Raw genomic sequence first — 258,819 nt, 5'->3', positions numbered from 1 at the left:
TAATATTATTTTGTACATACTACAATTCACTTTGCATCAGGTCATGGAAGTTTTTCCAGGTTTTCTGAGAGCATCCTGCTCATCATTTCTTATTTTAAATTTTTCAATAGTATTTTATTTTTCCAATTACATGTAAAGATAGTTTTTGACATTTGTTTTTGTAAGATTCTGAGTTCCAATTTTTTTCCCCCTTCCCTTCCTTCCCTTCAACCTCCCCCAAATAGCAAGCGATCTGATATAGGTTATATATTATACAATTATTTAAACCATATTTCCATATTAGTCATGTTGTGAAAGAAAAATCAGAAAAGGAAAAAGCCATGAGAAAAAAAAAGCAAACCAAAAAAAAGTGAAAATAGTACACTTCAAACCATATTCAGTCTTCATAATTCTCCCTCTGGATACAGATGATATTTTCTATCCCAAGTCTATTGGAATTGCTTTGGATCACTGCATTACTGCAACTCATCATTTCTTATAGCACAATAGTATTCTATTGCAATGACATGTAACATTTTATTCAGTCATTTCCCAACTAATGGATATCCCCTCAATTTCTGATTCCTTGTCCCCAAGAAAAGAGCTGCTATAAATATTTTTGTACATATATGTCATTTTTCTCTTTATTTTTTTATCTTTTCTGAGACAGAGACAGTGGTATTGCTAGGTCAAAAGATTTTATCACGCTTTGGCCATAGTTCTGGAATAAGTTGAGTTCACCAACAATGCATCAATGTCTCATTTTCCCCACAACTCCGCCAACTTTTCACTTTTCCTTTCTGTTCTTTTATCCAATCCAATAGGTATATGATAGTATCTCAGAATTTTTTCAATTTGCATTTCTCCAGATCATTATTGAGTTAGAGTATTTTTTTCTATGCAGCTATATTTAGCTAAGATTATTTCTTCTGAAAACTGTTCTTATCTTTTGATCACTTATCAATTGAAAATGGCTCTTTTGCAAATTTGACTCAAGTTCTCTAAGTTTGAGAAATTTTTATCAGAGAAACTTGCTTCAATTTTTTTCATAATTATCCTTGCTGCTTCCCCCTATTTATTCTACACTCTCTCTCCTTTCATCCTGTCCCTCTTAAAAAGCTTTAAAAAAGCTTTGCTTCTGACTAGCCCCTCCCCCAATCAATCCTCCCTTCCACCAAACGCCCTCATCCCATTTTTCTCCTACTATTCTGTAGGATAAGATAGATTATATAACCAATTGAGCCACACCAGTACTTTTGCCAAGAAAACCCCAACTAGGGTCATGGACAAAGCCGTAACAAAAGATTACTGAGATCTAGTGAGGCAAAGCTGCCCAAGATACTTAGAGAGTTGTTCAAATAGGATATGAACCCAAATATCATTCATTCAGTCATTAAGCATTTATTAAATGCCAACTATATACCAGGCACTGAGCTAAATGCTGAGGATTTAAACAAAAGCCAAAGACATTCTCAGATAATACACAGTTTAGTGGGAAATGCAACATGCAAACAACTGGAATATGAACAAATTACATAAAAAAGAATTGAAGGTGATCGATTGAGGAAAGGCTCTTATTGCTATACTACAGTTTCTTACTGCATTTACCCTTGTCATTATTGCTTCCTAGTTAAACACTCATTTCTTCTAAAAGCTTCTGTTCTGCATGGTTTTTGTAGGAGCCTCCTTAGCTCACTCTAAGAAGAGATTATGTATGGTACTGGGGAGAAATGTAGGTAAATACTCACTGAAAGATTTTCAGGTTAAATAGAAAGTTTTAAGATAGAGGCATCTGATTTATTTTTGTGCAATGCATCCCTTTGGCAGTTTAGTAAAGTCTATGGGAACCCTTCTCACAATAATATTTTTAAGTATGTAAAATAAAATACAAAGGACTACTAGGAAAGCAAATTTATTGAAATAACATAAATTTTCTTTTAACTTCTAAAATGTGGTTAAGAACCCTTGTTTAAGGGCTTCATGTTTTTTGCTTTCACACCTAGTTCCTACTTAATAAACCATTTAGGAATGACTCTTACAGGTCTCATTTCCTTCATTGTTTTTTTTCCTATATTTTAAAAGCTGAAAGAATATAATTTAGAGATTGGGGTTACTTTTAAAGTTGCTAGTTATTATTACTATTCCCCATGCAAGATCATATATATTTTAAAAAGAATATTCCATTATTGCTTTAATAAATTATTTGTGACTTACAGGAGTTCCCACAAAGTCTGCAACTGCTTATAAACCTTATGCGCTGATTTTTTAAACATATTGCAACAATTTGTATCTGTTCTTTATTTAAGGAAAAATTGGTATATGGAGATGTTAGGGTTTTTAGTTCTGCCTTAGTTCCTCCAAATGTTCTGCCTCAATCCCCCTAGTTGCAACCTCCCTTCCTGAACATTGGGACTGAAATAATTAGGAGTTTAGCTGGTCACTTTGACATTCCAAAAGAGTCATAAAACTCCAGTTGTCCTATCTCAGATACCTAATTGGTATCCTCTAAGTTCCAGACTTCCTGGCCCTAGATGGACATCTCTTTTACTCCCAATTATGGTCCTACCCCCAACCTGTCAGAACCGGATTGATGGTCCAGTCCATTTCTTGGAAATTTTCCTTCTCAGTGTTCTGACTTCACCCCTGCCTTTGCCTACCCTGATCCCTTAAAGCCATGTATATAAAAACGATTGCAATCTCACATTCCTTGCTGATGCTTAAGCTGCTGCTGAAGATGCTGCTGCTAAATGCTTTGAGACATCAGCCTTGGGACCAAAATGGATCCTTTGGCCCCAGAAAATCTCTCCCTCTCAGAAATACAAATAAAATATTAAACACTCTCTAATCTCTATCTTGCCTCAGTTTCTCCGGCATTACATTTTGGAGGCTTCTCATCGAGATATTTGAAAATGAGAACAGGATTAGCGATTAAAGACCTTCGAGTCTCCACCTTGGGCCTTGGGGCGGCTGGAGATCTGAGTTCTTGGCCTGGAGAGGCTGCCCACTGGATTTTTTCCCAGAGTCTCCAGGGAAAAGAGTGGTTTGCAGTTGCAGCCACTCCCGACAGTGTACACCTCCATTTTGGCCACAGGAGAGTGAGTCTGGATGTTTTAGGACATAATCTGATCTGTTTCCCTGTTCTCTGTCTGTGCTAGCATCTGTATTCTCAGAATTACAGGGCCCGGAATTGTAATTGTGTAATTGTGCAGTCTGTGTGATCTGTGTTCTGTGTGACTTATCTGTCTGTTCTGTTGGTTAAGAGCTCTGCTAAAGGTTTAAGAACATGATTAAGAAATCTGGGAATTGGTTATTTCAATGTTGTTTCTGTACTTAGTATAAAAATTGCTTGTGATATCTAACTCCTTAACCTGTTGCACTGATCTGTAAGTAAGAAAAGAAAATTTTTGGCTATTTTAAAACTGACTAATTTTTTTTCTTTAGAGCTGTTTTCAAAGCCAGTAATAGGATTTCAAGGGAAAGAGCAATAAAACCTCAGGATTTAAATTCAAACCTGGCCTAGACTGGGCTAGGCAGGAGTTTATGCTAATTGCTTTGGAACTCAGGCAGGAAAAAAATTTGATTAGGAATTTTAGGATCATTTTAAAATTGCAGGAAATAATTTTACTATTGCCTGTGCATGCTAGATTTGTTTATTCTGATTATAAGATCTTGGAATTTGTTTGAATATTGAAACCTTGATTACTAAAGAGGAAAAAGAAAAAACTCATCTATTTTAGGAATGCCAGATTTTTTTTTACTTGAGAAGCCTCTTGCTAGTAGGGTTAAAGGGAAAGAGCAATAAAATTGAAGCTTAGCCTGGAGTAGACAATAAATCTCTAGAGATAGGAGGATGGAGCCAAGATGGTGGAGAAGATACACGCGATTTTGTGAGCTCCCTTCTTCCCTCAATACCAACTAGTTAAATCAGCCTCAAAAATAATGCTGGACTGATAAAAACCATGAGGATTAGAAGCACAACTTACCAGCTGAAGAGAATCTGGAATTTCAACAGAAAAGGTCAGTTCCTAGGGGAGGAAGAAAAAAGACCAGCACAGACAGGGTTAGGTGCTAGCACACTGTGCCGATCGGGCTGGGGAGAACTCTGGGATCAGAGAAGCCACTGAGATAGAGGAATCTGACACAGGCTGTTAGCTCTTCTCTGATTATAAAACAGCAGTTCAGAAGAGAAATCAAGCCACTTTAAAATATAAAGCCAGATCCTAGAACCACCCCAATCTTGGCAGGGCTGTGCAGACACCTTCTGCTGCCCAGGGCTTCTCCTTGGGGTAGTTAAGAGCCTGAACAGCAGGAGGACACAGCCCGAGGCAGCCTCTAATCCACAAAGTGCGGGGGGCTCATCCTAAGGCAGTGGAATTATAGCAGCCACAAAATTCCCAGAGAAGGGGAACTCCCAGAGAAGCGGAACCTTTGAAGTAGGGATCGTGGTTTCCAGGCAGACACTTCTGATTTAAGCGCAGGGGCTTTCCAAGTCAGCTGCTGATATCCCCAGCCCCACTGGAGGCATTGGCTGGGGTTTGTGATTTTCAGCCTTAAACCTCAGGACAGTCGCTAGGCCACACAGCGGGGTTCTTCACTGGGCACTCCTCACAGCACAGTCATGCTAACCACCTCTGAGGCATTTCTGGGGAGTGGGGAGGGGAACTCTCTCCCAGAGCTCTCACTTAGCTCAGGCACAGGGTTGTTGCAGTCTGGGAGGAAGCTGGTAAATAAATAAATAAACTTCTTACCCCAAGAGCAGACCCCCCCAAAGAGTGCTAACAATGAGTAAAAAGCTGAAGAGAATGATTGACACCTTCTATACAGAGAAAGAGTGGGTATCCAACCCTGAGGAGGCTACCAGCAGACAGTCTCCAGATAACAGCCTAAAGGGGAACGATTCCTGCCCCCCATCACATAACTCTCTCCTAGAAGAGACTGTTAAAAAGTTAAGAGAGTTTGAAGAAAAATGGGGAAAGGAAAGAGAAGCTATGATAGAGAATAACAACGTCCTGAAATTTGAGTTGGAAAAAATAAAGAATTTGCAAGAGGTTTAGGGAAACAAAATTTGTGAATTAGAAAAAATAAAAAAATCTCAGGAAACTAGGATTTGTGAATTGGAAAAAGAAAATAACTCACTAAAAAAAATTAGTGAAATGGAAAAAATTCAACAGAGCAAAATAATTCATTTAAAAACTCAAATGAACATATAAAAAAAGAACTAAAAATGTGAATGAAGAAAATAACTCATTAAAAATCAGGACGGAACAAATAGAAATGAATGATTCATTGAGAAACCAAGAATCAGTCAAAAAAAAAAAAGTTGGAGAATAATGTCAAATTCTTACTGGGAAAATCTATACCTGGAAAATACATCTAGGAGAGATAATCTGAGGATCATTGGACTTCCTGAAAACTATGATCAAAAAAAGAGCTTAGATTCTATTTTACAGGAAATCATCAAAGAGAACTGTCCAGAGATAATGGAAACAGAAGGGAAAAATAGGCGTTGAAAGAATTCACTGAACACCTTCTGAAAAAGACCCTAAAAAAAGAACTCCACAGAACATTGTGGCTAAGCCACAGAACTACCAAACCAAGGAAAAAATACTGCAAGCAACTAGGGAAAAACAATTCAAATATCAAGGTGCCACAATAAGGGTCACTCAAGATCTGGCTGCCTCCACATTAAAAGATTGAAGGTCCTGGAACCTGATATTCTGAAAGGCAAAAGAACAAGGATTGCAACCAAGAATAAACTACCCAGCTAAGCATTTTCTTCCATGGAAGAAGATGGTCATTTAATGAAATAGAGGAATTCCATTTGTTTCTAAGAAAAAACCCAGACTTAAACAAAAAATTTGATCTACATCCATAAGACTGAAGAGAAGCAGAAAAAGGTAAAAAGAACTCTTGAGAACTGTATCTCTGTTGTGGATATACAGAAAGTCCACATGGATAATTTGATTTTACTGATATAATATAAAAAGGGGAAGTAGTAAAGGGAAGGGGATAGTGTCAGACAAAGGGGAAGAAGAGATAAAAAGAGGGAAACTACATCCCAGGAAGAGGCATAGAAAATCTACCACATCTGAGGGAATTTAGGGATGGGGAGAAACATTGTGTGAATCTTACTCTCATCAGAGTAGGCTCAAAGAGTAAATAATTGACATATTTGTTTTTCAGAGAATTCTCTCTCACTTATTAAAAGTGGGGAAAGGAAAAGGGAAAAGGAAAAGGGGAATAAGGGAAGAATACAAGAAAGGGGAAGGGACTTAAAAGGAGGGGGGAGGGATACTAAAAAGGGAGGGCTGTGCATCACAAGTGGGGTCTATAAATTAAATACTGGGGAAGGGGGTCAGGAGGGACAAGGGAAAAAAGCATAATCAGGGGATAATATGATGACAGGAAATACAGAATTAGTAATTTTAACTGTAAATGTGAATGGGATGAACTCTCCCATCAAATGGAGATGAATAGCAGACTGGATCAAAAGTCAGAACCCTACAATATGTTGTTTACAGGAAACACACTTAAAGCAGGGAGATACATACCAAGTAAAGGTAAAAGGTTGGAGTAGAATCTATTATGCTTCAGTTAAAGCCAAAAAAAACAGGGGTTGCCATCCTTATCTCAGATCAAGCAAAAGCAGAAATTGATCTAATTAAAAGAGATAAGGAAGGAAACTATATCCTGCTAAAAGGTAGCATAGACAATGAAGCCATATCAATACTAAACATATATGCACCAAGTAGTATAGCATCTAACTTCCCAAAAGAAAAGTTAAGAGAGTTGCAAGAAGAAATAGACAGCAAAACTATAAAAGTGGGAGATCTCAACCTTGAACTCTTAGAATTAGATAAATCAAACCACAAAACAAATAATAAAGAAATTAAAGAGCTAAATAGAACATTAGAAAAACTAGGTATGATAGACATTTGGAGAAAACTGAATGGTGATAGAAAGGAGTATATTTTCTTCTCAGCAGTTCATGGAACCTATACAAAAATTGACCATATATTAGGACATAAAGATCTCAAAATTAAATGCAGGAAGGCAGTAATAGTTAATGCCTTCTTCTCAGATCAAAATGCAATAAAAACTACATTCAATAAGAAGTTAGGAAACTGAATAATCTCATCTTAAAGAATGACTGGGTGAAACAGCAAATTATAGAAACAATTAATAATTTCACCCAAGATAATGACAATGATGAGACATCATACCAAAAGTTGTGGGATGCAGCTAAAGTGGTAATAAAGAGAAACTTTATATCTTTAGAGGCTTATTTAAATAAAATAGAGAAAGAGAAGATTAATGAATTGGGCCTACAATTTAAAAAGCTAGAAAAAGACCAAATTAAAAACCCCCAAGCAAAAACTAAACTTGAAATACTAAAATTAAAAGGAGAAATCAATAATATTGAAAGTAAAAAACTATTGAATTAATAAATAAAACCAAGAGTTGGTTTTATGAAAAAGCCAACAAAATATATAAACCTTTGGTAAATCTGATCAGAAAAAGGAAAGAGGAAAGTCAAATTGTTAGTCTGAAAAATGAAAAGGGGGACCTTTCCACTAATGAAAAGGAAATTAGAGAAATATTCAGGAGTTACTTTGCCCAACTTTATGCCAATAAATTTGATAACTTAAGTGAAATGGATGACTACATCCAAAAACATAGCCTTCCTAGATTAATAGAGGAGGAGGTAAACTACTTAAATAGTCCCATTTCAGAAAAAGAAATAGAACAAGCCATTAATCAACTCCCCAGGAAACAATCCCCAGGACCAGATGGATTTACATGTGAATTCTACTAAACATTTAAAGAACAATTAGCCCCAATGTTATATAAACTATTTGAAAACATAGGGGATGAAGGAGTCCTACCAAACTCCTTTTATGACACAGACATGGTACTGATACCTAAACCAGGTAGATTGAAAACTGAGAAAGAAAACTATAGACTTTAATGAATATTGATGCTAAAATCTTAAATAAGATATTAGCAAAAAAAACTTCAGAAAATCATCCCCAGGATAATACACTATGATCAAGTAGGATTTATACCAGGAATGTAGGGCTGGTTTAATATTAGGAAAACTATTAGTATAATCTACCATATTAATAATCAAATTAATAAAAACCATATGATCATCTCAATAGATGCAGAAAAAGCATTTGATAAAATCCAACATCCATTCCTACTAAAAACGCTTGAGAATATAGGAATAAATTTTCTATTCCTTAAAATAGTCAGGAGCATATATTTAAGACCATCAGTAAGCATAATACGTAATGGAGATAAACTGGAACCTTTCCCAGTAAGATCAGGAGTGAAACAAGGTTGCCCACTATCACTATTACTATTCAATATTGTATTAGAAATGCTTGCCAATAAGAGTCGAGAAAGAGATTAAAGGAATAAGAGTAGGTAATGAGGAAATAAAACTGTCACTCTTTGCAGATGATATGATGCTACACTTAGAGAACCCCAGAGATTCTAATAAAAAGTTATTAGAAATAATTCACAACTTCAGCAAAGTTGCTGGATACAAAATAAATCCACATAAATCCTCAGCATTTTTATACATCACCAACAAAATGCAACAGCAAGAGATACAAAGAGAAATTCCATTCAAAACAAATGTCGAGAGTATAAAATATTTGGAAATCCATCTACCAAAGAAAAGTCAGGAATTATATGAGCAAAATTACAAAACACTTGCCACAAAAATAAAGTCAGATTTAAATAATTGGAAAGACATTCAGTGCTCTTGGATAGGCCGAGCAAATATAATAAAGATTACAATACTCCCCAAACTAATCTATTTATTTAGTGCTATACCAATCAGACTCCCAAGAAACTATTTTAATGACCTAGAAAAAATAACAAAATTCATATGGAAGAATAAAAGGTCGAGAATTTCAAGGTAATTAATAAAAAAAAAGTCAGATGAAAGTAGTCTAGGTGTACCTGATCTGAAGCCATATTATAAAGCAGCAGTCACAAAAACCATTTGGTATTGGCTAAGAAATAGACCAGTCGATCAGTGGAACAGATTAGGTACAAAGGACAAAAAAGGGTACAACTATAGCACTCTAGTGTTTGACAAACCCAAAGATCCCAACATTTGGGATAAAAATTCATTATTTGAAAAAAAACTGTTGGGAAAACTGGAAATTAGTATGGTAGAAATTAGATATGGATCCACACTTAACACCATATACCAAGATAAGATCAAAATGGGTCCACGATTTAGGCATAAAGAATGAGACCATAAATAGTTTAGAGGAACAGAGGATAGTTTACCTCTCAGACCTGTGGAGGAGGAAAGAATTTATGACCAGAGGAGAACTAGAGATCATTATTGATCACAAAATAGAAGATTCTGATTACATCAAACTAAAAAGTTTCTGTACAAACAAAACTAATGCAAACAAGATTAGAAGGGAAGTAATAAATTGGGAAAATATTTTTACAGTTAAAGGTTCTGATAAAGGCCTCATCTCCAAAATATACAGAGAACTGACCCTAATTTATAAGAAATCAAACCATTCTCCAATTGATAAATGGTCAAAAGATATGACAGACAATTCTCAGATGATGAAATTGAAACTATATCCACTCATATGAAAGTGTTCCAAATCACTACTGATCAGAGAAATACAAATTAAGACAACTCTGAGATACCACTACACACTTGTGGGAAAACCGGGACACTAATGCATTGCTGGTGGAGTTGTAAAAGAATCCGGCCATTCTGGAAAGCAATTTGGAACTATGCCCAAAAAGTTATCAAACTGTGCATACCCTTTGATCCAGCAGTGCTACTACTGGGCTTATATCCCAAAGAAATACTAAAGCGGGGAAAGGGACCTGTATATGCCAAAATGTTTGTGGCAGCTCTTTTCATAGTGGCTAGAAACTGGAAAATGAATGGATGTCCATCAATTGGAGAATGATTGGGTAAATTATGGTATATGAATGTTATGGAATATTATTGCTCTGTAAGCAATGACCAGCAGGATGAATACAGAGAGTTTTGGAGACACTTACATGAACTGATGCTGAGTGAAATGAGCAGAACCAGAAGATCACTATACACTTCAACAACAATACTGTATGAAGATATATTCTGATGGAAGTGGATATCTTCAACATAAAGAAGATCCAACTCACTTCCAGTTGATCAATGATGGACAGAAACAACTACACCCAGAGAAGGAACTCTGGGAATTGAATGCAAACTGTTAGCACTACTGTCTTTCTGGGTTACTTATACCTTTGGAATCTAATACTTAACGTGCAACAAGAAAATTGGATTTACACACATATATTGCATCTAGGTTCTACTGTTACACATGTAATGTGTATGGGATTGCCTGTCATCTAGGGGAGGGAGTAGAGGGAGGGAGCGGAAAATTTGGAAAAATGAATACAAAGAATAATGTTATAAAAATAAATAAAAATAAATAAATAAAGCAGCCCATAGAAAACCTCAAAAAAAAATCTCTTGAGATAAGAAAGATGCTAATTGCTGTCAGAAGAACACTTAAATAGAAGGAAAAAAAACTTGCTTAAAAAAAAAAAAGCTGTATTCAGTTTGGTTCAGAGTTTGTTACTTATATTATAACATTATAAGTTATACTTTAAGTCCAGCTCTGCTGGACATGTGAGTTTTATGGAATCATTAGCTATTCACAGTATTGTGAATCTTAAAAGTTTTGAAAAAAGGAGGATATAGGTGATTTATGAAGGATTGACTTATTGGAGCACTGATTTTAGGTTTGCATGATTTTAGGAAGTAAGAGAAAGTATTAGGAAGGTACTTGGGAGTAGAAAGAAGTGGGGGAGGGAGAAATGGGAGAGGATCTTTTGTCTTCAAAGGTGAAGATTAAACTCACCCCACCATTGCTTTCTGCTACTTTACCAATGGAACTTGTTTAAGGCATTTAGCTGAGGGAAAGAGAAGAGTTAGGTAGGAAAAGAAAGAGGAAAGTTTTTAATGGAGGGATTTCTGTGTGGGGAACATTGAATGGGACACAGGAGGGAGTCTTTTGTCCAGGGATGCTGTCTAGCTCGCCTTCTCTCTTCACCCCTGCCTCTTTGGAGGTGGATGGAAGGGCTGCCATATGGAATTCCCCCCCCTTTTTTCCCCCCCTCTCCACCACTAAGTGTGTTCCAGCCACTTTCTTGCACAGGCTTATAAGACAAGCCCTCTTTTAAGTTAATTGACTGAATATTTATTTCTTTGATACATAAAGGTTTCCTTGGTTAAGCAATATGGTCATAAATGTGATCTATAATTTGGTAAGGTTATTTCTAAAAGTTTAATTGATTTTTTTTCAGATTCTTTTATGTGGAATTGGATATTCTGTATAAATTTTACTTGATTGTATTGATTATATCCTGAGGTTATGCCCATTTAAAGAGTTTCTGAAAATAATAGTTTTTCTTTATCCTTTTGAAAATGTTTCTGTTATGGACAATATGCAATTTGGCATGTCTATGTATTGGGTATTTTAAAAGCAAACTGGTTTGTATGTATAATATTCACTTATAAAACATCTACTTAAATATGAAAGATAACTTGTGAACTTACTAAGACAAATTCTTACTGTTATAAATATTAAAGTTACGGTAAATATCTGTTTATGATTTATCTGAAACTTTGGTTAATGGGATTTGTTGTTGGAAGTAAAATTTCTTGGGCTTATAGTTAATGCCATTTGGGAGTTTTAAAGCTCCACCTTCTGACAGTTAGTGAGACAATTAACTGTAGTAAAAATGAACTAACGCTATCTTATCCTGTATGTGCTGAAAGTTGACTTTTAACTGCTTATGTTATGTTTGTGTCCCTGCATTTTTTCATCCTGTGACTGATCTCTACAATCAGAGCAATGGTCAATAGAATAAAAACTGTTCATGCAATTCAATTATGTCATACCTTGCTGTTTCCAATCTGGTTATATGTAATCATTATATCCCAAATACTCGGGCAAATAAATATCTAATCCGATTATCTATCTGTTACTGGATATTGTGTTTATGATATTCAAGTGTTTGTTTCCAACTAATGAGAGGACAGTTACTATAGTGAGACCTAACTGCTATTTATTTGGGACTATAACTGAGAGCTATTTGCCTGTCCTGTTAAGCAAACTCATCTCCTCACATAGGAAGCTGCTGGCTCTTCACATTTTGCAGCAGTCTGGTGAACCAAGTGTTTCTATCTCAGTCTGTTCTAACCTTTATTTGTAAGATTTGTGTTTTTTTGTTGTTGTAGATTTTGGTAAATTATAGATTATTGAACTGCTTCTGGGACATGGACTGGTCCATCTGAAGCTTTGGTAGCAGGTAGCACAGCCACACCCATCCCCAACCTGGACTGAGTGTCTCAACTCATCCTCAGCATGAAGCAGATCATTGTCCCTGCTTTTAGTGTACTTTTAATTGATATGGGGAATTTGGGAACCCTGATTGAGTCATCTGTGACTGTGTTTAAAATTTGGGATGGAATTTGTTAAAACTGTACTGGTTTGTTATATATAGACATTTTGATTTACTCTCGGGACTTATATGTGGAATGGTTATTTGATAATTCCTTTCTGCGAAGAAAAAAGAAAGGGAAGAAGAGATAGGAAATTGGGGAAACTGGTGTATTTTTCTCAGAATACCTGAAAGAATGAGAATCCTATTCACTTTGCTTTAAGAACTTCTGCCCCACCCCCTATTTCACTATTTCAGATTGAATTAGAAATCCTTTAAACAATCCTTTTCGTTTTTTACTCCTTGCTTAAATTTGCTGGACTATGATTTGCTGGTTATGCTTTAACTCTGAAATCCCTTATCCTATTGAAATTTCCCAGGCAGACTAAATTTTGGGGATTATATTTTAGAAACAACCAAAATCAGACTCCTGTCTTGGGAATGGCAGTTTCTCTGATCTGTTTTTCCATTCCTTTTACCCCAGTTTTTTAATTAGTATTTCAGCATTCTCAAAGGACTTTGCATTTGGTATCAGGCCTCTAAGAGTTCGGGGTTACCTGCTTTGGTCTAACTGCATAATTTGTTCAGAAATCTGGATCCTAATAGCTGTTCCTGTTCTATCAAGAGGAGACAGGTGGAGCTACTCCAGGCCCCATTTTTCCCCTTTTGGAGTCCCTGACAGACTTGGGGTGCCCCTCTTAGCATGGGCAGTAGGACTGTCTTGAGACTGCTACTCCTTATATAAGCAGTTAAATACACAAATAACCACAGCCCTAACTCACAGTGAATTGTCCATCTCGAAATGGATTCTCTGGCTGAGATGCCCCAACTGCAGAGGAACTGGCATGCTAGCAACAGGGAGCCTTTGTATTGCTGATTAACTCTGGGGTTATCAGGGAGAGACTTGTCCTTACCATAAATCCTTGCATTTTTCTAGTTTTATTTTGGTTTATTTACTTCACATAGGGTTGGTCAAAATTATGGTGCCAAGACCTATCTAGAAGAAGGTAATTCAATGATTTGAATATTCAGAAGAGAGTATGGAATGTTGTGCCACAGTTCTCTTTTATTGTCCTGACTCAGTTTCCCTAATTGTCCTGCCCTCAGTTTCCCTGAATTGTTCTATCTCAGTTTCTAATTGTTCTGGTCAATACTTCAACAACTTCAACTCCCTCTTAATCATCAGAATATTTGATAAGGATAAAAGATCTTATATTTTAGAATATCAGAAGGCCTCTCCCCATCTCAATCTATCAGAATATCAGATACTGTTTTATCAAATGTCTCTCCCCATATCTGGGGTGGCTCCCCCCACCCTGTCAGAGTTCCCACTCTCATCACCCTGACTCGTCCCTGAGTCAGTCTCCCCCCTGTGTCGGAGCCATGTGTTTATATGTCATTGAGAACTCAGATTGTTTACTGGATACTTGGAGATGATGGTCTCATTCAGCCCTGGCACCAAACCATGGATCCATTTGGTCCCAGTAAATCTCTCCCTTTCAAATAAAATATTAAATACTCTCTAATCTCTATCTTGCCTCAGTTTCTCTGGCATTATGCTATGTAGTTCTTTTTCTATTCTGTCTCAATAACTCAAGTCATGCTCTGTTAGAGCTCAGTCAATAAAAATCATAAAACTAAAGTAAGCACAGAGTAAGCACATTAAACTAAAGACATATACAGTATTCTATTAAAGGAACACACCTTTAAGGTAATTATGGGTGATACTCATGAAAGCCCACAAGATGGATTTAAATTGCAAATGATATCTTATTAGTCATATTCACATTGTGTGGTCTTTGAGCAGAAGAACAAGAAGGAGAAGGAGGAGGAGGAGGAAAAGAAAAAAAGGAGAAGGAAAAATAGATTATGTTCAATTATATTTTCCCCAAAATATGAAAATCATATCTGGAGGTCAGGGAATCATCAAGCTAAAATATTGTATCATTCTCTTTATTCCCTTATTTCAGGGATTTTATTAATAATGACTAAATAGGCTTCTCACTTCTGTAAATATGGCCCATGATCAAATTTTTATTTCAATACCACCACACTTAAGTTTGTAAAAATTTCACATTTAAGTGAAATTTTGGTTTTTGACTTCTATGATATTTCATAAGAGAGACTTCGGCATCTTTTCATTTTGAGCATTCATTCTTTATATTTTGTGCCCAAAAAATCTTTATTAACAGGGTAGCATTGAGTTGTTGTTGTTGTTTTTTTTTTTAACCCCATTACCTTTCCAAATAATTGTATGCTTATACTATAGAGTTTTGGAAATGCCTTCCTTTTGGTGTCTAGTTATTCTGGCTTGTCTGTCTACGCCTGAGAAATGAGGTGCTCCTGAATTTTGGTGTCTCCTTCAGAAAGGAGGAAGCTATTAACTGCAAATCCACCAGCTGGATAGACTTTTCATTCCTTTTCAACTTTTTTTCGTTTATTGTTCAGATTGTTCTGGGTCTGAATTATTGGGTTGAACCATACATTTGGGGTGCTACAGGCCCATTGTATGTACCCTTTAATTACTCATTATGGAGAATAAGAGCCAACAACTTGCTAATGAACATATTACTATGCTATGCTGGCCAGTGCTAATTAGAGGATGATCATGTGCTTTGTCTTATTTACATTCCATTCATTTAGATTAATTGGGCATTTAATTGAGGACAATGTGAAAGAAATTTGAATTAGAGGATGGTTTAAGGTAGTGTCATGCATATTCACATACTAGGTGCTGGTGAAAGCATTCATTAGATAATTTTCAGTATTTTGTTAAATTAGGAAAAAGGAGTGTGAGCACAGTTTATTTGTAGTATGTATGCATTTTGATTTCTAAGTATACTTAGAAATATTGACCAAGTTTATTTATCATCTTTCCCATCTCATAACTCTTATAACTATATGGAATGTAGGTGAGTTCTGCATTCCCAGGAAATATTGTCTAATACTTCAAAGAGTGTGCTTGAACCAGTTCAAAGAAGTTTAAGGTTAAAAGTATGTGCTATGTTCACTTCCCCATCCCCCCAAGAGAATCAATTATTAAACATTTATCAGAATATCCCTAAATATAACTGAGAAAATTACAAAACATGGGTCAGGTGATAATTTTTTTGAGGATTTTCTGATAGGCAGAGTCTATAATGGGAAATTCAGGTTCACACAATATCTAAGCTGAAAAGGAATTTCAGAGAATATCTAATCCAACCTAAACCTAAGCAAAAACACATTCTATAACGTACTTCTCAAATGGTCATCCATACAATCTTTCCTTGAAGAACTCAAATCAGGGAACCCACTACTTTCCTGAGTCAATCCATCCTATTTTCATATAGCTATAATTCCTATGAAATTTTTCCCTTAATCAACTATAAATTTTCTTCTTTGCAATTTCACTCTTCATTCTTAATTCTGCCCTCCAGGGCCAAATAGAACTAATCCATTTCCTCTTCACCACATTCCAAATACTTTAAATTATTGTGTCTTTCCTCAGCTAACCCCTCAAGTGTCAACCAATACTTGTATGATCACAATTATGATTGTTCTCCTTTGAATATTCTACAACTTTTCAAATACTAGTAGAATTAACATTTAATTTTTTTTATTTTCTCCTGTCTTACTTCTTATGTCTTATCTATCAATACTTTATCCCCTTTGATCATATGTCTCTAGCTTAAATCATTTTCCTGTTTCTCTTTTTTGGGGGGTTGGTTGGCTAGGATAAGGTTATAAAAGTATACATTGTAATATGATTTTTATCATATATCATAATATATTATATTTATATATTCATATATCTATTACCATTTTGTACAAAGATTAGTTTAATGAGTCTCTAGATCCTTGGCAAACCAATGAAAAATTTAATGAAAAGATTCTTAATTTATGTATTTTATTCCTTTACTATAAGAAAGCATAGGACCAAAATTATGAGATGATGTGGTAATACTTTTAACTTTATATGCATATGTGTCTATGTGTCCAACCAAAGTCAAAGCAGTACTATTTTTCTTTTCCATATTTTCATGCTTTTACTAAAAATATCCACGTATTATGTGAATACTGTATTAAATAATTAAAAAAATAAGATCTAGAGTTTAACTTCTCTTAGTTTCCTGAAAACAATTGTGTTTTTGGCTTCTGGACAACTGGAATGCAAATGCTAGTATAATTTTGCTATTTAAATACAATTTTCAGATGAATTGAATGATAGGTGACATTGAAGTCTAGCAGATTAGTGGGAATTTCTGTATATTTTAGGGCTGCTTTAATGGGGAACACTCCTTTTGAAGGAATAAAGAAAAGGAGCAGGAAGAAGATTTAATATGTCAAGGGCAAAAAATGAGCTTGAACTATTGGGAGTAAAGATGAGTAGGAGAAACCATTGTTTAAATATGAGAAAAGAGTTTCCTTCTATGTTCTTTGCATCCTGAGAAGCACTTTGGCATGGCAAATTGAGCCCTAGGCTTGGCAACAGAAAGATCAGGATTTAATTCCTTTTTCCAGGCATATGCCTGCTGTGTGATCCTTCTCAAATCATGTTGAGTTTCTGGGTCTCAGTTCCCACTCACAGTTTTGTAAAATGTAGATAATAATTACAAAGTTTTTATGGGAGTCAAATAAGATAATGTATCTAAAATGCTAAATAGATGTGAGCTATTATTATCTTGATATAATCTGTTGCCCTTTCATTGAGGGTTGTTTAGTGCTGAAGAGGACAAAGGTATAGAAAAAGCTTTGAAACAACTGATATAAAATAAGATATTGTCACTCTAATAGATGAATATTTTAATGCCTTAAAGTAGAAAAAAAAACTTAAGTAAAAATTACTGAAATATGTGTTTGAAAAATTATTTTCAAATGGTATTTGAACAGCTTAGTCTTGAAAATAAATTATTCCATAAATATAAAGACAGATCATTTCATGAAAGATGAAGGAAGACTTCATTTGTATCTCAACATTTTGATAGCTTAGAGAGGCCAGAGAAAGAATTTTTTAAAATGAAAAACTTGGTATGAACAGACAGTTTCAAGGGCAGAAAATGACAATGGATTATGTTGAGAATTTAGATTTACTTGGCATTTTGGTCCTTTAGTTCTCTTTGCATAATATATATTTTCAAGACTAAACATTATGAAAAATCATCAACTATTTGGAGATTGAAGGATGTTTTCTTTTTATAAAAAAAAGAAAGTTGATTTCTTGGAGGAAATTTGTAAATTGCTAGTTTAAAATAAAAGATGAGTCATTGAGAAACAGGAAACTAATTTAAACCATTGAAAGATAATGGAAGTATAATCTGAGACTGTCAAGATTGAGGAAACAGCAGGAGGGTTAAAAAAAAAAAAAATTCCCACTAGCTTTTGCTACAGAGACTGCCAGCAGCAATGGTCGGTTGACAGTTTTGAACTATATGATTCCTGATTGACTGAAGAAAAATTTAACCTGATTAGACAAGAGGATCAGTCCCAAATATTGCTCTTCCGGGCCACCAAGAGCTTAAGAAACTTTTTAGTAGTGCCAGATCTTTGCTGACCCCTTCTGGTTTGAGAAGAAATAGCCAAAGTAGGAAAGACAGGTACTGCTGCTGATATTTTATTTAAGAGCTGACTTATTTCAGACATTTTTTTAAGAGCTGCCGAGACTCATTTGTCTTTAGAGTCAACTTGAGCTGTTTGCTATAAGTTCCATTTTGATTTAACAACATAACAGTCTGGAGCAGACTGGCCAGGTTGGTCTATAGTACTTACAGACAGCAAGTTTGATTAACTTTGCAGTGCTCTGACTTAAAGGGCATTGCAATTCAAATTAAGAAGCAACATTTTCTTTCTTTTTAAATTTTATTTATTTATTTTTAATACATATTGCTTTATGAATCTTGTTGGGAAAGAAAAATCAGAACAAAAAGGGAAAAATCCATGGAAGAGAAAAAAAAATAAATGAAGATAGCATGTATTGAATTATATTCAATCTCCATATTGCCTTTTCTGGATACAGATGGCATTTTTTATCCAAAATCTGTTGGGATTGTCAGTGGTTCAGTGATCCACTGAGAAGAAATAAGCCTTTCATAGTTGATCATAACACATTCTTGCTATTATTATGTATAATGTATTCCTGGTTCTACTTGTTTTGCTTAATATCAGTTCCTGTAAATCTTTTCAGTCTTTCTAAAATCAGTTTGTTCATCATTTTTTTATAGAACAATTATATTCCATTACCTTCATAAAGCACAACTTGGTCAGTCATTCCGCAACTGATGGGCATCTGCTCATTTTCCAATTCTTTGATGCACGAAGGACTGCTACAAACATTTTTGCATATGGGGGTCCTTCTCCCTCCTTTATGATTTACTTGGTATATAGACCCAGTAGTGGCACTGCTGGGTCAAAGGGTATGAACAGTTTGATAGTCCTTTGGGCATCGTTCAAAATTGCTCTCCAGAATAATTGGATCATTTCACAACTCTACCAGTAATGTATTAGTGCCCCAGTTTTCCCACATCCCCTGTAATATTTGTCACTATCTTTTCTTGTCATTTTAGCCAATCTGAAAGGTATGAGGTGCTACATCAGAATTGTTTTAATTTGCATTTATCTAATCAAGAGTGATGTAGGGAATTTTTTCATATGACAATAGATGGCTTTAATGTCATCATCTGAAAATTGCCAGTTCATATCCTTTGACCATTTATCAGTTGACAATGACATGACCTGTATTCTTATAAATTTGACACAGTTCTTCATATATTTTAGAAATGAGGCCTTTGTCAGAAACACTGGCTGTAAAATTTTTTCTCAGCTTTTTACTCTCCTTTTAATCTTGTTTCTGTTTATTTTATTTGTGCAAAACCTTTTTTAAATTTAATGTAAAAAGTTGTCCATTTTGTCTTTTATAATATTTTCTAATTCTTCTTTGGTCATAAATTCTTCCCTTCTCCAAAAATGTTAGGTAAATTATCCCTTGCTCTCATAATTTGCTTATGGTATCACCCTTTATGCCCAAATCATGTATCTATTTTGACCTTATTTTGGTATGGAGTAGAAGTAGCATTTTCTAAAAATAAGAATGCTTCTAAATTGAACAAGCTTATAATTGCTACATTATATTGCGTGCACAAAAGAAAAGAACTTGCCCTAGGAAAGTACCAGCAGACAAGTAACTAGCAGAGAAGAGGTTTCATGGTAAACAGGTGTTCCCAAATAGAGCAGTCCATTGCTAGAGGCTGCCCTGGACACATCTTTCTCTTCCTTCATGTGCTTCCCTGCCAGATTCTTTTTAATTGTACACCTACTCTTCCCCATAGATACTGAGTGTACTGCTGAGAAAGAATGAACAATGTTTATGTGTGGATTATGATATATTATTCATGTGTTAGCTTTAATATATGAATATCTGTGATATTACTAACTTTTTTGCCTAAGTAAATCATTGTATTTAGGCTCTAAAGTTTCATTATTGTGAGTGACTGGCTTGTATAAATAGAAATACATTGGTGGATGCTCAATCGCTAAAAAGAGAAATAAGGGGACTATATTTCCCATCAACTGGGAACTTTGAGAAATTTGAGTATAAATATATTCTTTGTAGACCTAGATCTCCAGTATGAGAGCAGATCAGAAAGACTGAGCCAATCCAAAAAGTTTCTAAGTGTCCACGTTCCCTCATGAGAATGTGAGATTCCTACATGGGGATAGAGTCCCTTGTGTGTGGAGTATTTATGCAGAAGTTTCCCCACCCATTTACATTGACATGGGAAAAGAGATTTAAAAGCCTATTTACCAGTCAAATCATGGTAACTCATCTATTCTAGATGGGAACAAGGTATAGTGAGCCACTCAACTGCTATCCTCAAGGTCAGATGGAAGGCAGGAGGCAAGATCTGACATTAGAATTGATTAGCCATAGACAAAAGAGAGAAAGAACCACCTCTAAGTTAGCCTCTATCTAAGGCAAATAAGATGTATTTTTTCCCTAACAAATCCAGCCAAATACTTCTTCCCACATTGATTCCATTCCAAATTAGAGAATATTTAGTTTAAATCAATACATATTTTTTTTCTTTTATGAAAGGTCACTTTCTCCTTATTGAACCTAAAATACTTTTTATTCCTCAGTTTTATGATTTAATAAAATTATCTCTAAATACTTGATACCATAGAAAATGGTGATATTGTTAGTTAAATGAAGATAACCTTTTAAATATAAATGCATCAGGAAGACAATATGGATGAAATTGATGATAAAGCATGTATATGTTCCTTTAAAAGTCATCATTATCCCAAGTTCAATTTCCTTTCTTAAAAAAAAAAGGCAAAAGACTGAGTCAAGAGAGGTAAATCAAATCACCTTCCATCAACAGAGAATACTTTGGAAATAATGCAAGATATTTTTTTTAAGGAATGACTTGAACATATTCACTTAACGGTGTTATGAGGCTCCTTTAACACTAGACCCAGTAACATTTTCTCAAGGCACAGGAAATACTCAGATGTTTGACTCAATCCTAAGACCTCCTTAGGTAGAACAGAACCTTCCTGAGTATTGCTTTTTTTGGGTATATGCCATTGTGTGTGGGGGGAATGTGGGGTTCTGGAATGTCTTTGTTTTGCTAGTAGTGGTTAGACATGATTAAACCACAAGGATGTGGAAAACAGAACTGATTAGAAGAAAGAATTTTTACTTGAGTAGTCTTCCAACAAAACAGGGAGATGCAAAATTCCCTTAAAAGAACTAGGGTATTAAGAGTCAGTCACTTAATGGACATTTATTGAACTCCTATTATGTGTCAGTCTCAGTACTGGAGAATATGAAAAGAGATAAAAGACAATCTCTGTCTTCAAGGAATTTAGAATCCAATGTGGAGAGAAGCAAACAAGTATGGACAAACAAATGATATATGGGGAAAATAGGAAACATCTTTTAAAAGGAAAGAGCTAGAATTAAAAGGGGTTAGGAAAAGCTTCCTGTAGAAGATGGGAATTCAATTGTGATTTAAAGGAAGCCAGGGAAGCTAGGAGGCAGAGATGAGGAAGGAGAGCAGTCCAAAGCATTTAGAGAACATCCCTGGAGCCAAGAGATAGAGGGGTCTTGTCTGAGGACCAGTAAGGGAGTGTCTCTGTATGGAAGAGTTTTTGGTGGGAAGTAAAGTGTGAGAAGACTGAAAAGGCATTTGTGTTGGGGGTGCAGTCTAAGTTATGAAGGGCTTTGAACATCAAGAAGAGGATTTTAGATTTCATCTTACAGGCAACTTGGGGTAAGATTAGGGTGGCTGATGACATAATCAGAACTGTGGTTTAGGAAAATTACTTTTGTCACCGAATGGAGGATAAATCTATGTGTGAGGTGATAAAGGTTAATATTACTAAGGATCAAAAAGAAAATCTACAAATTCTTCTGTAGCACAAACTTGTGAAATGGCTAGATTTCAGTTTACATTGGTCTGAGTTAGAAAATGTGCCAAATCACTGGCAATAGAACAATAAGTTAGTTACTCACTGAAGTTCCATGCCATTGTAATGCCAGCTAGTTTATAATTACCTCCCCAGAGGCTAATTTATACTCAAGTCTTGATAGTTGGTATACTTCCTAAAATGCCCCACTAATATATGCGTAAGGAGAAATTTGCATATTACAGGATGGTATTTAGATTATACTTACACCACATAAATTTTTCTTTGAGATTTTGTTAAGATCCACTAGAAGCAACTAAATCTAGTATACTTAATGTGCTATAATTTTAGCAGCTCTGACAATGGTTATTATAATGAATCTCATGACTTCTAGTCCCTAAATGACTTGCAATGTTGTATTTACCATGAGTTCTCTTTAGATTACAACTAAACAAGCAGCACTTTCATTGCACTGTGACTGAGGAAACATTTTGACATTTTATAATGGGGACTTGGGGACTTGAATATTAAGCACCTACCATGTATAAAGCCCTGGAGATATAAAAGTAGATATGATATAGCATCTACTCTCAAGGATCTAACAATTTAAAAGAAGAAAAGACATCTGCACAAGAAATTGGGAAACAAGGATAAACATAAATGCAAAACAGAGGTCTAGGAAAGGTACTATGAGAAATAGATAAAGAGAAGGCTTTGTGTAATTGGTAGAATCTAAATGGGGATATGAGAGAAAGGAAGGGGATGGGGAGAGTGGAAGATCTTGTATAGATAGAAGGGTGAAAGATATATGGAGAGCAGTGTGGGCAGAAACTGGTCACTAGAGGTCTTTCAAAAAACATTAGGCTAGGTGCCAAACATACTGTTGCATTCCAAAACTTTATTTGGAATTTGGAGGCTTGGAATTTGGAATACATTTCCCTAAAGAGAAAATACTATTTTTGTACATCTCTTCTTCCATATAGTATTCCCACTATGTTGAGTATTCCTATACTTAAATTTGCCTGTCCAAATAGCCTACCCAAACCTGTTCTCTCCCCACCCCATTCCAAGAGCTCTATTATTTATAATTACTTATTTTCCTCTCAACCATAGCAGCAGATCTAGAGCCAGAAAAGACCTCATAAACCATTGAGTCCTACCACACAAATGAGAAAAGTGAGGTTTCAGGAGTTTAGGTGACTTGCCCAAGATCACATAGATAGTGAGCATGAATCAAGATTTGAACCCAGATTCTCTAATTCTAGAGATAATAGTCTTTCCTTTGGACCATGCAGTTAGTGCTTCAGTTTTCTCTTGTCTAGGTGTGGATAGGAAAGTACTCTGTTTGAATTTAAGCACATCAACCCAGGTCTGATAGACCCCTGCATCTCCCAAGGATAACTACATCTTTGGTAAAGGAGACTTGGACAAACTACTGATTGGTGGAATTTCACATAATGTTATGTAATAAAGGGAAAATATTCTGGCAGTGTGGAGGACACCAGCTTTGGTCAGTCACCACTTATGCAAGCTGACTCTGCCATAATTTCTCTAGGCTATTCCTGCTTTTCACAGTTTCTTCCTTCCCTCCATTTTTTAAACCACAGATTCCCTAAAGGCATAAACTTTTTCAAATATCTTTCTATGTAGTGATAACAAAATCTCCACTGAGGGTGCACAGTTAGGTAGAGGTTGAAAAGCAATCATTCAGATAAATACTATTTCTACACTTTAAATCTATAGCTTGGAGCCTTCATGATTGGAATATATGTGTACATGTGTGTACATATATGTGTCTATACACATGCATACGTGTGTGTGCATGTATTTGATATAACTTTTTTTTTTTTTTTTTTTGCTTCATACCATCATAGGAGGATTGATTGAAGGAGCTGGGAATATTTAGTTTTGAGAAGAGAAAAATGATTCCTTTTGTGTATGGGTTGGAACAGAAGGCCACTAAAATCTCTTCCAACTCTCAGATTTTGTGATTCAGTGATCTTTGTGGTTTCTTTTCAAAAGACTATATGATAGATATTGAGAAACAACCTATATTTCAGATGTACAAAGTTCTTGAAGAAAGTCAACTAATGGGTGCTCCTGTGGTGACTAGTTTGTAATATACTCCTTTTTGGGCCATCAGTTCACTGTGAGTTCCTTTTTCTATCACCACACCTTGTGACACAACAGCTATGATATCTGAATTCTGAATGGTGGACAGGCGGTGGGCAATGACAATACATGTCCGTCCTTCTCTGGCTTTATCCAAGGCTGCTTGCACCGTCTGTGAACAAAAGAACAAAAATTCAAGTGGAGGATCATGCACCATTTGCCTTTTTGTAATCAGTGTGTGTGACTCAATATCACAAAAGTTTGACTTTCGGTGAGCGCATTGTTATCAGCATCATCACTGGCATTTATATGTTATTTAAGTACAGTGGATAGAGTGATGGACTTGGAATCAGGAAAACTTCAGTTTAAATCTTTCCTCAGACACTTAGTAACTGTGTAACTCCGGGCAAATCACTTAAACTGTCTGTTTTGCCTCAGTGTCCTCATCTATAAAAATAGGAATAATAATAGCACCTACTTCCCAGAGTTGTTGTGAGGATCAAATGACATAATATTTGTAAAGTGCTTTGCAAACCTTAAAGCACTATATAAATAATAGTTTTTATGATCATTTTCCCAACAACTATCCTCTAGGGTAAGTACTATTATTAATTCCATTTTACAGATGAAGAACTGAGCTCTAGAGAAGTTAAATGAGTTATTAAATAATTACACAGCAAATAAGTGCATAGATGGTATCTAGTTTAAAAAGTTGCCATAAACATTGTTTACATATATGGGTCTCTCGTCCCTGTCTTGGAATTCTTTGAAGCACAAGAGTAGTTATGGTATCACTGAATTGAAAGATATGATTAACTTATCAACTTTAAGAGAATATTTTCACATTACTTTCCAGAATAGTTTGCCCAATTCACAGCTGTGTGCTCATTTTTCCAGTACTCCCTTTTACATTTGTTATTCTCCATTCCCTTCAATGTTATTAAGCTAAGAAGATAATTCAGATATCTTCCTAAACTGCACATGTTAAAACTGGTGTTCCGAGCGATCAACAGCTTCTGGAGACAACAGTACATTACACTCCATGTCTGAAAATTTTTAGTTCTTGGAGGAACAGCCAAGTTCATATCAAGAGATTCATCACGACTTCAGGCCAAGATGGCGGCGTGGAGGCAGACAGCTGCTTGAGCTCCTCGTTTTCTCTCAGAACTTACTTCATGACAAGCCTCTGACTTAATGCTTGACCCAGAAAGACATCCACAAATTATCACCAAGAGAAGACATCCTTGAAAGTCGCCAGAAAAGGTCTGTGTTTGTTCGGGGGAGGGTCAATCAGACTGGGCGCAGACTGAGGGCAGACAGCCAGAGCAAGACAGGCAGCTCACACAGCTCAGACCGGAGGGGGAGGGGTGTGATCTCTGCCGTTTCTGCGAAAGGGCTTTTGCCCCAGTGTGGATACTCCATCTTGGCAGCAAGCCAGGATCAGTGGAGAAGGTGTAAACACCGGAGGTGAAGATTAAAACCCCAGAAAGCCAGCATCTATCAGAGCCCAGCCACCCCCAACCCCCACCTGGACTGACTCAGTGCGTTCTCGGAGCCTCAGAGCGCAGACTCAGTACAGTCATTGCTGTTCTGTTAGTGGCTCTCTGCTGCCCTACCCCCAGTCTGTAGAGGAAGCCCATTAATACCATCCAGCCCTATCCCCCGCAAAACAGACCAATTGTTTCTCTTGTCAGTTTGTTTTCTTTGATTCCTACTCTGACAAAATGAACAAAAAATTCAAAAGGGCTCTAACCATTGACAGTTTCTGTGTGGAGAGGGAGCAGACTTCAAATGCTGAGGAGACTAGGAACAGATTGTCCCCAGATGTATCCCCTGGGAGGGATATAAGCTGCTCCTCAATACAAAAGAACCTCATAGAGGAAATCAAAAAGGCTCTCACAAGAGAGCTGGAAGAGAAATGGGAAAAGGAAAGGGAAGCTTGGCAAGAGAGCCTGGAGAAGTCATCCCATGCATTCAAAGACAGAGTGGATAAAGAAATCAAATCATTGAGAAACAAGATTAGTGAGCTGGAAAAGGTAAACAACTCCAAGGAAAACAGGATTAGTGAGCTGGAAAAGATAAACAACTCCAAGGAAAACAGGATTAGAGAGCTGGAAAAAGAAATCAGCTCTCTAAAAAAATAAAATGGATAAAATGGAAAAAAATTCCATAGAGGATAAAAACTCAATTGGACAATTACAAAGAGATATAAAAAAAGTGAGTGAAGAAAATACATCATTGAAAATTAGACTGGAACAAGTAGAAATGAATGACTCAAGGAGAAACCAAGAGGGAGTCAAGCAAAACCAGAGAAATGAAACAATTGAAAAGACTGTCAAGTACCTTACCAGAAAGACAACAGACCTGGAAAACAGATCCAGGAGAGACAATTTGAGAATAATCGGACTCCCTGAAAAATGGGAGGAAAAAAAGAGCTTGGACACCATTTTCGAGGAAATTATCAAAGAGAACTGCCCAGACGTTTTGGAAACAGAGGGTAAAATAGACATTGAGAAAATTCATCGATCACCTACTGAAAGGGACCCTAAAATCAAAACGCCAAGAAATATAGTGGCCAAGTTCAAGAACCATCAGACAAAGGAAAAGATATTGGAAGCTGCTAGAAAAAAACAATTCAGATATGGAGGATCCACAATAAGGATAACACAGGATCTAGCAGCATCCACATTAAAAGAACGCAGGGCCTGGAACATGATATTCCGAAAGGCTAAGGAACTTGGTATGCAGCCAAGAATAACTTACCCAGCGAGAATGAGCATCGTTTTCCAGGGAAGAAGATGGACATTTAACGAAATAAATGAATTCCATCTATTTTTGATGAAAAAACCAGACCTACATAAGAGGTTTGATCTTCAAATACAGAACTCAAGAGACTTCTAAAAAAGGTAAAAAGAAATCTTGAGAACTATACTTCTGTCAAAAAAATATGTAAAGAACATATGTACAATTTGTCTTAGAAACTAGAGGTGGAAAGGAGATTATATCATAAAAAAGTGTAAAGTGGTGGTACTACATCTCATGAAGAGGCAAAGGTAACCTATTATATCTGAGAGAAAGAAAGGAGGGAGATGAACATAGCGTGTATCAATAGACATATTCGATTTATGGTGAAACTTCTTCCACTTCATTGAAAAGTGAAAGGGAAGGAGTAAGCTAAGGGGAAGGGAATACAGTAATTTCGAGGAAAAGGGGTAAAATAAGGGGAGGATCTTTAAGGTGGGGGAGGGATCCTAAAAAGGGAGGGCTGTGAAAAGCAAGTGGTGTTTACCAGTTTAATACTGGATAGGAGGGTAAAAGGGAAGGAAAGGGGAAAAGCATAAGCAGGGGTTAATAGGATGGCAAGCAATATAGAATTAGTCCTTCTAACCATAAATGTGAATGGGGCAAACTGCCTCATAAAGAGGAAGCAGTTAGCAGACTGGATTAAAAGTCAGAATCCTACTATATGTTGTTTACAGGAAACACACCTGAAACAGGATGAGACATTCAAACTAAAAGTAAAAGGGTGGAGCAGAATCTATTATGCTTCAGGCAAAACCAAAAAAGCAGGAGTAGCCATCCTCATCTCAGATCAAGCAAAAACAAAAATTGATCTAATTAAAAGAGATAAGGAAGGGCATTATATCCTGCTAAAGGGAAGCATCAATAGTGAAGCAGTATCAATATTAAACATGTATGCACCAAGTGGTGCAGCATCTAAATTCTTAAAAGAGAAATTAAGAGAGCTGCAAGAGGAAATAGATAGCAAAACTATAATAGCGGGAGATCTCAACCTTGCACTCTCAGAATTAGATAAATCAAACCACAAAATAAATAAGAAAGAAGTCAAAGAGGTAAATAGAATACTAGAAAAGTTTGATATGATAGATCTTTGGCGAAAGCTAAATGGAGACAGAAAGGAATATACTTTCTTCTCAGCAGTTCATGGAACCTATACAAAAATTGATCATATACTAGGGCATAAAAACCTCAAAATCAAATGCAGTAAGGCAGAAATAGTAAATGCATCCTTTTCAGACCATAATGCAATCAAAATAACATTTAATAAAAAGCCAGGGGAAAATAGACCAAAAAATAATTGGAAACTAAATAATCTTATACTAAAGAATGATTGGGTAAAACAGCAAATCATAGACATAATTAATAACTTCACCCAAGAAAATGACAATAATGAGACATCATACCAAAATGTGTGGGATACAGCCAAAGCAGTAATTAGGGGAAGTTTTATATCTCTACAGGCCTACCTGCATAAAATAGAGAAAGAGAGGGCCAACGAATTGGGTTTACAACTAAAATTGCTAGAAAAGGAACAAATTAAAAACCCCCAGACAAACACAAAACTTGAAATTCAAAAAATAAAAGGTGAGATTAATAAAATTGAAAGTAAAAAAACTATTGAATTAATTAATAAAACTAAGAGTTGGTTTTATGAAAAAACCAACAAAATAGACAAACCCTTAGTAAACCTGATTAAAAAAAGGAACGAGAAAAAGCAAATTGATAGTCTTGAAAATGAAAAGGGTGAACTCACCACTAATGAAGAGGAAATTAGAACAATAGTTAGGAGCTACTTTGCTCAACTTTATGCCGATAAATTCGATAACTTAAATGAAATGGAAGAATACCTTCAAAAATATAGGTTGCCCAGATTAACAGAGGAAGAAGTAAGTAGTCTAAATAGTCCCATCTCAGAAAAAGAAATAGACCAAGCTATTAACCAACTTCCTAAGAAAAAGTCCCCAGGACCAGATGGATTTACAGGTGAATTCTACCAAACATTTAAAGAACAACTAACTCCAATGCTATATAAACTATTTGAAAAAATAGGGATTGAAGGAGTCCTACCAAATTCCTTCTATGACACAGACATGGTACTGATACCTAAACCAGGTAGATCGAAAACTGAGAAAGAAAACTATAGACCAATTTCCTTAATGAATATTGATGCTAAAATCTTAAATAAGATATTAGCAAATAGACTTCAGAAAATCATCCCCAGGATAATACACTATGACCAAGTGGGATTTATACCAGGAATGCAGGGCTGGTTTAATATTAGGAAAACTATTAGTATAATTGACCATATTAATAATCAAATTAATAAAAACCATATGATCATCTCAATAGATGCAGAAAAGGCATTTGATAAAATCCAACATCCATTGCTACTAAAAACGCTTGAGAGTATAGGAATAAATGGACTATTCCTTAAAATAATAAGGAGCATATATTTAAAACCTTCAGTAAACATCATATGTAATGGTGATAAACTAGAACCTTTCCCTGTAAGATCAGGAGTGAAACAAGGTTGCCCACTATCACCATTACTATTCAATATAGTACTAGAAACTCTAGCCTTGGCAATAAGAGCCGAGAAAGAGATCCAAGGAATTAGAGTAGGAAATGAAGAAATCAAATTGTCACTTTTCGCAGATGACATGATGGTATACTTAGAGAACCCCAAAGACTCTGCTAAAAAGCTATTAGAAATAATTCAGAATTTTAGCAAAGTCGCAGGATACAAAATAAATCCACATAAATCCTCAGGATTTTTATACATTACCAACACAATCCAACAGCAAGAGATACAAAGAGAAATTCCATTCAAAATAACAGTCGATAGTATCAAATATTTGGGAATATATCTACCAAAGGAGAGTCAGGAATTATATGAGCAAAATTACAAAACACTTGCCACAAAAATAAAGTCAGATTTAAATAATTGGAAAGACATTCAGTGTTCTTGGATAGGCCGAGCGAATATAATAAAGATGACAATACTCCCCAAACTAATCTATTTATTTAGTGCTATACCAATCAGACTCCCAAGAAACTATTTTAATGACCTAGAAAAAATAACAACAAAATTCATATGGAAGAATAAAAGGTCGAGAATTGCAAGGGAACTAATGAAAAAAAAGTCAGAGGAAGGTGGTCTAAGTGTACCTGATTTAAAGCTATATTATAAAGCAACAGTCACCAAAACCATTTGGTATTGGCTAAGAAATAGACTAGTTGATCAGTGGCATAGGTTAGGTTCACAGGACAAGATAGTGAATAAAAATAGCAATCTAATCTTTGACAAACCCAAAGATCCCAAATTTTGGGATAAGAATTCATTATTTGACAAAAACTGCTGGGAAAACTGGAAATTAGTATGGCAGAAACTAGGCATGGACCCACATTTAACACCACATACTAAGATAAGATCAAAATGGGTCCAAGATTTAGGCATAAAGAACGAAATCATAAATAAATTGGAGGAACATGGGATGGTTTACCTCTCAGACTTGTGGAGGAGGAAGGAGTTTGTGTCCAAGGGAGAACTAGAGACCATTATTGATCACAAAATAGAACATTTTGATTACACCAAATTAAAAAGTTTCTGCACAAACAAAACTAATGCAAACAAGATTAGAAGGGAAGTAACAAATTGGGAAAAAATTTTTACAGTTAAAGGTTCTGATAAAGGCCTCATCTCCAAAATATACAGAGAATTGACTTTAATTTATAAGAAATCAAGCCATTCTCCAATTGATAAATGGTCAAAGGATATGAACAGACAATTTTCAGATGATGAAATTAAAACTATTTCCACTCATATGAAAGAGTGTTCCAAATCACTATTGATCAGAGAAATGCAAATTAAGACAACTCTGAGGTATCATTACACACCTGTCAGATTGGCTAAGATGACAGGAACAAATAACGATGAATGTTGGAGGGGCTGTGGGAAAACTGGGACACTGATGCATTGTTGGTGGAGTTGTGAAAGAATCCAACCATTCTGGAGAGCAATCTGGAATTATGCCCAAAAAGTTATCAAAATGTGCATACCCTTTGACCCAGCCATACTACTACTGGGCTTATACCCCAAGGAACTACTAGAGAAGGGAAAGGGTCCTGTATGTGCCAAAATGTTTGTGGCAGCCCTTTTCATAGTGGCTAGAAGCTGGAAGATGAATGGATGTCCATCAATTGGAGAATGGTTGGGTAAACTATGGTATATGAATGTTATGGAATATTATTGTTCTGTAAGAAATGACCAACAGGAGAAATACAGAGAGGCTTGGAGAGACTTAAATCAACTGATGCTGAGTAAAACGAGCAGAACCAGAAGATCATTATACACTTCAACAATGATACTGTATGAGGATGTATGCTGATGGAAGTGGATATCTTCAACATAGAAAAGAGCTAATCCAATTCCAATTGATTAATGATGGACAGAACCAGCTACATCCAGAAAAGGAACACTGGGAAATGAATGTAAACTGTTGTTTTTACCTTCTGAATCCAATTCTTCCTGTGCAACAAAAAATTCGGTTCTACACACATATATTGTATCTAGAATATACTGTAATATATTTAACATATATAAGACTGCTTGCCATCTGGGGGAGGGGGTTGGGGGAGGAAGGGAAAAAATCTGAATAGAAGTAAGTGCAAGGGATAATGTTGTAAAAAATTACCCATGCATATGTACTGTCAAAAAATGTTATAATTATAAAATAAAATAAAAAATTAAAAAAAAAAAAAAAAAAAAAAAAAACTGGTGTTCCACACAAAGTGAGCAAGATTTCAGGAGAAAATTCTTATACTCTATCTGTAAAATGGAATTGATAATAGTACTTACCCTAAAGGATAGTTGTTGAGAAAATAATCATAAACTCATAAGAATATATATAAGAATATGTATATTCTTATACTTTTCCCCCTTCAAATTCAAATTCCTATAGGTTCTCTACAAATTAATATTTTTTAAACCTAAAAATGTCTCAGGGCCAAATTAATGTGGGAAATTAATTTTGGGTTTTAGTTGGTTATACCTCATTCAATGTTCAGTACATACATATATATGTACATATATGTATGTTTATATAGATTTATCTGAATATGCATGTGTCTTTATATATATGTGTATATATATATACATATATATGTATATATGTATGTATGTATATATATATATATATATATATATATATATATATTTGCATTTTTATGAGTCAGGGTTGCTCTTTTCTGACATAACCTTAAATGTTCAAAAGATAAAATGCAGAAAACAGATAGATATGAAATGTAGATGGAAACAAATACATTTTTTTAGACATGGCCAAGAAGGATTTTATTTTCTTGATTTTGCATGTTTGTTACAAGGTTTTGTTTTTTTTCTTTTTCAACAGTTGAAGTGGGAATGAGGGAGATAGAAGAAAGGGAGAGCACACAGATATCCATTAATTTAAAAATGTAATTTGAAAAAAATACCTGTTCACTTCCTGACACTTCCTCACAGTAATAAACTTAAAAACTATAAAAACTTTCAAACATTACTAACACATGAATTCTGTGTGTTTTTTAATATGTTCAATGGGAGAGATGAATAGATAGATTAATTTAAAAAAAACTTATTACCTAAAACAAAGAACCTAAAATAAAAAAGTTAAAATTATAGAAAATTTGGTTTATAATATTCATCAGCCTTTGAAAATATCCATTTGGGTTTCTGAAAGAATTTTATAAATAATGGGAAAAATAATACTATTTGCTACAAATACTCTTTACTGTTTACTACAAAATCTAAAAGCAAAGACCTAGACCTAATCAAAATAAGACTGCTCATATGCCTTTAGAAATACATACCTTTTCACTTTCTGTGTCTAAGGCAGAAGTTGCCTCATCTAATAACAATATCTTAGGATCCCGAAGGATAGCACGAGCTATAGCAATACGTTGCTTTTGACCCCGAGAGAGCTGGGAACCCTGGGCCCCAACATTAGTTTCATATTTCTGGAGGAAAAAAAGTAAATGAAACAATAAGTTACTGAAGTAGGCCTCTGCTACTATGCTCTATAGGTCCCTAGTTTGCAATGGCTTCACCACATGGCATAACCTTGTATACAATTTACTTTTATTATGTCTCCATTAATATATGTTGTTAACCCTATTCGTATGTAGGCCACACACCAATCCCAACATGGATTTTCAATTTTGTCTTTTTATCCCCATTGCTAAGTCCAATAGTTGGCACAACGTCAGCAATTTATAAATACTTGATAACTATTTATTGATTGATGATTCAGGTCATCTCTTACAAGTCATTTAATCCCCAAACTTCATTTTATAATTTTTATTATATTTTTAAATTAAATTTTCAGAGAAGTTTATTGATTTGATAAAGTTTACCAAGGTATTGTTCAGTTGTTTCAGTCACGTTCAACTCTATGACCCTATTTTAGAGTTTTCTTGTCAAAAATACCAGAGTATTTTGTCATTTCCTTCTCCAACTCATTTTACAGATGAGGAAATGGAGGCAGAGTTAAATGACTTGCCTAGGATCACACAGTTTGTACGTGTCTATGGCCAGATTTGAATTCAGAAACATGAGCCTTCCTGACTCTAGGCTCATTCCTCTATCCACTGTGCTACCTACCTCCCCTAAGCAGATGAGCCAATTTTCTATTTCACTAAGGAGAGCTATGACTCCTGAGCTCTTTCAGCTCCCTTCCTCTATTCTTCGTAACTACTTAACATGGTCACCTAGTTTCCCTTTCCAACAGTTTAGAAGAATATTTCTATTTCTTGTTAATCCTACTACCCATGCCCTTGCTTGCCTTAATTCCTTCTATCTCTTACTTAAGACCTTACTTAAGTAGTTATTCTCTTTTTCTGTCTTTCTTTCCATCTGTCTCTGTATTTCTACATCTGTGTCTGTTTCTGTTTCTGTCTCTTCTCTGTCTTTCTATCTCTGCCTATTTCTCTATCTCTCTTTGTTTCTATCTCTTTGCCCCTGTCTTTCTGTCTCTCTTTTCCTGTCTCTGTCTCTGTCTCTCTGTTTCTCTCTCTCTCTCTCTCTCTCTCTCTCTCTCTCTCTCTCTCTCTCTCTCTCTCTCTCTCTCTCTCTCTCTCCTCAACCTCCTTCCCCAACTTTTTGTCTCTGTCTCCATCTCTGTGTTTCTCCCTCTCTACTGGTTCATTCCCAAATGCCTACAACATGTGAATATCTTTAAAATCCTAATGTAACACCCTTGGACCATTACTGAAACTTGAAGCTTTCATGGACCAGATTCAATAATCTGGAGGTTTTTCAATGATGAATAATATCTTTGACTCATGTTTGACCCTAACCAAAGAGGTTCTTCCGGTAATATGAATTTTATTTGTTTTATCCCCACCCATGGATTCTCCTGGGAATATCAGAATTTCACTCATTTCTAAAAGACCCTTCAATTCCTATATGAGTACTCAGGCTCAAAAAACATCAAATACAGAATATTTTATTTAACACTGTAGATTACTCCTCATTCCTGAGAACATAGACTATCAGGATAATTCTCTTCCCCTTTCTGACTCAGTTTATGTCTTCTCCAAGTACGTATATAGTGATGTAGACTTGTTATATACACTCTCATCTATATCTAGTACTGCCATTTTCAATTCCACCCTTCATTTTGACCTTCTGCTCCCACCACTGAAGTGAAACTGTTTTTTCAAAGGTCATAAATGACCCCCTAACTACCAAGCCAATGGCTCCACTGTTCTTCACCAATTTCCAGGTTCCAATATTATTGACCACTTTCTTCTCTTGAATTCAGAGGCACATTCTCTCTTGGTTATTTTCCTACTTCTCTGACTGCTCATTATCTGTTTCCTTCTTCGGTTTACCATACTCTTTTCATCACCTTTGTATGACTATTTCTCTAAGGTCTATCCTTGATTGTCCTCTGTTTTCTTTCTACATTCTCCTTTCCTTTCTTGGCTTCAACCACCAACTTCCAAATCTGGACACTCAGGCTCGACTTCCTTCTCAGCTCCAGACCCACATATCCAACTGCTGAATATGTTGTGTGACAACTGACATTTATACAGACCTTTCAGGTTAAAAAATATTTTAAGGATGCAATCTCATATGATTTTCACAGCAACTCTTTAAAACATGGCCATTTTATCCTCATTTTATAAATAAGTAAAACCCAACCTCAGAGAGATCAAGTAATTTGCCCACAAAACTACTGAGTTCTAGAAGTGATATTTGAAGCCGTTTACCTCCTGACTCTGAAGCCAGGATGCTTTCCACTATACCACCACACACTATCTACCACCTGTCCCACAGCATCTTAAACTCAAGATGTTCCAATCTGAGCTCATTCTATCCCTCCTGAGATATATTCTACCTTCTTATCTTATATTTCTTCAGTCAATCAGTGCCTAATGTTCATAACATTGGGGTTACCTTAAATTCCTCTCTTCTTCACCTCTCATACACAACTAATGTGACCAATACTGTTGATTCCATATCCATCATATTTTATATTCATTTCCTTCTTTCTATTTCATTTCCACTGCCCTGATACAAGTCTTTATCACCATCCATTCTAGCCCTCCATATAGCTTATTCATACATAGTTACAAGTTGCCTCCCCTATCAGATTGAATGTTCTTCAAGGATAGAAACTGATTTTTACTTCACTGAATCTCCAGCAGTTAGCACAGTGTCTGACACATAGTAGGTGCATAGTAAAATGTTTATTTACTTACTGACTATTCTAGTTCATTTTTCGTTATACTACCAAAATCACTTTTTAAAATACTTATTTCTTGGTCTTGAATGTCTCTTTATCATTCACCAAATAAAGGTTAAGTTTCTCTGACATTCAGGGTCTACTCTTATGACACTCCACTTTTTCTGATTTATATTACTTCTCCATATACCTTTTATTTATTTATTAGACCTATAATTTCATTGAAGAGGAGAATGACAATATGCCCTCTAACATTGAAGATCTGGATCAACTCATGGAGAACTGCCCGATCTCAGAGATCTTTTGTTCTCAGACATCATGATACCATAATATGCAAGCAAGTTGAATTTAGTGAGGCAGAACTGTACAAGGTCACCAGCCTCACTTTTCCCCCCAGATGGAAAACTTTCCCCACCCCCCCAGTGACAAAGTACAGATCAGGATGACTGGAAATGGTCCTGGATGCAGTGAGAATCCTTTTTAAATGAAGGACTCTAATAGATCTCAGTTTGACTGGGGCAAATGTCCAATCAGTGATTAGGGCTAGGTAAGATATGAAACAGAGAATATCCTTGGTTACCTATTAAAAAACAACAACAAAAACCTTAAAAAATAAAAAGCCCAAATCAAACCAATCTGAAAGTTGCATTAAGAAGTAAGATTATCAGTGTTATATTTTAGAGATAAAACTTCTACTTAAGTCTTCCTAACTTTAAGGGTGGCTTTCCAGCCACTATCATATTTCCTTTCATGGACCCTATGCTCCAGCCATATTGAAATGATTTCCCCTCAGCTGCCACATCTCAGTGGCTATTCTCAGGCTGTTTCCTATGCCTATAATGCATTCCCTCTGTCAGTTCAAGCCCTGTCCATTCAGAAAATACACCTCAAATGTCTCCTCTTCTAGAAAAACTTCCTCAATCTCTCCTCTCTTCAGAATGCATAGAACAATTTGTTTTATAATATACTTATCATGCAGAACTGTTTTTCCTTGACCATAACTATTTTATCAATTCTAGTGCCTAATACATCACTCTGCACACAGTAGATACTTGATAAGCATTATCCGTTGATTTTATGCTATTATCCCTACAGCTTTATAATTTATAGTAAAAGCAACAGTATTCGCCTTTCACATCAAGATACAGCAATGAATAATTATCATGTTGTTTGAGGAATACCAAATCTCTGCAGAGGCGTAGAATCAAAACTATGTGAGCTATTTAGCCAAAAACTTTGGAGCAATAAGCAAACAATAAGCAAACACACCAAAAAACAAAACAAAACCCCCCCAAAAAAACACTTTTCCCTTCCAACTCCACCCAGAACAGCACTATTGCTTTTCCAAATGAGAAAAATTAAGCAACTTCTATGCCTAGGAGATTCTAAAGAGAGATGCAAAAGTTAAAGGGGATGTATGCTTCTCTGGAATGAGTCCAATGTCTTCATCTTTATTCTGTCTGCATCTGTGATCCCAAAAGAAATATCTGAAATAAACTCTTGGTGATGGAGAGGCACAGAATTAAAGTAGATATGAGTTAGTCTTACCATTATGGAAGGCCAGTCAACAACACAATAAATGCAGGTTATACCTGTCCCCACTCTTTATTTGAATGAAATATTACCTTGCCTGCCAAATTATGTAGTTCTTTTCTCAAGTGTAATTAATGAGTCTTCCTCCAAAACATAACAGAATGTTGATATAACACATTTATTTTTCTTTAAAGGAATAATAAACTCTTGTATAAAAGACAAGAAAATTAATCTTTTTATATACAATCATAGGTTTCCCTTCCCAGTCATCACCAGTCTGCTTTTGATCTCTACTTCCCCTTTTCGTAAAAAAAATTATTCTGGAAATTCTAAGAACAATTCTAGGGTACGTACCTCTGGAAGTGACATGACAAATTCATGTAGCTGAGCTTTCTTTGCTGCATTAATGACACTCTCCATTGGAACATCCTTAGTGTTATCTCCATATCTGATGTTGTCAGCAATGCTACAGGCGAATAATATAGGCTCCTGAGATACAATTCCAATTTTAGACCGAAGGAACTGGACATTAACACGTTTGCTATCATATCCATCTATTATCTGTTAATAAAGGGGATAATACAATTCATCATAGTTTAGAATTCTAGCAAGCAGAAGCATAATTCTTTTTTTTTTTTTTGTAGATCATGAATGGGGAACCTTTTTTTTTTTGCCAAGGGCCATTTGGATAGTAATAATATCATTCACAGGCCATGCAAAATTATCAAGTTATAGAATTCCAGCAGAGGGAGATTTTTTCAGCTCACCATTACCTGTAGTTGCCTTAGCAAATGATTTTGTGGGCCTTATATGCAAATGTTCCCCACTCTGTTTTTGAAGAAGGGCAAAACCAGCATTTCATAGCTCTAACAAGGCTTTGTTTTGGTTGGAATTTGGCAAAACTAAAGATCTCCAAGGGACTCAGATTTAATCAGATTTATCCTTTCTTTGGGATTCTATGATTTTGTTAATCACTCTCTCCATCAAGGCAAAAGACAAACCTTCTAAACCTTAGTCAGTGGTCTTCATTTGTTACTGTAACCACAAAAACAAATCAGCTGGGGAATCAACTTTCTGGTGAGGAGTTGACTGTCTAAGTCTTGGTTCTTGGATGGTAAATATATTGACCAGTCTGGGCATACACTTAAAAGATTTTCTGGTTGAAAGCTGGGACTTATGTTCTATTGTCCCATCTTTTGGAACCTAGAATTACCTCTGTGTCATGATGAGGCATTGGAGTAGTAATTTAATCTGGGGTTTTCATATAAAGAAAAGACTATCTTCTCCTATGATGTTAGTGTAAAAGATCTCTACAATAAATGAATTGTTCCATTTTAAAAGTTCATGAAGAGTCCAATTGACATCATCAATACAGTCACTTTAACATAACAACAACATATTGCTATTCAGGAGATTGCCTCAAATCACATTGGATGGCATAAGGGCATCTCAATTCCCAGTTCCCCTGCCTTTAATAAAGAGCACAGAGCTGGCTATTAGGAGACAACATGGTACAAGAGAAAGCACTGTCTTCAGAGGCTGAGGATTTGGTTCAAATCCCATCACACTCTCTGTATGAACTTGCTTAAGTCCCTTAACTTCAAATTTCAGCTTTCTCATCTATAAAGTAAAAAGTAGAAACTAGATGACATCCAAAGTTTCATGTACTTCTAAATCTATAATCTTGGGCAGACCATTAAAATAAACCAAGTATGAAAACTACAAAGAAATGCTAAGATGAAAGAAACATGAAATGGGATGAACAAAGAATTCTCATGGAAAGAAAAAGTAATTTGGAGAAATTGAAAAAATGCTATGATATTTTATACATTGAAATTAATTGGGGCAAACATGCATTTATGTTTGGTGTTTTCCTAATAAAATACAATATTTCATAGATTCATATTGATCAGTGGATGCTTGTTAATCTTCAAGAATCTTGGTGTAACGGAAAGGGCATTAACTTTAAAGTCAGAAGAGCTGAGTTCAAATGCTGTTGGCTCTCTTACCTGCCCTTGAGAATGTTACTATGAAACTTTTCTAGACTTCAGTATCTTCATCAATAAAATGGGAGCAATAGATAAACTGACCTATAAGGTCTCTTTCAGCTCCAAAACCTATGATTATTTCCTACTTGGAGAAAAGCATTTATCTTGAATTGATAAACCTGAGACTAGGATATTGCTTATTTGGGATTGAAACTCTCATTCTCTGACCTCAAATGTTGGGGAAACACTTGTAACATAAAACGCTGCTTGACACAAGACTACTTTGATAGCTAGACTGCCCAGAGGAAAGAGTGCTACTGGGATTGGCATTAGGAAGATTTGAGTCCCAATCCAGTCTCAGAAATGTACTAGTTGTGTGTTCAGGGACAAATCACTTAACCTCTGTTTTCTTAACTATGAAATGGGGATAATAATGGCACCTATCCATTCCAGGGTTGTCACGAGGTTCATACAAGAACATGTAAAGGGCTTAGCACACAATGTCTGGCACATAGTCACTTAATGAGTTTTTATTTCCTTCCTCTCTCTTTCCCTTTCCTCTTTTTTTTCTCTCTCCTCCCCCCTTCCTTCCTTTCTTCCTTCCTTCTTTCCTTCCCTCTTTCCTTTCTTCTTTTCTTCTTTCCTTATTTTTTTCATTCTCACCCTACTCAAGAGTACTAAATTTACTCTCAAATAAGCATTAGTGATAGTGGTGGTAGGAAGTATATGTATATATCAGTGAACATTGCTCTGTGAGAAAACTCCAGAATGCCACACAGCAAGAGGAGATAGAAAGATTCTGGCTTCCCACCAGAGTGATTCTCTGATCAAGAACAAGGCAAGGTTAATATATGAGATGAGCTCACTTAATATGTGGCTGGGAACAGGGGTGAGGAGGAGAAAACTAGACATTTGGTAGCTTCCTGGTTTAACTAATTGTTTTTACTTCTTTCTATGTCCCTAAAGTAGGAATAATGCTACTGAAATGTAAATCTAAAAAATTTTAAAACTGTCCAATTTTTAATAATTATTCTTTTAAATTTCTGTGCCATAAAATTTTAGTTCCCTAAAACAGAATTCTGATTTCCTTGACCTTGTTATAGTTTTCCTGAACACATACAATGCACTCTTCTAGTTATTATGGAGAGATACAAAAGATATGTTAAATATGGTGCTAGTCTTCAAGGACTTTATTTTTGTCTTGATCAATATGTTTTATGTCTGACATTTTTGAAAGTCTTATTCTATTCCTTTGAAGAAAAACATTGATTTCATTATAATCTGCTTTCTAAATATCCTATTCAGTAGTTACATTCAAAACAGATTAAATATCTTTAAACCAAAAATTACTAGAAGAAAGTTATGGCAAATATTATGTAATCATTAAGCATTCACTGAAAATAATTGAGTCTGCTCCTCTAGTATCTTATTCCTCTTGATCTCACATTCTGGTCTTTCTTAGTCTACATGTATCCATTCACTTGCTTCTTCTTAACCCTAGTTTGCTTTGCTTTATTTGGGAATGCATTGTTTAATTTCCATTGCATCTCTCACCATTATTTTATCCATCTCTCCTGTTGTTTTCTTTTTTTCTCCTTTCCCAGTCTCTCCTTCTTGCACTGTTCCCTGCTTCCCCCCTTTCATTCTTTCCTTCCCTTCTCTTTTTCTCATTTATTTTTTATCTCTCCTTCTCTCCCTCAATCCTCTTCCCTTCCTTACCTGTCTCTCCTTTTCTCTTCTTTTCTTTTCCTCTTTCTTCTTTTTTCCTTCCCCTCTTCTCTTTCCTCTTTTCCCTCCTATGCTCCTTTTCTTCCCATCCCTTACTGCTTATGTTCTCTCCCCCCCCCCGTCTGTCTCTCTGTTTCTGTTTCTGTCTTTCTATCTGTCTGTCTCTTCCATTCCCACTCCACTATCCCAATTGCCTAACAGAATTTTTATCTCTCTAACATTAGCCATGGAGACCAAAAAGGAGTTCTTTCAACAACTTGGGGAAGCCTTTTAAAAAACATCAAAGAAGTCAAAATAACGAGTTAAATTCTTCATTTGAGCATTTGTTCCAGCATCTGCAGCATTTATTCCATTTAGAAAGCAAGTCACTTGAACAGAAACCATCTACCCTTTTCTTATATTCTACTTTGTACTGGCTTTAACCAGCTCAATTCACTATTTCTTCCTGTCTTGCCAACTTCCCCCTGCTCAGATTTCCCTTCATTGTCATCCAGATTAAACTTCACTTTCTGCTTCATTTGAAGGCAAGCCTCGGCTTCTCTTAAATACATTGAGCTCCAAGCTTGCAGTGTGACCTGCTGTCATTGCATGATACAGTAGTCAGCAGGCTATCTGCAGGAAGGAATTACGGGAGTGAAGTCAGGTCAACCAGCAAATGATTGGAAATGGAAAAACATTCATAGGGTTAAGTGTCCAAAGCCAAGAGCCAAGGAAAGTCTCTAGCCAACTGGAACCATGGAAGAAATTTTTGGAAGGTTGAAGATAGTCTGCAGCAAACAGGATTACAGTAAGAAGATCTTTTGGACTGCTTACCACTTTTCCACCGGTAGGGTCATAGAACCTTTCCAGCAATTGAACACAGGTACTTTTGCCACAGCCACTACTTCCAACAAGTGCAAGGGTCTGCCCAGGTTTAACAGACACTGAAAAGCCATTCAAAATTTGTATATTGGGTCGGGATGGATATGTAAACTTACAATCAATAAAATCAACACTCCCTTTGAAGTTGTCCTATGGATGGAAGAGATAAAGAATTACTTATGTTCATATCAGAGCCTAGAACCTTGAAAAAGTATATTAATCCTTTCTTAAGACACTTTTACCATCATGATGACAGAGTACACTACTTAGAAAAGGGAACTTAATTTATTCAATCTTTTGCAATCAAAGACAAGTTCCATATAATATTTCTCTATATCACACCACTAGGTAGAAAAATATTCCACCAGCATAATACACACACACACACACACACAAACACACACACACACACACACACACACACACACACACACATATATATATATATATATATATATATATATATATATATATATATATATATATATATATATATATATACTCCATGAAAAAATAGAAGGATTTAAAATCACTTTGGGGATTATCAGAAAATTAATATTTAGAAAAAATGCTAGATTTGGATTTCCCAGTGTGACTCCTGGAAAGTTATTTAATCTCTCTGGACCTTAGTTTTCTTATGTAAGAGGATTAGACTAGGTGGATCCTAAGATCCCTTTCCAATCCACATCCATAATTCTATTTTTTTTTGGGGGGGGGGGAGAGGGGAGGCAGGGAGAGAGACAATTGGAGTTAAATGACTTTCCAGGGTCACATAATTAGTATCTATAAGACCAAATTTGAATTTAGGTATTCTTGACTCCAGATCTAGCACTTTTTCCTAGCTTCCTAGCTTCCTCCCATATGAGAAGAAACAGAAACTAAAGTCCTAAAACAAACAAAAAACCTTAGTTTTGTTATTGTTGTTGTTGTTTTTATAAAGGTTTTTTTAAAATAAGAATTGAAAGAAGATTAAAATTCTGATCTATCTACCTATGTGTATTTAAAGTCATCAGAGACAGGAGAATTGGGGTACCTAGATGGTGCAATGTATAGAGTACCAGTCTTGGAGTCAGGAGGACCTGAGTTCAAATCCATCCTCAGATACTGTGTGATCCTGGGTAAGTAATTTAACCTCAAGTGCCTCAGTTCCCAAAAAAGAGATAGGAGAATTCTGAACTCAGGTCCTAGAAAATATGAGAATAGTGGATACTTTATTCATGGTGCAATCTACCTACCCCTTTGGTCCTAGTTTTAATTCATTATTTTTTTTAGTTTATACATGCATATTCTTTTTTTTTTCCTTTTTTGCTGTGGCAATTGGAGTTAAGTGATTTACTCAGGTCACACAGCCTAGGAAGTGTTAAGTGTCTGAGGCCAGATTTGTGATGTTTGACCCATGATTTCCTTAGTAGAAGGAAATTCTTGGTGAGAAACTTCCTCTGTCAATTTAGGCTGATTATCTGCAAGTCTTAAGAGAGTTGTTTTGAGTACTGAGCAGTTAAATAACTTGCCAAGGGTTACTCAGACATTATGTGCTGAAGGTAAGACTTGAACACAGATCTTCTTGGTTCCAAAAGCTGTATTTTAACTATAACGGCATGCTACCATCATAATTCAATATTGTTAGATGACAAATATATTTCAGGATTCCTTACCAGAACAACCAGAAACATGGCATCTACTTTCTACTTTCATTTGTTTTTAGATTAAATATATTTGATATTTATATTAAATTTATTACTAAACTATTAATAAATAAAATAAACACAAAATGTTTTAAATTATATTAAATTAATACTTGATGTTTGTTGATTTTCAGTCATGTCTGACTCTTTGTGGCACCATTTGGGGTTTTCTTGGCAGAGATACTAGAATGGTTTGCTATTTTCTTCTACAGCTCATTTTACAAGTGAGGAAACTTGTCCAGGGTCACACATATAAGTCTAAAGCTAGATTTGAATTCACAATGATGAATATTCCTGATTTGGGGCATCTATGGGCTAACTGTCCATATATAATATTACATAGATTTAAAACAGCACATATCACATTCTAATCCAAATATGATATTTTGCTATGAAATAAAGTTCTAATTCATTTCTCTTCTGCTAGGTATAAATTCAATGATAAGAAATTCACTTGAATGGATAAAAATTCATAAAATGTATGTATTTTACAGACTACGCTAGACTGCCAAGGTGGAGTGAATGACCAATCTGAGTGTTGATTGTCTGCACTCCTGTTTTTATTCTTACCCACTTTTCGCCCGCATGGCTGTATACGTTGATTTTGGGGCGATAGTCTAAGAGTTGGAAAAAACGTGCTGCGGCTATTTTAGCCTTAGCATAATTTGGAGTGTAAGAAGAGGCTCTTCCAAGAGCAGTTCCACTGGTCACCACGGCAGAGATCACCCTATAGGCATGGGAAATTAATTTGTTTCAGAAAACATTTAAGAAGCATTCTTGACACAACAGATACTAACTATACTGTGCACTCACACTTACATACTCTAGAACAAAGCTTTTTAAACTGTAGGTCATAACTTCGTATATAGTTGTGGAATTGAATGTTGAGATCACACAAAAAAAGATTGGCAACAAAAAATTAATTAATAATGAAACACATAATTAATTTGAGATGCTTCTGGCAGCACTTGCCCATGTTACATCAATGAAACCTTGGTTCTGAAGATACAACATGTGGACTTTGCACTGCACATGCATAAATAGTGCCAGAAACACCATGGCTCAGATTAGAAACAAGGTCATGTAAAATTTTCTCTGGCAAAAAAAGAGTTGCAAGTGGGCAAAAGTTAAGAAGTGCTACTTGGACTATAGGTTTTTAAGAGTTTTTTGTGTGTGTTGATAGACTTTGAAAATCTGGTACAGACTATGGACTCTTCCTTGGAATAATATTTTCAAGTGCAATAATATAAAACATGACATTACCAAGAAAACCAATTATACTGAAAGATAATAAAAATTCATGGATCCCATGGTGTCTATCCATGTACACCCCCTTTTGGAGAACCCCTGATAGAGAACTCTAATGGCTCCATGTTCTGATCACTGGGGACAATCCCTCTAACAAGAGACGGTGTCTGCCCATCTCTTGAGATGCTTATTCATAACCTCACAGAAACTGACCAGAGGATACCCAAGTAAAAATGATCCATTTCTTGCTCCTAAAGAACTTTCAATCAAAAATCTATTAAGCACCTACTTTGTGCCAGGCTCTGTGCTAATTGTCACCTGGGGATACAACAAAAAATTAAGGATCTTTTAATTTAGCCAGAGGAGTTTAGCCATTAAACATCTATGAAAAATATCTATAAAATAATCTACCAAATGCATCAGGATCTGTGCTAATCATTTGATATTGCCTGTGTTTTTGTCCATATTCTATCATAAATAACTGTAATGAAAGACTAAGAGCACAACAACATTGTGATATAGATGTTTGTCTCAGTGCTCAAACAATCTGGCGTGGCTTCATTAGCAGAAATGGTACAACAGTGGCTGCTCTAAAATTCAATTTTGTAAAAACACAGAAAGCATTTCTGAGGAGGAGAGAAATTAGTAAGAAGAAACAGTTTCATAGATGTAAAACTGGAAACAGCCTCAGAAACAATGCCTTTATATTATAAATGGAATGTACAGAAAAGTCTGTTTGACTCAGGTAATAATCTATTAAGTAACTCATTCCCATTGGTAACATTTTAACTCATTTGCTTTTTAGAGAATCACTCTTTCTTGATACTATCTGAAATCAGTCTTAGAAGCCTTGCACCGTTTAGTCCTTTTTCAGTTGTATCTGGGTCTTCATGACCTTATTTGGGTTTTTCTTGGCAAAGACACTTGAATGGTTTGCCATTTCCTTCTCCAGCTCATTATACAGAAGAGGAAACTGAGGTAAACAGGATTAAGTGACTTGCTCAGAGTCACAAAGCTAGTAAGTATTTGAGGGAACTTATGATGATGTATCATCTTGATTCCAGGTCCAGAACTCTATTTACTGTGTGACCTAAGTGACACAGTGACTGGCCTAAGTCTTGAAAAACTAAATGTTAAAATCCTACATTTCCAATAGTCACAGGCAGGCTTTATTTTCAAGGCAAACATCATTCCTCCTTGCCCATTATTGTTGTCTCTGAGTCCAATTAGTTAGAAATTCTCCCCTCTTGGCAAGTAAACAGAGAATCAAAGTATGTTCTTCATTGGAACAACTTATTAAACACAATTTTTGGAATGGCCTGAATTCAATGGACTAATCTTCAATAAAATTGAGTATTGTCCCCTTCAAAGAGATAGTATACAAAACATTACCTAAAGACATAGCTGAAATGAAGTCCTTCATGAGGAACCAGATAGCCACCATATCTGTAAGAGGCTGAATTGGCTATAAATACTATGCCCTGTGAAAAGCCAAAGCATAATCCATAGATATTTGCCTTTCGAATGGCTGTACTAAATAGTTTTTCCAGTGCCTTCTCGTATGCTTCAATAAATTGGATTTCCTTTCCCATCCCAGCAACTGTGCGGATATTACTGAGAGCTTCATTAGATATCTGAAGAATTAAAAAAAAAAAAAAGAGAGAGAGAGAGAATGAGAAAAAGAGAAGAAATGACTGCTCTGTTCCTGGCACATTAATGGCACATTCACATGGGCAGTTATATAATCTCTCCTTTTGCAGTCCAAAAGTGGGTTGTAACAAGGCAGAAACCAAAAGGGCTATCTTCTTAACAGAGTATGAATAAGAATGTTATGGCTCCCGATGTTTATTACAGTGACTATATCTTCGGAGAAAGACTGGCCTAACTAGCCATAGAAATCAAAATAATTGTTCATTCAATCATGTAAGATTCCTCAAAACAGTTTGGCCCATGGGATTTTCTTGGCAAAGATATTGGAGTCATTTGCCTTTTCCTTGTCCAGGGATTAATGCAACCAGAAATTAATTAACTTGTCCAGGGTCACACACTAGTAACCATCTGATGCTGGTTTGGAACTCAGGTCTCCCAGATTCCAAGCTCTATTCACCAAGCTTCCTAGCTGTTTTATGTAATAATAAACATAGGCTGAGGTCCTAAAACAAACCAAAAAACTATAGTTTTTTTTTTTTCAAAAATAAGAATTGAAAGAAGACTGAACCTATGTCCCATCTATCTGTGTACATTTATAGCCATCTGAGACAGTAGAATGCTGAAGTAGGGCATCAAAAATATGAGAAGGGTTGGTGAGAATTTTTGGGTGGGTAAGACATTTTGTAAGTCAAAAAGTTTTTTACCTGGTGCATAGCTAACATGCTGCCTGATTATTTCTTTGTCTAAAATGATTTTGAAATTCAGACACCTTCATTCACCCCAATTACCTGGCCAGTAACTTCTAAAGCATTTTTGTCCAAAGAGGCAAATCCTGTTAACATTCGAGCTTGAATGGCTCCTGATAAAGCTAACAAGGGAAGGAAGCATGTTATCACTAAACTCAGTTTCCAGCTGAAGATATATGAAATGATCAGGGCCACACCAACGTTGGAGAGGGAATTGACGATCATCCCAATCTGAGTTCCAGTAGCCTGAAAATCAAGCAAAACCCAAGGCAATGATTGTTAGAATATGTGAAATATACTGCATATGTTCAAGAAATTCAAAGCATTGTTATCAACATGAATCATCATGGGTATAACTCACTTTAAAAGAAATGCAATAAATGAAATTCAATATGGTTTTGGTTCTCAAATGAATTTCCTTAAAAATCAAACTGCTTTAGTAAATTTAAAATGTAGTCAAACTCCCAGTAGAAATAGAAACAAAAGGAAATGCATGTGATTTAACCAGCAAGGTTTTCAATTAAGGTATAATGAAGAATTTCCTATTAAGGAGGATTATAAGGCATTGGATGGGCCCCTAAAGGAGGTCATCACATTTCCTTTTCTAGATTTCTTTAGAAGTCTTATCTATCTGGGAGATGGTTAATCTGTTAAAAACAAGTGCATGGATTATATGATCTTTGCAAGTCCTCTCCATTAGTTTGAATCCTTTGATTTTTTTAGTTATAAAAGTGGCATGAAAAGTGACCCATTAAAAAAGATTCTTGGCAGGAAGAGTAGATAACATTTACTTTATCATATCCATAAGAATTTACAACAGTCATATGGCATATCCAAGGGTCAGTTGAAAGTTTTCTCCCACCTAAATGAATACAATGAATACAAATAATAAAAATGAAAACAAAAGAAAATATAAATTTGTGGTGTGATTAAGGATAGGGTGGGGTGGAGATGCTTCCTAAGAAAATGCTGGCTTTGGCATTTGGGTTGAGGAGACAAGTCAAATTAAATAGTACTCAAATTAAATAGTACTTGGAATCTAGATGTTTAACTTTTAAAAAATGTGCTTTTTCATCCAGCATGTCAGAGTGAGTCCCTTGAGTAAATCTGTGTTTTGTCATGCTTAGTAACTACCAATTAGAATTACTCGTTCTTGTAGCTCAGTTCTTCTGACCTGGCTTTTACCCTGGAAGCCTGAGAGAGTGGGAAAGGCCTTCTGCTTCCACAGAATTCCTCCTCCAAATAGAGGAACATATGACCTTGGAGAATTTGAAGTTTTGTTTAACTAAGAATGACTTCAAAGTTATACTAATCATAGGTAAATTCTCCTTTATTAAGCATGTCAGTACCAGGAGATCATTATGTACTTCAACAACAATACTATATGATGATCAATTCTGATGGACGTGGCCCTCTTCAACAATGAGATGAACCAAATCAGTTCCAATAGAGCAGTAATGAACTGAACCAGCTACACCGAGTGAAAGAACTCAGGGAAATGAGTGTGAACCACTACATAGAATTCCCAATCCCTCTATTTTTGTCTGCCTGCATTTTTGATTTCCTTCACAGGCTAATTGTACACTATTTCAAAGTCCGATTCTTTTGTGCAGCAAAATAACTGTATGGACATGTATACATATATTATATTTAACTTATACTTTAACATATTTAACATGTATTGGTCAACCTGCCATCTGGGGGAGAGGGTGGGTGAAAGGAGGGAAAAATTGTCAATGCTGAAAAATTACCCATGCATGTATCTTGTAAATAAAAAGTATAATAAAAAAATTTAAAAAGAAAGAAATTACAAGTCGTATATAGATTTGAAGTTTCCTATACAACCATTTTATTGCTCTATTCTATTGTTATAGAAATGCTTGTTTTATTCCATAAATTAAAAATAAAAATTTAAAAAAGCATATCATATAAATTTCAAAAACTTGGAAAAGAGGTTGTAATGTTTGGAAAAAACAAAAACTTAAAACAACCCAAAACCACTGGCCATTAGAATCTTTCAAAAGACATGTGATAGTATACATTCATGGGCAATCTTAGAATTGATGGATAATATAACTTTATCATATCCCAGATTTGCAAATACCTACACCACTGAAAACTGTGCAGATATTTAAACAGATCCAGGACAGAGTTTCCATTGAACTTTCCCTTCCTTCCATCATTCTAAGACCTACCCCTTGAACTTGAGATGCATCTGTAGCAAGTCTTGTTGTCAGAGCTCCAGGACTGTTCTTCAAGTCATCAAACCAACCAATGTCTTGCCCTAACATAGCCTGGAAACCAAGTCTACGTAGCCTTTTGGTGAGCAGCTCTCCAGATTTGGCAAATGTATATCCCTAAAGCATGTAAAGAAAGTGAATTGACTGATTTCAAAAGGGGTAATTAATTTTTTTTCCAAAATAAATATTTTTTAAAAATTAACTAAAAGTTCATTACCTGTAGAAACTGAGTGAAAAATGACATAATTCCTAATACTATGAAAAGGATGCATAGTCCATCAATCTGAGATCTTTGTTCTTCCTCATCCAGAAGAGAGAAAGTCTTTGGGAAAGTAACAAACAGCAAAGAAATGTTTCATAAATAACATATCCAATGAAATAAATTCATAGATGTTTTAAAATGTACTCTGGATTTAAAGACATTTGCTTTTGCTTAAAAACAAAAGAAGTAAAATGTTATAAATATGCTTATAAAACTAACTTTCTTTACACAGAAAGAAGTATGATCAAGAGTCAACATGGCCTAGTCTAATGACTAGAGTGTTAGACTTAGAATCAAGAAGACATGATTTCAAATCCTGATTCTGATCCTTATTCGCACTATAAACATGGGTGAGCCCCTTAATTTCTTGGAGCCTCCATTTTCTCATCTCTAAAATGAAGGAAATGAACTAGATGATTTCCAAGTTTCTTTCTGCTCAAGGTCAGAAGCAAATCCTGTCAACATTCGAGTTTGTATGGCGCCTGATAAAACTAAGAAGGGGATTAAGCATGATATCACTGAACTTAATTTTCAGTGGAAGATAAACAAAATGATCAAAGCTATGACAATATTGGAGAAGAAATTGATGATCATACCAGTCTGAATTCCAGCAGCCTGAAAATCAACCACAACCCAAATAAATTTTTATTTATTATTTATAAAATTTTCAAGATCCATAAATATTTCAATTCTTATTTAACATTCATAAATACTTAAAACTATTCTAATAGTACTCAAAATGCAATTAATTTGTAATGTGTGTGTGTCTTTAAATTATAGATACAATAATTATGTTTTTATTTCCTATCTGGACCTATCTGGTCCTTAAATAAGAGTAGCTTTATAGGCACCATGTATACATTAATCAATGTAATACTATCTAATAGGAGCAACAAATATTTATCAATCTTATACTTGTCTATTACTAGGACAGAGTATCAACATTATAGTAAATTTATTTTTTTAATATTTACTGAGCTCAACCTATCTCCAACCAGTCCATTCAGATTATGCTAGGTCCCTAAAACACAATTTTAATCACTCCCAATACAAATCCTCAAAACTTCTCTGATTCTCATTACCAACCAAATAAAAACTAAACATTTTAGTCTGTAGTCTGGTATTCCCAGCCCTTCCCAGTTTGTATTAAATTATCTTTTCAGTTTTATCTTCTACCACTACTCTTCATCTATATCATGTGCTCCAGACAAAGTGGGTTATTCACTATTCCCTAAACATACCTCACAAGTTTCTACTTCAATTCTTATATTTATTTCATTGCCTCTCCCTAGAATGATTTTCACACCTAACAAAAGTTTAGGTATCTTCAAGATCCAATTTAAATTTTACTTTCTCTCTGAAACATTGTCTGTAATCACACCAGCTATGAATTTGATGTTATATTGCTCAAGTGTCTCTGATAACATATTCTAATAAATTAGTTATTTGTATGAATGTTTTATTTTTCTCTTCTTTCTTTGAAGTTAGAAAGCATGTTTTTTTCCCCCCAGTTATTAGCATGGTGTAGGAACTTGTTTGTCCTTCATCTGGAAGACCAAATGACATCAGAATGCCATGACTTACAAGTGAATTCAATTGAATGAGGGAGGTGTGTGCAAAGCTCTCAACCTCACTCTCTCCTCCAGAGCCATTTTGATCTAGTGGCAAGATATAGATCAGGAAAATTTGGAGTTAGTCCTGGATGCAGTGGGAGACCTTGACTTTTTTCAATAAAAATCCTTCTTGGGTCTCAATTTGACTGAGGCAATGTCTATTCAGTTGATTAAGGATAGATAAGAAAGAGGCAAAGAATGACCTCTTTTACCTAGTTGGAAAAAAGGAAGGAACAAAGGAAGGAAGGAAGGAAGGAAGGGAGGGAGGAAGGAAGAAAAGAAGAAAGGAAGGGAGAAAGGAAAGAAGGGAGGAAGGAAGGAAGGAAGGAAGGAAGGAAGGAAGGAAGGAAGGAAGGAAGGAAGGAAGGAAGGAAGGAAGGAAGGAAGGAAGGAAGGAAGGAAGGAAGGAAGGAAAGAAGGAAGGAAGGAAGGAAGGAAGGAAGGAAGGAAGGAAGGAAGGAAGGAAGGAAGAAGGAAGGAAGGAAGGAAGGAAGGAAGGAAGGAAGGAAGAGAGGGAGAGAGGGAGGAAGAGAAAATGGGAGAGAGAGAAGGAGAGAGAGAGGGAGGGAGGGAGAGAGGGAGGAACATTGTCCAACTGGAAATGGCCAGTGATTTGTAGAGACTTGAATAAGTATGGAATAAATGAATATTGTTTATGTAAAATTGGGCATTTTATTCCAAAATCAAATGTTTCTCTTCACAATGGTGTCTAGGAAGAAAATAGAACCATGGGAAATAGACCTCTGAACCAACTCAAATTCACAAGTTTTCTCATCCTTTTACATTGCCTGCCACAGTGCTTAACTCTTTCCTTTTGGTGTATCCTTCAGAGTTTGTCTTCTGATTTATGCCTTTCCCTCTTTCCTTCCCTGTTCATGAAATCATGAATTTAAAGTATAGTTAATTGGCAGATTAAGTTGAATATGACCTAAAAACCAGCTCCACCTGGCACACCAGCTTCACCCCTTTTCCCCATTCCTGAGCTTCTGATAGCAACCAATGTCAGACCAAACCACTATACATATATATATGTATATATATATATACATACATATATATATATATATATATATATATATATATATATATATATATATATATATATATATATATATATATATATATATATATATATATATATATATATATATAAAAAACTCTCATCCAGACCCACAATGTTGCTACTTTACCAGTCTATTTAAGCCATGCCTCCTTGGGTAGTTTTGGGAATAGTAATCAATCAGTACTTCCTTTTCCGGGAAGGAAGATTCACTCAATTGCCCTATGATTCCATTTACCATTTCTGTGACTTCCCAGATCAAAATACTCCTACTAAGTCTACCACTGTCCATTATATGTTATCTTTCTCCTTAAAATGTAAATTCCTTGCGGCAGATGTCTTACTTTTTTCATCAGACTCTTCAGTACTTAACAAAATCTTTGCCACATAGTAGATACTTAACTTTTTTTAAAAATTCATTCTGAATGGGAAGTTTATAGTTCAAGACACAGGCTAAATCCTACCAACTTCTACCAAATATTCAGATTCATTCATCTTGGATTCCAGCTATTTTCCATAAATAATGGAGTTTGTTAGGGAGTTATATGAGCTAAGCTTCAGAAGGGAATGATTTTAATGATGGATGTGAATTCAAATATTTTATGGAATAGGGAAAACTAAAACTTTACTGTTACAAAAAAAAGCCAAAGAACTGCCATCTTTGGTTTTTACAAAGATACTTTGGTATCTTTGTATTTAACAAAACAGCTTCTGTATATGGGAAAATCCCTTTGACTTTGTTGACATAAAGGTAACTTTGAATGAATGAAAAGTTTGAATTATAGGTTTAAACAATTATTGAATAAGTATTGCCAACAAAACTAGACTAGCAAAATGTTACTCAATAGTGGCCCGGTATGATCACTTTAAATACAGATTTAAATTATGGAAATTAGCAAAAAAGTAAAATAATAGATTTGGATCTAGATTCAAATCTTATCTCTGGCACTTAATAACTTATAACACTGCTGTAGTCACTTAACCTCTTTGTGTCTTAGGCCATGTTTTAAGATATGTTCTTAATTATAAATATGTTGCAATCTACTTTAGCCAATGAGATCATAGATTCTTGAAGTAATTCAATTAACTAGCTTAGCAATCATTCCATGGTAGATTTTAAGTACCTGAAAGCATTTTATTTCCTTAAATAATTTAAACCTCTAAAAATTTATTACAATATTAAAATAACTTAGCAAACCATTTGCTTTAGTAAAGTATTCTCTCTCTAATCCCTCAATGTTTCCCAAGGATCTGTTCTTACCTCCTTTTTTCTCTGTTCTTTCTCACTCTATGCAGTTGCTTCACAAAAAAACAGATGTCTAGCCTTGATTGCTTTTCTAAATCCAGGCTTGCATCTCCAGCTACCTATCAAAACCTCTACCAGAATATTGTTATCATTTCAAACACTCACATCCAAAATCAAGTTCTATTTTCTTTCTTCATAAACACATTTCTCCTGATTTCATTATTTTCATCTATGGCATTATTCGTTCAATTTCACATGTTCATAATTTTGCTATTATTTTTGACTTAACTCTTTCCCTCAATTCATTTCTAACTAGTTATCAACTCTTCACAAGTGAATACCTCCTCCAGCTATTGGTCCTTTTTAGTCTTATTGTGATTATCCTAGACTTCATCCCTATCTGCCAAATCTATGTTAAAGCATATTTAATATTTTTATTGCTCTATCTGCCGTCTAGAGGAGGGAAAAATTTGGAACAGAAAGTTTTTCAAGGGTCAATGTTGAAAAATTACCTATGCATATATTTTTGTAAATAAAAAGCTTTAATTTAAAAAAATCTATGTTAAAGAAACCTTTCAACATATTTTTCCAGCTCTGCTTTTCATTTCAAATCTACTCCACAGTGAAGTGGTCAGCAGCAATAACAAATGATTCTATCACTGGCTATGATAGAAAAGATTACTCTAAGGGACTACAAATTAGTGGCTGGGATATATCCAAGGCTGTTGGTAGATGGAAGTAGTGGGATAAACCTGGCAAGTCATTGCTAATACTACTACTCATATTGTAGTATTTTAGAATTTGCAAAGCATCTTTATATACATTGTATAATTTATAATTTATAACAGCCAAGTGTCATTATTGTCCCCATTTTACAGATGAGAAGACAGAGGCTCTGAGAAGTTTAATAACTTGCTCAAGGCAATAGCTAATAAGTATGTCTGAGGCAGGATTTGAACTTTGCTCACTCTGATGGTAAATCCAGCACATGAGCTTTAAAGAGTCTGGATGGAATGATGAAGGAAAATGTATGAATGGTGTTTCTCAGGCCAAGAAGGAGCACGGGAACAGGACCTGGTGATTATCACAGTAGGATCTTGTATCAAGCTTGGGCAAATGTGTTAAGTGGGAGAACCCTGCCTGGCTCCTGACAGTTTGTGAAGCCTGTCCCTCTTGGTTAGGGATTCTGGGATGAAGGGAGTGTCAATGGTGAATTGTCAGAGAGAGTATAAGTGCTCATTTACTTTCAGTGCTGATTCCCACTGAGTAACTCAGGTGTTTATGGACCTTGGCACATTGACTGAGTCCTGCATGATGCAATTTGGAGCTCAATGTGTTCAGAAGACCCAGATTGTCCTTAACACAATCAGAATAATAATTAATAACAATAATTTTTCTCTTGCCTAAATTGGGTCACATCAGACTACTGCTCCACAAATCTTCTCTCATTTTCTGTGGTGCATTTGTTAAATTCAGACATTACCTGACATTCAAGAACCTCATCAATCGCATACCAGCTGCCCTCTTCACATTCTATGCTCCTGTCAAACCTGAAGACATTCTATCTTTCTCTTAATAACTAACATTTATGCGGCACTTTAAGATTCTAATATATTTAACATTTTATGCATGTGCTACAGTTATCCCCACTTTATAGATGAGGAAACTGAGGCAGATAAAGATTAAATGACTGACTCAGTACCATCATGAGTACAGCACTCTTGTCACTTATAATATATCACATTGTCCCCTCGTTGCCTTTTGCCCCAGGGATTTTCCAATGGCATGTCTTCTTTACCAAGTATCTGCTACTTCCTACTCCCTCCAAATAATTCCTGCCAACTTTTTAAAGATAGACTTTAAGTCACACAGTCCTTGAAGCCAAGAACAGTTCAAACTTACCTCTGATAATAAAATGCTGTGTGAACTTGGACAGGCCAATATATATCTTTCTGTGCTCTAGGAATCTTTTTAAAACAAGGAAATTGCAGAGAGGAGCCCAGCCTGCATAAGTACAAGGAGATTTCTCTATGCTAGTGAAATCAGAAATGAGAGGTCTTTAAAACCCAACTCAGATGATATCGTCTTCATAAAACCTTCCTCTTTAAAGCTCACTTCATTTCTTTCAAGTCAACAAGCATTTATTAAGCACCTACATTTTGTTTTGCAACTCTTTAATTATCATATATATATATATATACATATATATATACATACATACATATACAAGCCTTTTATTTTATCAAATACATGCAAACATCATTTTCAACATTCACCTTTGCAAAAGCATGTGTTCCAGCTTTTTCTCCCTCCCTTCCCCCCATCCATTCCCACAGATAACAAGCAATCCAATATAGGTTAAATATATGCAATTCTTCTAAATAAATTTTCATATTTATCATGCTATATAAGAAAGATCATGTCAAAAGATGAAAGAAAAATCATGAGAAAAAAGAAAACAAACAATAACAAAAACAAAGTGACAACACAATGCTTTGATCCATATTCAGTCTCCATAGTTCTCTCTATGAATGTGGATTTTTTTTTCTGAGGCAATTGGGGTTAAGTAACTTACCCAGGGTCATACAGCCAGGAAGTGCTAAGCATCTGAGATCATATTTGAATTCAGGTCCTCCTGACTTCATCTATCTACTGCTCCACCTATGGATGAGGATTCTTATTGTATATTTTGTTCTTTTACTAAACTAGAAGCTCCCTGAAGCCAAGGTCTGTGTCTTTGTTATATTACTATGGAGATATATGGATATTTAAGACATGTAACCTTTCAGCAAGATCCCTAACCAAAAAATCACTCCAAATTAATGGCGTCTAAGTGAAATGTTTTACTTTTGTTACTGATTAATAGAATAGGATAGAATTTGGTACTCCTAAGGTCCCCTGCCTTTCTTCTTGTGATAAGTACATGTGGGATGATCTCAGTATCATAATAGCTTTCTCCCATTTTGATGTAACATAAACCCATTGTTCAGCGAGAAAGAGCTTCACAGAGGGAAGAACAAATATGTTTTGGTTGGCTCTTAAGAAATCCTTTTTTAGTCACCTTGTGTGCCAGTGCTATCTAAATATGGAACCACTTTCATCTGAATTATCATCCAACTGGATTTCACAATGAAAATCAACAAATACTCATATAAAATCCATGCTGACTGTCCACCGTGTGATAATGTCTTCAAGTCCAAGAAAACATTTTTTTATGAAAACAAATGCAGATAACTCCCACACTAATAGTTTTGCCCTTGTTATCATCCTTGTCACCTCAAGGCAGCTGTCAGGACTCTCTCCAGCTCACCCAATATTTGATTGCTGGGCCCCTGGGCAGGCATTTCTACTACAAAATTGTCACTTAGCTGGAGATGTGAAACTGAAGATGCAACATCTGTTTTTTGGGAACTTAGGCCAATTTCCTAAGGAGCCAAATGAGATCCAGGGAAAGAGAGTCAGTCACTTGACAAAGGCTGCTTCACACGGAGCTAAGGCTTTATCTGGATTAGGAACCCAGCTCTGAACAGCTCCCAAGGCTTGGCTGGGTTCTCAGGCCACACACTGCAGTATCAATGCACCAAACTTGTGTTCTGCATACATTAGATAAGTAGGATGAAAGTAGCTCACTAAAAATTGGCTATCTGGATGGGAAAATTAAACCTCGAGTATGAAAACAACATGCCGTTTTTGAAGTGCACATGCTAATTAGCCCTGTTAGGGACAAACTGAAACAATCATCTTTAGCAAAGAGGGAAGACAATAAACGTCACTGGAGCCCCAGATTCTTGGCTGGTGCAGCCTCACTGGACAATGAAGAGACGTTGTGTTCTTTCTATCAGCTGGCTGCCTGCCCTGCTCCTGCAGCACTAAAGGAAAAATGCCACAATTTCAGACTGCGTCAAAAGCTGCACTTCCTACTCTGTTCTATTCGATTGATAGACCAAAATCTAAGGAGAGGTGATTTTGCTACCACCAGAAGGCAGTGTATGCAAGTAGCAATGTCTGAAAGCTGATTCTTCATCTGTAAAATGAGCTGGAGAAGCAAGGGACAAACCACTCCAGCACATCTTTGCCTGGAAAACCATGAATGGGATCACAGAGTCAGATATGACTAAAATGATACTACTGCAACCACAAAAATCCAATCCCCTCCTTATATGTATGAAAAAAATAATGAGGCTCAGAGAGAGATGAAGTGGTTTGCCCAAGGAGATGCAATTAGAGAATTGCAGAACTGGGAGTAGAACTCCCAATCCAGTTGTAGGTTGGTGAAAAAAGCACTGGGTTTGGAATTAGATAATCTGGTTCCTATGCAGGTTATTCTCCTTATCATCATCATTATGCCTTAACCAAGGCATTTTACTCCCTTTGGATTTCTGTTTATTCATCTGTAAAATGAGAGGCTTGGACTACATGAACTTGAACTTTCCTTCTAGTGCTAATATTTTGTGATTCATCCTTTTTATCAGCTAATCCAAACCATCAAAAGTTGGGTTTTGGTATAATGCAAAGAGTTTTGGAAGTAAAGCAAAAACAAACAAACAAACAAACAAACAAACCATGAAATGAAGTCTAAGCTCTAAAATGTCTTATGTATGGAGAGACAAACAAGAATAAAGTGTCAAACTTCAAATGAGAAATCTGTGGGTTCTAATCCTACCTGCAGTATTTACTGTGGGCAAGTCACAACTTCTCAGAGCCTCAGTTTCCTGATGTAGAAAGGATTTATAATAAGGCTTGTACCAATGCCATAGTATTGCTGTGATTCTCAGATGAGCCAATTTATGTGTCATAGGAACATACTTGACATTAATGATTCCATTCTGAATTTGTAATGAGAATACATTTTTCAAGCCCACAAGTAGTAAACAGCTATGTATACAGATGTGGAAAAAATGATTTGCAAAACAAAAAAAATGCTATATTAATTTCAATTTTATTATTTATTGTATGATTGGATAAGCAATGTCTTTGAGTCTAAATTTTCTCAGTGGTAAAATGGGGATAATGTTGTGCAATTATTTCTGGCTCCTCATGACCCCATTTGGGGTTTTCTTGGCAAAGACACTGGAGTGGTTTGCCATTTCCTTTTCCAGGTAATTAAAGATGAGGAACCTGAGGCAAACAGGGTTAAGTGACTTGCCCAGGGTCACATAGATAGTAAGTGTCTGAAACCAAATATGAACTCAGATATTCCTGACTCCAGAGTCTGGTGTCTCACTGCACCACTTAGCTGTCCATAAAATGGGAAGAATAACATATACTAATTAGATTTGTTACAAGAAAAGTATTTTTAAATTCTAAAACAATCATATCAATGCGGCCTGTTTTCATTATTTTGAACCCTGCTCACTCTTTTAGAAAACATCCTGAGAAGAATAAAGATTCAGAAAAACATCATATTTCATCCGCAGCTGACTCTATAGACATCAGGTGTCCTTTGCTAAAAAAAAAAAAAAGCAAAACCCATTTTTATTGATAACTGAATTTCAATACTGTTTCCTTTGTAATCTTATATACTTTGTTTTATATATTTAATAATATTCTAAGAAGGGACCGATGGGCTTCATCAGACTGCTAAAAAGGTTTGTGACCTAAAAAATGTGAAGAGCTCCCAAGATATCATTGTCCAATGAAGACTGATTTTCAGAGTCTGTGCAAAGATTCTATAGCACCAGAGAAAGATTCAATTATAGTCCCTATACCAGGGATTTTAAAAATTTTACAACTCATATTTCACCTGAGAAAAATTTTAGGTGAATCAGGTATATAAGTATATGAAATAGGCATACAACTCAAAATTTAATGATAATAAATTATAAAGAAATTTATTTGAAAGCAAATTTGCATACTAATGAGATGGATGTACTTGTTTAATTTTACATAAAGAATTAAATCTTGGTGGAATACCTGATACCTTTTGCTGTTGCCAAATTTTTCACAACCCCCCCATAGTCACATCTATGAGCCAGTGTTTAAGAAGCTTTGCCCTATACTATTCTTCCTAAGATGGAGGAGAGTTTTTAGAAAAGATTCATTTTAGAAAGATATTTAACAAAAAGTACCATGGCTCTTAAACCTTCAGTTGACCAGAGAATCAAATTAAAGCCTCTCCTTCCCAGAGGATTCAAATTATGCTTTTTTGCTAACTGTAAATAATAATCCCCAGTATATGAATAAAGAACCAATGTAGTAGGAATACTAAATCCTTTAATAGATGAGGGTATGTCTTTCCTCTTTTTCCCCATCAAAGAAATAAAAGACAGGATTTACATGTACACAAATATTTACAGTAGCTCTTCTTGAGGTAGTCAAAAATCACAAGGTAAGAACATATTCTCCTATTGGGGAATGGAAATGGCTAAACAAATTGTGTGGCATATAAATAAGCCATATGACAAGTTGGACAATTTCAGAAGAAACTGGGGAGGCCTGTAGGAATTAAAGCAAAGCAAAATGAACAGAAGTAATAGAAAAATTTTACAGTGATAAGAACATTATAAAGAAAAACTTTGCAAGACTATAAAGAATCTGATCAACACAATAATAACCATGAGGCCAAACATGTCACCTACCTTCTGCCAGGTGATAATCTTGAAATGCAGAAAGCTACCTTTTTTTTTTGACATGTGTAATGAGGGACATTTATAGCTATATATCAAGAAACTTGTTTTTTCTCACTTTTTAAAAAAATTTTGTTTACCAGGATAAGGGAGTGTTTTGTGAGGGACAGAATGAGATTAATAAAAGTGTTAAACATATTAATAAAAATCAAAGATTTTTATTATGCTTGATGACTGCATAGAGTATGCAAACATCCAATATAATCTATTATTTTACTTCTTTTGGCCATATTGCACTTACTTCATTGATAATTTTAGTAGGGCAAGAATAAAAGTTTTATGGAAGAAAAGATGGAAACTGTGGCTAAATGAAAATTTTAAATTATTTTTGTGTTTCATTTATCCAGGATCTCTCTGTTCTAGTCCTCTTTATCACTCTTCCCCGGAATACATTCAGGTTATACCTGAGTGTTCACTGTAGGCACAAAACTTATTCAAAATTTGAATACCAAGTTATATTTTGCACTTTTACCATTCTACAAGGAAGGAAATTGCCTCCATTGGATGCTAATGACATTGTACTCTCTAGTCTGCCTTTTCTGTTTTCTGGTCTGATTGCTTTGCAGGCAAATTGTCTTTTGCCACTATTTAAATTACTTTTCTGATATCTTTTATACATATCTTTTGATTGTATGAATGTAATGCAAGCTCAAATGAGAGGGCTTGACTTTGCCTTTATATATTCTCAGTAAAGAAGAATAGTCTCCTTATGAGGAAAAAAAGTACAGTTCACAACCAATAAAGAAGAGGAAAGCACAGCTAGCAATTTTCTGAGACTATTTTTTACCAGCAGAGAAAAAGTACTTCTAATGACATAGAAACAAAGAGACTGCAGGACAAGACAATATAAAAATACACAATCTCTTACCCCAATAATCTGACTGAATAAAAGAGCATAGAGGGGATTGACTGCACCATTCACAGCTGCTCCAAAGGAACCTGCCAGCATGTAAGGCCATTCTGGAGTGTTGTACTTCAAAATCCTCATAACTGGTGCAGGTTCAACTTTTTCTTCAAAAGTATCATTCTTAAGGGGACAAAAGGTTGTCATTATTAAATCAGGTGGGCACTTGCTCACAACTTATGCTATACATACTTAAAAGTTATGGTTATCTAAGACCTTTAAAAAGTAAAATGATTACTAAGTTTAATACTTATTTTTAAAATATTTTAATATTTTAAAAAATATTTTCATTTCTATGTATTTATTTTAAAACATTATCCAAAGAGAGGGTCCATAAGCTTCACTGAAAAAAGTTCCATGGTATACACTCAAAAAAGACTTCTCTTATCATAAGCAAGAACAGTTAAATTCACAAATAGATATTAACAAGAATCAATGTAAATTATTTTGTATAATGTCCTTTTTGTCACCTAGAAATGGTGTGTTCAAGTTTTTATCAACTAAATATATGAGTTGGTGAGTTTGTCATGCAACAAGAATTAAAGGAAAGAGATGAACAGATAATATAAATTAATAACTTCAAGATTGTAAAAGAAACAGAGAAAGGTATCTAATATGTTGGGTGGTTCTTTTATAGAGGACTTCCAAAAAGATATGAAGAATAAAACCTAATGAGATCATAAGGCAGAGTTATGATTGTCCCTGTTGGAGGGAGTACTGAAGAGGCCACATTTATCAAAGTATCATATCCCATTCCCCTCTCTCTTTTAATGCAAATACAATTAAATAGAAAATTAAAGCATGAACTAAAGGAGGAGGAAAAACAAGAGACTAGATAATAACTTTTAGAACAGTATAGTTCCTTGATATTAGAAATTTTATCAAATTTCATGTGAGATACACAAGAGCAATGAAAAAAATATAGTGATATATAGAGCAAATTTTGAGGAATGATACAAAGGGACTCTCTCATAGCCTGAAATAACAGTAAGGGGAGGGAAAGTCACTCATAGATTGGGATAAAAATGTCATGATAAGCAGAGTTTCTTATTATTATCACAGTATCATTATTATCATATTATTGTCATAGTAATCATGTCTTATTAAATCTCTTTTATTCTCTTTACTTACATTTTTAAAGAACAGATGAAAGTGTAATTCTTTTCCTATTGTCCTTGCTAAGCTTTATACACTAGATATAGGTTCTTCCTACATAAATTATTTGTTCCAACCCACAAAGATCTGCTTTATCTGTGTTCTTGCACAGGAACTGCTGTATGTTTGGTAGAGACTTCCAATTACAGTAGTTATTGCAGAGTTTCTACTATTTCTTTTCATAATCCACACTGATCTGTAAGGATCACAATATGTCTAGAGTGATTCCTTGGTCCTCAGCTCCCATCATCAATACTCCTTTTCCTGTAAACAAATCTGCATGATAATCATTAGTCCAACATTTTTTTCTCTATGTATTATTAATTGAGTTCTGCTCATGGAAAGTCTTTCCCTCTATGAGTCCTTTTCATAGACTTTTCAGAAAGCCACTATATTTGACAATTCCAAAGGCTCAGTAGAGTGATACCTGATTGTTCCAAAACATTTTTGTAAATTGTTAACATTTATTACTTTCTTTGACTGCATCTATCAATCTTCTTTCTCCTTTTGAAAGAAAAAACATCACACCTTCAATAAATGTTTTTTTTTTCTTTGTTTTCATTTTTGATTTGGACACTTTTCAGATTTATTAGTTTGAACTATTTTATAGTTCTATTTTATATGTTCAGATTGGGGTTGCAGAAGTGTTAATTACATTAAATGTCCTCTTCCCATTGAGCTTTGAGTTTAGGATAGTAATTAGTCTCTTGACAGGTATAGTTTCAGATTTTTCTTTGATAGTTCTATGTATACTGTGTATTGCCACCCTCAGGCATACATAAGGATTGCCTGTATACATGAGTTCAATTTGATCTCTTTTCCTTTAAATTTAGTCTTAGCCTCCAAACTGTCTTTCTTTGGCATTCATTAAAAATTTTACATTTATCAAGCCCAAGTAACATTTTGATATTATTGGAAAAAGATTTCATGAGAAAGAAGTACTTAATATGTATGTTTTTAAAATTTTCTTATGGATCTATATAACTTATTCATGTACATCAAGTTATTAGTAAAAATGTTTTAGCATTAGTCTCATTTTAAACTTTGAAGCCATTCTCAATTCTATTTGGAAACAAAAATATCTCTCTGTAAGATGTCATATTTATATCAATTGTTCTTGGCATAGTTATTTTGGTGGCACATAAATATAGAAAAATTATTCCATGTGGACATTATATGTTCTAAATTTCTCCCTATATCGGGCCTATTATATATGTATATACATATATAAAAATTTGTGATAATCAGTAAAAGCAATATAAATGTTATTGTACTTTTGAATGGATTTATCAGTTAATTATCTAATTAAAAATAATTTTTTTTTAAGTTCTTAGGTCATTTTAGCATATCCTTTTTGTTCTTTACTGAATATATGCTGGTTTTCTTTCAAGGGTTTATAGCTTATTAGTAGCTTAGTCTGTGAATTGCTGTGAACTATATATTTTGTTTATCTATACATATATCTATACATATATATTTGTATTTATATATATATGTATATATATACATATATATATACACACACACACATATACATATAATTGGTCAGTGATGTTTTGTGTTTTTCTTGTTTTGGACTTCATATGACCATCTAGACTCCCTCTCCTTATCTCCCATTAACCACAACATCTAAAAGTATCAATAAAAGAAAATTCATCCAACTGGGAGCAGGGAGAAAAATCCAAAGGACAAATATGAATAAATACAGATGGGTACAGCAAGATAGCCACCAAAAGAAAGAAACAATTTCAGGTAGTATGATCTCTAAGTGGTGGAGAGAATGCTAGCTATAGACTCTAGAAAATCACTAAGGAAAACTTAATGAGCATTCTACAAAGGAAGAAAACAATTCTCATTTCCTTGCAAGGCATCTTCTTGACTCATATTTGTGCCTCACTATCTTTATACTTTAAGTTTGAACCCACTCTTCCTAGGAATTTTGTTCATGTAGGAGAAAAGTATACTTCAGCTTTGAGTAATATGTGTCATAACAATTATTTTTTTAACTATATCTACTTAGTAAATGTCTCTTGCTAAAATGTAATTGAAGTTATTAATTGATTATCTATAGGGATCACAAATGGTGGAGGCTCATGAAAGACTTGGCCCCTTAGGGTTAATTACCCTGAGAATATTGAGAGAGTCATAACAACCACTCATTCATTTAGAAGGGGATTTAGCCTACCAAGTTATGAAGAAATTAATAAAAGTGGCTCCAGAAAGGTTCTCTTTCTTTCAAATATTATGAGAGAATGTGTTCTCTCATATGCATACATGAGAATTCATGGTAACTATAACAAATGCCAGCTTTTCTGAATTAATCTGGTTTGTTGTAGTTGACCTACTAGTTGGATTTATGCTATCAAATCCTAAAGAAGCTTCAAAATTCTAAGTATTCTCATTTCCTCTACACTGCAATTTGAGATGTTGATATTATTTTTGTTGCTTGTTTTATTATTAGATATAATTTCTAGAGATTATGTAAAGATTTTAATGAGTTGAGATTCTTCAACTTTCTCTCTAGCTTTAACAGTAACTCAGTTTCAGCTCTTACTCATATAACCTGGATTTAAGAAATAAGTAATTGCCCTAATTTGTCTTTAACATATTTCTGTGACATGATTTTTTAACAAAAATAAGTAAACTTTTTTTAACAGATAAGACATTTCTACTTTTTTCACCAGAATACCAGAGAATAGGGGCAGCGAGGCAGTACAGTGGATAAAGCATTGGACTTAGAAAAAGAAAGATCCATCTCCTGAGTTCATATCTGGCCTCAGGCACTTACTTAGGTGTGTGATGGGCAAGTCACTTTAATTCTATTTGCCTCAATTTCCTTATCTGTAACATGAGTTGGAGAAGGAAATGGCAAACTGCTCTAGTATCTTTGCCAAAAAAATCCCCAAATGGAGTTATAACTAAAACAAGTAATTAACTAGAGAATGATAAAAGCATTCATATCTCCAGTCCATTTTATGTGCACTTATAATTTGCCTGCTTTAATCAAAGCATTTTCAATAGGTAGAATATTAATATTTTTGATCTGTTCTTATTGGTCTTGTCTTCTTGTGGTATCAGAACACAGTAGAGTACATCAGAACACAGTGTTTCTGCTTGTTGAACAGTTTCAAGCAGAATCAACCTGTAGTATTATCCTTGATTCTCACCCCACCTTATGATATGGGCTATTCCTTTGACTTTTAATAAAAGTTGTATCACACTGATTGGGATTTAGAGTACAATTTCAGGCTTCACAGTTACTGTGGATGTCACCATTGTACACTATTCTCACCAGCATTTGTCCTTTTTTTGCCAGCTAGTCCTTCTCCTCTAATTATAACATAGAATTGAAGCATTTTTACTATTGTTGTACACACTTAACAATGATTTCTATTCCTTGTTCCTATTTAAGAATATAGATGAATGAAATGTCTTAAATTTCTTTTTTTTTAAAAAAAAATCTAAAATAACTAAATTCAGTTTCTTTTTCCTAATAAGACTTTTCCCTCCTTTAGAACCATATACCCAGAAAAAAAAAAAAAAAAAAAGATGTATCCCCAATCATTTGATCTTGAATATATTTTTTTTCAGAAACAAATTCTCATTTTATTTTGAAGAGCTAGATATTTCTAAATCAAATAGAAAAGGATCTCATTTTCCATGGACAAATATGTGATTGAAGTTATTCTTCTTAATCTCCCTATTAGTGTCAAAAGGCACCATTATCTTCCCAGTCACAAAACTCACAACCTACTGAAATCCAATTAGTTGCCGAGTCCTCTCCTTTCTACCTTCACAACATCTCTCATAAACAAACACCTTTTCTTCTCTAATACTGTTACCAGCTCATGCCTGGATTATTCTAATAATCTGTTAATTGGTTCCCCTGCCTCAAGTCTCTCTCTACTACATTCTATCTGTTAGATTGTTTTTTCCAAAGTACAAGTCTGAATGAAGGTCTTGGCTATACCTTGAGGTTCTACAGTAAAATCCATAGACTTCAAATATGAAGGATTTTCTTTTTCTTTTTAATTAACTAACTGCTTAAAAACAATTTAAAAACATTAAAAAGGCAAAAATTGGAAATTGATTTTCTTTAAAATTTATGTTTTGACTTTGATTGGGATTGATAGCTTTTTCTTCTCAATAATTCTTTGAATGAAATTCAATAAAATGCAGTTATTCAGTGATTGTCAAGAAGAGTATCATAATCAAAAAAGAATCTAAGACTGAAAGAAATATAATATCTAGAATGAGTAATATCATATGAGTCTCACAAACTTTTCCTCTCACTATGACTCATCCTCTTTCTTATAAGCTGAGATCTATCATCATATTCAAACTTCTCTAGAAGTTGAACAATCCTCTATTTGTAAAATGACTGCATCAAGATAAAAGACTTTGATTCTCCTTCCTGCTCCATCTTTTGTTTATAAACCACACTAATTCACTCCATACTTCATAATGGCTTACAAATATTCATAGTTACTCAAGGCAAATTCTAAATTCCAGTAACAAAGATGGAATCTGAGATTTTGTTAAAAGAAAAAATGCTAAATGAACAGTTACATTATGTAACCCAAAGTCCTGAATTCTGTTGGTACTTAAAATTATAAAATTTGTTGGTTCTTTTCTAATTAATCTTCATAAAATATTATAGAAAACATGTGTTTCCATCTTACAAAAAGTAAGCAAGCTAAAGCAATGTCCGTAAAGTCCAGTTATTTATCATATTACAAGACAGATATTTATGCAGATGATTAGATTCTTTTCTTACATTTTTAGTTTTTTATGCTATTAACCTTTGTTCTTTATCATTTGCTTTAAATTTCCCCAAAAAAACTGTGTGTTTTATAGAAAGAAAGAGCTCCATGAAGCAGAATCAAAGTTGCAAAGAAAAATAAGGTCTTAGAAGCCACTGCATCCCATCTCTTATTTCATAGATTAGGAAATCGAGGCCCAGAGAGGTTAAATTATTTGCCCCAGGGACACAGAGTTAGTAAGAATTTGAACTCAGAGTTTTCCTGAATCCAAATTCAGTTCCTTCTCCACTATATTCTGTAAATGACTTTAATTCAGATCCCATCCATTTTAGAATGTGTGTTCATTTGAACAGGGTTTAGGTTCAAGTTCATCTTTGTTTAGCAAAGCCTTTCTTCATAATTATTAGAATTTTGTGAGAAAGTAGTGCAAATGTTTGTAAATTGACTTTAGAGGGATATTTTAAACCATAAGAGAAGAATATGTTTTCTGTCATTCTCAGATATTATAGAAACAAAATTACATATCACTAATCAATTTTCTAATTAATTAATGATCCTTATTGATTCATTAAAATCCACTACAAATCTTTTACATAATGCTTTGTCCATCTAGTTTTCAGTGCTATTAAGTACTTGAAAACAGAAAAAATTCTTACATATTAGTACTTGAGCATAACTTTCCCCCAATTAATATGAACTAGAGCAATTTATTGTAGAAACACTCAGTAAAATCACTGCTTTAAAGGGTTTAAATGATATCTGAATGATGTGGGTTATACTTATCCTTAGTTTTCCCCATATTTATGTCTCACCTTGTCTTCTTCATAAGAAGCTGCTATATTGTCTAAAGCAGGTAATGAATGCTGCTGCATCAGGTTAGAAAGCTGAGACTTGGAACGTTGTCGTAGAGAAGCTCTAAAAACAGAAAGATGAGACTTAAGTGTTCTGGACAGGTTGGAACAAACTCCTTTTTTTACTCAGGTTTATATCACAGGCATGAATTGAAAAAAAAAATTAGTCAACAAAAATTTTAATCCAGCATTAGTAACAAAGGGCTTCCTGGCAAGATTTGTGATAGAGCTGGCCATTTAGGAGATCACCTCAGGATACAGGCATTCATTTGACCATTCACAGAAGAGAAGTGACCTGATTGCAGAAAGATGTATCTTGGAATAACAAAGGATTAAAGCTGGGAGGGATCCTGGAATGCTACTCTCTATTTATTTATTTTTTAAAGTTGGGGGCCAGACAATTCCAATAAACTTGTGATGGAAAGTGCTATCTTCATTCAGAGAGAGAACTATGGAAACTGAATGTGGATCAAAGCATAGTATTTTCAACTTTGTTATTGTTGCTGTTTGGTTGTTTTTTTTTTCTTTCTCATATTTTTTCCCTTTTTGATCTGATTTGTCTTGTGCAGCACTGATGAATATGGAAATATATTTAGAAGAAATGCATATGTTTAACCTATTATCAGATTGCTTGCTGTCTTAGGGAAGGGGCTGGCAGACAGAGAGAGAAAAAATTTTGGAACTCAAGGTTTTGCAAAGGTGAATATTGAAAACTACCTTTGTATGTATTTGGAAAATACATTAATTACTGTAAAATGGGGACAACAACAGATAATCCACTTATTCCACATGATTATTATGAGAGAAGTGCTTGATGAACCTGGAAGTAGGGTGGTATTTAAAAAATTATTAATGGTATTTTCCTTCATTATATGCTAGTGCTTTAATCTGCTTTCCAGGCTCAGAATACAGTCTCACCATTTTCTGATCTGATGGGTTTATAAATAGCATGCAAACAGCTAGTAGGAAACTTGAATACTCACACTCAATTACTAGGAGACATGATCTCAATTTATCCATAAGATTATAGATTCAGAGCTGGAAGGGACCTTAGAGGTCATTTATTTCAACCTCTTCATTTTATTGATTAGAAAAATGAAATCCAGGAGATATATGTAGATAACCCACAGTCAAGATTTAGAAGAGATCCAGGTTTAAAACTCATGTTCTTACTCCTTATATTCCACTAACTATGATGCCTTCATATAGAGTTTGAGAAATGAAAATTTATATATTAGCTCAACTCAGGAAATTAACTTTTTTCTTTTTCTAGAACTGAAGACTGAACGGGAATGGGGCTAGGAGCTTGGAGCAAGTATTGTGTTATACTCAAGAAGACAACCGAAGACAGTGTTTTTTCTTTTCTTTTCTTTTCTTTTTAATGCATTTAATTCATTCATTTGCTTGTCTATTTAAAAATCTTATCCATGTAAGGGTAATCAGACTTCAAGAATTTTTAAATATACCTATCTTCTGTCTATCCTACAAGAACAAATACAGAAGTAAATAAAATTAGTTGGGTATGAAGTTGCATCTATGGATTAATTATCAGTCATTCTAGATATTTCTTTGCATATGATTCCCCTCTTCCCTCAGGATAAAAGGACATGGTCCAACCAGATTGCATTACCTGATTTCCTCTGTATAAACATGTTCATGGGTGTGGTGCAGGGTAGTATCCAGGGCAACATTGTTCAGGTTCTATTTACCAAACACTAGGGATCATTCTGTGTTCTGAATATTTTAGTGAAATTAAAGCAAACATCTTTTCTTTTAATACATGTTTACTCATCTATAGGATCAGTCCAAAACTACTTGGGATCAAAGGGGGGACAAAAGTTGGTCCAGCACATATTCTTCCCTGTTTGTCTGTCATGTTCTCCCTATTCTTAGATTCCAAGTCCCTTGTTTATATTAGATAATATAGGTAGAGTCCTTTTCTCCAGAATGAAGAAGTGACATACAAGACAAGTATTTTTTTTTCCTTTTTTTTCCCCTGAGGCAATTGTGTTTAAGTGACTTGCCCAGAGTCTCACAGCTAGGAAGTGTCAAGTGTCTGAGGCCAGATTTGAACTCAAGTCATCCTGACTTAAGGGCTGGTGCCCTATCCACTGTGCCAACAAGTAAACTTCAATCTGAGGAAGCTACATCAGTGGGTAGTAATGGTAGCAGTGTGATATTAGACTTCAAAGAGAAACACTAATTAAGAGACTGTTGCAGTGACATAGGTAAGAGGTCCAAGAGCCTGAACTAAGGATAAAATAAGAAAAGAGAGGATGAACATAGAAGTGGTGGTTGAAGATAGAACTGGCTATGTCCCTCTCTTTAGAAGTTTGTAATAGCTCCTAGCATGTCTCATGCCAGATGTAATTGTGAGCTTTGATATCATTGAGTGCCTGATTTATTTATAGAACCCTAATTTCAAGTGACATGATGGTATGGCAGAATTCACGTACCTAACATCATACTAAAGAGGGACTGAAATGGTACAGAGGTGAGTCCAATCTGTTAGCACAAATTTCTTCATAAAGAGGTTCAAATCCTGCCTTTGACACTACTCATGTGACTTTAGGAAAGTTCTTTAGTTTCCTTAAAAGCTTCAATTTCTTCAACTACAAAATGAAAAGTTTGAACTGGACAACTTCTAATATCTCTTTCAGCTGTCAGTTTAGGTCTTCTCTCTCATTTCAACTAATCTTTTCTACCAAAGAGTAAAAATTCCTTCCCCAAGTATACAGCTCTCTGTAGATACTTCTCTATGGTCATCAACAAGGTGTTATTTTAGAACTCATTAAATGACAAAAAGCATTATAGAATGCAATTAATACAAATGGTAAACATTAAGCAGCCAGCTTAGAATGTTTATTGTAACTTCCATCTAAAAAATTCAAACCAGTACCTAAAAGTTTATTTTAAAATCCCTCTCAGTTTTAAGGAGAATATTTTTATTGGAATCTCTTAAAACTTTTTCATTAATCAATTAACAATTGGAATGAGACTTTTTAAAAATGAGCATCTTCTCAGGGCACAGACTTTAATTAAATGTCCTAGAAATAATGCAGACAATGGGAGGGACATGCTCTGGTATTTCATTAACTGTGCTATTAGACTCCAATCTTAGCTCAAAATAAAATCTTTAGTGACAGTACATTGATAACCAATATAGCCTGACTGAATTGTTTATATCCATATTCTTATTATTACATAAACAATTTAATTTAAAGTTCTAATTTAAGGTTTAAGATTAGAGTTTGCCATTTCCCCAGTAAAAACACAGAGCTATACCATTAGGATGAACAGAAGTATTTTTTAATTGAGAAAATAATGAATTGCTCAACAGATCTTTAGAAAACCTATCTTGACTGCTATCTATTGCTCATTTAATTCAGTAAAAAGAGTGTAGGATGTCTGGTGTGTTGTTACTCTGGCAACAGATTTTTTAAAATTACTTGTATTTGTCAGTTAGAGCTTGGTGTTAATAAGGAAAAATTCATGGGTTTGCTTTTCAAGGTAAAATTATATAACAATTGATTTGGGGAGGCAAAAGATTAAAGACAATCATTTTTTCATTTCTCAGACTTCAACAAACAACTCTTTTTATCAGTTATGACACCCCCTGTCCCTCACATAATCAAGAGTATGTCATCTCTTGCCTCTTAGAGCAATCATCTCCCTTTAAGCTCTGCTCAAGTGGTACCTCTTACAAGGGACCTTTCCTAATCCTCTCAGGTATTAGTCCTCTCTCTCATATCCCCAAAGTGTAAATTACTTTGTATTTACTTATCAGCATATATGCTATTTCCTGCCTGTACTCTCCTTTCTCCATCCCCACAGAAGCGCCTGAAGAACAGAGATTGTTTCTTTTCATCCTGGAAGCCTAGCACAAAGCCTGGTTAATGTATTATAGGTGTTGGAGGAACACTTTTTGAATTGCAGTCAGAAAAACCTTCCATTAGCTTCAGAAAGAAGCCAACATAGAAATAATGTATTTATTTGCTGAATATTGATGGACATGTGCTGTGACACTTGGGATCCTCCTTATAATTCTGTACGTTGATATATGATTCTCAAAAATATACTAGTGAAAAACACAGCTTTGAAAGAACATGGAGACATTTTGAAAACCTTAGGCTTACCGTAGACTATCCTGATAACTCCCCCTTTGGAAAGTCTGCTTTCTTTCCAGTGTGGTCTCTTCAGGCACTTCATCTCCTATACAAGATAGCATGAACAACCTCTTAGCGTATGGTGAAAATAGAATAGATGATAAGGAGAACCATTTATTTTGATGTCAAAAGTGGCAACTGCAATATATACATTTGTTCTAGGTAAAGAATATTTATTATTACCATTGGGAAAAATAAGTTATGTCACTCATATAGTATGCCACTGAGCTAAAAATGGCCAAATTCTTGGTATCCAGCCAATGAGATTTCAGTGTCCTATGTATCATCTCTTCAGGAAGACAAAACCATAATAAAAAGCATACAAAACTTGAGGAGGATTTCTTAAGAGTGGCTGGCAATACTAAACAAAGTCAATTCTGAACAAGAGTGTCAAGTAGATGAAACTAACTGGACACATAGCTGACTCTACAAACACAATGTAAAGGAGAAATTTGTATTTATTTGGTTAAAAAAAACTAACTTTTAAGAGTGAAAGAAAAAAGAATACTTGAAATGCAAAGTAAAATAAACATTTATTAAACACTTTCTATGTTTTAGGCACTGTGTTAAGTACTTTTCAAATATAATGACCAAAAATTAATTTTCTCTTCCTCCCATCATATCACCAAATAAAGATAATAAAAAATATTTATGAAAAATATGTACAATGATCAAAAACTAATTTTTACATATGTCTCATTCTGTACCCTGAGTCCATCATTTCTCTCAAGAGGTGGGTAACATGGTTCATCACTGGTCTTCTAGAATCATAGCTGATCTTTATGTTGATCAGAGTTGTACAATATTTTAATGATAGAAAACTTAATAAAGATTAGGGAATATTGAGTTCAAATCTTATTTCATAAGAACACTTTAATAAATCAGGAGTTTGTTATGTAAGAATACTAAAAAATAACTATGCATGGACGAATTTGGGTCATCCCATTTTCTGATAGTCATAGCATGATACCCATCAGTGATCTAGAACTGAAAATGATAAAAAAAAAAAAATCAAATACTTTAAGTCCTCTAGGTTATTTAAAGGTTGGCAACATTTTAATTTTATAAATGTTCGATTGCTAGATTCCACAACAAAAGTGAAATTTTCATATATCACTAACTTGTTCGGGTCAAAAGAAAACAAATATCTTTCAATTCAGACCATTGGGCTAGATGTTTCTGGAAGATGCAGCAAAAGAAAAAGAAGGTATATGCTGTCTGACCTCTGAAGAACTTATATTCTAGCTCTGACGACTAAAAGTCCAAAACTTACTTTTAGAGTAGTAGTCTGCAATCTTTTTTTGACAGCATATCTTTATTAGCAAAAATATTTCATGAATCCCAATATGTAAAAGATGTCCCAATTTTGGGATACTACACATACATATTTGCATATATATATATACATACATACATACATACATACATACATACATAGATAAATAGTTATAAAATGCTATATATGCATTACTGGACCAATACATGCACAAAATAGAAATAAAAAGACAAAATAAACAACATGTATAAAATAACTTATTTTATTTACTGTGCAAAAATCAGACACTATAAACTTTAAATCCCCTTAATCCAGTATAGGACTTTATAAGTAAGGTCACACTATCAACCCCTGTGTGTTATAGAATTCTGTAAAGGGCTTAGAACTGAGCAAATGCACTTGGATAATGGAGCACGTGAGACTTATTGCCAATTGGACAATTCTCTATTAACATGTTTGAAGGATGACCCTCCCCAACCATTCTGTGCTGGCTCAATGGTGGACAAAGAAGGGGAAGTGGCTTGTGTGGGTGGAGTAGGAGGAGATTGAGGCATTCTCCTGGCGGTGGAGAGAGAGGAAGGAGGTGTGGAGATTGCTAGATCTAATCCCCTGACAGGGACCTCAAAAGACCAAGAATAAAGACTTTTGATTATCCTGACTCCAGCTGATTTCTGGGAAGACAGAGTTCCAGCAGAATTCCCATTCTTTCCTCAGGAATTGTGAATATAATAATGACATGTGATCACCTGGCATTTAGAGGGAGTGAGGGGATCAGTTCCAATGCATATATTAAACATATAATATTAATTAGTAAGATTAATTTCTTTTTAAAAGAAAAAATAAATAGAAATCCTAATTTTTCCCCATGTCATCTCTTAGTGGCATGAGCCCAGACTTGATAGACCAGTTTTATAGAAGACTAGATTGAACATTTTTTTAAATTTCAGTTCAATACTTTGATTATTTTAGCAGTAAGTAATGCAATATAATTCTGAGCAATGCACTCCTCAAACTAAAGGTAAATTAAACTATCTCCTCCATCTAGGGTCAAGAGGAACCATTAATCTGAGATTATCCCCTTTCATCTCATTTTCTGCTACTTAGTGAGATTAGGGAGTGAAATAAGAACTCTCAGTTAGCTTCAGATATATGTTTGTAGCCTATCATATCATAAGCTTGTTGAGGGCAGTAATTCTATACAGTTATCCCTTCCACATCACAACTTTCCCCATTGCAGTTTCCCTATATCACGGGCGGGTAGAAGAAATTAAATGAGAATTCTGGGGGTGTTTTGCAAAAGCCAAAGACAATGCATAAAGGCACACAGAGTCTCTGAACAAATACTTAATCCAAATTTTACAATAAAGCATTGTAAATATTTAATCAAAGAAAAAGAAAAAAAAATTCAGACTTTTTTTCTGGCATGAAGGGAAGGCCAAAAATTTTACATGGATTTCCAAATTGTGGGGACATCATCCAATATAGAAAGTATAACTGTAGTATAGTGTCTTGAACAAAGTGAACACTTGGTAAATACTTGTTAAATTGAACTTCCTGTGTATGAAGGCAGTTTCCTATAAGACTCGAGACATCTAAGCCTAAATCATCCCTTCAGTATTTACTGCCTGTACAGTCATCTGAATCCCAGGTTTTACACTAATAAAATGAGAATAATAATAGCAGTAACATCTACTTTAAAGAGTTGTTGTGAGGACCAAATATGATAATATATGTAAAATGTTATTCAAAATGTCAGCATTTATTAAACTCAGCAAAAGAAATAAAGGAAATAAGATATTCTTCTCTATCTTTCTCTACTATTATTTCTCCCAGCCCTGTTTCTTGTGAGGTTTGCCATAAGCATATGCCCTCCTCTGCTGGACTCTCAATGATCACTTCCTCATCTGAGGCTGCCAGTGGAAGGTAGAAAGAAGAGGGAGCTGTCCCTGTGGTTTCCCAAGCTATTGGGCTCCCAAGCTTTAACTTGCAGAATAGGATCTCAATCCAGCCTCTCCTGTGCTTACCTGGGGAACCCTGGAGAGAAAGGCTTTCTCTTCCAGTAATCCAAAAGCAGAGGAAACATATTACACACACACACACACACACACACATACACACACACACACACATTTACTATACAAAACACAAAAGTTTTCCCAAAGCTTCTTTACATACTGTAAATGAACAAAGCATCTCAACAGACCTTATCAAGAGCTGCCTGAACTATAGCTTCACTCTCATTGTCCAGGGCAGAGGTGGCCATATCCAAAAGCAGGATCCTAGGGTTCCGGATCAGTGCTCGCGCAATAGCAATCCTTTGTTTCTGGCCTCCACTCATCTGGCCTCCACCTTCACCAACAAGGGTATCAAATTTCTAAGCCAAAAAAGATAGTTAAAATGAGAGGTATCCTTTGGTACTAGATAATGGTTCAGTAGATCCATTCATTCCTGCTATGTCCTCTCAGACTTTATCTTTCCCAGCTCTAACCCCCCTGGAGGGGGGGGGTTATCTCCTTTCAGAAAAAAAGAGGTTATGATCTAATCAATATTTGGGGACATGTACGAGGTAAAAATTGATTCAAGTTTTTATTCTGAAGCTTGCCAGGCTATACAAACATCCTTCACTTATACTGATATCAAATAAAACTCTGCAGTGAAAAGAAGAATCGATTAGTGTCCTGAAAAATCACCTTAGAAGACTGACACAAATCAAATACTAGTCTTTTCTCTCTAAGTAGAAAACTCAGTAAAAAACAATTTTCATAATTGTCTTTATGCTGTGAAAGAAAAAATGATCAACCACATCATCTCTTTCATCATGATTAAATTAATTATATTCTGTAATTTGTAATACATAATTACATAATATATGATACCTAATTATATAATAATAAAGTTAGAGAAAAGTTTCATAACATAGGAATAAAATCATTTAAATTTGAAGAAAAGAAAGTTTTTCAGGGGATATTGAAAAATACATTCAATTTGTGGCCTATAAGACCTGCGTTCTAAGCTTGGCCTTGATACTAATTAAGTGTGCGATTTTTTACAAGTCATTTAGAAATGACTTTTAGGAACCTGAATTTTCTTGTCTTTAAAATGAAATATATATGTGTGTGTGTGTGTGTGTGTGTGTGTGTGTGTGTGTGTGTGTGTGTATAATGAATATATAAATATAAAATGAAATACATAATATATAATTATAATATATAAACAAAATAATACACAATTATATTCTTCCTGAAAGTAAGGACACTTTTTCTTTTTTTTTTAACCTATGTATTCCTGCTGCCTAGCATATGATGTATTAGTTAGTACTATTAATTAGCACATAGAGGGTAGATAAAATGAAGGATCTGGAGGCAGGAAGGCCTGTGTTCAAATTTACCCTCAGATACTTAGTAGTGAGACATGGACATGTCTTTTAGCCTTTATTTGCTTCAATTTTCCCATCTTTAAATTGGGAATAATAAGCATCTGCCTTCAGGGATTCTTGTGAACATGAAATGAGATGATATTTATAAAATGCTCTGCAAACATTAAAGTGCTATATAAATGCTAGCTATTATTTTAATTTGTTTAGAAAATACTTGTTGACTTGAATTGAATGAATTAGCGTTTACTGAGTATGTAACCTGTGCCTGCTTATATTCACTAGACACTACAAATGGCTAGTGCATTAGCCAGATTCTAATCCTATAGAAAGAAATGGAAATATGCAGTACCATAAATGGACTTGAAATTTTTTTACTATTCATCACATTTTCTCTACAAAAGGATACAAAAACTTAAGGACATAGTAACTGCTCTGTGAGTTAATATATCAGTGACTGAAAACTTCTCCTACCTGTTTTTTTACATCAATAACATTATTTTAAATGTAATCATTCCTTCTTAAAAATAAAAAAGGCAGATGTTATAGTATCTGGTTGACCATGATGACCAGAGCCATAATTAGTGAATTTTGCTCCAAGGACAAGTAGCCCAAATCAGGCCTGAGGCAAGGAGCATAAAATCCCTCCTATCAATTATTTAGGACAAAATCAATTAATAATTTATAATTTTTTTTTTACCACTAAGTCCCTCTACCCCCCTTACTAAATTTTATCGCTTCTGTCAAACCCTAAAACCGGATGATAGGCCTTTAGATAGATTGGATGTGAATCTTCATGACATTGTTCTTTGGGGTGGAGACAAGGTCCCTAGGGAATTACAAACTCTCTACAAGAGCAAAAGAGAGCAGGTAGGGAAAAACTCGGGAAGGAGCTTAGATATGGTGAAGGGTTCATCTGATAGTTCCTATTTTAACCCATTATTTTGAATAGGTACTTAGCTAATTGTTTTGCTAAATGACTAAAAATTCTATCAATATCCCCAAAATTTTTGAGATGAAGTTCTGGTTGCACCATTTTTATTGTAGCTATATAGGTTTGAAGAATCACCATTAAACCAATGAAGAAGATTAAAGTTTTGGGTTTTTTTACTTGCAGTTCCTCACACTCAGTACTTCATCTTCCAATTCCACATCTTTTCGCTGGCTGACTCTCATGCCTGTAATACTCTCCATCCTTCCCTCAGCCTTCTGCTTCCCTAACTTCTTTCAAGTCTTTGCTCAGATCTCATTATTTTATAAGAGAGCTTGTCCAGTCCCCTTTGATATTAGTGCCTTCTCTCTGTATTTATACTATATATGTATAGTTTTTTAAAAAATATTATCTGTGAGCTCCTTGAGGGCATGGACAGCTTTTGCATTTCTTTACATCCTAGGATTTAGCACAGTTCTTAGAAAATCATAAATGCTTAATAAATGCCTATTGATTTGACTTGTTGATTTTCATTAACAATTTTATTTCATGTTATTACTTATTTTGTAGTGTTACTGGTAATTTTTCTTAAGATATAAATGGGCATTCAAGGCTGAAATGGAAAGAAAAATGATAACTATTTATTAATGTTAGGTGAAGTACATGTGAGACAGAGAGTACCAGTGGCAAATTCATGATAAAGTTGTAGATGTTGGCTTCTTTGGCAGCTTTGATGATATCTTCCATGGTTGCATCTTCTCTGCCATAACGAATATTCTCTGCAATTGTGGTGGAGAACAATACTGGTTCTTGTTCAACAATTCCAATATGGGATCGGAGCCATTGAATATTAAGGGAGCGAATATCATGCCCATCTAGGGTCACCTGCAGAATATAAAAACAGTCACTATTAAGATTTCCTTCAGTAATGTGTGTCTGAACACTTTATCACAGCTTGTCAGAAATATACAAAGGGACTCGATGATCTCTGATGAAAACATTTTCTAAATTGTAAAGCACTTTCCCATTGTCTACGTTGATACACAGTGTAAAATCTCTTGGTAGGTAGTGAATTCTTCCTCACTGGAGGTCTTCAAGGGGAAGCTAGATGACCACAGTTGAGTACATTATAGAGAAAATTCAAGCATCAAGCAGAGATTAGATTAGATGACCTCTAAATTCCCTTATAACCAAATTATTCTAAGATTCAATATAATAAACTTATTCTCAGATTCAATATAATGAGTTTGTCACTAAAATGATTTAACTTCACATTAAATCTAATGAATAGTAAGTACCTGCCAAGTACAGAATAGTTTGTTTCAAAACATGGACAGTATATTCACCACCTATTTCAATGTATTTATTCTAGTATTGGATATATTTCTTTGTTTTTATTTTTTTACATCAGAGCAAAAGAATCTAACCTTGCTCTGGAAGAACAAGTAAAATGGCTGTGAATTATGACAATCCCTAAAGAATCCCAAGATTTAAAAAGAATTAAAAATAAATATCATATGGAGGGCAATGCAGAAGGGCACATTGTGTATGAACCAATAATGACATAAAAAAAAAATCAGGAGCTTTGAAGGGCTAAAGTGTATCAACAGGAAAATGTTAAGACTAAAATAAATTGTCCTAGTCACATTGTGTTGAATAACAAAGAGATAACCCAAGTGCTCCACTAGTATTTTTATAATATCAAGGGATTGTGAAGAAAGCCTCTAACACTTTAGACCAATACACTGTGTTGAACTTATGGGAAGAAGAGAGGAGAGGCACATGACAGGGACAGGAATGACTGAGTTGAGATCTGCTACTTAGATAGGACTATTCACATTGGTGACAACATAGATACACTTGAAGAACAAAGGATTTTGATTGCCTATTATCCTTAAATTAAAACTCCTATTGTTTTTCATTCTTTAGAGGATCAATGACATCACAGGTGATGTCTTGACTTGTGTGTGGACTGGTTTTAAGTGAATCAGAGTTGTGCAAAATTATCTGTGTTATTTTTTTTCCCAGAATCATAGACAAAAGTCAAGACAACTGGTAATAGCTCAGTACAAAATGGATGGCCTTTGAGTCTTTTATGTCTGAGTTCTAAGTGCCTCTACAGCTTCAAATGTCATCATCATGGCTATTGGAACGAATAATTCTCATCCACCCAATCTACTAAGGAAAGTCTTGAAATCTTGGGGGAGACATCTCCCTAATTCATCTGTGTTTGAGGACTTTCAGTTACTCTCAAATTGGTTGATCCATTAGCTAAGATGGTATTTCTGGGGTAGGGCCACTATGAACACCACAGTTTTTTGAAGCCACAGGTGAGAGTTGGATGATAGATGGACATCAAAGGTGGACGCAGCCCTGAAAAGGAGTTGGCAGATCTCATATCATTTGCTCTCTTCTTGTCTTCCAAAAAGTTCATCACAATGCATCTTCTCAAAGTATTAGAAGCCTTCTTCAATGTCTCTTGATATTTTCAAAATACTAGTAGAACACTAGGATACCTCTCTGTTATTCATTGCCATTGCTATGTGTCCAGAACAATTTGATTTATAGTCTTATATTTTCTTGTTGATGGGCTTACTGTACTTCTTCAAAGTTCCTTATTTTTTATATGTTGCTACTGGTTCACACTCAATGCCCATGGATGGCATTTATAAATAGTCAAAATGCAAATGTCAAAAGTCACCATCTTTACAAATAAGTATCACCATACTGGGGCATGAATTCCATAGTAAATTTTACTTTTTGATAGTACATAGAAAGACACCTTGCTATTGTAAACCAATGTAATTTAAAAATGTGGCAGCAATCTGTAGAAATAGTGCCCACTTTGTGTCCTGCAAACTGTGGATGCTATTCAGATAAGAGGAATAAGAGACATGAAAAGTGTTTGAGAGAGACATCATGTCTGTGAAAAATGAGAAGTCATTTTTGTTGCTGATTTCTTTTCTACTTGTCAAAATAATGCAGTTCTCTAGAGTGTGACAGCACAAGGAATTTCACAGAAGCATCAATAATATGTGTTCCAATGTGTCAAGCAGACTATGTCTGCCAACATGACTTTCTGCTTCCAGCTAGGCTTTCAGCCAGTTAGGCTGGAGAGTGTCCAGAGCAGGGTCTCGAATTTATGCCAAATGAGAATCATTTGAATGGACTGGAGAAAGTAAGACTGGAGCAAAGAAACCTGAGAGATGGACATGATAATTATCCTCCAGACTTTTGAAAGGCAGGAATGAGAAAAGAGATTAGATTTCATTTGCTTAGCCCCAGACTACCAAATTAGAAGCAATGAGTAGAAGTTGACAAAGTGGCCAACGTAAGCTTGATATAAAGAGAGCTCATGGCCATTATTATAGCTCTCCAAAAAGGGAATGGGCTGCCTTTGGAAATGTGGTTTCCCCCTCCTAAGAGATCTACAAGCAGATCCTCAGTAGTCAGTCGTAAAGAAGATTCTTGTTCAGGTGTAATCTGGATTAAATGTGCCCCGAGAGTGTATTTAACTGTGAAAATCATGGTTCTTTAATTCTGTGACATATATAAAGCTAAATTTTGGATCTTGTATAAACTTTGGTGGAAAATACTTATTATTAATAATTAAGAATCATCCCCAATCTGTAACTGAAACTTTCTTTAAAAATCTATGTAAATTTTTGTTGTTCAGTCATATCTGGCTCTTTATAACCCTATTTTGGGGTTTTCTTAGCAAAAATATTAAGAAGATTTATCATTTTCTTCTCCAGCTTATTTTATAAATTAAACTGAAGCAAAAAAGGAGAAGTGATTTGCTCAGTGTCACACAGCTAGGAGGTGTTTGTTGAACTCAGATCTTCCTGATACCAGGCCAGGTACCCTATCAACTGTACTTCCTAGTTGCCCTTTATAAAATAACTCATAGGTATTTTTGGGCTCCCGGACCTGTGATTTATTTCATTGACATTAGGTTGATGTTGAGAACCTGTCCTCTAGCAATGAAGATCACTAACTGTTTTGCATTTTATAACCTTAGAGATTTGCATAGGCTACTGAGAAGTTAAAGACTTGCCTGGTGTAACATAACCAATGGAAAAACTTGCATCCAGTTCTTTCTGAGTGAAAAGCCAGCTCTCTATATGCTACTTTATGCTGTGTCTAATTCTAAGGAGTTTAAGTTTTAATGTTCCTGTCTAATACATTTTGAGCATCTGTAATTTAGGTAAACAATTCATGTAAAAACAAACAAAAGAGGCTGACAACAAAATGTCAAAAGAAGCTCAGGTTCAGAATGAAGTGGTCAAAGTTTTGGGCCTCATTTACATGGATAACAGATTGGGTCATTTTGACTGAACAAATCATTAAATAAATTTGTCCAAATACAATTCAAACACTAATTCAAACAGGTCGTTCCTATTCAGAAAGTGTAGTCAAAATGCTTGAATCAGGAGTGAGTGTAGACACAGTTCCAGTGTAGACTATAACTATTGTGGTCAAAGCATTCAAGTTTTGACATACACAGAAGGGATTTCCTAAATAAACTCACCATGCCTTCACTGGGATCATAGAATCTCTGAATCAGTTGTATTGCTGTGCTTTTTCCAGCTCCACTGGATCCTACAAAAGCGGTTGTTTCTCCAGATTTTATTACCATGCTAAGGTTATCTAAAATCTGAAGAAAAAAAAAATGTAGATAACTTTACAACAAATATCACACAAAGAGGTAGGATAAACAACTTATTCGCTCTTGCATCTATATATGCACATAACATACACACATAGACATGCACCTACACATACACATACACATATACACGCACATTTATTGATATTGGATTGTGCCAGAATTCACATTTGAATTTAATCTAGTTGCTTATTTAATTGATGACTGCTATTAATACATAAAATATTAATTTAGTGGAGTATTATGCTATTATTGTTGATACTTGTCATTAATTTTTTTAAAAAAGGAGTTATGTTTTACAAAAGCTTCAAAAGGTGTCAGAATTTTTTTTAAGCAAACAAAACATTAAGAAGACAAATTGTCTTAGAAAAATAATCTTCTAATTTGCGGGTTGTCAGCATATATTAGGGAATTTGTATACTTATGTTTTAAAATTAGATTTTGGTTAGTGTCTACATTAAAGTACAACAATCATAATTACATTTATGTTAAGCCAATCATTCAAATTTAGGAGAATGTTAAACAAAAAATGTTATTGATGATAGTCTTCAGTAAGTAAAAATGTTCGAGGATTTTAAAATATGGTTAAATTTTATCAATATTTCTTTTCATACCAGATAAATAATCCTACCTAATATATATGTATGTATGAATATATACACACATACATATTTATATGTACACATATACATATATATGTATAAATGTGCATATATATATGTATGCATATATATATGCTCATGTTTTAATAGTTTCAGTCAAAGAAGATTCTGTTTAATGATATAAGTAATAAGCCTTTGGAAAAGAAGTCTACAAAGAAATATAATGATTGAATTCTCATTCCAAAATATTCATTGATAAATGACAATGAAGTTGCTCTTCCATCACAAGTATCTAAAATTAATTATTATTTATTTATATGTACTTACATTTACACATAAGATTAAAACAAATCCTTTAAATATTCATGTAATAAATTCTGAAAATATCATGTAAATTACACACTCTGATGGCAGCTGTGTATATTTTTATGTGGTCTATACAATCTAAGATCATGTCCTTATTTGTAGCTATATCTATTATGATAATTTTCTTTTTTATGTTCCTTAACCCATAGCCCAATACTTTGTATATAGTAAGTGCTAAATCATGCGTGCATACCAGGCCATGCCAGTGAAGGAGAATTCAATGTAGGGCAAAGAGGAGAAATACAGTTAGAATTCCTCTAGTAATAAAGAAGTACAAAGTTTAACTAGTATGGCTTGAAAGGATCTTGATTGAAGAGTCATTGTCTTGAAAACTTATTGTGTAAGATAGGGAAACTCTCATTAAAGGGTGTTAGACCATCCCTAAATCTGTTTTATGGCAGCATTGTAACTCAGCGAAACTTGCCCATTACTGGAAAATGCATGACCTGGAAGTCATTGTGAATCTGCCCTACCAATAAAAAAGTAGAGGCGGTAGATGCATCTTTTTGCCATCTCACACACCCAATATAATGGCACTTTTCTGGAATCCCAGGGTGCTGAGAGATGAAGCTTTTCTTTCTGAACACTGTATATCTCATTTGGTCACATGCCAATAGAATGACATGACCTGCGTGACTAGTTTCAGGAACATACTCATGGGCTTGACTAAGGCACGTGCACAAAATGGAGAACACAGAAGAATGTGGTAATGAGTAACCAGAGGGAGCAATTACACAATCCTTAAGATCATTTCCAGAAAGTTGCCAATAAATCACCTCACTCCCAGACTTTGAGGGAATCAGCCTTATTATGGGACCTTAGAAATTATTAATCAAACAAGAAGAATGTCATATATTAATAAACAATATTTGTCATCAGAGGATAATTACCTTGACATCAGGCCTTGAAGGATAATGGAAGGTCACATTGTGGAATTGAATTTCACCCTTCAGTCTATCCAGCTTGTAACCATCTTCTGATAAACAATCAATAATTGGTTTCTGAAGCAGAATAGACAAGGTTAAATGATCAAAAAGTAGGAACTTAAGGGTTTATCCAAACTCTCCAACTGACTTTGTATTTACCATTTGAAAAAAAAAAATCCCCTGTCCAGTGGTCCCTCAAATCCCCTGAATTATCTTGGGATATGAGTTTATTTCTACTTTTGCCTTGGGTAGAATATGCCCTCAAAACAGTCTACTTGGAGGGGCCTATCCACCAAAGAAGGAGCTTTACCAGGTTCCTTCCTCTAGAAGCACACAGGCTAGATAACCTATCAACTACTTTCATTTTAATTTTTTGATATTTCCTGACATAGTTTAGCAGAAAACTACTGGAGTCAATGTGTATATATTGAAGCATACTTTATTTACTTTATTTTTCTTTGCTTTCTTTTCTTTTGTAACACAGCTAATCTGAAAATATGTTTTGTATGACTTCACACATATAATGGGTATCATATTGTTTGCCTTTTCAATGGGTGGTGGAGAGACTGGAGGAATGGAAAGAATTTGAAATTGAAAAAAAAAATTTAACTGAATGTTAAAAAATAAAATTAATATTTTTTTAAAAAGAAAAAAACTTTGGAGTTCTCTTTCTGAAATGAATTGAATTCCACTGTCCTTAACTTAGTGTTGGTGAGGGTCAATAGAGAAGAGTCTCTGGTTTCATTCAATCTTATTTCACCATGAAGATGGTAATATAAGATGGCAGAATCTAAGTTTGAATTCTGCCTTAGACATTAACTCTGTGACCCTGACTGAGCAAATCATTTGTGAGTCACAAATAAGATAATATATTTCTCCTTGTCACCTGATTGGTACTCTATTGCCTACAAACATACTGTTATCTCCCTATTCATAAACCCCCCCAACAATATCGAAATGCCTCACTTGATTCCTGCTAGCTATTGTCTCATTTCTCTTGCCTCTTTTGTGATGGTACTCCTAAAGAAGGTCATCCTTCTATACTTCCACTATGTCTCCTCTCACTCACTTTCTTCTTAACTTCTTAACTCTCTGAAGTCTGGCTTCCAACCTCAACATTGAATTAAAATTTCTCCCTCCAAAGTTACCAAAGATCTCTTAATTACTAAGTATTTATATTTTTTGTTATTTTATATAATTTATACATATGACATTTTCTCAGTTCTCACCATTATGATCTCTCTGAAGTCTTTGATACTGTTGATCATCTACTTTTCTTTGTTATTCTTATCTCATTCTGACATATCTGATCATTTCCTAATCTTTGCTGGATTTTCACTCAGGTTGCTTCTACTAACAGTAGTTATCTTCAAAGGCATTGTCCTAGGTGTACCTACCTTCTTCCTAAACTTCATTTCACTTAGTGATCTCATCAGCTCCCAGAAATTCAATTATCATTTCTATGCAGATGATTCCTGGATCTACTTATTCACCCCTAACCTCCTTCCTGACTTCCAGTCTCAGTCTCCAGCTGCCTATTGGCCACATCAACTTGGATGTGTCATAGACATCTTAAATTCAATGTCTCAAATTGTACAAGATTTGAGGAATATGAAGACAAAGGGAAGATTTCTGCCCTTCTCTGTCTTCTAGCTTCCTTTAAGTTCCAGCTAAAATCTCATTTCTGTAAGAAACATTTCCCCATTCCCCTAAATGCTAGTGTTTTCTTTCTGTTGATTATTTCCAATTTATCCAGAATGTATATGTCATTATCTCATTTGTATATAATTATTGGCAGGTGATCTTCTCCATTGTAGTGTGAATTCTTTGAAAACAGACATTGTTTTTTTGTTTTTGTTTTTTAATTATTTTATTTGTATGCCCAGCATTTAGCACAGTTCCTGGAACATAAGAGATAGTTGATAAACATTTGTTGATTTACTGATTGACACTAGCTATATTGACATGGGTAAATCACATAGCCTCTCCTGGCCTCAGTTTCTCTACTTGTAAAAATGAGATGATAGCATCTCTCAGAATCAAATGAGATAAGATATAAAGCACTTTACTAACATTAAGAGGATTATATGAATATTGGTTGTTATTGTATTAGTTTTAAAACTGTGAGTTAGTTAATACATACCCGGTCTATTGTCTCAAAGATATTGGCAGCTGCAGCTCGCCCTGTGGCAAAAACTTCCAGACAAGGTGATGCCTGACCAAGGTTTAAAGCTCCTACCAAGACTCCAAAGAAAACCTGATACGTGAAAGATATGTTACAATAATTATCCATCAATTTATATATATTGGACTTTCTATATGTTTGAAAAATCCTTAAGATCATCCAAACGATTACTAATATTATAAGATTGCTAGTGATATTCCACCCTGGCAGTCTGAAAAATGTATGCTAAGTTCTAGGAAACTATAAGAGCATATTCTATTTTTCCTCTAAAATTTCACAAGTATCATTCACACTTTTTGCAAAGCAGGTCTCATAAGGGACTAATAAAGCAGGAACTAGATAGACATATTCTCTAGAATGTTGGAGTGCTAATTTGGCTAACAATATGAATGATTTTTAAAATGATGCTTGAGAAAAATTTGGTCTTTAATCCATATTAGTTATTACTGCTACAAAGGTAGGTACAAGGAGAGGAATAAAATCAATTTAATTCAATTCAACATTAATTCTAATAATCTAGAATCATCTCTAGAGATATCAACCCTCCTCCCCCAAAAGTTACTAAGGTTTAGAATCTATTTTATAATACAATGGGTATTTTTTTTCCTTTTAAAATGATTAATGTTTTGTTTTTGCTTTGCAAACATTTTTTAATAATTTCCATTTCATTAATACAATGGTCTCATCTGAAAATTCATGTAATATTCCACATTCATGACAGCTTCCCCATTTAAATTTTTTTAAATTAATAACAATCTATTTCTTTCCCTCCATCCCCCACTCCATTAAAAAAAGAAAAAGAAGTTATTTGTAACATATATTTATCATACAATAAAATAATTCTCTCATTTGCTATGTATAAATGCATGTGTGTTTACATATGTATATGTACATATATAATACACCTACATGTTTGTGTATAGATAGATAGATAGATAGATATGTAAGTATATGTCTCATTTTCTGTCAAAAGGTTAATTATTAATAGTTAATTATTGGACCTCTGGAATCGTTGCTAATTTTATTGCATTGATCAGAATTCTTATACTTTTTTATATACATATTTCCACATTGATCATGCTGCACAAGAAAAAGCAGATCAAAATGGGAAAAATGAGAAAGAAAAAAAAAAGCAAGAAAGAAACAAGAAAAGGTGAAAACACTATGTTGTGATCCACATTCAATCCCCATAGTCCTCTTTCTGGATGTAGGTGCTGTCTCATCTTGTCTATTGGAATTTGCTTAAGTCACCTCAATGTTATAAAGAGCAACATCCATCAAAATTGATCATCACATCATTTTGTTGGAAATGCTTTGTACAATGTTCTCTTGGTTCTACTTCCTTCTTTTAGCATCAGTTTATGTAAGTCTCTCCAGGACTTTCTGAAATCATCCTGCTGATCATTTCTTATAGAACAATACCATTCCATAATATTCATATACCATAATTTATTTAGCCATTCCTCAAATGATGGGCATGTACTGAGTTTCCAGATTTTTGCCACTACCAAAAAAGGCTGCTAAAAACATGTTGGCACATGTAGGTCCTTTTCCCTTTTATATAATCTCTTTGGGATAAAGGTCCAGTAGAGATGCTGCTGGATCAAAGGGTATGCACAGTTTGATAGCCCTTTGGGTGTAGCTCCAAATTGCTCTCCAAAGTAGCTGGATCAATTCACAAGTCCATCAACAATATATTAGTGTCCCAGTTTTCTCACATCCCCTCCAATATTCATCATTATCTTATCCTGTCATCTTAGCCAATCCTCGAGGTATGTAGTGGTACTTCAGAGTTCTCTTAATTTGCATTTCTCTGACCTATAATAGTGATTTAGAGAATTTTTTCATATGACTAGAAATGGTTTTACTTTCTTCATCTGAAAACTGTTCATATTCTTTGACCATTTATCAGTTGGAGAATGGCTGGAATTCTCATAGATTTGAGTCAATTCTCTATATTTTAGAAATGAGGCCTTTATCAGACCCTTGGATATAAAGTTTTTCCCCCAGTTTTCTTCTTCCTTTCTAATCTTGTATGTATTAATTTTGTTTGTACAAAAATTTTTAATTTAATATAATTAAAATTTTCCAGTTTGCATTTCATACTGTACTCTAAGTCTTCTTTGCCACAAATTGCTTCCTTCTCCATAGATTTGAGAGATAGACTATGCTTTGCTCTTCTGATTTGTTTATATTATCACTCTTTACATCTAAAACATGAACTGATTTCGACCTTATTTTGGTGTCAGTCATTGCCTAGTTTCTGCCTTACTGTTTTCCAATTTTCCCAACAATTTTTTTTCACATACTAAGTTCTTATCCCATAAGTGGGGATCTTGGGTTTATCAAAATTTTTATACTTTTAAAAATTATTTATCTTTACAGTGGTGTTGTTATTGAATGCATTGTTCTCCTGGTTTGCTCATTTTATTCATCAGTTTATAAAAGTCTTCAAAACTATATTTTATAGCATATCTTGTCCTTCCCATCCTGGTTACTTTTCTTGGCACCTATTTGTATAAGTATTTCCTTGTCTCTGAAATATTCACTTGCACATTTCTTATAGTACAATAGTATTCCATCACATTCATATATCACAAATTATTTGGCTATTTCTCAAATGATAGCCATTCCTTTGATTTCCAGTTTTTGCCACAAAAAAAAAAAAAAAAAAAAAAAAAAGATGCTCTAAGTATTTTTGTTTACATACAACTTTTTTTCCCCTTATTTTTTTTTAGCTCTTTTGGGTATAGAGCTAGCAGTAGCATTTCAATTTATTAAGGGTTTTCTGTATACAATGACACTAAAATAAGCACTAGGGTACATGAAAAAATACCACAGTGTCTGTCCTTAGGGAATTTGTACACCATTGGGGGAAATTATATATGCACAAATAATGTGCAATGTGCTTTTAGATACATTATCTTATTTAATTCTTATAAAACTCTCATTAACCTAGGTGCCATCATCAGATAACCAAAATGGATTCTCATAAAAATGTTTCATCTTTGGTCATGAATTGAAACATATTAGAAACTAGATTTAAATCTTGGCCTGCCTGACCCAAAACTCTGTGCTATTTCACCAAAAAAGCATGGTACAAACTAGATAATATTGGAAAAAGACAGTATTTTTGGAAAATTTGAAATATTGAAGATCACTCACATTTGGAAAGTTCTTTATCCATGAATTCTTTTGATAATCTGTTGAACCTGATAGATCTTTTTTCAGAATAATGTTTTTAAATTCAAAAAATAAAGTTTTAGAAAGCCACAGAATTACAAAGAAAATCTATTATGTTGAAATATAGTTAAAATCAACATGGGAGCAGACCAAGATGGCAGAGAGGACACGCATCTTTATCTGAGCTCTCCTTGATGTCCCTCAGATCAATACCAAATCAGGCCTCTGAACTGGTTTTGGAGTGACAAAACCCACAAATATTTGGAGTGTTAACAAATTTCCAGCAGAAGATATTTTGAAAGAACTGAAGAAAATATCTGTTTTAATCAGCATAGAGGAAAGAACTGAGCAGGAGCATAGTTCAGGCAGTATGGGCCCCATATGCTGGGGAATATAATGGGAGGAATCTATAGCAGTGTTGGCTACTCTCTCCTGGTTGTAAGCCAGGAGATCAGCAGATTATCTGTAAGACATTCAACACAAATGCAAAAGGCAAATAGTGAGCCCCTGAACCCAGAATAAGCAAAATGTGGCCACACCCACCCAGGACTAGAAGTTAATCAGCACTGACCCAGCACAGCCACTGTCACCTGTAGAGGAAGCTAGGACAATCTCGCCTTTGCCCTAAAAGCAGACATTAAACTTGTAAAGAAAAAATGAACAAAAAAGCAAGAACTATGACCAAAGATAGTTTTTATGAAGAGAGAGAACAGATTTCAAACCCTGAGCACACTAAAACCAGATCATCTCCAGATAAAGCACAAAGGATGATATATGAGTTGGTTCCCATCTCACAAGACTTTCTTGGAAGAATTCTAAAGGGATTTTTTTATAAGAAAACTAGAAGAAAAATGATGAAAGGAAATAAAAAAATTTGCAAGAGGGTTTGGAAAAGGAAACACAGAGATTATCTGAAGAAAACGCCTTAAAAATATATTTAGTGAAATGAAAAAAGTAAATAACTCCTTACAAAATAGACTTGACAAAATGAAAAAAGAAAAAAAAAACTCCTTGAAAAACATAATTTGTGAAATGGGGGAAAAAATCCATTGAACAAAACAACTCATTTAAAAATTAAATTGGCTAAATATAAAAGGAGCTAAAAAAAGGTAACTGAAGGAAATAAACCATTAAAAATTAGAACTAAACAAATGGAAATGAATAAGTCAATGAGACATCAAGAATCAATTAAATAAAACCAAAAAGAAAAAAAAAAAGAAAAAAAAATAGAAGAAAATGTAAAATACCTCATTGTAAAAACAGATCACCAAGAAAATAGGTATAGGAGAGATAATCTAAAGATTATTGGACTTCTGAAAACCATGTTGAAAAAAGGAGCCTCAACATCATCTTTCAGAAAATAATCAAGGAAAAGTGCACTGATGTCCTAGAACCAGAAGGTAAAATAGCTATTGAAACAATTCATTAGTCTCCTCCTGAAAGAGAACCCAAAATGTAAACTTCAAAAAATATCATAGCTAAATTTCAGAATTATCAGATCAAGGAAAAATATTTCAAGCAGTCAAAAAGAAATAATTCAAATACTGAGAAGCCACAATCAGGATTACCCAGGACCTAGCAGCTTCCATCTCAAAGGATTGAAGGGACTGAAATTTGATACTCTAAAAGGCAAAGGAAGTTGGATTGTAGCCAAGAATTAATTATCCAGAAAAATTGAGCATTATCTTTCAGAGAAAAAGATGGACATTCAATGATACTTTTCATTTATGTCTGTTGAAAAGATCGGAGCTGAACAAAAAATTTGATTCCAAATACAGAACTCAAGATAAACATGAAAAGATAAAAAGGAAAGAATTCTTCAGAACTATATCACTGTTATGGCTATACTTTAGAGACTGCAGGTATAATTTTATTTTATTGTGATAATGTAATTATCACAATAGAGGTAGAAATGCTATTGTACTGGAAAAAGAATAAAGTGGAGGTAAAATGAGAGAAATTACCTTTCATGAAGAGGCAATGACCTATTTATTATATTTGAGGGGATGAACATTGCATGAATCTTACTCTCATATGTGGCTCAAAGAGCGAATATGAGACAAATTTAACTTCACCAAGAAACTTGTCCCACCCCATAGTGAAATGGGAGGGGAAAGGAGAAAGGAAAGAGGGAGGCTAATAATAGTGAATACAGAAATAGTAGGGGAAAGATATAAGAAAGGGGGAGGGACTGTAAAGGGGGAGGGCTATTGGAAGTAGGTAGTGGTCAGAAGCAAAATACTGGAGAGGAGGGAAAGAGGGAAAGGAAAGAGAAAAGCACTATTTGGAGTAAATGACAGGAACTACAGAATTAATCATTTTAGCTGTGAATGTGAATGGGATAAACTCTCCCATAAAACAGAAGTGGATAGCAGATTGGATTAAAAGCCAGAATCCTACAATATGTTGTTTACAAGAAACATATTTAAAGCAAAGTGATACTTACTGAATAAAGGGAAAAGGCTGGAGCATAATCTATTATGCTTCAGGTGAAGTAAAAAAAAATCAGGGATAGCCATCCTGATCTCAGTTCAAGCAAAAGCAAAAATTGATCTTATTAAAATAGATAAAGAAGGAAACTATATCTTGCTAAAGGGTACCATAGATAATAGAAATAATATCAATACTAAACATATATGCACTTAGTGGTAGAGCATCCAAATACCTGGAGAAGAAGTTGAGAGCTGCAAGAAGAAATAGACAGCAAAACTATACTAGTGGAGGATCTCAAGCTTGCTCTCTCAGAACTAGATAAATTGAGCCATAAAATAAATAAGAAAGAAGTTAATGAGATAAATAGAATTTTAGAAAAGCTAGGTATGATAGAGTTTTGGAAAAAATTGAATAGAGACAGAAATGAGTATACTTTTGTTTCTTGGCAGTTTATGGAACCTATACAAAATTGACCATATATAAGGGCATAAAAACCTCAAAATCAAATGCAGAAAGGCAGAGATAATAAATTTATCTTTTTCAAATCATGATGCAATAAGAATCACATGTAAAGAGCCAGGGAAAAATAGACCAAAAATTAATTGGAAACTAAATAATCCGATCCTAATTAGATCTTAAGTAATCTAATTAGTGGATAAAACAATAAATCACAGACACAATCAATAATTTCATCCAAGAGAATGACAATAATGAGAAAACACCAAAATATGTGGGATGTGGCCAAAGAAGTTCTTAGGGGAATTTTTTATCTCTACATGCTTACTTGCACAAAATAGAGAAAGAAAAGATCAATTCATTGATCATGTAAATAAAAAAGCTAGAAAAATAACAAATTAAACCCCCCCTCAAGTTAATGCCAAATTTGAAATTCTGAAAATAAAAGGGAAGATTAATAAATTTGAAAGTAAAAAAACTATTGGACTCATAAGTAAAACTAAGAGCTAGTTTTATGAAAAAAAAAAAAAAAAGATAAACCTTTACTTAATTTGATCAGAAAAAGGAAAAAAGAAAATTAAATTGTTGTTTCAAAAATTAAAAGGATGAACTTTCCACCAATGTAGAGGAAATTGGAGCAATAATTAGGAAGTATTCTGCCCAACTGTATGTCAATAAATATGATCATCTAAGTGAACTGGATCTATATTTACAAAAAAATATATTGCCCAGACTAACAGAGGAGGAAACAAATTACTTAAATAATCTCATTTTAGAAAAAGAAATTGAACAAGCTATTAATCAAGTCCCTAAGAAAAAATCTCCAGGGCCAAGAGATTTACTTGTGAATTCTACCAAACATTTAAAGAACAGTTAATTCCAATATCATACAAATTCTTTGGAAAAATAGGGAAAGAAGGAATCCTACTAAATTCTTTTTATTACACAGACATGGTGCTGATACTTAAACCAGACAGGGTCAAAACAGAGAAAGAAAATTATAGACCAATTTCCCTAATGCATATTGATGCAAAAATCTTAAATAAAATATTAGCAAAGAGATTACAGCAAATTATCTCCAGGATAATACACCATGATCAAATAGGATTTATATCAGGAATGCAGCATACTTGACTATATCAATAACCAAACTGACAAAAATCATATGATTATCTCAATAGATGCAGAAAAAGCATTTGACAAAATTCAACATTCATTATTATTAAAAAACACCAGAGAGAATATAGGAATAAATGGAGTTTTCCTTAAAATGATCAATAGTATCTACGTAAAACCATCAGAAAGCATCATATGTAATGAGGACAAACTAGAACCATCCCAATAAGATCAGGAGTGAAATAAGATTGCCCACTATCACCATTACTACTCAATTAGCTTTGGCAATGAGAAATAAAAGAGATTAAAGGAATTAGAATAAGTAAAGAGGAAACAAAATTATCTCTCTTTGCAGATGATAAGATGCTATACTTAGAGAATCCTAGAGAATCAACTAAAACAATTTACAATTGTAGCAAAATTCCAGCACATAAATCATCAGCATTTTTATATATTACCAACAAAGTCCAATAGGAAGAGATACAAAGAGAAATTCCATTTAAAATGACTATAGATAATATAAAAATATTTGTAAGTCTACCTGCCAAGGCAAAATCAAAAACCATATGAATACAAAACACTTTCCACACAAACAAAGTCAGATCTAATCTTTTGGGAAACAGTCAAATGCACAGGGGTAGGCCAGGCTAATATAATAAAAATGACAATACTATCTAAATTAATATACTTAATCAGTGCCATACCAATCAAATTCCCAAGAAATTACTACACAGAACTAGAAAAAATAACAAAAGTCATCTGGAAGAACAAAAGATCAAGAATTTCAAGAGAATTAATAAAACAAAATGCAAATGATTGTGGCTTACCTTACCAGACCTAAAACTATATTGTAAAGCAGCAGTCATCAAAACCATTTGGTACTGGCTAAGAAATAGAATAATTGATTAGCTCAAAGGATAAAATAGTTGATAACTGGGACAGCTAGGTGGTACAGTGCAAAGCACCAACCCTGAAGTCAGGAGGACCTGAGTTCAAATTTGATCTCAGACACTTAACACTTCCTAGCTGTGTGACCCCAGACAAGTCACTTAATCCCAGTTGCCTCAGAAAAAGAAAAAAAAATAGTCAATGACTACAGTAATCTAGTGTTTTATAAACCCCAAAACCCCAGCTTTTGAGATAAGAACTCACTATTTGACAAAAACTACTGGGAAAATGGAAATTGGTATGGCAGAAACTAGGCATTGATCCACACCTAATACTCTATACTAAGATAAGATTGAAACAGGTTCATGATTTAGACATAAAAAGTGATTTTATAAGCAAATTAGAAAAACAAAAACAAAGAATAATTTACCTCTGAGATTGTTGGAAAAGGAAGGAATCTGTGACCAAAGAACTGGAGTACATTATTGAATGCAAAATGAATAATTTTGATTATATTAAGCTTATAAGTTTTTGTACAAACAAAACCAATACAGAAAAATTAGAAGGGACACAATAAACTGGGGGAAATTTTTTACATTCAAGGGTTCTGATAAAGACCTCATTCCTAAAATACATAGAGAATTGATTCAAATTTATAAGAATTCAAACCACTCTCAAATTGATAAATGGTCAGAGGATATGAACTAAGCAATTTTCAGATGAAGAAATTAAAACAAAAAAAAAGGAAAGAAGAACCATTTCTAGTCATATGAAAAGGTGCTCTAAATCATTTTTGATCAGAGAATGCAAATTAAGACAACTTTAAGGTGCTACTACACACCTCTCAGGTTGGCTAAAATGACAGGAAAATATAAATATAATGATGAATGTTGGAGTGGATGTGGGAAAATTGTTGGTGGGGTTGTGAACTGATTCAGCCATTCTGGAGAGCAATTTGGAGTTATGCACAAAGGGCTAACAAACTGTGCATACCCTTTGATCCAGCAGTGTTTCTACTGAGCTTGTATCCTAAAGAGATCATAAAGGAGGGAAAGACACCCATATGTACCAAAATGTTTGTGGCAGCCCTTTTTGTAGGGACAAGAAACTGGAAACTTGTGGATGTCTATCACTTGGAGAATGGTTGAACAAGTTATGGTATAAGAATGTTATGGAATATTATTGTTCTAAAAGAAATGACCAGCAGGATGATTTCAGAGAGACCTGGAGAGACTCACGTGAACTGATGGTAAGTGAAATGAGCAGAACCAGGAGATCATTATACACAGCAAGATTATATGATTATCAGTTCTGATGGCATGGCTCTTGTCAACAATGAGATGACTCAGTCCAGTTCCAATGGTCTTGTGATGAAGAAAGCCATCTGCACACACAGAGAGGATAGTGGGAATTGAATGTGGACCACAACATAGTATTTTCACTGTTTTTATGTTGTTGTTTGCTTGCATTTTGTTTTCTTTCTCATTTTTTTCTTTTTGATCTGATTTTTCTGGTGCAGCATAATATTTGTGGAAATATGTATAGAGGAATTGCACATGTTTAACACATATTATATCATTTGCCTACTAGGATAGGGGGTAGGGGAAGGAAGGGAAAAAAATTAGAACATAGAATTTTGTAGGAGTGAATGTCAAAATTTATATATGTATTTAATTTGAAAATAAAGAGCTTCAATTTAAAAAAAGAAAAAAAAAACAATTAAAATCAAACAGTTTTTTTTTTTAAGTTCACTGATCCCAAATTAAGATATTCTGTTATAAGGGTTTTTGAGTAAGAGAGTCACATGATGACATTTGTAGGTTAACAATATTGAAGGTAGGGGATTGATTAAGGAAGAACAAGAATAGAGACAAAGACAAATTAGGAGGTCATTATAATAATAGCCCAGATAAGAAATGATGGGGTCATAAACTATACTAATGTCAATATGAATGGAATGGAGAGAAAGAATATAAGAGATAATTTGGGGGGAAAAACCCCAAAAATTAACCTAGTGCTTGACATATAGTTGGTGCTTAATAAATGCTTTTTTAAGTTCATTGATTGTGGAGTTGGCAGAGGAAAGCAGCAAAATGACTCCATGATTTAAGGGTAACTAGAAGATTAGTAGATCCCTCAAAAGAAATAGGGAATTAGGAAAGTAGCAAAGGCTATTGGGAGTTATGATAAACTCAACTTTGGCCATGTTGAGTTTGAGGTTTCAGTATATAGAGAGGTGTTCAGCAAATTGGGGAGTTAAAACTAAGTATGGAAAGCCATATAGCTTCTTACATAGTAATGATCATTGAACCTGCAAGAACAAATGAAATCACCAAAGAAAATATGATAGAGAGGAGAGAAGTGGGATGAAATATTTAAACAACAGTCTCAGAAATGGGAAGATGATGAACTGTGGAAGGAGACTAAGAAAGAACAATCAGAGAGGCAAGAGAATCAGGAAGCCAAGGAAAGATAAATTATCCAGGAATAAGTAATGTATAATCTGAAAGTTTCAGAGAATTCTAAGATAATTACTGAATAAAAAAAAGTGGATTTGTCAATTAAGAGTTTTAGTGACTTTTGAGGAAGAATTTCAATAGTTAGAAGTCAGATTTCCAGGGTCTGAGGTATGACTAGGTGGAGTTATAGGAGAAGTCATTATAAATTACCCTTTCTGAAAGATCAAGAGTGAAGAAGAGAAATACATACTGACGGCTTGAGGTGGTGGCAGATTCAAGGCAAGTTGCTTTTTTTTTTTTTTTTTTTTTAAGATAAGAGAGACTGCAACATGTATTGACTAGATTAAGGAAACTATCTAGACATGGCAATAGTGGCTAATCTATGACTTCAGCTCTTACTCAGGCTTTGTCAGCCCCTTTTTTCATTCAAGGATAGTCTAGGCTACATAGTCAGGCATTACTAGGGGGTACAGTGACATTAGAAACTCAAGTATTCTGGTGATTTATGTTTGCACAAATGCTATATCCAAAAGGAACATAGCAAGCATTTTTAAATATTATGTAGACATGGCAGGAAGAAGGAGGAAATAACGGAAGACCTTGTTGTGTGGGAAATTGGGAGGTATGTCCCATCTTTACTTTTGGTTGAAGGTTAGAGAATCAGATGGGAAAGGCATTTATATAAAGTAAGCAGTTGGCTAGAAAAATGTTATCTGAGAATAGTTCTGGGATTTGTTTTTAATTGTCCTTTAAGAGTAGTGGGTTCTTTTAATATCTTGGCAATGTTTAAAAAAAAAACAAAAAAAAAAAAACATGATCAATGTCCCCAAGATACTGTAAGATTGATTATATGATTTTTATAAGAGTGATACAAGAAGGGAAGCCATGAATAAGGTTCAAGCTATATTGATAAAAGGAATCTCCATATCTATAAGGTCACAGGTTTATTTGAGCATTGAATATAAAGTTACTAAAAGTCAGTACGGCCTTTTACCAAGAATAAATTCTATAAAATTAATGACATTTTTCTTTTTTTAAATAAAGTAACTAGACTACAGTTATAGAATATGTAATATATTCTATATATTTATATGTAGATATATAATACATATGTAATACATATAATATATATGTAATATAAAGATATATACTTAGATTTCAAATTATATGACAGTCTTTAGCACTATGCTTAAAATAAAGAGAGATATGACCTAGATGGTTTTACTTTTAAATGAATTTAGAACTGACTTAATGACATACTCCAGAGAGCCATAGTTGATTAATGCCAATTTAGAGGGAAATATCTAATGACACAAAGTGACACAATCTTTGGTTGTATATACAGTTCGATATTTTCATCAGTGACATAGATGACATCCTTACAGTTTATATATGGCATGAATATTAGTGAAAGAGCTAACATATTGCACATAAGATTCTAGTGTGAGTAAGCTCTCAGTACTCTAGAATGATGGTATGATTTGAATTAGAGAGAAATATTCAGTTCTACACTTAAAATCAAATTTACAAATATAGAATCAGGAAATCATGTCTAAACAACCATTTCGATAGGGAAAGGTAGGGGTATAAATGGGCTGGGGTTCTTTGAGACTAGACATTCTCATCTTGTTGAGGCTAGAAATGCAGTGACTACACACATGTCCAATCTTTCTAATGGTCAGTTCCTAGTTCTTTGATCAGCTCCATTTCTGGCCTGGCTAAATTTGACCTTTCTTAGAGGCACTCTTGCTCATTCTCTGAAACCTGCTAAATTGATCCCTCACTTTTCTAGTCAAACCTAGCCACATTGTAGCTTGGAAGAACTCAAAACAGTCCAGTAATTTCTACTTCATTAGCTCTAGACATTACAGGTTTATGGCTTAACTACCACATAGTTCTTAAAAATGCTTCCCAGCTGTTGCAGTCTATACCAAAGGAATGTGAGGTTATATCAGGTTTTGATGTGAGGCTAAGGAAAGGAGCATGGGACTCTGGGAAAATCAAAGCTAAAAGTAATACCATAATGGGGACTTTAGTCAGCCTTCTCAAAGCAGCAGGAGGACACAGGGCTCCTAAGGGACTGGTAAGAGGAGATTTCAGGAAGAGAAGAACAAAGAGGGAGATAAGACCTAGCCAAAGACAAATTTCACTTGCAAGTTATTTTGAGATTACCCTTCCTTCAGAGACCAAGTTAGCTTTTATTTTCCAAACTTTCTATTTCCTCTCTTCTTAGCTATTAGCAATTCAATTTCACCAGTTAGAGATTCATTGAGTTAAGAAGTCAACATCTCTGAGACACTTAAAGAAAGATAAGCAATGCAAAGCTTGGAATCTAATTTAAAACAAAAACAAAAAAAAATAATAGTTGGATAAGAAAGGAAATGGAATCTTCAATTAAAAGAAAAAGAAAGGAGAGTTCATGGTCTTAGAACCCAATAAATAATTGTATTTGATCTAATGAAAAGAAATTGGCCCACTTAGAGTTACTTCAGAGGGTCTGGAGAGGATCTTCATGGGTATTAGAGAAGCTTCCTATTTCATTTAGTTGCCTTTTCCTTCAGTCTAGCAGCCCCGTAACATTTGATGATGTAAAAGCAACCGTTATAGCATTGTGAAAAGAGCATTCAATTCAGAATCACAGGGCCTGGATTTCCAAGTACTAGTTATGTACCACTGGCTAAGTGACCATACTTCTTCAATTTCAATATCCTCATTAGTAAATGAAGAATGTTGAATGAGATGACAACAAGCTTGTCTTCCAACTCTAAATCTATGATCCTCTGATAATAATTGTGAATGTTATAAAGATTTAGTAATAGATAACTTTGGCCATCATCATTATTATGTAGGGATTTAAGGTTTAGCAAACTTTATCTCATTTGATCTTCACATACCTTAAAGTAATAAGGGAAGTGCTATGAATAACAGCTAGATAAAGATTAAGTGACTTGTCTAGGGCCACACAGTTACCCAAGTATATGAGGCAAAATCTGCACTCAGGTTTTCCTATTTATTCTATTTACTACAAGATCACATTGCTTATAGCATGTTATATTTATCTTCTTCTCCCTCCATCCAATACAACATCACAAGGTTTAAAAGGTAGCAACAGGAAGGCAGAAAAAGCTAAGATTAAGGGGATAAAAATTAACAATTAGAACATAGGGCACAGAAGGAGTGGGTCAATATGGGAGAGATTTCCTGTAGAAAATAGTATTTGTGCCACAAATATCTACTATGTGTTTTATCTTTAGACAGAATATCAAATGGGAGTCAGTTGTGGAAGGAACTACTTATATTGTTTAAAAATCAGAGAATAAATGATTCATTAATATGCTCTTCAAGTAGAGAAGCTAATGACCTCATAGGTCTATTATGCATTCATTTCATTATTACAAAAATATATATCAGAAACTTTGGATTCAGATATACAATGAAACTAGTTAAAATTCTGTTCACTTTTCTGAGACAATGTGAGTATAGCAAAACAATAAATCCCACACTTCTGTTTCTAACTAATCTATTTCTGGTGCAGGGCATTTTTATTTATTTATTTATTTTTGCTAAGAGTCTATGAATGCTGAGTATTTGGAGGGAAGAGTGGCATTTTATTTGATTGAACTCTATGAATTCCTTAACAAAGAACTATAGTTAGGTACAAATTAGTGCAAATAGTGAATCTCCTGACTAGATTGCATTTATTAAAATTCACACTATTTGAATATAATTATGGAAAATAGGCTCATTGGTCCCAGAACAATGGAAATATGCAGTGCAAATTTGAACAGTACAATCACATTGGAAGAGTCATTATTTACAATGATCAGTAACTAACTGTACTATTTCTCCTTACTTTTTAAGACAAATTTGCTGATTCTCTTATTTTAGAAAGGCGAACTTCAAATGTATCCTGAAATGCAGTAGCTATGGAACTTCCTATATAAGATCAACATGGCCAATAATATATATTTACATTACCTGCTCAGTTGAGGATATTATTGGCTTGATACTTAATAAGCTATTATGTTGCACAATTACACCTATTAGTATATGCTATAATATAGCTCAATTATATGAGCCAGCTAATTTTCAGCTGAAGACATGGCTGGTTTTTCATTTTCATGGCATATTATCTTCTGGACTGCACTCAAACAACCATTGTTTTATAGCTATAAAAACTCTGGCTAATTGCAAATCATTAAACTTTTGATCCAGTCAATTCAAGATCATTCCCCATAAAATGCAGAAGCATATCTTGATTATGCAGATGGACAAAATTAAACACTATCAAATAAGTGATGCTTTCCTTGCTCAGAAAGTAAGGGAGTAAACAGCGGACTTTCCTGAGAAATCAGTCCAAAATGAAATGAAATGTCACTGGACTCAAAAGTACCTGTAGAAGAGTTCCTGGTGAATATTCACCTTCATCCAGGACAAGCTTTGAGCCATACCAGAAGGCTAATGAATAACTCATGAAAATGATGCACCACATGTATCCAGTAAATAATCCCATTATCATCCCTTTTCGAATCCCCCAGCGCTGGGCAAACACAAGATTTTTCTCATACCTGTGAAGAGAGACAAAAAAAAAAAAAAAAAAAAAAGTCACATGCTTCACAATTATTGGGAATATATGGTTGGGAAGTTATTTCCTATCCCAATGTCATAGGACATATCCCCTCCAGCCACTATAGTTACAACATCATGGTGTTTCTGGATTGTGATCTATAATTTTAATCATCTATTTGAGACACTCTGTTGCTATTTTTCCACATGTTATTTTTTTTTAATAACTTGAGAATTTAAAAAACATAAACCTATAGAGCTTAAGTTCCAAGATTCTTCTATTTTGGGTAACATACCACCTTCCTCCTCATTCAAATCTAGTTTATTTAAAATTCAAAGCATAGTCTATAATTGATACTATTTTTCAGTGTATCTTTATGTACTTTTTTAAAACCCTCAAAGAGATCTTATTTTAGGTACTTGATTTATTTGCAAGGCAATATGGCATAAAAATAATATGGCTTCCATTTGTTATTAACAATAAAACAATTGATAGTTATTAAGGATGAGGTAAATTCAGAGGAAGATAGGCACTTCAGGTAAGGCCTAGACCATATGACCTTGGAAGGACCTTGAAAATCTAATATTCGACACTTTTACAAATTATTGATTATGACAGACTCCTGATGGTGTGCAGTTCACCATTTTAAAATGTTAAGACTATAGCCTCAGAGTTGGAAAAGATTTTAAAGATTAGCCAATATCACCTTTATAGATGAAGAAATTGGACCCCTGGTAGTTAAGTGATTTGCCCTTGGAGGAAGAGATTTTTGAATCATGTCCGTTGCCTAAAATTTTTATAGTGTTTCCTCTGCAGCATATTCCCTATGAAAAAAAGCATGGGACTTCTGCAGTTCCTACACAACCTATTTTCTTGTTAAGTTGGCACATTCACAATAATGGAATAAACTAAACACTATGATCACACTGCATTCTGTGAGAGAAGAAAAGTTTTAAATAAATAAAGAAAAAGTGGCAATTTTATGAAGTTATGACTTCTCTTTTGACTGTGGGATAAGTGATTTATTTTCATTATTTATAAGAATAATTAATTTGGGGTGCAGTGGATAGGGGACCAGGAAGTCCTAATTGAAGTCAGGAGAACCTGAGTTCAAATTTGACCTCAGACACTTAATACTTCCTAGCTGTGTGTCCCTGGGCACGTCACTTAACCCCAATGGCCTCAGGGGGAAAAAAAAAAAAGAAGAAGAATAAGAATTAATTTTTGTAGTTACAATCTTCAGTATACTCATGTTGAGTTTTGCTTGCAAAAATTAAGACCATTTCAAAAGTTCAAAATGCTAATGGATCCCATCCTAGTATAAAATGTAGTTACCATCTAAGAACAAGTTATTTTCTTTAAAAGCAACAAACTGAGAATTAATATTACATGGCATATTTGTCTAATATGGATAGCCACCAGAATCTAAGGACTTAGTAAATCAGAATCTATATCTTTTTAAGTATTATATGTAAGATATGTATATATATATATATGTATATATATATACATAATTTTTAAAAAGGAACAAATTATTTAAAGTCAACTGACTTTATGATGTTTAAACTAGATATTCTAAATCAATCAAATCAGGATTGAGGAAGAACAAATGTTCTAATTTTTTTTTAAAGGTAAAAAACAAATCTATGTAGACCAATGAACTTGATATCAACTCCTAGCAAAATTCTACAACATATTCCTTTTGAACATGTAGGAAAAGCTCTCAATGAGCCAATATGGCTATATCAAAAATAAGTCAGGCCAGGCTGCCTTTTTATAGTGCTTACTAGACTTGAATTAACACATATATCTTCCTGAATTTTAGCAATCTGTCTCTCATGTCATTCTTATGGGGGAAAAATAGAATGATATAGTAGAGACAAAAATATAGTTAGATCAAGTCATAACTGTATGAATGGCTGGACCCCAAAATAGTTATTAATAATTCAATAAGAACTTGAAATGAAGTTTCCTATGGAGGATTCTTTGAATCTCTGCATGGACCTTGTTCACGATTTGGAAAAAGGTAGAGATGGGGTATTTATCAATTTTATAGGTGACACAAAATTTCAAGGATAGATGACTCTCAAGGGAACATAGTAAGAATTCAACAGATCTTGATAAACTAGAAGAGATATGTCAAACATGAAGCCCGTGGACTTCTTAAAGCCCACAGTCCAATTACTGCTACAAACCAGTTTTCTATGAGTATGGTACCACTGGGCAAGATTAAAAAAAATTCAATAGAGATGAAATTGAAGCCTTACATTTGGGTTCAGAAATCAATTTAAGAAGTGTCAGATAGGGAACTTGTGGTTAGAAAGCAGTTCATCTAAAAAGAAAGATCTAGGGATTTTAATGGATTTCAAGCTCAATATGAGTAACAATGAGAAATGACAGCTTTGGAAAGCTAATTCAACCTTAGGAAATAATAGTCCTGGTATATTCTTTCCTGGTCAGACAGCATATGGAATAATGAGTTATATTCTGGATGCCATAGTTTAGGAAGAACTTTGATTAAGTTTGTTGATAAAATGTTCAGAAGATTGTGATGGGCCTGAAGATATCATTATATGAGAAATGGTTGAAAGAAATTGGTATGTTTAAGTTAGAGAAGAGAAAATAGAGGAAAATGACAGCAATATTCAAGTATTTGAAAATCTGCCTTATAGAAAATACTTTGTGTTGCTTAAAGAGTAGCATCAGGACCAGTTGTTAGAAATTGTGAAGAGGCAGATTGATAAGGAAAAACTTCCTAATAATTAGAGCTCTCCAAAATAGAAAATGGTAGCCTGGGAAGTAGTGGGTGCCTTAAGTCAATAAGCATTTATTAAGCATTTACTATGTGTTAGACACAGTGCTAAGTGCTAGTAATACCAAAGCCTGCAGAGAAAAAAGATAATGCCTGCACTTACAGAGCTTGCAAGGAAACTGAAAACAGGAAAGTGAAAGGAGTGGGGTAAGGGAAAATGTAGAAGAAAAAAGAAAGTCCAGGAGGAGAGTCCAAATTGTTACCTGGAGATTTTTTTATCAAAAATAAATTTGAAAGATGTTAGCCCTTTTCAACCCCGAGATTCTATAAATTTTTAACTCATTTAGGTTAACAAATATGTATTAAGTGCCTACTCTTAAATGCAAGATACCACAACTAGGCTTTGGTTAGGATTAAAAAAAAAAGCAAAAAACAATTTCCAGAGGAAAACAAAAAATATGTTTGATAAATACAAAGACTAAAGTTACTGGGAGAAGGGCTCACTGATAAAAACATGTAGGAAAACTGGTCAACAGTCTAGTCAAAATTAGGGTTAGATAAATACCTCCCAATACACATTTTTGAAAAGCTTCAAACGGGTATATGACTAAGATATAGAAGTTCACATCAGAAATAAATTGAGAGGGAAGGAACAAATTATTTTTTTAAATTTATAATTAGCAGAAGAGTTTGTAACTAAAAAATGATGGGATCACACATGTTAAAATGGATCATTTTTATTATATGATTATTACAAACCTACTATAGCAAAAATTAGAAGTAAAATAGGTAACTGGGGAAAATCTTTGCATTGACAAATGCAAATATCTTATTTGATATTATATATCTTTTTTGATAAATATCTTATTTCCAAGATATATAAGGAATAGATCCAAATTCATAAGATCAAGAATCATTCCTCCAAATAATATGAAAGATTTTGAAAAAATGGGAACAGTTTTCAAAGAAAAAAAATGCAACCCATTGGCAAACATATGGGAGGAAATGTTCTAAATAATTAACAATTAGAAAAATACAATTTAAAGAAACTTTGAAGTTCTCCCTCACATCTACTAGACTAACAAAAGATGACAAAAGAGGAACATGACAAATGGTAGTGGGGTTGTGGAAAAACAGATACAAGAAAGGTGGAGCTGTGAATTGGTCTAGAATAAGCAATTTGGATTTATGTCCATAAAATTACCAAAATGATCATATATACCCCTTGATCCAACTATACCACAACTACCCCCAAAGAGGATGTAAAAAGAGGGAAAAGATCTATATGTACAAAAAATATTTATAATAGTTTTTATTGTAGCCCAAAATTGCAAACTGACAATATCCACTTATTGGTGAACAATAAAATAACATTGTAATATCTGAATGTAATATAATATTATTATGCAATAAGGAATAATAAAATGAACCATTTTAGAGGAATCTGGGAAGACCCATATGAACTGATGCAGAATAAAGACAGTGGGACCAGGAAAATAATTTATGAGTGAAAACTTCAAAAAACTTTGGAACTCATCAATACAAGATCAACCTGGAATCCAAAATAATGAATATGAGACATAGAACATTTCTAAAATGTAGAAAGAGATGGATATATTTAGGCATGATTATTGTGGGAATTAATGTGGGGGGGGGGCTTCAGAAAAAGTCTTTAGGGATGAGGCTTTAGGGACCAGAAAGGAGTCTTGAGTGGGAAAAAAGATTCTAGAAGAAATTTGGAAGGAGCAAATTTCAAACATAGTGAATGTCTTATGGAAGCACAAGATGGAATGAAATGAAATACTGAGTTCCTGATGCTGAGCCAAATAAGCAGAACCAGGAATATACTGTACACAGTAACAGCAAAATTATTCAATGATCAACTATGAAAAACTAAGTTTTTCTCAGGGGTTCAGTGATCTAAGGCAATCGCAATAAATTTTGGATAGAAAATGCCATCTGCATTCAGAGAGAAAATTGTGGAGACTGAATTTGAACCAATATATGCGATGCTCAATTTTTTTTTCCTTTTTCTTCTGTTTTTTTTTTCCTCTCATGATTTTTCCCTTTTGTTTTGATTTTTCTCTCTCAAATATATATTTTAAAAATCATTGTACATGTGCAACCAGAAAAAAAAATTTAAAAAAAAAAAGAATATTGAATTCCAGGGAAAAGCAGCTATTTGTGATTCTAATTGTCTGGAACATAGAATAAATGAAAAGGCACAATTTAAAATAACATTGAAAACATAGAAAAGAGTCAGTTTATGGAAGGCATTCTTTGTTGTGAGTTTTCTTGTTGTCTGTTGAATCCTTTGAGAAAATTATCATCACTGTACTAGTTTCTAAGTTGAGTAGTTAAATTAAGATAACGGGGAAGATACTGGAGATTGCTAAAAATAAAAACATAATAAAAATACAAAGGAACCAACCTTTCTACCTCTTTCTTTTCACCACCAAAAGCAGCCACTGTTCTAATTGAGGAAAGAACTTCATCAGCCACAGATCCAGCTTTGGCATATGCCTTCAACTCTCTGCCAGTGAGTTTGGCCACACTCTGAAAGCATAAGCAAGAAAGAGAAACCAGAGAGAGTGTAATAAAGTCAGCTAATTTGTCATTGTGGTGCTTCCTCTTACTAAATAAATCATTTTTCTTGCATGATAAAGCAGCTAAATTATAAAGTGGATAGAGAGACCCTACTTGAAATCAGGGAGAATACAGTTATTGTAGAACAATAGGACAAGTCTTCCACCTTTATCTCCAGCAAAAAGATGATTACTCACTAAAGGTATGGATAATTGTTAGTCTTTTTTTTTTAAGCAATAAAGTATTATTTAATTAAGATTTCTACACCAGATCATCACATGAATCCAAGAGACAAACAAACAAAAAGCTAAGTATCCCTCATCTCACCTTTTAATTATATCATTATGAGGCAGCTTTGTGGTACAGCACATATAGTACTAGACCCTGATGTCAAAAAAAATGAGTTCAAGTCTAGGCTCAGATAGTTACAAGTTGTGTAACTCTGAACAAGTCACAACCTTTGTCTGACTCAGTTAGGGAGAGAATAGTGCCTCACTAATTCATCTTGGGGCTTCTATAAAATAATGACATCTACCTCACAGGGTTGTTGAGCATCAAATGAGATTGTATTTGTGAAGTACTTAATACAATACCTGAAGCACTTATTAAATGTCTATTACCTCCCTCATGCTATTGGGAAATTTGTGTGTTAGGTAGACCTTGCCAACTACTTCTGATTGATGATTTAGTTATGGAATTTGTGAATCTTTTTTCAGTTTCTATGTGAAATTTATTCTTAATTTAGAGCAGAATACAGTATATATTTGATGACACATTTTCTGAGTGCTTGAGTTCAGTAGTTATCATCCAGTTTGTCATTTCCTCTAGTATGGATTTATTTTAGTAGGAATTTTAAAAAATAATAAAGAATGTTCATTTCCATTACGTTCAAATTCTTACTCCTGAATACCTATGCTTCCTTCTCTCAGAACACCTATAATAACCAAGACTGCAGTATTGCACAAACATCTGTAAAATGGGACTAATGATGTGCTTACATAGCCTGTTTCAGAGGTATAAACCTTAATAATGCTTTAAGAATGTGAGTTATTAACTTCATCATAATTGCTGTTTGTTAAATATTATTGTGCCATATTTTGCACCAGACAGATAGAAGCCCCAAGATGAATCAGTGCTCTTCCTAATGGTAATAGATTACATTGATTATTTGTTGGATAGGCAACCAGTATATTTGGAAATATATTTTTCCTGTTAATTATCTATCTATGTCAATGCTTCCTACATCTTATCAGTGATTTAAAGCACCACAAATGACAACTGATAGGAATAATACTTGATGGTTTTCTAGGAAAAATAAACCCTATTCAGACTTTCAATCACATTATTGGTCAATTTCTTTCTGAATGAATCTTACCAGGCCAATGATTGTTGCTCCTACTCCAAGGAGAGGACTGACTGAAATCATCACCAAGGTCAGTTTCCAGCCTTGGTAAAAGCCTAACAGGAATCCACAAACACTAGTGGTCATGCGCTGGATAAAGACGGCAACCTGGTCAGCAATGGCATCGTTGATTTTATTAATATCACTGCAAACAAGAAAGGCTGTAATTTCAAAAACCTGGGTTATGTCCATAAAATGCCATTTTTCAGATGATCCTCACTCATTTCCAGTTAATGATTTCCCTTCTACCATATACTAATCTAGCACTTTGGTTTCCTCTTCCATAAAATGGGGGAGAAGGTTTGATTGAAATTACTTCTAAGCTTCTTTCCAACTCTCTATATATGATCCTATGATCTTACTCATCCACAGATAATAAGAGCTATATGTTGAAGGACTTCGTAAGAAGTCTTCAATCCAACCCAATATTTCCACATAAGATTTTCTCTGATCTGTTAATCACAGATTGATTTGCATTTCTATAAGGATTTACAAAAGAGCCATTTGAACTTTACTCTTTGACTCATTCTTTCTTTTAACTAACACAAATTCTGTTATAGGGAATAAGTAATATAATTGACCACCAAACATTTCATGTTCTTGGAAATTCTCATGAAATTTATATCTACAAAAGTAAACATTGTAAGACTTAAAAATTCAGTTCCATTTGTTAAAGCTGCCATATTATGATCTCATTCAGAAATTCATAGGGCCTGCCAACAACTGCAGACCTGCATTTGTGATTTTCCTTTGCAATTGCTTCTTTTCCAGGCTCCTTTTAAGTCCTAGAATGATCCTCTGTGTAGGTGAATTAACAGGTTCCCATTTTATCTCACTCGTACATCCTATTCTCCCTCAGTTTTCTCTTCTTGTTCCTACAGAGTAGTCTAAGTCGCTTTCTCATAGCATTAATTTTCTAATATTTTGATTGTCTTTAGAGGTTATAGTAAGTTTTCCCTTTGTGATAATCTAATTATTATACTTGATAATGTATAGGACATAAAAATATCACTTTTAGGAAGCACCATTTTGAAGATGAAACAGAAAAATCTAATAGAAATAATTTCAATGTATCATTTAATCGAGAAACATATGTGAATATAAATAGAATATTTCAAAGGTCTTTGTACAGGTTTAAGCTTTAGTGGGCTTTACCTATCGAATATATATATATATATATATGCTGTTCCAAAAATATTTCCATATTTACATATCTGTATGTTCCAAATGTATATATGTACATATGTATGCATATAACAGGTGAGTGGAGTAATATCTTCTTCTTTAGTAAATACTTAGGTTGTGATATACAATGACATTTGTATTTTGTTTAGTTGTTATGCTGCTTATCTACTTACTCTGAGATTCTGGTATTCAGTTCTCCCACTGAATTGCAATCAAACCAGCCTATTTCCATTCTCATTACTTTCCTAAAGTAAATTTGTCTAATTTTCTGTATCTGATGAGCTGCAGCAATTACCCAAAGACATATCTGGAAAAAAAGTAATATAGGATTTTAGTACAATGATATTAAAATTCAATTCCAACAAATTTCACTTTATCATCCTAAAAGAAACCACTTTCAAGGGGAAAGGATCTATATGTGTAAAAATGTTTGTAGCAGTCCTTTTTGTAGTGGCAAGAAACTGGAAACTGAGTGGATGCTCATCATTTAGGAATGGCTGAATAAATGATGATATATGAATGTAATAGAATATTGCTGTTCTATAAGAAATGATCTGCAAGATTTCAGAAATGCTTCAACAGATCTACATAAATTGATGCTAAGTGAAATGAGTACAACCAAGACAACATTGTCTACAGCAAAAATAAGATTATGTGATGATCAATAGTGACAGACTTGGTTCTCTTCAACAATGAGATGATTCAGGACAATTCCAATAGACTTGTAATAGAGTCATCTGCATCCAGAAAGGGTACTATGGGGATTGAATGTAAATTACAACATAGCATTTTCAACTTTTTTGTTGTTGTTTACTTGCTTTTTAAATTTTTTCTCATTTTTCCTCCTTTTTGATCTGATTGTTCTTTTACGGCATGATAAATGTGGAAATATGTTTAGAAAAAATGCACTTTTTCCACTTGTGAACTCTTTTCACCTAAGAAATTTTTATTTGACCTGAGGTAAATAGGTATATAAGTCAAACATTTACTGATAATAAATTATTACTTTGTGATATTCACATTCAACTATGAGACCATAGATGGCATGGCCACCCACAGTGGATAGTCTTTAGAATGAGTGCCTGATTCTGAACCTAGATGCTTAGTTTTCATCAGAGCTATCTCCAGGGTATTGTTTTTTGTTGGTTTCTTTTTAGTGGGTATGGGAAGGGGGTGTTTTAGGATGTATAATCCCAAAGGGCCATTAATATCTTGTATAATCCCTTCATTTGACAGATAAAGGAAACTTACACTGGGAGAAAATAAGTGCCCAAGGTCATTGAGGTAATTAATAGAACTAGCATTCAAATTTGATCCTTTTTGTCCTGAAGAGATTAGCCATAATTCCCTAGCACCCTATATCACTTGTATATGTCTCTTTTATGCATATACCCAGAAGCTCCCCATCCATCTTCCCAAATAGGTTTCTGACTACATTCAAAATAAGAAGTTTGGGTCAAAGCAGGCAAAAATCATAGGAACAAAGAATGAGAGAAGAGTGGGAGAGTTTTTCTTTTCTCCACAGCAAATCAGGGCCTATTATTACCTCCCACAAAACTATAAAGAGAAAAACAAGTTGATTCATTCTGACAAGAATAACTTTATCTTTGGAAGTCTAAAGTCAGCAGTGAATTTAATGTTTCCCTACAAAAGAGCTGCCAAAAGATGTTTTGCAAAATAGGCCAACTAGATACTAGGTATCTGAATGTAGAGGATCTGTGGATGGATTTCAGTGGGGCTGAGAACCTGGAGAGGGAAGTTAGTCTTTATTTTAGATGAAATTGGTTTCCTTGATGCACCTATATATTTTATTTTGTGCATTTAAAAGCATTATTCTGAAAGGGGCTCCATACATAGGCTTCATCAGACAGCCAAGAGAGTCCATTTTAAGGATCCCTGAAAGTCACAGTCATAAGAGACTTTAAATCCTTTAAATTTCAAGAAATGAAAAAAATGATTTTGTTAGAAAACAGAGGAAAAGAAGTTGCATTTTAATGCGTTACTCTGACATAATCTTTTCTGTACAAAGAGAATGGCAAAAGTTGGATCATGGCTTTGGAGAGACTGTCTTATCCAATGTTGAGCAAACAAGCCATCCCTTCTCCCACTGAACTGCAGTCAGATTTTGAGTGAAATGTGACACTAATCTACCACTATCAAAACTTCACTGGTATGTTGCAGAGAGGCATGGTGGCCCTAGATTTGAATGTTTCCTACCTATATAATCCTTACCTCCCCAAACCTATTTCCTCATATGTAAAATAGGAGAGGTAAAACAAATGGCCTCTAGATTCCTTCTAGCTCTAGTTCTATGATCCTAGATTATGGGGGAGAAAACAAAGTAATGAATTCCTACTTCATTGAATCACAATGAGAGGAGGCACAATGGATGGAGTTCCTGCTTGGAATCAGGAAGTTCTGAGTTCAAATCCAAATTCAGGTACTCTCTATTTTGTATGACCTTGAGCAGGTTACTTAACCTAGCCTCAATAAATTCATCTGTAAAATGGGGATAATAATAGTACCTATCTCACCATACAGTGTTGTTGTGAGGATCAAAAAAAGTCATATTTGTAAAGCATTTTGGAAACCTTAAAACACCATATACATACGAGTTATTATTGTGATAATGATTATTCCCAAATGAGGTTTAAAAATTAATATTATAATGCAATGTCCTTGAGAAACTAGTTAAGAATAAAAATAACTGAACAAATTCATGTGTCACATAAGGAACATTTATTTAGACCATGTAGGCCTAGTCTAAAAGAACATCCCAATCTTCTCATGTGATCAGATTGAAAAAGGAACAAATTAACAAACTTAACCATAAAAAGGGGGAGAAAGGCACTTTTCTTGATTCCCTCACCAAAGGCACTCAATTCAGCTCAGCCCAGTAAACAGTTATCCAATAATAACTTGTATTCTTACAGCATTTGACCATTTATAAAGTAAGTATTATCTCATTTAATCATCCATAATAACCCTATGAAAGTCATCACCATCTCCATCCTCCTACATAGAAGATTAGGTAATTAAGCTTTACAAAAGTTGTCACTTTTGATCAAGTTCCTAAAGCTGGTAAATTACAGAAGTGACTAGAAGCAAGGACTTTTGGGTCCTAATTCATAGTTCTTTCCTTCACATCAGTGTTTACCAATCTAGTGGATCAGTAAAAAGCTTGATTTCTCTCTGATGAACTACTTCAATCCCAATATTAGCTACTAGTACATCAAGAGGAAGCAACAGAGAATGTGGGAAAAGAAGGAAAGAAAGAACAGAATGAGTAGAAGGGTAAAGCACTAAGAGGGAAGGAATATCAAAATGAGTCATTAGCTTAAAAAAAAAGTTTGCAAATGTTAAAAGGGAAAGAACTTTTGTAGTACAGGTTTTATAGATTGTTTGACATTTTTTCACAAAATAATTAGCAACTGGGAAGAATTGCATCACATACTGTTATCCCCCTAGTCACCAATTTGGCATGGAAGGTTCATCTGGAAAGAGTGATGAAGGGCAGGACAGAGCAGCAGTGGAGGAAATAAGCATAGTCATCACAAATTCACCCCATATTTTTGGCTTGTTTCTGTCTGAATTAGCCAATCAACATGCATTTATTATGTGCAGGGCGTTGTACCAGTACAAAGAATGAAACAAATTCTACCCTCTATGAATTTATATTTGAAAGGAGGAGTCAATTTGTGGGGGGAGGAGGGAGGGTGTGCATGTGTGTGTGTGCACAAAATCAATACAAATAAATATAATAAAATTAAATACAAGGTAGTTTGGGAAGGAATTACTAACAGTTGAGGAGATTAAGAGAAGCTTCATACTTCAATATATGTTGTTTGAACTGAATGCTGAAAGAATAGAGGGGAGGACTGAAGTATTCTAAACATGGGAACAACCAGGAAAAGGGAAGGAAGGAGGGAACTGGAATGTACCTTTGTGAGATGGAGAGAGAGAGAGAGAGAGAGAGAGAGAGAGAGAGAGAGAGAGAGAGAGAGAGAGAGAGAGAGATTGAGATTTTTTTGGTTGTTTTTTCTTGTTGCTTTTAGGATAGGGATGTCTCTCCATTTCTTTCTGAGAAAACTTGTTTTTGTGTTTAGATTGACTACTGAATTGAAGAAACTTCTTTACTATGAATGGTTAATATTTTTCAAGTTTGATTTTTACTATATAAACTATATAGAAGATGATACTGACTTGGAGGTATCCCAGGATGAAAACCAAAAGACCAACTCCAGCATAGTAACTGGCAAATACGATCATCTCATTTTCAATATCCAACAACCTTCAAAAAAGCAAATATTTAAAAGGTCAGAATTGCTAAGTATCAAGCTGAGTTGAATTTAATTAATGGGCATATATGCTAATCAAATTTATTTATCACTCAATCAACGATTATGTTAAATATCTACTGTGTGCCACGTTTGGGGGGGCATTTGGGAGTACAGATACAAAGAAGGAAACAACACTTATTTTCAACCAACTTTTGTTCTAATGGAGGAAATAACAATCACATTTACAACTATATACAGCCTACATGTAAAATTAATAAATCCAAAATATCTACAAAGTAAAGACAAGAAAGTTTGGAAGATAGGGTGCTTACACTGTGTGGAGGGGAAACAGGAAAAGCTTCATACTTAAAGTGTTTGAGCAAACATTAAAGGAAGGACTCTGGGACAAAAATAAGAAGCAAGTCCATTTCAGAGAGAACAGATAGGATGCCAGCCCTGGAGTCATAAAGTCTTGTCTTCCTGATTTCAAATCTGGTCTCAGTCACTCAGGAGTTGTGTGATTCTGGATAAGTCACTTAAGCCCACCTGCCTCAATTTCTTCATCTGTAAAATGAACTGGAGAAAAAATTGGCAAGCCACTCCAGTATCTTTGCCAAAAACAAACAAACAAACAAACAAAAACCTTAAATGTGGTCACAAAGGGTTGTTGACTATGACTGAAACAACTGAACAATAACACAATAACAAGCCTTTCCAGAGATAGTAAGAATGGTCAATACTCAATTCCTTGGAAGGAAGATGGGTTTTTTTGTATGATGAAAAAAAATAATAATAATTTGCCTGGATCACAGAGTAGGGGAATGAAAGAAATGTCCAGTCATAAACATAAAGGTTTTGTTTGTTTTCAAAGGATTTTAGGAATTCATGGGCAAAACTTCTTGAATTATTTAAAAATCAGCTTTATCTCTGTGACATTACAACTGAATTACTGAATGACTTCAAAAGACTCGGTAATTATCACTCAGCAAATACAGATGCCTTCATGCTACAGATTGAGAAACTGGACAGATAAAGGGGGGGAAATGGTGTGAATGATATCTAGTCTATCGTCATATGGTATCTTCTTGTCAAGATGAGGCCAGGGGTCCCTGGATACCAATCCAGTATTCTGGCCTCTCCACTCATGCTCAGCATATAATAATAATTGTATATATAGAAAAAAGTTTTAAAATCCCAAATAGGCTGTCTCCAGAGACCCTTGGGTAGAATAATGTGAGCTGTAATTCAGGAGGTTTAATGTCATCTCCTCCAGGAATCTAAACCAATTTTATAGCTCTTCCATCTCAGGGTGATGTTGTAAAAAATGTTCCTGTCACTTTCCCATGGGGAAAAATGTGTTTCATTAGCTTTGTCTTTATGCTGGGTACACACCATGTAGTTCCATTCTCCAGGATTATACTTAGTGCTACTGCCAAAGGCATTTATAGTAAATAGCATGGAAGGCACTTAGGCATGTTACCAATGTAATTACCAGCACTGTGAAATAAGAGGAGATAAAACATTTAGGAATTACTTTCAGGTGGCAAAGAATTAGAAAACAAACCCACTGCCCTCATGACAGCCCCATTTTTCAGGGACTGGACAGAATGACAATAGACTCGCAACTCTAGGACAAGAAAAATACCTTTTTAGAGTTACTGAACTTTACTACTAGAAGATACCTTAGTCATCATCTACTCTAATAATGCTTTATAAGTGAGGAAACTGAGGCACAAAGAGATGAAGTGATTTTCTCAAAGTCACAAGAAATTAATGGAAGAGCAGAGACTATAAATCAATACTTCCAACTTCTTGTTCAGGACTCTTTTCATTAAACTATAATTATTTTTTTCTTGTTATTTTCCCTTTTTAAAAGCCAAATTCTAAATAGATTTATCTTGTCTTCCCTTGCATTCTAATAGCTATTGTCCATATCATCATTTGACAGTTAACTATATAAAGGCAGTTCCCTATGAATATTATTCTTGTCTATGTAAACAAAATAAAATAAGACATGAGACCTCCCCCAAAAAAGTCATGGAAAGTTGGGTTTTGTTGAAACATTGTTTATATGCACAAAGTAATAAGGTAAAATGAGCCAGGCAGAGAGTCAGAGGGATTTATACTGCCAGAATTCCAATGCTAGCTTCGATCATTCTCATCTAGCTGATTTGCATCACATGATACAATGGGAAGAGGCTCAGAAGATCTGGTTCAAATCCCAGCTCTGCCATTTACTGCCTAACATTTCAGTGTTCTGGCCACACATGTCCTTTTCTGTGACATGAGGTTGGAAGAGATTAATGCTAAATTCCTTGCTAACTTTAAATCTATGATCTTATGATCTAATCAGTCTAGCTATATTATAATGGAGTTTCATGATGTCAACAATAGTATTTGTGCATGATCCTGTGGTAATGATACTATTGCAAAGTGGTGTTAACTAGAGTCGTGTAACCCAAGATTTGTTTATCCATATGACCCTGTTATATCTCTTTTATTATGCCTTTGAATTATTACTGAAATATATTGTTGCTAATTAACTTTTCACTAATTGATTGTTAATTAACTTTGTGTTGTCTCCCCATCTGCATTAAAAGTTCATTGAGGGCAAAGACTAGGATTTTGCTTCTTATGTTTAAAATGCCTCATAGATAGCTGAGCAAATTGCATAGGGCTCAGCCAGAAATTATCCTTGAAGCACCAGTTCCACACCAGTGTCTGGCTTAGGCATCAATGCTATTTTGGAAGTTCTGTACTAGACACTGCAAAGTTTGCCTTTGCTGCAGTTGATGGGAGTGATGGTGCTATCTGTTGGGTTCACACATAGGAAGCAAAAGTAGACATTAACCTATAGACTATATCTGTTTCGCCCCTTTAATTGGTTGTGAGAATAGATCATCAACAGTAACTCCAATTTGTGAAGACAAAAGAGAATACTAAATTAGAAGGGATATTTCTACCTTTCATTGCCAAACTCCCAAACCACTAAAGTTGGCATATTCATCAATCTGTTCTAAGTCCTTAAAGTTATATTCTGTGTATGAGATATGAGGGAAATGAGAGTAAAGAGTGGCCTTTGTGATATCCATATTTTTTCAGGTTATGTGAAATAAAATGTTCCAGGATGAGAAAAAGAGGCACCAAATATTGTGCCCCAATTCTTCAAGGACATGTAATTTCATCATTTCATATAATCTCTCCATCAAAATAGATTATGTCATTACCTACAGAACATCATTCAAAGTAGAAGAAAATTTTGCTTTAATAATCCTATAGAGACGCTCAATAAATACTCTTACCAAGGAAATTATTAGTCATATTAGTGCTTATGACACAAACTGAACATCTCTTCATGGCAGAAACTTTACTACTGTTCATTTGGTGAATTCTCTAAAGAAGAAGATCTCTAAGATCTTCCTCAATGCACAGAACTCTACTATCTAGGCCTATGCCTGTCTACCAAGATAGAAGCATTTATTTTTTTTTAAAGAATCATTTAAATTTTTTTCATGAAAACTTCTTTAAAGATTAATAACACAAACTACATGAAATCCAAAACTCTATGTACTATTTATAAAAAACTGTTATTTTCTGATTTTATTTTATGCTTTTTCTTTCAATGAAATTACCTCTCAGTATATAATCAAATCAAAATAAGAAAATGCATAAATATGTGTGAGTCCTGTTTCTTTGCAAAAAAGGAGAAGAAGAAGAAGAAGAAGAAGAAGAAGAAGAAGAAGAAGAAGAAGAAGAAGAAGAAGAAGAAGAAGAAGAAGAAGAAGAAGAAGAAGAAGAAGAAGAAGAAGAATCAGTAAGTTTTAGGCTGGAAATCCCCTTTAATAAGGAAGAAAGGTTATCTTGAAAATTTAGAGAAATAGAGAGGAATTTGTTCCTATAATTACATAACAGTGTCACCCATTGTAAGGATGTGGTTCCCACAAAACAAGAGAAGGGAATTGTAAGGGTCCTTTAAATGGGTGGCCACAGCGCAACAGGAGATTGAGTGGCCCAGAAGTAATTTCTGTGGATATAGGACTGCCCTGTGGGTGGGATCCTGGCCATATTGAGATAGCTTCATAATGGGTGATGGTTCTCTCGCTGGTTGGTTGTGTATGTAATCTCACAGGCCCTTTATAAGCCCACTGCAGGCAGCAGTCGCTCTCTCTTAACCTGGCTCCCTAACCTGAGGTAGCTGAGCCCAAGCTGATGGATAGCCAGAGAGGTAAGGAGTTTGGTAGTGAACACATGGGTCTTCAGACTAGCTGTTCACTAGGGACGCTGACAAGTCAGGGAAACAAGTCAGGACATTATGTGAGTAGATATAATAAAGGCTTTTAAGATTACACGTGGCTGTTCTTGAGTGCACTACCGGTTATTAAACGATAGATTCAAGAGATCATGGCTAGAGACTTTTAGAGGCCTCAAGAGAGAGGTAAAGCCGGATAGAGTTGACACTGCAAAGGTCAGTGGTCAAAGGTACTCTGTTGGGCCTAGGACAGATTAATAATTGTAACTGCCAGGAGGGCATGTTATAACCATAACCTCACATATCCATTTATGTACTACTGAAATATTTATTTAACTATTTACAGAAGCTGATATTGATTTTCTTAATATGAACATTCACTATACTTTATTACTCTCTTTACAAGGCCATAGCTGTCTGAGCTGAGAATTCCTATGTTAACAGAGAGAGAAAGAGGTTAATTCCACCAGCATATTAATACTCTACTTAGAAGAAAAGCCTTTTCTTTTTTCTTTATTCTTTACATATTGCAGCCTATAACTGAACTTTTTCTAGTTTATGAGTAAATAAATATCTAATAACAGAAATTCAGAGTATATTCAGAATTTCACAGTTCATATATGGCAAGAATTGGGAGAACTCATCATTTATAATGGCTAGCTAATGACCTGAGGATGATAGGAATTCCATGATGCCATATGTCTAAATGATACTAGAAAACAAGTCATACATGTAGATGTTTAACATCATGAAAACCCCTAGAGCTAATAGATCTCTGAAGGTTAAAAGTTTTTACCTAGGATATAAACTAGAACGTGACCTAAGAATAATGACAGCATAGGGTGTTATTATACACTCCAAAGAACCAAGTAGCTGAGAATTAACTTCCAGGAGTGAGGATATTTCTGAAAACTATTGAGATACTGATAAAAAAAAAAGCTGTCTCAGGACCAAACCTAACAAGTCATAGCTCTATTTCCAACACTATTGTCCAAAGAAATTTATTATCAGAAGCAACAAAAAAGCCTTTTTCCTATAATGCAATGTTATGTATTCTGACAACAGACTTACAATATAGAGGGAAGTATAAATGAATTGTTATTGAGTTTCTGATACTTTACTATTAACTAATGATTAGAAACAGGTGAAAAATACACATGGGAAGGGTTTCTCATAGTCAAAATATGCTACACCCTTTTTTCCTCTTTAGGTAGACATTGAGTATGTGTGCAAACAAGGCTATCTTAACTATAAAATAGTAAGAATTTTAGGTCTTCATTACAAAGTTCACTTCCTTGCAATGAGTTAGCAATGTATCTATTGTAGATTCCATGGTTACAATTAAGCTTACATTGGCCAATTCACAAGAGGAGAAAGAAAGAATATCACAATATGTTACAATTAAACCTATGTTGGCCACTCCACAAGAGGAGAAAAAAAAGGTATCATAATAAGTTACTATAGGATAGAATGGGAAACTGTGGATAGAAGTTGTATAGAGAGACAGATTTTAGCTCAATATAATAAAACTTCCTAACTCAGCTATCCTAACAGAAGTATTTAGTTCACCATGTCTACAGATATTCAGAGGATGGATGACCAAGTATTGGGGAAAGTTATAAAGAAGGGATTTCTGGTTAGTTGTGGGTTAGAGAAGATGGCTTTTGAGATCCTTCCAGCTTTTAGAGTATATGATTTCTGCAATAAGAATAGACTTTTATACACCACTAGACTCTTTTCAAGGTCATTGCTTTCTCCTACATGATTACAATAGTCTCTTATAGAATAGAGCCAGCCATTCAAATTCTAAGTCATTTAACACTCTTATGTTGTTCAGTCATTTTCACTTATATCTGACTTTGTGACCCCATTTGGAATTTTCTTGCAAAGATACAGGATTCGTTTGCCATTTTCTTCTCTGCTCATTTTTCAGATGAGGAAATAGAGGCAAACAGGAGTAAGTGACTTGCCCAGAGTCATGTAGCTGATAAGTATCTAAGGCTGGATTTGAACCCAAGAAGACAAAATCTAATTCCAGGTCTGAGCCTCTATCCACCATTTAACTGTCTAAAATTTTTGTGACTCCCCCACTAAAAAGAAAAGCTCTCGACCAAATGAATCACCTGTCTCAGAATCCACATGATGTGGTAAGGATTTTGTTGGGAAACATGAGACATATATACTAGAAGCAGAGTATCCAATTAAATCAAATTCATGGATGACAAATCATCCTAGAGACAGAACAAAGCTATTTATAGTATCTTGCAAGAGCTGAGAGTCAACCAAGTTGTTAAATCTTGAGAGCTGTCAAGTAAAACGAGTAATTTCCAATCTAATTTCCCCTGAAATTGGAAGGTCAGGTGGAGATAGTGGTCCCCTTAGGCCAAAATATCATGTACCTATTTGAATAATTGACATTTCTGCTTACCATGTGTCAGATACATAGTCTCCAGAGATGCCCCAGAAGTCCCTTTCCCAAGTTCTGAAGTTAAATGTAAAAATTGAACAAAAGGGAAAAAGAATAAATTGAGAAAACTCACCCACAACGGGTCCCATTAGTCTCATTGTGGTTGAGGGAGCTGTTGGCCCACACTATGGTGTTGTTCACACATATCTTGCCAGGGATGCTAAGCTCTTGTAATTCAATGTCATATTCAATAAAAATGTCTGCCATCAAGCCAAAAATAAGTAACATTCCTGGCTGGGCCATTCCATGTATAAATGCACAGAAACTTCCCCCAAACATCAGCCAGTTATCTCTTGATGAAGAAAATCGAAACTTGAAAAGAAAAAGACCCCAAAGTTAAGAATATGTGTATATATAAACATATATATGCAAAATACACATATGCTGTACTATATTGAAAGTAGCATATATAATATATGAAACATGACATACATACTTGCATATATTTAAATGTGTATATGTCAATGTGTATCTATACAAAATATACAAATGTATATTCTAGGAAGTGAGATTGAAATATGATTTTTATAATAGTCATATTCAATATCAAATTTTCTAAGGAAATCACTTCAAACAAGTTATCCAATTTTATTCAATTGAATCTGATTACCAATTTCAGAAACTTATTTAAGTTTTTCTTTATTTAAATTATAATCATTCATTCAACAAATAATCATCAAATATTCTGATCATTTCAAGGCTTACAAAAATTTTTTGCTCATAACTTAAATCCTCTAAGAGAAGTAACAAGCCCAAGATCACCTAACTAAGAAGTGTTTAAGGTAAAAGTAGAACTTAAGTCTTTAACCTCAAGGCCAGTTCTCATTCCATGAGATTCTTAACATTGAGTCCAGGAACTTGAACTTTAAGAAAAATAAAACATTTTGATGACTGTATTTCAATATAATGTCAAGCTTTTGTAATCTTGTTTATTTTATTGTACACATTTAAAAATACTCTTCTGAGAAGAGGTCTGGAAAATTCACCAGAATGCCCAAAGGTCAGTTTTTATGACTTAGAAAAAGCTAGAGAATTCTGACACTACCCTATTGCCTCTTTCATTATTATTAAAAGTTCTGTTTAATTTCTATCTTTAAGTCAATTCAAATGCCTCCACAAGATGTCTTAACCCCTCAGCTTTCTTAGAATAGAAACTCTATATAGGTAAGGACAGTCTTTTTTAAACTCACTGTCCCATCTAGCACACAATGGGCAGTTAGTTTATACATGTGCATTGCTGTTGTCACTATGTAATATGCATTATGTTAGATACTGGAGGAGTGGCAAGACCTGGTGAGGAAAACCTCTCAGAATGCATGCTTAGTCCTGTCTCCAGCTCTTAATAGCTTAGAGGTGCTTGGGCAAGCTGTTGAATCTTTTAAGTTTCTCACCAGTTGACCCCTAGCTCATAGGGGTGTGAGGAAAGTCCTTTGTAAATTGTAGAGCATCACAGGTATGTCAGTAATGATCAGTAAACCATGGTCCCAATTCATGATTATGTTAGAAGTTCCCTTCCATATCTAATTTTCTAAGATTACAGTGGTTCTGTTTGTGCATTTGAATACTTCACTAACTCTGAAATCCCTCCCATTCCTAATGCCCTCACCTACATAGATACTGATTTGTACTTTGACCTGGAAAAAAAAAATCTATATCTTTTGATACAGCCTAGATAAGCAAACAGACTTGCAAAAGATTTACAATCACATGAGGCACATTCTTTCCCTAGAAAAATATTTTTCCAATGTATAAAAAAGTATATTTGTATATGTTTGTACAAGACAAATTGTATATTTTCCAATATATGAAAAAGAAAAATGGTCCCTGAACTTTATCATTTAGCAAATTTGCCCAAAATGTCAGAATTATCAATTATTACTTTATGTTTTCTTCTGTCCTTTCTTGTGCCAGACCTATTTATCTAAACTTTATAGGAGAGATCTATGATTTCATTTATGGCAACTTAGCCCTAAGTAAAGAAATGGAGGAGATCTGAAATCTCATTCTGATTCTGACTTAATAGAAAAATAAGGATCAAGTTACTTGCCCATTCTCTCACAAATCAGAGTCATGATTTGAATCTAGGTTTCCTGGTCTAGAATTTTTTCCATCTTTTCAGGATACCTTTGCATCAAACTCTAATAATCCAAGGACCTTAAATTGAGCCCTTCTTCATTTCAGAAACTTAAATCAATTGGTGCTTTTTGTTTTGTTTTGTTTTAATTAAAGAGGTGGGGAAATCAATATTTGAATTTGTTGTGCTGACAATAATGGACCAGTTTTAAGCCTATCTTCAAATCAGCTAACTTTTGATATTGATGCCTAGGGGGAAAAACTGGAAAAACTTTAAATGGAAAGACTTGGGGATTTAGACTATCAGGGAGACATTTCAGTAATCTTTATAACAAGGCATATACATTGATATTAGGACATGCTTTTCTTGATAGAATGAAAAACGGGGCCATAGTGGGTTATTTTTTCCCCAATCATTAAGTCCTAAGTAACATATTGCTTAGGATAAGTTATTTTAATAACAATATAAATGGACTCACTATTTAGCATATGATCATAGATGTAAAAAGTTCTGATCTGACTTTCACAAATATAAAACTTCCTTAAAGGCCTTCAACAGTCTAGTTATGCAATCAGTATTGTAAATCAGCCACTGTGTGGGCCCCACCCAGTTACAATTGCATACTATATACATTTTTATTACCAATTGAAAGAAGCTGACTTGAATGTGTTCCTTTTTCTTCTTATCTTGTGACCTGAAAAAAAATGAAATGTATAATTAAGACCAACTTTTCTATGACAAAGAAGAATTCTCATATATACATGATTATATGTGTCAAACCAATCATCCCAAATACAAGCTTTGGGTGGAAATATTCAATTTCTTTTTACATGAGTGACTTGTCTCCTGCTTATCCTTCTTCATCTCAGATTATCTGCTTCTGACAGTAAAGCATACCAACCTATCTTTGGTTTTCCAAAAAATTTTAAGTGCTACTGATACAAAAAAAAAAAAAAAAAATACTGATACTGCCTTCCTTTTATACTGATAGAATTCCTACTTCTCATCTTTCTTGGAAGATTATGTTTAGGCACCTATAATATGTCACTTGAAGTGCAATTTGAGTTTACTTTTAAGTTTTTTTCTAATATCCTAAGTATCATAGATAGAATTACTTGTCACATAATTAATTTACCCAAATAAAACCAGATGTAGGAAGAATTCATGTTTAGGATTAGGGGAAGAAATACAGAGGGCATTATGGGGGCTGGAAGGAGATGAGGAGCAAGAAAAACATGTGGATTATGAAAAAATTTAAAAGCTATACAAAATAAGTTTTCATAATAGTGCTCAGACCTTTTGAGCATTCAAACTACTGTTTGATTGGTTAGGGTAAAGAGATAGAAAGCATCAGAAAACTTTGCCCCTAGCACTATCCTGAAATAGGAATAGGTAAGAACTTCAATTTCATCCAGTGTTGTTTTTTCATGACTCCACAGGGAGTTTTCTTGCTGTGATCCTGAAGTAAGTGTCTGGAGCCAGATCTGAACTCAAGAAAAAGAGTCTTCCTAAATCCAGGAATAGCACTCATTCCATTGTGCCACCTAGCTGCCAAGAACTTCAAAGTCTCCCTGAAAAGTGAACCTGAGGTTTCTCCCTCCAACCTTTTCATGAAAAATATTTTAAGTTTCATTAATTTAATGGTTTCATTAATCTAGTGGTTATTTAAACAAAAATAAATGAATTATCACATATTCACACTGTCAATATTCTAATTTAGAATCACAAATTTAAGGGAAGGGTTATCTTTTTGAAGAAATCTTGACTTACAAAAAGCTAACAGGGACCTCAGAGGTCACCTTGTCCAAGCTTTTCATTTGTCTTAAGGGGGATAAAGACTTTAAGGAGGGATCTGGCTATTGGATAAGAAGTAGATTTGACTTCCCCCAAAATTCTCCCCTTGTCTTGAGAAAAAGGATTGTGGTTAGACTGGAGAACTGAGAAAGCAGAAAAAGATGATATTACAGCATGAAAATATGGATGAAGACAGCTATTAAAAAGTAAGTCAGTACAAAAAGAGCATCAGTGAAGGGTATCTGTAGTCTGGGGTAATGAAAGTCAGCCAAGGGGCAGGAGTGACTCAATGACCTCCTACCAAAGTACTTGTCTCTCTTCAATCTTTTATGAGAGCTTTTATTCCATCAGTTTAACAGTTGTGTTCAACTCTTATATCAGCCAATATTTTTTATAGTAGGTAAATGGAATCTAAATTGAAAATAGCAAATTAAAAAATAAGCAGGCTTGCACACACAGTTAATCAGGAGAGGGACATGCAGGTTTACTAAACACTAGAAAGGGTCATCAGATCAATAAGGGTAAGTCCAGACCCACTGGCAACCTCTCATGGCTTACGTCTCAATAGTTGTCAATTGTGGAGTGTGTGCACATAGAAGCAAGAAAAAAGTCAAAGATAGAAATTGCTCCTTGTGTAGTCTAATATGAGTGTCTGGCACATTCTGTTTCATTGACCAGTGCTCTCTGTCAGAACTTTAATACAATTGCTTTGCCTTACCTGGCTGGAGGGGGGGAGGGACAAGGGAGAGCAAAGGACACTCAAAGCCCAAGTCCTTCAGAGCTGAATGGGTGGGTGCAGGTGTGGCATTCCATAATCTAACCAGGGCAGACAGATGGTCAGCTATTTGCCCCCATGACCCTCTAGTGTAATCACTCTCATGCTGAGTTCTCCCTTTTAAGAAGACCTCAAATGGGATCAGGAAGAGTTAGACATGACTGAAAATGACTGAACAGCAACTCTTTTAAGATCTGCCCAATCAAATAGTTGTATTCTATATTCCCTCTCTATCCCACACAAGGTAATAGATCCTAAAAATCAAGGAATACAACCTGGCTCAGGAAGAAGATATCTGGAAATATATGAATCTTTCAGATATAACTTCATTTGTGCATTTGTGCCAAACTTGACAGTTTTTCAAAGTACTTTAATGTGCCCTCTTTGTAATAACTATGTGATTTAGGCAGGGTAGGAAAATGAGACTCCTAGTGACTGAGTAAAAACCTGACAATGTTACATAATCTAAGTAGCAGGATCAGAACTGAATATGGATCTTACAGCCACCACCCTAGCAGAGGCCCCCCTCATCTAGACCCTTAATTGATCTATCTTATTCAAATGTTTCCTATCTCTGATCCTTCCTCCACAGGGCTGCCAAAGTGGCATTCTTAAAACATTGAACTTACGGTGTTACTATTCTGCTCAAGAAGCTGAACTATTGTCTCTAGGATAAAATATAAAACCCTCTGTTTGTCATTTAATTCCTTTCTTAATCTGACTCCAGCCTCCCATTCCCAGCAAATTATATATCATTTTTCTTCACACATTCTACTTTCTGGTCAAATCAGCTTTGTTGCTGTCCTCACATATCTCATCTTCCTATTTCTAAGTTATCCCTTTACCAATATTGATGAACAACCTCTCTTGCTTTAGAAGTTCATACCACTCATCAATCACCCAGTTCAGGATCTCTGATCTTTAGAGCATTCCTCTTCCTTCCTCAAAGTGTTCAGCATTTGATTCACTCTTCTCCAACTGAATACTTCCCTATTTGCCCCCATATTTAAGATATATGTTACTAATGATTGGGTGAAACAGCAAATCATAGACATAATTAATAACTTTACCCAAGAAAATGACAATAATGAGACATCATACCAAAATGTGTGGGATACAGCCAAAGCAGTAATTAGGGGAAGTTTTATATCTCTAGAGGCCTACTTGCATAAATTAGAGAAAGAGAAGATCAATGAATTGGGCTTACAACTAAAAATGCTAGAAAAGGAACAAATTAAAAACCCCCAGACAAACACAAAACTTGAAATTCTAAAAATAAAAGGAGAGATTAATAAAATTGAAAGTAAAAAAACTATTGAATTAATGAATAAAACTAAGAGTTGGTTCTATGAAAAAACCAACAAAATAGACAAACCCCTAGTAAACCTGATTTAAAATGGGAAAGAGGAAAAGCTAATTGTTAGTCGTAAAAATGAAAAGGGAGCACTCACCACTAAGGAAGAGGAAATTAGAACAATAGTTAGGAATTACTTTGCCCAACTTTATGTCAATAAATTTGATAACTTAAATGAAATGGAAGAATACCTTCAAAAATATAGCTTGCCCAGATTAACAGAGGAAGAAATAGTCTAAATAGTCTCATTTCAGAAAAAGAAATAGAACAAGCTATTAACCAACTTCCTAAGAAAAAACCCTCAGGACCAGATGGATTTACATGTGAATTCTACCAAACATTTAAAGAACAATTAACTCCATTGCTATATAAACTATTTGAAAAAATAGGGATTAAAGGAGTCCTACCAAATTCCTTTTATGACACAGACATGGTACTGATACCTAAACCAGGTAGGCTGAAAACAGAGAAAGATAATTATAGGTCAATCTCCCTAATGAATATTGATGCTAAAATCTTAAATAAAATATTATCAAAAAGGCTATAGAAAATCATTCCCAGGATAATACACTAAGACCAAGTGGGATTTATACCAGGAATGCAGGGCTGGTTCAATATTAGGAAAACTATTAGCATAATTGACTATATCAATAACCAAATTAACAAAAATCATATGATCATCTCAATAGATGCAGAAAAAGCATTTGATAAAATCTAACATCTATTCCTACTAAAAACACTTGAGAGTATAGGTATAAATGGACTATTCCTTAAAATAATAATGAGAATATATATTAAAACCGTCAGTAAACATCATATGTAATGGTGATAAACTAGAACCTTTCCCAGTAAGATCAGGAGTGAAACAAGGTTGCCCACTATCACCATTACTATTCAATATTGTACTAGAAATGCTAGCCTCGGCAATAAGAGGCAAGAAAGAGATTCAAGGAATTAGAGTAGGTAATGGGGAAATCAAACCATCACTCTTTGCAAATGATATGATGTTATACTTAGAGAACCCCAAAGACTCTGTTAAAAAGCTATTAGAAATAATTCATAACTTTAGCAAAGTTGCAGGATACAAAATAAATCCACATAAATCCTCAGCATTTTTATACATTACCAACACAATCCAACAGCAAGAGATACAAAGAGAAATTCCACTCAAAATAACTGTCGATAGTATAAAATATTTGGGAATATATCTACCAAAGGAAAGTCAGGAATTATATGAGCAAAATCACAAAACACTTGCCACAAAAATAAAGTCAGATTTAAATAATTGGAAAGACATTAAGTGCTCTTGGATAGGCCGAGCAAATATAATAAAGATGGCAATACTCCCTAAACTAATCTATTTATTTAGTGCTATACCAAGACTCCCAAGAAACTATTTTAATGACCTAGAAAAAGTAACAACAAAATTCATATGGAAGAACAAAAGGTGGAGAATTTCAAGGGAATTATTGAAAAAAAAAAAATCAAATGAAGGTCGCCTAGCTGTACCTGATCTAGAACTATATTATAAAGCAGTAGTCACCAAAACCATTTGGTATTGGCTAAGAAATAGACTAGTTGATCAGTGGAATAGGTTAGGTTCACAGGACAAAATAGTGAACAAAAATAGCAATTTAGTGTTTGATAAACCCAAAGATCCCAACTTTTGGGATAAGAATTCATTATTTGACAAAAACTGCTGGGAAAACTGGAAATTAGTATGGCAGAAACTGGGCATGGACCCACACTTAACACCACATACCAAGATAAAGTCAAAATGGGTCCATGATTTAGGCATAAGGAACGAGATCATAAATAAATTAGAGGAACATAGAATAGTGGAGGAGGAAAGAATTTGTGACCAAAGGAGAACTAGAGATCATTAGTGATCACAAAATAGAAAATTTTGATTACATCAAATTAAAAAGTTTTTGTACAAACAAAACTAATGCAAACAAGATTAGAAGGAAAGTAACAAATTGGGAAAACATTTTTACAGTTAAAGGTTCTGATAAAGGCCTCATCTCCAAAATATACAGAGAATTGCCTCTAATTTATAAGAAATCAAGCCATTCTCCAATTGATAAATGGTCAAAGGATATGAACAGACAATTCTCAGATGATGAAATTGAAACTATTTCCACTCATATGAAAGTGTGTTCCAAATCACTATTGCTCAGAGAAATGCAAATTAAGACAACTTTGAGATACCACTATACACCTGTCAGATTGGCTGAGATGACAGGAACAAATAATGATGAATGTTGGAGGGGAAGTGGGAAAACTGGGACACTGATGCATTGTTGGTGGAGTTGTGAAAGAATCGAACCATTCTGGAGAGCAATCTGGAATTATGCCCCAAAAGTGATCAAACTGTGCATATCCTTTGATCCAGCAGTGCTACTACTGGGCTTATATCCCAAGGAAATACTAAAGAAGGGAAAGGGACCTGTATGTGCCAAAATGTTTGTGGCAGCCCTTTTTGTAGTGGCTAGAAACTGGAAAATGAATGGATGTCCAACAATGGGAGAATGGTTGGGTAAATTATGGTATATGAATGTTATGGAATATTACTGTTCTGTAAGAAATGACCAGCAGGATGAATACAGAGAGGCTTGGAGAGACTTACATCAACTGATGCTGAGTGAAATGAGCAGAACTAGGAGATCATTACACACTTAAGCAACAATACTATAAGAGGATGTATTCTGATGGAAGTGGATATCTTCAACAAAGAGATCTAATCCAGTTCCAATTCTGTCCAATGATGGACAGAATCAGCTACACCCAGAGAAGGAACACTGGAAAATGAGTGTAAACTATTTGCATTTTTTGTTTTTCTTCCCAAATTATTAAAAAAAATTACCTATGCATATATACTGTCAAAAATGTTATAATTATAAAATTAATAAAATTTTTTAAAAAAAAGATATATGTTACTATATCCTCAGAGAGTATGAGCTCCCAGATCAAAAGACTTTTAAACTCTTGTGACCTCCATCCTCCCTAATTTTTCAAGCTCTGTGATCAAAATCCCTAAAATTTTTCTCTAACTACAATTTCCTATTTTTCTATCTTTCCTTCTACCTTAGCCCTTTTAAAAAAAAATCCAATTACATGTAAAACAATTTTAACATTCTTTTTTTTAAAAATTGAGTCCTAAATTTTCTGCTTTCTCTCCCCTTCCCACCATTGAGATGGCATACAATTTGACATAGGTTTTTGTATATGCAAAAATGAACAAAACAGCAAAATCAACAACAACAAAAAACAAGCCAAAAAACAAACAAACAAAAAAAAAAACAAGGAAATTAAAGTTTTTTGTTTTTGTTTTTGTTTTTTTAGAATATTTTGATCTGCATTCACACTTCATCAGTTCTTTTTCTGGAAGTAGGTAGCATTTTTCATAATGAGTCTTTGAGAATTGTCCTAGATCATTGGTTGCTGAGAATGTCTAAGTCATTCACAGTTAATTATCATAAAATAGTACCTGGATATCGTTTCAGGCAACTCAAATTCTACATAGCCAAACAAGAATTGTTCTATGTTTTGCCAAAGCTTTTCCTCCTTCAAACTTCCCAATCCTATGAAGGACATCACTATCTTTGCCTAGTTTGCAATCTTGGAATTATATTTAGTTCCTATTTCTCTTCCCCTGCATCCATTCAGTCTCAAAGTCCTGTTGATTTTCCACAACTTATCTTCATTCGCTTTGCCTCTTTCTCAGTTCAGACCCTCAAAAACTAACTGATTTCTGTGATTCAAGTCTCTCTCATGCCACAGGATAGCTATCATAGCTGATATTCCCAAAACATAGATCTGGCATGACACCCTTGTCGTCAAAAATCTTAAGTGACTCCCTATGACCTCTCAGATAATTTATACAACTATTCATCTTAATACTTAACTCCCACAGTCCTATATTACACATGTTCAGCCCTAGTCAAACTGTCCTCTTAGCTATTCACTACACATTACATCTCAATTTCCACCTCCTCACCTTTGCATTTTATGTTTATAATGCCCTCCTTTTAACTCCTACCTTTTTATCCCTTAATTTCTTTCAAAGTACAGCTCAGGGGTAATTCCCTATATGAGGCCTTTCCTCAGTTATTAGTATTCTCTTCTTCAAGACATGACTTTCTATACATTTTTTTTTAAAATTTATACTATTATATATTTTATATACCATTATCATCACCACTATTACTCCCCCAAACAAATGATTTTTGCTTTTGCATCTCTAACACCTGACATGGTATCTTACACACAGTAGGTGCCTAATACATGCTTGATGAATTAAATTACATGTAAAAATAATATCTTCATGGACTCTGGAAGCAAACATAAATGCCTGGCTTAATATAGGCAAAGATAGAGATAGGGGACAATAAATATAGCTTAAGAATACCAAAAAGTAGAATCTATACTAGAAATGGTGCTATTTTTTCTATTCTATTCCATTTTTAAGCATCTCATGCTTGAACCAACCATTTCAGTATATGTTAGGTTTTTACTAAGTGCTAATGAGATAATGAGATATTAGGTTCTTACTAAGTGCTAAGTCGGTACTTGACAATTCTCTGGTTCCGGCCATGACTGGGAGTTTTACTTGTGAATTTCTGGGGAAGAGTTTGCATGCTTAGGAGGAGCAAGTTCATTGGTTGAAATAATTTTTCCCAGAAGCCCTTGCATTATCCCACGCCCATTCTCTGGGAGGATAAAAGAGGGAAGTCACTACTTTAGACCAGAGTTAACAGCAACTGTCTGGAGACAATGGTTCTCTACAGGAAGAAGAATCTGTCCGAGAGATTTGAGTTGACACAGCAGATCTCCTCCCAGAGAGCAATTGGCAGCTTCTGGAGACAACAGCATATTACAAGTATATATATTAGAAATGTAGCATCATTATTGACAATGTTAACTTACCTTGTTTTCTTAGAATTGTTATCTGTCAAGGCAAAAATCAAACAAAAATGTTAATATTTAGTGGGAAATTACATGTAAATTCACTGATAGTTTTATTTTTTAGTGTTACAAGATAATGTTTCAAGGGAGATGGTCAAAATGACTAGAATTTTGTGTCATTTTTATCTGTCTATTGTGTATATGAAGGTAGAATGTAAATATTGTTTTTTTTTAGTTTATCCTCAGAAGAGATTCTTCTGAAACATTTTATTTTTAAATAAAAAATGATCTAATTTCTATTAAAGAATAAAATTGTCATCCAAGCACAATGGTAGATTTGGCAGTTACCTAGTCAGAAAGAAGGGTGCTATTGAGATGAATGCTAGTAAAAATATAGAATTATAAGCTTGGTTATACCTGAAAAAAAAAAGCCTGATTAATTAAAATTAGCATTCATTAATACATTCATTTTTAGTTTTCCTTCAGAAATGTATGTATATATCTTTGAGGGTCTAATCAGTATTTGAACTCACATCCATATTTGCCACTGGAGAATGAGGTTAGAGGTCAAGAACTGCTTTATACTCAAGGGAAAAGAGTTGATATTGTGGTGATTTTCCAGGTTGAAGATAAGGGGATAGGATATGATAGGTAGTGAGACACCTAAGATTCAGTGATTTCATGTTATCTTTCTGTGTTAAGTGCATTGGGATACAAATATGAAAAAACAAAAACAAAAAACCCACTACCTTCATGGAATTTCCAGTTTAGTGGGGGAAGACAGAACACACAAGTAAGCTAGAAAAAGAGAGGGGGACTAGGAGTGATGGTGGGAGAAAGATGTGTGGGAAGGTACCCAACTCAGGAGCATAATGAAGAGGTCAGTCAGAGAAGTCCCAAGCTAGTTCAGCAAGATGAGAAAAGAGAAGATAACTAAGTTGGGTTCTCTCCTTTAGTGAAGGTTTGGAATCTATGGCCCCAATCTCAGTTATTTCAGCACCAATTTTCAGTGATATTTCTCTCCAATCTGTTCTTATGTGATAAAAATTAACCCTACTCTCTGAATCAGTATCAAAACTTTGCTTCCACTCTTTGGAATTTATTTTCTTCAGCATGTTTTTTTTGTTAACAGGGTTTAAGACTTCAGTTTGTTTGTTTTTTTTTTTTTTTTCCTTTTCATTCTTTAAATGTGGTCAATTCAGAGTTATTAAGTGATCCGTCTTGATTTACTGCCTTCATGATTTGAATATTCAACCTTTAGGAATACTGATTAGAAAATTGTTTGAGATAACAGAGAGAGCCAGTTTTGGAATCAGGAAAACCTAGATTCAATCCCTGTCTCTCTGACTTAAACTAACTGCTTAATCATGGATAAATAATTCAACATTTCAGCATTCCAGGCCACTCTCTAAAGTTCAATTGTAGACAAACTCTTGACCTTCATTAGTTGAAGAAGTTTCCATAATAAAAACTCCCACATTGATGAAATCACTGGTCTGGAACTAAAAAGGGAAAAAACCCCAACCCATTAAAGTTAGAATCTTCATAAAATTTTCATTTTTTAACAATAGCAAACATTTATAAAATATCTGCAAAGTATGTTACAAGCATTATATCACTTGATCTTTATAAGCCTTATAAAATAGGCTATATAAGTATGATTAACCTAGCTTTATAAAAAAAGGAAACAATAAGTGTTAGAAAGACTTGACCTTGGTTACACAGCTAATGTGTATGAGAGGCAGCATTTGAATCTGGACTTCTTGATAAGTTCCAATGCTCTTTCAACTACACCATACTGCTTAAAAATATTGACAGAATAATGACTCAACTAAACTTTTTCTGCAAAAAAGATAATTTAACAGGGTTCTTCTGAATTGATCCCAACCTAATTCTTGGACTTTTATATGCTGTTTTTGTTTAGTCATTTCTAACTCTTTGTAACCTTATTTGGCATTTTCTTGGCAATGATACTAGAGTGGTTTGCCATTTATTTCTCCCATATATTTTATGTTGTTTTGTCTCAAGGAACTGAGGCAAACAGAATTAAGTGACTTTCCTAAAGCCATACAACTAATGACTGTCAGAGGCTGTGTTTGAACTCAGGTGTTCCTGACTCTAGATTGGGAACTCTATTTACTATGCCACCAAGCTGCTCTGCTTTTACATGTATGATATACTATTTAAACATAAAAACATAAATCCTTACTTGAGAAGCCAATATTCCATAGGTTATGCCAAATGTCCTCCACAAGTTATTTTTTTCTGAATTAATTATTAAAAGAAATTATGAAGTAGGATCTATCAATGTTGTATGCATTTTATATGATTAATTTTTCTATTACTTTCATGAAAGTCTATAAAACTATTTATAGCTGGAAAATACCTTGGATGCCATTTACCTCAACTTTTTCCTATATGAGAATAAAATTTAGATCTAGGGAGAGTCAGTGATTTTCCCAAAATCATACAGGTGGCAAAATTGGAATTTGAACCTAGTTCGTCTGCTTTCAAATCTAGCTTCCTTTCTATTAACCACAATACCAGATTAATCTCTAAGCATCATGACATTCTAGCATATATCCAGGGAGTCTGGAGTCATTGAGTGTATTTTTGTTGTTTTTGCAGATTAGGGATGGTTTATCTAGGGCTGGTTTTGTCTTATTAAATTCTTCCAAGGACCTCCCTGGTTTACCTCCATTCTCACCCCAAACCCTTTCCTTTTTCAATTGCAAATCCAAAATGGTGGGAAGCAAAGAAAGGAAATTCTAGCACTCTCTTAATGCCCCAAACTCTTGAGGAAGTGCTGATATCATCCCAAAAATCATATAATGTCCAGATCATGGATTGATTCCAAGTAGGTCACCTACTTGGCAGGTAAGTGACATAAGTGATAGAAAGCTACAAATGGAGTCAGGAAAACCTGAATTCAGATCTTAGCTCATAAGTTTACTAGTTCTGTGATTAAATGTAAGTCATGTAACTTCTCTCAGACTAAGTATTCTTATCTGGAAAATAAAGATAATAACAACACTTATCTCATATGGATGTTGAAAAGATTAAATGAAATAATAATGTTATTATTTACATAGCACTTTGAGGTTTGCAAAACATTTTACAAATATGATTTTATTTTATCCTTCCAATAACTCTGTGAGGTAGATGCTATTACTATCATCATGATACTTATAAGGAAACTGAAAAAGTGATTTGGTCAGGGTCATGCAATTAGAAAGTATCTGAAGGTAAATTTGAACTCAAATCTTCCTAAGGCTTTACACACATAAAATAATTTGTAAAACTCAAAAGTGCTATGTAATTTCCAGTTATTATTATTATTATTAGCATTTATCATGTGGAAAAATAGCCCTATTCTAGAAAGAAAAGAATTCCTTACATGTATAAACTGATGGAAATGAAAATCCAATTATTTAATCAGATTTAATCAAATGGATTTGAACATTTGCTGTATCCAGGGCATCATACTTCATGAAAAGGAAATTAGGTCCTTGTGGCAATTAGACTTTGTAAAAGCATGTTTCTTGGAAACGTATTAACTTTGCCCACTTTTGCCTCTTTTTATACAAAAGAATAATGGCAAAGTTTGCAGATATGCACAGTGTTGACTTATTGTCTTAGCTGTATCCCTTTGCTTTGCTTATTTTCTATTGGCAGTAGGGGGAAAACATTGGAAAGTAACAGTACTGTTACTCATTAATATTAAATCATTGATTTTTTTTTTTTAAAGAAAAGAGCTCTTACCTGATTCATGTGATTCAAAGACATAATTCTCCTCTCCAAATTTTCTAACACTGCGTAGAATAACTGAATCAGACATGATAATTTCTCCCTCTAATCAATGACCCTGTAAAACAGAAAAGAATCATTAAAACTCTTGTGTCTTCAAGTAATAAATCAAATTAGTTGAAGTAAAAGAAAAACTTGCCCTCAGAATCAATCTTTACTAATCACTCTGAGTCAAAACTGAATTAATGGCTTTGGAAGGCTCTTCCAACTATAAAGTGTTTATGATTAATTATTTATAAGCTACATAAAGAAATCTTGAAATCATTTAAAATGTTTTCTACTTTATTTTAAAGAGATACTGGTGAATATCAGAATGTTGTGAAAAGAAAGAATCTGCTAAATTTTTTAGGTCAATTTTTTTTTCACATTTTAAAGAAGCTAGATTAAGGATTTCAGATACTTGATTTTAGGAAAAACAAAAATCCCATGTGAACATATCAGAATCTTCTGTCTGAATTGTGAAATGCAGGAGTCAAAGGGTTTTTTATGTATTTTGAAGTCTTCTTAACAAAATATGGTAAGAAAGATTCATCTTTAATAAAGGGAGATATTACTCCTGGAAGAAACAGGAACCCAGTGGTAAAAACTCAAATAGAAATGTATCACAGGAATATTAATTTAGAATTAATTTAGACAAGTTAACATTGTAACAGTTACCAATAACATTTTAATCTGGCTCTGGTCTCACTTTCAACCACCTGTTTTGTAGATGAGGAAAGTAAGGATCAGACATTGAGTAATTCACCACAGGTTGTGTCATATTATACAGAAAAAATGAATGATCATTTAAGAGTATGTCCCCTTTTGTACTTAGCAAATTCAGAGATCATAAAGGGGAAAAGAAAGGCTAAGAAATGTAAGCATGAGGTTCTTTCAGGTATAAATAAAGCATAAGCACCTCTTTGGAAACAAACTTTGAGTTAATAAATTGCATATGAAAAGACACAGTGAACTTACTCTCAAGGCATAGAAAGCTCTAATATATTTTTTTCTATCTACTCACTTAAAAGTCTAACAGTATCAGTTGAAATTTAGTCAGGGATTATATTCCATTTAATTAATATTTCTAAATTCATATTTTACTTGAAGTTACTGCCTATATGATGACCAAAAAACTGACAATTTTTGGTTTTTTTTTTTTTTTTTTTTACTTTGAGGGGAAGGGGGTAATTAAATTTGTTAAAAAAGATCATCTGTATGATGAGGAAAAAAATTAGCATTTGACAAATAAACTTCATAAATAATTATATAAACTTATATAGTAAACAATTTTAAGCTTTGTTTGTTGGGTGGCACAGTAGCGTACCCTCTCAGAGGATGCCTTTTAATAAACTACCTGTTCAAAATTCCTTGTTTATAATACTGAGTCCTGACTTCTGGTCAAGATGGTGTGTGGAGGCAGACAGCTGCTTGAGCTCCGCGTTTTCTCTCAGAATTTACTTCATGACAAGCCTCGGAGTTAATGCTTGACCGGAAAAGAAACCCACAAATAATCACCAACAGAAGACATCCTTGAAATTCGCTAGAGAAGGTCTGTGTTTGATCTGGGGAGGGTCGAACAGACTGGGCGCAGACTGAGGGCAGGCAGTGAGAGTGAGGCAGGCAGCTCATACAGCTCAGACCAGAGGGAGGAGGGGTGCAATCTCTGCCATTTCTGCAAAAAGACTTTGGCCCCCAGTGTGGATATTGCGTCTTGGCAGCAAGCCAGGAACAGCAGAGAGGATGTAAACACTGGAGGTGAAGAATAAAACCCCGGAAAGCCAGTGTCTCTTGGAACCCAGCCACCCCCAACCCCTACCTGGAGTGACTCAGCACATTCTTAGAGCCTCAGAGTGCAGACGCAGCACAGCCATCACTGTCCTGTTAGTGCCTCACTGCTGCCCTCCTCCCCAGTCTGTAGAGAAAGCCCATTAACACCATCCAGCCCCATCCCCCCAAAAACAGACCTATTGTTTCTCTTGTCAATTTGTTTTCTTCCATTCCCGCTCTGACAAAATGAACAAAAAATTCAAAAGGGCTCTAACCATTGACAGCTTCTGTATGGAGAGAGAGCAGATTGCAAATACTGAGGAGACTAAAAACAGACTGTCCCCAGAGGAATCCCCTAAGGGGGATATGATCTGCTCCTCAATAAAAAAGAATCTCATAGAGGAAATCAAAAAGGCTCTCACAAGAGAGCTAGAAGAGAAATGGGAAAAGGAAAGGGAAACTTGGAAAGAGAGTCTGGAGAAGTTATCCAGAGTGGATAAAGAGATCAAATCATTGAGAAACAAAATTAGTGAATTGGAAAAGGTAAACAACTCCAAGGAAAACAGGATTAGTGAATTAGAAAAGGTAAACAACTCCAAGGAAAACAGGATTAGTGAGCTGGAAAAGATAAACAACTCCAAGGAAAACAGGATTAGTGAGCTGGAAAAAGAAAACAGCTCTCTAAAAAATAAAATGAATAAAATGGAAAAAAATTCCATAGAAGAAAAAAAACTCACTTAAAAACCACAATTGGACAATTACAAAAAGATATAAAAAAAGTGAGTGAAGAAAATGCATCATTGAAAATTAGACTCGAACAAGAAGAATTGAATGAATCAAGGAGAAACCAATAAGTAGTCTAGCAAAACCAAAGAAATGAAACAATTGAAAAGAATGTCAAGTACCTTATTAGAAAAACAACAGACCTGGAAAACAGATCCAGGAGAGCAATTTGAGAATAATCAGACTCCCTGAAAAATGTGAGGAAAAAAAGAGCCTGGACACTATTTTTGAGGAAATTATCAAAGAGAACTGCCCAGACGTTTTGGAAACGGAGGGTAAAATAGACATTGAAAAAATTCATCGTTCACCTACTGAAAGGGACCCTAAAATCAAAACGCCAAGAAATATAGTGGCCAAATTCAAGAACCATCAGACAAAGGAAAAAAATACTGGAAGCTGCTAGAAAAAAGCAATTCAGATATGGAGGAGCCACAATAAGGATAACCCAGGATCTAGCAGCGTCCACATTAAAAGAACGAAGGGCCTGGAACATGATATTCCGAAAGGCTAAGGAACTTGGTATGCAGCCAAGAATAACTTACCCAGCAAAAATGAGTATCATTTTCCGGGGAAGAAGATGGACATTTAACTAAATAAATGAATTCCATGTATTCTTGATGAAAAAACCAGATCTACATAAAATGTTTGATCTTCAAATACAGAGCGCAAGAGATTTCTAAAAAGGTAAAAAGAAATCTTGAGAACTATACTTCTGCCATAAAAATATATAAAGAACATATGTATAATTTGTCCTAGAAACTAGAGGTGGAAAGGAAATTATAACATAAAAAGTGTAAAGTGGTGGTACTACATCTCATGAGGAGGCAAAGGTAACCTATTATATCTGAGAGAAAGAAAGGAGGGAGATGAACATAGTGTGTATTAATAGACATATTCGATTTATGGTGAAACGTCTTCCACTTCATTGAAAAGTGAGAGGGAAGGAGTAAGCTAAGGGGAAGGGAATACAGAAATTGTGAGGAAAAAGGGTAAAATAAGGGGAGGAACTTTAAAGTGGGGGAGGGATACAAAAAGGGATGGCTGTGAAAGGCAAGTGGTCTTCACAAGTTTAATACTGGGTAGGGGGGGTAAGAGGGAAGGAAAGGAGAAAAGCATAAGCAGGGGCTAGATATAGAATTAGTCATTCTAACCATAAATGTGAATGGGATAAACTCCCTCATAAAGAGGAAGCAGTTAGCAGACTGGATTAAAAGTCAGAATTCTACTATATGTTATTTACAGGAAACACACCTGAAACAGGGTGATACATTCAAACTAAAAGTAAAAGGGTAGAGCAGAATTTATTATGCTTCAGGCAAAACCAAAAAAGCAGGAGTAGCCATCCTCATCTCAGATCAAGCAAAAACAAAAATTGATTTAATTAAAAGAGATAAGGAAGGGCATTATATCCTGCTAAAGGGTAGCATCAATAATGAAGCAGTATCAATATTAAACATATATGCACCAAGTGGTGCAGCATCTAAATTCTTAAAAGAGAAATTAAGAGAGCTGCAAGAAGAAATAGACAGCAAAACTATAATAGTGGGAGATCTCAACCTTGCACTCTCAGAATTAGATAAATCAAACCACAAAATAAATAAGAAAGAAGTCAAAGAGGTAAATAGAATGCTAGAAAAGTTTAATATGATCGATCTCTGGAGAAAGCTAAATGGAGACAGAAAGGAGTGTACTTTCTTCTCAGCAGTTCATGGAACCTATACAAAAATTGATCATATACTAGGGCATAAAAACCTCAAAATCAAATGCAGTAAGGCAGAAATATTAAATGAATCCTTTTCAGACCACAATGCAATTAAAATTACATTTAATAAAAAAGCCAGAGGAAAATAGACCAAAAAATAATTGGAAACTAAATAATCTTATAATAAAGAATGATTGGGTTAAACAGCAAATCATAGACATAATTATTAACTTCACCCAAGAAATGACAATAATGAGACATCATACCAAAATGTTTGGGATACAGCCAAAGCAGTAATAAGGGGAAGTTTTATATCTCTACAAGCCTACTTGCATAAAATAGAGAAAGAGAGGTCCAACAAATTGGGCTTACAGCTAAAACTGCTAGAAAAGGAACAAATTAAAAGCCCCCAGACAAACATAAAACTTGAAATTCTAAAAATAAAAGGTGAGATTAATAAAATTGAAAGTAGAAATACTATTGAATTAATTAATAAAATTAAGAGTTGTTTTTTGAAAAAATGAACAAAATAGACAAACCCTTAGTAAACCTGATTAAAAAAGGAAAGAGAAAAAGCAAATTATGAGTCTTGAAAATGAAAAGGGAGAACTCACCACTAATGAAGAGGAAATTAGAACAATAGTTAGGAATTACTTTGCTCAACTTTATGCCAATAAATTTGATAACTTAAATGAAATGGAAGAATACCTTCAAAAATATAGCTTGCCCAGATTAACAGAGGAAGAAGTAAGTAGTCTAAATAGTTCCATCTCAGAAAAAGAAATAGAACAAGCTATAAACCAACTCCCTAAGAAAAAACCCTCAGAACCAGATGGATTTACATGTGAATTCTACCAAACATTTAAAGAACAACTAACTCCAATGCTATATAAACTATTTGAAAAAGTAGGGATTAAAGGAGTCCTACCAAATTCCTTTTATGACACAGACATGGTACTGATACCTAAATCAGGTAGGCTGAAAACAGAGAAAGAAAACAATAGACCAATCTCCTTAATGAATATTGATGCTAACATCTTAAATAAGATATTAGCAAAAAGACTACAGAAAATCATCCCAAAGATCACTATGATCAAGTAGGATTTATACCAGGAATAACCATATGATCATTTCAATAGATGCAGAAAAAGCATTTGATAAAATCCAACATCCATTCCTACTAAAAACATTTGAGAGTACAGGAATAAATGGACTATTCCTTAAAATAATAATGATAATATATTTAAAACCGTCAGTAAACATCATATGTAATGGTGATAAACTAGAACCTTTCCCAGTAAGATCAGGAGTGAAACAAGGTTGTCCACTATCATCATTACTATTCAATATAGAACTAGAAACGCTAGCCTTGGCAATAAGAGCCGAGAAAGATTCAAGGAATTAGAGTAGGAAATGAAGAAATCAAACTATCACTCTTTGCAGATGACATGATGGTATCCTTAGAGAACCCCAAAGACTCTGCTAAACAGCTATTAGAAATAATTCAGAATTTTAGCAAATTTGCAGGATACAAAATAAATCCACATAAATCCTCAGCATTTTTATACATTACCAACACAATCCAACAGCAAGAGGTACAAAGAGGTACAAGAGGTACAAAATTATTTCCATTCAAAATAACAGTTGATAGTATAAAATATTTGGGAATATATCTACCAAAGGAAAGTCAGGAATTATATGAGCAAAATTATGAAACACTTGTCACAAAAATAAAGTCAGATTTAAATAATTGGAAAGACATTAAGTGCTCTTGGATAGGCCGAGCAAATATAATAAAGATGGCAATACTCCCTAAACTAATCTATTTATTTAGTGCTATACCAATCAGACTCCCAAGAAACTATTTTAATGACCTAGAAAAAATAACAACAGAATTCATATGGAACAACAAAAGGTAGAGAATTTCAAGGGAAGCAATGAAAAAAAAATTAAATGAAGGTGGTCTAGCTGTACCTGATCTAGAACTATATTATAAAGCAACAGTCACCAAAACCATTTGGTATTGGCTAAGAAATAGACTAGTTGATCAGTGGAATAGGTTAGGTTCACAGGACAAAATAGTGAACAAAAATAGCAATTTAGTGTTTGATAAACCCAAAGATCCCAACTTTTGGGATAAGAATTCATTATTTGACAAAAACTGCTGGGAAAACTGGAAATTAGTATGGCAGAAACTGGGCATGGACCCACATTTAACACCACATACTAAGATAAGATCAAAATGGATGCAAGATTTAGGCATAAAGAACGAAATCATAAATAAATTGGAGGAACATGGGATAGTTTACCTCTCGGACTTGTGGAGGAGGAAAGAATTTGTGTCCAAGGGAGAACTAGAGATCATTATTGATCACAAAATAGAAAATTTTGATTACATCAAATTAAAAAGTTACTGCACAAACAAAACTAATGTAAGCAAGATTAGAAGGGAAGTAACAAATTGGGAAAACATTTTTACAGTTAAAGGTTCTGATAAAGGCCTCATCTCCAAAATATACAGAGAATTGACTTTAATTTATAAGAAATCAAGCCATTCTCCAATTGATAAATGGTCAAAGGATATGAACAGACAATTCTCAGATGATGAAATTAAAGCTATTTCCACTCATATGAAAGAGTGTTCCAAATCACTATTGATCAGAGAAATGCAAATTAAGACAACTCTGAGATATCATTACACACCTGTCAGATTGGCTAAGATGACAGAAACAAATAACGATGAATGTTGGAGGGGAAGTGGGAAAACTGGGACACTGATGCATTGTTGGTGGTGTTGTGAAAGAATCGAACCATTCTGGAGAGCAATCTGGAATTATGCCCCAAAAGTGATCAAACTGTGCATACCCTTTGACCCAGCAGTGCTACTACTGGGCTTATATCCCAAGGAAATACTAAAGAAAGGAAAGGGATCTGTATGTGCCAAAATGTTTGTGGTAGCCCTTTTTGTAGTGGCTAGAAACTGGAAATTGAATGGATGTCCAACAATGGGACAATGGTTGGGTAAATTATGGTATATGAATGTTATGGAATATTATTGTTCTGTAAGAAATGACCAACAGGAGGAATACAGAGAGGCTTGGAGAGACTTACATCAACTGATGCTGAGTGAAATGAGCAGAACTAGGGGATCATTATACACTTCAACAATGATACTGTATGAGGATGTATTCTGATGGAAGTGGATATCTTCGACATAGAGAAGATCTAATCCAATTCCAATTGATCAATGGTGGACAGAATCAGCTACATCCAGAAAAAGAACACTGGGAAATGAGTGTAAACTGAGCATTTTTTGTTTGTTTGTTTGTTTTGTTTTTCTTCCCAGATTATTTTTACCTTCCCAATATAATTCTTCCTTTGCAACAACAACAACAACAAAATTAGGTTCTGCACATATATATTGTACCTAGGATATACTATAAGATATTTAATATGTATGGGAATGCCTGCCATCTAGGGGAGGGGGTGGAGGGAAGGATGGGAAAAATTCAGAACAGAAGGGAATACAAGGGATAATGTTGTAAAAAAAATTACCTATGCATATGTACTGTCAAAGAAAATGTTATAATTATAAAAATTTATTAAAAAAAATACTGAGTCTTATGATGAACCCTTTGGAGAATTCTCAACTTTTAACTTTTCAGACACTTGCAACCCCATATTATCACTCAAAATTAAATTATTAAATAAATTATTTTATTTGAAGAATTAAAATTATGTTATTAAAAATTGGGACCTCTGTTTTGAAGAGAAATATGACATCCTTAAAAAATGTATCATTCTCCAAAAGCAACCCAGCTCTCTTGATGCCTTCTGCTTAGTTCTGGGTCTAATTCATTGTCTGTTTGCAGAATATATAACTTTTCTGATGAACAAATTGTATAGGATGCCCATCCAATTTACAATAATCAGATCTTAACCATCACTAGCACTTTGTTTCATGACGTCACATTTTATGTACATTCTATTCCTCCAAGCTGGAAATTTACCTGAGTGAAGTGCAAACACCTCCAAAATCAACAAACAACAGGTTCTCTTGGGGAGAGAGCTTTAGCCTTAGGAACTTTCACCTCAAAGACAGTGTGGGAGTTGGAAGGCTGAATAGAAATTTGAAGAACCTTCCAATATTAAGGGATGCCAGGTATAACTGTACTAAAAGGGTCCTGGGCTGTGCCTTTGGGGAAGAAGGTGCTAGTACATATCTGATGAGTGTAATAGCAGATGGGTAGAGTCCCTACTGACTGTAGACATTTGTAGGAGAGCAGATTACTTGGTTTTGGTTCCAGGGAGGAAAGGACAGTTGAAGTTTGTAGCCATTGAAGGGACACAGGAAACAAAAACGTTTGTAGGACATCATATCTGGGGGCCCTGGCTTAGGGGTAGAAAATAAGGCTGAGGTAGAATTTATTGTGTTAAAAAAAAACACCAAAAAAACAAAACAAAACAAGGGACAACTAGGAGGCACAGTGAATAGAGCACAAGCCGTGAACTCAGGCATGAACTGAGTTCAAATCTGCCCTCAGACACCTAATACTTCCTAGCTGTGTGTCCCTGGCAAGCCCTTAACCCCAATTGCCTCTGCAAATTTAAAAAAAAAAATGGTAATCATGATTACAGACAAAGTTAAAGTTCAAATAGATGTCATTAAAAGAGAAAAATAGGAAAAATACATTATGTGTTACTAATATTATTCAATATTCATTTCTCAAATGTATAAAGAACCTAGTCAAATTTATAAGCATATGGGTCATATCTCAATCGCTTAAGTGGTCAAGGTATATGAACAGTCAGGTTTTCAGTGGGAAAATCAAAACTACATATAATTATGTGAATATATGTTCTAAATTATTATCAATTGGAGACATGTGAGTTAAGACAACTTTGGGGATCATCTTACATTTATCTGATAGACTAAAATGATGCTCTTCAATCTAAACAAGCTATGTGTGTCTGATTATGATGGAATAGTACTGGGATATAAGAAATGATGAAGTGGTTGATTTAGAAAAACTTGGAAAGACTTAGACCCTATAAAGACGCTATTTACTTCCAGAAAAAGAACCAACAAATAATTGCATTTATAGATAGATATAGATCTGTAATGCACACTTTACCTATATACGTATTTGTATATATGTGTGTGTATGTTTTATAGATTTGCATCTATATGTATACACACAGCTGGGTAGTTTTTAAAACAATATGTAGTATTTAGGTTTTCTTGAAAGGGAAATTCATTATTTATGTTGAATCTACTGTTATGTTCTGCTTTGTACTTGAAAATACACTTTTTCTCTTTTCTTATTTTGTATTTAAGTTCAAAATGAATGAATTTTTAAAATTCATTTATGTATTTCTTTGGAGAAGTCTTCAGCAAGTCCCCACTGAGGGTCACTAAGGTTAGAGATCATATACAAGAATCTACAAGATTTCTATACATTCAAACTTGACTTCTTATTGCTCCTCTGTTTTATCCTGCTTTCTAGAGCCCCCAAGTTGGGGTGACAAAACGTACCATTGCTTTCTGGAGCCCCACATGGAGTGATTAAAATGTACCTTCCTAGTGGAGAAGTAATGAAGCAAGACTCCTGAGAATGGTGGGAAAGTGGAGTCTGTTTACTTCAAGGGTTTTCCCCTTTTTTTAATGTAACAAAAACAACACTGCTCACCTGGGACCACAATAACTTGCTATTGTATGTAGTTTGCCACCTGGTATCACTGCTTCAATCACAACAACACTCAGACTTCTCAGGAAGGCCGAGAGCCCTTAGGGGAGATGAGGAGCTGAGCCAGACATTATTAGAAGGTTCCCTCTGGCGGGGTCTTATACCTTACCTAGAGTTTCCCCATTGTCTGTGACCCTCTACACTCCTCAAATAAAGAATTCCAATTTTTCCCAACTCCATGCTTTTCTACAGGCTGTGACCCAAACCTGGAATGTACTTTGTCCTTACTTCTACCTCTTAGGGTCTCCAGTTTTCTTCAAGATTCATTCTCTATATTTCTGCTATCCACAAGCTACCACAAAATCACTTGGTATTTACTTTCTATAGAGCTATATGTATATGTATGTGTTATCTACCATAATTAGATTATAAATTCTTTGAGGTAAAAATCTGATTTACATTTAACTTTGAAAACCCTGCTATAGAGTAAGCCCTTAATAAATGCTTGTTGATTATTTGAATTTATGATCTTTAACAGTTCCTAAATAATACTGTCTCTTGATAAGCTTATTTTAAAAAAAAACTTATTTGAAGCCCACTATCTTTTAATATGTGTGTCCTCATCAAATACTAATTAACTTTTCATTCTTTATGTCTTGTCATGTTCATCTGGTCTCTTAAGTCTACCTCTGTCTTGTATCCTATAAAGATGAAGTCTCCATTCTGGCTCAGATAAAAGTTAGAGAGGCAAGCTTTTTTATATACTTGTACCTTGTTAAGGTAAGAATACCTCTCCAACCACCACCTCCTGATAACACATAAACCCATGAGGGACTACTCTTTTAGAGAAAATGCAGAATAGAAAGACATCATTAAATTAGAGACTAAAGCCCCTCACCCTTGGGGGACAACATGAAACTTACTCAGGGGAAGAGAGGAGTAGGTCACAAACAGCGACCATTCTAAGTTATCCATTCTATTCTATGACTCATTTCTGGGCTACTGAAAAACTTCTGAGAGCTACAACAACCAAATATGAGAAAACGATAACCAGCAATGAGTGGATCCCATCTGCTGTGCTGTAGCATATTTCTAGTAGGTCAGGCACTGTTTAGCTACATTCCTTGATAGGAAGGGCCGTTCCTATGAATGTCATCTCTTCAGTACTTGGTGCCAACAATTATAGCAGCATGCCTCAGTGGTGTGGTTACAGAGATTTTTTTCTAGATTCTTTGCCATTAAGGCATGAAACCACAGAGCCAGGAAAATACTCAATGGTGTTTCCCTTGCCTGATGCCTTGACATATCTCACCACCAATATACCAACAGCATACTAATTTCCACATTTGTACATTGAATATTTTGTAAATGTTCTTTAAAAATATTTTCCTTATGTGGTGTATCCCCAAGTAAACTCTTTTAGGACAAGAACATCTTTTTTTTTTTTTCTTTTATATCACCCCAGGACATTTTGTACAATGCCGAAAACATCACAGACATTCATCATCACTAAGCAGGCTACAAAAATTTAGTAGAAGGAGAACTGTAATGTTTAAAAGGCTAAGTTACCTTTCCAGAGCCCAAGAAAAGATTAGGTTCTATGAAAGACACACTTATTCCTCAGCTGTGGATTACCCACAGCTCAGTCAAGAGGTGCCTGAAGAACAAACTTTTTGTTGTTGTTCAGTTGTTTTTCAGTCATGTTCAACTTTTCATGGCCCCACTTGGGATTTTTCTTGGCAAAGATGTTACAATTGTTTGCCATTTCCTTCTTCAGGATATTTTACAAATGAGGAAACTGAGGCAAACAGGATTAAGTGACTTGCCCAGAATCACACAGCTATTAAGTGTCTAAGATCAGATTTGAATTCAGGAAAATTAGTCTTCCTAACTCCAGGCCCAGTACTCTATTCATGTATCTCCTAACTGCCCCCAAGAATGAATCACATAGTCCATTGTGATCTGAATTATCTATCTATCTATCTATCTATCTATCTATCTATCTATCTATCTATCTATCTATCTATCTATTTATCTATTTATCTATCTATATCTATCTATCTATCTATCTATCTATCTATCTATCTATCTAATCTATTATTTTCATGTTGTCTCATCCTTCTATTGGAAAGTGAGTTACTGAGAGAATGGAATATTTTTGCCCTTTTTAAAAAAATTCTTTAGAGCTTAGCAATATGCCTGATATTTAAGTAAGCACTTGTTAAATACTTACTAGGTATAACAGCTCAGAATTTCAAACTGGTTTTATAGGGAGCTTCCTTTGTCCTAGGATCTTGTTTTGTTATGGTTTTTTTTTTTTTTTTTTTTTTTTTTTTTTTTCCTGTAGTGCTATTCTTGTTTCTGAGAAACTCTGTTGGGAACAGATCCAGGATTATCATTGACCCCGTGGAAAAACAGAATTTTAACTGAATAAAAGAAAAAACATCATGGGACTGAGTGGTGATGAAAGAAGTAAATACTTTTAAGTTTTGCTATCTGGCTCTCAGAAACATCATCAGTATAAAATTCCCAAGTTTTGTTATGGATAATATCATCGCATGCTGACTAAAACATCATTATGATGCTTTATAATAAATATTTTAAAAGAAAAATAATTTATTATGCATATATAACTCATAAAATAATATTTAAATAATTTATTTAAAATAGTAATATAAATTAATAAATTATATATAAGTATATAGAAATAATATTTTATTATGAAGCATTATTATTATAATAATAAAATGAAAATCATTAACTCCAATTCACATTTATATTTCACTTTAGAATTTATAAAGCACTTTCCCTACAATAACCCTAACCTGGTTCAAGTTTTATCCTCCCCATTTTACAAATGACAACTGAAACCAGAGAAGTAGATCATAATCACACAATTAGAAAGCAGATGATATGAGAATCAGACATATGCAGATCCTTGCCTCCAAGTCTCTTGATCTTTTCACAGCAATCTTGCTTCTAGAATAGGAGAGGGCTATGAAAATGGGAAAGTTGATTCCTTGAGACTCCTACTCAAATTCTCAGCATTAATCAGTTCATTATGATTCCATAAAAGGTAATGATTGTTAGAATATATTTTACTAATGCATATTCATTTGCCATCTAATTATTCTAAACCTACATTTTGTATGTTACATAGGAATATGTATTCTAATAAGAAGGCCTTATAATAGACCTCAAACTTTAACATAATGGTTATCATTTGTTTATCCACTATGGCACTTCCTTTCATAGCCACAAAACTGCAAACATACTGACACCAATATCTCCATCCCATTTTGTTCAAATTCCATGACTCAATCAATCCTGAGTGTGACCTAGTTCAGAAACTTTCTGTTTACCCCAAAATGTTCTTGGAGCATGTATATGACTTGTGCCATTACCTCTTGTCTAACCTAATGAATAGCCCATCCACCTTGTGACCACCTAGTCAGAGAAGATATTTCCTGCTTTGCCCAACAAATAACTTTATGATCTTACTGGTACATTGTTTTGTTTATTTTAGCCTATGCATCATATATCAACCATATGTCAAGAATGTTTTATTATAAAAATAGTTTATTTTTAATAATTTTACATATTTACATTCATAAATTATACTTTATATGTAACTCACTTATAAATTTATATTAATTTTTTAAATTAATTAAATAATAAATTATTTTATGAGTTATATTTTTAATAAATTATTTTTATTATAAAATCTGAATCTCTTTCTCACCTCAACAAATACGACATGCAGTTTAGATTTCTCCATGTCTATTTCTCCTAAAAGATCTTTCTTCAAGAGAAAGAAACTCAGCTTCCTAGTAACATGAACTGCTCAGATGGAAAGAGAGCATTACTATTGTCTCACTGGTGATCCCAAGGCCCAGAAAATTTACACAAAATTTACTCAAGGTCACAAAAATAATAACAGAACCAGGATTTGAAGCTATGGACTCCTTACCCAGAGAATGAAAATCTTGTGCTAAAAAAAAAAAGATTATGTTTAAAAACTCAAACTTCCTCCTAGAAAAATTAACTTAAGACAGATAGATGGCACATTGGATTGAGTTCTAGATCTTGAATCAGAAAGATCTGAGTTCAAATCCAGTCTCATGGCCCTAGCCTCTGTCTGCCTCAGTTTCTACAACTATAAAATGAAGATAATAGCCCTTACTTTACAGGGATGTTGAGAATCAAATGAGAAACTATCAGCCTTAACTGATAAAAGTTTTAAGCATTTTAAGTTGGAAAGGTCAAAATTATGGGATAGTATTAAGACCCATAATGTGACAAGTACCATATAGATTAGATGCTAGAATTAGATGAAGTCCTGATGTTCATGATTGTAGCTGCTAAGGTAGTATTTCTGAAGGGAAGGAAAATTATTCATCCTTAATTTAAAACACAATTATTGTCTATGACTCAAACCATATCCTTAAATCCCAGAAAGCGCCAACTAAAAGTGGAGAATTGGAGCTTTTTGTCTATCCAGAATTTAAAATTTGAACCTCAGGAGAAATACAAACATTATTCTTGGTTCTCTGAGGACACAGCTTTCACAGAACAAATCCTAAATCCAATAATCTGCTCCTTCTTTGGGCCCATGGAATTTTCCAGAGACAGAGGTATCTTCTGAGCAACAAAGTGGGTGATAATTCTCCTTATGTTCCCTGTCAGGACAGTTTTTACACAATCCCTAAAACAGAACTCATTGTCTCTACTTCGGCCAAATTAAAAATCTTACACAGTATCCAACGAAACCAATTGTTCTAATTTGCTACCAGCAAAAAAAAAAAAAAAAAAAAAAAAAAAAAAAAAGGAATCACTAGAATCCATTTGGTGGCATTGGCAATGTTCTTGATGTGACTTTTATTACACTCTTCAAAGATGCTATAGTATTATTAATCTTAACAGTTTCATACTGTTCCACTCTCAGAAATGGAGACAAGATAAGGCTTGCATTTAAGACCCTTGAAAACTTTAAATGGTTCCTAGATTATCTGTTAAAAATTATTCTAGAGAACAAAGCTAGACCAGTAAGGAAAAATTATTAAAAAAAAAAATAACAACCCACAAGAGCAAATATAATTTTAAAGAGAGAAGATTTGAATAGAGCTATCCAAACTTACAAAGGCACCAACTTACCTGTGGACATAGACCTGGACAAGTTGAAAGAACTACTTTGGTGCAGGGAGTCAAGAGGTATTTCATCCTTTCCCAACCCCAGTTTTCATCACCTTAAAGGCTTGATCAAAATTCAGGCGTTTTAGTTAACATTATCTATTTGTTTGTGGGTCAATGGCCCTGAGGCCGTCCTAAAGCTCAGGTCAGTGACATATGAGGAAGGGTTGAATCTAATCAAAAGCAATAACACCACATACACAACAGGGAAGCTCTTTAAAAGCTATCAGTATAGACTTTTGAGATTGTCAATCTGTCTTCTAAATTAGTATTCACATTCTAGAAAATAGATGAGTAACTATGCATGATGCCTTTCAGGAGGAGAAGGGCTCTGTTTTCAGGTTACAAGCCTTTATTTTAAAACTTGATTTGTTCCCTCTTTTACTTTAAAAAAAGTAAAAAATACATTCAGGGAAATATTGGTTTTAGTAGGCCTTTTGTGTTCCTGACTTGCTCAAGTACTAATAATTAGTCAGATAACTTTAAGAACTCTTGAATCAGCTCTTAACTTAGATACCCCAAGTACACAGACAACCTTTGCACCTGGGTTTAAGAGGTCAATCAACTCAGGTTTACCTGAACTCCAATGGCTGTACTGTGTAAATTTGCATTAAAGACTTTTATTTTTAAGTTTAAGCATTAAGAAATTCAAACCAAATAAATGCTTCATTAATATATACAATTTTTACAATTTTACAAGTTTATTATTTTTTAAAATAGTTTTTATTTACCAGCTACATGCGTAGGTAATTTTACAACATTGACAATTGCAAAACCTTTTGTTACAACTTTTCCCCTCCTTCCCCCCATCTCTTCCCCTAGATGGCAGGTTGACCAATACATGTTAAATATGTTAGAGTATAAATTAAATACAATATGTGTATACATGTCCAAACAGTTGTTTTGCTGTACAAAACGAATCGGATTTTGAAATAATGTATAATTAGCCTGTGAAGGAAATCCAAAATGCAGGCGGACAAAATTAGAGGGATTGGTAATTCTATGTAGTGGTCCATAGTCATCTCCTAGAGTTCTTTTGCTGCTTGTCATTACTGCTCTATTTGGAACTGATTTGGTTCATCTCATTGTTGAAGAGAGCCACATCCATCAGAATTGATCATCATATAGTATTGTTGTTTGAAGTATACAACGATCTCCTGGTCCTGATTATTTCACTCAGCATCAGATCATGTAAGTCTCTCCAGGCCTCTCTGAAATCATCATGTTGGTCATTTCTTACAGAACAATAATATTCCATAACATTCATATACCCACATTTATTTAGCCATTCTCCAATTGATGGGCATCCACTCAGTTTCCAGTTTCTGGCCACCACAAAGAGGGCTGCCACAAACATTACAAGTTTATTATTTTCACAGGTATCAAAAAAGCACTTAGAAAAAGGTACAGGACAGAATCATCCTTAACTACATGTTTTACAACCCTTCTAGGAATCTCATTTTTTACCTTTATTGTCTCCCTCCCTTGTTCTTTCTTAAGATCATAGATTGAAGATTGGAAGGGATCAATTTTTTCAGTTCATTAAATTCAGCTCTCTCTTGATAGGTAAGGGAAGTCAGGCCTAGAGAAGTTAGATGACTTATTCAGGATCATCCAATTAGCAGGTTTCTGAGTCTCAATTTGAACTCAGATCTCTCTGATTCCCATCCCTAGTCTTCTTTCTCCTCCTAAATCCAAACTTTTAGCCTTCTTTTCTTTCCTCAGGCTTCTACTTCAGGACAGTGTATAAGTGAAGTTCCACAATAGGACTTCTAATGACAAATAAAGTTACTGGTCCTAATTCCCTTTTGTCACTAGAATGATTCTTTCTCTTTTAATTAAATTAATCATCTTAAAGATGAGATACCATTCCTCCAAGCTGATGAGTTCATTAACATGTGAGGATTCTAATCTCTATAACTTTTCCTATTTCTGCTTGTGGTTTGCCTAGATAAAAGGATTTATTTTACCATTTGTCATGGCCTTTTGTATAACAAACATTTGGGAAAGAGGCAATAAACTGGTAAGTGCATCTGCATCTTTAAATCTACCTGACAAGGGTATGGTCATTCTCTCTTTCAGGTGATATCCAGACACGGTTTTCATTTATCCACAGCATCTGCACCATGCATCAAGGTGAATGATGGAAAGGCTACCATTCTCTTCCCCTCAGACCTTATCTATTAAGCTTTTATTTAATTCTTTAAGCTTTAAAGGAACCACTTGAAATATAATTTGTTTGCTGGAGATCAACTATACACAATAGGCATCTGACCACTGGAAAATATGGAGATCTCCAAACAGAATGATCTAATTGCTAATATGTATGGTAATTGTTTTCACCTTGCTGAGACTGACCTTCACAAATTCCCACAATATATATAAATTCTCTCTTTTTGGAAGCTAGACCTCTGGTAATGAAACTTAATAAAGCTCACCAACAGCCATACAACATTGCTGATGTATATATTAAACTTGCAATTACCTAAAGCCCCTAGTTTATTTTCAGGTGGAAAAAAACAAAAAACAAAAAACAAAAAAAAAAACAACCCAATATATCTAGCCATGACTCTCTCATAGTGTGCTTATGAAATAATTATTTTTAACCCAAGTATAAAATCTATTGAATTTCATTGTGTCAGATTCAGCTTGTCTTTTTGGCTCTTGAAAGTCAATTCAGTATAATAGCTGTCTCTTTGAGCTTTTCAAAATCTGCTGATTTAATGGAGTTGAGGATTTCCTTAGCCCGGAGATCCTGAGATGCTCCTGGAGAAGAATTCCTCCCACCTTGGATCATTTGACTGGAGTTCAATAAATTAAAAGGCAAATAGATAAAATTAATTATTATCAGCTGATGAGAAGTTGGCAGATGGATGTCACTGCAGAGAGCAAAGGAAGATATACATAAAGATTTATACAACCTTAGGATAACATTCCAGTCAACAAGAGGAGTCCCTCGATAGAGGTTCTTTACTTCTTTGAGAGGTTGAATAATAGGAACTGGATGTCAGTTGATGTCAAGGGGAGGGGGGAAGTAGTAGAACACTTAACCTTAAGAGTCTCAGGAGTTGCAAAAGATTAGATTTGCTTCAATAGGTTAATGCATTTCACTAGGATTAATCTTATCAAAATATCCAGTTGGGGCAGGAAATTTTCAAGATAGTGGATGTCGTCTCAAAAAAAAAAAAAAAAAAATCTTTGAGGCTGTATCTCCAGGCCCACTGATATTGAACGATTAACAACTACTCTTTGAGCCCAGCCTTCTAACTAGTCTTGAATCTACATTACCATATTATTATCTAGTCCACATCTTTCCATCTTGACCTAAAAAAAAATACATGAGACTATCAAATCTTTCTGTTAAAATATGGGTAAATTATATTTAGTGTATTCTCAGAATCACTAATTTAGTAACTACATCAAAAAAGGAAATCATGTTGACCTGAGATGCCTTATGTGACCATACCGGTTGATTATACTTACTGTTTTCTGTTGTAGATGTCTAATCTCTGCATCTTTAACTATCCATTTTAGATTCAACATCAAGCTCATTATCCTAGTGTTAGTGCTATCTTCCCTTTTGCTGAAAATCAGAACAATATTTACCTTACTTTCATTGGCAACACACAAACCAATTCTTTCAGTTCCTAAGGATGCAATTTATATAGGCAAGATGATTTGAATTCATTAAAGGCAATAGTATTTTTTACTATCATTTTACTTGGGTACTAAGTCCCTATTGGCTATTTTTATTTTCCATTTTCAGTACAAAGATTAGTCTTTATTATGGACAGAATTGCTCCATCCTCTCTGATTTATCAATTACAATAGCCTCAACCACCCCAAGAATTAGCTTATTTGGCCTTCTTCTATCTTCCTATATAACTACAAAATAATTTTTTTTTAAATTCCACTCTTTATTGTTTTTAGTTTTCCTGTTCAACCTCATATTGTTCTGAGTTTGAGCAGGACTAAACCCACTCTTAAATTCATCCTGTGCTATATCTCTTGCTTCCATTTTCTGTATATATCTTTGTAATTTTAATATAAGTAGAGAGGGTAACCCTATTGTCACATAAGTCGCTCCAGACAACTCACATTTTCCTCTTAATTGAATGTATTTCCCATAGAGTCTTCAAATTTTCACTTTTGAAAATTCTCCATTCTTTTTGGGATGACTTCCCCTGTAGATTTTTAATCTCATATGACCCCACCTATCTTCCCTCTCAATCCTTTGAGATTTGCTTTCCCAAAATCTAGGGTACTTCTCAGAGTAGACTTAGATTTCCTCTTCTCTTCTGTCATAAATTCTAGTGTTTTAGTATAAATGAGAATGGTATTGAAACAGGATTTAGATAGTGGGATATAGAAAATTTGGAGACATGTTCCATTAAGGAGACTCTGTGGATGTCTTTGAATGCAAGATTGCATTGGGTCTATAATCGGACAATAGGTTGGAACATGTACACAAACCATCTTTGGATTCTCAGAAACATACTCCACCAATCTAATCTACATAAGGATGATATCTGGACATGGTTGCAAACAATTGAACTGTGTAGATATTCCAAAGGATACAGTTTCCAAATGTGAACTTCCTGATTCACTTCTTAAGCAAGTTTTATTGAGGAAGGGAGGAAAGAAATGTAATTTTTTTTAAACTGTTACATTAATATTCTTTTTTGTTGTCATTTCTCATTAACTATGCCTACCACATAGCCCCCTCCTATAACAAAGAACTACAATTAAGCCCAACAAACTGACTCATTGAATCAGTCATTCCTGGGAGTGTATGTCTCATTTCCCATCCATAATTTCCCACCTCTCTACCAAGAGGAGGGAGGTATATTCCATCACCAATCCTTTGGAGTGATCCTTGGATCACTGCATTGATCCAAGTTTTTATTAGCAAGTAGTATGTTTCCTTTCTGAACAAAAACAAAAGCAAAAAAATAAAAAGTTTCCTCATTAGCTATTATAAAAGATATTCTAGTTCAGATATCAGTCTATAAGCATCTATTAAACACCAGCTTTGTGACCAGATTCAGTACTAGCTAGTGAGGGTAAAAACAAACCTGCAGTATGCCCACTCTCAAGGAGAAAAGGTTTGCACTAGGACACTGAGGCCCTCTCCAACTGTAAAATTCAGTCATTTTGTGAAATACCCTATCCATTTCCCAAAGTTCTTTATTACCTCCAGTGCTCAGTACTTACTTTTAAAACAATAATACCTTGAGTTTAAATAGTAGCTCTGGTTTACATGGCACTTTTATGGCTGACAAATTATTTTCTTGATGAGAAAAATACTACCTCTCTCACTTTACAAAAAAAAAGAAACTAAGATCCAGAGTGATCATATAATGTACCCATTGACTCAGAACTAGTAAGAAACACTTAAAGACTTGAATCTAGACCTGATTCCAAGTCTAGGACTGTATGTACCAGTGTAAACTACTATGTATTGATTTGCTCATTTCTGAAAAACAGTTTGGAATTATGCCCAGGAGGTCATCAACATGTGCACTCCCTTTGGCCCAGTGATACAAATACCAAGGCTTATTGCCCAAAGAGAGAAGGAAAGGATTCTGACATAGAAAAAAGATTTTAGATTTCTTTTATAATAACCCCATACTGGAAATGAAGGAGTGATCCTGTTGGGAAGCAGCTGAATAAATTGTGCTATGTGGATGTCAGGAAATATTGTGGTCCAAGAAAAATGATGGAAGACAGTTGTGGAGAAAACTGGAAAGGACTCTATGAACTGATTCAGAGCAAAAGGAGCAGAGCTAGGAGAATAATTAATATAACATCATTATAGGAAAAAATCATTGAAGGACTTAACTCTGATCAATGCAATGATGAAAAGCATTTTCAAAAGAATAAAGATGAAATACATCACCCACCTTTTGACTGATGTTTGTTTGTTTTTTTTAAACAAATGGCAATTGTGGGATTTGGGGCCAGAAGGGGGAAAATGGGTGACTAGCCTATATGTTGAGGCTTTCTTTCTTTTTTTCTATCTTTTATAAATTAGGGAAGGCAGTAATGGAAGGGGAAATTAATAAAATATATTTGTTAGTTGAAAAAATAATAACAATGAATTCCCTCCCCTTACTGGGGGAAAATAATACCCAAAAGAGAACTAAATAGGAAAAGCAGGAAGAAGGGCACCAGGAGGTACAGGGTGCTGCAGATGAATATGGATAATTACCTGGAAATTTCAGTGAATTCAGGAGGGCTTTGGAAAGAGTTTAATGTTCTATTCTCTAGCCCTCCAATCAAAAAAAGACAGATAACTAAAGGAATTGATGTGTAACTCAAGGAGTCTTCCCCCCATCCACCCAAGCAATTGGGGTTAAGTGACTTGCCCAGGGTCATATAGCCAGGAAGTGTTAAGTATTTGAGGTCATATTTGAACTCAGGTCCTCCTGACTTCAGGGTTGGTGCTCTATCTATTGCACCAACTAGCTGACCCTAAACTTTTTTCCATTGGTGACCCTTTTCACCCCAGAAATTTCTACTTGACCCTGAGTACATAGGTTTATAAAATAGGTATATAAGTCAAATATTTACTAATAATAAACTCTAATTTCACAATCCACACATTCATTTATGGACCCCATATGGGGTAATGAGCCCCAGTTTAAGAAGCTGAGATATAGACTATCAAAAACTGAATTATCCTTCATGTTGATGAGATTTCAAGTGATCATTTCCTCCTAGAGGAAGCATGATGTCCCCTGGACCCAGCAGAACAACGTATAAAAATGGAGAGTTATTGGAACATTAGGAAGGTGGAGGTGGGGAGGAGAATAGAAAGAAAAACTGAAGAAAGGACAAAGAGGAATAAGGGAAGAGGAAAAAAAATCTGCTACAACACAATGTTTATTAAGGAAATGCCATGACTATGGGATTGTGGTATTCAAATGAGTTGCCAAGTGGCATTGTGTTCCATTTGGGATTGGCAGGTCTTCCTGCCATTATAGGAGGGTCCATTTGCATGCCTCAGCTTATTCTGGGTTCCTCCCTTCTCTATGAAATGACATATAAGCCCTAGAATTTTATTCTATAGGGTGGATGAAGTAATTCATTTCTAGGATACATGAGCAGGTCAATGGTGACTAGGCCAAATGATAATGAATTATAAGGCGTGTGTTCAAAATGTAGACATTGCTTTGTACTCCCTAGCTTAAAGCATGGTAATTCATTCTTGGAATGTAAATATATTGCATATAAGGTATTGGTTTTACAAAAAAAATTAGTAACATCAATCCAGTATTTTCAAATGTTTCATGAAGCTTGGATCTCTAAATATATTATCAAGTCCTGGTTGAGTTGTTTCTTGAATTTTTAATAATTCATAAATTGAAACCTTATCAAATTGCTTTCTCAGTGGGGAGGCAGTATGAAGGAAGAAAAATAATTTGGGACACAATGTTTTTAAAAGATTTTCTAAAAATTATTTTTACATATAATTGGGGGAAAATATAATACAAAATAAAAATAAAATAAGATCATAAATTGAAACACTTGTGTCATTTATCACATAGATATGATGAACTTCCAACTCCCCTGTCATAAATCCTTTAGTAAATATCACCCTTTAAATAATGATTTATTATGAGACATATGTCCTAAGAACTGCATCAAACTGATTCTTTGAGAAAACTGAAAATGAATAAGATACCCACTTTCATGGTTTATTATAATATTACTATTGTGCCCAGAAGTTTCAGAACATGAGAAAGATAAATCTTATGAACTGCCTTTAGAATAGAGGATTAGCTTTTTACTTTTTTCAGATAAGGGATACTTCTTCAGAAAAAAAAAAGTCAAATAGAAACATTCAAGTATCAGAAAAGAAAATAATAAAAAGGTGAGTGATTCTAACTAAATTCAGTCAGCTGATCAGCATACATATATCAAATAGCTAACTAGAATTATTATGTAGATAAAAGAACAAAAATTAAAGTACCTTCTCCTCTCTAAACTTGCACTCTAGTACATAGATATATAAATGGAGAAGATATACCCTTTAAATACAGGGAGCTAGTGTATTGAGGAGAAAGGCAGTAATGTCTAAGGTCAGAAAAAATTTTAGGTAAGGGATGACAGATGAACTGAATTTTAAAAGAAATCAAAATTTCTCAAGAGTTGGGATTAAGGAGGAAATGTATTCCAGGAATGGAGTATTATTGTTTTATATTACTTTTTTTTTTTTTTTTTTTTTTTTTTTTGGTGAGGTAATTGGAGTTAAATGACATGACCAGGGTCACTTAGCTTGAAAGTGTTAACTATTTGAAGCAGGATTTGAACACTGATCCTCCTGATTTGGGGGCCAGTGCTTTATCCACTGTGTCATCTGGCTATCCCCTGGAATATAATGTTAAAACACCAAAATAGGACATAGTGTATGATGACCTGGTGTGTTTGATTGGATTTGGGAGTGTGACTGGGAGTGATATGTAATGAGCCTTGAAAAATAGGCTGGGGGGCAATTTAACCCTCAATTGTCTAAGAAAAAAAAAAAAGGCTGGACTAAAATTGTGAAGGTCTTCAAATGTCAAACAGAAGACTCTGTATATTACCTTAGAGACAACAAGGAGGTACTAGAGCTATTTTGACAGGGAAACAATCACTTTGGCAGCTTTGCCCAAAATAGAATGGAAATGGAGAGACCTGAAATAGGGATACTCATTAGGAAGTTATTTTACTTGTCCAAGTAAGAGGTAATGAGAGCCTGAACTAAGGTGGTGGTTATGTGAGTGAATAAAATGAGATCAATAAGAAAAATAATAGTTAATATTTAGATGCTCAAGCTGTTTTAAAGTTAGCTATTTAGATATTATGGAGGAAAAAGCATTAAGAATGGAGAGTTGAGAATGACTCCAAAATTATGAAGACTTGGTACCCTCCTCAAACTCAGGAAATTTAAGACAAATATAGGTTAAATGGGTAAGAAAATGAGTTCTGGAGTTTGGAAATTTTGAATAAAGATGAGCAAATGTGCTAACACAATTAGGTCAGTTCAGAACTGGTTGGCTGGCCAAACACAGACGCCATTAATGGTTCAATGTCCTTGAAGCAGGTTATCACAGAAGCATCCCCAGGGATGAATTCTTGTTTTACATTCTTTAAAATATTTACTTGAGATAAAGTCATAGATGCTCTGCTAATAAAGTTTTCAGGTGATAAAAAAAAAAAAAAACTGGAAGAAAAACTAACATATTACTATGCATTACTAAGCTAGGATCCAAAAAGATTTTGATAGACATTGGATCAAATCTAATAAGATCCACTTTATTTGAAAATAAATGCAAAGTTTTCCGTGGGTTTAAAAAAAATCAACTTCATGAGTACAAGATAAAGGAGATATGGTTAGATAACAATTTGCCTAAAAATGACCTTAGAGCTTATTAGAAAACACAAAGAGAGTGAGAGAAAAGGAAGTAGAAAAACCTATTGTAGACCATCTTTCAAGGACCTTAACCACAAGAGGGAGGAGAAATATAATGATGCGTGTGTGTGTGTGTGTGTGTGTGTGATGAGGGAGACAGGCATGATTACAAGCAGTAGTCCATTGACAGCATGACATTGAAGATAGTGAAAGAGTGGAAATGAAAGTGGGGTGATTTTCTGGAGAATAAGTGATAAAGTAAGGTAACTTGTAAGTATAGGGGATTTTTGCTTTATCAACGAGTAAAACCACTTCATTATATGGGACAGTGGTAAAGGAAGATAGTGGCAACAAATATCTAGGAGTTGAAATGAGGAAGGGGATAGAGAGAACTTTTGATAAATAGTCTTTTGTTTTTTTGTTTTGTTTTGTTTTGTTTTTCCATAAAATATGAAGCAGTTCTCATCTAAGAGGGAGAGAAAGGCATTATGTTAAGTGATGTAGTGAGTTAATTAGGGAGGTAAAAAGAATTGTGTGAGGGCCTTGTTGAGATATAACACAAATTTGGTTTCATTTTAAACCTAATAGTAGGTAATATAACTATGTCCAAAAGTGTGCAGGTAAAATGACTAATATGGAAATGTCTTACATGATTATACATGTATAACTTATTTTAGATTGCTTACCATATCAAGGAAATGGGAAGGGAAGGAGAGAGAGAGAGAGAGAGAGAGAGAGAGAGAGAGAGAGAGAGAGAGAGAGAGAGAGAATTTAAAACACAAAACTTAAAAAAAAAGTTTTAAATTATTTTTACATGTAATTGGGGGAGTGTTTATTTTTAGTGACTTTTAAAATATAATTCCAAAACATTTTCAGAATGGCTAGAGCAATTCAAAGCTCCATCACTTATGTAATGGTGTACCTGACCTCTTGTAAACCTTCTAGAAATTTACAATTTACAAAATGGAAAAATCTTTGCTAATTTAATGGATGTGAGATAGAACCTTAAGAGTTTCCATTTTTCTTATAATTAGTTATTTGGTACATTTCTTTAATATGTTTGTTGAGCATGAATTTCTTTCTTTCAAAATGATAACATTAGACCATTTATCTACTGGGGATAACTTGTACTCATGTATTCATAGAAATCCTCATGGATACTCCATAGCAGACCTTCATCAGAAAAATTTACTATAAATATTTTTCTTCATCTATTTCTCTCCAAATTCTAACTACACTGGTATGGTTTGTGTAAATGTTTTCATCACCATATAACCTGGACTACTAAACAGCCTGATAGTTGGTCTGTGTGTCACAAGTTTTACTTAGTACAATATAGCCTCTTCATTAAACAAAATGACCTTCCAAAAGTGTAGATCTGACCATGTTATTCTACTCAATATACTCCAGTTGCTTCCTCTTGCCTCCAGGATCAAATGTAAAAAAGTCTTCTGTTTGGTGTTCAAAGTCCTCCATAATCTGCCCTCAATTTAAGAAATTTTATAATCTCTTTATAAATATCTTTCTCCCTTTCTCTTTCTTCTCTCTCTGTCTCTGTCTCTCTCTGTCTTTCTCTTTCACACACACACACACACACACACACACACACACACACACACACACACACACACACATTTGCAACCCAGTGACACAACATTTTGCTATTCCTCAAAGAAGGCATCATCTCCTGACTCTGGCTATTTCCTTTGGCTATCTGCCATTTCTAGAATTCTCTCTACTGATCTCTATTGCCTGCCTTCCCTGGCTTCTTTCAAATCCCAACTTACAATCCCTCTTTCTATTGGAAGCCCTCTAGATCTCCTTTAATTCTAGTGTCCCCTCTACAGATTACCTTCAATTTTCCTGAATATAGCTTGTATATAGTTGTTATTGTTATCATCCCAATTAGACTGTGAGCTCTTTGAGAGCAAGGGCTTTTATTTTTATTTTATTTATTTATTTATTTTTGCTAGTGCTTAGCATAGTATTAGGCACATAGTACGCACTTAATAAATTTTATTGGCTGATTGAAAGAAGGAAGTACTAGCATATACAAAATATTTAAAATAGCACTTTTTTGTTATACAAAGAACTGGAAACTAAAAGAGTATTCATCAATTGAGGAATGACTGAAAAATTTTTGTATCTGAAAGTAATAGAAAATTGTTATGTCATTAAAATAGTGAAAGGGTTGGTTTTGAGGGAAGAAGCAGTGAGGATTTTATGAATTTATACAGTGATTCATATGCAGAATAGGAAAATAATTTATATAATAAATTTTAAAATGACTATAGGCCCCCTGAAGGAAAACAACTGTGTGAGGTTTAAGAATTTTGATAAATGAAATGACTGGCCAAAATTACAGAAGACTAATGATAAACCATATTTTCCACAGAAAGCTGATAGATAGAGGTATAGTATGAGACATACATTTTCAAATATAGCTAATGTGTGGATTTTTTGAGGGTATGACTATACTTATTTGTTACAATCAAAGGTTCTCTTTCTGTCTCTCTCTTTGTCTTTCTAAAGGGAAGAGAAGTAGGAAGGGAGTACTATGTACTAGGCAGATAATAAATTACTTGTTCATAATTATTATCTTATTTGATTCTCACAATAACCCTGGAAAGTAGAAGCCATTTTCATCCCCATTTTACAGTTAAGGAAACTGAGGCAAACAAAAGTTAAGTTACTTGCCCAAAGTCATATAGCTATCTGAATACCAGGTATTCAGGTAATATCTGAAGTCAAATTTGATTTGAGCTTTTCCTGACTGCAGCCCTGGAACTTTATCTACTGTCCCAGTTAACTGTCTAGTGACACTAAAGATAATGATACTAAAAAAGAAGAAAGGTGTTTTTTTTTAATTCTGTTGAAATATTTTTTAAAATAAATAAAGCAAAATAGAATGAAATTAGGAAGGAAACCCAGACAAATAGGGCAGTGTTGTTCACATGTCAAATGTGAATAAAACAAAAATAAGCCAAAATGATATGTGGTGGAGAATTGTGGTTCCACATGCTGCCATTTTCCCCCATTCTCATTAATTCAAGAAACTGTGTTGCTGTTTGTCACTTTCATAAAATGGAAAGGAAATTAAAAATAAATAAATAAACATACAGATCAAACAAGAGTAAATGAATGATGAAAGAAAAGCCATTAATTGCATGTCAGGCATGGATAGCCAAGTAGTTCAGTGGATAAGACTTCAGATCCAGAATAAGGAAGACTCATCTTCCTCAGTTCAAACTAAACTACAGAAATTTTACTAGCTAGTTACCAGTTAGGCTAGTCACCTAATGGTGTTTGTCTCAGTTTCCTCATCTGGAAAATGAACTGGAAAAGTAAATGGCAAACCACTCCAGTATTTTTGCCAAGACAACCTCAAATAGTGTCACAAAGAGTCATACAAAACTGAAACGATTGAACAACAAGTATATTAGGCACTGTGCTAAAATTTGGAAATAGAAATATAGAACTTAAGGAATTTGCATTTTAATCACAGAGACAACGTACACAGTAGAAGGGAACCAGGGGAGATAGTTTTAGATCGGGAAATCACAGGGATGGGTAATTAATGCACATATCCTTCCCTTCAACAATAGCATTTTAAATTTTATCAATTAATCACTCTCATTTATTAATTGCTTACATAATTTATTAATTATGTGTCAGGCATTGTGCTGAGCTCTGGAAGGATAGGATGGAAGTACACAAGCATTAGCAGGAAAAGTGAGAAGCTGCCCGGTGTGAATGGGAATCATGGCCTCATCTGGGGCCAGCTAAATGGAGGGTTCCAGATGAGTTCACACTCCCTCCTGACTATCCAATTAAACCAGTTCTATTTCAGAGCAGGCATCCTAAATTAAATGGATTACCTATTTCTTTTGCTCCAAGGTTTCAAGGTATCCAGGCTGAAGGATGCTGCTTCTGATAGGGAGAAACAAGGAAAAAGCAATGATGATGCCAGTGATTAAGTGACTAGGGCCAAATGAAAAGTAAATCCATGGAAATTGATGAAGTTCCCATGGGAGAGAGTAGAGGGAGAAAAAAAAGGCAACCTAAATCAATTTCTCTCTTCATTATTCAGAGTGATGGTGTTCCTTCTCATGGTTACTCTTACCATTTCTTTTTTCCAGTGATCTTTCACCTCAATTTACTTATTAATGATGACCATGCCATGAATAACCTTCCTCTTCCTTCTTGCAGAATTCTCATCCTGACTCTCCCCTTACAAATGTATCAGGGTCATTTTCAAGTGAACCTCAAAAGACTAAATACCATCTACTTTCTGACTTCATTATCAGTCATCTAAATACGTTCATAATCATAATCTCGCTGGCATCTTTTAGCTCCTCCCATTTTCCTTGAACTGAGATAATCATCAAGATGTCATTTCATTATGCAACGTGGGTAAAATTCATCTTTGTCTTGATCTTGCTAGGAAAAAATACCATTTGCCACAGACTTCCCAGTATTCTTAATTATTTAAATCCATCAGATCCTTAATCTCTTGCTTTACTCCTCTCTAAATAGTCACTCCTTTCTTGAAATCTTTTACATTCTCTCTTCTATAAATCCCTGAGGAGCTCTAAGGGATCTCAGACTTCATCTGGCCCAACCCATATTTAAGCAAGAATATTATTTATTCTGTGCTTAGTTTTATGGTCAACCCACTTCTATTTTAAAGGCTTTAAACTCTCTTGCGGCAGCCTATTTTGGCTTGGGACATTTCTCTAGTTCTTATTTCTGTGAAGTTTCTCATTTTATCTGAGCTAAATCTGATTTTTGACAACTCCAGAGGATCACACATTTAGAGAAGAAAAGTATCTCACAGATCATTTAGAAACCAAATGAAAAAAATACAGAGAAGCAAGAGCTCAGAAGAGGTTACACAAACAAAACGGACCTTTGTTCATGTTAATATGTACCTTTTAATTAAAGATATGAAACTAAAGTACTTGAATTTACAGCTTTTATATGATTACTTTAAATTTTTTCTATATTTAAATTTTTGATGATGATCACAAGAGTACTAATAAATTAGTATTTTTAAAAAATATAGTTTCATAAGATTGAAAGTACATTCCTTTTATAATTATGCATATATGTCAGCAGTTGAGATTGATTATATTCATGCTATATTTTAGCCAGTGAAAATTCTTAGTTTCCCTTTGTTAATTTTACAGATGAAAAAACTGATATTTATCACAAATTTGAATATGTTATTAATTTATTATTTATTCCCAAGGCATAGAGCTTAGCATATATAAAAATGCTTAATAAATTGTTTCCTTTCTATCCTTTTCTTTTTTCATCTTTAATTCATTCTTCCTTTCTCCCTCTCTCCCTTCCTTCCTCCCTTCCTTCCTTTCTCCCTCCCTTTCTTTCTTCCTTCTCTCCCTCCTTCCCTCCCTCCTTCTCTCTCTCTCTCCCTTCCTTCCTTTCTACTTTCCTCCCTTCCTTCTTTTCTTTCTTCCTTCTTTCCTTCCTTCCTTTTGTTCCCTCCTTCCAAGGTTCCCTTCATTTCTATTTTGGCAAGAAGTTCTTTTTGATCAAAGTCAAATCTGAAATAGCAGATTCCAATATACTTACTTGCACTCCTGAATGGTGAAATTATTATGAATACAACCCAAGGAGTCCTTGAATCTTTTGCTTCTATCAAGGATAGACCTTCAGCAATATTAAGAGGCTTTGCATTTCCCCATCACTGTTCTGCTTCTGGAATTTATCATGTAATTTCTCCTTAGATCAATAAGTCTATAGCATATATCTAACACACTATCACTTCTGTTTCTCAATCAATAGGTATCTATTAAGCACCTATTTTGTACCATATATTGTGCTAATCACTGGATATACAAAGACAAAAATGAAATAATTCCTGCCTTTAAGGGCTTTATAATCTATCAGAGGGAGACAATACATAATACGTTTTTGTTTATACAAAATGGAATCCAAGTAATTTTGGATTTACTGGGTACAGTGGATATCCTGGGGGAATCAGGAAAGAGTTTGCATAAAAAACTTTGAAAGATGCTAAATATTCTAAGAGGTAGAAGCAAGAAGGGAAAACATTCTCAAAATAGGTCACAGCCTGCGCAGACATAAAAGGATAAAGAGAAAGAATGTAATGGGTAAGGAACATCAAAGAAGCTGGTTTTGCTAATGATGATGGTGGTAGTAATGACAATGATAATATAGCTAGCGTTTACATAGTACTTTCCAAAGGATCATTTGATCCTCACAACAACCCTGGAAGGTAGCTGCTATTATTATCCTCAACTGCAAGTTGAGGAAACTGAGGCAGACAAAGGTTAAGTAACTTTCCTAGAGTCACATAACCAGCAAATGTTTCAAGTAGAATCTGAACCCATATTTCTGAGCCCAACTCAGATTCTAAAGGCAGCCAGATGATATAGAGCACAGAGTCTATTGTCAGGAAAACACTTAAGTTGGTATGAAACTGGACAAGTCCCAAATCTCTGTCTGTGCCAGTTCCCAATTATAAAATAGGAGTAATTATTGCATCTGACTCCCAAGGTTGTTATGAGGATTGAAGGAAATGATATTTGTAAAGAACTTAGTACAGAACCTAATATATAGAAAGCACTCAATGAATGCTTCTTTCCTTCCTCTTTGGCTACATCAAAGTGTGCTCTGGAGAGTAAAGTATATTAAGTCTAGAGAGGTTGGAGTTAGGTTGTGATGGGCTTTAAATGCCAAGAGGAGGATAATCCTGGAAGTAAGAGGGAATAATCAGAGTATGCAGAGCAAGGGTGTAACAAGACTAGAACTCTGATTTAGGAATTAACACCCTGATAACTCTGCTGAGGCTGAAGAGGAAAAAGGAACTGCTACAATGCTCCCATGCTGGTTCATGATTTCCACACAAAAGCTTCTCTACCACACCTTTTAGTTAATCTGCCTCTTTTGAATGATGTATACCTTCTGTGAGGATTTTCTTCAGTCAACTCAAACCAGCCTTCCAGGAAAGCAGATTGTTAAATTTTCATTGCGAACATTTATACCACAAAAGTAGCAAATGTTACAAAATAAGGTTTGATTTATTGTTCTTCTGATTATCTAGACTTGAGAAAGTGACTGAGAAAATCTTAATAATGCAGATTAAATTTTAAAGTATATTGTGTTATTTTCAGAAAATTAATTCTTAAACATTCATCAGCACAGCATTACTCTCATTTGATATATTTTAGTCAAGTGTCAGAACTACTTGGAAACTAGAATTTACCTTGTTACATTAAGATCTTTAGCTTACTTTGTTTATTAACTACACACCACACTATCAACATATGAAGTCATGATGATATAACTGCCATTCCTCCTAGATACTGTTTCTTCTGAATTCATGACACACACTTCCTCCTGTATTATATCTGCTACTCAGTGTGGTACCATGCGTAAGTGATTATATATAAAGCTTATTTTCCTTTATGTAGGCCCTTATGATAAAATCCATGAGTCTACAGGCAAATATTTTCTTCTCACATCTCATTTGATGCATTCTGATCCTGGCCAAGAGATATTTATCCTTGTATCTTAATTCCTGGATAGAAATACAAACCCTGGCCCCCAATGGATTCATGCTTCTGTTTACCTTTGCAAAATTCTAAAGTTTTTCTCTCATGTCTACACTTAGATGTTATTTTCCAAAAAGATGTACCAATGTTTTGCTTACTGTAAATGTCACAACAGCACAAAATTGGAGTATTTGTGGATGTTGTCACATTTGAGGTTGCTTAAATTGATGTGTCCCATATTGTGTCCAGTTCTTTTATGGTGGCAAGAAACAATCTGAATAGCAACCTGAAGAAACAATACTGTACATTTTTGAAGAATAGAAAAAAAAATTGTTCATGAACCTGCAAATCTAAAAAGTACAACTTGCTATTCCTTTTAAATACATAATAAAATTATCATGTAAATTTTTTTTCTTTCTCTTACCCCTCTACCACACCCTGAACATAACTATCATTAAATACAAACATGTGTGTATGTATGTATGTATATATGTGTGTGTGTATATGTAAATATCATCCTACATATACTTTTATTCTTCAGTTCTGTCTCTGGATGAAGATAGCAATTTCATAGGTCTTTTCTTGTTAATAAGAGTATTTATAATAGCCAAAATTACTTAGTTCAACGTGTTCTTAAAACAACATTGCTATTACTGTAACCAAAACCAATGCTCTCTTGGTTCTGCTCATTTTTACCCTTCATTATTTTGCATAAGTCTATCCCTTTTTGCTACACAGTTCCCACACAAGGATATATTATATTTTTATCCTTTACCCAAGGCCTTTTTTTTTTTTTTTTCTGGATCAATTTGAGTTAAGTGACTTGCCCAGGGTCACACAGCTAGAAAGTGTTGTGCAACCTAGCTGCCCCCAGGGCCTTTTTATGTGATTGAAAGTCCAGTGTCCACCATTATTTTTGCCCCTGTCACAGACAAATGGATTTTGATTTAAAAAAGCCAGCCCAGCAAAGGGCAAATAAACTGATGACTAACTGATCCAATGGAAATTGAAAATCAAGCCAATCAGTAACATTGGTGGGAAAAGGAAGAAAGTGTAATTCACATTGCCAATATTTTGTGTGCCCCATTACTTCTTGGACTCCTTTAGTACAAACTTATTCCTCCATCCCTTTTTACCCTTTAGTTTGATTATATTTTCACTATTATAACATGACTATGTTCTCCTGAATTCCTTGTACAAGCTCACTATTTCTGGAGATTCCCATGAGTTTAGTTTTTCTCTTTTGAAACAAATCTTCAAAAGCACATTTGAAGTTCATGAAGAAGTGATCAACTTTACCAAGTGTTATAGAGACAAAAATGTCAGATTGATGAAAATTTTCAAGTTATGAAGACAAATTAGATGTGATATTTGTGCCCATTCCAGATCTAAATCACCTCATATGAAAGTGGCATAGTTTAAAGTTCTTCAATTTCTACATGAGGACTCTTGAATTAAAAAATGATTTCATTGCCCAAGGTCATACAAAAATTAAGTGCTGGAGATCTGTATAATTTATAACTGAAGAAGTAAGAATTAGAAAGAGAAGAAACTTACTGTTCAAGATATATGTATCAATTCATCTTAAAGAATTAAGGTTCAAGGATGCTCTCAGGAAAAACAAAAAACAAAAAAACACCTAGGAAGTCCTCCATGAACAATGTGAAATATACTGTATACAAAGTAATAGCAATGTTCTGGGATGACCAGTTGTAAATGACTTTGTTATTCTCAGTAGGGCAATCATCCTCAACTACTCTAAAGGACTGATGAAAAATTCTGTCTTTACCCAGAGAAGGAACTGATCAAGTCTGAATGCAGATCAAAACATTCTCTATTTCTCTAACTCTTTCTCTTTATTTTTAACTTAATTTTTCTTGATGGTTTTTATTTTTATTAAGATGGGAGATTTATGTTTTCTTTTACAATTTGCCTTTTGTGGAAAAGTTTTATAGAATTTCATACGTGTTTCTTAATTGTGGGTGAGTATAAGGGAGAGAAACTAGAATTCAAAAAGCTTAAAAACATTGTTTTGACTATAACTGAGGGCAAATGTTAAATTAATTAATTTTTTTTTAAAATTAAGGCTCAAACTGTCTCCAAACTGAGTAAAAGTATTTATTAGAATAAGGAAGAAGAAGATTCAGAGGATTCCAATTGGGAAGTCAATGAGCTTATGTAGAATATAAGTGTTGAATCATACTATCAGCTGGGGACTGGAGTGTGATTGATTAGTTGATTAGTTCAGAGGTTTGATCAGAAAGGAATTGGGCATTGCACTGCCAAAGGCATGCCTACTCACTTACTTCTTCTGGGTTATATACATATGTAACTGGGGATTTACAAGTATCTTTGAAAATAATAATAACTAGCATTTATATAGTGCTTTAAGGTTTGCAAAGTGATTTACAAAAATTATCTCATTTTATCCTACATCAACCCTGGGTGGTGGGTTCTATTACTATCTTCATTCTACCAATGAGAAATAAATTGTTGATTGAAGGCTTTCCCTTTGATGTCCAAGGATTTTCTCTTTTGTTTCTCCTTTTGACATGTTCTATCTTTAATTTTCCATGCTGATTGTGTTTGCTTGGGGAATTGGTGTCCATGCTGATTGTGTTTGCTTTGGGAATTGGTGCCAAATATTGATTTTTCTGGGTGTTCTGGGTGTCTAATCATGAACTAGAAAAGTGAGAAAACCTTCTGGGTGAACCTGGGCCCTTCGTGTTATGGTTGCCTCTGACATGGTTTTTTTTTTTTTTTTTTTAAGAAATTGTCAGCATTAAGACCATTGTCCCCTAGGTCATTAACTTATGTTCACTTTATTAGTCATCAGTGAGCCTTTCAACATACAAAGGACAGAGAACTGACATCAAGGATAACAGGACTAGCTATTCCCTCATAAACAGTTCTCAGCTACCTCAGACATCAATTCAGGAATTTTTCCTCCTTTAAAATGAGCAGAGCAGATCATGTTAAACATATTTCCACACAAGTCATGTTGTAAAAGAAGACTCAGAACAAAAGAGAAAAATCTTGAAAAAGAAAAAAAAAAAAGTGAAAATAGTATTCTTTGATCTGTATTCAGACTCTATAGTTTTTTCTCTGGATATGGTCAGCATTTTCTATCACAAGTCTCTTAGAATTGTCTTGGATCATTGTATTTCTGAGAAGAGCCCTATCATAAGTGATCATTGTATAGTGTTGTGGTTACTGTCAAAGCTTTCCTAACTATTCATTTCACTCAACATCACTTCTTGTAAGTCTTTCTAGAGTTTTTTCTGAAGTACAACAGAACAGAAGAGATTTTGAAGTTAGCCATAAGGGGATTTGAACCATTCCCTATTATGGGCCAGAACATGAAATAAGGTGCTAAGTCACTGGAATTGATAGAGACAATGCTTGTGTACTGAGTTCACACATTAAAGTTCATATCTTTAGAGAGCATATATAAGCTAGGACCCTCAACTAGGATTGATTTTGGGAGATTCATAAGTCAGAAGCCTACCAAGCCCACTCTCTCAGAGGCAGAGTCAGATTCATTCCATTTTCCACCTTTGTGCTTGCTGGAGGCTGAAGGACAAACCTTTGAATTCGGAGACATCCGGAGGGAGCTCTTGGAACCAAGGAGAGAGATAGGCCTCTATTAAGCTAACTAGGCCCCAAGAAAAGAGACAAGAATTAAAAGGAAACAATAAAGGATTTGGACTTTAACTCCTGGTTGCAGTTGAGGTGATTATTATACCGAACTGAAACAAAGGCTGCCTCCAGAAGCTCCCCAAGAAACCTGCTCCCAGGGAACATTATACATTTTAGAGAAGAATACTACAGTTCCCTTCAAATGGAAAGGAGAGAAGAGATTTCTGGACACACATAGGTGCTCACTTAAAAATGCCTGCTGATACACAAAAGATAAAACACAAAGGGAAAAGGAAATGTTTTGGCCCTGGTCCTGAGTGCTCTAAGAGCAGCACAGGCATTTAAACATTAGTTACAGCAGGCTATAATACAGGTTGATCTTCTTTATATCATTGGCAAAAATGGGGAAACTGTGGTCATTGTTAGCCATGAAGAAGGTTTGGTTTGCAGATTTTGCGGCCATCCCTTCCTCATACTTCAAACATGTCTTCTTCCTTAAAATGGGATTCCTGGCAATTTGGACCATAAACTGAAAACACCTTAATTGGTCTATGGAAAGGCAGCTTTAAAATCAGAAGATCTGGGTTTGGTTTTAGGTCTGAGTTCTTGGTCAGTTGAAATACTTCACTGACTCTAGACATTGCATTACTTCCTATTCTGTGTATCTGATTGGAATAAGAACATTATGTCCAGAAAAGTAGGAAGTCACTAATAGTCTTTCACAGGTTACAATAATTATTTTCAAAATCATTATCAGTTTTACACATGAAAATAAAAGTGATATGAAGCCAAATAAAATAGACATTTTCATCCATAATGTCTTTCTCTACAAAATGATGGGACTTTTTCAGAAAATGTTAACTCAGAACAAAGATCATGATTTAGTCTTCTTTCACTTTTCCTCTTCCCCATCTTCTCTGACTATGTGTTTGTTGATTAGTATCTAGACTTCTCCTTTGCCCATTTAAAAAATAATAATTTTGCACTTAGTGGCAGTTAATGGTTTGGTGGATACAGAGTCAGGCCTGAAGTCAGACACTACCTGTATGACCCTGTACAAGTCATTTAACCCTGTTTGCCTCAGTTTCCTTATCTAAAGAAGGAAATGGCAAACAACTCCAGTATCTTTGCCAAGAAAATCTCAAATGGGGTCATGAAGAATTGCACATGATTGAACAACAAGAATTTTGCATACTTCTGCTTTCCTAATGAAGATCTAAATCTATAACCCTGAAGAAAGGATAAATGGGTCATGTAAAAAATGATTGAATGATCCATTTTCCATTTCTTTTAACATCTTGAATGCAAGAAGATGAAATGTGGCTTCATTTAGAATGAAAGATGAGTAAGATAGAGGAAACGATACAATGGCAAAACCATCTCCAATCTCTACTGTTTGGGGAAAGGATACTTAGGTCTAATTCACATTGGATCCTTCTAGTTCCTTTCCTCTCCCCCATGCCTTATTGTTTCTCTACTATCCAATATGCCAATAGAGGCAAAAATCAGGTTAAAGGGAACTGCAGGGTATTTGGAAGGTAAAGTCACACACACATACAAAAAGAATCATGCCATATTGAGGGGTGAGTGATAGGGAATGTCAACACGAAGAGAAGCAGCCCCATCATGTTTTCAGGAACAGTATAATACAGTCAGAGAACTGAAATAGTAAGAAAGAGGAGGGTGAGCCATAGGATTAAATATTGCAGAAAACACCATCAGTCCTGGGAATTAGAACTTCTTTGGTGATCACCCGAATGGTCAAACCACAAAAGGTTTTATGGATCAAATTATTTCCTCTTCTCCTTTTCCCTACACCCCTGTTCTTCTTTTTCTTTCATTATTCCTGTTCACTAGGTAATGTTTACTTGCCAACCACAACTGAACAAGGCCCCATGGAGTTAGTGCTGCAGGAAAATTACACAGCTGTTCTTATCAACTTCCAGCCACACCCAAATCATCTCCTCTCAAGTAGCAAGTACCTTTTTCTGACTTGGTCTCCCATATCGTGCCACCCTAAGCTCCACCTTTTGAAGGGATTAGCTTTTAATATATTTATTTAATTTAAGGGGGTTAATTGTGTACTCTCTATGGAAATAAAAAGCCTCTAAACAAAGAAATTGACAAAGATATGCAAGACTCTGTGGTGAAAATAAAACAGTCCCTATTGAGTGCCTCATGAAGTTATAATTCAAGCTTGAAACATTTGTCTGACTTCATCTAACATTAAGAATATCCAAGAAGACACCAAAAAGCAGCAAAACTGCTCCATTGTGAAACAGGCCACTTATATAATCACACAAAACATTTTTTGGAATGTTTGTACAAGTGACTAATATTTCATAGAAGGAAGGAAGAAAAATAAAATGAAAAGGACCCAAAGACATGTGTTATTCTTATACTGAAAGCAAGAGACTTGCAAGCAGAAATGGGAAACAAATGGGGAAATATGACTCCTTACTGCAGTAAGAAGTTATGGATCCAACCCAAAGGTTTAAAACTTTAGAGAAGGAATAATTCAATCCTATGAAGATGGTCAAGGTATAATGCTGTAAGGAAAGTCAATGTATAGTTTCTATGAATTATTTTATGCTACCAGTTAGAATGGCATAACACACTAGATAAAGAGGTGAACTTAGTTTCAAGACACTTGGATTCAAATCCCTCCTCTGATAAATTATGAAGCATGGGGCCATGGTTTTGACACTTTCTTCTGTGAGCACGCTTTTTCTTACCTGTAAAATGAGAACAATATACCTTTTGGTACACATGTCATAGAGTGCTTGTGAGGAACAAATGAGAAAATAAAGCTATCATGGTAGCTTCCTATTTTATGAAATTGTTCTGGTCTGGTAAGTACTAAACACTGTTGTTTCTATGCTGCTGAAAGGTCCTGTTGTCATCACACTCCAAATTTGGTGTCCTGAAGCAAGGTTCAGATTGCCCCATCCTATTTGTGGCTTTGATAACTACCTCAATTTTTACTCCAGAAAAGGTGTGGAAAACTCCCACAAGGCAGTAGATGAAACTGCAGAAACAAGTTAGTATCTATGGAGAAAAAAAAAGAGAACAAAGATCTTTAAGGGTTTTTTCCATTGAAACTTAAAAGAAGTATCCACATGCAATTACAATGTAATTATAATTCTGTTTTCCAAGCTCTTAATATTTTTTTAGAAGATTAAATAATTCTGTTTCATCAGTGTCCCAGTTTTTCCACATCCCCTTCAACATTCATTATTATTTTTTCCTGTCATCTTAGACAATCTAACAGGTGTGTAGTGATATTTCAGAGTTGTCTTAATTTGCATTTCTCTGATCAATAGTGATTTGGAACACACTTTCATATGAGTGGAAATAGTTTCAATTTCATCATCTGAGAATTGTCTGTTCATATCCTTTGACCATTTATCAATTGGAGAATGGCTTGATTTCTTATAAATTAGAATCATTTCTCTATATATTTTTGAAATGAGGCCTTTATCAGAACCTTTAACTGTAAAAATGTTTTCCCAGTTTGTTACTTCCCTTCTAATCTTGCTTGCATTAGTTTTGTTTGTACAGAAGCTTTTTAATTTGATGTAATTAAAATTTTTTATTTTGAGATCAATAATGATCTCTAGTTCTCCTTTGGTCACAAATTCCTTCCTCGTCCACCAGTCTGAGAGGTAAACTATCCTATGTTCCTCTAACTTATTTATGATCTTGTTCTTTATGCCTAAATCATGGACCCATTTTGATCTTGGTGTATCGTGTTAAGTGTGGGTCCATGCCTAATTTCTATCATACTAATTTCCAGTTTTCCCAGCAGTTTTTGTCAAATAATGAATTCTTATCCCAAAAGTTGGGATCTTTGGGTTTGTCAAATACTAGATATTCACTATCTTACCCTGTGAACCTAACCTATTCCACTGATCAACTAGTCTATTTCTTAGCCAATACCAAATGGTTTTGGTGACTGCTGCTTTATAATATAGTTTTAGATCAGGTACAGCTAGGCTACCTTCATTTGATTTTTTTTTTCATTAATTCCCTTGAAATTCTCTACCTTTTGTTCTTCCATATGAATTTTGTTGTTATTTTTTCTAGGTCATTAAAATAGTTTCTTGGGAGTCTGATTGGTATAGCACTAAATAAATAGATTAATTTAGGGAATATTGTCACCTTTATTATATTCGCTCAGCCTATCTAAGAGTACTTAATATTTTTCCAATTATTTAAATCTGGCTTTATTTTTGTGGCAAGTGTTTTGTGATTTTGCTCATATAATTCCTGACTTTCCTTTGGTAGACAGATTCCAAAATATTTTATATTATCAACAGTTATTTTGAATGGAATTTCTCTTTGTATCTCTTGCTGTTGGATTGTGTTGGTAATGTATAAAAATGCTGAGTACTTATGTGGATTTATTTTGTATCCTGCAATTTTGCTAAAGTTATGAATTATTTCTAATAGCTTTTTAGCAGAATCTTTGGGGTTCTCTAAGTATACCATCATATCATCTGCAAAGAGTGATAATTTGGTTCTCATAACTTACTCTAATTCCTTTAATCTCTTTCTTGATTCTTATTGCCAGGACTAGCATTTCTAATACAATATTAAATAGTAATGGTGATAGTGGGCAACCTTGTTTCACTCCTGATCTTACTGGGAAATGTTCCAGTTTATTGCCATTACTACTGTTAGCAAATTTTAAAAGAAAAAAAGTTTATATTTGCAGCTACCTAGATATATATTTAATGCCACACTGAGTCACTGTATTTTTGCTAAGGGCACAGGGTGGTACTCTATATGGAGTCAGGAATATCTGCATTCAAATCTGGCCTCAGACACTTACTAGCTATGTGACCTTGCCCAAGTCACTTGACCCTGTTTCCCTCAGTTTCCTCATCTAGAAAATGAGCTAGAGAAGAAAATGTCAAATCACTCCAGTGTCTTTGCCAAGAAAACTCCCAACAGGATCATGAAAAGCCAGACAAGGCTGAAAAAATGACTAAAAACAATTTTGCTAGAGAGGAAATTCAGTATAGTGAATAGTAAGGTGTCCTTAAAAGCAAGAAGATCTGAGGACAAATGCTCCCTTAACACTTACATTCTAGTCATATGGCACTGGACAAATCACTAGATGAGTCTGAATACTCTAGGCAACTCCCTATGATGATAAGTTTCAGAGAAGGTACAGACTATCATTGGCAGAGAGAGTTTCCTCCCTTGGCATTTCCCTAGACCAATTAAATTCATAGGTCCAGGTGCTCCTTTTTGTGGTTGTTGTTGCTGCTGCTGTTACAGTCATTTCCTTCTTGACCCAAAATCAAATATGGGGAGGTGATTTTAAACTAAATAATACTCAATACTAAGAAATCTTGGAGACATATTAAGAATTTCATGTCTATAGAGATGTGAAGATTACAATTTAAAGATCAATACAAAGTTCCAGTCTGATTGGAATCCATTCAATTAATTAAACAGAAAATAAAAAAGGTTTTGCAATGAAAATAAAGATAATTTAGTGGGTAATAGTGTACTGAATAGATAAGAATTTGATTTGGTTACACCCCTAACATTTGAACTCACACAAAAGATAAATAGTTATGAATAATTTATACTATCTTCTTATATCTAAGATAAGAATTAGGCTTAGGAAAAAAAAATAGCTTTAGAGATAGGGTTAGAGAACAGCAAAATTGTGAAATAGCCAATATTTATCTTTGGCATCCTTCATATCTTTTCATTCCACTTTTCCAAGCATTGCCCTTCTATCCATGTCAGGAACTGTTTTTCTGAAAATTTCTCCATTCTGACCCCTTTCAGATACTACTAGAGAAAGAGTTGTATGATCATCCATTTACTTTGTCTTTCCACCATAGGATTGACATATTAAGCTTTTTCTCTGCTTTAAAGAATGAAGTTTTGTTAACTTTTAAAAGAATTTGAGGCAGGCAAGATAGCAAGTAGGGGATTGTTCAGGGAATAAAGTCTTTGTGTCATACCTGAAATTACATCTAGTACATAATAACAGTCTAGAAAGGACATAGAACATGATAGCAAGGAACCCCAACATCAATTTTCTCATCTATAATATAAAGGACTCAGAGTATGTGATCTTAAAGATTTCTGACTACAAGACTCTGATATCAGGTAAAAGTTTGACCCTGATTATTTTTACCTACTATCTTTAGGAAATTGATCAAGGCAGAAGACAGAGTGAGAGATGGATTTTTATATCAAAGATTATAAGAGTGTGTTGTTTCCCCATAAACCAGTAATTTTTTTAAAAGTACATTTTGTAAAGAAAATAAGAGTTCTGGGAAATTGAAAATGTGTGCAAAGAACCAGAGAAATGTGAGAGACTGATAGGAAAGTACTGTGTGTAGAGTGTGTAGATGTTTTGTAAGTAAAACACATGGGGGAAAGGGATGGGCCCACAGAGAATCTCATTTCACTCTTACCCCTTCAGACTTCAGTGTCTGTCCAAGCTTCTCTTATGAAATAAGGTTGAATGATCTAGAATCTGAGGGTCACCCGTCTTTCTAATATGCCATTCTTTTCATGATCCTTGGTTTTTCAAAGTTCATGTCTCAGTTTGGAAGACCTTTAAGAAAGATCCAGTGTTTCCTTCAGTAGACTGTCTTAGGTCTTCCTCTGATCCTGTCCTAAAACCTAAAAAAAAATGAAATATTAAAACCCACCAAGAATTCCAAAACTGCATCTTGACCCATTTTTTTCATCTGCTTACTTTAATAAATATTTTTGGAAATACATAAAAAACCCTAAGAATAAATAAAAACAAAATTTTAAAAATCATAAAAACATTATCATTAAATAATTTTTTTAACATGTTGATAAGGAGGATGATATTAACTAAGGTTTGTAAGGATTTTTTACATACTTCTCTTCTCTTTTTTTAGCCAAATGAATAATAAAATGTCCAAATGCGGGTAAACTGAGAAAGAGGAAGAATTCTAATAATTCTTATATGACCAAAAATAAATGTAGTAAAAATATTCTTCTCTTATGTGGCATGTGGTTCGTAGTTGTTTGGCTTCCTTCATTCATCAGAGAAATATCTGAGTCATCAGTGAGTGTCACAACCAATATGACTCATGAATAAAAGAGCAGACCTGCAGCTTCAGAAGCAGCTCAGGCATCCTGCTCTGAGTTGCCTTGGACTCTTCCACTCCATCCCAGAGAGAAGCAACATTTGATTTCTATGGTCTACCCTTTCCTTCCTTTTCTGGTCAGAAGGAGCCTGAAGTTAGTCAACGAATAGCTTCTGCTAGCCAGCTCATCTTGAGATCAGGTAATTATTAACAACTGAATGTGATTTTCCCCCTATTATTTCATGTTTATTCAAAACAATAGAAATTTTCTTCAGTCTCCTTTCTTATAGGAAAAAAATAAAATTATCTTTCAAGTTGCCATCAAAACAGTATATAGTATATTGTGTTTGAAAGGGTTCTTTTGTGAAGTCTGTGGATAATTGGGTTGCAGATGAGGGTCCTGTAATATGCAAAGGAAGTACTCTAGCTCTGTATTCATCCAAAATATTGGATGTTGTATAACCAATACTACTAATAATAACCAAGATTCTATTTGTGGTTACAGAATATATTATATGCATAAATAAGCTTAACAGAATTACTTTGATAGCATTTCATAATTGATGAGAAAATGAAAGCCAAAAAATCAACCTTGGGATAGAGGCACCCAGGCCACTGGCTCACTGAAATATACAGCACAGAAACAACTGAACAACAATAATGTAGCATAGGTCAGAGTTTTTGCTGAAGTTTTGATTATTATTCCTAAAGGTACTGCTCTACTGGTAGAACACATAAATTGATTGTCAGTTGTCAGAAAAGGCATAAGAGAATGGCCAATATATAGAAGAAAGGGAGAAACTAAAGGGAACTAGTGGTCAAAAATGCTTTCTAGAAGACAAAAGACTTCATGAAATGTATCCTAGAGGACACTGGGACCTCAAAAATGAGATAGATGAAAGCAATAAATTTGTCTCTGCTTTTTACTGCCCATTTTATTGTACCCACTCTACCTTTATCAGCAGTTATTTTCTAGAGCTGGAAGATGCCAAAATACACAATTTGATAAGGGTGAAAATCGCTTGCCATTTCATTGTCTAAAATGAAGCAAGGCTAGGAATAGTGAGTTTCTTTCTAAAGTCTTGTGGTTTCACTTTCTGAATCATTTGACCATTCCATAGAACCCTGTGACTTGTAGAACAGGTAGTTTATATCTCTACTAAATTTGCTTTCTGATTTTTTCATGAACATTTAGAAGACTTTAGAGAAGATATTAGAAAAAAAGTATCATGGGATTATACAAAAACTTTAAATTGGCTAGTTGAAAAGATATATACTCAAATGTTATTTAATCCTTTATTTGAATATTTTAAATTGTCCTTACTTATCAAACAAACCTTGGAGTCTAGGAGATTAATATCTATTATTCTTTCACATATTTCAAACAAGTAAAAGAGGGAATTTTTAAAAGAACCTTAACTTGGAAGCTTCTTCATATTGCTGAATTCTCATGAATTCACGTACCTATTTCTTGTTCAAGGACATTTTTGTGGAAAGAAAAAGCTTTTAATGTTGTAGTACAGTCTTTGGTATATTCATATAGCATTAGTTTTCCTTCATACTCAAAGATTTATAAGACAGTATAATGTAATAATTGGGATTTTTCTTCAGAAATTCTGCTTAAATATTTTAAAATAAGCACTATTTTCTTCAATAATTCTTCAAAGTTCAAATATTGGCTTGAAGATAGCTATTTCTTCCATGAAAAGAATACCAACTTGCCAAGAATGTGGACAAGCCACTTAATTTCTCTGGGCATCCTCTATAAAATGTGAGGTTTAGATTATGTGAAATCCAAGGTCCTTTTCATCTATGATTTTAAATTTTCCTTGATCATCCCAGATTAAAAATTATCTTTCCCTCCACTTTGCACTTATAAAAGATTGCATCATTTCTCTTAATATGGATATATGCATGTCCTATCCCCCCTAACTAGATTGTAAGATCCTTGGGGGCAGAGATTGTTTTTTTTTTTCCCTTATCTTTGTTCCTTTCATAGGAAATAGATGGCATAGTGGAAAGAGCCAAGGCCTAGGGTTAGGAAGACCCAAGTTCAAATCATGTCTTAGGACACTTAATTAGCTGTGTGACCCTGAGCGAGTCACTTAACCTTGTTTCCTTATCCTCAGTTTCCTTATTTGTAAAATGGCAAACTATTCCATTATCTTTGCCAAGAAAACCTCAAATAAAGGTCATAAAGAGTCAGACATGAGTGTAACAACAAAACAGCAATAGTGCCTTTATCCCTAGTGGGCACTCAATGAATATTTATTTAATGAATGAATGGATAGATGGAAGTAATAGTCACAAAATCATATCAAAGCAAATATATGAAAATATTATAAATTATAATTGTAGTATATTAATATAAATTACAGTGAAAGGGGAAGTAGAAGAGTTCAGTCTGAGAAGTACATAGTCAGCTTCTCAAGGACTCTGTAATGTGGGAGAAGATGGTAACCAGCTCCTTTCACTTTTACAAAACTAATTCATGATAGGAAGTACTTGCATTGTCAAAAGTTTATGGAATTCAGTTAAAAGGATCTTAAGGCAATTCAGCCTCTTTTCTTCAGATTATTTGTAAGGTACACTGTTTTCCTCAGTCCCCTTTAATAAGGATCAGTTGATGATGAGGGCAGAAAACATGTTTTTGAGAAATAGAAGAGATTTATACTGATTTTAAAGGAGGTAAGATATTGACTCAGCTCTGGATGACCATTTGGTTATTATTATAAATAGAAAAAAGTAATTCACTGCTAATTTAGGTGTGTGTCAAAATGTTTTCTTGTTGTGATCTCCCAAATCATTACCATACAGTTTCTAGTCAATATAGTAAATTTGTAATTATGAATAAAGTAACAATGCAGGAAGTAATATTACAAAAGGGGACCTGGAAGTCAATTTCATTAAAATCTACAATCCAGAGTTGTGAAAGGACAAAAGTCTCAACCATGAATAGGATAGAGACAGTACCCACATCAATGAGATTAGTGATCTATTGAGGTGGCTCATTACAGGATTTTTTTTTCCAGAAAAGCTAAACGAAATGGAGACAAATGTATTTTTATGAGGTCATTTGAGAGAAAATGTCAGAATAATGAGATAATGTTATGCATCCAATTCTATTCAACATTTGTTGAATTTTTATTTGGGGTGTTAGAACAAAATTCAAGGACAACCAAATAGGAACAAGTAAACACAAATTATATATTTTAGAATTTTAAAAGAATGTTTGTTTCTTAAGGGCTAGTTAACAAAAAACTTTTTGATATATACTTACATATGATCATTTCTTGTTCAATATTCCTCATTATGTTTCATCTGTTGAACAATTTAGCTGCTGATTCAACTCCTGGCCCTTTATAATTTATATATCTCACAATAAGAGTAAAGAAGAAGTCTTATCTGTCTGTCTGTCTGCATGTGTGTGTGTCTGTCTCTCTCTCTCTCTTTCTATATATACATATATATATGTATATATATGTATATTTGCTTCAACATAATCATATGTTGCATAGTTTCTTAATTATGTCTCTTCATCTGGTCCTTGGTTTAGTGTTTCCCTATGATACTAATACTGAGAAAAATCCATGTGCTCCTTCTTCCTTGAGCATCTTCATTCTGTTATTGTTTGTTCTTTGTTCTCAAAGAGGACCATAAAAGAAATGAATAGACTCCAGCAAGAGGCCATATCCCTAGAAGTAACCAGTGTCTAGGTGGACCTTTGGGAAGGATACTGAGAGGTTAGCTTGCCCCTAAGTGAGCCTTTATAGAACTTCTGGTACTGACAAAATTAGTTTGTCTTCAAGTAGGCCATTTTAAAATTTCTTGTATTGATAGGATTGTCTTGGAAGAAATAGAGCTATCTTGAACTTATACCCACAATTACTGTGTACAATCAAGAGGCCAAGCTACATATATTCACTCCCTGAGGTTATTTTATATACACATTGCTTTATCACCATTTGACTTTCTGAGGCAAGCAGCTAGCATTGTCAGCATATCTTGTTTAGAGTCCTTCCCCAGGACTCCTAGATCCTATTTCCTCTTGTAAAGTATGAATTCTCCTAGGGAAACTAGCCTGTCTTATGGTGACATAATAAAGCTTTTGCCTCTTGGCTCAAAGATACCTTCTTATACCCCGTCACCATAACATCAAGAAGATGATGCTATGAGGGGAAGTGAATTGAATTTAAGTGAGGAGGGCTATGCAAGATCACCAACTTTACTTTCTCCTCCAGAGTCATCTGGATCCAGTGGCAAAAAATAAATCAGGAAGACTTAGACATGGTCCTGGATTTAGTGGGAGACCTTGGTCTTTTTAAGCTAAGGTCCTTTTGACTGAAGCAATTTCCATTTGGTGATTAAGACTAGGTAAGAATTGAGGCAAAGAAAAGCCTCTTTTCCCTAGTTAAAAGAAAAATCTAATCTGGTAGGGGAAGACCTTCAAAAGTTTCTTGCCAAGGCAGAAGCAATTGCTATTTATATTCACTTTGAGCCATTTAGGGCCCAAACAATCTTGGGATCTATAGTTGGTCAATCAAAGAGAGTCATAGTGATTTGGGTTTAAGACATGGTCATTAAGAAAGAAATCTAGTGGGCAAACCCCAAGAAGATATCTTGGGAGATTTCAGTAGTGAAAAAAACCCATGCAAACAAACCCCAAATTTACATTCCTTTGGGCAGAGTACTCATAACTTCAATCCTTTTTTTTTTTAAATGATCCCCATTTCTTGGTTTCCTTCAATTCTCAGCTAAAGTCCCAACTTCTAGAAGAAGACTTCCCTGAGCCTCTTTGAATCGAGTGCCTTCCTTCTTATTTATTTTTCTAATTATATATGGATTACTTGTATACAGTATTTATATTTTCTCCTCCATTAAACTCTGAGTTCCTTGAGGTCAGGGATTTTTTGCTTTTCTTTTTCTCCCCAGTGTTTAGCACAGTAACTAATACTGTGCTAGTGTAGTTACTTAATAAATGGAAAAACAAAATAAATGTTTTTTGATTAACTAGTTTGTAGTTTACCATTTAGCAGAAAGATAATACATTTGACTAGCATCATTATTATTTATTACATATTTGAATTGAGTTCTGTATTATGCTTCACTTGACATAATTTGAGTTGAGTTTCAGAATTGTCTTCATTTTATATTATCATAATCATTGTATATGTGTGGTTTTTTTAGTGTCATTTTTTTCATTTGGCATGTCTTCACAGAATTATTTCCACCTTTTTCTGAATTCATGATCTTTATTCCTTTCAGAATAATAATATTCCATTATAGCTGTATGCGAAAATGTATCTTGCCATTTCCCAACTGTCCAGTGGTTGGCTTATTTTTTTCTTATAGTAAATAGTATTGTTTGTATGTCTTTTTAAATTCATGCACCCATTTTTTGCTTTTATTGACCCTTGATAACTAGGTCAAAGAGCATAAACAAGTTCTTGGATTTTCTTACACAATTCCAAATTGTTTCCCAGAATAGTCAAATCAATTCATAGTTTCACCAACAGAATTATTCTGATTTCTTATGACTCCTTAACCATTGAATTTTTCCCATCACCTTTCCATGTCTTGCCAATTTGATAGATTTTTCATGGTGTCTGAATTGTGTTAATTAGCATTTCTGATTATGATTTTTAAAAATTTTAGATGGTTATTGATAGCTTGTGTTTATTCTTTTTCAAAAATTCTGTATTCTTATCCTCTAACTATATATGTTAGATTTGATGACAGTGTTAGCACCCAGGATAAGCAAAAGTCGTTGATCTTTATTCTTGGTCTTTAGCTGTAGATCTTTATTCTTGGTAGATCAGCAGGATCTCTGCAACCTCTCCTCTTTGTCTGGCCAAAAGTGACTCTGGCTAGTCTTACTTCACCCCCTAGTCCCTCCTACAATTCTCTGTAGACACCAAATGATTGGGCCAGCCAGGATAGTGGGAAGGGCCATTTTCCAAGCATATTCTAATAGAGTATTGTCCCATAAGGCTAAGTAATTAACCTTAAGTGCTCAATTGTCTGACCTCAGTGCATCAACTCAAGAGTTTCAATCCTTTATGTCTCCTGCTTTTTGTTTTAGAACACAGGTGGTCACACCATCCCAGACTTCTCAGGGAGGTGAGAACCCCAAAAAGGAGGTGATCACACTGCCCCAACTTCTCAGGAAGAGAAGTGAAAGCATTAAAAAGGAGATGATCAGTGCCTCCCTGACACCTCAGGGAGATGAAAAGCACCAAAGGGAAGTGGGGATTGCTAGCAGGTTTTTGGGATGAAGGGTCTTATTAGAAAGGTATGCACAAACCCATCAGCATGGGAGGTATTATACAAGCACATAGCAATAACGCACAGGCTATTAGTGATGACTCTTCCCACAGTCAGTGCAGGCTCAATGTGGTGTAACAAGCATGAATTGTACATGCTAGTAATGATATAATAAATAACATAAATCAACATGGTATTGTAAAAGATTTCCAGAAATCCTAGAATGTGGGTAGGTAAATAACAATCACACATACGCCTTCTTCAGCAGCCAAGAGCTAATCTATTGTCCATTGCTTCACATGACAGGGAATCTAATGATCCCCACAAGTATTTGAAGTCCTGCAACAGTCTTTTTATGTGTTAGGGAATCCAATGATTCCTGCAGATTTTAAAGTCGTGCAACAGTCTTATCATTTCTCAGGGAAAATCCAATGATTCCTGCAGATTTTGAAGTCTTGCAACAGTCTTATCATGTCTCAGAGAATCCAATGATTCCTGAGGGTTTTGAAGTCCTACAACAACCTTTTCATGTCTCAGGGATTCCAATGATTCCTGAAGATTTTGAAGTCTAATAATTTTTTATGTCCATGAGTCAAATGCCACAACTGCCATGCTTTTTCAGTGGTGGGCACAGTCAGCAATGGAACCACCTGGTGTTTCTTGGGTCTTCTCCTTCGTTTCAAGGGTCTGCTCAATCTCTCTCTGATGGACAAGGCGAATACGGCTCGTTGGCACCCATCTGATTCCTTCTCCATTCTGTGGAGATTCAAGTAAACTCTCTCTCCCCCAAGCAGTTAACCTATCTAGTCCCTTCCATTCACCACTTTCTGGATTCTCCACATCACCTGATGATTATCTAATGATAGTGGAGCTGCTCACACTGGACACTGCCCTTCGGGTGGGTTATAAAACTTGTCTGCTGGAGCCACTGCATCTATGTCAAAAATCAAGAAGTTAATAGTATAAAGGGCTAGATTTAGAAGATCTCTAGGGTTACCTGTGGCTCCCCCTTTCTTTTGTTTTTGGAGGAGCATCTTAATGTCTCTGTTTCTCCTCTCTACTATTGCCTGTCCTTGAGGATTAAAGTGGTATGTAAAATCTTATACTGTGCACAAAAGTGTGCAAAATGTTTGGAAGTATATGGAGGTCCATTGTCTGTTTTTATTGCTTGTGGCACATCCATAATTGCAAATGCTTGAATAAGGAATTCAGTGACCACTCAGGCTCTCTCTTTTACTGCTACTCTCTTTTTACTTGCAAAAGTGAATCCTGAAAAGATGTCTCCCACAACATGGATAAAAGACAGACAACCAAAAGATTTATATTGGGTCACATCCATTTGCCAAATTTCATTGGGTTTCAAAACATGAGGGTTCTTCCCTGGAGGGAGTGTAGGAACGTGGAAAGGAAGGCAACCTGTACAGGCTTTTACTATGCTCCTAGCTTCCTCTCTTGTTATTCCAAATTGTAAACATAAAGCTCAAGCAGTCTGATGATATTTAAAATGAGATTCTTGGGCTTCTTGAAGTAAAGGAGTATTGGCCAACATGGTTAGAAGGCTATCTGCCTTTGAATTACCATCAAAAATAGGACCTGGAAGTCCACTATGAAAGTGGACATGCAAGATATAAATCTTACCTGGATGCTTTCTCACTTGCTCTTTAAGTTCCTTAAAGAGCTGATATATATTAGAGGCTACATATTTTATTTGGGCTGTGGCAATTCTTTGTACCATACCTACTGAATAGGACAAATCAGATATTATATTTATATCTCCTGGATAATAAGTAAGAGCTAGAATGATTTCATATAATTTATTCTGCTGAGTGGACTGAAAAGGAGATCTGATTACTCTCTTTATAGTTAAGTCATGAGAGTATACAGCACAAATATTATGTTTGGATGCATCTGTAAAGATAGTTGGTCCTTTAAGAGGAACTTTAGAAACTTTTTCTTCAAGAAGCCATCACCAATTATGTAATAGTCTGGTTATCTTTAATGAAGACCCATGTGTAAAATTTGGAGCCATGGCTAATATTAAATTTGCCAAACTGGGATGATTTCACAGCATACATTAATTTATGCATTAGTACAAAAGGGGTATATCTTGTCAGGTCTTATCCCAGATAATTGTACTGCTTGCTTAATGACCTTTAATAAAATTCTAGCCAGAAGCACTGGGTAAAGAGTAAGGCTTTGTTCTGGTTATGCTGGGAGGTTCACCCACTCTATCACACTGTCTCCTTGATGAAGGACTGCTGTGGGTGTCTCTTGTGTAGCAAAAACTGATATTTTCAAGGGTTTTTGAATGACTCTTTCAACCACATTGGATAAAGCCAGTTCAACTTCTCTCAAAGCCTCTTGAGCTTCTTTTGTAAGCTGGCATGGTGAGTTTAAAGCACTGTCTCCCCTTAAAAAGACATGCAATGGTTGCAATTGATAGATAGTCAAGCCTAACACTGGACGCATCCATTGGATATCTCCTATCAATTTCTGAAAGTCATTTAAGGTGTTTAGTTTCTCTGTTGTTAAGGAAAGTTTTTGTACTGAATTTGTAGTTCCTTTGTGTTTCTATGATCTTTTGTAGATATGCTTCTAACATTTGCTCCTCAGGTGCACATCCCAATATATTATTCATGCATTACTTTTGGAAATGCTTTTCTTACTGCAGTAAGCAATATACATTTGACACATTTAGGGCTATCTTTCATTCCCTATGGCAAAACTGTCCATTCATATCTTTTATAAGGCTCAGCTAAGTTAATCTGGGTATTGAAAAGACAAATATTTTCATATCTTCCTTATCTAGAGGGATAGGATAGAAACAATCCTTAATGTCTATAACCCAAAGAGGCCATTCTCTAGGCAATTGGGTAGGAGATGGAAGTACAGGCTGAAGAGTTTCCATAGTTTCCATCTGTTCATTTACTTTTCTGAAATCAGTAAACATCCTCCATTTTTCAGATTTGTTTTTTTACAATAAACACAGGGAAATTCCAAGGACTTAGAGAAGGTTGTAAGTGTCCTTGGTCAAGTTGCTCCTGTACTATATCTAATAAGGCCTGAATTTTATTGCTACCTAAGGGCCATTGTTCTATCCACACTGGTGTATCAGTTTTCCTTTGGATAGGAACAGGTGAAAGTGTTGGCAGGCCTTCAATAGCAGTCCTGCCTAAAAAACCGGAGTACTCATTTTTAATCCTAATTGTTGTAAAATGTCTCTTCCCCACAGATTGATGGGGATTTTTTCAACTATAAAAGGAGTAAAAAAAAAACAAAAAAAAAACCTCCTGTTTCACCTTCAAATATCCATCTCAGAGGGGTAGCACTAACTTCAGCTGCGATGGATCCTCCTACACCAGACATATAGGTGTCTGCCTTAATCTTTGGCTAAGGACTGAGCCAGTTGTCACTTCTAATGACTATACGATCTGCACCAGTGTCTACCAATCCTTCTAATGGTATGCCATTTATATAGATAGTGAGCATAGGTGGGTCAGCTGTCACAGCTGCTGTCCAGTATATTCCTGTATTTTGTTGCTTGGAGTCAGAATCTGGGTGACTATCACCAGATTGCTTATTATGAGTCTGTATCAGTAAACCTGATGCTACTACTTCTCCTTGTTGATAAGTCACACATTGTCTACCTGTATTAGTAACTGGGATATATTATTTACACATTCCTTAGTTTCCCATATCAGTGTATGGATGGACACTGTTTTGTAAGCACTCTCAGGAGGTGAAATGGTTAAGCTTACTGTGCCTGGTGACAAGGGATCCATAGCTGGAAAGGAACCTTTCCATGGGGTATTTTAGTTGTCCCAGCTGCATACAACTCTATTCTCCCCAGTTGTAAGCCCTTTCTCCCATCAGATGGCTTCCTGGCTGATTGGTTATGTTCAGGTACTGAACTTCTAGACACTCTCTGGGTGTAGTACCATCTATCATCATGTCCCAAGGTAAAAAAATCAGTCTACATTCTGATGCCCAATGGAAGCCTCTGTCCATTTTGGATATGGGTATTGGGTCTTGTTCTCCCACCCTGTTTTCTCACTCTGTCTCTATTGATACAGATGCCCTACCACATTGAAAGCATTGACAAGTCTCTCTAGAACTCCCATGCCAAAAGGGACCCTGTCTTCCCATGTTTGGATCTTGGGAAGTCTGTATCATAGCCTGGCTATAAAAGGTATTTGTGCCCACTGTGGCACAGTGTCTTATGATCTCCTCTAAAGGAGCATCCTTGTGTAATCCTGGTATATTTCTTCTACAAACCTCATTAGCATTTTCTTTAGCAAGTTGCCTCATCATAATTTCTGTTACTGCATTTTCACCATTAGTTCATATGACAGCTATCTGCAAATGTCCCACAAAATCAGCAAAGGTTTCATTTGGCCCTTGTACAATTTTTGTGAAGGCCCTTGTCATTTTTATTGGGGAGAAAAGCCCATGTTTTGACAGCAGCAGCAGCAGTTTGCTCATATGCTGCTATGGGGTAATTAATCTGTACTGAAATGTCTGCATAAGAACCTACACCTGTTAGTTGGTGATTGGAGGATTAACTCCACTATCACTATTTTGTTGGGCTTGTATCGTACAGAGCTCACTATATTCAGAAAGCCACAGGTTCTAAGCATGTCCTTGCTATAGATTTCCAGTCCCTAGGGGTTAAAACTTCATAAGCCAAATTCTGTAATAACATCTTAACATAAGCTGATGTAGCCCGATAAAGAGAGCAAGCCTTTTTCAAGTCTTTGAGGATTTCCAAATCAAAAGGAGTGTATCTTCTACTTTCTTGACCTGAAGAGTTAAATTGTTGAATCACAGAATACATTCCTATTTTCAAATCAGCTAAATCCTGCCCTTTTTCTGGGGCTTTAAATAGTGCCTTTTGCAATCTAGTCATAGGAGGGGGTGATTGCTGGGGGGGAGGTGCAAGTGACATCACTGCCCCTCCCACTACTCCTCCCTCCATCCTGGAAGGTGAAGATGGGGGCGTGTCAAGAACCAGTTCCAGTTTAAGCAGGGTTGAAGCTGCTTGGTGAGAGGGAGAATCACCATGCCCTTCACCATGCTCTTCACCACGCCCTTCATTCTCACTTAACTCCACATGCCCTTTGGTGATATTGCTATTAATCTGTTTATTGTCTTCCTCTTTTTCCTCACACTTCCTCATCTGGTTGTTCTTAAAACTATTTTTCTATATTTTTCTATAACTTGTAGGATTCTTTAAGACCAATTGTATTATGTTGTATATATATAGAATGTTTCCTTGGAAATTGAACCAGGACCTTTATTATTGTATTATTCACATAGTTGATCTCCTACTAGTTTCCAATTATCTGGCCTTATATCTCTTCATTTAAGAACCAAGGGGACATGCCTTCTAATGTACCAAAAGTCTAGCAATCTACAACCAAGTTATAATTAAGCTTGTTCCTTGATCAACTTAAGTATGCTTTCTATAGCACCCCCTCAGGGAGAGGGTGGAGATGGGATTGGGGATAGGGGAGAATCTTTTCCTAATATCTGCCCCATTTCAGCTAGAAAAGGTCATTAGTTTAGCCCTTAACAAAGTAAGTTCCCTGTTTGTCTATTAAAATACTCACCCTATTTCCTGGTCATTGGGGGACTTCTTCAGTGAAATTAGGGTCCTTGGTCCACATACTGGGCACCAAATGTGATGACCGAGTTAGCACTCTGGATACCTTAGAATCAGCCAGAGTCAGGATAAGCAAAAGTCCTTGGTCTTTATTCTTGTTCTTTAGCAGTAGAAGTGAAAGGAATGGATGAGCAGTATCTCTGAGACCTCTCCTGCCCAAAAGTGACTCTGGCTAGTCTTACTCCACCCCCTAGTCCCTCCTACAATTCTCTTTATACACAAAACAATTGGGCCAACACAAAATAGTGGGAAGGGCCATTATCCAAACACATTCTAATAGAGTATTGTTCTATCGGTAAGGTAATTAGCCTTAAGTGCTCTGTTGTCCGACCTCAGTGTATCAACTCAAGAGTTTCAGCCCTTTACAATTAGGGAATGGTTTTCAATCATAAACATAAGTTTAAAGCAAAAATATGTTCCTGTCACATAATTTCCTCTTATTTTAATTCCATTTTTATATTTGCAAAAAGCTTTATTATTTCAGATAATCAAAACTATTGTACTCTTTAACCTCTCCTGTCCCATGTCTGATTATGTACCCTTTATCTACAGTTGTAAGAACCTCGATTTTCCATGTTATATTATAATCTTCTTTCTTTATTTTTATTTATTTTTATTTATTTATTTATTTATTTTTGCTGAGGCATTTGGGGTTGAGTGACTTGCCCAGGGTCACACAGCTAGCAAGTGTTATGTGTCTGAGGCCAGATTTGAACTCAGATGCTCCTGACTTCAGGGCTGGTACTCTACTCACTGTGTCACCTAGCTACCCCCTTCTATTAGACCTTTTATCCATTTATTTTTTACTAGGACATGGTATAAGATATTGATGTCTTGCACCAAATTGCTATGTTTTTGTCAAATAAAGCCTCTTCCCAGTAATTTATGTTCTTAGGCTTAGTAAATACTAGCTTATCATACATATGTGATTCAAAGTTTTTCTCATTTATTTAATTTTGCTGCTCTGTTCTTCCATTTTTATTCAGCAATAGATTTTTTTCAAATAATTTTTGGTTTGTGATATTACATTGAATTTTATAATACTAAATCCACTTCGTTCTATTTTTCCCCATTTTCCCCTTCATATTCTTTACTTTTTTTTTCACACTATATGAATTTTGCTATTTTGGCCACTGTTATAAAATATTTCCTGACAATTTGACAGGTATAGTGTTAAAGCTATTGATTTATTGGGGGATAATATTATACACACACACACACACACACACACACACACACACACATATATATATATATATATATATATATATATATATATACACACACACACACATACATACATACACACTTACACACATATATATATCAAGATAGCTTAGCCATGTTTTAAAGTTGTACTTATATAAATCTTGGCTACATCTTAGCAAATTAATTTACAGATACTTAATACATTTTATTGTTATAAATGTCTCTCTATTTGTTTCAGCTTTTGTTAGAAATTTGTAAGCATTCTTATGATTTACATAGTCTTATTTTGTATGCTGCAACTTTTTGGAAGCTATAATTGCCAAAATTTACTTTCTTGATTTTTTTTTCATTTTCTTTCTGTTCAAATAATTATTGTTATAATAAGCATCCTTGCTTTACCCCCAGACACCTTATTGCGAAAACTCCGATATTTCTATACTAAAAATAATACTAGTTTTTTTTTTTTGACAAGTACTTTTGATTATATTAAGGAAAGGTTCTTTCTATGATTTCTTGGTTTTTATTTATTTTGCATGAGTAAGTTCTGTATTTTGTGGAAAGTGTTTTCTGTATTTATTAATAAAAATGTGTGATTTAAAAATAATATAATTAATTATATTACTTTTCCAACATCAAATCATTCTTGCACTTGCAATATAAATATAGTTTTGTTGTAATTAATAACTTGGGGAATAAGTTTGTAATTTATCATGTTTTTGCATCAAAACTCATTATCAGTTTATTCTTCTTTTTCTCTGCTTTATCCATTCTAAATTTCATTTAAATAGTTTTTATTTCACCTTACTTTAGTGAGGTGTCTTTCTATTCTTGACAACATTTTTTGTAGCCAAGGAATTCTTTTTTTAAAATAATATATCGCTTTTTAAAAATTATATCACATATATTTATCTGGTTCAGGAATTTCTTCTTTGGAGTTTATTATTTTCTTGGTTATTCTTTCTGGTATTATGTTGCTTATATGTTCTTGTTTTATGGATATTTATACATGTCATTTACATTTTCAGTTTTATTAGCAATTGAGAATATAGTAGATTCTGATTATTTTGTTTCTATCCATTCATTATTAAATATTCTACTTTTTAAAGTTTTTATTTTCCTCTATTTCTAATTAAATTTGTAATGGTTCGATCACTTTATTTGCCTTATTAAGGGGGAAAGTTTTTGAATTAGTAATTGCATATTTTTGTTTCAATTTCCTTAACCCTCTTTTGATTTTGAGTTTTCCTTCTTTTAAGTTTGATTTGAGATTACTTTGTTTTTCTAGAATTTAATTTAATTTTAAATTTAATAATTGTAACTCTTCTTTATTGCTCATTTTAAATATTGATGTTCACAAATATAATTATTCTTGAGGATTGTTCTTTCTATATTCTATAAATTTTAGTGTATTTCAATTATCTTAATTATAATAGCTATTATTTCTTTGAATTATTCTTTGATAGACACATTATTTAAGATATCTTTAGTCTCCATTCAGGTTAATATGTTTTATTCATAATTTCTTTATCAATTAATGTTTTGTTCAGTTACAGACTATAAAGGACCTATTTGTTATTTATCTCTACCTGCATTTAATTTTTAAGTTTTTAATGTTATAAAATGTAGCTAAATTTAGTAAAGATATTGATGAAGGGAACATTCTGGAAAGATGATGGAGTGGGTTTAAATTTCAAGCTCTCCTGACTTCCCTCACAAATAGAACACATTTGGGTCACAGGGCAACATAGATTGATGAAAAATCAAGACTACTTGGGGCAGAACAGAGGTCCCCCTGACACAACTCAGGAAGATCTGAAGAAAGATCCCAGGCTGGAATTAATTGTGAAGTGCAAAACCCCCCTGGAGTACATCAAGTGGGGACCTCTCCAGCTACTTAGAGGTGGCTGAAGCCTCAGCAGAAACCATAGAGACTTTCACCTCCCGGTCTGTTTGTTAAGTGCGGTTTGAGTCCGGGAAGACAGAGTGAACCTGGGTTTATTGGGAATTCCAGACCCAGCTGTACTGCTGAGGCGTGGTCCTTGGCGAAAAGGAACAAGCAACTGGTAAGTGCAGAAGCAGCGAAGCAGAGACCATGCTGGCTGTGGGCACTTGCAGGAACGTGGAGCTCTTCGTTTCGAGTTCTCGATCAGAGGAAAGAACTGAAGGGAAGCTTGAAGTACCACCCCCTATCCCACAATTAGAAGTGTTTACATAAATACTTCTTAATTTTAAAAAATTAATTTTTGAAACATTGAAACATATCATAGTAACAGGGAAGACTGGAGTTCATCTTCAGAGGAGGATACTTTAGTAAAAACAAAAAACAAACAAAAAAAAAAAACCCTTCTAATCCAAAGAGTAATGTGAAATGGCTCCCTGCCCAGAGAGAATTTATAGAACTCAAAAAAGAATTCCAAAATCATATGAGAGACATTGAGGAAAAAATAAAAATAAAAAACATCCACGGAAAACAAGAAGGATTATGAAAAAAAATTAACCAATTAGAAAAAGAGGTACAGAGTTTCAAAGATGAGAATAACTTTGAAAAATCAAACAGAATGTGAAATAAAAGAAAAATGACAGATCTGGAGAACAGATCAAGAAAAGAAAATATAAGAATTGGACTGACAAAGTTATAACCAAAAAAGAGAACCTTGACATAATAATGCAGAAAATAATCCAAAGGAAAAAAAAATTTGGCCTGGAATGATAGAACATGAGAGGAAAATGGAAATTAAAAAAATCTACAGATCACCACCTCAAAGATATCCTTTCTGGAAAACAAATAGGAATATTATTGCCAAATTTTGAAACTCCCAGATCAAAGAGAAAATTTCACAAGAAACAAGAAAAAAAATCAAATACACTGGAGCTACATTTAGAATTATTCAAGACTTATTAGCAGCTACAATAAAAGACTGCAGGTTCTGGAATTAAATTTACAGAGAAGAAAAAAGACCAAAAATATCATATCCATAATTTGAAATGAGAAAAAAAATGGATATTTGAGGAACTTGCAGATTTTCAGAACTTTTTATCAACCAAACCTAAATTTAACAGAAAATTTAACATATAAGAGCCAGTATCAAAGATCAACTTCAAGGAAACTCAACCTAGACAAACTGTTTAAGCTTGGGCAAATTGCTATTTTTTTTTTTTATATGGGACATGTATACTTTATGTTTAAGATTGACATCAACAATAGGGTAACAAAAAAAAAAGATAGGTAGTATAAAGATAAAAATATTAATCATACAATGCAAATGAGATGCAGAGGAAGAATAAGCACAGAGGCATTAAAGGGGGAAGGAGGACTTTAATTCTGAAAATGTACTCATGTGGGGAATGGGTTTAATAAGTAACATTACAAATATACCATGAAGGGTATAGCATCTTCCAAAATCTATAAAGAAAGAAGAGAGGGGAAATGGTTATAGAGGGAAACAAAAGATGAAGGAAGAAGACAAGGGAGTAATCCCTGGGTGGGGAGGCTAAGTAATACCAAGGCAAGTTTTGGAGCAGAATTTAATTAAAGAATCAGCAGGAATAGGAAAGATATGTGTATGTCTGGGGTGGGTATGTATGTGAATTGTGTGTGTGTGTATATATCGACATAAATATATCTTTTCTAAATTGTAGGTTGCTTGAGGGTGGGGGAGATGAAAGGGAGATATGTGTCTGTACATGTATCTGTGTATGTATGTCTATGTGTATATCTACATGAGTGTGTATGTATATATATATTTTCTTAACTGTAGCCTGTTTAGGGGTGGTGTGGGGGATGAAAAGAGGAAAAAACAATAAAGTAAAAATGGTATGTAGTAGAGAACAAAAGAATGATTTATAAGGAAGTAAGGACAGACACTCATGGATATAATTTATTCTACTAACCTTCTTAAATTGATATTTGTTGTTATATATTTTGAATCCTCCTGATAGTCAGCTGGACACATGACAAAGTTCTATTTTGTTTTGTTTCATTTTGTTTCATGTTGCTTTGCTATTTTTCTTCTTTTTTCTTTTTCTTTTTAAAAAATTCATTTTGGGGAGAAAAGTAAAGATATTGATGATCATGATAATAAGTGCATACTCTGAAATTCCTATTCAGTAAACATCAGGTTTTTCAGATTTATTTTTTGCTTTTTTGTTCAAATAGGTAATTTATTTCTTGTCTAACTTTAACTTTCATGATTCCCTCCAAAAGAAATACTAAAGTCTTGTACAATTATGTAGTCTTACTACATAGATATTTTGCATGTCAATTAGGTTTCCCTGGATATAATTGCTCTGAAATCTGATATCTCACATTTTGATTTCAACTTTTATGGTATTCAGTGAAAGCAAAATAAATTTTATTCTCATTTTTTTTACTTTAACTCTCCATGTTTATATATGCTTTAAAAATATATGCAAAAATCTGTTGGCTTCTGTTTTCTAATAAATTCTGAACTGTCTTCCTTTTTGACATTGAGTTCTGTCCATTAATACTCTAGGTTTTCATTGTTAAATTTGTTTTTATCCTATATAACTTTTTTTTTTTTTAGTGGGGATGGAGGTAAAGGGACAATGTGTATCAATGTTTTATTTTAAAACCATCTGAACTGAATCTCTGACCTCACACACAAGGAATACACACACACACACACACACACACACACACACACACACATTCTATTTTTACTTCCCAGATAAAGTTATAATCCTGTGGAGTCACACTACATTCTACATCTCTATTTGAATGACCATTATCTGTGGTCCCATTCTAAGAAATATTAATTTTTCTCCTCATTCCATATTTCTTCTGGGATTTTTGTTTCTGCATGATTCCTATTAGTAGAACTGATCTGTGAAATCCTTATTGTTTGTTCTCACAGTGACTTTAGACAAGGTAAAACTTAGTGACAACAGTTTTCACAAACATTTACCATTCAAACAATGTTTGTCTCCAATTGGATTCTGCCTTATTCTGGAAATATTTAAAGTATCACACTATTGACACATACTGCAAACAAGTATATGTATTTAGTTTTTTTGAAATTTTTAAGTTGCTTTTTTTTTTATAGTGGCTAACACTATTTTTGACAATTTTTTTAAATTGAATTTTGAGATGCTTAAAAACAAACAACTTTAAGGCATACATCATTTTTCTTTATTATAGGAGGAAAGGAGTCTCCCTGTTTGAAAAAAAATGATCTTCTGGATGTTAGCCTTTCTAATTATATTCTGCTTATTATGGAATTGCAAAGGACTTCTAAAGATTTCTGACATCAATGATAAGTACATCTTTATCACTGGGTGTGACACAGGCTTTGGAAACTTGGCAGCAAAAACTTTTGATAAAAAAGGTTTTCGTGTTCTTGCTGCTTGTTTGACGGAGTCTGGATCCAGAACTCTAAAGGCAGCAGCTTCTGGGAGGCTTCAAACTGTGCTTTTGGATGTGACAGACCCAGACAATGTGAAAAGGACAGCCAAATGGGTGAAAGATGAGGTTGGAGAAAAAGGTGAGTGACACAGAGTATTAAGCAAACAAATGTTCCTTCATTTTACCTAGCCATTCAAATAAACTCTGAATATGCATTCCTATGTTGGTACCCCATCTATTTAGTTTGTCCCACTAGAGCAAAGGTTTTTCAGATTTTGTATGTGTCATGGATTTTTTGGCATTCTGGAGAAGACCATCAATGAACCCATTCTCAAAATAATATTTATAAATACATAAAACAAAAGGCATAGGATTATATAAGGAAATCAGCTATAGCTTAAAGTCATCCATTTTTTTTAAAAGTTAATGAATCCAAGATTAAGAACTCTTGCCTTAAATATAGCTTAATTTTTAGATTTTATTTGATGATTGGATTCACCTGTCATCATTCTTTCTTATATTAAGCTTGTCTAGAATCATAGGGAAAACAATGACCATTCTTTTATGCACAGGAAACAAACTGATCCTAGTTAACATTTTAGTCTCCATATACTCTCTCCTGAAATGAACTGTGGACATGGTTTCTTTCTACTATTTTGAAGCAGAAAAATGCCTCCTGATATGAATCAGAAAACTTATCACAAAAGTCATAACCTCATCTGAAGACACTGATGAGAGTACCAGGAACTTCTAGATTTCCAATGATCAAAAGTCTGGTAAAATAATAATGGAATGCTGGTATAAATAATAATTGTTACCTAGTTTTAAGAAAATCTGTTATTTCCTAGCAAGTGAGATTTTTTTTTAATTTTGAATGAAGTTTTAAATATTCTTAGATATTACTTTTTTCTGAGAAAGATAAATCATGTTTTATGATTCTCCATCATTGATTTATCATATTTAGAGCTTTAAGTGTCTGTAAATTTTGGGGGAAATTGAGACAAATTCCACATCTCTATAATGATTTTGAAAATACCTAAATGTTTTAGATTATGTAAATAATCCATCTGGTTAAATGAATTTTTGATTTTTTTAACTCAGTTGGTCAGTCAATAAGCATTTGTTCTTTTATTTAAAAAAGGGTTTTTTTAAATAAAAGGATTTCTTAAATGCCTATTATTTGCCAGGCAAAGCTGAGTTTACAAAAAGAGGCACAATAAAGTCCCTGCCCTCAAGAAATTCAAATCACTTTTTCTTAAATGCTATGAAAATAATAAGCAGAAGAAGGAAGCCTTATTTCTACCCTATAAAAGTTGAGGCACAAAGTGAAGTAGTTAAAAAGAGTCTGAGTTTCAGAAGACTCAGGTGAAGACACTTATACAAGTTAGTTATTAAGTATTTATTAAGCACTATACTAAGATCTGGGGATCCCAAAAAAGGGTGGGGAATCACTGTCCTCAAGGAACTCATATTTAAGAGGAGATACAACATGCAAATAACTATGGATATACAAGATGCTATGAGTTGTTCATCAATCCTATCGTCTTGTTCTATGCTTTGTGACCCCATTTAGACTTTTCTTGGTAAAGATACTAAATTATTTTGCCAATTTCTTCCCCAGATCATTTTATGGATAAGGAACCTGAGGCAAACAGGGGTAAGCGCCTTGCCCAGGGTCACACAGTTAGTAAGTATCTGAGATCAAATTTGATTCAGGTCTCCATCTAATTCCATGCCTAGCACTCCATCCTCTGTGCTACTTAATTGTTTCCATATCAGATATAGACAGAAAAAATGCATAGTAATTTCACTACAAGCTGAAAGGACTAATTAGTGCCTTCTAGAAGATGTAAGATTAAATTGAGTTTTGGTGAAGAAGCCAGATAATCTAACATCTGGAGGTAAGGAAAGAACTCATTCCATGCATGGGAAGCTGTCCAGAGCAACAGTGAGATGGGAGATGGAGTATAATATGAGAGGCTCAGCAAGTATAGCACTGTAGCTGAATCATAGAGTAAGGGAAAGGTAATAAAGCATAAGAAGACTTGAAATGGAGGAAAAGGCAGATGGAAAAGAACTTTAAATACTTAACAGAAGACTGTGTATATGATAATATGGGTAGAGATAACCACTCGAGTTTAATCTTTTTAAAAAAATTTTTTTTAACATTTTTAAAGTTTTGAGTTACAAATTCTATCCCTCCCTATCTAACTACCTTCTCCCCTCTCTGAGATGGTAAGCAATCAGATATAGATTATACATGTGCAATTACATAAAACATTTCCATAATAGTCATTTTGTATAAGAAAGATTAAATTTTAAAATGAAAGAAAGAAAGTGAAAAATAACATATTTCAGTCTGTATACAATCAATATCAGCATATTTGTGTCCTAAAACAAATTCAGTAGATCTCTTTCTTCACCTATTTCCAATTAAATATATAAATTTTCTCTGGGATACTAATACATTGTTGGTGGAATTGTTAACTGATTCAACCATTCTGGAGAGCAATATAGAACTTTGCCCAAAGGGTTACCAAATTGTCTATACTCTTTGATCCAGCAGTGTCTCTACTGGGTCTGTATCCCAAAGAGAACACAAAAAAGGGAAAAGGACCCTTTTGTGCAAAAATATTAGTAGCAGCCTTTTTTAGAGTGACAAAGAACTGGAAACTGAGTGGATGCCCATCAGGTGGAGAATGGTTGAATAAATTATGGTGTATGAATATTATGGAATATTATTGTTCTGTAAGAAATAATAAGCAGGATGATTTCGTGAAGGCCTGGAGAGATTTACATGAACTGATGCTAAATGAAGTGAGTAGAACCAAGAGAACATTATGCCCAGCAACAGCAAGATTATGTAATGATCAATTCTAATGGACGTGACTCTTTTCAAAATTTAGGTGCTTCAGGCCAATTCCAATGGTCTTGTGATAGTGAGAGCCATCTGCACCCACGAGAGGACTGTGGAAACTGAGTGTGGGTCACAACATAATATTTTCATTTTTTATTGTTTTTTTTTGCTTGTGTTTTGTTTTCTTTCTCATTTTTTTTCTTTTTGATTTGATTTTTCTTGTACAGCATAATTATGGAAATATATATAGAAGAAGTATACATGTTTAACATATATTGGATTATTTGCCATTTCAGAGAGATGGGGAGAAGGGAGGGAAAAATTTGGAACACAAGGTTTCACAAAAATGAATGTTGAAAACTATCTATGAGTGTGTTTTGAAAATAAAAAGCTTTAAAAAAAAAAAAAAAGAAAAGAAATATAAAATTCCCCCTAAGGATTGCTTTGGCTACATCCCATAAATTTTGATATATAGCCTCTGTTGTCATTTTTAAATGAAATCAGTTATTTCTATGATTTGTTCTTTGACCCAGTCATTCTTTAAGATTAAATTGCTTAGTTTCCAATTAATTTTTAATTTATCTTTCCATGGCTCCTCCTTGAATATAATTTTTGTTGCATTATGATCTAAAAATAATGCTTTTAAAATTTCTAATTTTCTGCATTTGATTGTAAGGTCTTTATTCAGTAATACGTGGTCAGTTTTTGTGTAGGTGCCCTGTGTTACTAAGAAAAAGGTGTATTCCTTTCTATCTATATTGAATTTTCTCCAGAGGTTTGTCTTTATCTAACTTTTCTAAAATTCTATCCAGTGGTCCTCAAACTTTTTAAATAGGGGGCCAGTTCACTGTCCCTCAGACTGTTGGAGGGCCTGACTATAGTAAAAACAAAAACTCACACTCTGTCTCCGCCCCTCAGCCCATTTGCCATAACTAGGCGGGCCACATAAACGTTCCTCAGTGGGCTGCATCTAGCTCGTGGGCCGTAGTTTGAGAACCCCTGTTCATTTCCTTAACTTTTTTCTTTCTTTCTTTTTTTTTTTTTTTTTTTTGGTTATATTTCTATAGTTTTGAGAAGGGAAAGTTCAGGTGCCTAACTAATATAGTTTTATTGTCTATTTCCTCCTGCAAATTTTTATATAACTTTTCCTTTAAGAATTTGGGTGCTATACAATTTGGTTTATGTATGTTCAGTATTAATATTATTTCATTATCTATGTACCTTTTAGTAAGAAGTGGTTTCTTTGTTTATATCTTTTAATTATATCCTTTTTTTTTTCTTTTGCTTTATCTGAGATTATGATTGCTGTTCCTGCTTTTTGTTTTACTTTATTCAAAGCATAATGAATTCTGCTTCATCCTTTTATTCTGTGTGATTCTCTGCTTAAGGTATGTTTTTGTAAACTATGTAATGTAGTATACTATTTTTAATCCATTCTAGTATCCTCTCATTTTATGGATGAGTTCATTCTTCCCCCTCCCCACCCCGGACAATTGGGGTTAAATGACTTGTGCAGGGTCACACAGAAAAGAAATGTTAAGTGTCTGAGGACAAATTTGAACTCAGGTCCTCCTGAATTCAGGGCTCTGAACTTTTTTTTTTTTTTTTTTTTTTTTTTTTAGTTTCTTACAGTACTTTTTCTTTGATTTGTAACCTCTGGAATTTAACTGATATCCCTTTGAGTTTTCATTTTGGCATCTCTTCAGGCAGTGGTGAATTCTTCAGGTGAAATCTTTCAATTTCTGTTTTTCCCTGTGGTTCAAATATATCAGGGCAATTTTCTTTGATAATTCTTTAGGAGTTATTATCCAGGATTTTTTTATTTTGACGTTTGGGTAGTCTAATAATTCTTACATTATCTCCTTGGATCTATTTTCTTGGTCAGTTGCTTTTCCAATGAGAAATTTCATCTTTTCTTCTTTTCTTAACTTTTTTGATTGTGTTTTATTATATCTTGATATCTCATAGAGTCATGGGTTTCCATTTATTCAATTCTAGTTTTTGCTTTACTATGCTTTTGTACTTTCTTTGACATTTAGTCAATTCTATTTTTTTATTTTTTAGTCAATTCTATTTTTAAGAAATTATTTTCTTCAGTAAACCGTATATTTTTTCCCATATCATCAACTCTTTCTTTTCTGAGGTAATTGGGGTTAAGTGACTTGCCTAAGGTCACACTGCAAGGAAGTGTTATGTGTCTGAGGCCAGATTTGAACTCAGGTCCTCCTAACTTACTATCAATTATTTTTTTCATGATTTTCTTTCAATTTTTTTTCTACTTCTCTAATTTGATTTTTAAAAATCATTTATAAAGTCTTCCAGGAATTATTTTTGAGCCTGGAATGAAATAACATTTTCTTTAAGGCTTTATATATAGTCTCTTCTGAGTTGATGCCTTGATCTCCTATTAGTATAGTAATTTTCTGTAGTCAAACTTTTTTTGTTGTTGTTTTTTGCTAATTTTTTTGCCTTTTTTGTGACTTGTTAGTTTATGTAAGAGGTGGGAGTCTGATCTTGCATTGTTCCAAGCTTTCTGTCCTGGGTTTCACTGGGCTTCATGGTTTAAATGCTTGAATTTTCTGAAAGGTTGGATTCCCTTCTGGCTTATATTGGAAGATGGGGCCTCCCCATTGGCCTCCCCTGAGCATGGAATTTAGCTACTGGCATGATCAGCAATGGGGCTTTGCTTCTGATAAGAGTTTTTGGGTGACTAGCTCTGGAGGAGAGATCTTGTTGCTGATTTTGCTGCAGGGGTAGGACCCTGCTTCTGGATTGCTATGGAAAAAGGGTCTCTCTCTATTGGTAGGCCCAAAGAGTGATGTCTCACTGTTGGCCAACTTCTAAGGAAGGCTTCACTACTTATCACCAACAGAGTCAAGCCTTGCTGGTGACTTGTGCTGGGGATGAGGTCGTTGAGGTGAGACCTTGTTGCACAGCAGAGTGCTCACTTGCCTAGGGGGATGCTAGTTTGCAGGAGGATGGCAGTTTCCTGGTGGATTGTCCAGATTTGGAACACTGCTTGTAGTCCTTCTGGTATGCTCCTATTGCTCTTGGACCTCACTTTCCTCCTATCCCCTGAGAGACAGATATTTCCTGAAGATTATTATCTTCATTTTATAAGTGAAGAAAAACAGAAGATGAGAAAAAGATAAGTGATTTGCTCAGGGTCACACAGATAATAAATGATTAAACTATGATTTGAACTCAGGTCTTATCTAATACTCCATCCTCTATGTCAGAATAAGGGAAGGTATGTAAAAGTGTTATACCATGCATGTGAAGCTCTTTCTAAACGTTGGGTATTATTATTTAGACATATTCACTAATCCCCAGTATATTAATATCACTTTCTATATGAAAGAATAAGATCAGAAAGTCTGACTCAAGCTTCCCTATCATAGTCCTCACCTACAGAGAGAGGATTAAAATTCTTAAGTTACTGGTTCAACAATTAAATTCAATAAGCATTTCTCAGAAATGCAAACCTAAGAGTCCTCTGATGTCATCTAGTCAAACCTTCTCATTTTACTAATGAGGGAATTGAGTCCAGGAAAGGTTAAATGACCACCATGCATTATGCATTTGACACTGGCAACACAAAGAGAGTACATAGACTTGTTCTCAAAAAGATTACAATCTAACTAAGTGGGAGAGGGAGGAAAATGAACAAGTGTACAAATACCTAAGATAAAAGAGAGGATGAGAAAAGTACAAAGGAAAGACCCAGTGAATTGATATAAGAAATCTGTGAAAAGGTCACCTTTATTGGAAAAAGTCAGAGTAGATCATAGTAACTGAGATGGGTCTGGAGAGAAAGGAGAGATTTCAGTTATGGAGATTTAGGGGTGGTAGAGGTAGGAGGCAATCCATTCCAAGGAAAAAGAACTGAATTAGTAATGGCATGCAGCTGGGAAATCAAGATGAAGACAAGTGATAAAGAGCACACAGTTTAGCTAGAATATAGATGACATAAAGGGAGTTATTTGAAATTAATTGTGATATTTTAAAAGGTTCAAGATACATAACTTCTATTAATAATTTTAGTAATAAGGCCACAATGTTTATTAATAAAAGGATGATCATTTGGTCATTTTTCTATTAAAACAAATGCCCTTCATGACATTGGACTCAGTTTATTTGCTCTTCAAACAGTAGGTATTCTTTAAATGGCAATCAACTCTGATTAATGAAAAAATGAACATTACAATAAAAGATGTACAGAAAGGGACTTGGATCACTCACTTTTGGTCAAAGATATATCAATTTCCATATCACTTGTCTGACAAAAAGTAAAATCTATATTTCTTTAGGCCTGCCCTAGCAAACACCAAGTGCAGGAATCCACCCATTAGTGTAGATCTTGGCCTGAGTAAATCTCTGCCTAAGATTTCCCACACTGGTTGATTTCTGGATGAGGAAATAGAAAAGAGGATAAATTTCGATCCCAATACAAATAATTAGTTATTAATGCAAGAGAGAAAATAATCATTTTTCTCAATTTTTATTAATTACTTTGGAATTTGTGAATGGCTTTGTACGCCAGGTTCAGAAGTTTCCAAGGAGCCAAATGTGTCTCACTCTTGCCTCAGACCCTCAGCTACATCATCTACCAGACTGTCAAAGATATTAAAGCAGCAATGTGATGAACTCTGAACAAAGAACAGTGGATATTCCAGACAATTCATTCTGCCTCTTGTACCTTTCAAGGTTGTTTACCACTGTGGTGGGCTTATTTTCTTCTTTTTATTCCAGGTCTTTGGGGACTGATCAATAATGCTGGAATTCTTGGGGTTCTGGCTCCCACTGACTGGCTGACAGTGGAGCACTTCAGGGAGCCCTTTGAAGTAAATCTATTTGGTCTCGTTAATGTAACATTGAACATGCTGCCTTTGGTCAAGAAAGCCCATGGAAGGATAATCAATGTCTCCAGCATAGGTGGTCGGCTTGCAATTTCTGGAGGTGGCTATACTCCATCCAAGTATGCATTGGAAGGGTTCAACGATAGCTTAAGGTAAAAAATACAAAAAGAGTAAAGGAAAAGTAATAAGAGTTTTGCTTTCAATATTTTAAATAAAGATAGGGATGAAAGAGGAATTTGTGTGGGGAGCTAGATAATTGAATGGTAAGCCAACAATTAGCATCACTATAATTTGCAAATTCAGTAGTACCACCTTGAAACCTATCAGCAAGATAGTGGGAAAGGAAAGATAACTAGACTTAGAGAAAACAGACTTTGGCACAGTACTAGCTCTCAGTCTCTTTGGGCCTTGGTTTTCTCTTCTACAAAAAGAAATCAGTTTAGATGACCTCTAAGAGCTCTTTCAGCTTTAAATCTTATGATCCTAATTTTCCTTACAACAGATTTCTAATCTAGCTACAATAGCTTGGTGAGGTTTTTCCCCTTCTTTAGACATTCTCTTTTTGTTTGCATTTCATTATTTGTCTACTTATTTTGAAACTGGATTTTTTTTTTAAATTTTGACTTCCAAATTTTGTTCCTCCCTCTAGCTCTTCCCTACTTTTGAGAATTCAAGAAATAGGATTACATATCATGTGAAGTTATTAAAAATATATTTCCATATTATTCATGTTTCCAAAAGAAGTAGAAAAATATGTTGCAATCTGTACTCGGAGTTTATCAGTTTCCTCTCTGCAAGTAGTCAGTATTTTCTACAAAGTCTTTTAGAACTGTCTTGTATCATTGTGTTGATCAGAATACCTAAGTGTTTCACAGTTGATTACAGTTGATTACTGATATAAGATACAATGTTCCCCTGGTTCTGCTCATGTTACTTTGCATCAATTCATTTAGTTTTCTTTGGTTTTTCTGTGAATATATCTCATCATTTCTGACAGCATTAATAGTATTCCAAAACAATTATATACCACAGCTTGTTCAAATATTCCCCAAATAATGGACATCCTCTTAGTTTTTACTTCTTTGCCACACAAAAAAGGTGCTATAAGTAGTTGTGTCCATTTAATTCCTTTCCCTTTTTCTTTGATCTGTCTAGGATACAGATTGATATTGTTGGGTCAAAGAATAGTTTCACAGCCCTTTAAGAGTAGTTTCAAATTTTTCTCAAAATGGTCGAACCAGTTCATTTAATGTTCCTAATTTTTTTTATATCGCTTCCAGAATTTATCATTTTCTTTTTCTGTCATTTTAGCTAGTTTGATAGATGTAAGATGATCCTTCAGAGTTATTTTAATTTGTGTTTTTCTAATCAATAGTGTTTTGGAGCATTTCATTTTTTTTGTGTGACTATTGGTATACTCTTGATTTCTTCTTCTGAAAACGTTCTTTTCATATCCTTAAACCATTTATCAATTGGGCTTTTTAGACATTCTTTTCAAGTCCTACCACCACATCATAGTACTTAAAATAAGAATAATGTAGCTCATTTTATATACACATAAATATACACGAATATATAAATGTATATATCTACATATAGCTTCTGTGTAAGTAGTATTTATGCATATACAGTTTATAAGGCACTTTTGCATGCATTATCTCATTTGATACCAGAAGAAACCCTGTGAATATAAAGTCATTTGAGAGTACCCTACCTACTCATAACTTTCTATCTCATTTGAACCTCTTCAAAACTACCTTAGAAAATAAACATGGAAACAGACATTATCATTTTCATATTATGAAAGGACCTGAGGTTTAGAGAAAGTAAATAATTTGCTCACACTCACCTAGTCAGATTTTGTCATGTCATTTTGAGCAATTTACTCCATGTTTTACCTCAGTTTCTTCATCTATAAAATGAAGGATTGCTCTAGATGATCTCTAAGGTCTTTTCTAGCTATACTCCTTAGTGGTAGATGCTCTATTTTTCTTTCAGAATACCTTTCTAAAGATAGTAAATTCACTCCAGTTTCTCACATGTCTGAATAGAATTTAAAATAGACCTTTCTGTGGTCCTCTTCTTTAATTCTTGGTCAAAAGGAAGGACTAGCCAGTTTCTTCTACGTGAACAAAAATAAAGGTCATTGGAGGTTAAAATCCCAGATTAGTCACCCAAGACAACATGTAAAATGAAAATGTTCTATAGAGCATCAACAATAAAATAAAGATTGTGGGAGAAAAAGAGAGACTCACCAAAATCCAGGCCAGGAGTTCTTAAACTTTTTTTGTGTCAAGGATAGCTTTGGCAGTCCAGTGAAGTGTCTTCTCAGAATAATGGCTTTTAAATTAATAAAATAAAATATAGAGGATTACTAAGTCAACCAATTCTATTGAAATGTAGTTATCAAAATATATGTTCTTTAACATTTACAGATGCTAAGTTAAGAATTTCTGCTTTAGGGAACCATTCTTTCATTCTTTCGGAACTATATCTGTACTTTGTTTTCATTTCCTTATATTTCTAGAATAACACCAGAGGGTATGAAACAGGAGTAATATAAGACCATTAAGGCAGGATTTCTAAATGAGTTTGCAACTCCAACGACTCCATAGAGCATTTTGTGATTGCAGAATTTGCATTCCAGAGATTCATCTCATCATGATTATTCATCATAACTTTCATAAATCAACTAATCCCTAGGCATATCATAATCATCATTATCATCATCTACAGTATTTATTAAGCACATTTCATTTGGTGTTGCTGAAGACAACATATGAGGCAAATTAGAAAGAGTTTGGGCCTTCTGAGAATTTGAATCATATATTATAGGTTTAGAATAAGAAGGGACTTTATAGATTATCTAGCCTAACCTGGTCTTTTTATAATTAAGTACATTGAGGCCCAGAGACTATAAAGTGACTTGTCCATTCATCAGCTCAGTATCCAAGGTGGGATTTGATCCCAAGTCCTCTGATTCCCAATTAAGTTTTCTTTCCCACTGTACTATGCTGCATTCGTTCAATCAATATCCATATACTGTATATTTCTTCTATGCTAAGCACTGTCTCTGTTCTTATGGATAGAAAGCCCAAAGTAAAATATCTCCTTCCCTCAATATTACATTAAAGGAAAAAACATCTAGATGTAGTTATAGATATAGACATATGTAAAAATGGATATGGACATGGGTGTAGCTAGGAATAAGGATAAGTATATAGAAATAAATAAGGATATGAATATGGATAAGGATACAAATATACATATGAGCAAGTATAGATAAAGTTATAGACTACATTTCTATATATAATATTTATATTATTTGGGGGTAAAGGAAGGGCTCTAATATCTGAGAGCATTCGGAAGGTCTTCATGTTTATTGAGTACTAAGATATGTGCCAGGCATATAGCATGGATTACCATGCAAACTGTTTAGCTACTTACGCTGGGGCCAATTTTACCTTCCTTGGACCCCAGGCCAAGGTGAGGTTGCATGTGTATTTACTCATTGACTATCATCACGTAATTATCAGTGATCCCCTGTGGGATTGGCTCTTGGGAGTTTCTCTTGGAATACAGGTCTATCATGAATGTAAATAATGTGGCAAAGCCTGATCTACCTCTTTAGAAGAAGGGTGGGGGTTGGGGATGGGTAATGAAGATGAAATCAGCTAAACACAGCAGTGAAAACTGGTGTCTGTGCATATGCCAAGATCTAAAAGTGATTGAACTATAGGTACTGTCCTTGGCGTTGGGGATAAAAAGACAAAAAGAAAGCAGTCATTTACTTCAAGGAGCTTATATTCTTTGAATGGTAGGACAAATATCATTTGCCTCATCTGTGAAATGGGAATAATTATAATACCTGACTCATAGAATTGTTATGAAGCTACTAAAAATATATATTTCTATAAGATAATATTATTCATAGAACATTTTATTGTTACAGATTGCTTAAGTCCCTTATTTTATTCGATTCCTTTAACATTATAGCAATATGAGAGGTAAACTGGATAAATATTTATTACCTCACTTTACAGATTAGGAAACTGAGGCTGAGACAAGTTAAGCAAAACACAGGAAGTAGTACATCAGAGAAACCCAGGTCTTCCTCCAGTGTTCTTGAGACAGCTAGACAGCACAGTAAATCAAGCTCTGAAACTGGAGCCAAGAAAATCTGAGTTCCAATCTCACCTAAAAAATTTGTATTTACTACCTGAGCAACCTAAGAAGGACATATAATCTGTCTACTTTAATTTCCTCAAGTAGAAAATGGGGATAAAAGTAGAACCTGCCTCTGAGAGTTATAAGGATAAAACTATATAATATTATATTATAAATACCCAGTACATAAGAAATTATATTCATGAATAACCATTTTTTCTTTACTTCCTTGTAATTGTTCTTTCTTTGCAGTATACCTTATTTACTTTATTCTTTTTTCCCTTTTTTTCCTCCCCACCATTCCCAAGCAAACTACATTTAAGAAAAGATTTATTTATGTATGCATATATAGACAAATAACAAATACTCACACCCACACCCACATACACATTCATGTCTTTCCTATTCTTGCTGTTTCTTTAATTAAAATCTGCCCCATAACTTGCTTTGCTATTACTTGACTTCCCCCCACCCAGTGATTACTTTCTTGCCTTCTTCCCTCACCCTTTGCTTCCCCATCTACCCATCCTTCCCCATTTATTTCTTTATAGAGATTGGAGGATGCTATCCCCTTCATGATATGTGAATGTATGAATATGTGAATATTAAATACATGATACATAACATGTAGTGTTGCCTACTGAACCTATTCCCCAGGTAAATAAATTTTCAGAACTATGAGCCCTCCTCCTCCTCTGAGTCTATTCTTCCTCTGCACCTCATTTGTATAACATGATTGTTATTTTAACCTTAACTCTACCAATCTGTCTTTTGAGCTATTATATTGTTGATGTGAATATTAATATATAACATACATATATAAAAATGTAAATAATTTGTCCATGTTTAAACAGTTTATCCATATTAAGTTCCTTAAAATTGATCTTTCATATTGGCTCTGGTAAGTTAAATTTCCTATTAAGCTTGGGGTTGGTTGATAGAAAGTCCTGAAAATCTACAACTTCATTAAATGTTCTTTTTTTTTCTTATTCAAAATTATAGATAATTTTGCTGAATATGATATTGGCTGCAGATCGAATTCTTTTGTTTGTTTGTAGATATGATTCCAGGACCTGTGGTCTTTTATTATAGTTGCTGATAAATATTGTACAATTCCAATTGTAGCTCTAGAGTAATTTAATTTTTTTCTTGTTTCTTGCAAATTTTTCTCTTTGATAATGAGGGTTTTGAAAATTGGCAATAATATTCCAGTGTGTTTTCCACACAGGATCTCTTTGAAGTGGTGATCGGTGGATTTTTTTTTATATATTTCTACTTCTCCCTCATGTTCTATTACTCCAGGACAATTTTCTTGGATTATTTCCTGCATTTTTGTATAAAGGTTCTCTTTTTTGTCACAACTTTTTGGAAATCCAATTATTATTAAATTTTCTCTTCTTAATCTGTTCTACAGATCTGTCATTTTTCTTAGAAGGTGTTTCACATTCTGCTCTGTTTTCTCATTCTTTAAAATCTGTTTTGCTATTTCTTGGTGTCCTGTAACTTTACTGACTTTCCCTTGCCTGATTCTAGTTTTCAAAACATTTTCATCTTTGAGACTCTGTACCTATTTATTTAATCAGTTAACTTTTTTTCATAAGCTTGTATGGTTCTTACTTATTTGTTTGCTTGTTTTATTTAGTTAGTTTCTCCTCAATGTTTCTCATTTGATTTTTGAATTTTTTTTGAGTTCTTCTACATATTCTCTCTAAGCAGGGAACTATTTCACATTACTCTTTGGAGGAGAAGCTTTTTTTTTTTTAACTAAAGTGTCCTCCTCTGAAGATGAACCCAATAATTCCATAATGTTTCAATGGTGGGATTCTTTCTTTCTTTTTTTTTTTTTTTTTTTTTTTTTTTTTTTTAGTAATAGGTATTAGTGTAAGCACCTCTAATGGTAGGGTCGGGCGATGGTGCTCAAATTTCCCTTCAACTCTCCCTTATGACCAGGAACCCAAAACCTAGAGCTCCATCCTCCTGCAAGTGCCCACAGCCAGCAGCATCCTTGTCCCACTGGTTTTGCACTCACCAACTGCTGGTTCCTTCTTACCCAGGGCCACATCTCAGTAGTACAGCTGGGATTGGCATTCCCAATCAGCCAAGGTTCATTCTGCCTTCCTGGATTCAAACCCCCATTGGACAAACAGTGTGGGAGGTTAAAGTATCTGTGGTTCCTGCTGAGGCTCCAGCAACACCCAGATTGTGTGAGAGTTCCCCATATTTGATATGTCTGTGGAACTAGCCCAGAGGTGTTTGTTCTTCAAACAGGTTAATCCCAGCCTGGGATTTTTCTTCAGATCTTCTCAGGTTATGTCAGGAACACCTCAGTTCTGCTTCAAGTCTTCTTGATTTTTCACAAGTCTATGTATACGCCCTGAAGTAAAAATCTGTTCTATTTGAGGGAGAAATTGGGAGAGCTTGAAATTTACCAATCTACTCTGTCATCTTCCCAGAATCCTTCCCACTTTTTTATCCTGCAACTTCACATTCATCAGATGGAATTTATTATTGCCACTGATCTTTTGAAGAATCTTTTCCCAATGTTTTAGTCATATGCTCTGAACCCTCAGAAGAAAGATATCTTTAAATTTAAATTGTTATTGGCAAAAAAATGTTCAAAACAATATTTGAATAGAGGCATAACTGGAATGTCTGGCTTCTGGAACAAGATCCATGGTGTTCACCTGGGGAAAACAGTTGGTAAAGGGCCAAGGAAAGGCTCAGAAGGAAGTTTAGAAATTGATAGTTACTAAACTTAGGTCAGATCTTAGAAGGAGAGATCTCAGATCTGAAGACCCAAGTTTAGTGATTGCCCTCATACCTGCAATGTTCTTCCATCCCATCTTCACTTCCTAGCTTCCTAGACTTCTTCCAAATCTCAATTGAAATCCTATTTTCTGCAAGAAGCATTTCATGTTCCCTCTTATTGCTAGTGCCTCTGACATGATTTCTGATTTATCTTACCTATATCTTTTTTGTACATTGTTTTTGAGCATCCTTCCCCTCATTAGACTGTGAGCTCTTTGACAAAAGGAATTATTCCAGTTTTTATTAGGAGCAGGTGCCTTTCTTTATATCTCCAGTACTTAGAATACTTTCTAACACAACAAATGCTTAATGAAAATATGTTGAATAAAAGTATGAACTGAATGACTAACCCCAGTTAAATTATATCAGCATCCTTTTTCCACCTCAAGCAATGTCCAGATCCTTTTTTCTTAAGATACAGTGCTATCCAAAAATACTCTTCAAATAAAACTGTCAAAAAAGTAACAGAACAATTTCCCATGGGCTATTTTCACAGGAGGGACATGAAAGAATTTGGTGTAAAAGTGTCATGTATCGAACCTGGATTGTTTAAAACAGGACTGTCAGATCCAGTAAAAGCTACTGAAAAGAAAATTGAAGTTTGGAACCAACTTTCACCAGACATCAAACAACAATATGGAGATGGATACATTGAAAAAAGTAAGTCCTTTAAGACCATTGCTTATATCATTGTTGCTTCATGCAGAAATATTAGGGATTAGCAAAATATCTGGACATATACAATATCTGGAATTTCCTAAGGTAATAAACAAATAAGATTCTGAAGCACAAGCCTGGAGTAGCCTTATGGCTTTTCCTTCCTTATTTACATATGCTTTCTCCCTCTTTCCTAAATCAACAATTTATAATGTCTCCCCATACTGTGCTAGGCCAAGTGTAGGGGAAATAAGAGGACTGAGTGTTTGTAACATAAAAAAGGCAGAAGACAAAATCTTTACTACAAGGTTATTTATAAGCTAATGACTATAAAGGAATAACAAAGGTTTCACAAATGAATTGATCTCATGACTTACAGTCATGCATCTCCACATATAGACACAAAACATCCAGGAGATGACTCATGGTGACAAGAAATAAAGTGTTAGGATATGTGTAAAAGATATTCTGGGTCATATAAATACAGAACAAGGGGAGTATATTTTAGGAGTCACATTTAAGAAAGCAGTGATCTAGAGGAGGGCCACCAGGATGTCTTTGGATTCTGAAATACACAGTTGAAGGAAATGGGAAGCTGTGTGTGTGTGTGTGTGTGTGTGTGTGTGTGTGTGTGTGTGTGTGTTAGGGTGTGGGTGGAACACAATAGCTCTTTTTAAAGATTAAAAAATATCAGGTAGAAGAGAGAACAGACTTTTTCTGCTTGGCATCAGAAGAAAGAACAAAGATTGATGAGTGGAAGTTGGGAAGAGACAAATTTAGGTTTGCTCTAAGGAAGTACATCCTAATGATAACAGTTCTGCCAAAGCAAATAGGGCTGTTTCCAAAAGGAGGAGGCTTCCCAGCACTGGGAGTTTAGGCAATGACTAATTATTCAGTGGTTGGAGATATAGGAATTTTAGGTTAAGTCCAGGTTGGACTGGATGGCTCTGAAAGTGCCTTCTGATCATGAAAATATGGCATTTTGTTTCATGCTTTATTTTATTCTTGCCTCTTACCAAAGTGTCCAAGGTTTAGAATAACATCATCAACAACAATAAACATTTATATAACATTCTGGTGTTAATAAGGTTTCATATATGCTTGATCCCATTTAATCTTCACATCAACCCTGTGAGATTAGGTATCATTATTATACTCATTTTCTAAATGAAAAACTGAAGTTCAGAGAGGGACTTGCCCTGAGTCATATACCTAATAAATGACTGAAGTAAGCAGAAATCCAATCAAGCTCTTCTTGCCTCTAAATGTAGCCCTTTATCCATTTTGCCATGTTTCCATATCAGATGTACCACAGGACATTCAACCCAGCTTTGTACTCTGTTTTCATTAGAATATGCTGGGTCAGGACAAAGTGACTGACAAGCAATGCCACCACAGGATGGAAAAAAACAATTACTACCACCTTTCCCAACCTTCCAGCCTGGGTAGCAGTAGTATATATAGAATATAAACTGCAAAGGAAATTCTCACTAGTTTTGTGTGCTCATCATGTTTAAGAATTTGGAACAAATTTATCTATGGGCTTCCATCCCTCATCTATAAAATAAGGTGGTGGTGGTGGTTGTTTTTTTCACTCAATGACCTCTAAAGTTTTTCAGAGTTTCAAATCTATAGGCATTTAAGAACATCTTCCTACCTTCTCCTAATTAGAAGTTTGGCCACATCATCAGAACTGCTGGTTCTTTGTATTTATAGAGATGGTAAAGCCAGCAGCAGGTATATTTTGCAATTATAACCTTTTGATACAAGGAAGAAAAAGGTTGGTTGTTACCCTTGTAGCAGGTAAAATTAAAATAGAGCATGTCACAAAGTTTCAAGCATGATCAATTTATTAGTAAAGTATGAATCTACCAATAAAATACAATTGGTGCTTCCCCAGCAAAGCTAAGACCCCGAATGAGGTAGACAGCTCTCTTTTATAGTTTTGGGGACTACAGAACAAGAACAGCGCTTTGTAAGCAGGGAACAAGTTATGATTGCTTAAAAGAGTTCAGTATCATGAATGGAGAAATTAATATGATTGGTTACAGAGCTAAGGCATGAGGGACAATATGATTGGTTAGAAATTGAGAGTGAGGGACTAATAACAATCCCTCCTTCCCTCATGTGACTAAGAAATGATCTTTGTTAGAGTCTAACTGCAAGGCTAGAGATAGTGAACCAGATTTATTTGGATAACAAACCAGACATCCTTGAAGGATAGCTTAGTGATGTAAAGAGACTAGACTAGACTTTCTATTTTCCATCTGCATTCTTCTGGGATAAGAGATTCCCTTGGGGCAAGATTAGAACAGTGATTAATAGGAGAACTGGAATTGAATTAAGTTCAGAGAAAAAGAACCACGAGTTAGGCAGTTATAGGGACAAAAAGCAATTAATTATAAATAAGATCAATTGAAAAAAGACACAGAATCAATTGATAATTTCACCCAAAACATATTTACCTCTTCTTTTGAAACATTCCATAACATCATCCCATTGATTTCTGTAGTAAAATACTAGCTTTCATTGCAGGGGAAGGGGGAAGGTAAAATAGAGAGTAAGTCCCTCCCTCTTAAAAGTCTTCATCCTCTCTAAATACAAGACCTCAATATTTGAGATTCATTTTTTTAAATATTTAATCATTTCATTTGCCTAAAAACTGATGTCAAACTATCCTCCAAACTTACCTAGACTATTACTAAACCATTGTTTCTTCCTCTTTACCTGTAGCTACTAAGATACCAGCATATTTACAAACACACACCAATTCAGATATGTCCCTGTAAACATAGCCCTCAAAACAAACCAGAACTTGCCTACAACTTTCTTTGAAACACTGATCCTTGCCCTTCCCTCTTAACTGTAAGAGTAAATGTCTTCTTACCTTACACTGATGAATGGGCTTTTAAAAAAATCAAAGAAACTAACACAAATCAAATGAAAACCAAAATAACTAGCACAAATAGATACTTACAAATCAGATCTCCCCATCATCTGGATAACAATGAGTAGCACTATACCCACAATCATATATACAAACATATGTTCTCATGTGGTAGCTCAACCATATATAGAAATATATCTCATCTTCCACTATTGGCAAAGAATAAATTTTTGTCTTTTTTCTTATTATAGGTCTGGCTAAAAAAAGAAAACATATGCTTTTTCAGAACATAGACCTGTCACTGGTGGTAAAGTGTATGGACCATGCCTTAACAAGCCTCTTTCCTCAAACTCATTATACTGCTGGTGTAGATGCCAAGACTTTTTGGATTCCTCTGTCACACATGCCAGCTATTTTGCAAGATTTTCTGTTGCAGAAGCATAAAGTAAAACTGGCTGATCCAAAAGCGGTATGATTAAGCCAAGCTGAATTGCTCAATTCCTGTGCAATGAGGTTGATAGATTTAAAGACTAATCAAGATTTCAGCCTCATTCCAAATCTGATTCAACCTGGATCCATTTGGAAGCCTGTGCTCTTCAACACAATCGAAGTGTTCTTAACCATCATTGATGAAGTGAGGTGCCTCTCAAACCTTTACTAGAAAGAGAGTAGAAATGGAAAAGCAAGACATGGCAAGCAGGAGTAAGTGGAAGAGAGGATATAGTGCTGTTACCTGGACAGAATTGGTCCAAAATATAGGTACTCTATGAATTTTATCTTTCTCTGGCATGCCACAGGATTTACCTTACTTACACTTAATATTACTATAAGTATTTACCACCTTGAGAGTCACTCTTTTTGATTAAAGCATTGCTTACAAGAAGTTTTATTAAAATGTACACAATTTAAGTAGTGGGAGAAGTGATTCAATAATAGCAGCCCAGTTCACAAGGATAAATTCACTAGATTAGCTCTTTTTTCATCTGGTGAGAATAGACACTTAACAGGGAAACAGGATAGGTAGATTTTGATAGAGGGAGGATAGGAATAGAAGTGAGCATGGGGTACTTCCTACAGAAGGCAGTTCCGAAGATGTAGAATGGCCCTGAGTACAAATAGGCAGGAGAAAGTAGAAAGATCTACCCTTTCCATTCAAAATACTCCCTTCCACTGACCTTGTGATAGGCCACAGGGAAAGAGGAAAGGGAGAGGAAGAAGACAAAACTGACATCATATGTGGTTGCAAAATGGAAGTCAGGAAACATCAAAGATAAATTTCAACTATCTCACAGAGAACTGAATAGGAGAGAAGAAAAAGATAGATAATATCAAGGTCCTATCCTTTCCAGACTACTGTAAATATGTCCATCCCTGTCAAATTAAGAGAGTATAATAATCTTAGTTTCCTTTTTAAAAAGGAAACAAAAACATCTGGGGAATTTTATTCTTGCAATGGACAGAATGGCAAACTTCAGTTTCTGTGGCATATATCACCTTCAGAGAAGATACATGGCTATTCCAGGACGTACCTAATCCTTCCTTCTGGTGTCCCTTAGTGAACTGGCAAGATCACTAAGAGAGTCCTAAAACCTGGATGTTTCAGAAGAATTTGGACTCTGGTCATCCTGACTTTAAGGCAAGCTTTCTCTCTAACCAAAGTGCCTCTCCTAAGGTATAAAATACATTCTAATCTGGAGTTCCAGGTTAAGTGTCAACCTGAACCTAAACTCATACCAATTTCAATAGACTCTCATCCACTGCTCCATCCATCCAATCTTCTTAAATTGCTGCCAGAGGTATCAGGAACCACCTTGGAGAATGTTGATAGTTTTAACTCTCTCTGAATTTACTTACTTTGAATTTATAGTCTCAGGGGGTGTTTGAGAATCAGGAAACTGGGCTGATTTCTGGACTTGAATAGAGTATCTAACAATGCAATAATGAGGCAAGAACATCATGTCATATGCTATCCTCCGAGCCTGGGTCTTTCTAAAACCCCCTGAGAGGGCTTCAGAACTCAGGAAGCAAGAAAATGAGACTAGACCATATTATTTGTGTTTTTATCTTTTCCATACTCTGTGTTTAGTTGTTCAATGGACTGTGTCACTCACCTCAAATAAAATAAAAACAAAAGTTTCTACAATATTGATATCATTTTCCTTGTTTGTTATAATGCAGACCATGATAAAGTAATCATTTTCCCCAAAATATCACACAAATTCAATTCAAAAGATATTTATGAATTGCCTAGTGTGTGTATATATATATATATATATATATATGTATATATATATATATATGTGTGTGTGTATATATATATATATATGTGTGTGTGTGTGTGTATGTGTGTGTGTGTGTGTGTCATTATGGTATTCATTAGAGTTATAAAGGCAAAATAAGACAATTCTAGCCCTCAAGGATTTTAAGAGCAAAAAAAGAGATAAGACAGATTCTTTAAAAATAGTTTTAATAGGCAGGATATAATATCTAAAGCATGTTGAACTTATGTTTGAAATAGTGATGTCTAAAGTTGGTGATATCTAAAACATCATGTAGAACAGAAGTAGTGCTACAGGGCCAGAAAAGTCCCAATCTTTTAAATAAATTAATATATACATACATATATGCAGATGTTTCAGAATACATTATTAAAAGGATGGCTTATGAATAGTTAGAAAAGAAAGGAAAGATAATTAAAAACCAGAGTGACTTCAATAACAACTCATGCTATAAGGACCGCATTCCTTTTTTTTTTTTTTCTTAATAGGGTAACTAAACTGGTAGACCAGGGAAGTTCTGCAGAGAAGGCAGATATTATTCCCATTTTACAGATGATGAAACTGAGACTCAGAATAGTGAAATGACTTGACCATGATTACATGTGTCAGGAGTGGGACAAAATTCCAGAAGCAGCATGGATTAACTGAATTCCAGAACTAACCTGAAATCATCTATTGATGTAATCATATTTTTTACTTCTATTATCGATAAAATTAATTACATTAATAGTGTTTCTAATGCTGTCATCCTTGCATTTTTGATATAAATCCCACTCAATGATAATATATAATCTGTTTAATATATTATTGTATTCTTTTAGCTAATATTTAATTTAGGATTTCTGCATCCATATTAATTAAGGAAATTGATCTTGTTTTTACTCTTCCTGGTTTAATATCAGTAGAATATTTGTTTTATAAAAGGATTGGGGAGGGGGCAGCTAGCTGGCGTAGTGGATAAAACACCAGCCCTGAAGTCAGGAAGACCTGAGTTCAAATCTGAACTCAGAAATTTAGCACTTCCTGGGCAAGTCACTTAATCCCAATTGCCTCAGCAAAAAAAAAAAAAAAAAAAAAAAAAAAAAAAATATATATATATATATAATTTTAAAATTACAACAACAAAAACAACAACAAAAGATTTGGTAGGCTTCCTTCTTTGCCTATTATTATTCCAATAGTTTATTTAATATTGGAAGTATTTGATCTTTAACTGTTTCATAGAATTCACTTATAAATCCATTTGGTCCTGCTGTTTTTTTTCTTAGGAAGCTCATGTATGGCCCGTTCAATTTCTTTTTCTAAAATAATAAAAACTCGCTAGAATTAGATGTTATGGATTCTGGTCCTAGCTCTAACTAGTCTATACTTCAAGTCTTTACTAATGGTGTGACCTTGGTATGTCTTAGCCTCTCTGAAACTCAGTTTTTCCTACTATATAATTGAAGTTTAAGTAGTATAATCTAGGGAGTTTCTCAACTCTGTAAATGTGATCCTTTGCTCCCAAGTTCACTATGTTACCCACTGTATTTTGTTTTCTTTAATAAAGAGGAGCAGCATAAAATAATATTTAAAAGCTCAGACAAAAACTAGACTGTGCTTTGCATCATGCTCCTCCTCACAAATTCTGAATCCGAGGATTATGGCAGATCTCTTACATCAAGGGATTTCTTTAACACAACTAATGGAAACATTGTCAACATTGGAGTGAAGAAGAAAGGAAAGAAAGTTTCTCTCATTCTTTTGTTCATTTTATATCTATCTGCATACAAATAGGTTCTTAAAACAGTACATTGCAGGATTAGTATTCTTTTGTCTCATGTCTCTGCTGGAATTCTATAGTATAGCCTCAGGCACACAGTCAGATGCCAATTGGCACTGCTCTCCATACATGAAGTGTCAGCTAATACTATGAGATTTCTCAGCCTGATCATAAAACTAGAAGACAATAAACTTAGTGATAGTGTGTAGTGGAAAGAACACTGAATTTGGAATCAAGGAGGAAGTACCTGTCCCAGATATTCATTACAAAGATGACCTTGAACAAATAATGTAGGTTCTCTGCGTCTTCCTCATCTTCAAGGTAAGGGGAGAGGACTAAGTGTCCCCTGAATTTGGAGGTTTCTTCCTTCTCTGTGAGTAAGGTGTCTTTACATTGCTATGAATGAGCCATGAATGAGTGACTAAAGCAAGTCACTTATTTCTCTGATTCTCATTCTCTGCTTCGGTAGAAGGGATTTTGTTCCTTCCAGACACAGCTCTTTACAATTCTATGACTGTTTTGAGAAAGGAGCAATGATACTTCAATTTCCCATACCTCATCCACACAGTGCTTAGCAAGGACATGTAGGTGCATAGCAAATGGGAATTGAAACTTCAGACAAAATCCTCCTTCTGAAAACATGGTAAGTTACTCTGTATCCTACAGAGTTGGACAAGATGTTTCTCTAAAACAAAGCTTCTTAAACTATAAGTCATGGTATGGGATCATGAAATGTAGAGGTTGCAAAAAATTTGGCAACAGTAAAAGATTTCTGAATGCCACGAACAAAAATTAATTCAAAATCAAAAATGTAATGAATCTGAGGTGTTTCTGGCAGCATTTGCCTGTTTTACATTCTATGACTTCACTTCAGTCTTGTTTCTGAACTCACAATATGAGCATTCTGCACATTCACAAACAGAAACACAGCTCAGATTTAAGATGGGATCGTTTCAAAACTCAGATAAAAAGGGGTCTTGAACTGGTAAAAGTCTAAGAAGTCCTGTTCTAGAATAATGGAGCTTAAATGGATTATGGAAAGTTATTTATACTGGTAGAAAATTTTAGAATTGGAAGGGATCAAAGCAGCTGCTAATTACTGCACACAAGCCTGTTGTGAGAAAAACACTTTTCGTAGCCCATTAAATATGTCTATGTATGTGTATATATACACACACATTATATTTAATTGTATACATATATATGTATGTATGTATTTCTATCCTTCCCATTTTCATTCACTTCTTTGAACATGCCTTCTTCTCAACCAATTTCCTTGTTTCAAAGTTTTCACATCAACATTTAAACTATCAAATGATAGAAGAGTACTTGATACTTCTCGTGGCATTTTTGCCAAGATTTATACAGATATTTTGCATTAAAATTGAAAATAGAAGTCAAGGTTTGAATCACCAAGACAGGAATTCCAAATAAAGGTAACTAGTTCTCTTGACTCCCTGTAAAATAATTCCAGCACTTTTGCTCCTCAGTGGTTAATCTTCTGATGTCACTTCAATTGGTTCCTCAATGCCAATAACAAACCTGTTATTCAGTCAGTCAACAAGCATTTATTACATGTTTTCTATATGCAAGGTACTGTATTGTCATAAGGCTATATAAGTATAAGCAAAGAAGGATAGATCCTTAACCTCAAAGAGCTTACATTATAATAGGGAAGACAATACACAAAATGTATTGAAAAGCTGGGCATGAGATGGAGAAGAGAAGGTACCTATCTGTGTGAGGGACATGATAGCAAAGTCTAAAGACTCAGAAACAGAATCTAGAAAAGAATCGTACTCCAAAGGGAAAAGGAGGCTACTGAGATGTTTCAGGATGAGAAGGTCATACACCAAGCACTAAGGAAAATTGTTAAGTAAGAAGGTAGCTTAGAAATAATGGTAAAGTCCAGAGAATCAGAGACAGGGTATTTTTGTAGCATCAATTCAGAGATTGTTCCAAACTTCTTCAGTGAGTGTGTCCTACCACACATTCTACATTTGATGCTGCTGTCTACTAGATTGGACTTGACCTAGATTTGGCATCACAGGATATAAACTGCTTTAATATCTCTCCTGAGCATCTCAAAACTTCCCAATATCTTTATCCTTTTATTCCTGTGCCAGAAGTCTCTTTCCTCTAACCTAAAGGCATTTTCTCCAGTTGTGTTTTTTCCTCTTGCTCTTCCATTCTTCTTCTGCTGGGTCTTTGTTCTATTGGATTTATCAGGATTACAAAAGTCATCTGTATAAAAAGCAGAACTTGAACCCTACTCTTCTTGGTTTCCATTCTGGATCTCTTATCCATTGGATCTCTGTGGAGAGATCATCCACAATCCAGATTGCCTCTGACTAATACCTTCCCTATAACTATAGAGGACAACACCATCCTCTTAATCCCTCAGGCTCACAAATTAGGAGTCATCCTGGATTCCTTTCTCTCTCTCACTCCCATATCCAAGCTGTTACCAAAGCCTGTTAATTTTACTTTTGCAACATCTTTCAAATACAACCTAGTGTCTTTTCTCTGACACTGCCAATACTCCATAACAGGCTCTCATCTCCTCATTCCTTCATTATTTCATTAAGTTGTGGGTGGGTTTGCCTACCTCAGTTTCCTCTGAAACTATATCTTCCATTCAGCCACTGATATAATTTCCCTAAAACTGTGGTATGATTATTTCACACCTCTACTTAGTGAACTCTAGTGGCTTCCTATTACCTCTAGGAGCAAATACAAAATTTTGTATTTTCTGTTTGTATTGAAAATCCTTCATGACCTGGCCCCCTCCAAACTTCCCAGTCTTCTTATACCTTCCTCTCCAACACATACTCTTTGATCCAGTGGTACTTGCCTCCTTGCTGTTCCATAAACAAGATATTCTAGTTCTAGCTTATAGAAATTTTCTTTAGCTTTTGTCCATGCAAAGGATAGTCTCCCTCTTCTGCTCTGATTACTGATCTCCCTGGCTTCCTTTAAGTCTCAACTACAATCCTATTTTTTCCTAAAAGTTTTTCCCAGCCCTGCTTATATCAAGGCCTTCCTTCATTAATTATTTCATATTTATTTTATTTATTATTTGCTTTTTATATATCTGTTTCCATGGTGTCTCTCTTTCAGAGACTGTTTTTTGCCTTTTTTTGTATCCCCAACACTTAGCATAGTGTCTAGCTCATTGAAGGCACTTAAAATGTTTATTGAATGATTGATTGAATGACTATGGAGGTTATACTTGATAAGTGGGGTGGTATCTCTGGTTGTTTTCCCTTTTCTTATTGTTCCCTCCTAAGCAACAGGTTTAATAACAAGCCCTTGTGCAAGAGGATAGTCTTAAAGGCACTCCTGACTAAAGATAATGTCATAGCCACAAAAGAAAAGCTGAGAACAAAATGCATCACCCATACAAGGCAGAGTCCAGCTAAGAGGGCACAACCACATAGTTTAGTGGATAGGGCATTGGAATTAAAATTGGGAAGTCCTGAGTTTACATCCTGCTTCATGCACTTATTATTCATATGACTCTAGGCAAGTCATTGAACCTCTGTCTCCTATTAAATGAGGGAATTGAATACAGTGCCTTCTAATATCCATTGCAGGTCTAAATTTATGATTAGTGATCCTCCTTGGCTAATACCTTCTTCTTTGTATTGTTAGGTACTACAGAGAGCCAAAGGAACTGTGAGAGAGAGCATCTTGTTCTCCTTTCTCCCTTTAGGCAGGATAATATCCAAACAATTCCAGAAAGAAAAGAAATTCTGATATTTTTAAAGCTCTCCAGAATCATCATAGCCCCTGTCAGCAATAAAGCCCTGAGTTTAATGAGGAAAAAGACAAATAGTTCCAGAAAGCCTCTTAAAAATGACTAATATTTTGCCTGACTCCTCAACTTTCTAAACACATTCATTCTTAAGAGACAACGAATAGAGATCATAATCCCATGAGTGCAGGAAATGTGACTTTATATTTTCAGCATCAAGGAAAAATTCAGAAACTATTATTTGTGACGATAGAAACCAAACCAGAGTTCACATATAAGACAGGTTTTCATTAATTTTAGCACATAAAAATAGAATCACAATATTCTGTTGATATAAATAAAACTGACCTTCCTTTGCTTTATGGATCATTAAGAAAAAAAAAAGTAGTTTTTATACTAGTTAATGTACCTCTAAAATGACCAGGGTTTTAATGCAGATTCTAATTTAAGTATATATTTCCTGCTCCCACTTCTTTCTCCTCTCTTCTCCTTTCCTTTCCTCTCGTTTCTTCCCCTCTCCTGACTCAGTCTTCCTGGCTTTGAGCTTTGTGTTCTTTATCTACCAACTCTCTTTGTTGCTTCTCAATATTAACTAATTATAATATGTGGACAATTTGGACTATTTTGAGCAAAAGTTGGAGGAATGTGAGCAGCAAAGGGATACAGTGAATAGAGTACTGGCCCTGGAGTCAGAAGACTCTTCTTCCTGAATTCAAATTTGACCCTGAACACTTACTAGCTATGTGACCTTGGGCAAGTCACATAATCCCATTTGCCTCAGTTTCCTCATTTGTAAAATGAACTAGAGAAGGAAATGCCAAATTACTTTAGTACTTCTGCTAAGAGAATCTCAAATGGGGATATAAAAAGTTAGACACAACTGAAAAATGGCTGAACTGAACTGGAGCTATATGAAGACTGAAATTATATCCAATACCATTATCACTAAATTTCTATTGTTATGAATTGCTGCTCAATTTTCTTTCTCTTCACATATTTTAAAGAGAACTTTCAATTAACATTCCCAGTGCTGACAAAAATTTTTGCAGCTTTTTTTGGTTAAAACTAGTATTTTACCTCCTGCCTTTATTAGCTGCTTGCCTTGACCAAGCTTAGGATTCTAATTCATGATGGTTTTCTGATTTAAAAAAAAAAAAAAAAAAGACTTCAGGTCCTATATTGCAAAATAGCTTTCTTTGTTTTCCTCCTTGAATGAGCACAGGCTCCTTGGGCCTCAGTTTCCTTATCTGCAAGATGGAGGCTCTCTCTAGTCCCTTGTAGGATACATGATATGAATGAGATGACAAAATGTCAAGAAATCTTGATTTTTGATAACTGTACAATCTGGAAAAAGTCATGTAGCCTTATTATCTACCCAATGCAATAATCATCACTAATAGGTAGTATTTTAGACTTTAGCTGAATATCTCAAGTGTTGAGAAGTTCAGTCTATTGAAAGGAGTATCAGATGAAGTCAGGAGGCTTGGGTTTTGTAAGTCTTAAATATTGGTTATAAATTATATGACCTTGAACAAGTCACATACCTCTGGGTTTCAATTTTATCATTTGTAAAACAAAAAAATTGAACAAAATTATCTTCAACAACCTTTCTAGTTTAAATATATATATTTTTATGTTTCTTAAGATTAAGTTGATTGGTTTGCTTATTGGCTAAAACCCAACACCACTTTCATAGAGTTCTTTCTAAAACTCAGAACTGGAATCCCCTTTAATTCTGACTCTAAGTCAAGTAAGGAGATACTGTAATATTGGAATTCTAAAATGACCCTTTTCAGAAGTTATGTCTATGAATGGGAAATTTTGGAGACATTTTCCAGTTGCCATCAACTCTACTCTCTGCACTATCCAGCTACCAAGCACACTTCCCAGAAATACTGATAACAACATTGTTGTTGTTATCATTTCAGAATTGTGATTCCATCATGATGAAACTTCCTCAACCAATGCATATAACCAACTGTTCTGGATATACTGAAAGGTTCAACGCTGGCTCAAGGTCCCAACATCACTAACTCTCAGAGATGAGACCATGTTGTATTAAAAATAAGACCATTAGACCTATTGTACAAATATATTTATAGAAGCTCTTTTTGTGATAGCTAAGAACTGAAAATTGAGAGATTGCCTATTAATTATGGAGTGACTGAACGAGTATATGATTGTATTGAATATTATTATACTATAAGAAATAACAAACAGAATGATTTCAGAAAAACCTGAAAAGATGTACATGAACTGATGCAAAGTGAAATGGGCAGAACTAGGAAAACACTGTACACGGTAACAGCAAAATTGCACAATTAAAAAACCGTGAATGACTTGGCTGTTCTCAGCAATACAATGCTCTAATCTAAGACAATCCTTTGATGAAAAATGCTATTCACTGTTACAGAATATTATTGTTCTTTAAGAAATGATCATCAGGATGATTTCAGAAAGGCCTGGAGAGACTTTCATGAAATGATACTGAGTGAAATGAGTAGAAACAAGAGAATGTTGTACTCGGCAATAGAAAGATTATATAATAATCAATTGTGATGGATGTGGCTTTTTTCAACAGCGAGGTGATTCAGGCCAGTTCCAATAGTCTCGTAATGGAGTCATCTGCACCCAACAAGAAGACCATGGGTACTGAGGGTGAATCACAACATATCATTTTCACTTTTTGTTGTTTTTTGCTTGCATTTTGTTTTCTTTCTCATTTTTTTCCCTTTTTGATCTGATTTTTCTTGTGCAACATGATAATTGTGTAAATATGTATATAAGAATTGCACATGTTTATCATATACTGGATTATTTGTCATCTAGAAGACGGGGTGGGGGAAAGGGAGGGAAAAAATGGAACACAAGGTTTTGCAAAGGTCAGTGTTGAAAACTATCTATGCATGTGTTTTAGAAATAAAAAGCTTTATTTAAAAATGCTATTTGCCTCCAGAGAAAGAATTAATATTTTTCTCAATACAGACTAAAGCAGGGCTTCTTAAACTTTTTCCACTACTGACCCCTTTTTATTCAAGAAATTTTTATGTGATCCCTGGTATATAGATATCTAAAATAAGTATTCAAATCAAACATTTAGTGATAATAAATCAAAATGTTGTACTCCCATATTCTACTACTAGACTTCACATGGGACCAGCAACCACGGTTTAAGAAGCTGGTGACAAAAGCATGCTATTTTAGCTTTTTTTTTTTCAAGTCTTCTTACACAAAATAACTAATATGAAAATTGCATATGTATGACATATCAGATTGTTTACCATGTTGGGGAAGGGGGAGAGGAGAAGGGATAGAAGTTGAAATTAAAACTTTTTTAAAAAGAATGTTGAAAATTGTTTTTATATGTAATTTGGGGAAATAAAATATTTTTTTAAAAGAAAAGAATGCTATTAGGTTTTACACTGTCACAAATTTCAACATTTGTAACTAACTACAACTAGGATTATAGGATCAAAGATTTAGTGTTGTAAAGGATCTTACAGGTCATTGAATCCAACTCCTCCTTTTGTAGATAAGGAAACTGAGGTTTAGAGAGTCTACTTCACGCATCCATGGTCTCATATATGCTTAATGTCAGAGACAGAATTCAATTCCAATTCCAGAACTTTGTCTAGTACTCCAGATGAGCTATACCAGGAATCATGTCTCTCCACTTTTCAATTGATCTTTTATTGTCTGTCCTTTAGAGAAAAATAAATAAGCTGTGTCTGTTCAGTCAGAAATCTTTAACTTCACTACCCTCTGGTGGGTGTAGTTAGTCAAACTACATGACTTTCTATTAGGAAAAGAAGGTGTATTTTTCATTTATTAGCAATAAATAGAAAAGAACAGGAAAAGGGACACATTTCAGGGCATTAAAATATCTTTTCATTGTTATCCTTTGGTTATCTGTTCTAGGGTCTAAGAAACCTCTTAGGAAATTTCTCCATTTGTCAAATGCTTATCACAGTGCTAAGCTCACAGTCATGGTATTAAGAAAAGCCTCCTCTCAATCTATCATTTGATTTGATTTATCAGGATTGACCAAAGATCAAATTTTTGTGACAAATTTTGAGAGATATGGAACTAAAGAGAACATCCAGAGAAAAGCAATAAGGGATGGATGAAAAATTTTGAAAAGCTCTGGGAAAAGGTTTAGTCATCCAACATTTATTAACAGCCTACTGTATACAGAACACTGAAATGAGATACTATGGGATTAAAAGGAATGAGAAGGAACAGGCCAAATTTAACTTCAAGAAGAAACAATAAAAGAAGTGATTTAGTAAATGTCTTTAAGTATATAAAGAGTGTCTAATCAAGTATTCTACATAAAATCATTGTTGTCTTTATAGAATATCAAACAAAAGAATATAGATTTATATGGGAGAGACAGAGAAAAAGTGAAAGCAAGAGCAATAGAAAGAAGGAGGAAGGGAGGGAGAGAAAGGCAGAGGGAGAGGAAGAATAAAAAGAAGAAAGGAAGGAAAGTAGGAAGGAAGGAAGGTTTTCTGTTAAATCGTAGAAAAAGTTGAATCACAAAATCTCATAAATCATTCCAACCAAAGTATTCTTGAAATATGAATGCCCTTTGTAAAATCCCTGAGCAGTCCATGTCCAAAATCTGCTTGGAGAATTTCTCATTAGAAAATAAGTTGCTTACAAAAAAAAAAGAAGAAGAAGAAGAAAGAAAGAAAAAAAAAGCTTCTTAAGAATAGGGATTAGTTCATTCTTTGTATTTGTACCTTCAGCACCTGGCAGAATGCCTGGTACCTTAATATTTGATGCTTAATAAATGGTCATCAATTCAGTGTAAGCCAGATAGCTTCTGAAGCAGCCTATTCCACTTGGGTATACGTTTAAATTACCCAGAAATTTGTCCTTTTATCAGATTAAAATGTTCTTGTGATCTCAGTTCTTTTTTTTATGAGACCAAGTCAAACAATTCTACATGACAATCCTTCAAATATTTAAGATAGTCATCATGGTGTTCTTAAGTCTTTTCTAACCCAAACACCTATTCTTTCTAAGTTGACATGATTTCAAATCCTACCCCAAACCTAGTCACCCTCTTCTTGTTGGGATCCAATTTTTCAATAATTTTTTTTAAAAATATGTAAACTGCCTTGAATTAAATATTTACTATATGGTCTTATGATTCACTCTTCTAGTGCAAAGAACTGTCACTTGCTGTGTACTAGATACTATTCTTTTATTAAATATTAAGATGAGGGCAAAACCTATGATTTCATTAATTTAGGCAGTTCCTAAATTAAGAAACTGTCTGCCTATTCAGGTTGTCACCTTCTCTATAACTTGCAGTTTAGAGAGTTGCCTAGAATTCTGAAATGTTGCATGACTTCTTACTTATGGCTTGGTAGGATTTGGTTCCAGGGTCATTCTCTATCCTCTAAGTAACAGTAATTATCTTTTATTAATATAATCTAAGATTTCTTTAATTTACTGGTGTGTTTTATCTGATAATTAGTTCATTGGTTACTGAAATATCCCACAATAAATGCATGTTACCTAATTTGGTCAAATTGGATAATATTTGTATAGAACTTTCCCAATATGCTATAAAAGGCAACTAGGTGGCAAAATAGATATACTGGGGGAATTAGGATTAAGTAGTAGGGGATTAATTCAAAATAGAGTGCTGGCCCTGGCATCAGGAATACCTGAGTTCAAAGCCAGCCTCAGACTAATTAATACTGTTCACCTCATTTTCCTCATCTGTAAAATTGAACTGGAGAAGGAAATGACAAACTACTCCAGTGTCTTTACCAAGAAAACTCCAAAGGGGATCACACACAATTGAAAAATGACTGAATTACAAAATGTGCTCTATAAATGTTAACTATTGTATAACAAAGTGCTCTGTTCAGTATGAACTCAGAGTGAACTTACAGTTTGCTTAAAACTCCCAATTTTGCTATTTTGGGTTTTTCCCCTCATAAATAATTGTCTAGGTATAGATTGGTAACAAAGCTCCCTTACCATCCCTTCTTAACTTGGATTTCAAGTCTCTCTTAACCATTTTTCTTCTATACTTCCCATGCTGAAGAAAATTCTCTCTAGTAGAGAACATAGAAGCAAAATAGTGTTTCATAATTAGTTCTGCTTTAGCACTTCAATCCATTATCATCATCCTATCCACCACAAGTAGAAATCCTTTCTTTTCTTTGATCTTGCTCTGGCTTTCCAAAGAGCTATTTAAAAGATCCCTTTTGTTGTCCTTGGCATGGATTGCAAGGCTCAGCTCATTCCGATCTTTAGTCTTCCTGACATTATTCTCCTTACAGAGACATTATAATCTTTTATAATAATTTTCCATTACTTCTCCCAGCTTTCATCTTAATTTTTTTTAAACTCTGACTTCATTGATAGTGTCACATCTGTTTCTCAAGAAACTCTTCCTCAAGTGTTTTTCTACATATCTTTTAATAGTGTGATTATAAATCACCATCTCGAGTTCTTTATATATTAGTGGTAATGTGAATGACAAATATAAACTTAAGAGCCCTTTTTGAACTTTTCTAGAAAGATATTCTGTTGAAATCAGGAAACTAAATATTAGAATGCTAGAATAACTATTATTATATCAAAACATAAAAAACTAAACAAACAAAGAAAACTCTCCCTCCCTCCTTTTTCTCAAAAGAATAGTTTTTGTTTGTGCCATTGGAATTTTAGTTTTGAGATCATTCTATTCTTCTTGACTAAACAAATACAATGGGCTATGCTGTCCTCCTTTTTAGTGAGAAGACTAATAGGGACCATCACATCTTAGGGTCAGCCTATGTATTTCCAGCACTGATGTCAGTTAAGCTGACTAAGCTATTAGATTGGTGTAACAAAAGAGAGTCAGTCTTCAATGTCAGTCCTAAAACATTTATTAGATGTTACTATGTGCCAGGTACTTGTAATAAGTTCCAGTAATACAAAGAAAGCAAAAGCATGATTTCTGTCCTCAAGGAGCATCTGAGAAGACACTCTACTTTATGAGCAAAGCAGAATCACAGTAGAACAAAGGGAACATAAGCTATACAAATCCAAAAATGTTCTAATGGGCTACCTGTGGCTGACCTGTGGTAGAATCATCCATATTTATATCATACTGGTCAGCCACAGCCAAAAATACTATACCCTGACCCCCAACATCATGATGCCATTGGTACTCTTTGAAAACTAGGGTTAAACAATAATATTCAGAGTAGAGGAAAGATGATTTCAAAAAGATACAAGTAGTGGGGAATTAAGAGAGAAGGGAGAAATGTATTAGCAAAGATATCTCATAGAAGATAAAATCTGAACTAATCTTTGAAGTAAACCAGGGAAGTCAGGATATAGTAACAAAAACTTACATTTTCATAACACCTAAAAGTTTACAAAACATTCTACATATATTATCTAGATTGAATAAATTGTCCCCAGCCCTTATCCTTGGATAAATTAGGCCACCTGAATTTCCATTCACCTCTCTCCTCCCTCAGAATGTAGACTGGAAGCCCTATTTCTCCCCCTTCCCCTCTCTTCCCAACACACACACACACACACACACACACACACACACACACACACACACACACACAAATCATAGATCTTGAAGAGTATTTTTGAGGCTACCTTTTCTAACTCCCATTATCTTCTTTTGTGACCATATACAAATTTACTTGAATCTGATAAGCTTCTAAACAATATAAGAAATACCCCAGAAAGAGAAATATATAACTGGCAGTCACTACCATCATGGGTCTATATCTCCATTACATTACTAATAACCACCATTATAATCATCATCATATTAACAAGAAGATTCCCATATAAATCTAGATATTATGAATTCAAGTTCAAGCATTGGTTGCTTTTTTTTCTTTTTACTACAAATTCTTCTCCTTACATCCCTGAAGCATTTGCAATCTTCTCCTTACAGTATTTCAGTATAGCATGAAAGAGCGCAATTTAAGACAATTTCATTGATGCCTCAGTAAACACTATGATCATCTTTTGACTTTGAAAAGACAGCTTTGGAGTATCAACTGTAGCTAATTTGTTGTTTGGAGTGATTGGAAGAATTGAGAGAATTTTTACTTTCAGTATTTCCTATAAACATTATGTCAGTAGCAGGCAAGGAGCATAATGGTAACCTAGTACCAGAAATTATAACAATAATCAAGGAGTTGCCATTCTTATTGATCATTGAAGATTATATAGGAGAACAGTAATAAATGTGCAACAATCACTAAAGGTTGAAAAAAAATTTTGGTCAATTAGTTATGAATCCCATTCCTTCATGACTCCATTTAGGTTTTCTTGGCAAAGATACTGGAATGGTTTACTATTTCCATCTCCAGATCATTTTATAGATTAGGAAATTGAGGCAGAGTTAAGAGACTGCTCAGGGTCACATAACTCTTAAGTATCTGAGTCTGGATTTGTACTTAGGTCCTCCTAACTCCAGCATTAGTACTCACTGCATTACCTAGATGTCCCTAAAAAATTAGCATTTCTTAAATATTTAACAAGACATTTCCCAGTAGCCTGAATTATAAATTGAAAGGCTGATTTTCTTCAATTAACAAATCCTCAAACTAAAAATACAGAGCTCAAAATATCCCTGAGAATCTAACCAATAAACTGACCCAAAACCAAACTATTATAACAAACAGAACTGTTGCTTACAATCTCACAGATTTAATATTAAACCATAAATATTGAAGAGCAATTGAACTAATGTTGCCATACCATCAACTTTTAATTTCTAAGTTCCCCACAAAAAAAACTTTTTAAAATATAAAGACCTAGCAGAAAAAAATGGAAAAACACCTGGGAACAGGATGAGGAACATATCTTCTCCACCATCATATTTCTACTAGTATTATAATGTTATTTTGAAGCTACTTTCAGAGGTCTACAGAAAGGAAGTTTACTTTCAATTAAAACTGATACTTTCAATTAAAATACAGCAAACTGGTTTTTTATCCACCTATACAAAAGTATACAGATCAATAAAGATAAAAAATATAATATGCCACCGGGTTATATAAGGAATGTTTCTATAGAAACTCTGTCATAACAAATGAGAACAAAATAATGATAATTCAAATTTAGTATGTTAAGGTGCTCTCAGCATTTTACATATTTTATTTGATCCTCACAAAAATATGTGAAGCAAGTGCTATGATTATATCCATTTTACATCATAAGCAATGACATTCAAAGAAATTCAGTTATTTGCTTAGGGGCACACAGCTAGAGAATGTACAAGGCAGGAGTTAAAGCCAGATCTTCCCAATACTTTGGAGATAAGAAAACAAGATGATGATAAGTGAGAACTCAGACATTCCACAAGCTAATTTCACACGTCAGGGGTTGATAACTAATTGAAAATTTTTTATTTAAGGGTGAACATCCTCAATTCAACTTTAAGGTATGATCTAGACTTCAGTGGCAGACTGAAGTACTGTATGATTATAAGATAATTGGTAAGAACCTCTAAAATAGTGGAGCCTGGGAGATCACAAAATAATACTAGAAGGGTCCTGACCTTTTTAAACTATCTGGGAGTCACTGCAGAATTCAAACATTTAAGAGAATAACTGGAGAATATGTACACTTCCTAGGGCATGGTCTTAGAAGTAACATTTGTTTTAACCCTCTGGGCCCACAGAATTTTACAATAGGAAAATGTGAGCAGAACTGACACTGGAGAATCAGCCAGCGATGAGATATATGATTGCAGAAACATCTATTTGCTCCTTGTCTGAAGTTTCCTATGGCCACTTTTCCTTTCCCTTTCAATTGCCTTTGCCTTTGACACATAAGTTTCCATGTTTTAGAGATTCCCAAGTCTTAACCAATCAGATTCACAGTTTCAATTAAATTCTTGTTCTTTTCTTTTTCATACTAATGACTGTTTGAGTTTGAAAAAGACAGATATAAATCATGATATAAATGTCAAATCAACAAGATCTGACAACTGATCCACTATTAAATCCAATAACTGTGTAGTAGTTAAGAAGTCATTGGAGAGAGAAATTTCTCTTGAGTGTATGAAGACAGATTGTAACAGTTTTAAAAAGTACGTGGACAGTGAGGGAATAGAGACAACAATTATAAATAGCTTTGTTTTATGTTCTTAAGGTTTTTTTTAATTAACAGAAATCTCTTTTCTTTCCCTCCCACCCTTCTACCCCATTAAGAAAAAAATTCCTTACAATAAATATGAATAGTCAAGCCAAACAAATTCCTTCATTGACAGTTGAAAAAAATATGTCTCATTCTACATCCTGAACATTTTACTTTTTGATCAGAAGGTAGAAAGGACTCTTTCACTATCAATCTTCTGGAATAACAGATGGTCATTGTGTTCATCACAATTCTTATAGCTTTCAAATTGTTTTACAGCATATGTATAAAATGTTCCTTTGGTTCTGTCCATTTGTTTCTTCATCTTTTGATAGATTTTATTCCTTTTTTGTTCAAAATTTATTTCTTTTTAATAAACTTGATGTAATCTATATAATTTAATAATCTATAGTGTAATCAGTTTGATTCTACTCATTTCCCTCTGCATCAATTCATTTAAATTTTTCCAAATTTCATTGAAACAACCTACTCTTTCCTTTCTCATAGCACAATAGTATCCCATCACGTTCACATACAACAATTTTAAATAACTTTTTAAAGAAGTTTGGCAATGAAAGAAAAGAGAGTATAATAGCTTGAGGAAATAAATAGTAAGGCTAAGTGAAAATATTTAATTATAGAGGAAAGAGTGAAAACAAAGTGCATGCTTGCTGAGTAAGAAATGGCTTATTAATATAATAAACTACTATTGTCACTAATAGATGATGAGTATGAAGAATTCAAAGAAATACAAGAAGACTTGGAAGAACTGATATAAAATAAAATGAACAAAACCAAGAGAATAATATACACAAAGATTTGTTGTTGCTGCTATGGTTGTTGTTTAGTTGCTTTCAGTTATATCTAACTCTATGACTCCTTTCAGATTTTCTTGGGAGAGATACTTGAATAGTTTTTCATTTTCTTCTCCAGATAATTTTATCATGATATAATAAGGCAAAAAGGGTTAAATGACTTTCTTAGGTCATTTATTATTTTATAATATAATATAAATTATAATGTAAATTTTTAAAAAACCAAAAGAAGGTAGAACCATTGTAATTGTAATTACCAACCTTGGTGCTGCATAACCAATAATGGAACATATCTGTGTCATCTTGGCAGAGAGATAGAGGACCCATAGGAGAGCAGAATATTGCATTCACTCTATATTATTTTTGATTCATCAGGCATTTGTTAGACTTTTACTATATGCCAGTCACTACACTAAACTGTGGGGATACAGTATCAAAACAATTTTTTAAAAGAAGAAAATTCTTGTACATGTTGGCAAATAAACACTGAGGAATAATTCCTCCTTCAGAAGAGAGTTTTAATTGGAAAAGGCATAATTTTGATATAAGGAGTTTAGAAAGTAGAATTCAGCTAAGGAGAAGAAAGATTGAAAATGGTAGCAAATACATAACAAAAGATCAAATCTGCACACTCCAAATTTTTAAGTAACATAATTGATATAAGAAAGCCAGATCTATATTAGAGTACTAGAATGAATTTAATGCCAATCTGCTTTTTTAACTTTCCAATCAAAATTGACCTGGTGATTTTGTTAATAACAGAAAGAGAGATAGATATAGATATCTCATTTGCAAAAAGTTATCCCCACTCCTTAGAAAAGCCTATGTAAATAATGTTAGACTCCTACTCTAGCACTATCCAACTACCAACCAAGGAGCACAGCAATATGGACTAAGAGCTAGAAATGCTCATAGAGGTTATCCAGTCCATCCCTTTTTTACAATTAGGGAAAAGAGACCCAGACAAGTTAAGTGACTTATCCAAAGTTGTCCATCTAAAAAAAGTAGGAGATAGGATTTGAACCCAGTTCTTTAACTCCAAAATTAACTGCTCTTTCCACATAGGGATAATTTTTAGTAGAATTTAGATAAATCCAGTCCAATGCCAGGCATTTACTAGGTGTCTGCCATTGCAAGGTGTTGTGGCCTACTTCCTAGAGCCCCCACACCAGAGTGACTAAAATATACCTTCCTAGTGGAGAAGTGATGAGGTGGGACTCCAGAGGATGGTGGGAAAAATGGAGTCCGTTTATTTCTAGGGCTTTCCCCTTTTTATAATACAACACTGTGCACATAGGACCACATAAACAATTTGATATTGTATGTAGTTTGCCACCTGGTTATCACTCTGCTTCAATTTCAATACAGGGTGTCACCACCCCTTGACTTCTCAGGAAGGCTGAGAGATGGGGAGCTGAACTAGACATTGTCAGCAGGTTCCCTCTGGGCTGAAGGGTCTTATACCTTACTCAGAGTTCCCCCACTGACTGTGACCTCCACAGTAAGGGAGTGGGGGATAGGAACAGTAGTGAATGGAGACTAAAAGAATAACTCCCAACTTTGTAAATTTTAAAATATTTCTCAATGACTGGTCTTTTTCAACCTACTTAAAATAAATTAATCAACAGGTATTTAATAAACATCCCTGTAAGTGCAGAGGCACAGGAAGAGAAGGGACGTGCAGGGCTAAATAACTGCTGCTTGTTGCTTCCTTTGCTTATATATTGCGTACATTATTTCTCTTCATATCCTGTCTTTAGACTGTTAAATATACCACAGGTACTCTTACTGGAGACATTTCATTCCAGCAGGAAGTGAAGAAACCCCAAGAGTTGAACAATCTACACTTCTGCAAATTACTTGGAGAGTTTAAAAAGGTGCCTTTATCAACCAGTATGTTCAAGGGAGAAAACAATTCAAGCAGAAATGTTTAAGGCAAACTCTCTAGGGCTTTGCTTGCTTTTAATTCCTGTCACTCAAATGGTCCAACTGCAGTAGAAAAAACTCATCAGTAAAACTCCTGCATTTACATATCACTAGTAGAGCCTGATAAGGTAATTTTTTTTCTTAATAAAAACAGAAAATAGAAGAGAAGATTCTAATTAATTCAACTTGCATCATATTGGAAAATAAGATCCAACAATTTCAAAGATAAAGATTTGAGCCTCCAAAGTCATTTGAAAGCTTAGAGAAACTTTACTGTTCTGTTACAATGGACCACCAGAAATTTTCTTAATGCTTTTGCAAGGGTCAGAGAGCTGAAGTCAGCAAGAAATAGGAAGTCATTATCTGGTATTTTTTTGCAAGCTAACTTCAAGGTCACTCATTAGCACTTTCTACTACACTTCAAACTGTACAGGCTTCTTTGTCTCCATAGAAAAGATTACTCAGCTGTTTCGTATAAAGTTCAAATGACTATAGCTAAGTCTAAAGCATTTAGTTGCATAAACTTTTTTAAGACAAAGTTTTAAAAATGCTCTGTCCCTCTTTTCTCTCTGTCTCACTCTGTCTCTCTGTCTGTCTCTTTCTCTCTGTCTCTCTCCCCCTTCTTTCTCTGTTTCTCTTTCTCTCTCCTTTCCTCTTCTTTTCTAATATGTTTCTCTCCCTCTTCTCCTCTTCACTCCCTGTCCATCTTCATCTCTGTATCTGACTGTCTTTATTTGTCTGCCTGAAATATTGAAAATGTTGAAAGAAGAACTGAAATGAGCCTCCAATATCTACTTGCTAGCAGTAGTATGGTATGACAGGAAAATAACTTTTCCCCATGAGCTCCTTACATCACAAAGGCAGAGATGGCAAGGTGATGATATTCCCTCAAATTCTGTACTAATACTCTATTTCTCCCCATGTGCTAAAAATATGCACTAGTTCTGAGGGTGTCTTCCTTCTGATAGACCCAGAATGGATAGGGTATTTTTGCTTTGTCTCAGAGCAAGACTGAATGGTATGTATAATTTGCTATTAGAAGATGTTTAAGATAAGCCCTCTGTGAGTAATTATTCGATTGAGCAAATTCTCATTTTACTGAGCAATGATTCATACATTCATCTTTGAGGTAAAATTTCCTCAATGTGATAAAGGTATGTTTCATTTTAATTCTATGGATTCATGCTTCACTTTTTAAAGAATATAAATTACTATCTGCCAGGGAAGACTATTGATAAAATAAAAAGATGCCAAGTTCAGGGACTTTAGAAAAATGTATAAAATAAGCATGTGTGACTGTAGTTCTCTGAGTATATGGGCAATGTGGGTAATATTTTGGCTACATGTCCTGATGCTACTTGTACGTGTGATCTAGGAGATAATTTTGAATGCTAAGTTTTGGAATATTAAAAGTCCAACTATGAAATTGGAAAGAAAATAATACTAAATGAAAATCTATTATAAATCAACCCCTAATGTGAACTTAAAAAATACAAACCTGAGCGAAACAGCCCTAAAATTTGAAAATAGACATCCTGAAGCAATTTGGAACTATGCACAAAAGGCTATCAAAATGTGCATACCCTTTGATCCAACAATGTTTCTACTGGGTGTATATCCCAAAAGAGATCTTAAAGGAAGGAAAGGGCAAAAATATTTGTGGCAGCCCTCTTTGTAGAAACTAGAAACTAAGTGGATGACCATCAGTTGGAGAATGGCTGAATAAGTTATGGTATATGAATGTTATGGAATATTATTGTTCTATAAGAATCGATCAGCAGGATGATTTCAGAAAGGCCCAGAGAGATTTACTTGAACTGATGCTAAGTGAAATGAGCAGAACCAGGAGATCATTGTACACAGCAACAAAATTATACGATGATCAATTCTGTTGGATGTGGCTCTTTTCAACAATAAGATGATTCAGGCCAATTCTAATGATCTTGTGATGAAGAAAGTCATCCACATCCAGACAGAGAACTGTGGGAACTGAATGTGAATCAACATAGTGTATTTATTCTTTTTTTGTTGTTGTTTGCTTGCATTTTATTTCCTTTCTCATTTTTTTCCTTTTTGATTTGATTTTTCTTATTCAGTAAGATAATTGTATAAATATGTATACATATATTGGATTTAACATATATTTTACTATATTTAACCTATATTGGATTACTTGCCATCTAAGGGAGGGGTTAAGGGGAAGGGGAAGAAAATTGGAACAACAAAGTTTTGCAAGGGTTAATGTTGAAAAATTATCCATGCATATGTTTTGAAAATAAAAAGCTTTAATTTAAAAAAAAGGGGAAAAAAAGATGTCCTGATGAGCTAAGAGAATTCTAAACTTTTCCATTGTTAAAAAGCTTAGGAAGTTTTTCCTTTCAAATTGAGTTGTTTTAAGTGTTAAAATAGCAGAGTATATGACCCAGAACAGTTTTGGCCAGAATTCTCCCTAATTGCTAATAATCTAGTCCCTAAAGACCTGGAGTTGTTGCTCAATGATACAGTGGAAAGGATACTGGATCTGGAGTTAGAATCCCAAATCTAGCAACTCTTATTTCTTTGATCAATCTCTCTATCCTCACATGGCCTGAGTTTCATCATCTGAGAAAATGAAGATATTGGACTAGATGATTCTAAGAACCCTTCCAACATTCCAAATGTATGATTCCCAGAATTATCTCCAATTTTCCTGTATACATCTTGCTTATACTTAGCTTTTTGCATATTGTCTCCCTCTTCTGAATGTGAGTCCACTGAGGGCAGGGACTATTTTTGCCTCTTTTTGCATCCCTAGCACTTAGCATAATGCCTAGTACTTAATAGTTACTTAATAAATGCTTTTTGACTTGGCTTGACTTGACCTGTCAACATTCCAATAAACTCTGCATATCTCTCAATATGGGGCATGTGCTAAAAACTGCCTGAACTGTGGATTAAAATATAAATTTTTAACTTTGAATTAAAATATGACCAATGGATTTTGTGAGTTATTTCCTAAATTTTGAATGCAGATTAAATAACTAAATTCCTTTAAAACTTCTATCACATCAGCTCATCACATTGAGTCACTGGAGGATATTATTATAAATTTAATAATTTTTATTTACTTTAAGCTTTCCTTTCTTTTCTATAGATATCTATGGATATCTAATGGGTCTATACCTTCCATTCTAGAAAACAAATATTTGTTTTTTATTGTTATAATCTTAGTTGAATTGATATTTGTTTCTCAATGCATGATGATGATTATTTAGTATTATATGTGAATGAGATGGTGGAGATAGACACTTTGGAAGAAAGATAATGAGCTAGAAGTTGACAAAAGTTTTATCAAGACTTTAATGGGTAGGCAGGATGATTATTGCATACGATGCAACAGTTGTAAACTAATTCAACATTTGTTAATATTGATGTTTACTTGGAAATTCCTTTAATTTACACAGATGATACAAAGCATCTTGCAATAGTTATAAACAGTAGAAATTATTATCTGAGTTCAGGACCACAGAGATCAACCACTATTTGACTGAGATTCTATTTTATTCTAGATTAAAGGTAAAGATATTCATATGGATAAATCAGAAGCCCATCATGCAAGAAAGGATTGTTATTAGTCTTGACTGCCAGAGTGCTCTGAGAAGTGCAATTAGATGTTAAATTTATGTCCAGGTGAATGAACTGGATTAGTGGGAAACAGTCATATGAAGGCAAAAATATGAAGGAATATGGAAAAAGTTTTCAGGTGCAGAGTATGCATTATTTGAATTTACTAAACCATGTTTTTAAAGAAAAATTTTTATTGCAAGAAAGAGCCCTTGAATAGAAGAAGGAGGGAAAAATCTATTTGGAAATGAATGTGAAATGAATGAAAACAAAAGGTATCAAGATTTTTAAAAATATATTACTAATGTTGGAATTGTGATGATTACTACTTCTAGGCATCTTTGGTGATATATACCTAACAATTTTCCCTCTGTTCTTATCTGTCATTTAACTACTTATTCATCTATCATAGTATTTACTTAACTATCATTCATGCATCTCTATTTAAGTCTCTTTCTCTCTAGGTCTTTCTACAGAGAAAGGCAAAAAGAAATTATGAGCACTTATATAAAGTGGTGGGGAGGAAGGTCACATACATATATATGTTTTTATATATGATATATATGTACTTATACATGTATAACTTTTCTTCTTGCTATGTTATATAAATTGGCTCATATATTGTTATCCAAATAAAAATAGATACTTTCTTAAATATAAATTTATTAAAATATAAAATAGATTTATTTTAAAAATAGATCATATATTCATTGAAATGTTACAAAAACCCATTCTAATTAATTTTTCTTAAAAGACAATAAGATCATGAACATACAGATTCTAGCTGAGATACAGAGAATTAGACAATTTAACAATCCCGTCATTGACAACCTAAGTTTCTACCGGCTTTTGGAAAAGGAAGTGACTATGACATTTCCTTCCAGTCATTCTCTTCTCTATTAATATGATCATAGCATTGCAAAGCTAGAATGCAAAGCATTGCAAAGGCAGAGTCCTAAAAAAGGAATCTTCCAAACTTCTCTTTCAATGGACAAGGAAATTGTGACACAGACAGGTTATGACTTGTATGATATCATTAACTACTTCTCAGAAGAGCTGTGCCCAGAACAACTAGTAGTAGTTGTAAATGATGCATCTAGTCTCCAAAATCAGGATCCATTATCTCTAGCAATTGGCTATTAGAGGTTCATTTCATTGACACATTAAATACAATATTTATTGAGTGTTTATTCATGGAAGTCTAAGGATTGTAAAAATGACTAAGACATGTTCTCTGCTCTTGATGACTTTACGATCTAATAAGTGATAATGTTTATTAAAGGCATTGTGATGTAAAGAATAAAGAACTGACCTTGAATACAGGAAAAATTTGTTATATGGCCCTTGGCATGGCACTTAGCAACATAGTGACTCAGGAAAAATTCTAAGGCAGATTATAAATCTTTTTAATATGGCACCTTTTAGTAATCTAGTGAAACCTCTCAAAGTAATGTTTTTAAATGTATAAAATAAAATAACTAGAATTCCAATATCAAAATGTTAAAAACATTCATAGATTACCCCCAAAATATTTTGGGGATCCATGGATATGAAGTTAAAAATCCTTGCTCAAAGACTACAAATTATAAAGCAGGTACCAATCAGTACTAATACTAATATTAATACTACTAGTAGAGGGAATTTCCATACTACAAAGATCCTGTACCATTGAAATCATAAGTCCAGTTTTCTGTTCCTGCCACCCGCCCTATAATATGCAAATATTAAATCTGAATTCCCATTGTTAATAACAAGGAATAGAATTTATGTTTTACCAGTAATTCTTTACGATACTTATGAAATTTTAGTACATGATAAAATCAAATACAAGACAGTTCTCTTATAAGATTTGTTTTGAAAATGCAAATATATTCTACCATGAATATTTTAGAGGAAAATCTAAGCATAAAACAAATTTTGAGTTGCTTATTCACAATTTCATCCAAGAGAAACATGGAGAATGAAGCTGAACAAAGCTATTTAAGAATATATAAACGACACAAGAGCCAGAGGACTATAAGCCACACCCATTCACATCTGCAATTACAATCTTCCCTCCAGTTTCAGATAACTCCTCTTTCACTACTTCAAAATAATTCACACATTTCAACCCTTTCAATATCCATTTCCAAAAATAAATTTCAGATTTTTTTTCAAAATAAGTACCTTATTTATTAATGTTTTTTGATGCAGTGGTAACTGTGGACAGAAGTATAGACCCACACCCATGAATTCTACCTCCACCCTCACTTTTACCATAGTCATAAGCCCCAGTCCCAGAATTTTGGCCCATTAGGGCCTCTCTCTAGTTCCTAGCACTAGATTTTGCAAACCTTACCCCACTGAAATACACAGGGAGACCAGGTCAAATATCAGCTTAAGACTGCAAAAGCCACTACTATTTATGTGTTTCTTGACCATGTAATATATACAAAACTAAGGTACCATTTTTAATAGGTTCCTATTTTTCCCTTTTTCTGAGGCAGTTGGGGTTAAGTGACTTGCTAAGGGTCACACAGCTAGGAAGTGTTCCATGCTTGAGATCAGATTTGAACTCAAATCCTCTGACTTCAGGACTGGTGCTCTAACCATTGCACCACCCAGCTGCCCCAAATAGCTTCCTATTTTTTTTTTTTTTTTATGTACTACAGATGATGTTTTTGAGTATTGTGCCTTTAATCTCATTTCCCACAGTAAACCCTATGGTTTTTATTGCTGTATTTTATGAACACGTATTCTTATATAACTTTAGTAGAACTGACTATAATTAAGAACAATGTCTCTTGTTTTATAGGTTAGAACTTATGTCAAAGAGATTAGATGCAAGGAATCCAGATGGAAACCAAGTAGAACATGGCAACACTCCATGTGTGATATATTAGGGCCTGGATTGGGAATGGGAAAATGGCTATGGAAACAGTGTGAGAGAAAGCCCTAAATGTGACTATATTTTTCTCTAAGAAGCAGAGACATGTGGTTTCTGGGATGTTATTCTCTTAAATTCATCTCTGAAGTAATAAGACATCTTACATCATAGAAAAACCATTAGATTTAGGAAAGAGAACCCACATCCTAACTCAAACAATTAATCATCTGCATGATCATAGACAAGACATTTAATCTCTCTGTATCTCACTTGCTTCATCTGTAGAATGAGGTTTGATTAAATCGCTATTGATTTAAATCTGTGGCTTCTTTCAGATTCTGGTTTCAGTAAAAAGATGTGGGGGGGGCAACCTAAAGTGATGGATCCTATAGATCCCTTCTCAAAATAAAAGTTTTTTTGGTCAAGTAATTTGCAAGAGTCACATAGCTAATAAGTGTCTGAATTCAAATTTGAACTCACATCCCTTTGATTCCAGAGCTGGTGTTTTATCCACTGTGCCATCTAGCTACCTCTCAAAATACAATTTTTATTGCACAAAGTGATAAAATTAGAATTATATTGTATTGAAATACAATTGTAAAAATCAAGTTCAATGAACCTAGGCTAAGAATCCTTGGTTCATAGGATGCTATTATTGAATTTAGCAAAAAATACAAACTAAGCTCTGTGTACACAAATATTACAGAGGAAATAACACTGATGAAAACCCAGTTACAGTCTGAAAGGAGCTAGTCCACCCATTCACCCTCCTAAAGTTATGTTCAAGGAAAGAAGCAGCGTTTCCCAACAAGGCCATAGGCTCCTAAATAATAGTTTTTTGTTTTGTTTTTTTCCTAGTCCAACTTCCAAACATGGTGGAGATGTCCTTCCCCTTTTCCCTTGGAACTGAAGAGATTTTAGGGATCTGTGCCCAATGCTTTCCCTCTGCCACTGGAGGGCCCCATTTACTTATACAATGACTCGGGGAGGATGATAAATAACTGTTGACTTTGACCCAGGCAGGAAGTAAATGGTCTTTAGATGCCACAGGATCATCTTTAGATTTAGAGGTACTTAGAGGCCTGGCCCTTCATATTATTGTGAAATGGCTTGTCCAAATTGACAAAGATATCTAAGTACAAGAACTTTAACCTAAAACCTCTAACTCCAGATCCAGCATTCTTTCTAGGGCACCAGAGGGTACCTTTCCTTCTACCTCCCTTCACGCCCCTGAAACAGGATCTTGCCTACTTCACTATAGACAAAAGAGAAAAATCTACCCTATTTTGAAAGCTATTTCTAAACCTCTTTTCTATTATTTAATAATTCTTAATTTGAATAATTCTGTCTGGGCAGAATTCTAAATTCTTTATACCTTCAGTTTGAGCCTTTTTACCCTATTTTGTCTTCAGTACATATTGAAAGGGGAGAAAAAAGCTTTTGGCAATTTTCTGGGACATAGCTGTTATCCAGTTCCCTAATAGTCACAGGCCCTCCCCAGGCATACAGACATAGTTTGCTTCCCATACCAGTTGAGACCTTGAGTGCATCCAAAACACAATTGCAAATATCACTTGTAAATTAAAATTCAATCCACTGCCAAACTATGAATAATAAAAACAAATTGTCAACAAAACAAAAACTCAATCCAAAGCAGAAAGGAAAATGAGCCTTGTGGACTTTTTTAAAATCTCAAGTGGCCTATGACTAACCATTCCCCACTCTATTCTGCTACATACTTTTTTCTTTTTTTTTTTTTTTGATAGAAAATGGTACAAAGCTAGAGAGGGTATCCAAATGGATAAGGTCAGGCAATAGTCACTCTGAGATCATTTTCTGCTCCAGAAGGCAAGGGGAATCAGCAACTCTGGCATGTCCCTATTTGCAGAGCTTTTTCAAAAATGCATGAGCCCTCCTGCATAGAGGAGCCTTTCAGCCCCAGGCTCACATCAATAGATCCTTCAAATACCCATGAACTGTTGACACAGGCTAGATATTAACATGCAAATAAGTCCTGCCTCCTTGCTACCACTGCCACCACCCCTTGCTTCTCCTCAGATTTTTCTTTTAATTCAGTCACTAACCATGGCAAGAAGGGAGGAAGGGAAAAAGGAAAGAAGAAAGGGAAGAAGGAAGGCAGGAAGGAAGGCAGGAAGGAAGGAAGGAAGGAAGGAAGGAAGGAAGGAAGGAAGGAAGGAAGGAAGGAAGGAAGGAAGGAAGGAAGGAAGGAAGGAAGGAAGGAAGGAAGGAAGGAAGGAAGGAAGGAAGGAAGGAAGGAAGGAAGGAAGGAAGGAAGGAAGGAAGGAATATGATCCTCTCTGAGTCTCTTTCACTGACCTTCTTCATGCCTGAGACACACTGTTGTTCATAGTAGGGAGAAAGATGCTTGTGGTTTCATTTCAAAGCCTGTAAATGTTAACTGTGGAAGAAATTTCAAGCTCCCTGTTTTCTGACAAAGGCGTTCAGATGGATGAATAGGTCCTCCTCAGTTCTGTCAATCAATCTCATTGACTCCATTTTCACGGCTATCAAAATGGAAAGAAAGCTAAAATTCACAACAAAGCCCTCCTAGAGGCATTCAGAGAAATCCTGAGAAGTTTTATTGGAACAACTGTTGTCAGAATGCCACATTGCTAATTGTTCTTATAATTTATTTCCTTATAATTTCCTCCCCTTTTTAGTCTGGTGTTAGTAATGATTTTGGCTACAGTATATTCTTCCATTGCCTCACAACAAGAAACCCCTAGAAGAAAGTACTTCTATATAACAGGATATGACAGGAGATTTGGGGGATTTAAAACAAGAAAAGACCTTAGAGTCTTGATGTAACCCAATTCCATTCTTTTCTTTTCTTTTTCTTTTTTTTAGTCCAGAGCTGAGAATTGTTTATTTTTTCTTCAATAGTATTTATTTTTCAAATTAATGTAAATATAGTTTTCAACATTGATTTTTATAAGATTTTAGGTTCCAAATTTTTTTCTCTCTCTCTCCTTCCCATCCTCCTTCTTTCTCAAGACAAGCATTTGAAAACTTCCCTTTGTGGAATGGACAAAGGAGAAAAAATTGTTCCAAATATCATGAAGACAGCTGAAGCAGGTGCTGTAAGAGTACTTAGAACTTGGTCAGAAAATGAAGCTGCTAAGATCATCCACTGCCAGCCCTTTTCATAGTGGCTAGAAACTGGAAAATGAATGGATGTCCATCAATTGGAGAATGGTTGGGTAAATTATGGTATATGAGTGTTATGGAATATTATTGTTCTGTAAGAAATGACCAACAGGAGGAATACAGAGAGGCTTGGAGAGACTTACATCAACTGATGCTGAGTGAAACACTTCAACAATGATACTGTATGAGGATGTATTCTGATGGAAGTGAATCTTATCGACATAGAGAAGATCTAATCCAGTTCCAATTGATCAATGATGGACAGAATCAGCTACATCCAGAAAAGGAACACTGGGAAATGAGTGTAAACTGTGAGCATTGTTTTTTTGTTTTGTTTTGTTTTGTTTTTCTTCCCAGATTATTTTTACCTTCTGAATACAATCCTTCCTTTGCAACAACAACAACAACAAAATTTGGTTCTGCACATATATATTGTACTTTGGATGTACTATAAGATATTTAATATGTATGGGAATGTCTGCTATCTAGGGGAGGGGTGGAGGGAAGGAGGGGAAAATTTTGGAACAGAAGGGAATACAAGGGATAATGTTGTAAAAAAAACCTTACCTATGCATATGTACTGTCAAAGAAAATGTTATAATTATAAAAATTAATAAAAAAGCTTTTAATAAAAAAAAGAAAAATAAAAAGCTCTTATAAAAAAAAAAAAAGATCATCCACTGCATCCAAGGCCATCGCCAGTTATCTTGGCTTCTCTCTTGCCACTAGACTTTGATGACTCTGGAAGTGAAACCGAGAACTTTCTGCTACTCTACCTTACTTAAATCCATTTCACCCATGAGACAAAACATCTCTCTATGATATCATTTGTCCTCTCTGAAAACAAAGGACAAAGAATAACATAAGCCCTTAGTTCCATAATTTCTTATGATACTAAATCAATTTTAGCATAATGGTGTCTGATTAAAAAAAAAGTACAGGAATACACAAGATTAACATAATGGGGATAGCAAAAACTCATAAATTATTTTGTAAACTTCAAAATATATACAAAATAATTTATGAGTTTTTGCTATCCCCATTATGTTAATCTTGTGTATTCCTGTACTTTTCAGTACCTCAAAGCACTTTTACAACATTTATCTTATTTCACATCATGTTTATGAGGTCAAATACTGATTCTTATTTCAAATATGGAAAAAGAAATAAGAAGAGTTTAATTTGCTCATTGACAAAGTGGCAGAGTTGGAGAGGAAATAGATCACTGTCTTCCTAGATTAATTGGCAAGAGTCAATTCATGATCATCCAGGTATAGAGTTGATCCAAACTGGATCCAAATTTGGATGAAGTCATCCAAATTATTCTTTTTATCTCCAACTGAACAGATTCAATGTTTGCTAGAGCTGTCACTGTACAGTTAAAATAGGACAGCTACTTTAGAAGCTCCTGTGATTTGGTGATATTTAGATTACTTGTTATGATAAGCCTTCAGAATTGTCTTTAAGATAAAAATTTGAACAATTGATTGATATGTTTCTGATAAAAATAACTGGAAAGAAATTTCTGCTTGGGGACCCAGGCCAGAACAATTCACACAAATCAACGTACTCATAGTATAATAGAAGCTATAAATTTGAAGTCAGGAGATACCTCAGTTCAGATCTGGCCTCTGACACTTGAAATTTACATGACCATGGTAAAATCACTTAAATTCTCTTTCCATACATTTTATAATACTACTACTACTAATACCTCTAACATCAGTCTCAAATGATTATGAAGAATAAGAAAATATTTATGGAGCATTTTTCAGATCCTAAAGAAAAACCTAAATGTCACATGATATGGGCATTTCTTAATATTATAATTAGATGTATATTGAAATATTAGGAATAATCTGATTCAATTACAGACTTGAAAGTTGATTGCATAGCATTAATGCTATAAACTGCATTCAGATAAATCTTGTTATAGTGGAATTTTGTATCTTCTTGGTAGATGTGTTTATAATATATCAAAGACACTAGATTTCACATTCAAATCAAAATTCTGCTCATTTCTATCTATGAGATAAGCAAGTCATTCAACTTTTTACTTATGGGCCTCAGTTCCCACAGGTAAAATATGAAGACTGGATGACTTCAAGAGTTCCTTCAGGCTCTAACTCTATTTATAGTAAACATTGATATGTTACTTTGGGAAAATTAAGTACTCTCTGACACTCTCAGTTTTATCTTTTAAAATTAAACATTTGCACTTTTGATTGTCTCAAAGGTCCCTTTCATTCTATTCCAAAGATGCCTCTAAATCTAAGATCATCTACAACATGATTGGTCAAAGAAACCTCTTGAAAGATGGCTATGCTTCTACTTATAATCAGTGTGTAAGTAAAAAAATGGGACTTAATAATGTGACACTCAGCAAGGAGGTTTCAGCCAAGTCCCCTCCTAATGCCCATTTCCATTTTGAATCCTTGAATAGCTTTCTCTCAAATCATACTTTCAGGCAGGGAATAATTTTATATCACTTAGAATAAAATTCAGTCAAATTTGCTACCTGCAGCTAACAGTGGGAGACGGTAGAAGCAATTTTAATTTCATGCCTTCCTGTCTTGGTTACTCACATATAAGTCAAGCTTACCAATTTCCCATATTTAATCAAATGCACTTGCTCTTTCTAATTAAAGGAAAAATAGAAGACCCTTAGGCTGAAACGCATCCCTTACTACAGACAAATGGTGTTTCAAAAATCCTCAAATGTATTGTTTTCTCTTAAAAAAAAAAAAGTCAGGGTTGGTGGAAGAAAGGGTATTAGGGTCCCAGGTGAGTTGCAAAAAGCCTATTTAGTTTCTAATGAGCTTCACTAAAATGCTATGAATAATAACTTGAGTTTTAGGCCCTGTGAACAGAGCCCTCTTTAGTGTTGGAAGGAGGAGGAAGAAAGTTTCTGGCAGAAATTTTTCCCTAGAAAAAAATTGTTTTATGTTGGTTTATTTTGTCTCTGGCTTCATTTTACCTCCCTCTACCACTCTTCTAACCTCTTCCTAGTGCCTCTCTCTCTCTTAGATGTTACCATGTATCCTCCATGTGCTCCTTCCCTAGGCCTTCTCTACTTCATGTTTGCCCTGGACCACTACCCTCCTCCTCACCATACCAATAGTTTAATGCTACAAATGATCATTTTGGGGTTTTTAAAAATCTCTCATCCAATGCCAATTTGCATTCTCTCCATGTGATAGATTTCAGCTAGATGTTAGAAGTAATGCCATCTGGTTGAGCAAATTCACCTGCAAACTGGTGATAGTCACTTTTTTCATCTTAAACCTAACATACGTCATATAATATGAGCATTTTCATATGCATCATAGAACAGAATCATACATAAAATTACAAATTTCTATCTTCCAATTGCTTTTTTACTGTATATGATATCCCATTTTTGTTGTTAAAGCTGTATATACATATGTAATGTATATAACTGGCTTAACACAATAAAACTAGCATTCATATGAGGCTTATATTATGCTCCAGGCACTATGCTAAGGACTTCACAATTATTTTCCCATTTGGGGTATATAAGGGATTCAGGGAAGACTAGTACTTTTGGTGTGAGGGTTTGCCAAACACTAGTTAGGGCTGCTTATCCATCTGGCACTCAAATCTCACCTATGGCACCAAGAAGCAGCAGCCACTCCCTAGTGTTGCCATATCTGCAGATGAACTAAACCAGGTTGAGGGTAATGGGCCACAAACTCATTGGTGAGTTGGGAGGATGTCTACTGCAAGTATTTGAAGATATCCCCTGCAAAGAATGATTGAATGAGAATACTTTTTGTTTCCCAGTAGCTGAAGCAGGGTCTGTGGGACACTTAGAACTTGATCAGACATTGAAGATGCTAAGGTAGACTGCATCCCAGGCCATCACCATTCATCCTAATTTTTCTCTTGCCATTGGGCGTCAATAACTCTAGAAGAAAGGAAAAGGTTTGGCAACTTTGTGCAACTTCACATCTGAGTCAAGACATTGCCCCATGATGTCATTGGTCCTCTTCAAAAACAAAGGATGGACAACAATTATCTCATTTGATCCTCACAACAATCCTGAGGAAACTGAAGCAGAGCTTAAGAAACTTGTCCAAAGTCACACAGATAATTAGTGTATGAAACTGGATTTGAACCTGGTTTTTCCTGATTTCAAACCTGCTCTATCCACTGTACCACCTAAGTGTCCTACATAATTTTCATAGCTGTGATTCCACCTAGTTGATAATCTCTTTAAAGAGGATGCTTGGTGAGATGCCTATCAGTATAGTTCATATGCAAGTCAAGTATTTCCTTTTTAAGAAAAGGAGGACCTAAGTTCAAATCTAACCTCAAGACACTTGAAGCTCTATGACCCTGGGGCAAGTCACTTAACTCTAATTGCAAAGGAAAAAAAGGAGGAAGGAAGGAAGGAAGGAAGGAAGGAAGGAAGGAAGGAAGGAAGGAAGGAAGGAAGGAAGGAAGGAAGGAAGGAAGGAAGGAAGGAAGGAAGGAAGGAAGGAAGGAAGGAAGGAAGGAAGGAGGGGAGGAAGGGAGGCAGGGAGGAAGGGAGGAAGAGAGGAAGGGAGGAGGGAGGGAGGGAGGAAGGGAGGGAGGGAGGGAGGAAGGGAGGCAGGGAGGAAGGGAGGAAGGGAGGAGGAAGGGAGGAGGGAGGGAGGAAGGAAGGGAGGGAGGGAGGGAGGAAGGGAGGCAGGGAGGGAGGAAGGAAGGGAGGGAGGGAGGGAGGAAGGGAGGCAGGGAGGAAGGGAAGAAGGGAGGAGGAAGGGAGGAGGGAGGGAGGGAGGAAGGGAGGGAGGGAGGAAGGGAGGAAGGAAGGAAGGAAGGAAGGAAGGGAAGGAAGGGAGGAAGGGAGGAAGGGAGGAAGGGAGGAAGGAAGGAAGGAAGGAAGGGAAGGAAGGGAGGAAGGGAGGAAGGGAGGAAGGAAGGAAGGAAGGAAGGAAGGAAGGAAGGAAGGAAGGAAGGAAGGAAGGAAGGAAGGAAGGGAAGAAGGGAGGGAGGAAGGAAGGAAGGAAGGAAGGAAGGAAGGAAGGAAGGAAGGAAGGAAGGAAGGAAGGAAGGAAGGAAGGAAAAAAGGAAGGAAGGAAGGAAGGAAGGAAGGAAGGAAGGAAGGAAGGAAGGAAGGAAGGAAGGAAGGAAGGAAGGAAGGAAGGAAGGAAGGAAGGAAGGAAGGAAGGAAGGAAAGGAAGGGAGGGAGGGAGGGAGGGAAGGAAGGGAGGGAGAGAAACAGAGAGAAAGATAGAAATAAAGAAAAATAAAAAATGTATATCTTAGTTTGTTCTCAGAGTTCATCAGTTCTCTTTCTAGAGATGGATAGCATCATGAGTCCTTCAGAATTATCTTAATTATTGTATTTATCAGAGCGGCTAAATCTTTCACAGTTGATAATCATTACACTATGCTGATACTGTGTACAATAATCTAGTTATACTCCCTTGACTCTGCATCAGTTCAAATAAGTTTTCCCAGGTTTTCCTGAAACCACTGCCCATGTCTGTTATTATATGACAACAGCATCCCATCACAATTATAATCCACACTTTATTCAGCCATTCCCCATATACATTCCATTCCCAAATCTTTGGATCAACAAAAGGATATAGATGTGTATATACTATAAATATTTTTGTACATATAAGTCCTTTTCCTTTTTAAAAATCTTTTTGAGTTATAGACCTACTAACAATATTTCTGGTTCAAAAAGTATGCACAGTATTATAGCTTTGGGGATATAGTTCCAAATTGTTCTGCTGAATGGTTAGATGAGTTTACAACTCCACCAACAGTGCATTAGTGGACCTATCTTCACACATACACACACACACACACACACACACACACACACACACACACACATCTCTAGCATTTGGAGACTATTTTCAAAAAGATCCCTCTAACCTTAAAAGCAGAAGTCTCCTTGCACTCTCTCTATGCAATTATTGTCACTGGATTGATGTAGTGGATGGCTATAGCTCCTTTAGCCAGGGCAAAATACAACACAGGGTAATAGTTTTGACCTGCAATAACTTTGAGCTGGAATTTAAACAATTGATTATGTTTTCCACCAGAAAACAATTGAAACAAATAAATAAATTCCACTTGAGAATTTAATCTAAGACAGGAAACACAAATCAGTGAGCAATTCAAAGAAACTCTCATTCTACTTTGAAAAAGCACCCAAGGTACTTATTAGTTCCCAGAGTTATAAAAGTCAAGTTATAGGACACTCTCAACTAACTGCTTTTTCTTAACAGACCATCTTAACAGTCACTATTTGTCCAAAAAAAAAAAAAAAGCAAATAACAAAGACCAGGGAAATTACTCCAGTGACAAGAGACTGGAATTTAATATATATATTGGAAGGTGAAGCCAAGACTTGGTTGATTGTTGTCCTTCTTTTTTTCTTGAAGAGAACCAAAATAACATCATTATGCTGGAGTCAAAATAAAATATATCTAATTGTGACTGATCAGGGCAATAAGAGCTCAGACTCTATCACAGATTGGGCACAGATAGTCCACATGAATATTTGGAATGGCAATGTCTCTAAATTTGTGCATCTTACATTTCTTTTGAGCTACTACAATTCTACTTCACACACAGAATACAGAATCTTCTTTGATGTAGAGATGCCATGCTGGTGGGCCTTTGCCAGTGTCTCTCATAATTTGCAATCTATTCAAAAGTTTTTCAGATAGACTTTAATAGTGTTTTGTATCACACTTCTTCTGGGCTTCATTTGAGCACTTGTCTCATGTGAGTTCTCCATAAAATAATCTTTAGCAAAATAGAGGACTTCCAAACATTTCTAATGGAAAGAGCAGAGCTATGGTGAAAGGTTGAATCTTAAATAAAGGGGTTAAAAGAAATACAAAAAGATTAACATGTTTCATAATCGACTAAAAATAATTTACTTACAGTTAAATATGGGAAGATATTACATATATTCCTTCTGAAATGTAACATCATCAAAGGTCATAGAGGCAGTCCCATTAGAGAAGACCTAGGAGTGATTCTGTTCTGCCTTGCTGATCTAAAGAGAAGAATGGAGGGAGAGGAGAAGAAAAATATACTGCAGGCAGAGAGAATGGAAAGTTAAGGAAAATTATTTTATATAATCAGGGTGTAGAAGTAAAAGCCTATAAAAATAAGAAAAAGGGGAGTATGATGGGAAAGAACTGGAACTTGAATCTTACTCTCATCTAAATATCTAAATAGTTAAAGAAGAGAAGTGTATACACAAAAGACAAATAGGAGAAAGGAAAGGGGGTATTATGATGTGGGCAGATTAAGGGAAAGACAAAATTGTTCTCATTCATTCTTCATTCTAGAAGAGGACCAATATTATCAGAAAGATGATGTCTTGACCTGCAAAGTGAATTGGATTTAAGTGAGGCATATCTGTGCAAAGTTATCAGCCATACTCTCTTCCAGGGTCATCAGAGTCCAGTGGCAAGATAAAGGTCAGGTCAATTGGCAATGTCAATGAAAGATCCTGACCATTTTAAGCTAAAATCTTTCCCAGGTCTCATTTTGCCTGAGGCAACACCTATTCATTGATTAAAGGCTAGAAAAAACTCTAAGAATGTGAAAAAATAGTTATAGTTTGTTGAGGTAGAATGGTAACCTGATAAATCAATTGAGAAATAACTGCATAAGTTATAGTTATATAAATGTGATGGATACTATAAGAAATGAAGATGATTTCAGAGAAATCTTAGAAGACTATTATGAACTAATAGGAAATGGGATTAACAGAAACAGGAAAACAATTTGTACAACAACAATAATATTGTGAACACAAACAACATGAAAGATTCAACTGATGAGTATAATAAACAACCATGGTTCCAGAAATTCCTATCTGGAACATGCTACCCATCTCCTATTAAAGAAATGAAGGACTCAGAGTCTAAAAGGACATTTTTTAAACCTGCAAATAGAAATTTGTTTTGCTTATCTATATATGTTTGGAGCAAGGATTTTGTTTTTCTTTCATTTTTCTTTAAGGGGTTAAGGGCAGTTAGGTAGGAGGAGTTTTAATGGGAGGGAGAAAAAATTAATTTTGCTGATTGAAAAAATAATTTTAAAAAACCATCAAGAAGGAAATGTGTCATTTATTTAGAAAAACTATCCAACAAAATTCTTCTATTTATTCACACTTATTCTCATTTAAAAAAAGGGGGGGAAACATCTTTACACTGACCTTGGACAACCAAATGAGTCTGACAAGGACCAAGCATTTTTTCCACTATATATTTCTATAATATTTTAGGGAGTAGTCAAAGGGGAAAGAAAAAAAGCACTTAGCTAACAAATATTTTACTGTACATGTTTTCATTTTTCTGGTGCCTCTAGAGAGGCATGAGTTATTTAGTGACTTCTTTATTTTACCATTAAACAACCATGCCAGATTTCATCAATTTTTCCAAGGAAACTAATTTTTTAAATCTCTTCCATCCCTTTTCCTTGACTTATTATGCTATAATATTTAATTCTGATTTTAAAAGGTGAAGACTAGAATTGAATAAGAGCCTGAGGCTTTTGGGGAGGCATGAGATGTTTAAAAAGTTTAAGAGATATAATTTCCAGGTAATTATTTTATTAATAATATTAGCAAGAAATTGAGTGATACTCTCAAATGCCAAAGACAAATCATGGCAGTGGACTCATAGTTTGTATGACCTTGGAAGAATGGTTGTTCCTATGGGTAGTAATCAACTCTGACTAGTTAACAAGGTGGGGTACAGAGGAGTTTTTAGATTAAAGGGAGTGGGATAAGATGTGTGGATTAATAGGAATGGGATAAAGAGGGAAGGAAATTATGCAGGCCAAAGATAAGGCAGGGATCCCAAGGGTGGGGGGAAGTTAAGTAATAACTAGGCAAGTTAAGGAGTAAAATTAAAGTAGAAGAGTTAGCAAGGATAGGAAATAAGAGATATATACAAACATTACAAGGATCAGGAGTAGAATTTATTAGGAATAAAAAAAAGTAGGGTTAGTATTCATTGACCTCAAAGTCAAACTGAAAGATTCAATCAAGAGAGAAAACTACGTTATATGTCAGTCATATTAATAGTGTTTTAGATGCATATTTACATATGTGTAAATGCATCTCTCTATGTATGTATATATATGTAGGTAAGTATGTACATATGAGTAATAATTATATGTATTGTGTGGTTATGTCGCTGGGGTGCATATATATGCAAACATGTATATTACATGTACATATATATATATATGAGCATATGTATATAAATATATCAGTTTTAACTATAGCCTGTTTGGGAAAATGAAAGGGGAAAAAAAGAATAAAGAAGTACACGGCAGAGATCACAAGGAAGCAAAGAAAAGATGGGTAGTCATGAGTATCATCTTTTATATATATTTTTTTGATATGGAAATTTATTGTCACATATTTAGAAGCTTCCCTGATATTCTGCTGGACACATGACAATGATGTGGTTTATTTTTTTTATTTTTCTTTTCTGTTCTTATTTTTCTATTTTTTTCTTAATTTGTATTCAAATAAAAAATAGTACATTTATTGTGCAACATACACATATCATATATTTGTACATTACTTACTTTGTATGTTTCTATATTTGTGCCTTCTATTTGCCATTAAGCACTTTACAAATATTATTTCATTTCATCCACACAATCATCCCAGGAGGTAAGTACTATTATATCTCCATTTTGCAATTAAAGGAACTGAGGCTGACAGAGGTATAGTGACTTTCGTAGGATCAATACAACTACTGTCTGCAGTTGTTCTGAACTCACAATTTTCAGGACTCCAGGCCCAATAATCCATCTACTAAAAAACATAAAGCTCTATGTGTGTGTGAATATGTACATTCGTGTGTGCACATACATACAATTTTGGATTTCCAAAAGTCTTAGTGCATTTTGGGACACCTGGTATGTGCCCATCTAATACAACTTAATCTCCTGAAGGGCAAGAACTATTTCATTTTTGATTGCCTATTCCCAGGCCCAGATACATGGAAGGTGCTTAATAAATGTCTGTTGATAAAATGATTGGATAGCAGTGAGCAGAAAAAAATAACTTGGTATCTACACACTTTGCATTTTTCCAATAGGTTTGGGAAACTTGTCTAGAATCCTAGAATCATAGGAATATCCTCTTCCTCCTCCTTTGTTGACAGAGATAATTAAGAAACAGAAGGAATCACACAAGCTAACCCCTTCATTTTATATATGCATAAAATAAGAGGTAATAACTCAGTCAAGATCAATGAGTTTAAGTCAGGATGAGACTCAAATCTTCTCTATCTATTGGGTCTTAAAATCTGAAAATTCATTAAGGTATATTCTTGCTGAAATGGACCAGAAATTCATTGAACTTTTTTTAAAATTTTAAACTCTTTAGCCATGATTAAAAGCAACACATATGACTTACCTAACATAAGGTAAATTCTGATGTGTACAATTGCAAAGAGCTGAGTCTGTTTCTTAAATAATCACAATAGACATGTATATAGCATTCTTAGATTCACAAAATACTTTATACACATTAGATAATGTACTTCACACAATATGTGAAGCAAGCACTATATCTATTATCCCCATTTTGCAGATGAGATAATGGAGGTTTAGGGACGTCAAATTAGCTGTGTGACCCTGGGCAAGTCCCTTAACCCTGTTTGCCTCAGTTTCCTTTTCTGTAAAATAAACTGAATAGGTAAAAGGCAAATCCCTACAGTATCTCTGCCAAGAAAGCCCCCAATGCTGTCACAGAACCAGACATGACTGAAAAAATAGCTGAACAAGAAAAGAAAAGAAATAGAGAAGTTTGGAGAGGTATGAGGGTGGGGGAATTATAAAGGTAAATTATTTAGGTTAAGGAAGTGGTTTGCAATTTTTTTTGGTCTCAAGACCTCTTTGCAAACTTAAAAATATAAAAAGCATCCCCCAAAGAGCTTTCGTCTTCATGGACTAAATCTATCAATGTTTACTATATTCAAAATTAAAATTTCTTAGTACTATTATAAAAATAGTTTTTACTTCAAAAACCTCCTGAAAGGGCCTTGGGGACCATACTTTGAGAACTGCTACATTAATCATCTCCAGAAGATCCTGTTAAATTCATTTGGGTTATTTGGCAGAGATAACAAATGGACATTTCAGAAGGGAATATTTTCTCACGTTGCTTTGTTACTAACAAGAGAGAAAGGCTGAAAGGATTGTAGAGACACAAGGTCATGGATTCAGAAATAAGAAGTACCTCAGAGACCACCTAGTCCAAACTCTTCATTTCACAAGTCCTGGGAATTGCCAAGATGTTTTGATAGGGACAAGAAGATCAGAAAAAGTCAAGAAAATGGGTCATTTCTGGGAAAATAATACTGAAATGGATGGAGGTAAGGGACATAGAGAAGGCTTAAGTTATTAAGTTACTGCTGGAGATATATGAGAAAACAGGCAAAATAAATCCCCATTTCAGAATTGCAACTAGACTGAACTAAGTATTTGTGTCTTGTATAAACCACAACCATATGTAGAGTTAAATATCAAATACCAATCCATTTGTACATCAAGCCCTGATCCTTTCTGAAAGGAAAGTAGGCCAGACATGACAGACAAAACATATGGAGCTTCCTACTCTGCTCTGGGCCCTATCCCCCAGCAGTATTACACTAGAGATGATCCTTTAATTAGCCATGATAAAGTCAGAAAATATAGAAGAAAGACATTTCAGTGATTTTTCAGAATTCTGATAGCTAGACTACCCTAAGCATTTTGAAAAAGTACTACTTCAGGTTAATTAAAAATTTAAAATTTATTTCAAAAGAGGAGAAATTCATGATTAATTTACTTATGTTTCTAAACCCAGAGATTATATATGGTCTTTCTCTTCCCATTAGAAATCATCAGATTAACATTTGTATCCCAGATGGTAGTCTGCTTTTCCAAACAGTTTTACTTGGTGTTGACAGTCTCTCTGAGATAGCCCTCCAGAAAATGTGATTGGAATCTAGAATTCCAGAATCCCTTCTAGAGTTCCAAATTTATGAATGAAATATCTGTCAAGGCTCCATTATAAGAAGTATCCTGCATAGCAATTTTTAGCCTTGATAATCTACTGAAGGGGGTTTTAGATATCTCATAAAACCTCTTATTTTAGGCCCTGATTGCACAAAGTCAATATTTGCTGGTGAAATTTGGAATGTTATTTTTAAATATGACTTATTTGAGGTCAGTGGAAACAGCTGTAGGTTACTGAGAGGACTAGAGTCCCTTGAGATCATTAAATTCTCCCAAGTTAAAGATGCCCATAGGGACAAATGCTTTCTCTGGGGAAATAAAGTCACTTGTTAATGTGAGTCGTTTGTATTGTAATGGGCTTAATAAACTCTCAAGTTAGTTTGTAAGTAGTACATTACTTTTGAAACATGCAGTTTTGTATGTTGTTGGCACAGGAAGATATAATAAAATAAATCTAATTGCTCTTAAAGGTAGATGAAATGGGTTTTGCTCCTGCTTTTCTTCAAAGTTATCTCTTCCTTTTTCATCTTTTCTCAGGTTGCCTAGAAAATTCCTTGTCCTACAATCATATACTGGCAATAACATTAGTTGACTTGATCCCTACCCCCTTTAATGCTTTATAAGAATGTGAGCAAAATATGAAAATATCAGCCTTTGGCTGGCTTCCCTTTCAAAAATAAAGTTCTCTCCAAACATTCTAAACTTCCCTCCCATCTATATTTTTAGAAGATGCAAAATAAGAAATTGAATTAAAATGTGGTCATCCTAAACTCCTACCCAATGAAAAAAGACAAAATTCTCCATTACTCAAGAATGCTGTTTTTGAGTGGATGCCCATCAGTTAGAGAATGGTTGAATAAGTTATGGTATATGAATGTTATGGAATATTATTGTTCTATAAGAATCAATCAGCAGGGTGATTTCACAGAGACTTGGAGAGACTTAACATGAACTGATGCTGAGTGAAATGAGCAGAACCAGGAGATCGTTGTACACAGCAACAGCAAGTTTATATGATGATTAATTCTTATGTGCGTGGCTCTCTTCAACAATGAGATGATTCAGATTAGTTCCAATGGTCTTGTGATCAAAAGAGCCATCTACAATCAGAGAGAGGACTGTAGGAACTGAATGAGTGTGGATCACAACATTCTCACTCTTTTTGTTGTTGTTTGTTTGCATTTTATTTTCTTCATCATTTTCTTTTCTGGTTTCATTTGATTTTTCTTGTACAGTAAGGTATAAATATGTATGCATATGTTGGATTTAACACATATTTCTACCATGTTTAATATATATTGGACTACTTGCCATCTAGGGGAGGGGAAATGGGAGAGAGGGAGGAAAACTGAAACACAAGGTTTTGCAAGGGCTAATGTTGCAGAATTATCTATGCATATGTTTTGAAAAATAAAAGGTTTTAATAAAATAAAAAAGAATGCTGTTTCAATAATATTATATTCACTAAAACAATACTGGGAGTTGTAAATATAAGCCTAATACCTTCTCTCTCCCCAACATATACTTTAATCAGGTTGTCTAGTTTTTCTCTGAATATACCTAAATTGGTCCCTTTGATAACTGACTGCCACAAACTAAGAATTTGGTTTTCAGAGCATCACAAATATGTATCATTCTAGGCAAGATTACATAATATTTCTGACTAAATAGGTTCCAACCACACTCGACTATTTCTAGGAAGTCTACAAAACATTGGACAAACCTTCTGTGGTGATCTTATGGGAGGAAATGCACAAAAACTCCACTTATTTGGTATGCATGGATGGATGTGAATGATTGGAGAAAATATCTATATGGACAAAATTGTAGATGCATTGGAATATTGGATGTTTTCTTTCTTGTTTCCAAACACTTAACATATTGTGTAGCACATTCTAGCCACTTAATAAATGCTTGATTTCCTGACTTAACTAGATTAATGTTTGCCATTTCCCATGCTGCAATATTCCAGGACGATATGTTACTAAATGAAATTTCTCTCATAAAATAATCTTGTGGATTAAAAAAAACATATATATATATATATATATATATATATATATATATATATATATA

The 258,819-nt window shown here is 34.5% G+C and overlaps 2 protein-coding genes across 2 annotated transcripts; one reads left to right on the top strand and one right to left on the bottom strand.

The window, feature by feature from the left end:
- Positions 1-23,893: 23,893 nt before the first annotated feature.
- On the bottom strand, positions 23,894-150,072 carry ABCB11 (ATP binding cassette subfamily B member 11). The gene is made up of 28 exons (XM_074302212.1): positions 149,980-150,072; positions 134,860-134,962; positions 131,119-131,140; positions 122,909-122,960; positions 120,266-120,504; positions 113,400-113,487; positions 109,370-109,503; positions 107,985-108,156; positions 106,455-106,579; positions 101,098-101,272; positions 86,128-86,241; positions 83,949-84,059; positions 81,953-82,078; positions 78,103-78,306; positions 75,321-75,491; positions 72,963-73,095; positions 71,812-71,887; positions 67,637-67,739; positions 60,871-61,029; positions 49,413-49,517; positions 49,151-49,312; positions 46,998-47,201; positions 45,952-46,193; positions 43,882-44,038; positions 41,579-41,776; positions 37,404-37,610; positions 32,638-32,784; positions 23,894-24,142 (listed from the first exon to the last, which is right to left on the bottom strand). The coding sequence occupies exons 2-28, from the start codon at positions 134,933-134,935 to the stop codon at positions 23,942-23,944; spliced, it is 3,903 nt and encodes a 1,300-aa protein (XP_074158313.1). The 5' UTR covers positions 134,936-134,962; positions 149,980-150,072; the 3' UTR covers positions 23,894-23,941.
- A 27,658-nt stretch (positions 150,073-177,730) lies between these two features.
- On the top strand, positions 177,731-216,562 carry DHRS9 (dehydrogenase/reductase 9). Its single transcript, XM_074303188.1, has 5 exons — positions 177,731-177,889; positions 195,983-196,325; positions 203,796-204,054; positions 211,374-211,537; positions 214,673-216,562. The coding sequence occupies exons 2-5, from the start codon at positions 196,013-196,015 to the stop codon at positions 214,894-214,896; spliced, it is 960 nt and encodes a 319-aa protein (XP_074159289.1). The 5' UTR covers positions 177,731-177,889; positions 195,983-196,012; the 3' UTR covers positions 214,897-216,562.
- The last annotated feature ends 42,257 nt before the right edge of the window (positions 216,563-258,819 follow it).

This window comes from Sminthopsis crassicaudata, chromosome 3 (assembly GCF_048593235.1).
Source record: "Sminthopsis crassicaudata isolate SCR6 chromosome 3, ASM4859323v1, whole genome shotgun sequence".
NCBI lineage: Eukaryota > Metazoa > Chordata > Mammalia > Dasyuromorphia > Dasyuridae > Sminthopsis > Sminthopsis crassicaudata.
This window is presented reverse-complemented; position numbering and strand designations above follow the sequence as displayed.

Bases quoted from the DNA above. Each gene is read 5' to 3' on its own strand.
- ABCB11 (XM_074302212.1), bottom strand. From the start codon at position 134,935: ATGTCTGATTCAGTTATTCTACGCAGTGTTAGAAAATTTGGAGAGGAG. The intron at 131,141-134,859 runs GTAAGAGCTCTT...TTGCCTTGACAG, and splicing joins CTTTGAATCACATGAATCAG to ATAACAATTCTAAGAAAACA. The intron at 67,740-71,811 runs GTAAGCCTAAGG...TTCTGTTTTTAG, and splicing joins AGTTATCAGGATAGTCTACG to AGCTTCTCTACGACAACGTT.
- DHRS9 (XM_074303188.1), top strand. From the start codon at position 196,013: ATGATCTTCTGGATGTTAGCCTTTCTAATTATATTCTGCTTATTATGG. The intron at 196,326-203,795 runs GTGAGTGACACA...TTTTTATTCCAG, and splicing joins AGATGAGGTTGGAGAAAAAG to GTCTTTGGGGACTGATCAAT. The intron at 211,538-214,672 runs GTAAGTCCTTTA...TTCTTATTATAG, and splicing joins AGATGGATACATTGAAAAAA to GTCTGGCTAAAAAAAGAAAA.